This window comes from Falco biarmicus, chromosome 13, assembly GCF_023638135.1.
Source record: "Falco biarmicus isolate bFalBia1 chromosome 13, bFalBia1.pri, whole genome shotgun sequence".
Classification (NCBI taxonomy): domain Eukaryota; kingdom Metazoa; phylum Chordata; class Aves; order Falconiformes; family Falconidae; genus Falco; species Falco biarmicus.
This window is the reverse complement of record NC_079300.1, coordinates 17,088,699-17,337,913: the sequence shown is the minus strand read 5'-3', so window position 1 is coordinate 17,337,913 and position 249,215 is coordinate 17,088,699. Positions and strand designations below refer to the sequence as shown.

The following is a 249,215-nucleotide window of genomic DNA, read 5'->3' as shown; positions in this document are numbered from 1 at the left end:
TGGCCTGAAGGGGGTCACTTCTGTTTAACTCTCTGAATTATTCCTTATGCAGTAACAGTCACACTGCAATGGAATAGTTTTGTTCTTGGAGCAGGGAGCTTATTGTGCTGGTCAGAGTAAGGTGCATTTCATGCTGCACTTCTGTCTTGCAAGCCCCACTGGGAACAGTGGGTGTTTTGACACTTCCTATGGGCTAATTTCAGCGCGACTTTAAGGCTGCAATAGGTTTCAGTGTGAGTTGCTGGGTATTCATCACTTCTAAAAACTGGATTATTTAATAATGAGCCTGTGAATTTTAGGAGCTGAAATTTAGGCTCTCTCTCAAAAATCATATTAGGGTTTAACATGAAGCAAACCTTTGGACAACCTTGGACTTCTAAAAAAAACCAAACAAACGAATGACATTAGCGAAGATAAACTGGGAGCTGTTATAAGCTGCTCCAACCTATCCTTGATCAGTTTCCTGTAGGAAATGAAGGGGAAAGTGGTGAAGGGGAGGCTGTGTGCTGCTGACAGCATCTGGATCATTCCTGCCCCAATCATCAAGGCTGCAGCAGCATGATTGCAGACTGTTTGCTGGCTCAGGTCACCCACTTAGTATGGTGGTTAGTGCAGCAGATTGAGGGATACCAAAATAACCTTCTAAGGAACGAGACTTCATTGATAAATCTAGAAATCATCTGGAAAGCCTTAAGGACAGAACTGATTATTGTAGTGGTCTTCCTTACTCTCATTGCACACTGTTGAAAATTCTTTTAAGAAAAGCACCTAATAAAAGTCTTTGAGGTCATTCAGATAATACTCATGATATGTTAATTTCTACATCTTTCAAAGAGACACATTAAATTGGTGAGTAGTGGCTATTTCTAAGAGCACCAGTGGATCTGTGTCTGTTTTTCTTTAATAAACCTTGTTAACCAGGGTTTAAGTGGTTTCAGAAAATGGTGCCAAGTGTCTGTGGAATAAACCAAGTTCTTCTCAGACTTTTGATTAAGGTGGGACACAAAACCAACTTAAAGTATATTATTATTGCTTTGTTCATGCAGATACATTTGGATTGTATATTAATGGAATGGACTATGTCACCGTTTGTTCACTGTGGATCTTGCATGAGCATAAAGAAATATTCCAAATGACTTTATAGTTGTATGTACAGAAGGCAAAAACTTCTGTAAAATGGCTATAAGTTTTATTCCTTGGGAAGTTTAGCTGCAAACAATGCTCCTTAAGTGGTGTGCGGGGTTTTTTTTATTTTATTTAAGTGAAAGTTAATTGTTGGCAAAGGTGGCTTACAGTTATCCTCCAAGGGCATCTGAAAGTACAGTAACTAAGCATCAGGGAATCTGCATCTGTGTTCCTGCTTGTATACTGAAGTCTTCTTCCAGTGCTTTAAAACTTCAGTTTAGGAATAGACCATTGCATTCTCCAATGAACCAGGTCAGTGCGAAGCCCTGCCTCATGCTGGCATATGGGGGAAGGAGGGGGTTGGAGATGCTCGCGCAGAGCGGGGAGGATGTTTGTTCTGAGCCAGATTTAGGAAGTCTGAGCATCCATGGCATATTCTCCATTACTGGTGTCTAGGCCTGTAAATATCAGGCTCTCAGTGTTTGCAGACAGATCTTTGTATTAAACAAAAAGGTTAAACAGGAGTGTGTGTGTAGCTTTTTTTATTTTTTTTTTTTGCATAGGCCTTGATGGTTCATTCAGCAGAAACTAGAGTACTTGTCTCAAGTGCCCACTTCACATTAGCTTCTATCAGAAAATGTGCTTCAGTCATTTCTCAAATCAACACCAGCAGCAGGGCTCTCTGAGTACCAGGAGGCAAACGTGCCCAGACCATGAAACAGTAAGAGCACAACACCACTCTCCCTACTCTGCCAGCCAGCCGGAAACCTCTGCTTGGTTTGTTGCAGATAGATGTGAGCTCCCCTATGGTGAGAGAGCCTTCCCTCCAGGAGCTGCCCCAGGCTGTGGGAGTATGCACAACGGGGAGAAGGCAGCGGTTTGGATTTAGGGTGTGTATATCGGTGCTACTCAGTTATTTTCTGTGTGCTGGCACCCCCCAGCAGTGCATGTAAGTTAGTGTGCCCTAGCTTTTGGAGACTAAACTGCATCATCCTTACTACAGAGAATGTGCAGACAGATTACTCATATGACATTGCTGACTGGTTCCGAAACTGTGTTCGTGTCTCCCTCCCTGAGAATGGTTTCTGTAGCCTTGCTTAAGGGTTTTTGCTCTTGTTGGTTCCTGTAGTAAAAATATGAGTGCTTGCTCTTAACTTCACTAGCCATACTGAAGTGCCTAAAGGATATTGCCATGTGTTTGACCCACCTGTCTTCGGGTGTGAGCTCTACTTTGGGTGCAAGTTATATAGTTCATGCACTCTTGCATCATATTGGCTTCTTTTTTGAAGAACTATTAAAGTTGTTGGCTGTGGATGTTGTGTGGAGGAGGATAAGGACTTCATCAAATTTTGCTAGGCCAAGGGGTGGGGGAAGTAAAGTTCCATCTTAAAGGTCAACCAGGGAAGGTGAAAGAAAACTTGGTGAAAGAAATGAATAGCTGGTGAAGGAGGTAGAGATGAAATTAAGAAGGCTGAAGAACTTATATCTTCAGTTGTTTTTCCACACTTCTGCAAATATCAGGCTTGTGTTGCTTTTATTGCTTTGCTAACAGTGCTGTTGAAGGATTAGCCTTTCACCTGGGGTCCTTTTTCTTCATTTTCTTTAAATTTGGTCAACCTTCAGCTAGCAGTGGTGGTTCCCTTTAGGTCTGTGGAAAGTCCAAGTTTTTACATTTTACAGTGCGGTAGTAGTGTCAGGGATACAGCTCTAGCAAAGTTTTTAGAAGTGTGCTTCAAGCTAATTCTGTTTCTCACTACTGGCAAATACTTAATTTGGGTTTTAGTCTGCAGTTGCTATGAATATCTTTCTAATCTTTTTCAATTTGAATATCTTTGGCACTGATTCTCCCCCCCCCCCGTTCCCCCTTTCCTCCTTTGATCATTCATGTATTCATTTCCTTTTCTCTCTTCTATATTTTCATTTCCAGTCAGGCATGTATTCTAAAGTACTGGGTTATATTTAGAAGGTACTGTACCTCTGGAATAAGAGATCTCACTATGCTTATGGGATATTATCCTATTTTGACTTGCTTATGTATACCTTGTCCTAGGACTGCATAATGTCTAATATCATGGCATAAGGTTATTACTTTCAGTGTTTAGGACTCTCTAGTTTCAAATCCTTATTGAATAAAGTACCAGTATTTTCTTTATGTCCATCTGCCTTTGCTGTAGCACACCAGAAGCAGCCAGCTATGTGGTAAAGAATGATGTAGAACTGTAGCTGGAAAACACTCCTGGGTGTTCCCTACTGTTGCTGGCACCAGAATTTCCAGCCCTGCCTCAGAAGGATGATGTTAATTTTGACTTGCTTGGATTTGGGATACTCTGAGGCCTGAAACAATACTTGTTCTTCCATACCTCGGATTTGATTTTTGTAGGGGAATGATGTTGACCAGTGACTGAATTAATTAGGTGGGGAAAATGTTGCCTCTGCTCTGACACTAGCGATAAAAGATTTATTTGAGCCGAATCATTCCTGTAACACATCATGCAGCAGATCTTGTGCAGCACTCACTGTCTCCTCTGGTGTGCAAGAGGGAAGACTGTCCAGAGCCGGGGTGGGCTGGTGTGGGAGGAAGTCAGTGTGGTGGTTAACAGTGGGATAGCTGGCAGGGTGTAATTAGAAACATGAGTACTGTGGTTTTTTTCTGTGGGCTTCCATGGAAGTATGAGACTATCTTGGCTGGTGGCTTTTTTAGCAGTGTAGCTGCAGTGTGCCCGTGCTGATGGTGCCAAGGGGCTGTTGGGAACAGAGCCAAAGTCGGAGGTGGGAGACTTGACACACCTTAAGTTAACTGTAGGAAAGTCCTTGTGCTTTTCATATGGGAAAGACAAGTATGAGCCATTGATTTGCAGCATGGAGGTGACAGATACTTTCTTCTGCTTTTTGAAGACTTTGTTTGTGCTTCTTAACACATGCCAGAGTGTCCAGTAGATTGTTTTAGATCTGGAAATGTGATTTGCACGCTAGGCTGTTGGTGGGGGTATTCACTTGTCTGTTGTCTGTTGTTGCACTAGGCACATTCCTTCAATCATTTGAAAGAGACAAATAAAGACAAGTACTACATTGGCTGACAAAGCTTTCTTTCGTACTGCTCAGAAACTTGCACACCAGTATGTGATCATGATGTAAAAAAAAAAAAGCCCACAAAAACCAAACAAGCCAGTATTCAAGGAAAAACATATTCAAATGTTTAACTCTCCTGAACAGTAATATCTACCATGAAAACTAATAATTGAGCTAAAGGAAGCAGGGGGATTTCATGATCTGAAAACTGACTGGTATTGGGACTAAGGCTGTGGAAATCTGGATCAGCTGGAGAATTTTCAAGTTCTGAAAGACTGTTTATAAAATAAAAATGTTGTCAAGTCTTTTACAGTTCACTGAACAGAACTCATGTCTGTTGGGATTATATTGCCAGAGATGAGCTTGCTTGTGTTACTTAAAATGCTCAGAACTGGTTTGCTTTAAGATGTTGAAAAGGGCTATTTTCTATTTTGCTGGAAGGAATAGGGGAAAAAGAACTTTGTTTTTAGAAAGAGTAGTTTCCAATCTCTGAATCGAGTATTTAAGATACGTTGTTCTCTGAAGTCCATAATTAATATTTGTATCCCAAGAATTCTCAGTTCTTGTGGAAAAAAGAATTCTGAAAGCACATGTGCAATGCTCACGTGCATCTAAGATACTAAAGTATATCACTGTGTTCATGTTGTACCCAAACGTACACAGCAAACAGGATGTTACAGGCTCAGTATTACTTGATGGCTGATAGCAAAATACAGAACAGCTTTCAAAAGGAAGGAAAGACCTATTGTGCATACTATCCTCAGCTCAGCAAGGCATGTAAGTTGCTAGGTGGAAAGGGTATGAACTGCTCTCACAGCTTCAATGCAATTAGTTTAACAGCTTAAGTAATGCACAGGGTTAATCAGTTCACCGATGATAGCATTGATGTGGTTACTATGGAAAAGTTTGAGCTTTTAGTGCAGCAATATAAATGTCTGCTTCCAATGGGCCCTGCTTTCAGTGGGGTTACTAAATGCTGCACTTCTCTGTCAAAGTTAACAAAAAACATGATATTTCTAGAACCATAGAGTCATTTAGGTTGGTAAAGATCTTTAAGATCATCAGGTCCAACCGTTAACCCAGGACTGCCATGTCCATCACCAACCCATGTCCCTATGCACCACATCTACATGTCTTTTGAACATCTCCAAGGATGGTGACTCCGCCACTTCCCTGGGCAGCCTGTTCCAATGCTTGAACACCCTTTCAGTGAAGACATTTTTCTTAATATCCAATGTAAACTTCCCTTGGTGTAACTTGAGGCCACTTCCTCTTGTCCTGTTGGTTCTTATCTGGGAGAAGAGACCTACAACCTCCTTTAAGGTAGCTGTAGAGCACAGTAATGTCCCCCCAAGCCTCCTCTTCCCCAGGCTAAGTAACCCCAGTTCCCTCAGCGGCTCCTAATAAGACTTGTGCTCTGGACCCTTCATCAGCTTTGCCCTTCTTTGGACACGTATTAGAAAAAAGAACTCCAGAGATCAATCCCCACTGTTTGCAGCTGTAATAGATCTTGGGTGGCGTCTGGTGGCAGATGGGGCCAGCTGCCATCTCTGTCCCACTGCCTGGACAGACTCTAGGTGTGCTGGCAGGGTCTGGGGGTGTGTCTGCGCTCCCCATGCTCAGCAGAGTCTCCAGTGCTGGGAACCTCTAGGGCTCTGCAGCTGCTGCTGCTCCTACTGTTGCTGTGGCCCTGCATGAGCATGGAAGCGGTCATGATTATGATGGGCCACTCTGTCATGGTCATCCTCTACCTGCAGGTGACAGATGGCCATGATAGGCCCCTGGCAGAGTGGGCGGGTGACAGTGACTTTAGTGCAGCCCAGAGCTGGATGCAAGCGTGGCAGAATGCATGCCATCACAGATCCAGTGGGGCCTTTGAGGGCACCCAAGCAGATGGGGCAGGTGTCTCCCCACGAGGAGATCCTGGCAGCTCCCAGCACTGCTGGCTCATGCCTGGAGGCCTCCGTAGCTGCTGCTGGAACTTGTTGTCCTGTCAGCCCCTGGTGGCACTTGATGTCTGGTCTGCTGCTGGTAGAGGTTGATGGCTGCCACTGGTGGGACTCTGTTGGTCCTTGGCTGCTGGCAGGTCACAACATCTGGTATGTTGTGGCAGGACTGGATGGCTCAGGTGCTGCCCATGGGACTTGATATCTCATGTGCTACTGGAAGTATGTGATGCTGGCATGTGTTGTTGCCCACTGCAAGAGATGTCATGGTGATATCATGGGGCTCTTTAATGTTGCTACAGTGTCTTTTTGGACTGGCTCTGCTGTGTAGCCAGGATTCATTTTGCTGCTTCCAACCTTTAGGTAAATGTTCTCTGCAGTTCAGTATGAAATTTCAGTTATTACTGTGATATTGCAGGTTTCCATCTTTCCTAACACTTTGGCCTTCATCCTGAGTTTGCAGTAACTACGTTTTGACAATATATTTTACATTTCATTTTCCAAGCGGTGTTTTATTAGATTAACTCAGATAGGAAGGATAGCTTCACATTTATCACAAGTGACGTGTATGTTCAGTCAAACATTGTGTGATATTGAGTAGCTCAAATCTCCAGCGTATGAACTGTAAATTAACATTAAAGGCCTCTCTTAACATCCATTACCCTGTTTAAACAGTCATGCAGAATTACTAGTTGATGGTAATTTCTCCTCGAATACAAATATATCATCTATTCTAATATTGTTTTAACTCTTTTGATCTGCTTGTCATGAAAAGAACATCTTCAAATTAAGAAATGGCAAGGCAGAATAGTGTAACATAATTGAGAATTTTATTGCCAAGTAGAAATTTCAGGTTTGCTTGCAGCTGGGTTTACTGATTTTCCTAAAAGCGAGTGACACTTTGGTTGCCAAGCGTGGTCTTGGAGGATAAGTACTCATCCTGTGAGGACTGCTGCTTAGCATAAAAAATCTGACCTGTGAAGTATGCACACTTCTGCTGCAAGGGATGACTTTCTTTACTAAGTAAAGTAGTCCTTTAAGGCATCCAGGTAGAACAGTGTGAGGAGTATTCACTACAGACTTTTTTTTTTTTTTTTTGATAAACAGAGAATTTCAGAGCCCAGAGCTCTCAATTTATCACGCTGCACAACTTTGAGAAATTTGGACAGGCATAATAAATAAATTGGTAAAACCCCTGTAGAGTATGCTGCAGGATGCATTTGAGTAGAATCTAAGCAGAATCATTGGTGAAGAGCCTGTCATTTCCAGTTCATGTAGCAGTTGTGGAAAAACAGCTTTGCATCTTCATAATACTGCAGCAGTTTATTGATTTGCACTATAATCTAAGGACTGGGATATGTGCTTCCCAAGGAGCTTAAGAAGCCGGGTGACATGCACTCAATACTTCTGAAGATTGAAATCAGAAACTCTGTGTACTGAAAGCAGGACTGTGTTAGCACCCATCTATGATAATATCTTCCCACTGTGGTGCCACACATTCACCTTACTGCAGTGTGTCTCTCTGTACCTGCTTATCCTGCCTCCTGTTATCCGTGCTGTCTCCCACCGTATGCTGTGGGGTGCACAGGACTAGGCCATGAAACTTGACCTCCCTATTCATTCTCCATCCTCTCTTGCAACCTGCTGCACATCTTTTTCCCACCTCATGCAGCTAAACAAGGCAAAGCAGGGAGCTGGGAATTCATTAGTTCTCCTCGGAACTTGTTATCGTGCCTGAATATTACTTGTTTTAAACCACATGGGGATTAAGATCCTTTGAAGTTCCTTGATTAGTGTTTAGGGGAAAATAAAATGCCCGTTTAAGCTTCTGATCTTTCATAAAAGCATATAGAATGCCAGTGTTCAAATTTGTTTAAAACAGCTGTTCTAGAATCACATTTAACCAGAAATTAATTAGCCTGGAAGAGAATGACTAAAACTTGATTATATTAAGTTTCTATTTCAGTTTCCATCTGTGGTGAAATCAAGACCTATTCAGCTTTATGATCATTCATGGAGATAGCGTGATTTTTTTTATTCTTTAGAGATCAAAAAATTCTTGTTTGCTTATTGTCTTTGTGTATTAAGAATCACCTGATTTAAAAATGCCTCATGGTTTTAACTTTCTTAGTAGGAACACTGTCATGCACAGTTAGTTGAAACTTCTGCAGTAAGAAAAGGCACATGCTCTAACAACAGAAGCCTGGCTCTATCCCTGTATTCGCCCTACTTAGCTGATATGCGCAAAAGCTGATATGCTTGATAATATGAAATGCTTGATAATAGTATATGGCAGCTAGATGTATGTATGGTTGATCAGTTGTTTATCCAGTTACTGTGTTTATGCAGGCAAAATTAACATTTCATACCTAAGCTCTCCTCTTGTTTTTTATATCTAATCACCACTGTCCTCATCACTAGTATGATACTGAGTGCCCAGTATAATTAGATGGACAAATTTATCCTTGGAGCAGCCAGTCTTAAGATATAGCAACTTTGCAGAAGTATTTGATTAGAAATTACTCACTTTCCTTGAACAACAAAAAAAAATGAAACAGTAGACTTCTTAAAGCATACATCCAGAAGAATCTTGCAAAACAACAAAACTTTTCCTAGCATGTAAGCTCTGTGTGCTGCAAAGCTGTAACAAAACCTTGTGGAGTAATTGTTATTTAAATAGTGGTTGTGCCTATTCAGTGCAGCCATAAAAGCAGGTCTGTTGCTGGTTTCATAGACTTCAGTGTCTCCTATCAACATTCAGTTTGGGGCAGCCTGGGGCAACCCTGTATGGACTAAGCTATAAGGTGCATGTAGAAAGCAAGCGTTAAGCTGGTTGTCGGGAAAAGTCTATACTGTGAGCACAAAGGAGCTTGATCTATCAAGACTGAGGTGCTGCACTGCATGTTTTAAGTATTTTTAGATCATGCTCAGAAAAAATCTTTTGCTTATTCCTTAGTTGTAATAGCTACTGGAGCAGTAGTGATCCGTTCAGGACCAGCTGCGTAAGAAGTGATGTCATCATGTGAGCATGAATGTATTAGCAAACTATTTCTCTCCATTCTAGCTGACTAAAGACTATAAGCAACATTCAAAGGCCTGCAGACATGTGAGGAGTGTGGTACAGTCAAGTACCATTGAGACAACATGTGATTGTAATGGCTTTACAGTGGGCTGACAGTGCCACATCTTTTTATTAAAAACTGCTGCAGTCAGAAAACCTGCATATTGTTGGTGAGCTCTTTCCTGGGGGGAGAAGGCATTTAGTTGGTAAAATCTAAGTTTTCTTTGATTTTTGTGCTTAGTAGGTATTTTAGAGTCACGCTCACGTAAGAGTATCTTTTGTTTCTTTGTCTTAGTCTTATTTCTTGTGATTAACTTTAAGCTGTTCATGCCAATGAATTAATCTAGGGTTGACCTGCGATGTGTTTAAACTGGAGTTTGTACCCTCCTAATCCTAGGTCTCCTTCATTAATATCTTCCTTGCCTGTAGCCTGGGTGGAGCCTGTTCTGTCCTGTGCTGGCACTGGTATGTGAGCAGATGTTTCATAGTTTTCAGTCAATTCATCGTTATTTATGATATAATCTGTGTCGTCATCCTTCAGTTGATCCTGTATTCAAACAAAGAAAAAAATCAGAGGAAGGGAAGGGGGGACTGGTGAGGAGGATTTTTGTTAAAGCTTAAACTAAGAACAAGTCTGACACAATTCCACTTTCATTTTATTTCCTTATTTGCTTATTTTTTTCAGGTTTTAATTTAACATGTTGATTAAAGCAAATAGTTGCTTACCATGTTCTGCTCTCAAGCAGAGTTGAGAAACATAACCTACCCTTCAGATCTTTATGGTAACTTCACTGCTTAAATATCACTGATGGGTAGCCAGTACTTTCAGCATCTGGCTGAATTATTTAGAAAATGTCATTCATATTTGAAGCTCACAGTATTAGTAGCCATTCTTGGAAAGGTACTGCTGCACCTTCTGGGACATTTTCTCCACAACCCTGAAGAAACTGTGTAGTCCTTAGCCTTAGCTTCTGAAAAGGGACTTTACCTAAGTGTTTCATTGAGTATGGCAGGTTTTGGGTTAAAACTTAAATACAATTAACCAAGTGAGGTACTTACGCCATATGCACTGGGGCTGGTCAGAATCCTGGCAACAGGATGACACCATTCAGGTAATGTTGTTGTGAGAGGTGGACCAGTGTGGGTTAAGATAGGTTTCAGGTATCTGTGAATTTTGTTAAAGAATATTGCTCATGCAGACATTGACACTAAAATGCTTCTATTAAATGAAGAAATTCCATTTTAAAGCATAAGGGAATCATCTAGGTGGAAACATAAAAAAAATCCCATCTCTTTACCCACGTGTTACTGTATACATTCACCTGTCTTCAGCCTTGTCTAGCATTTTTCGGGAATAACAAAAACCCAAACTCCCACCCCAAACAAAACCCCAAACACTTAATGCTCAAAGTCTGTCTTGAAGAGTACCAGAATGGCTGAAGGGGATGTGTCCTGGGATGCCTCAATACAGTAGGAGCTGGAAGAGAGGAAATGTCTACTAGGTTATCCTGTTTACTATTCTTATCGACTGTTTGCTGTAAGTGTGATCTCTTATGCAATTTTAACAGGAAACAATTTAAGATGCAATTACATCAGCTACATAACTTACTGTTATGTAAGAACAGTAGTGAATGTTTTCTTAAACATGTATATTCAGCCTTTTGTAAAATCAGTGCATTTCTTCAATAGACAAAGTACATTTAATCAAATTTCATCAAGCATTAAGTTTCTTCATCACTGGGAGTGTATGTAAGTTTTTTCCCTGTAATACTTTATTTTCAGCATTCAAGGTATTTGTTTTGCACTTCATACATAATTTTGTATAAAGGAGCATTGATGTAAGTAAGTTAGGAACAGGCTTTATGCTATTGTCTTGCACCTGTCTTTCCAATCTTTTCATGCAGAAGTGCTCTATTGAGAAAAAAGAAAAACCTGCTCATCTTGAGCAATTATATCCTCCTTGTATCTGTCAATAACTGCTCTCCCATGAGTCCCTCAAGTTGGCTTATCTTCTTTGCTACTTTTACTCGCAAAGTAATTTTCAGTGCTCTCTGGGAAGCAGGTCTGTCAGCTATTTTTGCTGCCAGGGAAAATTTGCTTTATTGATTGGCGTCCCACTTTCTCTCCCCTGCTCCTGTCTTTTGCTTTGCTTGCGCTCTCTCCCTCGCTCTTTGCCTTCTTACAGAAGAAAGGAACAAGTATAAAACAGAGTAGTGATTTGAGCTCTGCAGCAATATTGTAGAAATACTGAGTGAGTAACAGTGGGTCTTAAACCTAACTATTCCAGTGTCTCCTTTCCTTTCTTTATTGGTTGTTTATGGTATCACTGCTTTAAACACAAAGTTCAAATTCAGTATTCTGAAGAAACTTACGTAAAACATCCTAACCTTGGTTACAGATTGAAAGGCTAAATAACTTTACAGTCTCATATACTACAGCCATGAAGTTGTTCTATAGTGTTTGGATGTCTGAGATCAAATTGTGTAGAGAAACTTTACCTCCTCTTGCTTTTTTAAGAGTAAAGTGAAACGAAACAATGCTTTTCTGATGTGCTCCTGACCTTATTTGGAAACTCCAAAGTGCCAAGCAGTTAAGAACTACTATTAAAAACCAATGTTTGAAAGCTGTCAATTAGAGTTGTTTTCAGCACTTCAGAAACACCTAATTAGAAGGTCAAAAATGGAAGTAGGAGCCTAATTCTAGTGTTTTAATCTTTGAAAATATTGGCTTTGACAAATGACTTGAATTTTTTTGAACTAAATTGTCAGACCTAGCATGAAAAATACAGGCTTGTAATGGAAGTTGCATTTGATTATGCTGAGTTCTGTCTGCTCTGTTGTTTTGTTTTCTTTCAGTATAAGAAACTGAAGATTAATATTATTCTAAATTTCCTCCTTAATCTGATGATCTCCGAGCTAGGCCTTACTTCTAAGCAGCCTTATAACTTTATAATGAGCTTTTATATCTCTGAGTAAAATTTGAGTTCAGTTTTCCTCCCATGTTTGCAGCAAGGCCAGCATCGCATCTGATAACAATAAGCGGTACATGCTGAAATGGGCAATCTACTCTGCTGCTACAGTAGTCTTTAGTCTTTTGAGTCACTACCACTTTTAGCATCGAGTCTTGTCTGGTGCATTTAACTGGTTGCTCTGCGTGTACACTGATGTTCTTAAGTAGAGTGGTTGCTTCATTTTGGGATGCAACAGATCCTCTAATTCCTCTCCCTTTTGCATTTGCTCTAATATGTTCATTGTGTATCACCCATGCTTCTGTTTTGAAGCCTTTTGAGATGCAGTTTAAAGTGAAGACTATTTTCTGGTGCTTGTCATGAGGCTTCTGATACTGTAATAAATTATCTCTTTGTTCTTTATTTAACTATTATTATTTGACCCACTAAAGGAACTTAAATTGCACTGGCCTATTTTTTCTTGTTTTAATAACCTATGCCATAAATGTTTCCTCTTTATTGTTGACACAGTTGCTTTATAGTATTACAGACATAATCACATTGTTCAGTGTAGCATGAAAGAGGAATTCTAATCCATGTGCAGTGCTGGCATTTCAAAAGTATATCACACAGGGGTCCATAGCACTTTAGGCCTGGCAAGAAGTCTTATGCTTTAGCTGTTCTGGTTGCATCTCCATGGAGAAATCACTAGGGCTGCTTTAAAAATCGGAAGAAACTAAGTGTAAAGCTCTTAGCACAACTCTGAAATTACTGTTGAACCAAACTCATGCCTGCCTAATTCAGGGATAGGGAAAAGCTAGCAGGAAAACTTTGTATTGATCAACCCACTTCTAGATTTGCACTTCAGCCCTCCGTGGGGAGAACAGTTCACCTGCATGCCTCAGATTCTACACGATACAACATACTCTGTTAAAGAACATTATTGATATTGTGAAGGTGGTAATTTCTAAATTGGCAAACTGAATTCAGGATGCCTGTGTATGCATATGCATAGAATTTTAATTCGTACACAGTGCTGGCACATGAACGTGCCTTAATCATAATCAAATACCAGTTTTTCCATTGATTCATACATCTCCAGGCTTCCACTGTCAGTTCACGTGCCCAGAAATGTTTACCCTGGTTCCCTTTGTTGCTATTTGAACATCCCCTTGCCCAGGCAGTTCCAGTCTTCCCTCGCCACTAGCCAGGCACTATTCCCTCCCTCCCTGTCTCGGTGACAGCAGACTTGACATATAAATCTGTTTACTCCTTCCTGGTTCAGCCTCTGTCTCTTCTGAGTTTGACTGGTATGATGTCCTCTTCGGTGCTGCGCAGCAATCGGCACAGAAGGCAGATGCCACTGCAGACAAGCCAGTGGGCAAGTGTCTGAGCAGTGTAGCCTAAAGCTGAACCACAGGCAGGTGGTTTGCTGAGGCTGATGAGGCTGAGCAATTCAAATAGGGTTTTCACAGTGTGATCTAGTTTAGGCTGGCGTTTCAAATAAATGGCAAAAAGCATTTCCAGGGTGGAATATGAGGCCTTTGCTGTAAGTACACTGCACTTAAAAACTATCACACGATGATTTAGCAGGAAAAGAACCATGAATTTGTGTGTATTTTATTTTTCCCCCAAAACATTATGCCTGAAACATCTATTATGGAAATTTTCCTCCTACAATATAGCTACTGTTTCACAAAAATACAGGTAACCTGAACCAGACTTCTTAAGTGAGAAGTCTCCAGTAATCTTGATGAGAAACAGTACTGCCAGTAGCCATATTGCAGAATAATTAAGATTTCCATTATGCAGAAAAATCTGTGATTTCAGAATAATTTTTGCATGGTATCAGGATGAAAAATCAGAATCTTAAAATTTCTGTTCTTTCAGCCAGTAAGTGTCAAATGACCATATTTTGGACAGAATGTATCAATTTAACAAATTTTGAGAATGTTGGTAGAATGTACCTATATCTTTTTGTCAATATAGTGTTATTGTGTTCAAATAGGGGAAAATAATTATGTGGTTGCTTTCACTCGGACTTAAAGGAGGTTTACTTTTTTCTTTAGTTTGAGTCCTAGTCCAACTATGGCTTTGCTGAAAGGCATAATAGTGAGAGAAGAATAACTTGCAGGTTGGGGGTGTGGGTTGCGGAACCAACCACACAACAACAAACCCCAAAACAAACAGCCAACCCTCCCCCACCCTCTCTCCAGCAGAAGTTGTGGCCCCAGTTTAGAAATATGTATTGCACCTCTGCTTCAGCTCTGTGAAGCCCTGCGTTTGGCCCAGAAGGTGGTTTGCCTTCTGCCTCATTGCAGAATGGGGGCTCTGTAATTCAAGTTAATCCCATCCTCCCGAAAGGCAAATATGCTCGCACTATAATATTTCCTATTATAAAGCTCCTTTGTACAGGAATTCTCAAGATAGTAGTCAAAATTACGTATAGTGATTTGTTCGGAGACCGTTTTTCTGTCTCAAACTGTGCTATAAATACACATTTGTTAAAAGTATGTTGTTTAATATTCTATTGCTAGGTGCTATACTTCTGCTGTAGGCATAAGTCCCTAGAGGTAAATGTCACCACTCCCAGAATCCATCCTTTGCACAATGTTAGTAAGATTTCTTGAGGTTTGCAGTCTTTTATTTTAAAGCGTCCCTTTCATGAATATTTTTATTGAAGTCTGAGTTTGTAAATTACTTATGTCAGGAGTTGCATACCACTTTTGTACTTATGAAGAAACATACGTAAGAAAGGTATCAAAAAGAAAAGTTGTCACTGTTCGATCTATTTTCTGTAGTAAGGACAAAAGATGTTTTGTTCCTTGGTAAGGTGTTTTGCGCGTGTGTGTGTTGGTGGTTTTTTTTTTTTTTTTGGAGAACACGATTTTGCTATTAGCTATGTGATAACCTAAAGAGCAAATATTTCCATCTTGGTAGTGTTTGAGTGGGAGCGGTCAAACCGTGAAACATGAATCTGGCTAAATTCTGCACGTGGCTGACTCCTGCTAACAGCTGAGCTGAGATTATTTGGCTACTTTATCGTACAGCCTGTGCGCATGACTGGGCTGGTGAGGCGCAGAGACATCTCCAGGTCTTTAGTGCATGCACAGCAGATTAAAATGACCCAAAGGAGAGGATTTTATAGAGGGCTGTCTCCTCCTGCAAAAAAGGATGATGTTTTCTCATGTACTGTGGAATTTTCTTCAGAGGATAAGGAGTTATCAGTGTAGGCTGGTTGAGAAGTGCAGGGTATGGTTATATTAGATTTAATTGTTAGAATAACAGATATGTTTTTGAAAAGCCCATGAGATCTACAGTGACTTGACATGTAAAGATAGCTTTCTTCAGAGTGCAGATTAGGTTGAGAAGGAGTTACTAAATCTGATATAAATGATATTTCAACGTATAGCTGTTACTAATAAAGTCTGCTCTAGTTCTTTGTGACTTTTTCTTCTCTTTTTATGGAGTAGTTTAAAAAAACAGATCCCACTACTGTTGTAACTTAAAATACTAAATAACTGAGTATAAACGGAATCATACTGTAGTCCTGTAAAATCAAATGATCAAGTCTCTATTTATTTTAAAGATTCATTCTGTCTTACTCATGTCTGAGAGCAGGGGGGGTGGATGAAAATCAGTGGGAACAAAAACTAGTTCAATGCATCCTTAAGGAAAGTCTGACTCTCAAATTCTAGAACCAGACGTAGTGTCAGACCCAAAGAATTAACTTTAGTTTTTATGCAGAACATGGCTAAAAATTTACTGCTTTCAATTTTGAAACTGGAAGCATTGCAGAGATGAGGGCAAAATGGAGGGAATTAATAGAATTGTTCTTAGTCAGGTGTTTTTATGTGTAAGTAGCTGCAGACTGAGAAGTGGCTGTTCTCTAGTATGCACTGAGTAAAATGTCTGGGATATTTGTAGATCATGGGCTTATAGTCATGAGCTTGCTGGAGTGCAGAGGAAAATTGAAACATCTTACTCAAGTTATTTGAAGCCTGTTATATCCTAAACATAACATCTCTGTGCAAAGAAAAAATCTGAGACATAAATGGAAACCTGCTTATATAATTGAGTGGGTAATGTAGCTCCTTTGGAAAATAGAAGGGGTAGGGCACACAAAAAGTTAGAAGAATACTCAAGTAAGGTTTGAAACAAATATATGAACAGGCGCTAATGTTAGACAAATTAACATTAGAAAGATCTTTGGAAGATGAAGACTGTGAGGCAGCTAAAGAGAAGACCAAAAAAACCTCCCTGACATCAGTTGTATAACAACATGGAAATGACCCTCCACCTAACAAACCCTGCTCTTCCCCAAACAACAATTAAAAAAACAAGAGAGATGCCTAAGTCAACTACACACACAACGAAGATATAAGACTGTGTTGTGTTAGTGACATCAGCATTGATGACATGCATTGACTTTTCTCAAAAATGTCTGATGCAAAGTTGATATCATTGATAGGATTCATTTCCCCTATGTTCACCTATCTTCAGACACCTTATAGTAGGGTATCTGAATGAAATCTAATCTACCAGTCTTCCTTTTTCATCAGTAAAGAGAAATAGCCAAATCCCAGGGCAGTTAGTCTCATCCTGCAATGCTGGAGTTAATTGGGATGAATTGAAACTAGGATGAGTTTATTTCCCTTTATTGACTATAAGAGTCTGAACAACAAGATTAAACTTAGTTAGCTAATAATCAAGTATTTAAAGTTTGGTGAAATTACTCTCACTTCAGGATGTAAGGGAATGGAAGCCCTGAGGCAAAATACAAGAAAGCAAACGTGACATCCTCCATACCAAGGAAATTATGAGTGTATGAAAGGCATCCTATTTCATAAATAGGAAATACTATATTAAATGCATCTAGAAGAAAAGAAGATAAAAACAATATAAACTTCTGTGTACTGAGTATGGCATCAAAGCCAGCAGCAGATTCAAAAACTTTAAAATCATTAAGCTTGTGAAAACCTGAATGACTATGGAATAAAAATAAATAAATAAATAAAATCACCCCTGAGAAAACTTAAGAGATTTCCTGGCACATTTGAAGGAATAGAAAATCTTTCAAGATACTGCAAAACTGGTCTACCTGTGGATTTGCAATAGGGTTTCTTTTCCTGTAGAAAAGGAACTTCTGCATACGGGCTATCTTTAGCATGATTACAAAACTGGAGACACCGTTGGCATGAGTAAGCTAAATAATTGCATTGGAAAGGATGAACAGTAGTGTGACCTGGTTGCGCATAGACCCTTAAGGCCTTAAGACTCTGATGCCAGCTGCCTCAGATGACATCACTTTCAAGCTCTTCACATGAAGTGCATTCATTGTATAAAATGCTTCAGCCTTGGTACTGGCAGAGAGAACAAATATAGAAAAGCAAGCAAGTTAGCTGGGATTTCTGCACTGCGTAGAAGATTATTTCATGAGGATGTCCTTGGCATCACCATATGCCTGAGAAGTACTCCAGAGAATAGATGTGTAAAGAATGAGGACTGGCAGCGGTTACATGCTTTGCTAATGACAGTCTAACACCAGTGGCACCGCAAATCTAATCATTTGCAAGATACAGGGAAAGTAAACCTTGAAGATTAAACACGGTGAAGTACAAGTACAAATTGGTTTTGATCAAATGAATTACTTCAATCAAATCCTAGAGGAAGAAAGAAAAAGTATGACTGAAATAAAGTGAAAGCTATAAAGCTTTTAAAAACCTCTCATCAATAGATTCTGTCAGGTACAACGGACTCACACCTACTAAGACAGGTACTGAGGACAGCAATGGTTGTAGTGTCTTTGTCCTGGGAGAGGAGAACTTGGGGACCAGGAGGGTGGTGGAAGGTGTGGGTAGCAAAAGACTAATGTGAACAAGACTTTCCAGACAAGATGGGTATCATTCTGTTCAAACTAAAATACTACAGTGAAAGCAAGGCAATAAAATGGCTCCTAGAACCTTGTAAGCAGCAGCTGGAGTAATATTCTTGCTATGGTCCTCTGGTGACATGGATTGAGGGCTAAAGCCAGTGTGCCAAAATTATACTCAAACAGGAAAAAAATGATTTGGCATTTTTTCAGGAAGCTGGATTGGATATTTTATCATTACGTAGATATAGCTGCACAATAACAGTTAAAGTAGTTCACAGATCTGTGGAGAGTTTTTTTGGCAAATCTCCAGCTCCTGAATTGCCAAGATTCAGAGGATGGTCTAGCAGTTATAAAGGTATGACTTGAAAGGGAAATATGATCCCCTATGAAAAAAATCCTGTAACGACCTTTTCTTGCACAATTCTGTTGAAGGATGAGCTATGAATGAGGAAAAATGTGTCTTATATTCTGATGCTTTCTTGAGTTCAGAAAGATGCGAACAAAACCAGAGAAACAAAAGTGATAATTCACTGTATCTTTTAGAGGAAAAAAATGGTCAGTATAATAATAATAACAGAATCTTTTCTTCTCTATTAGAACACTGGAATAAGTAAATAAGGAGGTGGGTGTCATGCCAGAAGGGAAAAGAACAGTAGCTCCAAAGAATGAATATTCTGAATGTTTTTTGAGGACTGGTTGGTACTGTAGCGAAGATATACCAGAGAGCTATTCTCTTGGCCCAGTATGAGTGTAAAAATAGAACTATGATCAGGGATGTGTGTATCCCTATAGAACACAAAAGCAAGGTACCAAGGTTACTCGTGCTGGGTCAAGCCCACAACGAAGCTGACAGCAACAGGATAACCTGAAATGTATTAATGAAAACGTTACTGGTTTCTCACGACTGTACAAATAAACATACTTGTTCCAGAAATGGAAGTAGACTCAAAACCTGTGTGACAAGATCAGGATGTGGTTTAGCACTTTCGTGGATGAGTATTTTACTGGCCAGTTAGGTAATGAGTAAGAGGTGCTGGGAGTGACTTAGAAAAAGCAGTCTTTTAATCTCCCTATGCTGAGCTGCTGAGGGCAGGATAGCCTTTGCAAAGCTTGGTTAATAGAAAGCTTGTTTAGTTTAATATATCCTCTGAGAATCTCTACTCCTGTGAGCAGATCGGTCCAAAGATTGTCTTCAGATTCTCTAGCAGCTTTTTACAATATGTAACCCATGTTATATGCACGGTTAGCTAGCTGGATGAAGTTGGAAGTCTCTAACAGGTTTGTGAAAAAAGCCCATTGAGAAGTAGTGGGCTCAGTGCTGAGGAAGGAAAGACATTCTTATTGCGCAGGAATAGGGGCCACTGTATCCAAAGTAAGTAGCCTTCTGGCAAGCCAGACTTTTGCTTTTGTGAAGATATTTTAAAACTGAGAAAGACTGACTAGAAAACCCTTATGATATAACGTTCCCTAAGAGGTATGCAAATTTCAGTGCAAAGAACAATTAAGGGTAATGAATTATGGCAGATATCCCAGCAAAAAAAACCCAAAACAACCCCCAAAAATTTACTGAATAAGAATAATAGCGGCTTTTATACTGCTAGGAGTGAAAGAAATGTGAGGCATTTATCTTAATATTACAGTTTAAAATTCTAGATAGGTAAACCAGGATATTTTTTTTAGTAACAGCGGCAGATTAAAATCACAGTACAGAAGATACATATTAAGAGATCATCAAACGCCCTTTGGTCAGCAGAGAAGCTTATCAAATATAAAACAGAAATATGAGGAAGTAGCACTAGATTTCCAGCTGGCATAGTTAATCTCGCTGCTCCTATCACCATACTGTCTGGAGCAGGGTAACCAAACTTCATATCTGTCTTTGCACGAAAGGCTTTCCTGCAAGCCTATGAATGTTAGAGAAAAATATGTTGAGTAAGGAAAGTGTGCTGTGATGGAGGAAACGTGAGACACATGGGTCAGGGGGTGTGTGGGGTAGGAACAAGATTTTTTGCAAATGTGGCAAGTGACTTGTAATTGTTTGGTCAGAGATATAGTTGGGCAAAGGTGAAAAAATAAGATTGCTTTGCCAGAGTGAAGATTTGAAGGGGATATGATTTTGCAAAGCTATGGTATTCCAGATGAGAAGCTGCAATGAGAATTTTTAAGCTTTTCTTCTGCTTTGCTACATATTTAAAGGAACATGGGAACTTAATGAAATTAAAGGGCACTCACTTTCAGGCAAACAGGAAGATGTATGATTTACAGCACATATTCAAGGTGTAGCAATCACTGCCTGAAGAAATCACAGAGCATGTGACAAAGGGAAGAGTGATCTGATAGCCTAACACAATTACAGCTGTGCAAGCCAAGGCAACATGGGTGCCAGACCTTATGCCTCTGGGATGGGTGAGGGAATTTCCCCACTTCTTTGTGTACAACCCACAAGATACAATTGGAGGGTTTTATTTCTTCTGTCTACTGCTGGAACATCAGCATGATGGTAAATAATGGATCTGCCACAGTACAGGGAAATCTGTGCCCTTGTAGTGTCATTGCTGTGTTTGGCCGAAGTATAAAATGCTTTTGTAACTCCTTAATGGATTGTTTTGAGATGTTATTAGGGATGTTGCATATCCTAGTCAGGCACCAGTTTCAGAGAGGTTAAGCCAGTCTCTTAAAGCTTGCCTACCTCATGTCTGACACTTCATTATGTTTCCAGTGAAAGATTCTGGAAATGGATTATGAAAGATATTTTTGTTTTAATTTGGCACCATTCCCTTCTATTTATTGGTGCAATACACAGCACACATGTATCAATGCTGGCACTGACCCAATACAGACAATAACAGAGGTGGGGAAAAGTACAGTGCAGCATGAATGAACATGAGGTTTTCTCATTCTCAGTGTTCCATCAGAGACAGAGAGGTCGGCTGTTGGGGTTTCGGTCACGAGTTGCTCATAATATAAAAGCTGGCTATACTGTGAGTGAGCAAGTGTAGCTGTTCTGTGGATGTGATTTGGTTAAGAAACACATTCTTTGAGATCACTGTCCCTTTCCCATCTCTGACAACTCCTGCATTTAACTCCTAATCCAGATCTGATTTCAGAGCTCTTTGCCCCTCAGATTTCACTCTAATGGCTTGTTTCCTCCAAATACCTGCGTGTTTTAATTGATTTAGCACTGGATTTGTATTCAAAAGCCTACCTCTGTGTGAACTTATGTTCAGTTTATTTCCTTTTTACCCAGCTATATTTCCCCACATAAAACTGATGTAGTCACTTGCTTATCCCCCCGCCCCCTCCTTTTTCCTTTTTTTTTTTTTTTTTTTTTTTTATGTATGGCCCATCTGATTCAATGACCTTTTAAATTACTGCTTGGCTGTTGATGACAGCTTGGTTTGACAGCATTTGTATAGCTAAGCCCATTGATCTGTTTTACCCCTGTGAGAGAGCATAAGAAGGAATTTGGTCACTTGACTCTCTCAAGTTTTTCCAAAGTACTGTTGCATGCAGAAGGGACCTGTTTCCAGCAGCGCAGTTAACTCCCTCCAGCATGTTTACATAGCTCTGCAATCTGCTGTGGAAGGGAGGCAAAGCATGGTGCTTTCCTTTCTGGGGCTTCAGCTTTCAGGATTTATGTTAGTGGCGTTGCTTGCTTTGGTTTCCAGGAATGCTTATGTCTAAGACCTGGTAGATATCAAAATGACTTCTAAACATGTGAGAGGAGCATGGATAGCCTGGCCCTATAAATAGCTGATCTCCTGCAATGGTATGGTTAAAGCTAATTTGGTAACAACCAGAGCACTCTAGTGTAGAGGACAGAAGATCAAGCAAAGAACTAGAATCTTGTCTGAACCTGTGTTTTTCAAAGTGTGAAAGGGCTTTGAGCAGCAGCAGGTATGACATGTCTCCTGCTTTCTGTGTGAGCTAAGGCAATGGATCAGACTCAGTGTGCAAACTGCAAGAGCTCTGCAATACATTTGGAAGTGAAAATTGGAATACAATTATAGGCTAGTTTGATTTGCCCTTTCAGCTGGGGTGGTGTCAGTTATGTGGTCTAAGGACTGAATTGTTCATGATAAACTATAATAAACTCTTGTCTAGAGTTTCACCATTAAGACTCCCAAGGCAAGGCGTTCCCTGGCATGTCAACCAGTGAGTGCGGTAGCACAGTCCTCCAAGCTCCCGTGAGGAGGTACGGACTGCTGCCACAGGCACCTCAATTAGCAAGACATCCCAGTACTGTAGTATGGACTACTACACCTAGATTTCTGTCTTGTTAATTAATAACCCCAATTGAAGGCTACCTGTTATTTATTAGGAGGGCAATAACCTGTAATATTTTTTTTTTAAGTCAAAATCCATGATGGTACCTTAAAAACCAAAACAAACCTAAAACAAACACTGCCACCCCCCCACCAGTCTCCCCCCAAAAACTTTAGAAAGTATGGAAACTTAAAACATAGTGCTAAGCTCACTGGGTATCTTTGCAGCGGTAGTCATATTTTTGAGTACTTAATGAATTTTATGTAATGCTGCAGTATAGAAATGGCTGTCACCAAGATACTCTCTTAAAAAATACCGAGCTTGCACTGCTGTGCCAGGAAATGAGCTGCCTGAAAGATTAAAGTCAAATTCTTCTAGGAAAAAAAAAAAGAAATAGGGAAGAGGGTAAAATAAATGTTTTGTTTCTGTCTAAATTAGAAATTGTTACTATTTTACAGTAGATGTTTAAAATAATTTCTTGAACATTTAAATAACTAGACATCTTCAGTGTTTATCGTGGAATTGGGGGACTAAGTATTAAATTGGCTTAATATTGCAAACTGTCAAAAACTATTAAGAAAAAAAAAGCTCAGCATTAGTGAATCATGTCATTTAAAACCATATAATGTAATTTATAAGAGTAAGCTCTTGTTTTCTGATGTTTGATACTAAAAACCTTCTCCAACCTCTAATATAGTCCTTGGAGATAGACTATTTTAGGCTGTATTTGGACCTTTTTTCCTTTGGCTTTCCAGGAAGAAAACTGTAACACAGTGACAATAACATCTATTTAACCTACATATAAGGATGCTGAGAATGCTCTAATAGAAAATAGATCTTGTCAGACAAATCTAATTTTATCCTTGGATGAAATTACAAGTTTGAAAAAACATGCATGCATTTAATAAGTTTTGTTAAGGCATTTGGAATGGCATTATGATAAAAAAATTATCTCTCTGCAGTATCAATAAGACATGCATTAAGTTGGCTAAGAATTGGCTGGTTGATAAACCTGAAATAGTAATTGCCCATGGAGAACTGCCATGAACTGGGTGGGTGTTTCAGTGCAGGTTTTAGAGGGGTCAATAGAAAATTTGATATTCAATAATTTCACCATTATGAAGTTGCTGATGATAAAACACGTGGATGATGCAGACTGAATCTCAGTAAGGACAGAGCAGTCATGTCGACATACATTGACTGCCTGGTAAGCTGTTCTCATTGAATTATATTGCCTCTAATTGTGTTTCTGAAAACAAATAAGCAAGGAGGTCCAAACGTCTCTGCAGTGCTTGTGGGTTGTAGTGCCCAGACTTTTCATGAGCTCTGAGGAAAACAATGGCTGCAGCCAGTGAGTGGAGAATGAAACTAGAGTGTCAATGCTTTTGAATTAGATGCTAGTGAGACCCGTACTGGAATGCCATGCCTAATGTGTTGGTTCATGTTTTAAAGTGGTTTTCACGAAGCTGGGAAGGACGTAAGAAAGAAAGAACCCCCTCATTCTCCCCCCCAAAACACTAAAAGTAAAGGAAAAGGTAAAATGGTGACTTAATGAACTCTTTAAGTACCTTTTAATGAAAAAATACAGGATACAGGATTGTATATTTTAAAAAATAAATCAATACAGGCAATAAGCTAGATCTATGCTAAAAGACACAAAACATGTAATAGCATCTAACCAGTGGAAGATATTCCTAAGGGTAGTAATGAACTGTCCATTGCTGATCTTTTCTGAACAGGAAGGGATATCTCACTGATACCCGGTATCCTTTAGCTCACACAAGTTTCTGAACTCAATATAGGATTAAATTTAAGTCTGATGTCCAGGAGCTCAGACTTGGTAATGTAAAAGGCCCTGTACAGCCTAAAATTTAAGCTTTGTGAATTTAATTAGTAAGCACCTTAGAAGCCCTCTGACACTAGGAAAGTCATAGAAGTGCTCACTCAAGTCAATTCCCTCTGGAAAGATAGTTGCCTTAGTATCTGAGAAATAGTTAATCTTTAAGCATTTTTTTTTTAAAAATTATTTTAATTTCTTATGTGCCTAGTTGTCCCAGGTTGTCTATGTGACTACACTTGCTAAACTTTATCTTTCTAGTTACTTAGCTCTGCTTCATTTAGCTGGCTAATATTCTGTGGAAGCATATAGTCTAAGCTCCTCTTAATTCTCTACCGGTGGAGTAAGTATTTAATTATCTTTGTGTGTGAACCTGTAGTTCTTCAATGAGTTTTACAATACTGTAGTGGCTTTGTACTCAATTATAATCATTAGCTTCGAGTTTGCCAACAACAGACTGCAGAGGACACGTAACTCATTGAGCAACTTGAGGAAATTGCTGTGTGCAAGGTATGTAGATTTAAAGTAATTTTTTTAAACTCCCATCTCTGACATATATGAATACAATTACTGTATTCATAATGTAAAAATACATTACAAGTAATGGACTATTCTCTCTTATTCTGGAAAAAATACCTCCAAATCACATCTAAGATCTCATGGAACTTGACACCAGCTCAAAGATTTGTCTGTCTCTACAGAACTATTATTAGCATGCTGCGGCAAGGCATTGGTGGTGTACAGGGAAAATCCAGCCAGGACATTATTAGTGATGGACAGCTTTCCCAGGGTCATGTGTTTATTTTGCTACAGGTGTCACCCACAATAGGTGTCCCAGGCAATAGGTAACTTCAGTACTGTCACAGAAGCTGACTTAAAGCTGTGTTAACTAGACTCAATCTCCATGGACATTGTGGTGGCAAATGTCTATGACTGAACAGTAGTAAAATTACTCTTAGTTTTGTGTGTGGCCCTATATCACTCTAGACAGCCGGGACCATCCTTTCCCCATGCTCTGTTTGTCTTCACTCCCATGCTATCCAGTTCCCATCCTAGAGTTTTGTACAGCTTCTGCTCCTCCTGGAGAAGGACTGCTTTTCCCTCCTTTCCACGTGGCCAGTGAGGCTACTTCCTTTGCTTCCCAAAGAGCCAGAGCAAACTTGTGCGTGTGATTGGTTGGGGGTGTTTAGACCTAGGAAAACAGCAGGAAAGAAGGAAGCTGTGTTGGGGCAGGGTGTTCCCAGTGTCTCTGCCTGTGACAATTTCTCTCCCAGGGACAGATGCTCATCTTCTGGGGAGTTGGTGAGATACAAGAGAGATATCAGGTTTCTGGAAACCATACCTAGTTAGCTCCTTATCCAGAAGGCTTATTAGTGTGGTAGTAGCTGATAGCTAGTGTGTAATGATTTGTGGGTATCGGTATCAGTATCATGAAAGACTTAAATGAGGTTGCCTCTCCTTAGTTTCACTTCAGCAACCCAAAGGAACACGCTGAGGGGACAACTTCCTTTCATCCATTTTGGTCGTTGGTATTGCCGCGATCTAGGTGAGGGATTATGACACTTTACTAAAAAATATTGATTTTTTTTTTTCCCCTCTATAGCTAATAATTTTCTTCCAGAGCACCACTGGACCAGCTCCCTTTGCTATTTCTAGCATACATGCCTCTAGACTGCAAACAAGAGCTCTGCCTGCCCCTGCCTAAATTATGTTTTTCTGTATCTGAGCGTGATGGTGGGTGTTATTCTGGATTCTGTCACAGTAGTTCTTGACTATTGCACACCCAGGAAAGCTCTTTTTGATCAGAGTAAGGGACTCAAACTAAAATTTCTGCCAGATGTTTAATTAACACTTATAATAGAAAGATTTTCATCTGAAAAATGAAAGATATTTGAGTTTAGCCACCTGACACTTCACTTAAAAGTCAGAATTTACCAAGGGCATTTTCATTCAGTTGAAAGCTGCTTTTTTTGTTGAGAAGAGTTTTTAGGGAAAATACTTGACCAGCACAGTTAAGGCCCAACTATGTATATAAATACAGCTTTGTCAGACCTAGGGTAGTAGTCAGACACAGAGGATTGGAAGTATTTTGGGTTGAGGATGGCTAGGTAAGTCTGACCTCAGTACTAAGCAAAGTCTTTGAACACCTTTTGAAGGAAAAGGGTAATCCAAGGACATGAAGTTACATGGAAAATTGGATAAAATGTAATGTGTTCCTAACAAAAGCAGATTGTGTCAGACTAGACCAGTATCTGTCTCTGATAAGATAACTGATTTGCTCAACAAGGTTGACGTAATAGAACAAATATATGTAAAACATATAAGGTATATTGTATCATGGGAAAATATTAGTCGAAAGAGACAGAAGGGAGTAGTATGCATTAAAAGATCGATAAGAAATTTATTTCCCATTTAACCAGCTTAGGTCATCTTACAAAGGGCGTTTAAGAATGGCGAGAGGCTGAATGGGTTGTACCTCAGGCCCTAGTCTTGGGAACAGTCCTGTTACACATAAGTGAGGTGGAAGCAGGAAGTAGTGTCCATAAGCAGATTTCATAAACGGGTACAAAACAAAACTAGAATAGTGTCACCAATACCGAGGGAGGGTTAGGTTATTCTAGCAAAAATATAATCTTGAGGACAGCAGTAATAGAAAGAGAAGAAATATAAAATATAGCTAAGGATCTAGTGACTAGCAAAATGAGAATGCACAGCAAAGCATTATTGTTTAATAAATCTGACTCCTTAGCTGGCGAGTCCTTATTTTTGTATAACCAATAACATCACCTAATAATGCAAGGAGAGCTGCTTAGTAGTTACAGTGCAAAAGCAGCATGGCTTTGAGTGTCAGTAACAGATGCAATTTGCTCAAGAATTGCGTAGATAAATTACTTAAGCACAAGGAGACTTGTCATACCTCAAGAACAACTTTTCAGGATGTGTCTTTTAATTTATAGATTTGGTTATGCAAAGAAGTCATTTGAATAATATGGACTTCCATTTTTTTGCAACCCTGTGGATATGTGTGCAAATATATTCACAAATTCTCTTCTTTTCAGTGGGGGCTATCAAGCATTACAGCGGGGAAATGGAATTAATTTGATCCATTAGGCTTGTGACATTTATTTTTAAAAGTAAAAGCAGGTAAAAATATGTCAGTCTGAAAGCATTTGATAACGATGTTTTCCTATGTTTCAAGTTTGATTCTTGCTTAACTGTTTGGCTTTAATCTTATTTTATTTATACAAGTTTGCCAAGTGTCTAGTTAATAGCTGCTCTTTGCATACTTTACACTAGGAGCTATACTCACAAGGTGTAATCATACTTTACACTTCTGTCAGGAACTGGTTTTCACCATTTCACAAATATTACTTGAACTTTACAAAAAGTATACTGTCTTCTGAGTTCAGGAGATGAGAACCATAGTTCAATTTGCCTTGTAAATGCATTTTTCAGTTTACCATTCTGTAAAACAGGATTACTGATGTGGTATTTGACCTACTTGACAGGTATGTTGTAATCCTATTCTGTTTCTGAGAATTTATTAACGCTGCTCTCTCTGGTTCTGATTTAAAGTACCTTCAAAATATCTTTAGAAAGGGTTACTGTTTGAAAAGCAGAGGGGTTTGTGTCTGTAGCTCAAACTCTCTAGATAAGTAGACAGATTTTTAAAAGAACATGAGAGTTCAGGTGTTGTGGCCTATAATGTTAATGATTTTTAATTCACACTGATTGTCCAACAAATTGTGTGGTGTGGTTTTTTTTTTTGTAAGGGGCTGTTTTAAAACCTTGGTTTTACTTATTTTTGAGACTAAAAGAGACTTGAAACTGGAAGAAATGCACATCAAAAGGAATTAAAATAGGGTGACATATAAAAATCATTGGAATGACTTAGTTCCAGTTTGAGTGCCAAGTTTTTAATATCATCAGTTATGCTGATTTCCAATGTAGACAGAAGTAAAAGAAGGCAGGTAGTGTAACATTTTGGCAGTCTTAATCTGAGACATCATTTGAAATGAAAATGTGTTTAGATGACATTCATATGTCGAGTATAATGATGTGTCTTTCTGTGGCAATGCCTTCAACCTAAATAAACATGAAATTTACTCTTACTCATCTCACTTACCTCTTTAAATTCACTTTACTCATCTGACTTTTGCAATCATGGGTCTCAAATAACTTAATCTTAAACCAATCTATTAGGAAGATGATTAAGAAGTGCCAGTAACATTTTCAGGGATTTTAATCGAAATTACAAGTAAGTTATCTGATTGGATCCTTTTCATGAAGTGGAACTCTGACAGCAAATGAAGCTGTGTGTCATGATATGATTTTTTTTGTCATTTAAAAAAAGTCCCCCCTTTTGAACTGTGTGGCCTCGTGTATATGTTCGTGTGATTGTATAAAAGAAATGGAACAATACCAGAGGTCTGAAATTAGCAGTAGTCATAGGTACCTGATAGGAAAGAAATTGTACTGCAGTTTGAACTTCCGTTTGTCATCATTATTTACTTCAGCTTCCTTATTGTAAGGTCTTAAACCTGCTTGTTCTTAAGTGATATAAATGGTACTTGGATACCTACACTATTTTAATGTTTCATCCTGTTTTGGCAACAGGTTATGTATACAGACTGAGGAATGGTATTTGATACACAGTCTGTCTTGGAATTAGGAACGAATTAGTCTGAGCTTTTCGTAAAAGCTAGACATCTTTATTTGAATCTTTTGGTCTGTTTGCAAATGTCTGTGTTGCATTTTGTTTCCTAGTGTTTGTGTTCATGTGCTTATGCAGTGGACAAAAAGCATCTTTCATATGCCTTGTAGTATTTAAAAGTGAGAGTGGTTAGCCAGACGTTCAACATATAATACAGCATCATGCATACTCTAAAACTTATCCTTCTGAACTGTCTTGCTGTTTATGATTTTTGCTTTTTTCTGTAAGAATAGATCCACAGTATGTGGAGTTCACAGGCTTTCACAATTTTTTTAATGGATCATGGAAGTTTCATTAATTTTATTTAATGTGGGTTTATATATATATCACCTAGGTTTTATGCAGCAATTTTCTTCTAAATGTCTGAATTTTCCTGATCAGTATTCCTTGTAGGGTGGTGTATGAGATACTTTCTTGGACCTATTAGGATTCTGAGACTTCTCAACTTTTGTTAATTCATTTGTGTCCTAAGGAACAAAGTCCTGAGTTGATATAAAATACTTTATTTGATTCTTCATCCTCGTTACTTTCCCAGTCCTGAATTCATGCAAGTTTAAGTTAGTGGTATTATTGCAGATGAATAGACACAAATCAGTACACACAGTGTATGAAACCGTCATCTAAACATATTTTCTTTTCAGATTTTTGCTAGGAAGGTAATGAATATAATACTGGAATGATACTAGAAACTATGGGAATTAACTATTGTATGGAACTATTGAAGGCAGCTATTGGGCTAGTATGACCCAGTGCTAATACTATGGGACGTGATGTTATTTTGGTGTTATGTGGTAAATAGTTTGGTGAACTCGCATGATTTCCAAGGTGACAGGTCTGCAACAGTAAAAAGAAAACTCAATCTGATTTTTATATGGTTCACAAGGCAGTGAAGTGTGTTGGAAAGTGTATGCCACAAGAAGTGGTCTGCATTTTTCCTAGTTTTCTTTCTGACTTTGTGATGCTTGACATGCCACTTAACTTTACCTCTTCCCTTTTCTTGTCTCTGATATTATCGTCTCGTCAAGCACTTTGAAATCTATTGGTAAAAATGTGTCACATAATTCATGGGTATCCTTTTTGAAAGGTATTTGTGGAGGAGCTCAAGGACTGAACTGGTCAGGGGGAACTTGCAGCCAAACACTCTTGTTCGTAGTCAGAGCTGAGCATAGGAAGGTGGTGGTGTACTGTAATAATGTAGGGCTGTCTCTTGCTGTGTTTGAATATCACTATATAAATGTTATGATCTATATAATTCCTTCCTTGATTTTTTTTTTTTTTTAATTTTTGGTTATTTCTTACATAGTATCAGGCTGATTTGTCGCTTATAGTAAAGCATTCTGACAATGTGAGAAAGGTGCCTGAGAAGTGCACGTTTCTACTCCTGTCACTCTGGGACACTGAAGTATTCTGTGAACCTTGTCAGGTGAGCAAACTGAAAGGAGCCTGTGACACAGAAGTGGAAGGAATTTAAGACACAGAAAGGTTTAGTAGTGGAGCCCTCTTTTTGACCTCACAGTTTTGACAAAGAGACTCTTACAACATTATCTTATCTTGAGAGACAAGCAGAAAGCTTTTTTCTGAAAGAAAAGATGACAACAGATTATCTTTTATGGCTGCAGCAACATTGTTTGAATGGGTGAATCAGGATCCTGTGTTTGTTTAAGGATGAGACAGAACTTTGAGCAGACCTAGCATCGTTTTGAGATGCTGTGTGTCAGGTAGTTTTATTTGCCTGCACCTCAGTTCCATCACTGAGAAAATAGAGACACCTCATTCAGTTGTTAGCCATACCCTGCTGAACTACCTCAAGTTCTGCTCCTAATATCAACGCACAGAAAATACTCTTCAGTTTACTGAGGGAGTTAAGGCTGGCAGGTCCCAACTCCCAGGTAGTATTTGTGCCCCTGCTGCATGAATTCATTCTGTTTTACTTTACACTGCGTGTTCTTTACCTGCAGAGTTTGACTTGCAGTTAAGTCTAGCAGAAGGTCCCTGTGTGTGTATGTGGGATAGCATTATGGCATGGCCTAACAAAGGTAGGAAAATCCAAATACACGCTACCAGTACTGATATTATTTTGATTTTCCTATTGGCAGTAGACAGGCTAGGCGTTGTGTTGTAATATAAATAGTATGTGGTATAAAACACTTCATGATCAAATGAAAGATTATTTCAAGGAAATGAAGTATCTACACAATGTTCAAAAATGACGTCTGTAGTACTCCTTACAAGTGCTAGTAACTCTTCCCGGTATTCCTGTGGTAATAGGAAAGGAGCTATATTACTTGAACTCACAAACATTTCCATTTTGCAAGGTTTTGGTGTGTTTTTGTGGTTTTTTTCACTCCAGTAACTAAGGGATGATTATTTTAGGAAAGATTTGTGATTTGCTTTCCTCTCTCCTCCAGTTCTGGACTTTCCCTAATGATCTTTGTCACTCAGATGCCGAGATAAACTGCTGTACGTGTCTTATACCATAAAAATTAATTGGGGCTTAGAGGGACTGGGAGGTCAGGTAGTAATAAGGGATGAGGAATAATGTTACTGAATTATTTTTGCATTTGGGTGTCTGTCAGGCAAGCTACGTGGAGGGGTTGGGGGAGGAGGCTTGCCAACTTGGTTGTCATCTTACACTCACTCCTCATGTTTCGATGGAGAATCAGGAGGTGAGCAAAGTCCTGCAATGGGAAGGTAGACAGAAGGAGGACTAGCACGTGTGCATTGATCACTGAAACATGAACAAAAGAGGTTTGAGGAGAAAAAATGGGTTTTCTGGAAACCATTAGTTTGTATCATGGTACACACTGCATACACAAAGGGCTGAATGACAATAGTAAAGATTTTTTCTAACTTTTGAAGCTGTAAAATAAATATTGAAACATATTGAAAACTAAAGCTGCAGTTTTAAAATAAGAGCAAAGCATTTTGGTGTGCTGCTGTTACCAAGAGTGAGATCCTTCTAAGGGGTTGTGAACTTATCCACTAGATTTCAGACTTGGTGATGATTAGTCATGCTAAATCCTAGGAATGTTCATGTACATAGTCTGTCCTCCCCCTTTTTTTTTCCTGTTCCTTTTGGACTTTGCTGTTTCCCCAGATTTTCTGATTGACCTAATTTTCACAATTTGCCCCACCCCATCATTCTTCTCTCACTGAAGACTGAGTTGTTCTTCTGCTCTGTTTGTCAGCATCCTAGCTCACATATTACCTACCTCTTAAATTTTCCAGGAAATGTGTTCTTTATTTTGTGTTGCCCCTCAGACTTCAATTGAGTTTTCTTAGGAAAATACCTTGGCTGTTAAGTTTCTTAAAATATTTTCTTAAAACTGCTGCTGTTATGTCACAGACATCCATCTCCACCACACTATCTTCAAAATCAAACAAATTATACTCCTAAATACTCCAGTAAAATGCAATCGTTGTTAATTACCAGTGTTTCAATACCCCAATCTATTCTGCTATTGTATACTGTCTGAAAATTTCATTCTATATCCTTCTCCAGCTCTATATCCATATGGTGTTATCATGCAGGTGGCTGTGCTGTAGGGTATGCGGGAGCTCTATTTGGATTCTGTGCAGTGTCAAGCACAGTGCAGCCTCCAGTTTGTTACTGAAGGTTCTGAGAACAAACAGTATAGAAATAACAAATATAAACACATGATTTTGCATTTATATTGTGCAGGAGTTTTCTGTAACAATGTTTATATGCACCCTCTCCTTCACACCTCACCTCCAAATTTTAGGTATAAAATGAGATTTAAAATTAAGCTGGTGCTTGTTCATATGATTTTACATTGTTCAGTTAAAGATCAAAATTGAAACTAGAAAAGAAATCAAACTCTAAGAAATAATAAAGAAACAATATGTTTTTATTGCTTTTCGTTTCATTGTCTTTCACCTTGTTCTTACTCAGTGCCCTTTTACCCAATGTAGGAGTGATTTCTTCAAAATTAGTTTCCCTTTGGCTTTTGGGCTTTAACGCACTGATTTTCTTCCTACTACTGAATATTATCTGATCCTGAAACAGGCTACAATAAATAATAGAATGTTCCTGTCAATCACAGCTGCTTATCTGAGTTTTATTGGGGCTGAAGCTGAAAGTCCCTTAATAGTGTGTTGTTGGAGCTTAGGTATTTCCTCACAAGGGCCGGACCAAATTGCATTCCCCTCCTCCTTTCCCGTCTACATGCATCATGTCCATGACCAGATGCAGTGGTTATAAACTCATGCAAAGCATTGAGGTGAATCTCTGTGCGCATTTCACCTTGTGAACTGAGAGGGGTGCAGTAGCAGGAAGGAGGTGTTAGCTGAGATGGGGAACTAGCCGAGTTCATCAGCTATTCTCAAGCACCGCACAATGCTTGGTGCAGCAGCTGCTGAAAGGTGAAGCTATTGCTGCCCTGTAATACGTGATAGAAGATTCTGACCCAATGTGCACAGCCTCTTCTAGGTTTGCAGGATATGGCTTGCTTCCCTTCTACCTGTCCAACTCCCAGGAGGTGTTAGAATAATGTAATGTTCAGATATCTGTCCCCAAATGATCAACTGTTGTTAATAATTCATTATTTTGATTATCAGCAAGGCTTGTGTTTACAAGGCCGCCATAAATCATGAACAACATCTAATGAAAATCATACTGGCAAAGAACAAAAGAAAGCATAAAGGTTTTATAAAGAGATGAGAAGAAATTAATTTGTAGAAAAGAAACTAAAACAAAAAAATGCAGTTGTGAAGTATTAAAGAAACTCAACACTAAACCCCACCATTTTTCTCATAATCTATATGACAGCTGAGTAAAGGCAGTATTCATTTTTTATTTAATGTGTGTTTGTGCATAGTGTAATATTAACTTTAATTTCTGTCCAACTGAAGTCTTAATTTCTGCTTCTTTAGAGAATTCATAAAACAAAGATAAAACATCTTTTTTGCAAGTTGTTTCATGTACCTTCTGTTGTATATTTGATAGAAGCAGATTGTATCATACTTTGTGGAAAAATTGGTTTAAAATGATGAAACCTAACACAAGGCAAAGCAGTCATATGACTTTTAGCACAGCGCAGTTGGTGTTTAGGAAGTCTCAGGGAGTTAGCAAAAAGGTGGGATTCAAAAAATTAATTGGGGGGAAATAGTCTGCCTCGGACAGATTTGTCAGAATCCCTTCCCTGTTTGCATTTCTGAGTAAGCAAAATATCTTGAGGGAAAAATAAGTAACCAAAGAACCTCTGTGTTAATGTGGTAACACATTGGCACAGCTGAGTGCAGTACTTTCTCATGAGAGACTTGTAGGCTGTGCTGGATGCACCTGAGAGGTGCCTAGCAAGTCTTAGCAACTGTCTGTCTTGGTCCAGAGACAGAAGATGGTTATTGATAAACACCTGTCTCACAGCCTCTGCAAAGGGAGAATACCTTGATGTTACAGGTAGAGTTCGCTCTATTCAATCATTTGGAGCACTGATATTTATGGCTTTTTAAATAATTTTAAAAAATGGAATAAAATCCTTCCTTATTTGCAGCCAATGTGACCAAATGTCACCTAGTTTCAGAAGACTTTCAAAACATTCTCAGTCTGGGTAATTAAACTTCATTTATACAATTAAAGGATTAATGAAGTAGCTTTGCTTACAGACATGGAAAAATTGTAAAAATATTACTGAAAACACAAGAATTTTTGATATGAAAGACTTAATATGATGTCATAGGAAACAGTTTGCGAAACAGGTGTAGTAAATTGTCCAGTTTGTTTCAAAAATAAACTTTTGGAGTCCTGTTCATGTTAGTTTTTGATGAAGGCATATCATGCTGATAGGTATTCGAATACACAGAATCCCTGTTAGCCTGTGTGTAAGTGTGCACAGATGAATCTATTCTCACTGGGAGCCAGTGTAAAACAGATGCTACCTTTGAAAAATTGATTTGTTAGTAAAGTTTATTTATTCTGATAGTCTTGTTAAATTTTGGCATCTTTCCAAAGTATTACTAGAATTCTCAGACTTTTTGCGGTGCCTTGCTACTTAATTTGTTAGCTTAGGACAGACACACTTATATTCAGAGCTGTACCACTGAAACTTAAATCGGGTAATTCAGTCATAAATTCGGTATGTTGACTGTCTATTATACTAAAGGTGTCCACTCAAGGTTTTGCACCACTTTGTCAGTTTTAAGATGCCACCATTGAGTCAGTGTGACTTTGAATAAAGATTGGGTGTATGTTCTCCAACCTGTTAAACTGGGTAATGCTGAGAACAGGGGAAGAGATATTTTTCCCATAAGTAACACCAGTAGACCAGCAGTCACATAAAACAAACTGCCAGCTGAAAATAGTTAACAAGGTTATGCAGCGCAGTCCTCAGCGATGGATGGCTTCCCTTTTCTTTTATCCTGTCTAGCCAGTGTGACTGGGCAGGACTTCCTGTCCTGAAACAGGAATATTCTGTGCCACTGCCTGGGCTGGAAACATTGCTTTGGAGAACAGAAAAGGAAGTAACTAATTTTTGTAATCAGCTGTAAACCAAGTGTGGTGGTATTTACATTACTTTTTTTTTTTTTTTTAAAAAAAAAGCTAATGAAGATTTACATGTAGTTATGATATAACTGTATTATAATAGGTCGAAGGATTAATTTCTATAGCTCTTGCTGATAATCTGTCTTCTCACCAAGCCTCCTGGCACTACTCATTTGTGTATGTGTGCCATGTAGTGTGACACCTACATCTGCTGAGGTACCGTATAGTCCTCATCAAAACTGTTTCTGAAACAGGTTCTTTGGGGTACTTTGGTCTTGTAACACTCAGCACTGTGCTGTATAATTCCAGGATCCCAAAGTGCCTACTGGAATCCTGAGGCTTGGGGTCTATAATAACAAGACATAGGCATGAAGAGACTTTAGAGTCCAGGTGAGTGAGAATCCCTGAAGCTGTGGAGCAATAAGATGCCAAGGGATGGTGGGAAGCAGAAGCACCTCTCTCTGCCTAGCGCTCTGCTCTGGCAAGCGCTCCCTTCAGTGGATCTCTATCTCTTAGGATCTTAAACTAGAATCTGATGTTAGACATAATCTATGAAAATAATGCCTCTTCCCCATAGCTCCAGATACCTAATGTCCCGGGGGCTAAAGCACATCCAAAAGAGTCTGTTCAGATTTAATCTGCCCGATCCAGAGTTGCAAGCTGAACCACAGCCAGGACTATGTGGCATTCTGTGGTGGATCTCTGTCTCATCCAGTAGTATTAGTATTGGTAGTGGTAGCACTATCAGTAGTAGCAGTATTATTTCTATTAATCCATTTGGACATGGCCTTGAGCCTCAGTTTTCCCCACATGAGGCACCAACAGGTTTTAGAGTCTGTTCTTCTCTCTGCTTCATGGAGTATTTAAATACTTAGACAAGATAAAGTAGCTGTAATGGGAGAAACAGAGAGTGCCTGAATCAGTCTCCAGAATTTTTTAAAAAGTGAGGTTTCACTCTCTAACATAAACGTGGTTCTTTATACCTTATGTAGCCAGTGAGCTCTGCTGGGACAGGGAAAAGGTGTGCTCAAATGCTCTTGCCATTCTCTGAGTATGCCTAAGGAGTAGGAGCAGACTGGCAACGTGGGCAGTTTTGCAAGTCATGCTCTAAGACGACAGGAACAGTTATATGTAAGCTGCATGCATCTGGGGCAGAAATTTAGCTACCACAAAATGTTGGTGCTTCTGGGGATAGTTCACAAATTGAGTATAATACCTGCCACTTAGGTTAATAAGCATCAGTATGTGTAAAAGCTTGGAAGCTTCTAAATTGTTTTGGACACATTTTTTTTGGAGTTATAGGACTCTCTGGTATGCTGCTGCTCATGCCCTTGTACCTTTAGCTGAGTATGCCAAACATCTGCCCTTGAATTAAATGGATTTGTTCCTTTTGGGTTTATCCTATAAATTATGCTGTAACTATATGAGACAGGATTAGAGCCCTAAATATATCAGGAGCATAATATGTATTTTATTTTAGCTCAGCACTGCAACCATTTGAGAAAATTATTTACATAGAAAACCACAATAATAGAAGTAACTTTTGTAAGATATCTATGCAAATCAAGACTGCATATATTAAAAAGCAACAAGTAATTGATATCCTTGTGTGACAGACCAAAGAGGAAGTGGAAAAGTGAGAAATATTGTACTAAATCTGAAAATTACTGTTAGAGTTAGGAAGTCTGTTTAGGACATCTGCCTGTGAAGTGCAAGAATGATTTATGGAATTTCATTTACACTAGTTAGCCAAGACTACTATTTACTGTGAAAAATGCCAGCTGTTCTTTAGCTTTAGGTTGGTCGTCTTTGCTGTCAAATGCAGCACAGTCCAGTGCTGAGATGGGCTGCTTTCTGCAGGCTTAGATGCTTATCCTGAAGATTATTGTCTAGTCACGCTAAGGATTTCCTGTACTGAAAAAAGCCAGGTGTGTGGGGCATGGTATTTTAAGAAAAGGTGTTTACAGCAAACACATACAGAAAAGAAACATAGTTAAATGAGCATTTTGGAGAAAAATTAGACTAACACTAGGCTTTGCCCATGTTACAAAGTTCTGCTTTATTTTTGTGTAGTCTTAATGTTACTTTAAAACACTAGGCAAAATAATTAAGCTTTACTTGGTATCTCATTAAAGAGGTGGAATAGTGCTCTGCCGGTTGATCAAAAAAAAAAAAGTCAGATGTACCTGTCCTCCCAAAATGTTCATGCTCTATTAAGTCTTCTTGGACCATTCCTTCACCAACTAAATGTTTGCTGCCTCTGCTCGGGACTGTGCTCCCCAGTAGCCAGGGCTATGGGAAGACTATCATCTTAAGTGGAGAAAAGCTAGAAAGGAGACAGCTGGTAGCATGCAAGACTTTAAATGGGAAAGCAGAGAGAAGGGGGGCAGGGAGGACTCTGCAACTGGGTCATTTCCTTCCTTGGTTTCTCTGTTACACTTAAATTTGTCTAATATTCCTCATTTCACTGCTGAATTGCAGTAAGGCAACTTATGTGTATTGTCAGGTCACCACTTTAGTCAGTCACAGATAAAACAAACATCCTGTCATCTCAAGTGAACGTCCTCCCCACTATCTTTTGACTTCTTATAGCTTCTGTTCCAGGTATTTTTCTCTTCCCCCATGACTCACTTTTTAATATACAGGTAATAACACATCTCCCCCCCCCCCCCCCCCCCCCCCTTCAGAATGACATTCAAAATTTCTGCATTTAGTATACTACATTGTAACTCAGCATCAGTAACAGCTGTCTTACTGTTTTTTCACTTTTCTTTATATCTAAACCTGTAAATACTTTAAAAATAACTATTTGACCTCTGTGATTACTAAGCCTGAAAATGGATTTTGATATTTTTGCTCTATGCTCTTCTTTGTCAACTGAACATTATGATTGAATTAGATTTGTGGATTACATTGCAGATGTCTCATATAGTACTGAGTACAGGTTTTTTCTTTTGTGGATTAGTTGTAACTTACTTTAGTTTTTAAAAAAGAAATAACTGATGGCAGTGCTTGAACTCTGCCCAAAGAACAGTAGGAAACATTAAAGTTTCTACTCCTGAACCTAAACATGCTCCTTAGTTGTGACCTGAAACATGTTTACTCATCTACTGCTCAGCTGAAAGCACACTCTCCATTCAGAAAAAAATTCCTTAGTTTTGTTCAACAGCTACTACAGTATGATTAAAGCACAGAGATCTATTTTATTTTTCTTTCTAGCTTGGATATATTATCAGGCATTAGATTTAATATTAGGGACTGAATAGTCTGTGTATTAGCCAGGGTAAAAAAAAAATTATCTATTATTATGGATTTATTGTGTAATTTGATGGTATTTGTGACACATTCTGGCTCTCCTGCGAGGAACACTTAAATACTTCTACTTGGTAGGGAGATAAATTAGTATAGTAGTTTACCTACATCTTCATTAAAAATTGTGTTTTTAAAATGAAAATGATTGCTTGATATTTCATGTGGAATGATACTACTTATTGATCCTCTGTTCTGAAGTTAATGAGATGTGTATCTTTCACACCTATCAAAGTAACATAAGCTCATTCCTCTGTATATGGCAGATACTACTGCAGCTACAGACATGCCCATCACAGTATGGTGTAAGGACACAGTGTCCTTAAGCTTAGAAAAACAAGCTTGTCTACAGGATAGTCATATTAATCTGGTTGGTAAATGTTACTAGATCATTGTATTATTTACATAGATAATAGACGCTATTATCTCCACACAATTATGACAAATAAAAAGGCAGATGAGGAAGACTTTACCCTGAGATTCTCATTGTGATCTTTGAAATGCAGAGCCCCACAAGAAACTTCAAGATAAGAGAACTAAATTTAGTCTATGATAGAGATACCTGAAGGTCGCACATTACAGGTATATCACCCTACTGGTAAATGTAGTTTTTTGAGACAAGATTCAAAGATAGCAAAATAGAGAAAGTATCATAAAATGCAGATTAAAAGGAGCAAAACATAGGGCTGTGCCTTGCTCTTTAAATTTTTTTCTACATCTAGGGATGCTAGTTAAGAACAGGGCTTGAATCTGTTCAGTTAAGCTTCGAAGCTTCAATATGGCAGCTTGATATGTGAGATAAAGCAGATTCTCAAAGAGCAGCATTCAGCATAAGTGTCAATCTGCTTAGAAAAACTGTCAACTAGTAAAGACAAAATACTTCATGTTTTGTATCTGAACAATGCAAGGAGATGCATTTTACTCCCGTTTTTACCACCTGTAGTACCTTAGGACTATTTTCCCCAAATTAGATTACTGCAAATGTAAATAATATCACCTGATAAGAGCTGAAGTGAAAGAAATGCATGGCACCTCTTACGTATAACCATATGTGCTCATCTGGTTTTTCCAAGAATAGTTAAGGTTGACACTCCAGCTGCAGAAACCAGTGAATCATTTCCCTCAGAAAATACATACATCAGTTTTTCTCCCTTACAGGGACTGAAGAGTGAGAAGAAAAACATCATAATAATCCATGGAAAGGAAAAAAAGTCTAATGTGAATTTTCAAACAATAAATCAGTTACATCAATTTTGGGGAATCTATAATTTTTTATTTTAAGGTGTTTCTTTGCATAATATGAAAATGTGTTTTGTATTTGTGGTGGACAAGAAAATAAGAATATATATCTTTCAAAGCTGGCAAGTATGTGCATTTTGCAAAGGACAGATGCTATTAGATTTCTTCCCAGTAGGAAGTCCTTTAAAACAATCAGGCTTCTGCATACAAGTAGGTCAAGGAAGACTTCTTCCAAAATGTGTACTTTTTAGCTGCAAGTAGGAAACTATTCCTAATTTTCATGTCCAAAAGGCCATATTAAACCTGACCTTGAGCTTCTGTACACTTTTGCTTGACCTCTATTTAGAATCTTTTCTACTAGTAAACTGCCTCTTGTTGTCACTTAAAATATATTTCACTGTCAATATTAGTCAGTATTCAAAGCGAAAAGCTTTCAATTCAGCATGCAGAGGTACCGCAGAATCCTGACTTCACCGATGCCAGTGGAAATGTTTCCACCTGTTCTTATGGTACCAAGATTTTCTTCCACCTACTTTATTATATCAATTGCTTTCATTATTTTTTCTCTCTCTTTTTTTGTTTTTTTTCTTCTGCCTGGATTACAAAAAAAGCATTTTTTTGACAGAGCAGCATATGTGTTTGTATATATAGAAGCATTCAGTTCTGCATTTATGCAATGACAATTACATTTGTGTAACTGGTGTTTTCATCACTCCTCTTTAAAGAAATGGTAGGGGCTTTTTCTTCAATTACATAACATCTGCATGAAAGCAGAATTCTCAGACATGCTTCTTGTTATTTCTTTTAAACATCAACCTACTTTTTTTGTAGCAAGAACTGCCTGCAGACAGCATGCTGATAGCACAAGAAATGCTCATGAACCAATTTTGTGGCTTGCTTCTCTGGTGACACCAAACCTAATGAGAGAGTTTTCATAAGAGCTGGAGTAATAGCGAAATGGGGATCTATCAAGTTAGATAGATCCTGCTTTCTTCCTTTCTGTTATTTTTAAAGGTTCTAGTTTTTCTTTCCAGTCTGTCTACCATAAAAAAAACCCCAAACATTTTTCCTGTCCCTTGGCAAGTACTGTTATACCAACAACTTGTGAAAAGAAAAAAATTTCTCAAAGTGTGAATCATCTTTGAAGTTACAGGCACAATTACCGCATCTGTAGAAATGGACATCTGGGTCAGCAATTGGTACCTTAACTACTGTGTATTGTGGTTTATTCAGCTGCAAAAAGGAAACAGTAATATTTATATCATAGACGATTTTGAAGGAATAAATTGTAAGCTTCTTTGAGACCTGTGCTGACAGGCTCAACAGATATATGCATTACCATGAAGTTTGGTTTGAAAATTGGGCTAAAAAAGTGCCCAAATCTATTGTATGTATTAAATGGATGTGTTAAAATGGATGGAAAAACTCCCCTTGACTTCAGTAGTGCTGATCATGGCCCATGCAACTTCTTTGAAGTTACACAGTGAAACTGTTGTGAACCTGGGAACAGAAGCCCAAGATCATTTAACTTGCAAACCTCTGTGCCATGCTCAAACAGGTGATAAAGTAGGGGCTTCCCATAAGATACTACTTAAACTTCAGTTTGTTTTTTTAATTCAGCAGTTCTTAAATATTTCGTATATTTTCTGAAAACTGCCTCCTAAAATTAGAGCTATTTTTAAGGGGAAAAAACCCAAACAAACCACCAACACTGCCACCCAACAAAATTTGTGCAACATATTTGGTTTTTATGTCCAAGCAGTATTAATAAAATTAAGACACGTAGAAGCAGCATGAAAAAAATCTTGCACATTGTTTTGACATGTGCATCTCATGGAAGGATTGCTAATTGGTAAAAATGCCAATCATTACAGAACACGATTCGTTCTCAGGAGTGGATGATATCTACGGATGCTACATGGCATAGAATCAATAGTGTAGGAACCAGTTGTAACCAATATTTAAAGTATTTGGGAGAAATCTCAGTCTTCAAACTAGGTCTTCAACAGAAAGAATTGCAATTTTACACTATTGTAAGCACGGAAAAAGGAGAAGTTGTTTTTAGGGGAACACTGGAATAAAGAAAAATAAGAAATTGCTGAAGGTGGAAAAAATAATTGTATCTATATCTTTAATTTTGGTAAAAATTAAAAATAGTGCCTCACTTAATACTCACGGAGTGGTGCTGGAGAATGAACACTGACAGTTACCATAGGAGTGATCTGGTCTGAGCACTGTGCGTGCTCAGTTGTTTCCTTATAGCTAGGGTAGATGGGTTTTACTGAAGCCTTGCACTGGGGGGAGGGGTGGTGCTGCCTCCGGGGACACATAGCCACAGGGCATAGCTGCTGGGGTTTCTCTAGCTGCATGTGCAGTGCTGAGAGGATGGGAAAGGGAGTAGGTGAGCTGTACATCTATTCTGCCCCTTTCTTCCTAGACGCTTCCCTTAATGTTCCTCTGTGCCCTCAGCAGTGAAAGATCTTACTATGCATCTTCTAAAAATCATGTAGGCTTTTGCTCATTCTTGCCTCCCAAGACTGAAGACATCCCTTACCTCAATATCTGAAAAGCTGTCAACTCTGTGAGCCAGGCTGTTGGTTTGTTTACGAAATGCCAAAGTTCATTCTTGTGACTTGTCACTTATCCTCTAGGTTCAATGTTACACTTAGCGCTGCTGTCAGAGGCACGACTGCATGCTCCTCCTGCTAGCCCTTACATTAGCTGGCTTGGGCTCTGGTGGCCACGCAACAGCAGGAGCAGCATGGCTTAGTGTGGGCCAATTGTTAGGGAATTCTTACTCAGGTGTGTTCCAGAACAGGTGTTGCGCTGCTAGAAGCAAACAGGCAAGAGTTGTCATAGTCATTAATCACATTCAATAAGATAAAGGACATGTGTTCATCTGTCAGGAATAAAGAGCAAGTTTCACTTACAGAACATTATCAAATGCTTATGAAAATCGAACAATAGGTTTCCATTCACAGAAGGTTATCAATTTGCCTTCTCTAGTGACAGCTGGTATTGTAGCTTACAACTTCTGAAGCAGTGGCTGTGCTTCAGAAGTGAGTATCTAAGTGAAGAATGAGAAACCTTGAGAGACTTGCACTTGAATTGTGAACAACATCTTTTAAAAGTCTCCAAACAACGTATAAGCTATTAAATGTGTTGCAGCAATGAAGTGCTGATTAGGACATGGAGGACAGCCTGGTGCTTTTGTCGGGGGGGGGGGTGGGGTGGGGTCGGGGAAGACAAAGATTTCAGCTACTTCAGAGTTTCATAGATTACCAAGAGGCAACTTTGTTAATGGAGCAGTGGGCAGCACTTCTCCTGCCGTATCAAAACAACCATTGCAAAGAAAGGTGTTTTATTGCTTGCTATGGAGACTTCTCCAGGTACTGGAGGAAATACCATGGCAGGCTTCTCTGAATCACAAGTTTGCTGGCTTGTGCTTTTCAGGCTTAAGGTGAAGAGTTACATCTAAATATGTGATGCTGTATTTCTCCCCTTATAAATCAGTTCAAAACATGCCAATTGGTTCTTGCAGGAAGATCAGGGATAAACCCAATGGTGGTAGACTGTGTAATTATGGAAATTGCCTTACCACAGTAAAGGGATGGGTTTTAAATGTCTTGGGTTAGAGTTTTGTTATATATAGCTTAACTAATATTTATGGAAAGAGTTGTACTTGGTTTTTGTGTGTATCTGATGTTATTTAACACACAATCATATACGGAGTTTAAAAATACAGATTGCATTATGTGTGTATGTATGGTAAAATCTGCATGTAGCTCTTAAAACCAGTCATGAGGCATCTCTAAAGCCTGTTGAAAACACCATGCTACTGGTTTGACTAAGAAAATAGATGATTCCAATGAAAGCAACAGATCTATGGAATTAATACCTGTGGATTCATGGAGAACTTTCACAGATTGGAGGTCATCAAAATACTATCTCTTCTATGCAGGTGGTATTATTAAATAATGATTGACATGCAATAATTTAGATAAATCAGAAAAACCCTGTAGGATGATCAAAAGAAAAGGATCTTACTTTTTAACCAATCTATTAAAGAAGCATGACGTGTTTATCAAAGTTTTAACTCTTCAGGTTTTATTAGACTCCCTTCAGATTTCTCAGAGAAAAATTACTGCCCATAGACAATAGTTGAAAAAGTCTTACGGAGGCTGAAAACATAAGATGTGGTATCAAGTAGTTGTGTTGCAACCTCGGTCTGTTTTAGCAGCAATTTATTAATTAACTGATGGTCAGATATTCCAGGCCCAAAGGATTCTGAAAAGATGATGGGTTTTACAAGTATGCCCTTGGAGGACTAGTATTTATTGGAAGCCTGCTACAACTACAGGATGTTAGACAAGTGCTTATAGATGATAGAATGGCAGCTCAAAACCATATACTTACAGCAAAGCAGCAAAGGTTGTTTTTTTTTTTTTTTTTTTTTTTTTTTTTTGTCTGCAGATATAGGGGATCTGAAAGGCCTAGAACTTTGTGCCTCTTTGACTTTTCTGACCTTTGGTGTGTGTCATAATTTTTTTTTCTTCTTTTCTTGTCTGTTCCCAGTAAAGCCTCATTTCAATGTCCAAATTCCTTTACAGCTACTGTGATTGACCAGAGTTTCATCATGTGGTGAGCATTTAATCTCCCTTCACAGATTTACTACAGCTTTCCCTTGTTCTGCTGTGTATGCTACAAATACATCTTACCAAATAGCGAGATATTTTCTGATTTTTCTGTTTCTATACTACTTTTTTCATGCCACCAATAAAAATGTTATCTCACAATGTCAAAGGCATTCTGTAAGATTGAGGGGTGTGCACATCCTTGCTGAAATGTCCACAAAGAAACCTAGATCTTATGAGATAGCAAAACAAATGATCAAGTTCTCATCTGATCTTTTGCTGCTTTTTTTTTTTCTGCATTCAGCTAAACAGGTCTTCTGTCCCAAATGCAACAGCATATTGAGAAGAACGTCTTAGCAGTAACCATAGTCTTTGTTTTGAAGAAAACCAAAACCTGAAACAAAGTAACCCACCCAACATCTAAACGTAGGATTTAGAGAAAAGCCCCTGTTATCAAAAAGCAATGAGGAAAATTCATATTTTTAACACGAAAACATCAGGGTCTATTGCAAATTTCAGCTTGAGCTGAGCTACAGATTTAAGGGCATTTCAGAATCAGGTGAAGATGAAAGAGAAAAAAATAAGTAGGGCAACTACATAATCACAACTGGATACTGACATAAGTGGAGCAAGAACTGGAGAACTGAAGTGATGCAGTGCTTCAGTGAGGATGCAAGAGCTTGAAAGGAAAACCTACATACTAACTCCTTAACAGTTACTAACGCAAAACCCCTGTGCAGAGCAACACTGAAGAATTTCGATGAAACTGTAGTGCTGGTAGTAACATATGGTGATTAAAGTTGAAGATGCATTAGATCATTAGGGAAGAAAGATACATTTTCAGCAAATGTCTTGGAAAGAATTTGGTCATCCAGTGAAAAGGCTAGTGCCTTGAAATACCACTAACCAGTCTCTTAAAACTGAAGAAAATTTTAAACACATTAAAGTGTGTGTATTTTGGCTACATACTCAGCCTCATTAGATGATTAATTTTAAATCAATCAGTGTGAGGAAATAACCATGCCAAAGAGAAATATTAAATATATTCCTTAACAGGAAAGCAAACCAGTCCCCTCAGCATCTGAGAGAACTGGAAGAGGTTAACTTAAATTCTGTAAATGCCAGGATGGGAAGGATAAAAGAAGTGAAATGATGGTTAATGATTTTTTCAAAGCTTGATCTATCATTCATGGCTTCTATGTAGATCTCCAAATCATGATCAGCTGTTTACCTCCAAATGACTAATGTCCTCTTCCTTTGGATATTGCAATAGGAAGACTGTAGAATTAAGTTACTGCTGTAAGGTGGCTGTGCTCATTTCGTGTGGTTAATATATCACCTTGTCTTTGTATTGTCGCATTGGCTGGCTTTGGCTTGTAATTTGCAGGGTTGAGTTTGAAGCTGTAACTGTCCTCAGCTTTCTAACTGCTGTAAATTAGCATGGTCTGGCATTTCAGAAAGAAAGTGTTGGGTCATATACTCTTTTTAAAATACCATCATATCTGTGAATACAGCAAATGTAATTGAACCAATACAGCTTTAAAAGTAGATTGCCTCCCCCCCCCCCCCCATATATGTCAGTAATTTGCCTTAGATTTTTGTTTTGGTATATTATTTAATGTAGGAATCTGTAGGGAGTACTGAAGCTGAGGGAAGTTTTTACTTGTTTTCGCATGGATTATATATGTTTTACATGCACACTGATGAAATGTCTCTCTCCTTAATATATGTGTAATCCCCTTGTATTGTCTGCTCTCTATTCTGCTTGTCCCTACAATTAATAAAGAATATATGTATATTTGGTTAAATACCTAGCACATGCTGATGAGGGCATCTAACGTTGTGTAGCTCTTGGGTTACAGGTCTTGCAGATGGTCCTTCCACTGTATAAAGACATGTGAAGGTTGTACCCCTACTTTGCATGAGAATGTAGGGAAGGATGGTAGTGTATGCTGGGTGCCCTGATGCTTTCAGATCCCTTGTGTTTAACTGTGTTTACTCTGGCTTTCACAGCAGACAGTTGAAAAGCATCTCAGCCTTCAGTAGGAATGGGCTGCACACACCATTCTTAGTCATTTCAGTGACAAAAGAGCTTGTTTCTATGATTTCTATTGTGTCTGTGGGCAAAAGGAATTAGGAGTAGTTTTTTTCAGCACCTGCATGAGAAGGACAAGCAAGATCTTGCATACCAGACAGCTTGGGTATCTACCCTGTCACTTGTCAGTACCAGCACTGGCTACCTGTTACTTTGGCTATTGTTCCCAGTTAGTGATGGTTATTGATAAACGCCGAGGGGTATGCTGGAACAAGCACCCTTCAAGACTGGCTTTTCTTGCCTGGTACCACCATTACATCAGCCTTCACAACCCACTGAAACAACAGGAAGGAGTCACCAAGGAAATTTCTGCCTTTAGTTACAGCAGTGCTAATGCAGAATAACTGACTCCATCTGTGCTGGTTTTAGCACTTGGAGCAAGAGCCTAAGGTATGTCAGGAGTCATATCAATTCCATTCATTCTAGGGGGATTATCTTGAGTTTACTTTTTCATTGGGTTGTTGTTTTATTGACACTAATGCAAAGTGGCAGCGAATGCATGTGCTATTTTGGCATGTAATTCGTCTATATACTTTTCCTGTATGCTATTTTCACAACAGTTTGTGTATCTATAGTTTAAAAATAAAACACAAAATAAGCAGCATAAACACAGAACAAAGAAGTCACATCTATGCTCAGATAATGCAACTTTTATAAATATAACTAATGCATAGTCTAAGGAGATTAGCTGAAATTCTGTACAGAATCATCATACCCCTGACCTTGAAGCTCTCTATCATTTACTGTGAAATTTGTTGCTAGAAGATTTTCTCTCTTTTGCTTCAGTTTCCCTGAAATGTTCATTCTAGCAGCGGTCATCGAAACTGCAGGTATTAAGATGTAGGGTATGGAAATATAAGAATCTAATCTGACTGTGCGTGATAGATCATTGCTCTTTATAATTAGTTTTGAGCATTGTTTGACACATAGTTTTGCACACAGCAGCGCTAAAATGTTCATTGCTGAGGAGCTTACACCCACCACTGTAAGCAACTAGAATCCAAACCAATGATAATAATTGTTCATACATCAGAAGGAGGAAAGAATGCAAGAAAAGTCATTTCTCTCCTAAAGCAGCCTGTCTCCTTGACTCTGTCAGGAGAAGGAACACATACCTTAGGAAATCAGTCTTCTCTTGTTAATTCCAGCTGAAATGTCTCAAAAATGTTTCTTGCAAGTGTTTTGACAGAAAGTACAGAGAAGTATAAGAGGCCTATTCCTCTGGTACTTCAGCTGGAACTAACACAGGAAGACTTTTAAAAAAGAATATAGTCAGGGGGCTCCACAGTCAAAATGGGAATTCATGCATTAATATCCAAGTTAAAGTAGAAGTTCTACATCTGAAAAACTACAACTGAAACAATAAAAAGCAGGAAAACCCTGCTGTAAAATAGAAGCTTCTTATAGATCAGAAATACTTAACAAGTGGAAATAAGGACTTAGTCATAAGGATTTAGTTCTGTTTTCCAGTGTCCAAAAGAAAAAGGGCGCTCTCAGGCTGGTGCTGACAGCATATAGGCTTTATGAGAGGAAGTCAGGAGGAGCCCCATGCACATCAAATGCAAAGCAAATAAGCATTTTAATTCAATCTGTCAAAATTAATTAGAAACAAGATTAAAACCCCCTCACAATCAGGTGAAGCATTAGCTTGTTAATGTTAATTCCTGTTCTGTTATTGTTTGTGATAAACTGAGTCATAGTTATTTGCTTTGCAGCTGATGAACTGCTCTACAGAATCTGAATTTTCTTTTTATTTACCTCTGAAAGCTTGAGCAGAAAATAACTGTCTGTAGTGAAAAGCTCATAGCCTATCTCCGTAGCTGTGGGGAGGGAGGTTTTAGGGGTAAGGTCTTGTTGAGACTTTTGCTGCAGGAACTCCCCTCCCCACTCTAGGGAACTGCACACCTTTCAGGGAAGGGCTGTAGGAGTGGGTCCCAGGTGTACCCTTTGAGGAACTCCTGAGAAAGCATTTGTGATGCATTTGCCCTGAGCTTCCAACCTGATCTGGTCCATGTCTATTTGCTACAGCTTCCTAGCTGTATTTCATAACATACCTACTTGGTCTTTCCTGCTGTGTGCATTCCAGAGATAGTAGCTCTGGCTTGGCACTGCTCTCATGTGCAGTGTAGCTTTCACATTGCATTTACCTTTCCCATGGAGGTAAGGCAAACATATGTCTGCTTGCTAGTGAGTGCGTAGCCATTTTTGCTTATTGGCATTGACTGGACGTGCTGCTGTGCATGAAATCGCACCCCAAACTTTCTTTATGTCTTGGGTCAGGTTTCATCTGACCAGTTCGGTAGGGGTAATACTGTAAACCCCACTATGTGATGAGGGGGTGTTGTGCACCCTAACTACTATGTATCTGGTCTGAGTGCGGTGAGGTTTGGTCCCAGAGAGGTTTATTTTGATCACACATATCTAATTTTAGGAAAAAATTGTGAATCATTATTGGAATAGGTGACAAATTATTGTTCTGTGCTGTACAAAGGGTGGATTCGTAGACAGAGGAAGACTGAGAAAGCAATCCAAGACATAATGCTCGTTCTGTAGTTGTACCCATAATGTAAGCACCCATGTACTTGTGCTTGAAAAATAGGATCTAGCTCTTTTATGTGCAAAAGTAAAAACGCTGCCATTAATACATGGCTGTCTTGTTGAATCTGTGGCAACAGAGCCTAAAGCAAAAACATAGAGATGTAGAGGTATTTATTACTATATAAGAAGTTGAAATAAAAATGTAATTTTCAGCTGTCCTTTATGTTCTTGGAAATGTTGGTGAAGATGCATAGTCCAATAAAATGAACAGGGTTGGCATTTTAGGCTGAGAATAAACCACAAGTTACCTGCATTATTAGCCATAAATTTACCTAGGTTCCTAATTGTATCCCTGTGCATGCTAAGAAACCAACCTGGGCTGGGAAGCGAGGCATCAGAGGTAGACAACTTAGTATCGCTGTATTTTGGGAGAGGGTTGTGGAGATATTTCATTTCTGCCTTATTTCCTAGAGTGACATGATAAGTTAGGTGTCCTTGCGCCATCCTTAACTCATGGAGACAGCAGTGAACTCAACCAAAAAATCTCAGCTGCCAGGTGAGCTACTGGCCATTTTTTACATAATAGGTTAGGTGTTAAAGCACTGATCTGGGAAATGAAAGATCAGGATTTTTTGTTCCTTTTAGCCCCAAGAGAGTTTGAATCAACTGCTCCTATTTCCTAAAAGAATATCCTAGCAGGTGAGATACAGACCAGCCTGTGTTGAGGCCACGCTTTCTCTATTGAATATTGCTGCTGAGGCTGCACCGTTGGGTGACTGAGAATGGAAGTGGGGGAAATGAACGTTGAAAAAATATTGTATTCAATATAGACCACATATATATGTATACATACATATTTTTCATATTTTAAATTTCTTTATATTTTAATATTTAAGTTATTAAATGTTAAAACATTAAGGTGTGAATTGAGTATCACAGATAACTAAACTTAAAAATTGTATCTTTCTATTGCCTCTTTAAATTTGTGTAGCAACCTGTGGAACAATCAGATCCAGAGTTGCTTTATCTGAATTTTCATAGATCATTAAGAAATAGCATTTTCTGCATAGCACAAAGTGTAAGTCTCTAGTTTAGCTAGAAGGACTAAGCCCTGAAGACCAACCACGTCTTATTCACTCCAGTTCCTACTGATACTGGCCATGATATGAAATATCAATAGCAGTTTAACTATGTCTTAGTGGACTGTGTATATGTATTTTCTGCATCTGAGTTTTAATTAAATGTGAATGAACCTGATATGCAGTCATTTGTGCAGCAACTGTAATCATATTTTATGCATCTGAAACTTTTGGATGCCTGCAGAAAAGCACTTTATGGGCACTTGCGTTATTGCATATTTCATTATAATGTAATTCTATATTAGATATTCTATTTATGCAGAATCCAAAAATAGTTTGTGCTGTGTAGCAATGCAAATTTGAGTGAATAATCCACAAATAATTTCAAAGCCTTAACCATTTGTGACATGCACTATTCTATATCTTTAATGAGGACTCAACCATTGAGTAAATCATACTGGGCTTTTTAAGAGTAAAAACCATTTTGTGCTTACCCATTAAAGAACGGTGTATCGCTTCTTATCTTAATCACATTGAAAATATTATGGCTTATCATTGCTGTTCAAAATTCCTTAAACTGGTTTTAGATATTCTGTTGACAGTTAAAGTGTAAATCAGATCGCTGTGCTCCCCTTTCCCACCTGACAGCTGATCACTGGAGAGTAAGAAAGCATAAGCAGTTTCATGACCGAGGCTACGTAGGATAGTGCAATAACTGAGGAAAAATCCACTTCTCCATGCTTTCTTATTCCCTCCATTCTACACTGATTTTAGCTGGAGTCCTTTATTTTGTACCAATTTGGGGAAACAGTGGACGTGAATGTAGGGATGCTTTGTTTTACCTGGTGTAACTGAGACTGTTAAGACATTGAAGCCAAAGACATGTCTAATAAAGGCCTGAAGGTTTTACGCATTAGTAGTTTCTCTTGTACTGGTATAAACTACAACGAAACAGACTACACTTCAGTTAATGTTGTTACACTGGTATAACAATTGCAGTTCAAGTAATCTCTGAGTTTCGATCACAGGTCCTTAGTGGTGTACCAAACACAAAGTGAAACAAGGAAGGAACAACTTGAACTACTTATAGACATTGCAAAGTTAGGGCTTTCTATTCTTTAAAATAGGTAGTACCAAGCAGAAGTTTGGCTCATAAGAATATAATGAAAATCTACTGTTTAAAATGTCAAGATTACGGTCAGTGTCAGTGGGATATTTTATGAAATTCTCTATTTCAAACAGTGTAGAGAAATCCTTCATTTTTCAGCTGGTTTTCCCTACTGCATCCAAAATTAAAATACTTTACGTGCCTTAATGTGGCAGAGAATCAGTTCAGAAAGTCACCAGGTTGCTTTTTAGCAGATAGAATAAAACACGCCCTATAAATTTCTAATGAACAGATAGCAAAACACCTAAAGTCCATCAGCACTGGCTAGAAACTTTATAGAATCTGAGTCAGATTTTACTTTTCATAGCACAACTGTGTTCTCAGTACATAATTGCACAGAGACAAAAAAAACCCCACCAAAACCAAAATCCTGTAAGAACTGTACGCATAAATAATATATCCTTTGCAATAATTTTTAAAAAAATATTTAACCCATTAAAACTTTTTTCATGGGGTATAATAGCACAGGTTAAAAATGATGAAAATAATCAGATCAAAAATACTCATTGCATTCCTTCATGTAATTAAGTATGCATTTCCCAGTCTTCTATGACAATACTTGCTTTTTGAAATAGCAGCTCCAGGACATTGAACCCACAAAATTTTGGTATTATTTTCATGATCTTTTAGGTAAACTATACATTTTGTCAAAGTTATTATTTTACAATATATCATTACTCCTGTTCTCTGCACAAATATATGATCAGCTGTGGCTAAGTCACAAAGAAAGCATCCCAAAATGTTCTGTGCTGCCACCCGTTCCTCTACTCTTCACTTTTAGGAATGTCTCCTTTTCCTAAAAGTAAAGGAACAAAGTTCATAAAAATAATTGTGCTGTCCCATTCTGTCACAGACCAAACCCTCTGAGTCACAACATCTTTTTGTGTCCATCTGTTGCTAAAAATAGAGAATAACAGGTTTTATGGTTGTGGTGCTGGTATCAGTGGTGGAACTGGTGCCGTGATTGGAAACTGTGGCTCATTATCTGTATGTCAAACTGGATTCTGTTCATGGCAACCAGATGCATACTGATAGTTCTAAAAATACCAAAATTTCTTCAGTTTCTAGGCCTGTAAGAGATTATATAAATCTGAATGCTGTGTTTACTATGAGTAACTAAGTATATCACACTGTGCAAAGAAGGTCAGGATGGTAAGTTCTGTCAAAGAGCCTTCACTGAGAAGCCCACAAACATGTTCAGCTAGAAGGAATGATGCTACCTTTACAGGAAAAAAACCCCAAGAAACAAATTTACCTCTGCTAGGATGACTTGAATACACAGAAATCAAGAGGTTCCTGAGTTCTAGGTCTATATTTATAAAAAATCAAAGGCCAAACCCTTGATTTTTGCAAGTGTTGTACTGCTTTTTTTTTTTTTTTTTTTTTCTTTAGGCATCTAAACTAAGAGACTGTGTTCCGATGGCCACTGTAATCTGACTTCCCATTGTCCTTGAAGCTTTTAGTATAGTGCAAGATGAACGGCTGCCTTTGTCTCCCCTGTTAGAGGATGCAAAAGTGTCTCCCAAACAATAGTTAAAGTGAGCTCATAAGATGTGATGATCTGCTGCAATACCTCATGCAAACTTGTAGTCAGTCCTAAATCAGCATTTTCATTCTTCTGATTTATCCTCTCCACCTTCCCTTAGCATCCCCTGAGAAGTGCTGAATTAAGAACTGGTACTGATGTTGGTTGATTCATAATATATTTGAATGCATGATGATGCACGTGTTCTAGTGTATTAGGCACCTATTTCAAGATCAGAAAATAGAAAATGGCTCTTGAGTTTCTCTGCTGCCAAAAATTGAATTATTTTGAATCACTGATTGCCAGAGTTCTCTTAAAACTAGAGGCAAACAATTTTTTTTCCTTGCACGTTTGCCTCAGCCTTATTGGTGGTGCTGTGTTAGGGTGTGCTGAAGTAGTTTAGCTCAGAACTGTTACAGCCAACACAAACCAAGGATACCAACAGTGCTTTTTATGGAGCAACCACCTAGATGGAAGAATGCCAATATACAGACTAAGCTTCTAAATAAGACCTGTATTGAGGGCCTCATCCATGCCCACTGAAGGCACTGGAACATGTCAGTGACTTCAAGGGTTTTGCATCCTGATGATACTAGCTTTCTGTAGAAGAGTTCAATTCAAGAATACTTTCTAATGGAAAATCAGTGTGCCCTTTGGCTTTCCTGGTAATAACCTTAATCATGCTGCATTCCTTTAGTCTCACAGCTTTTACAGGAATACCACTGTAATTTAACATTAAAAACAGACCCTTACTTAGGAAGTATTTCCAATTTCTTGCTTAGATGATGTTGTAATTAGCAATATCTTGCTGTGACAATTGCTGCTGTAAAAGTGCCATTTATAGATGGTGCTACATATGCTGCATGCAAGTCCAAGCACTCTGATACCTGCTAAGTGGCTGGAAAGGCGATGGTGAAAGAAATACATGCAGAAGAACATTTAAAAACACTTTAGGTGTAATGTAAAGTAACTTTTTGCACATACAGGGCTGTAAATGAAATAATAAGTGAATTGAAAGAAGGTTTTAAGTTATGCTTGATTAAATCTGTGTAATAAACTTCCGGTACTCTGATATCATACTTAGGTCTCCTGGGTGCTGTTAGGTATTGTCAGCCAACAAACTATAATTTCATGCTTGACTGGACTAATACAAGCCTAGGCTTCTTTGTATATTCAGACTACAATATGCTATAATAATAAAGATTGTCAAATGGAATAATAATTAATACTTATTAGTAAAATCAGACACTAAGATGACTTCATCTGTAATTTGCTGGGTTCAGTAAACTATGAATCCCCATTTACTTCACTACACTTTTTAGATCAACTCCTTCAAGCTCTGCATTTGATTTGACAAGTGCTGTAACAGACAGCTATGCAGGTAGAAGCAAGCTGCAGAACTGGAAAATGCTTTTTACACGTAGCAGTTTTTCTAGTTGTGTCTTTTGTCTGTGCTGGAGCATTTGGCTCTTGGTCAATAGCTATTAATATAGCACCTCTGTATAAAATGTACCTGTAAGAGGAATCCTCTATACTTAGCTCTGTTTCAGTAGTTTATGTGCCAAATTTCTCTTATACTGAAGTGTAAATCTTGATGCTGTTTTATTTTAACATGCTACAGCTGTATATGGCAGTGTCATACAAGTGAAAACAGTTCTGTAAGCTGGATTGCCTGCCTGAAGCCTTGGTTGGGCAGTGCTATGTGCTCTTGGTGGAACTTGTAAACTTCTACTGGTCTGCTGAATAGCTTCAGAAATGGCCCTGGGTATATTTGGGATGAATGGCTCGGATATTTCTGCTCTCGGGTGTAGTGCAATGGTTCCTCAGGTCAGAGGGACTGACCACTCATCCACAGGCAGGGATGAAGCATGTAGTGGCACTTTGCAGCTAAAGAGGCTTTAGTGGTAGCTGCTAAAATATACTGAAGAAATCAGTTATAGCTAGTCAAAGTTTTTCAGTTATCTCTGTGTCTAAAGTGTGGGTTTGCTGAAATAAAAAAAAGTCCTTTTTACTGGCATTGCAGACAGAAGCTTTACCTGTTTCCTGCTCTCTCCGTCTTTACTCCTCTGGCTTGTAAACCATGAGGAAGGCACATCGCACTAGCAGCCTCTGCTGAGAGCCCCACAAAAGCCAGATTTCTTAGGACTCCAGTTCCACTTCTCTACTTTTTTGTCGACTTTCTGACCTACTTGGTGGGCTGATAGACTCCTATGCAGATAATGAGTCTCAGAAACTTTTCAGAAATATAAAAAAATAAAAAAAATTGACTTTAAAAATAAGCTTTGGAGTTGTTTTGTACTGGAAAAATTAAAATGTTATATTTATTCTATGAATAATTTTATTCTTACATTTTAGAACTGCTTGTGGGATAAGGATTGTAGTTTATAGCGATTACAGATTTTAATGCATTTTAATATATTTTTATATGAAAGTGATATAGTTGCGTAAAGACCCGTGCGTTTACACTGGGGCCACTGGGGTCTGTGAAACAGTCTTTGTATCAGTGGTGGACCTTATTATCAGAAACTGAGAGAACAGCTTGAACAGCACAAACGAAAGGGATGCTATCTCAAATAAAGCTAGGATGTTAAATGGAAAATCTGTTGGTTCTACACAGAGTTATCTAGAATAAGCTGTAGGCTGGGTTTTGCCTTAGATGCCATGCAAAACTCCTAGAAAAATCAATGACCATTCAGTGCAAAGAACAAAAAATAGAACTTGGCCCAGCATGTCTCCGATGGATGACAACACAGGTTCGGTAACAGCTTACAACACTCTTTTTACTTTACTGTGAATCTCTTTTCACATTAAAGCACTTCCCCTTTTCTCAGATTGCAACAATAATGACATGCTCTCCTCCACTGGCCCCATGCCTGCACTGTTTAACCATTATTTTGAACACTGATATTTTATTTTTTCTTAAATCCCACAAAGTTTCCCCTGTATGTATTTCTTCCTTTAGAGGCAGAAGCACTGCAGACTACTATTAAGGATTTAAAGAAATCAAAAAAATTTGATATAATGGTTTTTCTACCAGCAAAGTAAAAACTTTGGCAAAAACGTCCTCTTCCAGAATGATTTAGTTTCTGTATTATTTTATATAACTTTTTAGAGATAAAATGAGGCTATGAAAAAGAATCTGATCTTTCTATTGTCTTCCCTTGTCAGTTCCTTTTCTCCATAACTTCTTTTTTTTTTTTTTTTTTTTCCCTTTTTGTTTTGTTTTAAACATGTACATAGACTTTTTTGCAGTGTAGTGAACCTTAGTGCCAGGATGAAAAAAACTAAGTAGTAAAAACTTCAAACTTTGTCTCTTTTTGGTTATATTTTGTGGAACCAAAATTCCTGCATCTCCCTTTTTCCTTCAAAACTGTGGTGGAGAAAGAGTGGGTTCAAAGATTTATTTTTTGCAATAAAAATATCAAGAAACTATTACTGATAATCTTTATGTATGTGTCTATGCAATGGAAGGGTGAAAGGGATCATGTCAAATCTTGTAATGGAACCAGAGATTTTTCATTTAAGACTGTATTTAACTTTGCTTTCATACTTGTTATTTAACTCATGTTTAGTAATTTTTTCTTGTAAAAATACATGGACATGATTGAGATTTTCAATGACTTTACGTGAGAGAAACTTTACAAATGAGAATGATTTTACTTGCATATTCAGTGTGGAATTGTTTAAGAGTTATTTATCCAGGTTTCTGTGAATGGAGGACAAACCGAGGTCACTTATTATTCTGGTTAATCATTAGCCATGTTTATTTATTAGGTTAATTTGCAGAGTTTCAACAATCTTGTGTCCTTGGAAAGGGTCAGGAAATAGCACCAAATCAGATATACTGATTATCTGTGCTGTAAAAAGAACAATGAGTTTTTTCTAGATCATGTACTTGGAAATGTATTGTTGGAGTGAGTTTTGAACCAAGTTCAGGCAATTGTTGCTATAGATAAAATACCTTCTAGGGACTCTGTGCTACTCAAGTTTGCAGTGTTTGAGAAAGCCTTACGATAGTCTGCTGCTCTTGTGTCATGTTCATGTTATGATATCCACTTGAAAGCACAACTCTTAGTAAGTGAATTAATCTCAGCTTTTCTTATGGTCTGCTTGTGACACTGCAAAACTGATTATTGTGCTCTATTGGCATATCTATGCTATAACGTCTACCTTTCGTGCTAGCCAGTTCTACATTACTGTTTGTGTGGTACCTGAATTTGCTTACATTGCATTATCTGATGCATCTTTGATTCGTAATTAGACTGTAGTCTCTCAGAGATAAGACTGTCTTTTCTCTGTCTGAAAACTGTCTAGCAAAATGAGGTTCTGGTCCAAAACTAGGACACTGTGAGCTACTTTGCTGTTGTCACTGGGGTGATAAAGAATACCAAATCAGAATATTAGCAACTAAGAAACTCAGTTATCCAGCAGGTAAAAGAAAATGGTGTGCACGTGCATGCTTACAGCCTCTTGTCTTTTCCTTCTAAAGATGTCTGTTTCTGATATGAGAGTGGCAAGTCATCCTTTAAGGAAAATTCAGCTGAAGACCATAAAACGCTGCATTTTTTCTTTGATTGTCAGTTCACCCTGAAATGCACTTTTGGGTTTAGTAGCTTTTCCATTTTTTCACAGGTATAGAATAGTACTTATCTTACTTCATAAGCAGCCATTATGTCTGTTTTATCCACATACAAAGCACCAGAGAAATAAAATGATAGGTGCCCTGATAAGTTAAGGAGGATAAACTTTTGAAGTCTACAAATAATACAGTTCCTTTTAGCTGATTGATTTCAGGTAAGTGCAAAGGACACATACAACCCCTTTTTAAACTGAAAGGAATGCATCTGAATGATGGGTAACTGCAGTTCAAGTAGAAACACTTTAGAAGTTGCTTTATGGAGAATTGGTGCTCTCTGTCCCAGACTCCTGCTTCTATTCTGTGTAACTGAATGTTAGTTTTTCAGATTGAAAAGAAATCTGTAAAGAAGGAGAGAGCTTTCCTCCTACTCTATTCATAGCAGCATGTATGTGAGCTGCTTGAAAAGCAAACCTCTGTGCAAGTGAGAGCTACGTTGCTAGTTGGTAGCTTGGAGCAGTGTCAAGGATGCAGTAGGTCTGTCATTGTGATATTTGTATTACCCATACTAGCCAGCTAACAACAATCATTGTATCTCTTTCTCCTTCTCACCCTTGTATATGCCATCATATATACAGCATTAGTGCTCTGGTCATGTTGTTTAATCTTGGAGGACCACATCACATGCAATCTCATCCTCACCCCATTGCCAGAAAAAAACCCCATGTTAGTTTTGGCTGCAGATGGGCCCAAGGTCTGTCTTGCAATTTAATACATACCTAAATAGTCAAAGAAACTTACTGTGCATTTGAAGTCTTTGTCCCTCTTCCTTCCCTTCTTTCTTCTATGGTAATCTTGCACACATTTTCCTGTTGCGCAGTAACTACTCTTTTTTTCTCAGTGCAAGTTTCAGTGTGTACTATTGAAGTACATATCCTGCAGTATCATGTAGGCTTCTCTTTATGAAGGTGGTGAGCATTTATGGATGGAAACATCTTAGCACTTACATTATGCTCTCTTTTTTTCATCTTCAGTTATTTTTGCACTTTTGTGTGAGTGCAGCAATCCCAAATCCCTCATTCTCCTTTCGTTATAGAGCATGAGAAGCCAGGAGAACAGTGTAGTCATCTTTCTGACTAATGCTACAGAGCAGCCAGTAAGAGCAAAAATGCCCCACATGAGGAAGCAAAACTATATGAATACAGAGAAAGAAGCGTTAGTGGACAAAAAGCTTTGTGTAAGATCATATTAAACCAGAAAAAAACTGCAGGAGTTTAGTCTAAAGTAGCTGGAAAAACTGGTGAAGATTGTTTGCAAGACACTTATTGATTTTACCTTCATTTTTAGTGGTAGATTGTAACTGGGATTACTGGCCTGTGTAGAGGAGGAATTCTAACTCTGGTCAGGTGCACAGTGTCTTGGGACTAAGCAGGCAAAAACCAGTGATATTTGCTGGAGTAAGAAAGTAAAGATATTTGGGACTGAGAAGTGTTAGAAGCAAATTGCTACTACCTGGGAGCAAAGTTACAATTTTATTGTGGGATGCTCTGGAATGGGACAACTTTGCTCACCGTTTGTTTGAGCTCTGCCTTTATATACACAGGATGAAATGTCCACGTACTTATTTGTTAGCTAAACTGGGCTATATCTGTCTTGAAAAAAGTCACGCAATATAAAGCCATGTACATAGTACTGGATTATAGATCTTGGGGTTTTTTTCCTTGATAAGTTCTTGAAATACCTTTGTTTATTCTCTTACTTTTCCACTAGCCTTAAGTAGAATATTACAGCTTCAAACGGTAATGCATTGTAAGCTGTAAAAACAAAGTAGCTGGAAAAAATTCACTGGAATTTACCCGCTGTCAGATACCAAGTATCTTATATTGCATTTTCCTTATTTAATTTATTGAGATGAAAATCCAAGAGGATACCTTTAAGTACTGAAACGATCTGTTCTTTGGTTTTTTTATTCTAAAATTAATATTTCTTAGTCTAGATTTTAGAGAATGATATGTTTTTCTTAGGTGTCAATACCTGATTCAAAGACTTTTGCTTAAAAAACCCAGCCCTTTTTGAACCTAGCTGGCTCCAGATTAGGCTGCTACTGTTTCTGTCAGAATAAAAATACAATTTGATTCCCAAACGGGATTTCAGGTTTTTTTGTATAGTTCTACCCTAGTGTGGCACATTGCCATTGCCTAAGACTACTGAACTAAGTGGATATCATTCACAGGGACAGCAAGGATCAGCACAACTTTTTGATTTCCTCATTGGTATTTCCTCCCTCTTGCTTTTCCCTTGTGACATAAATAGGCGTAAGAGATGTTGTTGCCAGAAGAGTGGGTAGGTTTGTGTTAATGCCTAAGAACAAATGTCAATCTAGAAATGTCAGTCTTGTATGCTTTCGAAGTATATAACCAGATTATTATTTTGCTCTATCTTTTCTTTGAAAACTTTATCATAATCTTCTATGCAATCTTGTATTGGGCATAAATACTGTGCTACATGACAATTTCTTGCTCCAAATTTAGCAGCACAGCTTTGTAACGTTATGCAGGAATAAAGCAAAAGAGAGTTTGGGTGGATAATTTCTCTCTCCCTGAAAAGAATGTCTTTCAGAAATAGACATACCAAAGAAATGCTCAGAGCTGTGAGTCACAGCATTACTGGGTTGAACCATTATTCTATGCAGGTGTCTGGGCATACATTTTTAGGATTAGTAAAATGTGGAAGTATTATTTTTAATAAAAATATATTTTTAGGATAATGGCAGGGCTGTAATCTCTGAAAATCTGAATTCTAAAGAAAGATTGACTTGACTGGAAGATATGAATATGTTTGTTATTTTTAAGAATATTTTTTAGAAAACACTGAAAATATTTTCTTGAAATGCAAAAGACAGAAACCAGGCTTTCTAGGATTAAAGCATCAGACACCCATATTCAAGATCACTACTAAACAGATAACCTCCAAGAAATAGTGCTTCTGGTGCCTTCTACAGTTCTTTCTTTTGCACGTACTGTTGTCTTTTTCATATTGATTTCTCTTTCTCTTCTGTCTCTGTCCCTTGTTTTCTAGCTCTATCCTAGTTGCTGTTTTCATGTCGTCTTTTTTTTTTTAACTCATGCCTTTGTCCTGTTCTTGCCTACCAAGATTTTGTGCTTTCTTTTTTTTTTTTTTTTCCCCCCTCTTTGGAGCAATTCCCACCCCCCTACCCCTCCATTCATATTTTCTTTCCTATAAGAAGAAATTTTTAGTTTCTAAGATATAGCACAACCACCATAGGCTATTCCTTCTGAAAAGGAAGTGGGGCTGGGTGGAAGTTTAAGCCAGTTATGCTGGTACTCGGCATTAATATTTAAACATATTTTCCCCCTTTTATATAGCATTCACCTACTATTTCCAATTATTCTGGGAAAATTATCTTAGGGAAACATTTTAATGCTAAGTGCTTTTTGGCATTTAAAACTGCTCTGGTAGATTAATTTAGGGCAATACATTCATTTTTAACAAAAAAATGGTTTTTTCATCAAAAGTCTCTTTGAAGGATAACTTCACTTGAACTCCCTAAGGAAGCTGTATTCCCAAAGAGTTATATTTTATCAGGTGAAATATTTCATCCTAGCTTGCTACAGCTGGCATCAAAAAAACATACATGTAGCCTAAACATTAATCTCTGCTCAGTAGTGCAGGGTAGTGGACCAGTAGATGTGCTGTTGAATAATGGAGATGGCCAGTAGAGCTGTCCCTGTTCAGCTCCTGTGCCAGCACGCATGGAAGTCAGACAGGCTTCTCTTGTATGCATCGTGCATCTCTGGTAAAGGCTTAAGGCATGATTGTTATTGTGGGATCTCGCTGATAGCTATGCAAAGGCTTTTCAAAGTCAGTCTAAAATGATAATAAATTAGGATGGTAGCTTTTACTGTCTTTGCACAGGCACTACTGACAACACATCTGTCTGTTTGTTCTGCCTTGGCTTTGGGAGGATGTTCTTTTTAAGAATATTTTAAAAAAATAACTTGAAATATTTTCGTGAAATGCAAGAGACATGGAAACCAGACTTTCTAGAATAAAGCATCAGACACCCATATTCAAGATCTCTTCCATATGTGCCTCAGTAGGAATGTGAATAGAAGCACAAAGGCTGGGGAATCTGGGGAATAGGAAGTTCGAGCTCCAGGGAAGTCCTGGGAACTATATCTCCACAGTGGGTGCATCTTTCTCTGTTTCTAAGAGGTGTGGGTAAACCAGGGTTGTCTTATCTTTACTTTTGCTTGGGTAGTTACTGCTTTCTGAATATGTGGGCAGGCAGCAGCCACTGGGCTGCCTCAGTCTCAAACCTCCTGGTTTCCCAAATGCAGAATTTACATGTTACCTGATTAATAAGTGGATAAGTTCTATTCTGGAATTTAAAAAGGTTAAAATTGAAATCTATTGTCTATATACTCTTGTAGAGCACAGCTTAGCTTGTTCTTACTCAATCAGAATGTACTACCACTGCACTGCCCAGCTTCTCTAGACATTCTGTTTCTTTGAACTTTAAATTCTAATCCTTACTCAAACATGTTTAAAATAAATTACACTTTTGTTTTGTAAAGTAAAATAATTTTTGAATTCTTAAGTATTTTCAAGGTGCCAGTTGTAATGCAACCATCGTCTATGGCTTATAACAGAAAAGGATACTTGTGGTCAAAGCCATACCATATTCTGACCAGCCATGCACTCTCAGCTTTGGTAGTATTTTTGTCCAAGTTAGATGCACTCTGCAAAATAAATGAATGAAATGAAAAGCATTTTTATAACATAAATAAAACATGGAGTTCTGATATTAAAAATACATGTCAGACTGAATTACAATTAACTGCACTTTTTAATTTAAAAAGCTTCTTTGGTGCACAAATGTCATCTCTGTGAATCAGTTCAGGAGTAAATTGGCTCTTATAGCACATTTCTCATTGCTCTGTACTCATTGGAAGAGTGCAGCATTGACTTTTATTAATGATTCCAATTTTATTAAGCAGCTGAGAAGCATTTTATTCTGAGATCAATAAAGCGGTATTTCGATTTAATTGCCATTGCGGGATTTCTTCAGTTTACTCCTACAAGATCAAATGCTATTTGTGTATGTCTAACAGAATGTCGCTCCCAAAGGGATTGTGATATTCTAAAATTATGACACTGCTTTTCTTTCTGTGGTTCTTTCCGAGGGGAGAGGAACACAACTTGTGTGAACAAGACTCAAAATATGCTGCTTTTCATTCTGCCAGACAGTTCTGAGGTGTGCTGCACAGGTAGATAGGTGGACTGTCCTTTTACTCAGGGTCATAATTTGGAATTGTACAGGTGACTGTTTCTAATGTATTAAGGCAGCTAGTTTGGTCATACTTTAGGCATCACATCAGTACTAGCAGAAGAATTAGTGGCAGGATGGAATTAGGGATGGGATTGCTAGTTCTCCAAGGTTACTTCATTATTGTTTGTGTTTTGTTGCAAGTTAGATTATTTTTTAATGGGAATATTTTTCTTCATGCAATTTTAAACAAATTTAATTATTACAAATGTAATCTCTTATTATATATTAACATACAAGTAAATAGGCTGATGATAATAATGTCAATGGTCTGATCCTCAAAACTGTAAGGTCTAGTTCCAAGCCAACCTGTACGTGGGAACTTTTACATTGATTTCACTGAGTTTTGAATAAGGTTATATGGAGACAGAAACGATATTGTAGCTGTTACAATTTTGCTAATGTCAAAGGTGGTCACAGTGAACTTACAAATGCACCAAAGAGACCAAATATTGTTCTTGGGATCTGTTTCCCTGTAACGGAATTGAGTACTTTAGTAACTCCCTCTAGTAACTGGGGAGGCTGGAGTTGAGGAAGATGGCACTAATCTCTGAGCAGCAGAACACTCTTGTAAGCCCTGAATATCTAATAGTGCCTTTTGGCAAAATAGATACAGACTGGGAAAAGGGTTGAAACATTTAAGCAGTAAGCATGATGGCAGGTAAGGTCTGTGTTAGGTCAGCACAAAAAGAACACTGAAAAAAAGAGTGTGAAGGACTAGGGTGGACAGGGATAGAGATGAGAAAGAGAAGGACAGGCATGGAAATTGTGGAGTGAAATGCAGCAAGCAGCCAATGAGTGCAATGCAGAGGAAGGCTAGTCAAAAGCACAGAGAGCTCTGTAAATGGCCTGTGTCTTTCATTTGACTACTGATGTTTCAACAAGTCATAGTGTTGTTAGTTAACTCCTCTTTCCAAAAGATTCCTCATATTGGAACATGAATTTTTCCTGTACAAAGTAGTGGACAAAGTCTGCATGAGAGTATAATCCTGCTGGTCCTGATCTGGACCTGCTTTTATTTCTTGCATTAATGTTTGTTGCTGCCTTGCTCAGCACCTGCTCTGGTGGCATGTAACTTCTGGCTTGTTTGAGTTCTGCGAGTTTGACATGTTTTGCCTTCTTCCTTTTGTATATGAAATCTGTGTCTCGTTAGGTGCTTTTGCATTAATGGGAATCTGGGTAGTTATCTGTAGGGCAGCTCCTGCGTAAACAGTACAGTCAAGGGACAGCAGGAGATGCAGGTGTGAATGGTTTTGGGCTATAGCAGATCCTTGGATCCTATGATCTTAAACCCTATCTTTTTACTTTCCCTACAGTTCAGAGAGGTAGAAGTAGGGGGAGGCATTCCACTGCGTCTTCGGGACAACAATTTTCTCTCTGGGAAGTGAGAATGTCAGTGTTTCTCACGTTTGTCTTGGGAATTACCCATATGGAGATTATTCTCATTAGTACTTCCAATAAATTCACCAACCAACTGGCAGATGTAACTGATGGGGAAAGTATAAATAATTTCCTCATTATACTAATAAAGACATAGGGATGGTTAAATAAACTATGAACGTTAGTTTGACAGAGATGATATTGATAGGTGTTTTGCATGCTATTTAGTTTTCTCCTGAGATCAATACTAAATCTACAATATTTTCCCCAAATGCTTGTAGAGAATATATTCTTACAGTCTTGGTAGAGATTAACCTAGCAGAATTTCTGAGATACATAAATCATCTGAAGAAAATATGTTATTGACTTCTTTTTTTTTTTTTAATGAGAAATTAGTTAAAAAGCCCACTGCCGTAAAAGGTTTTGCCTTTAACAGATCAACTTTGTAGCTCTGTTCCGTGGTTATTTATCCTGCATTCTGTTTATCAGAGTTAGTTTTTGATATTTATACATGAATGTATGTGATATGCACCAAACTGTTTTTGCTTGTTTTTATATATTTTCTATGAAATAATATATTAACTGTAGTATGCATTTATGCAATTAAATTTTGAAAATGGAGTTATGACAGTCCAGTAAATAAATGGATATGAATATTGGGCCATTATTTCTTCTGTTTATGTTTATATTGTGATATTGATATGATGATAAACATATTTAAGGAAAGACAAAGCAGAACTGACACAAAAACTGGGATGCTTTTGATGGGTGAGGTCACAGTATAGTGAAGTCCAGATGTTAGTTATACATTAAAAGGCTCTACGTTTTTGCTAGGGAAGGAGCCCTGGATTCCAGGTCTTACAACTTCAGCTGGAATTTTCTTCTAGCTGGTTGCCAAAATTACTGGTTGAGCCAGTCCAGAATAGAGCATAATCAGAAGTCCAGAAACAACTGTGTACATGGAAGTCTTGACTAAATATAATTCCTTGAAAGAAGAGAAAATTTAATTTGTGGAAGGGAAAGGAAGGAAAGAAGGGAGATCAAGATGAAGTATGAAAGGAAAAGGGTTATGCAGACATGTAACTGCTATCCCTCTGACACAGTACTCATGAGGTAGAAGGTGTTTTAAGGCTTTTTCTGCCCCCCAAAAATCCAGGACAGGTTACAGATATGGATTGAGAGGCTCCCACAGCAAGGTACCCTACGTCCTGGTAGTTCGAGTGGTTGCAGAGGAGATAAATTCCAGCCTCTGCAGCAGACCTTGTGGCTTCCATTCTCTGGCTGAGAAGGGAGGAGTCTAGCAGTTTATTTTCTGCTAATTTTACTGTCCTTTAAACATCCTATTCCTGACAAAATATTCAGGTTTTATTTCTGGTACAGTGTCCCTGAAGGTCCAATTAACAGCACTGAGATTTGACATGTGGTTTAAAGTTCAGCTGGGAGAGAGCTTGAACTGGGAGAGGGAGATGCTGGCACTTGATATGCTATTTGTTCAGGGATATATGCAAGAAAAACAACTGTTTTGGCTGTGAAGACACACTAACATAGGAATAAAATGTAAACTAAACAAACCCATCACATTTAGAAATAAAAGAAATAAAGGGAAAGAAAAGAGACAACAAAGGGAAAGAGGAGGCATTAGGCAGATGAAAGAGGAAATGAAAAGAAATAACCTGGCATAAATTGAATAACTGCCGTAGGTACTAAGTTAAAACCAAGAGAGCTACAGAGAATGCGGAAAAGGTTTGAATTAGTAAAAGACTGAGTTGTCAAATACAGAAAAATTAGACAGATGAAAATACAATACCACAGCAGGGGTGGTGGTGGTGGGGTGGGGAGAAGGAGAAGAATAATCTGAGCAGCAAACCTATCTTCTAATGTAAAATTCTACTACTATAAGTAGTGCCAATTTGGGACACAATAGAGCATGGAAAGTGTTATATTTGTTTACGCCTTCTGTGTTGTATTGCTGAGTTTTGCCAAACGAGATAGGTGTTAATTCACAGGGCACAGCTGGGACACTGGATATATTATTGCTATTCATAAACATGATTATTTTTGTTTTTAATCAAAGGAGAAAATTAGATGCCTATTAACTTCTGAAGAAATTGGGTTTTCACAAAACATACATATAGTCAATTTTATACTGTATTCAGCCTTCTCTGATCTTTGATGTTTCATGAATACTGCAAAGTAAAAAATTTCTGAAATGATATATCTTTAAAATCCAATCAAGAATAGATTAAGATTAAGGTTCTGTGTCCAGGCCTTGGTCAGAGGCACTGCAGGAATTCCTACCAAGATGCTTAGGAGAGTGGTATTAGTGATTAGTCCCCTCAGACTCACAATAAATCAGTATCTTGGCCTGATGCAATAGGGTGTTATGCTAGGCCTGTTAATAGTGACTGTTAATAGTGACTGAAGATATGATCAGTTATGAATAATATTTTTTCCTTTTTTCCAAATAAACATTAGGACAGTTAGACACCTGAATTCCATTCAGTTTCAGTGAAAATGGAGACCCTAAATGCCTTGATATGTCCAAATGTGTAAAAGCTAAGAATACTCAGTATGTAAGATATATTAAATTTCTGCCTAATGATATCTTTAATGTATTTTCAAGTGAATAGAGTATCTTATTCATGTCTTCCCTTAACTTATTTTTTATATTTATATTGCTGCTGGGTGATTTCAATTTCAGTTCCAGTTGTGCAGTCTGAGAGGATGCATGGGATGGTATTATTATTAAATAGGAACACACTTAGTATTAGGCACTTTTTGCTTTGGCAACTTGTCAGCTGTAGTGTTGCTTCTCCCTAGTTGTACTGCTCTTACCACACTGAAGCAGATGTTATATCTCTGTATTGACTTTCTGTAGATTTCTACTGTTGCAGGCAGTGCTGTATTTGAAACTGCCATACATGTATGACAAAAGAGGGAAGGTGGCAGATGAACAGCTGCAGCTTGTTAAATAGCCGCCTTTAAAGTTTTCAAGTTCACAATGTACTTAGGTTTTCATGTGAAAAATAACTAAAAAATATTTGCAGAAACCTGACTTACTAGAATTGAACACAACACATTCTCCTTTTGTATTCCAGGGCATTAAACATTGTTCTGAGTTGTCTCATTTCCATAAATGCAGCATTTGGAAGGTGATAAATTTTTGGATTTATGAAGGCAATACTCCTATTCATTTGTTTATTAGACTTTTCAGGATATTTTTGCACTTACAATTTTCTTCAAAACTCAATAATATTTTTAGTTACAAAATTTTCATGAGTGCATACATATTGGAAACAAAAAATCTTATCTTTGTACCTTATACAATAAAGATCCTTTGCAGCACCTTCTTATTTTCAACCTGCCAGCCTGCCTGTTATAAGCATTTTCAGCTATAACACTATTTTTGATAAACATGATCTGCCAATAATTGAACGTTTTTTAATTCAGCATGTATGTCTAAAATCCTGACATACCTGGCTTGCAGCTTCTACTTTCAGATCTTCATCTGGATCTACACCAACTCTGAAAAAAAAAAAGGAAACAAAAAAGGCAAAAAGCAAAGACATATGGTAACGAACTGGTACATATTAGAGAGCTCTGAGGGTAGAAGTGTTTCCCTTGTGCCACTCTTTCCTGCTAGGTGAGAGGAAAGCAAATTTGCTGGGAAGCAAATCAGAGGGGAGAGGAGATTGCAGTGGGTGATATGCAAGATGATGCAAACCTGGGGGGTCATTTTACTAATATGGACAGGAAGAAATTAAAATTGGTTGTTAAAAGTGGTGGAAGAATTGATGTATTTTGAATATGGCTGATAGAAATGAGGAGATATGCAACTGATAAATGTTATGAGTTGAATGACTGAGGCTTGTGCTGATGTTCACACCAAGAAAGGAAGGAGAACAGTAAAGGATGATGAATAATGAGCCTTCTTATCACTGGAATCTGAAGCCCACAGCTAGGGGACCAATAGCACCTGAATGCTTCACAAGCCTCTGCTATAGCATCATGCCTACCAAGCTAATACAGAATTTAACGATGCAAAGAAAATGTACTTTTTCACTAGATATTCATTTAAGGCCACTTTACTGTTCTTCTGGCAGTCTTCCATGAGTATATTTTTGCTTTTGGTAAGAAAGCATCAAAACAGATTTCAGATTCATATTTAATATTAATAGTTACATACCTCAGCATTCTTTCCTGTAAAATATTATCCATACACTGTTATTCAGTCAGATACAGTGACAGGAACTGTATGCAGAGTGGATGTTTTTTATATGTAAATACTGAATGGAAGAGAAAATGTTTGTTTCTATCATAGCTCTTAAGCTTCAACAAATCTGAGTCCTTCAGGCATAAATATTTCTGCCTTTTTATTAAAAATAATGATCCTAGTGCTGACTCAACAAGGAGACAGAATGAATAGCTGTTTCTTTTCCTCTTTGTCCTGTTCTTAAAATTGCTAGAAAAATCTTCTGATGGTGCTAACATATTCATTAGTTTGGAGTAAAGCAAGTTAGGTATTTTCAATTTCATTAAAATGGAAACATTTACTGGGAAAAGAAAAAGAAACATTACACAGAGGTTTAACCGCGTATCTGACATTGGATTTGCTATTGACATGTATGTAATGGTGGTGTCTGGGGCCTTATCTATGCTCAGCATTGTAAAACTAAGCGGTGTGAGACAGCCCTGTAGTGCAGTGTGCAGTGTAAGTACAGTAGGATATGAAGGCTGAAACAATGGCACAAATGTAGGTGTGATGGTCCCAAACTCATAAAATGGGACAGAATCAGAAAAAGAATCCCAGTCTCCTCAATGTAATTACATGCCCTGTTTATTAGACTATGCTTGTTAGCTAACTCTGTACACTAACACCACTACTTGGCCAATACAGAAAAATACCAGCAGTACAATAGTTAAGGGTCTGCACAGTTTTGGAAATAAAAAAAATAAATACAAATAATTTATGCATGATAGGTGCAGCTGAAAGGCAAAGATACATCACAGACTTCCCCCCACACTCTTCTCCTTAATGAGCTTGACTTGACCTCAAAGAATTAGTCTCCTGGGACAGAAGTAATTTAGCCTTCATGTAGTTCTGAACTGGGGTTGAGAAACTGCCAGTTCTGACTGATTGTGTGTGTTGGAGTTGTGATGTGCTTATTACAGAATAAGCTAAGACAACAGAAAATGTTTCACCCGGAACTAAAAGGACTGCAATGGTACATGTGAACAAGGGTAGGCAATGGGGCCAAGAGGAACCTGAGTTTCTGCTTGTGATATTTCAGTAACAGTGATATAACTATGAACTAATCACACTGACAACAGCAATCCACCAGCATAGAAAAAAAATCTGGATTTACAGAGTTTTGCAGAATTCATGGTATGCTTAAGCTTCTCTGCATGTATAATTTCAAATCCGTATATTTAAAGATAGCTACCTGTTTTGCCTTGTTTATTCTGTACACAATAGTATATAGCATATATGAAGATACAGAAAATCTTAACAGGAGTACTATTACATTTACAGCCAGAAAAAACCAGCAGTAAATCTCTAATGAAATCACGCTTCTGTCTTAGATTTTTCATACAAGAAAAAGAAAATAAGGCTTCTATGCCACATGGATGCCACATAACTGCATCTGATGCTTTCCTTTGGTCTGGTCTCTGCTCTTGTTTAAAACACTGGGTCAGATGCCATTGCTGTTTTTCTCATGCAGTATTATTTCGCTACTACAAATTAGTGTGGATAGCACAATCTTGCCTATCGATTTAAAGTCCATTGGGAAAAATACCAGATCAATCTTTGCATTCTATGGGAAAATTTTTTTAATGCATTAAAATAGCAATACATTTTTGTAATAATTTGAACATTAGCAATTTTATTAAGTATGCATTAAGCAGACTCAGTTCAGTCAGTCCTGAAATTGAGGCTAATAATTTCATATCCAAACATAGGCTTGGGAGCCTAACATCAGGCACCTAGCATTGAAAATCAGAGTCTTCTATAATTAACTCTAATATACTTGACATGAACTAGAATGCTATTTTTAAATTGCAAATGTTGAAAAAACAAAGTATTACAAATTATATGAGGCAGTCAAGACAACTGAAATAAAGCACAGTTATGCACTTCGTTTCCCTCCTTGACTTCCTCAAATGACCTGCTAGATCTAATGCTATTGCCACTAGAATTTGCAAACTTGAAATTTGTATAAATTACTTGAAGGCTTCTAAGAAATACTCTTGTTAATATTTGTATAAACTTTTTCCCCTTCTTAACCTTCTCAGCTTTCAATTTCTGTGAGTAAATGTAATGGATGGTCAGAAAAGTATTTTCTTAGTAAGTTTTTTCTCCTTTCTTGCTGTCAACTTTTGTCTCTTTTCTTCCACTACCTTGTTTTACTTCTTGCAGTCTCCTGTCCTTCCATCCTGCTTTCCTGGTTGCTTTCCATTCCTTGTTTGTTTCTTCTTGGCTCCTCTAAATATTGTATGCTTTTATTTCTGCCTTTCTATTTGTGCATCTCTTTATTCTATACATTAAACACGTAGGATGACTTCTCTTCCATAAAAGCAAAGGCAGTGATTTTTAATCAGATCTATATTGCAGTGGAGTTTATCTACTCTATGTATTTAGATAGGTTTTAGTAACGTCTTAGATTAAAATTCCCTAGATACGAAGGAATTAAAAATCCTGAAAGCTGCTCTATGATGTTCTTTCTTTTTTTTGGATTTTTTTTTGGGGTGGTGATAGGTGATGTTTGGTTTTTTTGGGTTTTTTTAATAATGGCTGGATCAAAACCTGGCTTCAGAGATTGTTCAAAGTTGCTGTATTCAAAATCTGGAGGTGAAGCTTGTGACTTCAGCCAGTCTCTAGCAATTAGGCCTAAGTATTGCTAGAAACTGTGCATTAGTCTGCAGAAGTACCCTTTACAGCTGACTGTATTTAAATCCCTGTGTGCTATCAAGTGCATCATTTTTTTTTTTTTTTAGCAACAGTCGGAATGCATTTGGTAATAAGAGGAGGAATTTGTCACTGAATACAAAGCAGTTGATAACATCTTTTCTTATGTGGTTTGAAATGAAAATGGATGGAAAGCTAAATCGCAAATTGTCAGGGGAACCGGTAGTAAGAAATACAAAACCTCTCCATAGGAATACAGAGTAGTAAATCACTATTCAGGCATTGCAAACTTTTAATTCCTTCAATTCAAATCACCACAATGAAAACACGGTTGGATAAAATCTCTGCTTTCTACAGTGAAGCTACAGAAAAATCATATAGACTCATGCCTTCATGAGGATCTAGGCATGGAGAGCAGAACTTTTGGTGTCTGTACTTACAAGTGTGATTCTCAGCCCTCCGTTGATTTAAGTGCCAAGAAATCTGTAAATAGAGACATTTCTCTGAAAACTGAATTCTAATTACTGAAATTCTGCTTCTGGGCCTGTATAGGCTTTCTGTATTTGCAGAACCGAGCCTGGCTCGTTGCTTGCAGTCCCATCTAGTCTAGTTTGCACCAATCGTGTACTCATGCTGGTTAGCTGTGCTCCAGATGAGGCAGCCAGGACTGCTTTTATATGAAAACATGTCCTAAGAGAATGTAGTTGATACCTTCCCCTTTTTATTTAATGACTGATGAATTAGAGTGTCCTGCAAAGAACTGCGAAGCCTGGTTTCATCAGTCACCTCAGACTGAGGTGACTGCACACTACCACTCGTGAGTGCCATAAATACTGGCCTGAGAATGATATGGGTAGTGGCACTAACCACTGTTCTGCTGCTATTGTCCTGTTGTACCAAACATCTTTCAACTTCAAGCACTAATGAGGCCACAAGAAACGGTTGTTCATATGTGTATTATTTAGTGCAACTAATGATGTAATGAAGAATACATCAGGTTTAGAAAAGTTTACAAGAGAAATGTCTTCTAATGCGAATAAGTCTTCCCTGCTCTAAGTGTATGATGGAATGTGATATTACAGAGCTGTCAGATAAGGGTCTGAATTAGCCATGCCTTTTCTGCTTCCTTCTCTGGATCAGTGGGGAAACAAAGGCAATTCAAGAGCTGAAAAGTTTGGCTGCTTTTTCTTTTTCTGGCCTCATGCTATAAAATGAGAATAATAATGCTTCCTCCATGCCATTGCTCATCTGTTTGGTGCATTTAGCTTGTAACTGCACATTCTTCATTACATTTGTATAAAATCTAGCTTAGCAGAACTATGATTTTTAGAGCCCTAGGACTGCTCCTGTAAAATAATTAGTGACAATATTAGTTTTTTTGATTGTGAAAGATTTTACTGGAAGAACTCATCTTCTCAGTGCCATTGCCTCAGCCTGCCACTGGCTGTCTCATTGTAACTAAAACAGCCTTTAAGCCTCAGCTTGTATCTCAAAAACTGCACATACCAGGAAAGGTTTTTTTGAGTAAGTGATTTATAGCCCATTTTCAAAGATGGCCATTAAACAGCATTTGCAACAGGAGTCTTGAATATTTTTGCATGAATAAATCTGAAGCTTGTAGCTATCCATCACCAGCGTATTGCATTCAGTACAGAATTATTAACGGTAAAGACTAGAAACATGAGTAAAATCCAGAAAAGTCTGTTTCTTCATCTATAATATATCTTTACAATCGAAATTAAAAAAACTTCAGGATAAATAATGATTGCTCAGGCCATTATTCTTGTCTGTGAAGCAGTAAGTGTGATGTGTATTCCTAACAAACTGACACCTAAAATCAGCCTTTGCTTCTAGATTGCTATATTGCTGCTACATATTATATTGCTGTGGACTGATGCTGTCAAAAACATCTGCTTTTGTTATAGTATGATATTTTGATTGACACAAATCTCATGGAGAATTATGGCATGAGTATAGATATTCAAAGTTCAGTTCAAGCTGATTTTGTTAATAAATGAAAACAGTTTTGTTTAAGGCAGGAATAATCACTTCTGTCTCACAGCAGAAAGAACAAATCAGTTTAATTTCATGCTGAAAAGGGCTAAAATAAATTATCAGGTAAATGATGCTTCCGAAATGGCTATGACAGCAGTTTGTCATGTGGCTAATGGTTTCTATCTTATACACATAACATACTGAAATAGGATGAAAAGTATAATTTTAAACCTGTAGAATCACGAGAATAAGAGATGTGTGCCATAGTTTGACTTTTGAACTTACAATGAACTTGATCTTTAGATACCTGGTATTGATTCTCTATTCTGTTAATCCTGTTTTATCTTGATATTGGGGTGGGGCAGGGCTAAAACAGTTTGGTCACTTTGAAGTAACAAGGTACATCTGTATGGGTGAACAGAATATCGGGCATCTTACAATCATGACAGCATGGCACTCCAGCTCAGGAGTTCTGAGCAGCAGTGATTTACATCCCTATAAAGCTTCTGGCACATGCAGTAGATTATGAATGTCATTATGCTATGTGAATATACTTGTAGTCAGGAATCAGGCCCCTTGCTTAAAAATAAGAACCAAAGTCAACTAAAAGGAGGTCATTTAACTTATGTGGAATTTTTAGAAATGATCATTTGTAGTGGTATCAGAGCATGTGAATAGAATTGGAATAAAATCAGTGTGAAGGTTGGCTGCAAGTTTTGTGTGGTAACAATGTAAGAATTGAGACTTGCTTTCAGATTTAAGGAAAGATCATTACAGCAGATTCTTAGTCTATAATAAGAGGTGTTGTACTGTTCATTGTGACGCTCAGGCTTGTTACACCGAAGATTACCAAATCTACCTGGATGCGAAATGCAAGTTGTGTTGTTTATGCCCACAGACTCAGTAGTTACATGAATTACATTCAGTTCCATGCCAAACTGAAAAAATAGCAGCTACTGCCTCTGCCAAACCTGCCCTGCACACTTACTTTGCCCTAATGGCATACTACTTATAGCTAAGCAGATCTAACTCGCAGCACATTGCTACAAGTCAGTTCAGGACTTTTTCGTATTCAGGCAGTGGGCTACGTGTGATTCCCATTTTAATGCTTGATTCTGAAAAATGTAGGGCAAGGCCATTTTACATTCATGTGTACATGTGTGCAATCTTTAGGGATCCAAACTCACAGTTGCTTCTTGCATCTGATACTAAATGAGTGCATGAGAAATTTGATTTCTCTCCTTTCTCTAGACCTGTTTTCTTGGACTTCACAGGAATTGCCAAATTAAATATCTTCAATGTGTGGCTAATAGACAAACTAGTGAAATCCACAGACCCTTGGCAGCAATGTTAAACATCCACTCAGGACTCAGCTGATCAGCACTAGCTTGCTTCTTTTCGGTACTGATGTTTCTTCTGTGAAACACTCCCTCTTCCCCCTTCATTTTTTGTTTTCCCTTTATTTTAGGTTTTCTTACATATGTTTATAGTCATACGTTGTTCCTGTATCTTTCATTGCACCATGGTATGTAATTCAGCTATCACCTTCTACCTTGCAGTTTATTGCTCTGCTTTGCCAAGTAACGATTCACTTGCATGTTTTATTTTTCTACTCCTGCCTTAGGGAGAAGAAAAGTCTTTCATAAAATGGTATTTTTAGTGGTCCAAACTTAAATTAATAAACCTTTTGTTCTAATGTATATGGAAAACTCCACTACTCTTTCCCCTTTTTTATATTCTTATCTGAAAAACAAGTATCTTGTACGCAACTCTTTTTTTCTAGGAATCTGGCAATGTTCAGATCCTTCCAGCAGTTTGGCAAAGCTTTGCTCTATTCTCTGTTCCTTAGTAAGGACTGGATTGTGTGTTGTGCTTGTGCGTCAGCTGTTCCCCTCCCCTGCCCTAAAAGAGCAGGTTTTTTTCATCCTTCCTTTTTCTAAAATGCTCCCTATGGTTTTTGTGCAGACTCCGAATTGCGGTGCGAGGGGCGGTTTCCGCAAGGTGCTCTGCACGAGCCCAACCACTCCCATTCCAGCCAAAGGCACTGGTGTCACTGACTTTAAAAGGAGCACAGTTAAACCAGCTGTGCGTGTTTCCAAAGAGCCTTTCCTTAATACTTTTGCCATCTCTCAGCATTCCTGAGCTATACGGGGATGTGATGGTCATCTTAATTTTCCACTTATCATTGTACTGCATGACTCATCCAATGTATATTTCACTAACAGATCAACTGGTGAATGGCACTTCCTGGTACTGCTGTCATTTGCTGTTTTCTTAGTGAAAGAAATAGCTAGCTTCATGGAGCTCTTTTACATAAAACCTGAGATCTATAGAGTAAGGTAAGCGCTTTACTGCCTGCTTTTCAAGCATTTAAATTCTGTCTCTAAATTCCCTCTTACTTTGCAAAGCAAGAAGAGCAGAAAGTCCAGAACAGTGTGATAAGATTACATGGCGGTAGTTAGTTAATATTCACGGCCCTTCTCAGTTACTCTCTTTACTTATTGAACAAGTATGTGATTACTTGTAGGCAATCAGACATAGATTTACGGGCAAAGCGTGGGAAAGCTTGAAAGGACTGTAATCCTCCTAAATTTTCATTTTCCATCTCAGCTACAGAAAAAAACACGAACCCTCAGCAAATCTGAAATGTGGGATAACTCTATTGCTACCAGAAGCCTCCTAAAATGAAACTCTTACACTATAGTAGAATCTTTAATACTAAAATATTACAAAATTATAAAAAATTTGGTTTGTTCTACATTGAAAAAAATCTGTTCGGATTCAGTTCAATCCAGGCATCTTTGGAGAAATGTGGCTCCAAGGTCACATCACTCAAAAATACGACATTGTGATTAGAGAAACTGAAAAATAATAAAACATGAAAAATAACGTAATTTGAATAACTAAAACTGCAAGAGAAGCTTAGACATAAGGAATGTGCATGATAGTAGCTGGGATATACAGTGCAGTTACCACTTTCTCAGTATGGCTGCATTTTTCTATTTAGTTCTCACCTGAGTTTTATGTCTCTGATGAGAGGTGGGACTTGTAGAATAACAGGATTCCTTGATATCACATTATAGCTTTGGTGCAGCATTGACTTAGAAGAAAGGATGGGATTTAGTACCTCTTTTGGTAATAATAAGGTTATTTCTTTTGAGTGCCAACCCAGTAAATCCCAACTAAGTTGAGCTTTTGAAATATTACTGGATCACAGCATGGACTGGAAAGGTTGTCATGAGATGACTGTGATACCTTCCATCCAAACTCTTTACACTGTAACTGTTTTGGAAAGGAAAAAAAAAAAAAAAGCATATAGAGGGAAGGAGCTAATGGTGATGGCAGGTGCTTTTTGTTTGCTTTAACTGAAGACACTGCAAAATGGAGAGGTACAGATACATAAATGCATCTCTGTATCATCCTTTCAGTAAGAGGCAGTACACCAAACACAATATTGATCAGTCTCCACATGCTTTAAAAAATTCAGTATTATTACCATACCCCTCTCTATACTATGACAAAGTCTGTAGATCAAATGCTCAGTACGTAATTCTGAAACTGTATTAATAAACACCACCCTCTGCCCCCCCCCCCCCTCCCCCGGAAAATTATTAAAAATACATTTTCAGTTAATGCAGAAAGACAGAAATGGCACTGCATTACAAGAAGTATAATTTTTTGCACATAGCCAATGTCCTAATTGCTACTTTCATGAACTCTATGGAGATTAATACAGCTTTCAGGAAAAAAAAATATAATCAGGAATTAGGCTATTTTGCTGGCATCTTTCTTAGACTACTAATGAGCTTTGCCAGCCAGGAAAAATGAGAACTGATTTTACAAAAGATCTGCATGAGGAAAAGAAACTGCGCTCAGATGTATTTTGACAATTTCCTACAGATGAGGCTAGTTAATTCCTGGCTCAGAAATAATAGTTCCCTCCAGTGAATTGTGTCAATGATTTTTAGAGCAGTAAAGTGTTTGTCCTCTGAATCACTTTAGGTGCCTGTTCCTTTATTTTCCTTGAACATACACAGCACAGCTTTGGAAAGAAGCCCAGGCCATTGTAGATGGCTTGCATTATTGCTAATGTGATTAATCCAAAGTAAAACATTAAATGCTCCTGAGGCATCAGTCTAAATAATGAGATGACCAACTCTGAGTTCCCTGGGCTCGCAACATGGAGAAAAACATATCTTTATCTTTCTCATCAACATTTGAAATGTATCATATAAAGCTGGTACTGGGAGCAATTCTGTGCACAGCCGTTGGAAGAGAAGAGTAATGCTGGTCAAGCTAAATGTACGCTGTGACCAAAACACACTGAGTAAATGCTACCAGCTTTGCTGCTGGGAACTGGTGACAAGGTAGCTTGCATGCAAGCTGTCACTGATCTTTCCATTTAGGCTGCGCTTTTCACAAGCAGTTTGTAAATCAGCTGCATTGCTTAAAGTCATATTTAATTCCCCGTTTGAAATATGTTCACATAAGTTCTGTCTGAAATACTCAGAACACCAGGAAATGATAGTAAGGACTTCTATGGATTGATTGACCCAAGGCTGTATAAAACATGTATATGGTATATTGGAAAATATACCTTCAAAGATCTGCTGTACAATTGTTTTATCAAAGGGTAAATCAAAAAGATGTTTCTGAATTCTTGAAATGGTTTTAACCATTGAACACAATGGCCTTTAGAGTTGAGTCACTACATTCGTAAGCAGATACATTGCAATTAGTAATCTGAATAAGCATTGGAAAGATTTTTTCATGTTTCCTCATCTAGAAATAAATATTGTAGGACAGCGAGTGCCCGGTCCACTGTAACTTAGTCATATAAATATAGAAAAAAAATCTGCTATGAAACTTAATATTGCTTTTATTTTAGTTATCTATTTTCAGATCAGATGCATATTCACTATATTTTGCCAGCTCTGGGCATTCACCTTCTTTTTACATCTGAAATTACAAATCAAGCTTTGTAAAGGGAGAATCCAGGGAGAAGTCCCAGTCTGGAGTGAAATGTTTGGTACTAAAATGGAAGAGTTTTGCCTAAGTTTTCATTATCTGATGTGTGCAGAACACTTTTTTGTTTTAATATTTCAGCTTTCAGTTTTAATGGCAGCGAAACACCTCTGCACATTCATGTCAAAACACTCTAAAACCACTTTAAATACAGCAGGATAAACAGTAGTGCCATTTCTGAAGACTGTTCTAAAACACTGCTTAATGGAAAATTTAACTTTTCATTTCTTTTACAACAGTTTGCTTCTCAACATCAAAGAATTAAAAAATGACTCAAAAAGACACCAACTTTATTAGTTTTGTTACTCTACCAAAAAACCCCACCCTACATGGATTATATGCTCCTGATACAGTAAATATCAAAGCGTAATGGTCTTTTTGACAGAGAATGGTTATATGGAAATGCTGGAAAAGTATGCTCCCCTTCATCATCTAATGTTCATCTCATTCCATGTTGTTTTTAATTCATGAATATTTTTATTTCACTATAATCTTGGTCTGATAATTGTACTGTTTAGTTTAGACAGTATAGATCTCAGTTCATTTAAAATTTGCTTTTGCAATATAACCCTTCCTTCAGACACATAGCTATCGTTACCAGTTTTAGGCAATATATTTAGATCTCATGTGGCTGTTTCAAATAATATTTAGGCTGTTCATGTAAAAACGTCACATCTCAAAAACAGATACTGATCTGTAGTTGCACTGTTTACAATGCTAGACGATGCAAAAACTATTAATTATATAAATGTGCGTGTGTGCATGCTCACAGACACCCTCTAACTCGTCGTACTACAGAAGTTCCAGAGGGAAAATTTATTTTCTAGTGTAGTTGGCAAACTTGGACCAGATGCCATCACAATAGTGTAAGTTCTGCTATTCACGCAGTGATCATGGAGCAGTATATAGCTTTGACAGAATGTTACAGTTGTTTTTTTTTTCTTTTCAGTTTGCAGGAGAGTTTTACCTGCACAACAACAGCAACAAAGATAGATACTTCTACCTTAGTTGCTGCATTTGTCCAGAACTATAGGAACTGTTCTTATTTCACAGTATGTAAAGTCCCTTTCCAGAGTTCAGAAAATACACTAAATACAAATGTTATGCTTGGTTTTTTTACTCTCGAATTTAGTAGTCGCGCATTTTTAAATATGCATGATGTGGTAATAGATTTACTCATTTGAAGAGAATAAGAGCTCAAGTGGAATGTAAATGATCCAGAAACCCAGGTCTAGCACTTTAACATTGGTGAAATTCAACTTATATACATACATTTGCATTATGTTACATATTCAGAAGAATTTAGGAAATATTAGGCACTTATTTTGCATTTGTGATTATTCTGGGAAGGCAAAGGTTTCAAATATCAGTGCTAGCTTGCCCCTTTTGTGTCAGGAACTCAACCGTGGCTATAAACCTCTTGGTTCTGCTAATTCAATCCACCTCAAGTAAAAAATTTTCTAATCTTTTTTTTTTTGGCAATGAACCAAATTGGGAATCTTTTCTGGTTTGCTGAGGGCTCTCTCCTAGACATGTCCCGTTTTGAGATTTTTATGCTGCCTGCACCAGTCTTCGCAAGCCTTTTATGAGCACCTAGGAAGAGCGTTAATTACCCCCTTGTTGAATAGTGTGTATTAACTGTGACACTGTAGTTAAGGCTGATAAAACAGTTTCTTTTTAATTAATGTAATTAATTAAAGCTTTTATCTTTTGTAAGAGTATTTGGAGATCATCAAAGCTTCTTTGGGGGGGGGTAATAGTAATTTTTTTCTTCTTCTCCTTATAATCATATACAGCTTGAACATAAAGAGGATGAGATAGGGACTGTACTATAAAGATCCATAGTTTTATTTATGCTTCTTGTGTTGTTTTACAGTGTGTTGGAAGGTTTTTACTGCATCATGGTAAGAAACAGACTCCATTCCCAGTGTGTTTTTTGCTTTCATGTAAAAATAAACTACTGTACGTAGCAGCTATGAGCCAATACCTGAATTCAAGCAGTGATGACAACGAAAGCAATAGCTTGCACAAGATAATGCAGAGGCAAAGTGAGAAAGCAGAGTGAGAAATTGCCTCAATCAGGGATCCCCAAAGCATATTATACTTCTGCCTACAGGCCAAGAAAATAAATGAATGTTATTATGACAGCTTGCACCAGCTGAGGATCTGTCCCCATTTATTCATTGCCACTCAGCTTCCCTGGGGCTCTAAGTAATTCTCTGTGGCTAGTGGCTTCAGGCATATGTGAAAGTTCTGTCAGTGTATTTGTAAATATGCAATGCTTTGACACTGGCTTCAGGTTCCTACCTTACTGAATGGAGCAAGAAAACCTTATAGCTGGAAGGCGAGCCTAATGCTTAAAATTCTACATAGAATCATGGACTTGTTTAGGTTAGAAAGACATTTGAGGACACTGAGTCCAACTGTTAACCAACCACTGCCAAGATCACCGCTAAACCATGTCCCTAACTGCCACGTCTACATGCCTTTTTAAATACCCGCTGTAATGATGACTCCATGACCTCCCTGGACAGCCTGTTCCAGCACTTGATAACCCTTCCAGTGAAGAAATTTTTCCTAATATCCAGTTTAAACCTCCCCTGTCACAACCCGAGGCCATTTTCTCTTGTTCTATTGCTTGTTTATTTGGGATGAGAGACCGACCCCCACCTGCCTACAGCACCTGTCAGGTAGGTGTAGAGAGCAACAAGGTCCCCCCTGAGCCCCCTCCTCTCCAGACAACCCCCCCCCCCCCCCAGTTCCCTCAGCCGCTCCCCATCAGACTTGTGCTCCAGCCCCTTCCCCATCCCCGCTGCCCGTCTCTGGACACGCTCCAGCCCCTCTACGTCCCTCCTGCAGCGAGGGGCCCAGAACTGAACCCAGGATTCGAGGTGCGGCCTCACCAGTGCCCAGTGCAGGGGGACAGTCACTGCCCTGGTCCCGCTGGCCACACTGTTTCGGATACAAGCCAGGATGCTGTTGGCCTTCTTGGCCACCTGGGCACTCTGCTGGCTCATGCCCAGCCAGCTGTCACCCAGCACCCCGGGCCCTTTCCCACCAGGCACTTCCCAGCCGCTCTGCCCCAGCCTGTAGCGCTGTGTGGGGCTGGTGTGCCCCCAGCGCAGGACCCGGCACTGAGCCTTGTTGGACCTCATACAGTTGGCCTCAGCCCATGGATCCAGCCTGCCCAGATCCCTCTGCAGAGCCTGCCTGCCCTCCAGCAGATCAATATGCTTGACCGACTTGGTGTTGCCTGCAAACCTACTGGGGGTGCACTTGATCCTCTTTTCCAAATCATTGACAAAGATACTAAACAGAACTGGCCCCAGTACTGAGCCCTGGGGACACCACTTGTGACCAGCCACCAGCTGGATGTGACTCCATTCACCACCACTCTTTGGCCTCAGCCACCCAGCCAGATTTTTACCCAGCAAAGGGTACACCCATCCAAGCCATGAGCAGCCAGTTTCTCCAGTAGAATGCTGTGGGAGATGGCATCAGAAGCTTTACTAAGGTCCAGGTAGACAACATCCACAGCCTTTCCCTCACCCACTAGGTGATGGGTTTGTCAAGCAGGACTTGCCTTTCATAAATCACTGCTGGCTAGGCCTGATCCCCTGGTTGTCCTGCAGGTCCCATCTGATGGTACTCAGGGTGATCTGCCCCATAACCTTCACCAGCACTGAGGTCAGGCTGGCAGGGCTGTAGTTCCCCAGATCCTCCTTCCTGCCCTTCTTTAGATGCCCTGCACCCTAATGAATTGGTAAATACTGTGAGACAGTACATCTTGAAGCTAAAGGAGTTGTCTTGTTTGAGGTATAACATTGGGATCCAGAGAGTATGTATGCAAGAGCTGAGCTGTAAACCATTAAAGCTGTTCGTTTTTTTAAAAAAAACCTATGTAATGTAACTTTTCCTGTTGTTGAGAGAGAACACTTATTGACAAAATCATCAATGAATTAAGCTTTTTAAAAAGGATTTTGTGCAGTTTTTTGTTAGGATGATTGCTGACATTCTGTTTAGCTTAGTAGAGCTCAGTGTGTGGTAGAGAATACCCCAGGGAGCTTGCTATCTGAAAGACAAAACTGGGAAGGCAAGAGACACTGTGAAACTCAGAAAAGATTGATTTTACATTTTAAATGTATCACCGCTCCTTTCCAGAACATGCATGTTCTTTCTCTTATGTAACAGACATTGGAGTATATGCAATAACCTGGACTGAAAGCTGTGACATTTGCTTAATCTAAATTGGAGAATTTATCACTTGTTTATAATTCAGATTTCCATGTGGTAGTAAAATGGCAGACAGGCGTTATGACTTAGATTTCAAAGGGATAGGGTAATACAAAGAAATGCTCTGATAGAGAGTTCAATAATTCAATACAATGTTTCTTTTTCTAGTATTGTGCTGAGCATAAATAAGAAAGGATGGAGGCTGCAGACTGCCTTTTGGGATTAAGTTGGGTGAATGGATGATTTTATTACTTATCAATGTAAAAGCATTAAAACGGTATTTCTGAAGATGTGAAAGAAGGAAATAAAGCCACTCTTGGTCAGTAAACAAAGAGATGGCAATTGAATTGGAATTGGCAACTCATTTTACAGGCTGAGTTTTCTTAATACTTACAGAATTGGTGAAACATAAAGCCATGCCCAAGCATTAGTTTCAAAAGGAACATAAGCACTAAGGAGCTCAGATGATGCCCATTTAAAATGGGAGCTAGTCACACAAAGCCTGAGATCTTCAGATCAATAAAGGACAGTCAGGTTGATGGATAATCATGTAGTCCTACTGATTTCAGGAGGGACAAATAATGATTTTTGGTCTTTTTTTAAAAGCTTGATCTGGAGTAAATTCAAATATATGTATATGTAAGGGCCACTAGGTCAGAAAGCATGTGAACAATCATTCTTCTGTAGACTACCGAGTAGGGTACTGGAAGACCTGGATTCTGATCTTATGCTTTTATTCTTATGCATTCTTATGCAAATCTTATGCAGATTACTGTATTGTAGTTGATGACTCATTTTACATGAAACAGAAACACTTTATTTGGACAGGACCTAAAACCTGTTTAGCGAACACATTAACTACTAGTCTACTGAATAATTTTGTCTTGTTTTCTGGTTCAGTTAAGTAAAATTATTTTCTGACTTCTCTGCTTTCCTCATCTCATGGATACATATGCATACGTGTGCAGAACTGGTGAAGTTTGGCCTGGAGTTTCTCTGGAAAGGTGGAAGAAATATTTATGAATTGAATGAAGCAGAGGAAGCAAACCATCTAGTCCATGCCACTAGTTGGTGCAGCAAGCAGGACGGACAACAGGGTCTCTTTTGCTGTGTCTAAAATGAAAATAGAGGCTGTGACAGCATTCGTAGGATTTCCTTTGGCTGGAGATTAGAAAAGCTCAGGGGCTGGTCAAGACTCAAGAGTTTCAGGCAGACTACCCGAACCTATATTGTGATTTCTGACCAGGCTTAATGCCTGCAGATAAGGGAATAGCAAAGGCAACTGGGACGTTTCAAGGTCAGAGCATACAAGACCTTGTCTGCTTGTAAGATCAGATCAGGGGTTTTAGGATTAGCATGGATTTTTAGGATTCCTGTTTGGGGTATTTTAAATAAATAGCACTTTTATGTATAAACTTTTATACAAACAGTTGTCCTGTATATCTGTTTACATAGAACATATCTTGCATTTATAAACCTAGAATTTTATGTACAGTTTCAAGATTCCTTTATATGGTTTTTTATCATTATGTAACAAAATGCTGTCTCTTTGAAGTAAAAAATGCAGAAACTGATGTATTTTTAAGTGCTTTGAAATCCAAGTACTTCTTGCTGAGATAAGAGGTAATTTTCTCATTTAAATCTCATAGATGTACTGACGAGCAAATCACTGTTGGGCTGTTTCTGCACTGATAATTCTCTACAAAAAGCCTGTATTATAGTGTAATTAGCTGTTTACTAAATGCTAAATGCCCATACTGCTCTACAGAGCCTAGGTTATTTAATATCTGCCTTAATTAACCTTTCACATTCAACTAATTCTGGAACAATTTGATAGGTTTGTTATCAAGGGTGCCAGAGTTTTCCTTCCACTCTACATTTTAAAAAAGAACAGAAAGTTCAGAATTTCAGGGGCAGTTTCAGGAAAGTTGAAAGTTTCATGAAAATTGAAGTCACACAGTTCTCTTCTGTCATTAAGTTCCTCTGCAAGCCCAGATATACCCAGTTATACCAACACATGCTTTTATTAATTTCAATTTACAAGAATATTTACATCACAGTCCATATACTGTACAAGACCATTAAGGCCTAATTCACTTCCCAGTTAGCACCTTTTTTCTTTCTGGAAGACAAAAGATACGTTTTACTCCCCCCGCACTTCATGTATAGTTAAAAAATGGAATTAAATGTTCTTGCACTATGTGAAATATTTGATAGCAGAAAGGAAAACCACAGGAAAGTTTTAAAAAAAACAGAAAGGCTGAGAAATTTTGTTTTTTGCAGACTGAAATGATATTTTCAGTCATGATGAAAACTTTCATCCCTTCAAAATGAAACATTAATTTCATATTTTCTTGCTGAAGAGATTCCAATATTCTTTGTCAAGCAACTGTGAGAAGAATGAACATACAGGCTTTGGAAATAAATAAACTAACAAATGTGAAGAACATATTAATTTCATACTCTTCTATTTTTTGGGCCAACTGACAGTATTACACAGTTCTCAAAGCAGGAAAGTTAAGTGAGTTTCCAGAGCAATTATTTTGCAAAAAGCAACAGTATCTGATCAATAACACAGAGAGTTAAGAGTTATCTTGATCAATACCTACAAAGTAGGGGTAGAAGGTTCATCTCAGCAAATGTGATCATTATTTTTTCTAGAGCCAGGATTTCATATGACATTTATCTCAAACTTTTAAAGGCTCAGATTGTTTTTCTCTACTTTCTACTTACCCTCAAAGACCACAGTTTTGGCATATGCTTGAAGTCAACTGGCACAAATTTAATTTTGGAGGCCTAGTTAGAGATAGATGTCCAAATTAATTTGGCATGTTTTGGTAGAAAGAAATAAAGCACTAGTTTTGTTCTAAAATCCCAGGTAATCAAGATGTTCCCTAGCAGTATTTCCAGATGGGTTGGTTTGATTCCTTATTTGTAGTCTGAACAACTACATCATGTTGGCTGCTGCATAGCAGCTACCCTTTGCATGATACAGAGGCACATTTTAATGGAAGAAAAAAATGATTGCGTGAAATGGAAGGAAATGAACAGTATTTTAAAAGATAAGAAAACAAATATTTTAATTGACAGAAATCTGGCTGCATGGATTCTATTTCTTGCTATAGGTTTATTTATAATTTTCTGGAAATATGTATTAGTTATTCTGGGGGTTTGGCATGTTTAAAAATTATCCTGTCGTTTATTCCTAGTAAACTGAAAGGCATGAATCTTTCTTATTGCTGTGTAATTTTCCCTCTCTCCTGTACCAAGTATTCTAGCAATAAAAGTGTATCTTTCATGTCTTCCTTCCTTTTCTCTTTTCAATAGCCATGCGGAGCTAGAAATACAAGGTATGTGAGGTGGGATTTAGCTGTCTGCTGTTAGGAGACTGTGCCCAAAATTAGACCCCTTTGGCCGATAAAGACCAATAGAGGTCACAGCAAGAGTCAGGTACATGTCATGCACAAGTCACAGTTGCAATCCAAAATCTTCCATTCAACAGCTCTCCAGCACTGCCTTTCACACTCAGAAAGCCCAAGTCCTCTGTATTTTGGTCTTTTATTTTGTTATCAAGCATGAATATTTATAAACCTTGTTTAGTATCATTCAGGCAAAATGCTACGTTGAATAACTCTGAAAGATCAAATGCACACCTTATCTTAGCAGAAAAGTACCTTGCAAATAAATGACAGGCATTTCAGGAGATCACTGAGATTCATTACCTGGATGATTTCTCATTTTGAGATAGAAATGAAAGGAAATTATCCAATTTCTCTTTTTATAATAACAGCCAATACATTTAATGTCCAGTTTCATACTGCTGCTTGATTTATAGCATTTACCAGGCTAATCATGCTCTAGCTACTATAATAAAAGCAGCTATTATATTAACCCTTTCAGTGTGGGTGTGCCCCAAGAAGTGTTTTCTTTGCTCACAGGTAGTTTCATGTGTGATGCTGAACATCTCAGGGTTTGAAACAGAATGCATTTCCCTAGTATGTCTTTTGTGAGGAGCACCAGACCATTTCTTACTTCTTGTAGATACTACATATGCAGTATAGGTATACACACCCACAAATCCAGAACTGGTGGCCAATACCACCGGGCAAAGGGCAAGTACCACATCTAGCAATATTTCTGTATAAAAAAGATCTTTAACAAGGATCTAAACCAATATTTTAGTCTGTGCTACTATGGGAGATCAAAGGGAATGAAGTGATAAACCAGAATCTGATCTTATTGCTTTCTGTGACCTATGTCACAAGTAATCAATAGATTACTGTGCAAATTACTCAAATACTTAATCACAATGATCTCTAATGTGCTTGACCAAATTTGAAAATGCTGATAGTTATTTATAGTGGTTAAATGTCTTATAGCTGAAGCTAAAACTCTGCCTCGTCCTCTGCCTTTCTGGATCACTTGTTACCTGTCTACTAGTGGACCGAGTGACTGACAGCCATGCAGTTCCCTAAGTCAACCCTAACGTACTATTTTTCTGTTGTACCTGGAGTACTGTGGGAGCAAGGATGGAGTTTATCAGCAGAACTGTGTGTCTTGAAGATAACGCTCCTCTGATAATCATGGGACAGTGTTTTCTTTGAGCTGTTGTTTTAGACTGTCCATGAGCTCACACAAAAGCTTCCCTGTTAGTTTAGTTTCTTTTGAATAATTTTCAAGGTGTTCTTTGCAACTGCGAGACTTACCTTTTAAACAGCAATGTAGATTTTGTGACTTAAGAGTCTGCGCATAAATCAGTAATATCCTAATGCTGGGGGGAGCCTGGGGAGTCAGCAATGTCTCATGTATATGCAATTAGTGTTTGTTAGTGCAGGAACATTCAAACTATTGTTGGTATAAAAGATGCTAGGCAAAATGCTGTCCTTTAGATGTTCACAGGTGCTGATAGCTGGCCAACTAAGGACAGTAGTAATTTAAAGATAACTGCGGTGTTAGTTGTTAGACTTGTTACATGAAATTACAGGTGTTTCTGCATTTCAGAGGGTTTTGTTAAAATTTAAAAGATTTTACAGGCAAAGACAGCATGATCTCTGTTGAATATGTGTCTGGGTTAAAAGGAACTTAGTGACCTGAAGAGGTCTAGCTGAAATTGGCTCCCAACAGGAGTGTTTATTGCAGGATGATTTAAAATACTTACTGTACTATGGCTAAAGAGGAATATGACCCTGGAAACAGAGCAGCTTTGTTTATTGGAGCTATTTCTGTTACTGAGAGGGAATACCAGTTAGACTGATTATGAGTATTCTAAAAACAAAATAATAAACAGGACAGAGTGCACAGTAATATAACAGTGCTTAAAAATATACTGCCTTTAATTGAACTGTTTGTCTTTATGTTGTGGTCACTTGCAAATTACACTTGATGATACTTAGGCTGATGTTTCATTTTCAATAGTAAATCAACAGATCCTTCACTTTCACTAAACTGTTTTCCAGGACTCTAGAGGAAATATGACCCAAAGGAACACAGTTGTAGAAGAGAGATTGCGCCAAGGCCAAAACAAAACGTTTAATTAAATCTCCTTTTCTAAACTGACTCTCTTTCCTCTTGACAAATGGTGAAAGGAAAAGGTGTTCAAAGGAACACAACTGAAACAAGAAGGTTCATAATAATTTATAAGTACTGAATTATGGATCATCTGAAGATATGAACACATGCTTTTAGCTGTTACATTCTGAGCTGCTCAAGGACTAGCTATGTTTCAGGAGGGATAATCCTTGTGCGCCGATGTGAGGGTGAAAAAAGAGAACTAAGATGCCTTTACTCCTTACTCTGTAAGGAGATGTAATATCTCATGCTCTTCTCTATGTGCAGAACAGAATGCAGCAATGGAGTACAGTATTCTGATGAGGCTTTTCTATACCAGTGAAGAGGATCGCTCTTCCTCACCTCAGCTGACTGCAGCCTCTTTGCCTAGATCAGCTGTCAGGACACCATTCTTTCCAGTGCCAGTCACATCTCACCCCAGTAAGATTAGGGAAGGCATTGCTCCACTTAGCATTACGTGAAACTGTCTAAATTAAACTTTTCTAAGTGACTTAGGAGCTTCACCTCTGTTAAATTTCAGTGTGCTTGAAGTTTCTAAGCTGTTCCTGACTATAGGACTTTGCAATACAGTGTAGAACATATGTTTAAGACTTACTATTATTTGTTTTACAGTTTGGGAATTTATAGGAAATAGTTATTTTATCACTCTGAAGGTTTTAATACAGTTAGAAGAGTCTTAAGATTCTCACTACTTGTATTTACAGTAACAGTGTCTCAGGAGCTGAGGGGGCTCAGTCGCCTGCTGGGAAGGAATAAAAGTACAGTTTGCTCATAAAGCTCTGGGGCAGGAGGTTGTCAAGCATCTGCAAATGCTTTCAAGTCAGTTGAAGGCCAAGACCTATGTGACCTCTGCCTCAGTTTGCTGTGTTTGACCATCTTAAAGCTCCAAAGACAGGTGCTGCCTGTCCTTTGCCCATGCAGCACACTATTGCAGGTTGTGCCCCTCCTCAGTATGTGAAAGGCTTCTTCCTCTTTATTGGGTAAAGGTGCAGAACCCCAATCTGGATAGTGATGGAAGAAGCCTTATATGAAAGGAATCTCCTGTCAAGTTAAAGGGGAGCAGTTTCTGGTAATGGCTTGATCACTGAGTACAGGGTTGAGTAATACAGAATTCCAGCCTTGTGTATACTGCACAGCAGATGCTGCAAATCGAGGCTGATATGAAAATAATGAGTTTTAACATTGCTGATGTCTTTTCTAGGTCGCTTTTAAGCCAGTTTGCTATTGGCCAAAGACTTCTGTTTAGCAAACACTGGCATCAAGCATGGTAACAACATGAGTCCAGTTATATCACCACCTCTCCCATCAATCCCACTCATACTGATTTCTACAAATCTAGTCTTGAAGAAGATAATTTTCTTTTATAACTGATTTGATAAAGGAGAGTTAATAAAGATATCCAGATGCTACAACCATATAACAGCAAATCAGAATGTAACTGTGGCAGAACTCAGAAACAGGTACATTTTTAGTAAGAAAGACTTGTGTGTCATTATAAAAAAAGGAAGAAAATATCAATCTTTATAACTGGAAAAAATACAGTAATGTAGGCAACACTATCCACCTCGTCTAAACCAATCTGTTACTCCTTTGATTTAAAATGCATTCTTCTTTGCTCTTATGCTGTAGATAAGGAAGGTTCCTACTCAGCACCTCCTGTTCTGGAGCCCTGAGGCTCAGTCGTATTTTTACCACCATTTCAGCCTTTGAGATTTCTTACCACAACAGCTTTCTAAATGAGGCAGAACTCTTTCCAAAGCCCACAATATTATTGTGGCTTTTTTTTTTATTTTTAATTTGAAAGACCTCTTCTGGGAAGCAGAAAGAACAACTTTGGAAGCTTAAAGTACAGACCAGATCTGATCAAAGCTTCTTACTTGGCAGTTGGTGGGAGCTGCCACTGTGGCATTGCAAACTGTCCTTGTGCAGCATCTCCTTGAACACAGCTGAGCACAGGGAATACTACTATAGCATTTGGGAATAAAGAAAAGAATGTTTTTGTTACTGGAACTGCAGCAATATGATACTGGCTAAGGTCATGTTGTTAAGTTGCTCTAATCATAAAGTTTTGTCTTTCAGCAGTCTATAACCAGTTGATAAAGGGCTGGTATAAACACAGATTAACTCTACCAACCAATTCGCTTTTTTATAGACAGTCATGGTCACAGCATTTAGCCCCACTGCCCACCCACATCCCTGATGTGATATTCTGGTAAACATACGCACCACCTTTGTCTTTAATATTGCAGTAATGGATTAAAGTGTTGGGTACTGAATGAACCAAAATCTTGATTTCTTGAAAGAACAGCTTGTCCATGAAACATCTTTATTGTAAAGGGATATACTAGCATACTCAATGATGTCGAACTCTGCTGGCTTATGACTTTTGGGTGCTGATGTCTGCTGAATGGTCATTTCCTATTGTGTTCAGTGAATTTGCAATAGGTGAGAATTTAGGAGTCAGGAGTGTTTTGACCTTCCAAATTTACACTGTAATGCTGAATAATGTTATAATTTCATGTTTCAGATGTGATATATTCAAATGTTTTGGATACAGTCCTATGATGTTTCTTCCTTTTTCATTTAGAAAACAATGCTGTAGCCATACCACAAGGAAACCCCCACAAAAGAATCCAGTCTGTTTATGTTTTATGGTGGAACTTACAAAAGTGGAGCAACAAAAATCAGAATAAAACTGTGTAAAAAGTTTTTTAAAAAATTTACTTTGCCAAAATAGCAATGTAACATATTGCATAACAGTTGGTAATAAGTCCTCCAGTAGGTGTTTCTGTAACTTTCAGCCTGAGTTTTTACATTCTGTCAGTGTTATTCAATGCAGATTTATTGTCAAAATAGATACAGGTAGACCCCTATAGGGAGTATGTATTTGAGTTGGTTGAATGATTCGGTCTATGAAGAATAAATAGAAGGACCCTTGAGACAACTCTTTTTACTTTAGCGGCTTCATATCAATGATACAGTTATGTCTATATGTAATCTGGAAATGATTTTTCCTTTCAGTCATTACTGTAGATCTGGACTGGGCTGGGGGGTTACTGCATGCTTGACTCTTGCAAATGGCAGATTTTGGTTTTGTTTGTGCTGATAACAATATTGCTCCCAGTTTACCTGCACTCTACTCCTAGCCAGCCAGCACCATTTCCCATACACAACAGAAAAGAGTCTCCAGAGCAATGATATCCTATTTGCTTATGTACTTGTTTCAAAGAGATCTAAGGACTCTTAATTTGTAGGACATAAATCCTGTTCTCTTCCTGTTTCACACATTAGATTGGTTTTCCAGTTACGTTTTTTTACACTTGACTCATTTCTATGTGTTGTGTTCTCAGAGATTACTGACTTTGTTAAGTTCGGCTGTTTTTACGCTAGTGTAGTGTGAGTGAATGACCAGCTGCTGTTCACCATCAGAGACCTGGCTCCAGCAATGCAAAGAAAGTTTTGGAACTGTATAACCTTGACATTTTTAGGTTTAGTTTTGCCTGGATGGGCAAAGAGAAATATCTGTCTGTAGTTATAAAGATGGAATCTGAACAGTGAAAAAAATAAGCAAAGCTCTGGGAAATCTCCGGAGGTGAATCTGAAGGTTTGGGTCAATTAGAAATTAGGGAAAGCAATAGCTGAATTTTAGAAGAATAATTTGTTTTGATTATTTTAATTTCCTAGGTTGGTGTTTTCTCATAGAAAAGTGCAATGAAGAAATGCTCTTGCTGAGAATCTAAGTTTGGACAGCCTTGGTCATCCCCAGAAAAAGTGGTACACCAGGCATCTGGCATTAGTATTTAGAGAAAGTTAGAGGTCTGGAAGTGAAGTTTTATGTGAACTAGAGCTGGCATCTTTTTAAGGGCAGCCAGGCACATAGATATAGCCAGTTTCTAAAGTACATATCAAAGGCAATGGTCAGATAGGCACAGTATTCAAAGTTACTATTCGATGCTGCTTAGTGTTTATTTAGGATATGGAATAAAAGTCTCATTATTCACTGAAGAACTGTTGCAAAGAGATGTACAAAGAGTCTGGAAATCCCCTGACAAACATTTATAAAGGAGGTGATGATAAACACGCAGGACCTAATACCTAGCATAGGACATGTTTTATTAATAGCTTTGTATTTTTGCTCTGCCTGTCAGGAGAATCCTTTATCCCCAAACTTCTCATTGCAGTTTTACTGTAATATGTAGCTCTCTATTTTTAATCAGAGTTTGGGGAATGAAGGGAGATATATATCCGAAAGTATTAGCAGGTAATACTCAACATCTCTGAAGGCACATTTGTTGCATACTTCAGTTTGACTGTGAACTGATGCTTAAATGGCTATCTTTGTTTAACTGTTGATGTATCGTGATATTATTCTCATACGTGGATGCAGACTTACTAATTGTCTGCCAAGAGCAGTATATTGTAGTCCTTTCTCATGGGGAGTAAAGGCAATTTTTTCTAGTTATAGGTCTCAGATAAGCCAAAAGACAACGTATTATTTAGGAACATGGTACAACAAATTCTGCTCTCAGAATGCCAGCTGATAACACTGTTATGGACTGCGCATATGACACTTTGCTCAGAAATATGTTACTGTGCCAAAGAACTGGGAACATCTAAATAGGACCTGATTTTCCAAAAGGGAACACTCAATACTTCCCGAAATGCAGAGCTTCAGGTATCTAAAACAGGAGACGGTTAAAATAAGACATTTCTGAAAATGTATGTCTCATTCTTTTAAAACAAAGTTAAAAATATTCAGACTTTTTCAAGAATTTTAAGACTCATTTTGAAGGTTACTCTGTATAGGTAAATATACTAGTAAAATAATGAGAATAATTGGCATGGATTTCTTTTAAAATTGTATTTTGACGTATAGACACATGCAGACAACAATTCTTCCATTAGAAGGTCACATTTACGAGGCTTTAAGAGCCTTTCTTGGATTCAAGCTATAGTTTAAGTAGGAGCATATGTTTTGATGTAATTTGTTTGTTAAATGAAGGGACCTAGAACTGTGAACATTAATAAACATTAATAAACTTGGGTGAACTCCTGGGATCTATTTAAGCTTCCTTTTATAAGCTGGCCTCTGCAACCTTGTGAGAGAGTTGAGTGATATTGCTGCATTGAATGGGAGATGGAAATGGGGCCTTTTCAATAGCACATGGTTAGTTTTGATAATACATCTTATTGTTTGTTTTGGCAACAGTTTGCAAGGGTTGTATAAGCCATACATATTACTGAAATAAATCAGTTGGTAGTTATCTATGAGGACACATCTTCATCTTTTCTCTAAAAATAGTGACATATTATATTTACATTAAATTGAATTTTAAATGACAAAAAAGAAGATCTGATGCTGTTGCTGTGAGGAAAGATGGAAGATCATGAAAATTCCAGTTATGGGAAAAAAGATTGACTTTTCAGAAAACTATTACTGTTATTATTTTTAAATTGTCATTGTTCTACCCTCATACTCTGTTGATATATGAGGCAGTGTAAATTATGGAGAGTGCAATAAATCATTGAAACATAGTATAATATGTAGACGGCAATATACAACAAGGTGGCTGTACAGATCTTGAATGCTGTCTTTTACCTTAACTAACACTGTAATGCATTATGGTAAATGGTAAATATATTAGTGTTAGTTATTGGTGATTTATGTTATTTTTACATATCTTCAACTTAATGGATGGTAGATGTATTTACGTTTTAAAACCAAAATGTGAATAAGTTGGTTTGTAACATACACACTCAAGTACTTATCTCTAGGATAAGGCTGACTTGATCAACCCTGAGAAGCTGATTGTTGCATATCCTGAACTACCGATAGGAACTGTGGCGTATTCCATGTTAGCTAGAATGGGCACAAATTAAAAAACATGTGAATAAGATTCAATTAATCCAAGTAGTATCAGAAATAACATGTTCCTCTCTGTCATCCTTTTTAATGCCTCCTCTTCAATTAAATAATTACCTGCTAGATACTCATATTATGATGAAATAGTAAATTGGCAAAAAAGCACGCTCAGCTTTAGACTGTTATTTGCTTGAACCACTGTATTTTTGACCATTCCTGTCTCCTGAGAAGGTTTACCTATACAGCAACTTGTAGCATATGTAGGGAAACGCAGTGTGGTCACTGTGACCTTAACACAGCCGTTCATATATTTTCCATTTCCTGTAAGTACTTAATTTTTATAAGGTGAATAACTTTATTTCTACTTGTTTAGATTAACTGATCTAGCACTGTGCTTTGGAGTGAACAGCAGTGGTAAATCTGGCTCCTTAAATCACTGGGAATCACACAGAAGTGATTTCAAACTGCCCTGGGATGGTGCCTGATGTAAGTTCACACCAACTGAACACTTCGGGGGTAGTCTGAGACTAGTCTCCTCTGCTGTACTTACAGACATAGTTGCAGCATTTCACTGGCTTCATCCCTTTGTTCTGTAATGGGTGACATCCTAACCCATTCCAATGAATCTCTTTGCAGACAACCATACAAACTCATAGAACACTTTCTCTTGGCTTTGTGAGGAGAACCCTCCAAACTAGCATGAAAAATGCAATCTCTTCCTTCTAGTTTCATATATAAAAATAGTGGGGATAGATGCATCTCAAAATTGCCATTGGCACAGGTGCAGGCATACTGGGGCTAGTACACCAAGCAAGGTGGTGTTGGAGCAGCCCCATAACTCCCGCAGCAAACCCAGGTTTGCTAGAATCCATACAAGTATCAACTGGCATGAACTACCACCACCTTTAAATACAAATACGTAGCAAGTGTACTTAAGACTAAGATGACAAATGCTGGTAGCTAAGGACAAAATTCCATGTTGAGGTGTAATAAATTATAAAGACAATTAAATATTTTCAGTAGAAACAGAAATCAGAGTCTCAAGATAGACCTGTTTAATTACAAATGTATTTAAAGTATTATCTTAGTTTGACCACACTCATAATTTATGAAGCTGTATGTTCTGATGTCAAGAAATTAAGTGGGAATTGCGAACCCAATAGCTTTATAGTAAGAAAATCTATATCCCAGTTACAAAATGAAATTATTTGATTGGTAAATCTGCCTGGCAGACCTGCTGGGATTCAGAGGAGATACTCAAAGTGATGAGCATTTCAGACCAATAATGACTGTCTACTTTCAGCATCTTTGGCAAAATCTATTGTACAGGTGGGTAAAGAAAGAAGCACCTGCTTGCATTAAAAGGTATAAATATGAGTCAGCCCCTCACCTGTGCTCTTGTGGGTCTTCCTACCTCTGGGTAGTACTAAGTAGCAGAAGAAATACCATTGCATCCAATTAAATTGCTTGTGTTGCTGAAAGCACTTGACAATGTTCCTTTAAAAATTACCTAGACCAGGCCAGGTATCTAGTGACCTAAGTCCTTAGGCTAGACACGTGACTGCTGCCCAACCCCTTTTTCCCTTACTATATACTTAAAATTATTCCTTAATCTCCTATTATAGTAATACAAATGGATTTGGTACACAAGATGTAATAATAACCCTTCTCACCCGCATTTCTGTTGCTGTATAGAGCATCTCTATTGCTGACTGACAGTGAAAAAGTGGCAAATCTCAGAAAGATGGCTGATAGCGGCAGAGTATATCCAAACTGTAATGAACTTGACTGACATTATGGAATGTAAGAGAGATGTCATGAAAAAGAATCAAACTGTCATAAAAATAGAATCCCTCCACATTGCATATGGATTTCCTGCATTTTATGTTTATACAGTACACTTGTATGCTAGTCCTTATTTTGCCTGCAAGCTTTTATCTGTGCTCTTTGTTGAAGATTCAATTTAGTTATCTTCAGCAGTTATTTTATAGCAACTGTCTGTCATGAAGGCTTGTTAATCAGATATAATTTTGTAAACAAGGAAAGTATATGCTGTATATAGAATAAATGATTAGGAATTGTGAATTGCAAGCCTATCTTGATACTCAGGTTTTCTTTGGAGACCTTATGAACCGTGGCAGTGAGATCTAAATGGATTATGAGGTAGCCAGAACTCAGTAATGGCATTACACTCTTATTGCTAAAAGCAAGGTTTCAAAAAAGCACTCTTGGCAGGACACTACATTTAAATTAGATGCTCTTTATTTCAGCTTTCTATTTCCCTCTCTTTTCTCATTTAACCTCCCTTGTCATTCATTGCTTTTTGTGAATACAAGTGACTACAAAGTAATTTAAAAAATAATATAGTGAAGAGGCTTATATAAAATGATGCATAATAAATTAATGGCTGAATGATACACCAGTGCAGGTAGGTTTTTCTAGTATATTCACATTATAATCAGAAATACATTATTTATGACATGTTTGTGTAATAAATACACATTTTTAGATGAGGGCAAAATCTGCTTTTACAGCTCTTTCTTCAACAGCGAGAAGGACACTAACATTTATTCATAGTGTTTAAAAGGAACAGTAGTGAAACAAACTCTTAGGAAATAAGGATGGGTCTGACCTAGGTCCAGACTTGGGAAGAACCTGTTCCTTGTGGTCTGGAGCCTCTACCAGGTAGCCAAATACTTCCTTTGTGCTTGTGAAATTCCATTAAAAAGCATATAAATAAGCCTTAGAAAGCTGCAGGAATTTAGTGATTGATCTGTAGTGATTGCATTCTATTTTGTTAGTTATTATTTTAAAGAGAATACTAACCTGATTTGAAGCCATGTAAGCATTGGTGTTGTGCCCCCACCAAATACCCAGACTGTGAAAAATACGATCAGCAGTGCTGTTGTAAACATCATTTGTTTGGGCTGGGACTTTGTGTCTCGAATAGCCAATGCGAATGCTATTGCACCACGTAAACCTGGAAAAAAAAGGACAATGATGAACTTAATGTGATGGAGAAACAGAATTTTAGTCTTTTCCACCCGGACCCAATTCCAAGGGCAGAGGAAGTTTTCAGTCCATGGCCATACTTATAAAATGCTGAATTGTGCTAATTGAAAGGATGGTGTTTAATGCATTGTGAGCAACTTTGCAGCAGTGGACAACGAAACTACTCTCATATTCACATAATATTTACACGTTTGTTTTACATCCACTGTATTCTCTGTCTTGAATAATTGCAAATTAAATAGTAATCTGGACTTTATGATTCTCAAAACAAAAATTTATTCCTTGTGTTGTTTTACTGACTTCAGTAGGACTACTCATGAAATTAGGTGCAAGTGAGAACAAGGGTTGGTATTAAAACCTGTACCCATATAGGCTACCTATTTCTTGCTTGAAAAAATAGAAAAATTCTTTCAAATGCCTTTAAAATCTTTCAATGTGATAAGACCAGTCAAAAATAACCATGACTTAAAACCAATGGATAGTTTTTAAAAGATGAGTTTAAGTATCTGAAAAGGGGGATGTAAAATAATGTAAATTTAGACACTGGCACAGGTTGCTCAGAGCAGCTGTGGGTGGATTCCCCAGCCCTGGCAGTGCTCCAGGCCAGGCTGGACAGGGCTTTGAGCAACCTGGTCTAGTGGAAGATGTCCCTGCCCATGGCAGGGCGTTGGAACTAAATGATCTTTAAGGTTCCTTGCAACCCAAACCATTCTATAATTCTATGATTTTCAGCTCTTGGTGTGCTTGAAAAATTATAATAGTTGTAAAATTATACACCTACAGAGACTGAATAAACAAAAACTTACAAATATGGAGAAAACAGCTAACTGTGAGTTTAAAAAAGCCCCACAGGTAGTAATAAGCTAACTAAATAGGTCTTCATAGAGTGACACTTTTAAAAAAAGAGGGGAGAAATAGCCTGCTAGTGTCTCCAGCCCTCTGAATGCATAGTACAAATAATATTCTGTATTTTCCAATGCTTTTTATTTATAAATTTAAATTTAATTCATTGTTTTCTTAAAAAAAAATTCCACAAAATAAGTGTAGAGAGCAAAGCCATTACATGTATGCAATACACGCTGAATCCAAAAAGTACTTTGCAAGTACAGAGATGCTAAATATAATAATTAAACCTCTTGTAAGGCACTGATGGTCTATACAGAATCATTTAATCAACTGCTAAATGCAGCTATTTTTGGAGTAGAACTTCAAACTTCTTTAAGATTATATAGCTAGAATATGAATTTTTTGGTATAGAAAATGGACAGTTTATCTAGAGAACAACACAAAGCCATTTCTGCAAGGAAGTACCGGACTGTAGTTACACTAGCTGAAAATGGTCAGTGGCAGCAGGTTTAAAATCTCTGTTTTTATGAAAATAATACTGCAGTCGACAAGTGGGCTTGTCCTTGACTTTGCTTTTATGTAAGAGACATCTCTAAGGATGTACATGCTTTACTGCTTTCTTATGGAAAAAAACTATCAGCTCATTTTAAACAGGTATCTGAGGAGTGAATGAATCACTATTGAAATGGTCTTTTTCCAGTGGTTATAGTGGTAATGCTAGATGACTAGCCCAGATTAAATGCTTAAATTACTGGTGGCTGCATTCTTGTGGAAAACAATGCTGCTTTCCACAACCAAATCATAATGGTACATGCAATATTAAATCTAGAACATCTCTTTTGGTAAGACAGAATATAAAAAAAAAAGTTAATTAATATGTCATTAAGACTCTACTTCTTGAGTGGTGGACTGGGTATTTCTTCAGCTTAGAGAAACAGTGAGTGTCTTCATTGCATTTTTCATTTATAAAAGGCTCAACGTGGTCTGTAAGAGCTAATTCAGTTTCAACTAAACCCATGTCTAAAGTAAAATAAATATTCAAGCAAAACATTTGCTTCCGACTAAAGCAGTGGGAAGCAGATGAATATAACCTGAAATGTACACTCAATAAGAAGCAAGGAACACTATTGCATATATCAAAATACATTCCAGGCAACAACAAAACAAAGGAAATTTTAAGAGCTTCAGAAAATGGTAAGATGCTGAAACAAACTGAAGATAAGGCAGGTTAGGTTTTCTGTGATACCTCAGGGAAAAATACTAACAAAACACAATGGAATTATTGGCTCCAATGGACATTGATACTTCAGCGACACCTGGGTGAGAGTGGCGTGGTGGAAGGAAAATGGTCTGATGCACTGCTAACAGAGATCCTCTCCCCTCATCTTTCAGAGATGCCACACTGACAGCAGCTCCAGATCTGTGCTGTGATCTATTGATCCTTTGGGCTCTATCACAGATTTTCTGCCAGATTTTTCTGCTAGCTGTGCCAGCCATTAGGGACTCATCTTTAAGAGATATTCTTTAATGTGTCAAGGCCTCCAAAGAAAAGCGCTTCCAGGGTTAAACTTCCGAGACCCACAGAACAGAACAGGTGTGTCCTATTGGGCTGTTCTCCATCCTTTGCTCATACTCCACAAACACAGATCTCTGAACCCATCCCTCTGAAGAGCCTTTGAGGGCAGTAGTGTTTGTGGATAGCATGGAGAGAATCAGCCAGGAAAGGAGACATTCTGTATGTAGATCTGGTGTTTTGGTTTCAACTGTAGTTCTCTGCTCTTTTCTTCCTTGCTTTCTTCTCTCTTTAGCAGATTTGGTTTTGTATCTGTTTCCTTGGAAAAGTTCACTTTGACACTTCCCACCACCATGTATGTACGAGTGTGCAGATGTAAATGCCTGCACAACAGCTGCCTGTACACAGGCATTCTTTATCATTTTTCTTCTGCATTTATGTTCCACCCTTTCAGACTCTACTGCTACTGTAATGCCTAATATTAAGAGCAACCACCCCTGTAGCCCTCTGTCCCACAAGCCTCTCGCTGATTTACATGGTGTAGAGAAGAAGCACAGTAAAACGTAAATAAAGATATTGTAAGAAGAGTGGAAGATGCAGTACTGTATCTGTTAAATAGTCCCCTCCTGGTCATGTGGCAGTGATGCCCAAATATCAGATTTGTTATTGCCGTTAATAAGTCTATCTGGATCCATTTAGTTTCCTTCCCTTTTAAGTTTACTGCCATTTAAAGGCATTATAACAGGGTCTGAACTGAAAGGAGGCATTTTGCATTTAGCGTAGACCACTAGTGTACAGTGATAGCTCCCTTACAATTTAAGTCCTTGAAATACTTGTTTTTCACATGAGCAGAGGCTGCTGGCCTGCTCCGTTTTAGCTGATGTTGAACTTGATTTGAGAAGCTCAGGCTTATTTATACGAAGAGTAATTTAGTTTTGATTTACAATAGAATATTATCAGCAATCATGATTAAACGTAGTTGTAAAAGTGAATTTATCCTCTGTAATGTGTTGTTAGCGTGGCAGAAGCAGATGAAGAATGTAATAAATCAATATGCTACATAATCCACTTCCAAGTCTAACTCTTTTACCTTTACTAAAGTATATTAATACTCCTCAGAAAGTATAATTTAATGACTTCAGTAGATTTCTTTGCAGAGAAAGGTATACTCAAATTCTAATTTACAATGTACTTGCCTGACCTTAATTGCTTTTTTCAGACTTTGAAATTCATGGTGATTATGGCAGTAAAACTCAGTAAAGCAAGCAGTAAATGTTTGGTACATCTGGTAATGATATGACGGAAAACAAAACTAACTCAAAATTAATTGTTCATTGTGTTCACACATCATGAGTGTGTGATGCTGCGGTGAATGAAGCCCAGTTTAACCTCTGTGATTGACTAGAACCTGATGCTATATCAGAATATTGCTGCTGATCTCGTGTAGGCAAAAATCACCTTCCTCCAAATGCAAATTCAATGCCTTGTTTCCTCATATCAGAAATATGTTTCTCTTGTGGCAGTTATTGCCTTTGTTTATCACTATATACAGTATGATCAGTTTATAGTAAGTAAGAATGCTACTAGTAAATAAGCACAAATCTTAGTGCATATTAATAAGTACAATTACACAGAAAATCCATGTATCTGAAGTGTTCTGTGAAGTGTGAAGATGCTGGCATTGTAAGAGGCAGTCAGTCTTTATTGCTCTACTTGCAGATGATGCCATTTACTTTTTTTAAGGTTGTAAAGACATTTTTCTCCACAAAATACAGTGTTTCTTCGAATACAGTTAAATTACTTTTCTGAGCATTTTAACATTTACATTTTACAAGTTTTCAATACTACTATTTTCAGTTCTCAGCTGCCAGATTGTACTGGAAAGCTAACGTGTGAGTGTGAGTTCTCACATTCAGTTGTTGGCTGCAGGCTACTTTCTGCTCCTAGTTCTGTGCAGAAGAAACTTGCCTGGAGAGAAAATGAGGACAGAAGTGTTGAAGGATAAGATATATTTTAGAAGATTTTTTAATTCTATACTTTATCTGATGAAATATGAAAGCAAAAATGGAACCCAAACCCCAGATAATTAGTGATATGAAGCTATTTTTCATGCCGTTGTTTAGTTGACCACCTGCTAGCTAGAGTGATCTACATATGCATCTTAACGGCTAACGATTGTAGGTGAGTAGGCGGTCTGAAAGCCGGTTCCTAATGGATATATGTCATCATCTCTCACTACAGTCTAGCTGGTATTAACTGACATTTTCAGTGGCAGCTTTTAGCAGAAGGATTGAATGGATATAGAAATGAACTGCTGTGTTGCTCTCTAGGGAGATGGAATTACACAGGCATAAATGAGGCACCCTGATGTGGAGTACTGATGAGGGAGCTTGAAGTGTGGTGCATTGTATTTTACATGTTATCTGGCTAAATAGATCAGTGTACATCAAGGCTGTCAATCAAAAACTTTTCTCCATAAAAATTTGCAATAGGTTTCTGTAGAAAAAGTAGGAAAATTAAGAAAAAAAAAAAAAGTGTTGACTTTCTAATTATAGAAAATTATTTCATAAAAGGCATTGGGGGATCTGTGTTTCTGTCTCTTACTGAAAAAGTGTTCTTAGTTTATAAGTGAGTTTTTCCTAACTAGCACCAGAAAGACAAGTAGAAGTATTTCTAGCTTGTGCAAGTCCAAAAATACAGAACCCAGCTGAGATCTTAACAGTTCAGGGGATGATGTACAAATCGGAGTAGAACAGGGCTCCCTCTTCTGGATTTTTTTTTTCTTTTAACATTTTAAAATTAACCAGAGTTAAAACTAATAAAATCTGAATTTGGAAAATGAAGTAGTCAAAAATCAGGCTGGAATATATATAAAAATGTCTGTGGTATGGAGGTCTCCTATTTTCACGTTTCAAACTAAAACTGATCCTGAAGTAAAGCAACGGCCAAAGATAGTGTCTGATTTGAGTATCGGTACTAACACCTTCAAAGTTGGGTATCTATTTGCTGGTATGTAAAACATGCTGTCAGGTATACTACAGGCACCTCTAAACCAACACAACATACGAACATGATATTCCCAAACTATGGAAGTGTAGACAGATGTGGGACAATGGGTTGAAAGACTGGCTTCCTGGGTGGTAGGTTTCCAGAACGTTAATTAAAATAGGCCCAGAGCACAGTGAAGTTGATGATAATACATTAATTTGCTTCAGTAGCTTTGAAGAGACTACCTTGAGTTTGAAGGTAATGACTTCTTTGTGATAGATGTGGCTTTTTCTCGTGATAGATGAATATCTTTGTCAATTGTTAAATATGGACAGAAAAAATATCAAAATAGCACTTACCTGAAAACATCATCATGTGCTGAAAGTTCCTGGGAATCTTTTGTTTTCGACCCAAATTCAAAAGGAATGAAAGTGGGTATATGTTGCAAGCTCTTGCTACAAAAACTGCCACCTAGAAGGTTAGATGCTAAGGAAAATGGTGGAGGAACTACTGACATAACCGGTTATCTTAAAGCCAATATTTCTCCAAAGTTATTTTAAAAGAGTAATTAAAATGAATATGAGATTACTTCATATTTTACATGTCAGATCCTTCTGGTTCCAATTTCATTATAAAACTGTGCAGTGACAGAGATTGTCTTCCCCAGACCTCCTGGTTTTATGTTCATCGTTACACATCCCACTTTAATCACTCTGCTTTTACTCATCATATTTGTATCACACGTGGCTTCATCTTCAGCCCTTCAGTAAAATGCCCACCATCAATTGCAGAGATGGCATTATCTCCTTGAGCAGCAATTTGCAAAGAATAAATGCACTTTTGGACATGATTATTACTTTCCTATTTCCTGACAATTCATATTGTCTATATCCAGCACACTTTGCTTTTTTTTTTTTTTTTTTTTTTTTCTTCTTTCCCTTTTTCTATGGAGATTTTTTGAAAGGAGTTCTTTATTACTTCTCTGTGGAACGATCACAAAAGTTGCCTTAATTAGAAACATGAGGCTATTTCAGATTAAAAAAAAAAAAAAAAAAAGAGCTCCTTATACATGCTTTTAGCAGGTTCCACCCTCCCCTTGTCTTGTGACTCTTAGGACTCAATTACAGCACTCTTAGTCTGACACATGCTGTGGACTGTAGAACAGATGAAGTACTCGAGTGGCAACATCTGTATGCATCATATCTGCTGGGCCAAGAGCTGCTTAAAGCTCCTATGGACATAGGACAAGATGCATTAGCAGTGGTTACTTCTCATGCTCTGTGCTCAGCTGTCCAGCGCAACCCTGTTCAAGTCTGTTGGCTCTTAGTGAGAAGAAACAATAAAGCCAGGTCCCTGCAGTGCTCTACAGCACCGTCCCCATCTGGGGTGCTGAGCGCTGCTCCCATGTTCAACTGCCTTCCCACGTGAGGAGTGCAGGACACAGGATTGTACTTGCCTCGTGGTGGTGGGGTGCAACCCAACCTGCAGCCAAGGGAGGAGCGGTGAAGTTGTTATTATTCCTTTGGAAATTACATGAAAAAATTACTGCCAGTAAACAGTAGGATTCCAACTTTCAAAGCTGTTAGATTTCATCAGGAGGCGATAAGCAAAGGGCTGCTGCTCTGAGCCAAAAAACCCATTGTGGAAATTATCAGCGTGAAAAGAATCTATGCCACTGTACAAGAAAGTAACAGATTTTTTGAGAAACCATGGCAGAATTAAAGACACAGACTCTTTTTCTTACCAGTCTCTTAGGCCCATGATGTTGTAAATAAATTCACATACACTAGAGATATCAAATACAAAGAATGAAAAAATTCAGCAAGGCAGAACTGTTTGTGTTTTAAGGACTTAATCATTTAAGTAGCTTTGGGGAAATTCTGCTTATGGCACACATCTGCCTGGAAGTGGCTTTGTGGATCTGCGCTGGCTCTGGACAGGCAAAAAGATTTTGTGTGCCTGTACCTGTCCCCACAGATGTGTCCCACTACACATCCCGATTTCCCACCCTACTTGTAAACCAGTGGTAAAAGTTACCCAGCTGGTTTAAAGCTGTTTGCCTTGTAGCAGATCTTTTAAACAGCAGCTATCAAAAGCCCATGTACTTACATGCATTGAGCTAGTTATTGAGATATATGTAATAAAGACGATTGCCTCTGGACTTGACAAAGAATTGATTTAGGATTTAAGGAACCGAGTGATTTTCTTGTTATTTTTTCCCACATTGAGCACGCATGTACATAGACATAGTTCTTTAAAGCAAAGGATACAAATGCACCAAATATGAAGAGAGGACTGAAGATATGATTTTGAAATGTGAATAGTGCGAGTCCCATGTAACAGAAGATGACATTCTCAGCCAAAAAATTCATGAACTCGAACAACTTAAACAAGAGAGAAAGAACATAATTATGACTCATGTCTGTAACTAACTATTGTTTATCACCAGGTTCTCTTGGAATACAGAACTGTTCACATGAAAGGAACACAAATCACACCTTTCGTAAGGGTGGATTTTAAAACCATCTAATTTTCTATACATTATATGCGGTGTCTTTCAGCTTTAAAATTCATAGTTGCTTGCATATTTTTCTCTGATTTGTGTATGAAAACTTGATATGGACAACTGAATAAAATACATAAACAGCAAGTAAGTTATACAAGCTCCAGTGCAAACTGAAGGGAAGCTGAGGGAATTTAACTTCATTGTTTACACAGGTGAGCCTGGGAAACTCACCTCCTGGGAAAATCTGTGCTCCAGATTACACAGGTGATTATGCGTAATACTGGATGGGGTACGGGTGCACCAATGCCAAGAGAGAAAAAAAATAATTTCCTAAATGGACTTTTAAGAACCTGTGCCTTTAAAATATAACATGATCTTTTTTATTACCACAAATATTATCCTGCAGATGAAGACTTTTATTACACTGTATGGACATCAATATCAATTACTCATTTCAAACCAAACTATTTAAAATATCATTTAAACGTATTATAAAATGAGCTTAAAATACGTGATTACGGTAGGATTTCTTCTGTGAAAAAACAAGCAAAGCCAAAATATCCGTCTGCCTTGAGGGGATGTTCTTGATTGCATTTTCAGCTGATTATATAAAAACTAATAAAAGAAATTTTCATATCCACATCTGGAAAAAATAAATCATTGCTGCCAAATAACTAGAGAGGAGAGAAAAAGAGGTCTTTTCACTTCTGAAAGTAACTTTTGGGCTCCAGAGGCTACACTAACAAATCCTGATGCAGAACTGGGGCCGAAGTTTGTCAATCTGTCTACAGCCAGTCATACATCATTATCCTGAATGTTACTGTGGAGATACTTTATTCATCCTCAATGGGCTTATGTATTTTTTGTAACATGTTTGTGTTTCTAAAAATAAATATCCAATAACAGTCACTAAGATCTAACAAAGGAAAAATGAGACTTGTCAGAATCATTATTTAAAAGAAATTTCAGAGGCAAAATGGTATAAAACCCAGTAGTATACGGGAAGATATTTCGGACCCATGGCAGCACCATCAGTTATCCCGAGCGCACGTCCCATAGCCCCCGTTTTGTGCTGCAATGCTGAACAACATGAAAACAAACACAAGAAATATTTGCAAGTTAGTAGACTTAAACTATTTAACTTAAATTTAAATGAGAGAAACCAATTGTCAGAAAACCTCTAAGTATGGAATCTTGCAACCCACAGAAATTATTATGGTAAATCTTTCAATTTTGGGAGCAAACATTATCCCACTTCTTCATGGGAATATCTGATGCATTTTTCTAATTCTTTAAACAATGTATCAGGAGCGTTGTGACAGGACCTACATATATATGTATATAGAGATATATATATGTGTATACGTAAAAAATCTTTTGATGGAAGGGTACTGCTATGAGGAGCCACAACTCCAGACTTTAGTTGTTGGGGTAAGATAAAGGTGCTCCAGAGGTTTTAAGGCTGGATGATACTTCACTCTTCATTTAAGGAATCTCATTCAAGACTTAGAGAAATGTAAAGTAGATCTACTATTACTGCATTTTAGAAACACAGTTTCTGAAACTGATTTTCCAAACTTATTGTTGACATACTTTTTTTTTGAAGGAAAACAGATTTTGCTATTTCATTGCTTTTGCTGTGTATTCCTTCTCAATAATCTTCAGCAGTAAATTAAGGATTTTACTCTTGCCTGAAGTGCTTTCATGACATTACTGCTTTTAAACTTCTCACCCCTTGTCTCCAGCAACCTGGTTGAGATGCAAATGTACTACTTATTTCTTGTAAATTCAGTTTAGTGCATATTTTACATTTCCCTGTAACTTTACCTCTTTTTCTGGCTATGTGCATCCTGTTTTCTTCCTACTTCAATGCAGCTTCAAACCTCCAGAATAATTTCACTAAGTGATTCTTAAAGAGAAAATCCCTAATTCTTGACTGTGGTTCCAATCGACGTGAACAATATATACTTACTTCACTCACTGTGCCAATGTTTTCTGTGCAACCAGCATAAGCCTATTAGTTTTTTTAGCCTATAGTTACAGTGTATGTAGCAGTTAGCCATGTCATCTAAGTCAGGTACGTGCAACACTGATGACATGGCTATCTGTTGCAGTACTTGAATCATATTGCTGGATGTTAACTTTTTGTTTGCAAGAGCAAATACAATTCAAATAGTATTTTTTTCCCTCTGTGAATTTTGGCGCTGAACTATGCTGCTTCCCCCCTCTGCCCCTTATCTCTACTTTTTTTGTATTTTGACCTTCCACTACCAGAGCACTGCCTACCTGCTAGAAGATTAAATCCAGATTAGTTTCCTTCCTTTGCATACCAAAAATCCAGGTGCTATTTCAATAGCTAATTTAGAGTAAGCTTCTTCCTATTCCAGACACAGCCACAATATGGTCTCTTATGAAAGATTCAGCTTCTTAGAATGGTAGAACTAGCTCATTAGCCTCATTCGATCTTCTGTATTCACCATATAGTTTGCTCTCTCTTTTAAAAAGTATATAACTCACACAACACATTTATTCATGGAGTGCGACCTATTCTAAATTCTCACCCTGAGCTGACAACAAAATATTAAAAAATGTCAACTGCTTCAGAACTAGCTATTGTCATAAAAGAAGTGATATCTGAATGCTTTTGCCGGGAACATGATGCTTGTAGATATAACACAAAATTTATCCACTGTCCTCTAGACTTCACTTTTATTCCTGTATTCAGCATAGTATTATTTTCAGTTTGGTTTTTTTTTAACTTCTGTGTTTTGTTCAACAGTAATACAGAGCCCTTGGAGATACATTAAGCACTCAACTGTCAGCGTTGTGCAATAGAAATCCGATCAGAACAAAACAAGTTATTCTATAAAGAGATTTTCTGAAAACCATGTTAAGAAACAGCTTCCATAGAAGCATTTCCCCAAATTGTCATGCCTTTCACACAAACATTTCTGTCATTATTTTAAAGATAGGATGTCGAGACCTTTTGATGAGAAGCAGAGGAATAGGAGGAATAAGTTTTTATCCGGAATGTATAATTTCCTGGGACACCGAAGAAGTTCCAAGAAGAGCTGCATCACCACACAGGTTAGCCTCTGAAAAACATCCTTTTTTTGTCTCAGTGGCCATAAGCCAGGTCTATGCTATGCTATGGTCCATGGTCTGCTTAAATGCTACTCAAAAATTTTCCTTGTTTTGAAGGTACTTGCAGGTGGGATTACTTGCATTAAAAAAAAAAAGGAAAACAGGATTAGAATACTAGATATTGAGTCATTGGAAGTATTTTGTCTATAACTATAAATTCCCTTCCCTTGCCTCCTGCACAGATGACTAACTGCTTTCCATTCTAAATGAAATTGGCATTAAAATGCTCACATGCTGCATTTAGTTTCCCTAAGGGTACCAGCGAGTTATGCTAGCAACCATGTAAATACACATATAGTAATAATACGTGTTTTCTGTGTAAAATGAAAAAACCTCATTTGTAATATACCATTTTCACTTCTCCACGAAGTCTATAAGCCTGCTTATAGCTTTAAAGTAAGAGTTACAACAAATCACCAGTGTCAACACATTACAGAGCAGAGTATTAATTCCAAAAACACTGGTTCAGAACCAATTCAGGCACTTGGTTTAGGTGTTTAGCTCAGTGAGTCACTGAAACTGGGTGTATTTGCCTTGCTTTGGTTACTTTCTCTGTAAAAAGTGGATATTGCAAAAGATTTATATTAAAAATGTCTATTAAAATGGACATAACATTTATATTTTTAAAAATACATCATTCACCAAATACGCTTAGTTTTTGTATTATCGTCAGCCACTGTACGTATTAAGAGGGACTGCAAAAAATCAGTTTTCTGTTGGAACACCCTTCCAGGAAGAACTGCTTGCAGTTCAGTTCTCACTGGCAGAGGAAGGATTCAGTCCAGGTTAGCTACACCTTAAGACTTGCTGTAATCACTAAGTTTGTCTTACACTGATGTTTTATTTTAACTTAAGTGAAAATTTTTATGTGATATGAAAACTGTATTAGTTTTATCTTTTGAGTGAGATAAGAAAGCACCTTCTTTCTTCTCTTCCTTCCTTCCCTCTACCCCCACAGTTAAATTCAAGCCAATTAGACAAGCTATGCTACAATGGGTTTTGCAACTTGATCCATTTTATAGAACTATTTAAATTTTCACTGAGTGTTAGAGAGATTATCTAGGTAATTAATTAGTGCACCTGGAAGATGGGACGTGCTGAATTCCAATCTCAGGTGCAATAAAAATAGAATTCTTTAAAGGAGAGCATTAAAAGCACAAAATGAACATATTCTGTGCCACACTCCCCTTGTGATTGGGGAGATGGAAAGTGCAAGATTTCTCAAATCCTAATACTTTAAACAGTATATTTCATCTCAAGGGAATAAAGTTAGTATGAGAGTACTGAGTAAGAGCAGAATTACAAACATAATTCTTTCATCTCAAGGGAATAATGTTAGTATGAGGGTATTAGGTAAAAGCCAAATTACATCCACAACTTATTTCCAGCAAAATTCAGTGGATTTTATTCACTGATAGCAACATTATATTTTTTCACTCGATTTAATACCTGCGGAAGGAATGTCATCCACCTCTTGCAGGAACCTGCAAGCCTTCTCTAGTTGCATTGATTTTGCTAGCAACATGGAGGAATGTCACCTGTCTAGGGGTTACACCTCACAGGGATATATTCTTGCATGACATCGAAACAGAGAGAGTTTCTCGACAGTCCAACAGCAGCTAGCAAGCTAGCATGTAAAACTGATTATACTTTTTAAGAGAGATTTGAAGGTGACGGAGAGCTATTAAAATCCCAAGCAGTCAATGCTAACTGATGGTTATAAAATGTATTATATTTGAATAATGCTATTTAATTAGAACACAGCTATCAAAAATGTTCCATGAAGTCAAGGATATTGATAAATCTATAGCTGATGAAAATTGCTTTTTCCTAACTATTTTGAATTAAAATGCAGTGAGAATTCAGACTACCATAATCTTTCTGAGATTGTAGAAGCCTTTATTGTAGCCTAATTGCTTTATGTAATCTTTCTCTTTTGATTAGAGGTTTCAAAATCAGAAAAAGAAGGCTTGAATTTGAACCTCTTGCCTAAAATCCTTCATACAGCTATAATGAATCTTCACAGCATAGTGATATAATGCTCATTTCTAGAATAACATGCTTAGATGAAAGAAACATCAAAAGCAACTCAAATTCATGATAGAATATAAACTTGTTTATGGTACTAATTTCGATATCCAAGCATATTTGACTGTAAACTTACAAACACACCAGCAGAGAGAGATTCTTACAAGATCTTTTATGTCCTGGGGCAAAATTCTGGCCTTTTTTATCAGTAGGCTTTGCTGCTGAATTAAATCAATTTTACCCCAACAGATTTATGGAAGGCACACAATAGCTTTCTATTTCCCTATAGAGCTAGGAGGTTTAAAAGATTCATAAGGCCTGAGGAAGAACAGAAATAAAGAAAATAGCAGCACCAAGGGAGAGGAAAGGCCAGCACTGTTTTGCATTTACACAGTATAGATTATTCTTCCCGGCATAATCTACACACCACCACTAAAGTTCAGTTTGGGACAAGCTGGATAAACTACTGGCACAGGACAGACTTCTGACTAGCAACAGTAAAGAAAAAAATGTTGATCCCAGACATCAAGGCAAATCCTTTCTGTTATTAAAAATGCCATAGGTCTTGAATGGCTTTGCTGGACAAAAGAAGCTTAAACTAATTTTTTAAAAAATTAGGCAGCTAAATTAGAATCTTTTCCTTGTTCTAAACTACTTGCAACAATGAAAATCAGAAAATGAATTAAAAGGTAAACTGCTCAGAACTTCTAAAAAGGTTTGACCTCGGGTTGAATGGAAGCTTAGTTTGGTGTCTATTTACAGTGAATCTGTCAACATCATTAATTACAGGATTCACATTAACCCTCAGAAAGAACTTTGTTATTTAATTTTATCAATTAATTGACAATTAAGTGACTGTCAAAATCTGTCTCAATATACTCATATGTGTAAGGTATGGAGAGCAGCAGAAACTTTGATGTGCACTTGTGGTAGTATAGCCAGATTCAGAGCCTCAGGAGAATTTATATGCTGCCTTCAATAGACTTTGCATCTAACTGTAGACAAATTAATTATTCTATCATTAGTCTTGCTAAGTTGCCTCAGAAAGGGGATTTCTGGAAATTTTGGTGGCTTTTTTTTCTTTTTTCAAACATGGTTTGTAAGAGGGGGAACCTAGTTAGATTACTATCTTCCCTTCCTGCAGCAGCCAGCTTTTACTATTATACATCAAGCATTAATTTGCACCAAAAAATAACTCAAGAATGACACCTTAACAGAAGGTATTGCCAAAACAGGCAGGATGATGCTGTTGCTCCTACAGCTTGTCATCTAAGTTATTTTTTGGTTCACAAACTAGAAACAACCATTTTTAAAGTGCTTAATTTATCTTCATTCCTGCACTGAAATGTTACAGGCATAAAGGATGGAGGAATCAGCAGTGCTCCGTTGTATCAAGATAACGTGCTCAGGGATTACTGCAGATAAAGCTCTCTACGTTTACTTTAGCTGTACTGTATCATTCCATAAGTATTATTTAATAACTATTTTGTAAGTATTATGACCCATTCTGAACAACTTGAAAGATACCTTCTCGGAAGGCATCTCTGGGGCAGTAAAACACCAGTCAGGTGGAAGCAAGGACATTATGCGCTGACGGTTAAGAGTATATGGAACAATGGTTAAAAAAATAAGTAAAAGAGAGAAACAATTTGTGGCTTTGCCAAAGCCCATTTCAGCTGACAAAGGAGACTAAATGCTTTAAAACATGACTGTTCTCCTTCTGGTCAAAGAAAAATAGTAATATCATCAATGTAATCTAGTTGTCTTTAAAACTGCAATGGACTAATAATCTTTTGTGTTTCTTCGTTTATGTTAAAATTAGAGGAACTGCTGATGATTTTTCAAAAGTAACCCACAAAATCAATATCATCTTCCTCTTTTCACTCCCCTTCAAGTGGTTTTTTTTTTTTTTTTCTTTTCTGTGACTTGCTATCACAGTCCTAACCTCAAGGGATCAATTTAATTTCTAAGGAGGACAAATGCAATTTATTTGGTTTCAATTTGCTGAGAGGAAATATTCTGTAATGTTAATTCTTCAAGTGAATTCATAGAAACAGTTTCCTTCCTTGCCAAGTTTTGCATATTGGAAAGAAATTCAGTTACTCTTTGACATATTAGGAACTAGTAACCACTATGAAGGCCTTTAACCTAGCAGGAAGGACAAAGAAAGGAGTCTCATGAAGTCTGTGGTGTCTTTTCTTCATGCTTTCCATCAAGAATCAAGACTGCAAAAAATTATCTCATGCTATAAAATTTCCATTTCACTGCAAATCCAACATACTACAGGACAAATACTTGCTCTCTGTGCACCTGTTCTATAGCACCTTCTCTCTACCCATATTGATGCTTCCATATGGTCCAAAAATGGTAGCCTTGGCAGTCCTGTGTTAACAGTTGGACTTGTTGATCTTTAAAGTCTTTTCCAACCTAAATGATTCTATAATTCCATGAAACCCTTTACAGTCTGGGAATCTACTTCTGTGGAAAAATGCTGTAGAACCGTAAATCAGGAAAGACCCCATTTTACCTTAATTCAGAAAACAGTAGCAGTACTTGCATGCGTCTTTCTGATGACTTGCCATTTTGTTTTATTCAGTGTCTAATGTAAGATAAAAGACTGTTTGCTAAATAACTTTACTTTCTGTGCCACAGTTATTTGTTCAGGGGGTTCCACATATATACTGTTTTAAGTGTTTATAGAGGCTGGAGGGGAAGGGACACAAGACCTTACCTCTTTCTAACCTAAGTAGAGCATTCTTCCCTTCTGAGAACTGTTCTTGCTCTAACTGGTGTTGAATAGCATGAGATCCTCATGATACTAAGCTCCATTTATTATTCTTCAAGACCTATTACGGATGACCCAGCTTTCAACTACATTACCTTGGCAGAACGCTACCCTACAGTTATATTTGGTAGTGGTATTTGCAGTTACTCTGCAGATTCTAGTACCAGTTTCTGAAGCAGGATATTGGATTAGTAGGTCCACTGATCTGCTTTTATATGTTTAGGGTGTGAATTTGAGGAATTCTTTTGTTTCATTTCTAAGATAATCTTTAAACAGCTTCCCTGCCCCTTGATGCAGGCTACTATTCAAGAACTGATGATGCATTTGAACAAAAAGACCGAGAAATGTGAATATATGTTTTTGTCTGTCACGTTTTTTTATTCAGTATTAGAGTACATGACTCTTCTCATCTAACTGTCTTCTACACTTAAAGATGTAATCTAAAGTGCAGACTGTATGGAGATGAGATGAGACAGAATGTGAGGGGGATTTGCTTGAACATTAAGTGTGAAGGGTCCCGTTTCTTAAATACAGAAAATGTCAGAGACTTGCTGGTGGGGTAGTTTTTGAAAATAATACAAAGAACCATATTGTGGATAAAGCACAAAAAAGCTGTCATCAAATACAAGTTACCTTCCAAGTGGCTGCAACCTTGGTACTTCCACTGTGAGTAAATAATTGCCTGTGGTAAAGGGCTGTATAACACCCTGCACTTGTAGCTGTGAAATACATCCCAAAATTGCAGATGAAGGATAATTGGAGAGAATGAACTCAGAGGAAATGATCAGTGCTGTTTATATGTGCTTTTAACATAGCACAGAACATATGTATTTGACTGCGTACACTAATAGTATGTGTAAAGGCAAATGAAGAGGAATACGTAGTATTAAGCACAAACAGGACAAAGAATAATATCAAAACTGCAAAATCTACAGCAGTTGGATGTTGTTAGGGTGCAAAGACTGAAAAGTGGAATCTTTCCCTCAAAGTAAGTATATATATATCCGGTCAGCCTATGGCTGTTTGAATTTAAATGATAGTTTCGTAATAATTTTAATGGGGTAGATTTACATCTGGCTATAATGTGACTTTGGCTGAAACCAACAGAATAGAAGCTGTTGGAGAAAGTATTGTAAAGATTTCCAGTGTTTTCAGGTCCACTAAATTACTAGTGGTCTCCTTGGTGATATTTTACTAACCCCACAAAAATCCTAAACTAAGATACACCTTCAATTGTGCTTAAATCTGAGAGCTCAGGCCACATTCTTATGTAAAATTAAGTATCTGTGGTGAAAAGATAAACTAGTCCTTCTTTCTTGACCTTAAAACTAATTCCTGATAAGAACCTGTAGGAAAGCAGAAGGTGAGTGGACTAGGGAAGTATTTGGCACCTCATATACAGCTTAATGTTTTTTCAAGAAAAGTATTAGTCACTACATCAATGTGTGCTTCTGAGGGTGCTGAATGTCTAGAATTCTCAAATACTCAGAACTCCTCAAATTCACTGGAGACAAATGGTGGTCAAAACCCCCCTAAACTGGTGTGACTGAAGCAGAATTAGAAGTCAAAAGCTTAAAATAGATGCCTAAACTTGCATGTTTTTGTCATTATTTTAGGTGAATTAAAGTAGATGGGTACCAAAACATGTGGAAAGACAGGGCACTGTTTCAAATCCTAGTCATGATTTAGACATTTAATCTGAAAGATTTTGACAAAGGGCTTTTTAGCCCTTAATTATTTCCACAGACGGCACCATGAGAAAGAGATGAGCTATATTCAGCTGTTTAGTATTTCTTGCACTGTGCTACCACTTTGTACAAATGTTTCTTTTGAAGGTAGCAAATCCATTAATCGTGTAATGGAAACACAGCTGTGCAGTCACTAAAAAGATGGGGTGCTGACAAGTGCTTTAGACTATTTAGTGCCTTATTTACATGTATTTTTTTTTCTTGCAGCTTATTGTGTGAGAATTTTAGTGTTAGCTACATAGTCCTAACAAGTTTTGACCAAGGCTTTTGTGCAGTTTTTTAGCTGATATGACATTTTGCAAATGACATAGAGAATTGTGAGGGATCAGCAGTCATGCAAGAATCATATAAGTTAAAAAGGAGAGATATATAAGACATATTTCAGATTGCAAGAATGATTCTTTGTCAATAGCAATTTGGTAATGCCAGAAATCATGCAATGGCTCAGATTCCTTAAGGTGTCCCATTGCCCCAAGATTCTTTGGGCAGGACAAAAACGTTACTGTTTGGAGGGGAAGCAGAGGCCTCCAAACATCAGTACAGCTGCTAGCTCCCAAACCACACAGACCTTTTTCAGTGAGGTCAATGCACATCTGTGACAAAACACGAGATGCTCTATAAAGATTTTAATGTAATCTATCTAGCCATACAAGAAAAACTACCTTGATTTTTTTTACCAAACACATTGTCCCCACAGTAAGAGCAATTATGAACATACTGACATATACAAGTGTAAGGCAACACAAGGTTATAGCAAAGGAATGTATTAATAATACTCTCAGCATTAAAAGCTGGGTAAACCTATGTGCTTAATAATTTTACTGCATTCCAATTTAGCCGTATAATTTACTATGTTTAGAAATACAAAGCAGATGATGATTTCTAGAGGTTCATTCCATAATTGGAGGATTTATTGATAAATCCTGTACTAAAATAACCTAACACAATGTGAAGTGTTAGTGTTTCAAACAAAGTTAGAGAAAACTGTTACCATTAGGATATAACTATATTTTAAGAAAGAATCTGAATGTTGTTACTTATATTATTATTACATATGATATGAGCCATTTATATATGAAACGAGCCTCTTCATTTATAGCATAGGCCAGATCTCATTAAAGTCAAAAGGCTTTCACTTATCGCATAAAACTCTATTAAATTAGTTTACCTGTATGAAAAATGAAGGAAGGCTTAAATGAAGAATCCTACCTTTTTTTTTTTCTTTTTTTTTTATGTGTCACAAATTCTCAGATGAGAGTTGTGTCTGAGTATGTTTAAGGGAATATTGTAACTGTCAGCTTTCACAAAATGCAAAACTGAGTAAGATATAATTTAAACTAAAGGTAACCATATATACTTTGTGATGTTAAACTGCACTCTGCTCTGTTCAGCACTACAAATTGATGATGCAAGAATATGTTCCAGCCCAGGATTAGATTGATTTTGGTTTGCTTTTTCTCCCTTTGCATTCCACAGTTGCAGTGATGAGGAGGGTGACAATATTTAGGAAGGGACTTGATTTGACAGCCTACATACTTAGAGGAGATTCTCTTTGCAAAACTAGATGTGTTTTACAGAGGTGGAGTGCAAGGTTGGATATTTGCATGGATGCAGATTTAAAAACTAGGTATAAGTGCTAAATCCCCACAGTAAGGAGAAACGTTTCAGAGGTTGCTCCTCAAACCTCTTGTGAGGAGATCAAGAGAGACACCATAACATGACCTGCATAGCTATATAAACCAGCTTTTTGATTCTGCAGTAGCTCATATAGTCCCATGCAGTCTGGTTCCACTGCACAGATGAAGACATATGAGAGTCTTATTTGTGATTCAGGGCACCTTTCGAAGAAGTTACAGCATGTGTCTCAGTTTGGAATTTCATTACATATTTCTCCATATGCCAATGAGATTTTGGCCTATAGGTTTTAATTCCAATTGGTATATGTTAGCTAACTGCAGGCATCTGCTACTGTGCTGTAAAGAGTAAACTATAACCTTAACAATCACAGAACTTTATTAATATTTAAAGAAAATGTTTAATGTTTAAACAGATTGTAAAAACTTTAATGAAGCCATTTGCAAACTAGTTTGCATATGGCATTATGCTCCTTAGCCTACCAGCATAAAAAATTACATCATTTTTCAACAAGACGAGCTTCTCTGTAGAAATACTGCTTTCACTACAGTTCTGGGTTTCTTCAGGGTATGAATTACATTTAAGCATGTATATGTTCCAGTTCTTATGCTTAAGCAAAATGAAAGAAGGTTGTTTTCCTTTGGTTTTCAACATAAGTTTTCTTTCTCATAGGTCAAAAATTGTATTTTTATTCACGGTGTGTGTGTGTGTGCATGTGTAAGGTACTCGAATGTGGTACTCCTTACAAAATGCTGATGACAAAGGGAAATATGTGATGGGAACTAATGAGGCCAGAGTAAATCTGCACATTCTCAGTTAAGGAATCACTAAAGCAAGTATGCAAAAACAGAAGAAAAAAGGAAACTAAAGAACGAACCATAGAACTGGCTATTCTAATGTGATTTCTGTATATGGACACCCAATATTTTCAATATTATGGACAAGATAGCAGCTAGTTTATGATATATATCATAAATTATGCAGCTAATTACTGATATACCATAGTTATAAAGTCTACTGTTATCAGTTTACTTGTAGCAATGTTTCCTAGCTGTTTATCATCCATCACGTAGCTCACAGCTAAAAGAGAGGAAACAATTACAGCATTTCCACATAAATTTAAGGGGAGCTGCACGTAAAGAGACTGCAGATTGACATTCTTTTAGCATGGTTCAGTAATCAGGAACATCAGTCAGATAATGAGGGATTTTGTTAAGAAATTTAGATTGGAAGACATGGTAGTATAATTCCTTTTGCAGAAATCAAGATTTTCTTGTGTTGTTATGATTCTTCTTGTTAAACCCATACAGTAAGCAGCTTTAGCTTTCTTTATAGCATTATACTGTTCTACAGGGTTCCATAAGATCTTACGGTACATCTGGTCAAACAATACATCTGGCATGTTTCCAATCTTTGGCTTTTTCTGCTAAACACAGAAAATAGCTGTGTAGAGAACTGGAATTCATTGTATGCTTCCTGTCAATTACAATCCATTTTAAAGGTAATAATTATTACAAGCACTACGCATGTGGTGCATATTCAATTAGAGATAAGAAGGCAATTTATAAATGAGGGCAGCCTGTTTGTAACAGACCCAGTGGCTCTGTAGAGATGTATTGAGTTAGCAAGCTCCGATGGTCCAGCTCAGGAATACATGGCTTAGCCGCAATGCCTGTGACACAGCTGGAGCTCATTAGTGCCTCAGGAGGGAAAACTGGAAGTTATGAGGGAAAGCACAGGACAAGAATGAGCGGTTGCTTCTCTTCAGGGTACTTGAGCTAGAGCTATAATGATAGCTCACATATAGAGATGTGAGCTTTTGGACTTTTAGAAGGGCCTAAGACTATGACTTCTGTTGTTTTCCACATAAGTTAGGTGTCTTAAAGTTAACAGGAATTTCAACCTACAATTTTGGGTATCTACTCCTAACAGCTATATAGTAATGCAACATAAACCATTCTTTTTTTTTAAACTCTGTGCACACAACCTTTTTAGGTCTGTATCATTTTCGTGTCAGAAAGAAAAGGAACAGGGACATCTCTGAGGCCTCCCCAATCATTTTGAATAGCTGCAAAATGAAGGTTTTGCTATAGGCCTTGTCTAAAAAAAGAAATAATTAAAAATATCTGGGTAAAATAGAGGAAAATAAAGGCAAAATTTTTCCCTAATGTAACTCATTTCCTAAGTATTCAGTTTAAGCAAAACTGACTAAAACAAGGGCAAAACTATACTAACAGTAGTTTGATACAAATACATCTTCCCAAGTGCTATTTTATTTTCTTATTCTTGTTAGTAGAAGTAGCTGCTGCTTCAGACCTCTCTATTGACTGTGGCAAGTTGGTCACCTGGACTCTTCTCAGCAGCACTGCCTGGACTCCAGTCTTTATCGCTTTTGAGTCTAAACTTGCAGGGGTTCAAGGAGGCTGGAAATTAGGCTTTTATTGCTCAGTTGCAGAAAAGGAGCCATGAGACAGAAAGAGACAGTGCCTGTCACAGCTAACTTTTATGCTTCCACTTAAATGGAAGAAAGTACTTCATGCATGCAACCTGTTTATTGCCAGTTAGGAATTTGGACTTTATTGGATCCTTTAGATAAGAACCTCCTGTATACTGAAGAGTGCCAGACCTGAGTGCCATGCATTAGTTAAAAAGAATTTCCAGTTCACCCTCAGACAGAGTATTAGCCAACAAATATGTTATATCAGACAGCCGATGGTGCTGTATAGCTCAGAAGATAATGAAAAAACATTATAGTATGAAATTTTCCTGCAGGCACTGAGATTGTGGTGTGCTGGGAAAACAGATTCCTTCTGCACAGCACATATGTAAAGACTGATTAGGATCCGGTACTGATGGTAATCTTGTTTGAAAGATAACTTTCTTTTCTCTCAGTCTTTCTCTCTGCCAATCATTTATGTGGAAACACCTGACCTCTTGCAGTGCCTCATTTTTCCTAAGTAGAGTTCCTGAACAAATCACAACCGCATCTGCCAATTAGGCTGCTCATTTCAAAAGGATGAGAATTATGTTTTGTGGTGGTTGCTGCCTTGCTAATTACCAAGGACATTTTCCCATAAGTAGGGTTTTCCTCAGGCTAGAAATACTCTCATAATTTTTAAAAGTCAAGAGACTGAATTGTAAGAGACATTATATCCTGACATTTGGGTGGCCTTTTCTTCCTAGAAGTGTAAACTAATTATCTATAAATGATCTAATGTCTGATAACAGCAAATAGTAGGCGTTAGCCAGAGATAAATTAGTATAGGCTGTGTGCTTTAGAAGTAAGCACAGCTCTAATTATTTGGTCTCTCAAACACTCATACAGATAGCAGGACCAAAGCCACGGGGCACACACAAGTCCTGTGTGACTGTGGGGGATTTAAGGTTACTACACCCATTTCATTCTGTGCTGTTGCTTCCTATGATTTTAGAGGGCCGCTTCTCCCAAATATAATATGGGTGCTAGGTATCTGGGGTGGGACCCCTTGTAAACAGATTGACATGGTTTTGGCAGTAGTAGTACATAGCCATCTCTACTCAGCCACTCCCCTTCTCGTACAGAAAGATACAAACAGTAGCTGCAGTTCCTGGTGTGTGCTTTATCAACAAATTTAGGAGAAATCATTCTACTACTGGAGCAGAATTTGCCCTGCATTATGTCTTTTCTTATGAGAAGATAGCTGATGGAAGAATCCTGTAAGATAGTCATATCATCTAGAGAAAGGGGATTTGTTGTTTCATTTCTGAGTGTAGGTCTGCTTGTAACTTGTTTGCAAGATATTTAGGCCAGCAGAAAAGCACCAGAATGACTAGATCACAGTGATGGTGCTTCATTTGGATTGAGTGAGCCACAAACTGACTTCAGCTGCCTCTTTTAGTCCTACAATGGTCTTTTTACTAAACATTCTCCGATGCTGTTCAGGAACCACTCCTTTGATTCATTGATTCTTTCCCCCCCCATCCACCCCCCCCCTTCAGTAGATTTCGACATCTCCATTGCCATACTTTGTAAGTTACAGTCTCCTGTTCTGATTTGCTTCAGAAGCGAGTCTAAAATTTATGATGGAACAGCATCAAGTCTAAAGTACATAGCGAGGCTATTCATTATTGAATACCTTCATCATTGAATATTCATCATTGACATACCAATGTCAAGAAACTATAATGATTTGATTTACGGTTTTTAAGGATTTAAAAAATATATTGAATAACTATTTTGTCAGCCTGTTTCAAATAATATGATTAATTAGCATTAAATTAATATGCTTATAAACACAACTGTTTTATACCAAACAGTCTTTGTAATACAGCTCAATTTATGTTCCAGCAATCAGATGATTGATCCCTAGCGTGTTTCCTTGTTGGAAAATATATAGCCATATTACAAATGAGTTACGCAAGTTTTGAAATCTTGATGTATTTTCAAAGGATTTCCAGGAGATATTAGCTGCTCTTCTGCAAAGTTACAACCTTTAATAAGCAAAGATAATCATGTCTGCTTTATAGCATGGAGATTAAAATTTGAAACAATCATTACTATGTCCACCAGTAAGCAAAGACCAGACTGAACTTTCAGGCCTTCAGTGTAAGTTCATTTGCTCAAGCATTCCCAGGAAGACTTCATGCTTTGGTAAAGTTACCCAGAAATTGTACAGCACTGAGTTGTCTTGTTTTACTTTTACCCCATTCTCAAGCTTGTGTAAAACCTTGGAGGTGAAGGGCCACTGAAATCTTAATGTGGCATCTTGTGTGTACTGCATGCCCAATGCACCTGAACAATCAGGCCAGAGACTTTTGTCTATAAGGCAGGTGTTCCCTAATGGGTTTGCTATCGGATCAGCAAAAAATTGTGAGTAACTGTTTAACTTGTAATGTGGTTAGAAAGGCTATTACACCTAATTTGAGAAAGCAACCTTCACAAGCTTGTTAGACACAATGATTTCAGAGGTGACTGTGTAGACAAGGTTAGACTGGTGGAATGAATGGAGACAGGTGGGACAATATGAGACATACCCCCTTGCTGGCTGGACATGCTTTCTTGTGCCTTCTAGTAATTCCCTGGCTCTACTTCCGTAGGAGATGTGTTTTAGAATTCTGTTTGTGGAATTTGTAACCTGTGGGCACTGTATTTTGTTTGAAAGCAGAACTCTCCATACCCTTGCACACTTAACCAAAGAGTGGTATTGCAGTGTTCCCTGGTCTCTTCATTGTGGCTGTTCCCTGGAGTTAAAGGAACATAACCAGAAAATTATATAACTCATAAGTATGCTGGATAACATTTATAGCTGTTAGAGAAAGTGAGAAGCCTCTCTTAATACTCCACTGCTATTAAACTGTGCTGGTCTTAGCTTGGCATTTGAGTGAAACTGATAGAGAGAAGAGAGAAAAAAATAGTGAGGAATGCCTTCTTTTCCTGCAGAACACCCAGTACTGTCTGTACATCCCTCTCTGGAGCTGACCTGTAGAGATTTACAGCCTGCCTGCTTTCAACAAACCAGTAATCTGTTTATCTAGCAGCACCCTGCGCAGCCACTGACTGGTAGCTGAGCAAATCACCCCAACCCAACTGTACATCTGAAGAAGCTAATGTAAAATCTGAACTACAGCGTCCCAAGGTTTAGAAGTAACTTGTTTGCCTGCAGCATAACGTGAGGTTATGCTAGCAGCTGTAAATAATTCTAGAGAAAGCTGCGCAGAATCAAATAGCCTTCGATCAGGTCCTAGCAGTTTCATCTTCTCCTTCACTGAAGATATATTGAGTAAATTAAACTTGAAATATATGAAAGTCAGGGGCACTCTGTTTGACCTAACCTTATTGCTACGAATGGCAGTGTCAATTTTAATGTTAAAATCACTATGACCATAGTTAGGTCAATGATGATGGCTTAAAAATATTGCCATAAAACATCATTCATGTTAAAAACAAACAATAAAAAACTCAGAGAATGTTTAAAAATACCTAGTGAGAACTGGGATAAATGGATTGAATGAAATCTCTCGAAAGCCTGCCTTTTCACTAAATCTTTGTTTTCTTACTTTTCTTATGACAGTGTTAAAATAATCCATTGTTTTTGACAAGATTTGTGTTACATTATAGTTTCAGATTCTGTAAGTTTCGGATGCTTAAAGTCTAATATTAATCTTTCATGGAATGTTAAACAGTGATTGACTGGGTAATAAAGGATACAGGCAGACTGATATCATGGCATCTTTTACCAGGCATTCTTAACAGAGGTTCTTAAATTCTCATTTAAGAGCTGTAGATAAGTTTTCATGTTATATCACTATCTGAAGAAAATAATACTGGGGTTTTTTTCCTTATCTATTTTTTTTTTTAGAGCAAATGATGAGTTATTATGAGAAATGCAGAACTTGGCATCATGGCTAGAAATACCGCCTCTATCACTGTATACTGAATTTTACCATCAAGCTATGAAATTTTAACAGCCAGTAAAAAATATAAAGAAAATTATGCAAAGCAGTAGAGAAAAAGCATTTGTTTAAAACCAGCTAACACAATTTCACAATCTGACTTACAGTTTTGAATCTAATTTCCATGGGTTTTTTTAGCTTTAGCTTCAGCCTTAACTCACTGTTTTGTCAGTGTGCATTACAGTTCACCAGTCCTTATTGAAAGATCTGTCATATTGTAACAAAAGAGAGAGACTGCTTTGGAATAATTCTATAAATGAACTGAAAAGCCCTTGACTTGGCCAGTAATGAGTAATAAAAATGACTTAGATTGGGAGGGAAGCCATCTGTCTGAGTAGCAACATTCATTTAAAATGCACTGAAGTCATAGATATTAGGAGAATGCCGAGTGTGTGGCTTAGTAAATTTGCTTGAAGAGAGTTCTTGGAGGGAGAGAAAGAAAGAGGCAGCGCAGATTTCACTAAAAAACCTGCATATGAAAGGGTAATATTTGGATTAGAAAATAAATTAGAAGAATTCAAAGGAATTTAACAGCAATTTTTGAACCTTCTTGTAAGGGAGGCTGAGGATTAAGAGCCTATGGGGGAAGAGAAAAACAGAATAGAAGGGGTGCGTAAATGCTCACAGCTCCATATAGAAACACATAATCCCTTTTCTGTGTGTTCAAGGGTAGATTCAGTTTATTTTCATTATTTTGTTTTGCACTGTTGAATGAGAGGGAATAAAAGAGTAAACATGAACAAAACTAGTATGCATTTAAACTATATGTTAATTAATTCTCTAGCCTAAAAGGTTAATAATTAAAAATACCGTGACCTGCCTTTTTCTCTTTGTCTCTCTGAGGCTATGCATCACTTGCATATCATGCAGACCCTTGAAAAAGCCTTGTCTTCAAACTTTAACAGTTATATGCAATGGTAGTAATGGCATATGCGATTCAGTATTTCTGCAAAGTAGAAGCAATTCTATAGTAGATATAAATGTTATTCCCTTATGATACAGTTATCAGAAAGGTTTTCTTCTCGGCTGGAATACTTTTTGAAAGCATCAGCCTCTGCTGGTAGGAAGAAATGTAGTTGAGAAGACTTAACCTGTTCAGTAGCTAACACTTTATTCTGGAAGGACTGACCAGAAACTTTTTTGTAATTTAAAATCTGCGAGAGTCTGACAGTTGAACTGAAACTGGCCAGCATCTTTTCTATCAAACTGTTTTTGATAGAAAATTGGATTTTTTTGATTAAATTGAGATGTGCAATAGCTATGAAATTTTCTACATAAAATTTCCAGTCCTTAAAATAGAGGAATTGCTGAAAAAGGTACCAGATTGCATCATGAAAATTATAGCCTCTGACCATATGTTTCCATTTTATTCTAGGAGACAGATTTTCTATGACTTGGGGTTCTTGGGACATAAGAGTCAACATGAAAAGGGAAGAAAACTATTTAAATGACTTCTCACAGGATCTAGGTAGTGGCTAGGTCGTTTAAAATTACTTCTTGTGCTGAAAAGTATTTTGAACATTGCAATGCCATGTATCTAGTACTGAGAACATCCCCAAGTTTTAAAAAATGGTTACAATTGCACAATTCACCTGTTCAAACAAAAAACAGATGACCAATTTTCTTTTGTCTCTAAATAACACAATGGAAAAAAAAAATCACTACCTTTCTAATTATGTCAGATTTTAAACAAGCCAGAAATTAAACAATGTTATTGCTCAAGTCTGTGGGCCAGACTGCAGTTTATACAGCCCCTTTGCAAAAGTCCACATGGATCCAATCTCTCAGACCACTTCTCTGTTTGCCAGAGCTCTTTGATTTCCTTAACTTTGTAGCATTTTTGTATGGATGCTAACATAGACTATTATTTCCTTGCCTTTCATCTCCTTGACTGACATGTCAGGGACCTTGGGAAGAACAGATTCCTGTATTTTTTGCTTATCCAGAGAACTTACTGTTTTCCTGACAAAATCTCTAGTCTTTCCCCTAATAAAGACATAAGCCTCTTTTGCATTAATGAAATCACATCGAGCTATATTCCACTACCTCTATTCCTTACACCAGCTGAAGACACAAAGTCAGTTATTTTCATGTCCTACCTGTTTAGTTCTCATTTTGGACTCTGGTGACAGATTGTTGTAGGTATAATGGGCTTGCGTGACTCCACAGAAAAGGACTGCAACAATACCTGAAATTCAAAGAAAAACCAGAGTTAGCTGTTTCTATTTTCTTACTTAGGTTTTTCAAGGGGCTGCATAAAAAAGCTAGTTAGAGGGAGAACATCATTTTATAAGAAAAGAACTTTAAGATACGTTTCATATACTTTTATTTCAAACAAACTAGAATTTTTTTCTTTGCTAAAAATCATGTAGGTCTTGAATCTTCTACCTGGTTCATCATGCATTCATAGCTTTTCCACTGTTGTTTATTTGGCCCAAAACCCGTAGAAAATTTGTTTGAGTTAATACATGGTAGCATCTGACCATAAATCTGACTGTCAATCAGGCAAGGCTAACGTAATTGCAATATGAAGGACTTCAGACTTTGAAAATTTTGGCAGAGACTGAATAGGAAAGATAAAAATAATTTTATTACATTTAAATAGTTTGAGAGCACTTAGTACTGAATGACAGCAACAGGGGAAAGTCATATCAGCCTGTGCCTGATTATTAGCCTTATCGTAAGCTGTGTGTAACAATGTGCAAGCTGGACAACAACACGTTGCTTAAAGGTGATGCTCTGGCAGGTGCAAGCTGTGTTGCCCAGAATGACTGGGTCAGTGACTGTAGCCATGTGGCAGTAATTATACTTCCCAGCTTGTGGAAGGTCTTGAGAAGCAGAGCAGCAGGCTTGTCAGGAATAATAAATTTTGTGTTATAGTGATATTTCTTATTTTTGAATACTTCCTCCCTGGCTCTGGTCCTAACTCACCAGAATCATTGAATAACGACACTGTAATGTAGTATTAAACTTAAAGTAGCTGATAAGATTATAACTGCAATCTCCTGTCAGCTCTCACACAGATAAAGCAGAAGGAACACACACAGGGAGAAAATGGGCAACCAAAAATAAGTGTCTACCAGCAACCAAATGTAAATGCCCATGGAGGAAGAAAGCTCTGTGCTTTTCTTAAACTTGGGGCATGTCTACATAGATAATTATTTACACAACAGCTCAGGGCTTGTTCGTGTCCATTCCGATCACAGTTTTCCTGGAAACCTCCACACGCATTTTCTGAAGCATGTGGAGCATGCAAGTTCTTCTTGGTTTCTAGATCCAGAGCACATGAACAACTGGTTTTGCCCACAGCCAGCCTGCAGCGTGATCCCTGCATGCCTGTGATCTCTGGGGTCACATACAGGCAGTTTTCCACCATTCTCCCCACAGTGCTTTAGCTCTTGTGCCTTTCAGCCCTTCTACTCACTGTCTTCCTGTCTAAGAGCTACAACATGCCATAATTAGCATTTTAGTTTCTCATGGGCTACTCTGCAAATTGTTAGGTAATTTTTAGCTTGTAGGCTGCTCACGTGTGCTGAAATAACACCATGATGTATCCAAGGAAATACACTGAGGCCACAAAGCAAGCAAAAAGATACCTGTCTAGGTTTAGGCAATATCTATCCTTGCAATGTGGCTGTGCAGCAGCTTTCTAGGCATTTATTGGGTTAAACTAGCATGAACTGAAACATATAAACCAATTCTACTGGAAGCAAAGAGCACAAAGTAGAATTGTGAAAATAATCTCAGCCTGTGCCTTCAGTCCTGGACTAGAAACTGGACAAGGCTTCCTCCGTCTTCTCCAGGATGGTGGTGACCCTCTGGAATTTTACAAAGGCCAGCAAGAAGAGGCAAGAAGGGGGCAGAATCTACAGTGCTGCAGGCTTTAGCACAGCAAACCCAATATAAAACAGTCTGCTAGTTCAAAAGGATTAATAGAAGGCGGCCAGACTTCAGTCACAGGAAAAATTGGTTGATAATGCACTGAACAACTGTCAGGTGCAAGCTCTGGTGCCTTGATGGGTTCTTTAACAGGCCTATCCAGACCTCTAAATGCTTGAATTTTAGCTGCAAGAGGGCCCTGGAGGCAGGTGAATTATCCTCCTCCCCTAAAGCATGGGATAGAAAAGGAAACAAGGTGAAGTAAAAATTTAGACAATGCTGAAACTTTCATTTGAGGGAGCGTGTGTGTGGGAGCAGCACATTGCTACATACCAGTTAGTGCAATTATTACCTTACCATGTCTGTCTCAAGTTTCTGACTCTCCTTGGACTGCTAACTGAAAATACTGCCCAACAAAATCCAACTTTCTTTACTTGCGAGACCCTCTTGTTTCTGGGAAGAACTGAGGCCTGGCATTAATATGCCTTTGATGGAAGAAAAAAGTATGGAGTAAAACATTCTGAGAAGAATTCAGCACAAGGGATAACTGCCATCAGAAAGAAAATGTGAAAGCAAATCTTTTTTCCTTTCAAACCACTGTGGACATTTTCTTTGCTTCTGGGTTCTCTTTATGTTGTAAATTTACCTATACTACTTCTACAGAGCATGGTCTCTGTAGCCAAGAGAAATTCCACTGAGCTTTTACTGCCATGTCTGTTTTTTTAATATTTATTTTCTTATGTCTGTTTTGATATTTATTTCTTTCTAACTACAGTAAGACTTTATTCACAGTAAATAATGTGGGGAGTAGTGAGACTGTCACTGCCTAAATACATTGCAGGAAGTAACTGATCTCTTAAATGCATCTAAGTCTTTTTTTCTCAGTAACTATTTGTGCAGAACTGATCTGGGGCCTTTAAAAATTCTCAGAGCATTTGCAATGGGATGTTCAAACAACGAAATTTCAGTTAAAAAAATGTAGTAAATCAGTAACGTTGCTAAATATCACTAGCTCCAGGGTCAGGAACAGATATGGAGATAAGAGTTTCTGATTCACTTTCTTCTACATGAATCATCATCATGCCAAGTCTTACATTTGTAAAATTGACTATTAAATTCAACTATAATTATAAAATGGTTTTTGACTGCTAAGAAACTGTTAATTATGGGTAGTGAGAGAACTGAGAGTGACATGAGGAATAAAATGGCCTAAATCTGATTTTACAATAGGAATAAATGATCTGAACCATGCAATTACGCGAGCGGAGAAGCCAGATACCCTGTTTCCAGGGAAGACTGGGGGAATGCAGTAGAATATTTCAATTGCTACTACTGGAGTTTTAATATGTACCAGCCATTCCTCTCACAATGAATGGTTCATTAAAAGGCTTGGAGAAAATTGTTTGTAATACATTTCCATAAAAATGGTTCCTTAAGAGTAATGACCAATTACATGTTAATCCAACTACAAAGGAAAGAAAGGTACCTAAAGAGGCAAACAGAATTTTTTAGTTAGAAGGAAAAAGAAATCTGGATTTCTTTGTAAGACTATTAAAGCTGGATTTTGAAGTTAGCAGAGTAGCAAATACTGTATGAACTGTGTACGGTACATGAATTAGGTTGTTAAAGTTTTGCAGGCTCTCTTTCACAGAGAAGCAGGTAAGACCAAATGTGATAATACTGGAATTGTAAACAGAAAGTATTTATTAGGTACAGGGCAGGCAGATAAAGTCAGATGGACATTTTACCCATCCTTAGCGCTCAGAGCTTGAATTTCCAGATGTTGGAGACATCAGCTCACTTGTTTTGTGCCATTACATTGTTTCATTTGTAAGTGGAAAATTTAACAATTGCAAGATACTTAGTACTGCAGTTGCTGAAAAAAATGCTAACCTGAAGTAAACAGTTAAAGTTTTGAGTTGAAATGTGTGATTGGTTTTTAAGTGCAATACAGCTGCTTGTGTTTCTTAACAAAGTTACTGAGGTTTTTCACATAATATAAAAAATGAGAAACCTAAGTAAAATATTTATAGTTACTAGTAAACTTTGAGCTGCAGCTCAACCTCTTTGAAGAGGTTTTATTAGATTTTTTTCTTCTTATATAACAGAGAAACAGTAATAACTTATTAGCTGTTAATAAAATTAGATAACTTATTCTTACATTAGTTTTGCTGAACGCTTGTAGTTGAAATTTTTGTTAGGACAAAAGCTAGTAATATCAAAAAATAATATAGGATAAAGGAGTAACATGACTTTAAAGTATTTGGCTGATGGTGTGAACATTAACGTGATAGTGTGAGCATTAATTTATAAGTGTTAATCTAAGAATGATTCCTATATTGTCACTGAAAGACAAAAATCCTTTGTTACATAATTTCACAAATAGGCAAAATTGTACCCTTGCTTTTAAATATCTGGTGCTAAAAGAAAAACTTGAAAAAATTCTGTGTTTTGTCAGAGAAGGGCAGCATGCACAGTGTGCTCTTAATGCAAACCTGGAAGTGACTGGCCCCAATTTAAACTTCAGAATTTGCAAATCTGAGAGAATGAAACTGACATTATATCTCTAGCTGTCAGGTCTTTTACTGATAAAAAACCCCAAACCTCTACTTCCTGGGGAAACAAAGAAGTAGATAAAACGTATAGCTTCATTTGAAAAGATCTGTAAGTAAACTGACTAGGTTTCATCCCAACTTTGAGCATTCCAGAGCTTCAGGGATGCCTCTCTAAACGTGCACTACATACTGCAAATCCCACAGGAAAACAAGCAATGGGGACTGGTCTTTCATCAAAGGCAGGGAAATGTATAGAAAAGAGAACAATGAGGACTGGGTAATAGAGAAATTATTTAACTAAGATAATGCTTACTTTGGAGCCCTGTTTATGTCAGAATATCTCCACAGCACCTACTAGGCACATCCCAGTGTGGACTGAATATGTGAGTGGGGGGAAATGAGGCACTGTCTTCTGCATTGGATTGTTGCAGTAATAAGGCTATAAAACCAGAAACAACAAATTCCCTACTTAGTCTGCTTTCACTGAGGGGATGAAGTGTGACTAACCATTTTCTTGATACTAAAGCAAAGATTTAAGGCTTTTTTCACTAGACCTATACCAATGCAGAACCAAAGCTGGTGCTTTGTTCATGGAGCTTTCGTCTCTGGGGTTGTCTGAGGTTGATTTTATGTTGAAGTGACAGAAAACAACAAAAGGCAGAGCTGAGGGAATATTTTAGGTCCTTGTTTGAGGACTGATCATTGATATTGCACCTGGCTACTTCAAGTGAGACCTGAGCTTCAGTGTTGTACTTTTGTAACCCAAATGAATTGCTGAATCTAATTTAGATTTGAACTCTATGGTGACACATAACAGGTTTTATTCTAGGCATGCTAAAGAGTGCTTAAGCTGTTTACCTTGAATCTGTTCACTAGCAATAAGACTCTACTATCCTAATTTTATGCAACCGATTGTTGGTCTCAGCCTGATGCCATGCTAGAATATCTACTTTTCTCTAAAAAACAGTCACCTTTGTCTTTTTCCCTTACTGTCTTAAACAGTCTTACTGTACTGTACCTACAACAGGACCTAAACTAGCCAGCCCAAGCACTGACTCAAGTGTGTGCTTGGTCTGGTCATGCGATGTTGATGAAAGGGTGAATGGGATAACTGAAACTGCATGGAGTATTGGATCTAGCTTATATGTCACCAAAGTATGTCTAGAGCTTCGTCTTAAAGTACAGAACCCACCTGACATTCCTCATCTTAGAATACCACTTAGATCATCCAGAGCCATCTCTAAATCCTACAGACAAGTAATGGATTAGTAATTTGTAGCAAACTAGCCCAATTGTCATCTGTCTCTGCACAGCAGTGCAAATGCCGCTTTATCCATGAAGAGCCTGCTTCCCTAAGTAGACCCAAATTGCATCCTTTCCTCCCAGGAGTGGCAGAACTAGAGCTTAAGGGAGTTGAGGTCTCTCTCCTTTTGACCTAGAAGCCAAGGTATCCCTTCTCCCTCATTACTGGGAGGAGTCTGCCTACTTCTCTGTATGGCACAGCGTGGTACATTACTTATGAAAAAGGAAAGAAACCCACAAAGTTTAGTATTTAAAGCCCAGAATAACTTCATTTTATAGAATAGCGTCAGCTCAGTGAACTAAAGCCAATCAGGTACCGACCTACATTGTGTTCACAGTGCTCAGAACTACAGGCAGAAATGTTTTGGTAGATTCCTTCTGAGAGTGATACCAGAAGAACTGGTCACAACATTTTTAAAAAGCAATGAGGTAGATGATGGATCCAAGACTGATTACAGCAAACAGATAGGAACAGTGAACAGCCATGAGATTAAATGCACGTTGTCAGCAGCACTAAAGGAAAAGGAAGTCGGTGTCATTTGTTCTTGCTATGTCCTAAATAATATGCTACCTAAATAAAGGTAGCACAAAACTACTCCAGTGAGAGACTGGGTCTTTGGACTTGTCCTGGGTACATCAGTCATAATAAGTTATTTATTTTTGGAGGAAAAGCTTTCTCACTAGGTAGACTGTGCTGTCCTGTCGGTCATCCTGTGAGCCCATGAATAAACAGGCAGGTGTCAGACATATCACAAAATGTTCAGACAAGAATTGCTGAAGGTAAGGAAGCAGCAGTAATTTGTTATTACAAGCTTTTTCCTTTATAATGATCAGAAAACAGTAATTTTGGGCTGGGGTCTGAAAAAACAGTAAAGGGACAAAGATGGTCTCCAACATTTTTTCCTTCAAGATCTATTGTCTTTCTTAGCTTCACAGCACAGGTCTTTGGCATGTAAAAAACAGAGGTGGTTTGCCATAATTTTGATGCTTTTACACTGGTAAATTCCATATGAAGTCTGCATTAGTTGAATAGATACATGCAAATAAATTCACATACATATATTTAAGTGCATTTTTGCAGGTGTATTTATCTCTTTTTATTTGAGTATCTGCTTCGTTTGAACAGCTGTAGATAGAGAAGGTCTAACAGAGGTGAACATTAAATGCCCATGTACATAATGGAATCTCACAGGCTAATGACTAAGTGATCATTTAAAAATTAGTAGATTTCATTAACTATAAAGCAAGAGAACAAGCAATTAATAAATGCAAGATGTATTTTCCTCATTTATTTTGATGACTGTTTAAATTATTTACATTTTTTTTTCATAGCCTACCAGTAAATACTCTGTAATGAAGTTTGCAAATGAAAGCAACTATATCAACACTGACCTTTTAGTACTCTGTTATTACAGCTTTGCTCAGCGGTCAGGAATGATATACTTTAAGGCAAATCAAAAAGTGCACAAATTAGATTCTATGTATAAGAATCAATTTATCATGCATATGTCACAGCTTGATGATATAGCTATAAGATTAATAACTATAACATTAATTTATGATTTACAGTTATCAGTATAACAATAATTCTGTAGTCATCCCAGATTTTTATTTTGATTACATCCATATTTCAACCAGGGTCAGGCCCATATATTATGTTATGTATCATGGGATATCTTGAGGTAGAGGAATAAAATGTTGTCCTGTACTGGTCTTCTTTTACATTTTATTTTAAAAATCTGCAGGCTAAACAAGTGAGCTCTACCACCTACTATACCTACACAAAAACAGTATAGCCCATTATTTGTAAATTATGATATACTTCAATATTAGACTTCAAAAGGCTCATAGTGATTGAAGAACTAATGTGGAAAGCATTATAAAAATAAAATTATTTTGCAATTACGTTACTTAATAGCTACAGGGACATACTGATGTCTAGTGTTAATCCTTTCAGGTTCATTTAGAAGGAATGAACATAGGAAACACAATATCCAAGGAAAATAAAAGTGAACATAGGCATAAATGTACAATGAATCAAATTAATTTTTGAAGCAAGTGTACTGAAGTCAAAGACTTTAAACTAGGAATTTAGTTCACTGAATGGAGTGGTCCAGCAGTGCCACTGCATGGTTATGATGCTCTCTTAATTTTAATGATTACTTTGGAGGGTAGAAATACTTGAGTGTAAAACGAGATGATGTATTCATTAAGACAGAAAAATGGTGAATCAAGTAAACTGGAAAAGACTGGAAATGATAGAGTATGGATTAAGATCTGAGTGTGTTCTGAAGGATGACTGGATTTTCCCTGGGCTCCTCGTGCCTTCTGCAACAGGTGCTTTATACATAACATACCTCTGTGGGAGACTGCACAGAATAACTGCATTTTACATAGATTTCCTTAGCACAGGTATGAGAAATTGGAGCCACCTCTGAAATCTACACCTCAAAAGAATCTAAGTCAGTTGAAAATCTCTTAACCAATACAGTAATTCTGCTGAACTGAAAGTGCAAATTAATATTTTGAAAGGAGGGGACTTAGAGCTATTTCAGAGCCTGAGGGAAGATGAAAGCAACATCAAAACTGGTTAAACCAGACAACAAAAATATCCACTCTGAAGTGTAATGTTAGCACAGTACTCTAATAAAGTCAATGCGTTTACAAAATCCAGCTTCGAATTTCTGAAGGTACAAGGAAGGCTCCATGAATTTTTTCCACTCTAACAGCTTCTGAAAAAAGCCTTTTACAGAAACTAAATGACAAAGAATCAACTGATAAAACTTCCAAGATTAAACTTTTCCTCCTCACAACAGTGTGATTAAACAATTTCCACCTAAAACTCAGAACGCACTCAAGAAAAAAATGCTAGTGATGGACTAAAAGGGCTTGATATGTTTTCCTTGGAATTTGTGTGTTGGCAGAGCAATTGTCTTTTATTTGACTATATCCGTTCATTTATTATAGGAAATAGCTAAATTTCCCAACAATTTTCTATTTTTCTCCTTTAAATTGGAAGTTTATTTTGGTTCCATTATCTTTGTCTGGCTCTCCCTCTGTCTATTTAAAATTCTTTATCAAGACTACTGTAAAAGCCATCTGTGGTGTTCAATATTTGAGTCTTTTATTCTGATATTTTATATATTGCAAAAAAAAAGAGAAATGAAACACTCTTCAGAGTGACTACCAGGAGTGACTATGCTGTCTCTCATCACATTTTGAGTATGCAAAAAAAGACATATGCCAATTATATTTTGTCTGGACATATACGGTCTGTTTCTATGCCAAAGAAATGGAAATTACCTTTGGTGCAGCACCTGAGGCTCTGAAAGGTATTAATGTTTCCCTTGCGAATCATCTCTTTGAGTATAATGTGTAAGTTATCAATTGTGCATCTGTTGAAACAGCATCCTTGTTCTCAGCAAGGAAACAGTCTTGCCTTGGAAGTCACTGGATTAGGAAACCAGCATCTCCAGTAGGAGGCAAGTGATTAACAGTCATCCTTCTTTTCTTCCATTTTTATGTAGTAATCATGACACATTTTCAAGAACTTGTTGTGGCTTAACCCCAGCTGGCAATTAAGCCCCACACAGCTGTTTGCTCGCTCCCGTCGCAGTGTGATGGGGAAGAGAATTGGGAGAGTAAAAGTGAGAAAACTTGTGGGCTGAGATAAAAGTTCAATAGCTAAAGGAAAAGCCTCACACCCAAGCAAAGCAAACCAAGAAATTCACTCACCACTTCCCATGGGCAGGCAGGTGTTCAGCCATCGCCAGGGAAGCAGGGCTCCATCACACATAACGGTTACTTGGGAAGACAAATGCTTCACTCTGAAATTCCCTCCCGTTTCCATCATCTTTCCTCAGTTCATATGCTACGCATGACGCTGTGTGGTCTGGAATATCCCTGTGGTCAGCTGTCCCAGCTGTGTCCCCTCCCAACTCCTTGGGCACCCCCATCCTGCTTGCTCATGGGGTGGGTGGGGTGCGGAGCAGAAAAGCCCTTGGCTCTGTGTGACCACTGCTCGGCAGTAGCTAAAACATCTTCATCAACCCTGTTTTCAGCATGGATCCAAAACATAGCCCCATACTAGCTACTGTGAAGAAAATTAACTCTATCCCAGCCAGAACCAGCACAAGGCTGTTAAGACACAAACCAAACTTCTATTCCAGCTGGTATCTGGTTGCCAAAGGTGTTTATATAGGTGCACTGAACAATTTTGTTTAAAAATCCAGAGGTGGCTGCAACCCACTAGCAACATTGAGGATGACCCTGTCCTCTGTTTAGTCATTGATAGCTGGGAAAAAGGAGGAGGGCCCAGGACATGCAGGGCACGCAGTCTCTTGACAGTCACATGGCAACGTATGCTTGCTTCCTTATACTTACCGTCATCTTTGGTCCTATAGCTGGGCAGAAAATAGTGGGACTTATCGGGATGGGTCAATGTAGGGAAGGTAAGGAAAAAAGACTGAGGACTTTAGCCTGATCTAGTAAGTCTTTCAAAGAACTATTCAATGTCTTTACAGATTTGCTCCTAAAGAGGAAACCATCTTCAATATAGGCACCTGCTTTTAGAACCTTTATATATGATGTCATGCCCAAAACAAACATGCCATTTTCCTATACTAGAGACACATGATAAAACTGCTTTTATTCAATAAAATGGAACACTTACCTGTAAGACCAGCAGCTTCTGCTGATAAGAAGGCACTCCAGGACAGTAGGAAAAACAGACCTGTCTCCAACATAGGAAACTCGCAGATCTTTGTAAATTTTGTCAAGTGCTACAAGATTACTAAGGAAAAATAAAGCCCCAACTGTTTTTTAAGCTAAAACTGCTTCCAACCTGATAAAGGATGAAAGAAAACTCTCTCATCATCCGCATCTATACAACCTGAATTCAGGAAAAAATGCACAGCCTTTAACAATCTCAAACAAAGAGAAAAAACCAGCATAGGGTTTAAATGAGTAAATTCTACAAGTCTGCTATTTCAAGAACTCTTCTGGTTTTGAACTAATGCCTAATTGGTTGTGTTTGGTATTCTTCTCCCAGAAAAAAGGGAAAAGTTATTTTGTCCAGTTTTGTAAAAAAAATGGCATTTGTTTACATATGCATCAGTGCCAGAAAGATGAAAACTGCTGCTCTTTCTAGTATTTTTCATGGAGAACTGTAAAACACAAGAAAAATGCAGAGCAACAGATACACCTTTTATTTCTAGTTTAGGCAAACTGACTTGATTTATAGTCTAGTGTTTGCCTTGTACTTTTGTATAATTGCTGCTAGTCTGTAGTTCATAAATAAGTTGTAGTTCATAATTTCATGTTTTAACTCAATACTTCATAATGCTTTTCTAAAAATATAATTATTTAAAAATAGTAAAATAAAACCCACAGTCTTGCCTAGTGTTAAAAAGAAATTTGTGTATTAAGTTCTTTGTGGATTCTGATAAGTGAAATTTCCTGTCAGTTTAGGATTTGATTCTGCAAAATTTTGAATTAACAGTGAAAAGGTTCAGGCACAAACTAAAAATGGTCAGTCTCAGATATCACTAATATATATAGATTTTCTCTCTGAAAACAAACCATAAAGGATATTAAAGCTGTCACAACAGCATAAGAGGATCCCATGGCAAATGATCCAGCAAAGATCCCCAGGAAATTTCCCACTGACTGGAAGAAAGCAGCAGTGTCAAATGCATTAGGATTCTCCTTAGGACTGTAAATGGATATAGAGCTGAAAAGAAAACAAAGGGATGGGGGAGAGGAAAAGAGAAAGGAATAATGAATTCAATTACATTGTTACAATTTTGAAATCAATAATTGAAAACGGACATTTATAGGGACTCAAAATGCAAAACAAGCCTTATCAGGGCTGACAGTAGATGGGAGAGCAAAGCAGATGGAAACTGGAGTGGAATGATTTATTTTCAAGGTATCACACTGGAAATCAATAGTCTGCTGCCAGTCAGTAAACATTTTTATACTAGAAGTGCCATAAAGAATATTGTTTCCAGGCCAACTAAACATTAAAAGGTGGTAGGTGTATAAGAAAACTGCAGGGAAGATAGATAACTTTGAATTATTTATTGGCCGTATGTCTTCAGAGCAGTTATAAATTCACAAATATTCTTGATAAAAAGTGCAGTTTTATGGCTGAGGCTCAAATGGGTGACACAAATCACAGCAGCTACCAAATCTGCAGCAGCAATCTTGTCATAAACCACCTAGTAGTTCCCTTCTTGGTGTAACTCTTCATAATAGAGCTGAAACCGTATCAAGAGCTCAACAAATAGGAAATCTTGTGGACAGAACAAATGTTGTTCCACAGAAAGAAACTGCTGCAGTTGTCAAAGGTCATCTGTATCTAAACCCTGAGTACAGCCATCAAGAGTACGTTTGGGTGGGAAATGATGCTGCCAAAGGGAAGGCTGTGCACTAGAGCACTATTGAGAGTTTCAGGGTTGTTATTTGCCACTAATCAGTTATTGCTCAGAATGCTACTGACACCAAGCATACATGCCTTTTTTCTTGTTGAAACATAAAATTTAATAGGTACAAAATAGCTCAAAGCATCCCAAAGGAATTCAGTAACATCTTAGATCTTTGTGGTTCTGTTGCTTTCAGTACTGTAGGTCAGTTATGTTCATTGTTAAGAAAATGTACTGAGCTTGGCATTGGGTCCCAGAAAACAGCTTTGATTGCTGGAAAATGATTGGTATTTTAAGTATTAAAAATTTAGAATGTGTGAAGTGTTTTGAATATTTTAAGTTCTTGTAGATTAAGAATGTGATCCCTGCAGTCTGATGTCTTCCATCTGGAGATGAGGCTTAGAGATGAAGCTCTGTATGGAGGGTTTTCTAAACAGTTGCATTCATTTAGGAGTCTCCAAATAAAATGAAGTCACGTAAAAGAGATCTCATGCTGTAAAAAAGGTACAAGGACTCTAAAGGCATATGGTGGAGCACCAGTAAATGTGAGTGGTGACTACTTATCCACTGCAACAGAAATCACTAAACAGCAAAGTCTGATATCCCCAGTTATGCTGATTAGCGCCACTACAAAACCAGTGAGATGATTTGTAGTGGAAAATGCTATTAATATAAGCAAGTACACTTTTTTTTTTTCTTGAGGAAATGCTAATCAAGAACATGTTGCTATCTAACTTTTCAGTCCTCTTTCAACTGTGACTCTCTTAGATCCGGGGTTCAGTTATAATTCTTTGCTTCTCTTGCCTTCAGATGATTCTTGAAATGTGTTTCATTTCTGGTCTACTCAAAATGTATTGTTTTAGACCACATATGAAATAAAGAACTATATTAAGCCATAGATACATTATCTAAACTGATGGAGTAGTTCTACCAAAGGAAATCCTATCAGCTGTGATACTGTATGTTTATAGTCTAATTTACTAAGTGTATTTTGCATACTTAGGGAGGGCTTCAGTTCAGTTAGGTATTTAAAGCTGAAACTATTTAGTAGTATAACTGGAACTGTTAGATCTAAAACTTTTAAGTGTGTCTTGACAGCAAAGCAGCCACTTGGTTCTCTGATAATTTGTCCCAAATAAGTATAGAGAGGCTGCAGCTGTTGTTCTGTATTGCTCAGTGAGCTATAAATCACGAAATGATCTTTTGTGCCACTGGTGCTGCTGTTGCAGGCATTGAGTGGTGAATTCAGAGAGGTCAGCCTGACTACATTCTAAAACCAAGGAAAATTTTTCTACTGTATTGATGGGCTCTGCCCACAGAAGGGATGCTTAGTAATAAAAAGTAAACAAAAAAAATCTTGACATGGAGTAAAAGTTTAGTAGTCAAATGTAAGATATAGCCTTTAACTGACTTTTTATTAAATATGTTAACCTTAAGGTAAGAAAAGTTGACTTTGTTAAGACCAGTTAGGGTTCCAATTTATCCTTCAATTTATCAACAGCTTTCAGGTGTGAGGGAAACTAGAAGAAAGCATCCTGTTCTTAATGTGGTTATTTGAGGAACAAATATGGAGTGACTCATTCTCACTGGGAAATCTTTCTACTCAGTATGCCCCCCAAACCCCATGATTTTTTAAAAGCACCAACATATGCTCATTATACTAACTGTGGTTTCTGGTCTAAATCTTTCCAGAACTCAGGTTTCCCTGCAGCTCAAAGTGTATTAAGTTCTATTTTTAATTTTGCATTATTCTGTACTAGAGCTATTATTTCTTTTCTTTGAATATGTTTCTTCTTTAACACTTTCACCTCTTTCAAGCATTTAAAATACATACTAATTTACCCGATGATTTTTCTATATAAGCTGTATTTCAGCAGAACAGAATTTCTTCTTGTTTATTCCAGTACTTCCTGCCAAGCTAATTATTTGACCTAAAAACAAATTGCAAACTTTAACACTGGAGACAACCATAGTTAAATGTACAGTGTCTCTACTCTTCCTTTTCCTCAGAGAGTAATTCAGGAAACATGCTGGTATAACTTGCCGTTTCTGCTATTTGCTTCCTGTGCCTGATACAAAAGGGGTCGATAGCAGTTCATTATCAAGCAGTGTGTGAGAGTTTGGTAGTAAATCTGAATCTGTATTTAGTTTTCAAATATTAGAGGCTTTGTAATTATTGAAGCAGTATAAGAAAAAGATGGGTTTGTTTCCATAAATTTGTATCAGAGGTGGATTACGCAAATCCTGATAATAAATGCAGTAGAAAACTGTTTTCAGAGATTGATAAATGAACAGAACTAAGGCAAAGATATGCTTTATCTGCCACCCATAATAAGATAGAGTGGAAGGACAGGCATAAAAGATTTTTGTTGGGTCCTCGCTGGATGCTTGATAGACATACCTTGCAAACACCTGCCCCAGTCCCTACTATCCATCTGTATCCAAGTTTGGTAACCTCTGCCTCTCCTGCAGGTTCGAGTTAAGAATAATACTCAGCTTTCTTGGTGGTTCTTATAAGGATTAGCCAGTGGTTTCTATATTAGAAAATTATTTAACAGATCCCTTTTTCTTTCCAGTCCTTCTGTGCCTCCTTGACCAACTAAAAAACAACAGGGTCAAGTGCTTTTACAGCTTTCAGAATGGAAATATAGGCAATATTTATTTATACAATAAATTGCAAGTTAGGATTGTAACTTTTGCTTGAAACAGAAAGGAGGATTTACAGTTTGTTGCGGTTTTACCACACTCATCATTCCGCTTCTTCCCTCCCCTCATCTGTTAAGATTATTTTGGGATGAAAGCTCAGCATGATGAAGAATGTTTCTTTCTATGGGCTTATATAGGGATATAATACTAAAGGTTTCCATGACAAGCAGAACTCCTATTGCAATGGAAAGCATAAAGTCACATTTCCAGTTCCGTCTTGAGTGATTACTTTTTACATCTTCAGTTATTCTCAAGGAAAATCTCATTGATTCCTAAGATCTTTTTCTTCCTGTAAATTTTCCCAGCCTGTGAATATAGCACAATGTATTTTCCATTTAATAAAAAAAATTGAAAGCATTTAGGATTAGAGCAAAGATTTTTCAGTAAGTAATGGAAGTGTTTTCAGGAAAACCTGTAGGTGAGGTTAAATCTTGTATCCCTCCTTTCATTCCTGTCAAGGCCTAAAGTGCCTAGGGCTAGTGTGGCAGCATCAAATAAAGAGATGTTAATCAGCTGTAACTAGCAGAACAGCACAAAGATTCTTGGTTTTGGTACAAGCCAAAGTGATGCAACACATGTAATGGAAGAATTTTAGAAAAAGGCAATATGCAGAAGGAAAATGTGTGCAAACAGCAGAAAATTTCTAATAGAACAATGTGGAATCAATTATTAGAAAGAATCAGGAAACAAACTGTTTAATTCCTTTCTTCCTCCTTCTATTTGACCGCATGGAAACAAACACTTTATTATGTTTGGAGAGGAAGATTTATTTCCACTTGCTAAGTCAAAGGGCTTCCTTTTGCCCAGTGGCAGCCTCCCTATTTGCTGTACTACCACGCGCCACAATAGTACTACACAGAAGAGCATCAGGAACAATCTAAAGAAAAAAAAACAACCAACCCTGAAAATACTGGAAGGTCAGATATTCCTTAAAATACCTTCATTGAATGAAGTGGGATCTCCCTCAGGTGATAAATAATTATAGAACTACATGGTGATGTCATCAGCTGCTAATTAAGAAAAGTAAAACAGGCCACAGAAAAAAATATATATTCTAGAGTTCAATGTTTAAAAGGAAAAGAAGGTTATTTTTTCCTGACGTTATATAGGAAAAGGTAGGTCAGTCTACTGTGTTAGAAAACTTGGAGCTTTCAGAGAATTGAACTGAACAATTTCACAACTTTTTAACTATATAGTTTTCCTAAAAGTGTTGGAAGAATGCTGAAAAGCCAGGACACTAATTTTCCCCCACTGTAAGCGTTTGAACTAGAAGCTAGACATGAAAGCGCGTGCATAGCACCACCTACACCTTCTCTTGGCAAGTTTTAGGTTGGTAAAGCCTTCCAAGCTTCCTCATAAAATAGCTCCTCACACAGTAGGAGTAAGTAGATGAACTATAAAAATGAAAACAAATGAGATAAGATTGGGATGTGAGCATGCTAAGCCAAGAAAAGCACATAGGAGGTAGAGAAGTTTTGCAGTCAGTTAAGGGAGAGCAAAGGAAGGACGCACTGCTGCAGGAAAGCTTTAGGGCTAGTAAAAGCAGCCAACTGTAACAACAGTTTGAGGCAAATATATAGAGGTCCTCTAGATGAACATTTCCCACAACAAAGAAACTTACTGTATTTTTTCAGGTGTGTTTGCAACAGGGATCAGTAAGTAACACAACTGCACAGAAGGTGCATTAAAAGAACATAGACAAGTCTTCTGTACATCCTTCTGTATAAAGAAATCTGTCTCCTTGGAATTTGTTCCTGACAACATTTACAAATGTTTAGAGAATTAAGGCTCCAGAAACATGGATTTCACAGAAATATGCATACTAAGCTTTCCATTTATATGTGTATAAGAACTGCAGAAATAAAAAAAGTTATTGGTGGCTGACTGACTCTTCAAGTGGCTAGCATCTGAACCCTTGTTTTTCTGGGTGTCCAAAACCTTATTCTCTTTGGCAATACATTACATCATGGTTTTTATTCCACTCACAAACCAGTTTCAGCACACTGCTAGTAGTGCTATTGGTTTTAATTCTAGATAAAAGGTCTAGCAGTTATTTTAGAAACTATCTTCTAGCGGGGATTACACTCTGTTCCTTTTTCTGTGTGTCAGAGAATGTTTACTTCTCTCCTTTCTGTCTTTATTTTGTTTCTTTCTAGGCATTCCCAGACTTTATAAACTATTGTAGGACATTTTATTTTGATTACTTTAAACCAAACTAACACTTACTGTTGTCGTAAATAAGGTTTTTACTGTTTATGGAAACCTTTCTCAAACCGGATTTGTTACCAGTTCCAAAGTAGCTAGCTGATGGCAGATGTCAAAGCACCAGCCATGCTGAAAAGGTGAAAGTGTTGCAGACTTTATGGAAAATGTAAGTTTTCCCATTTATGAGGAAAAGCAGTATTTGCATGAAAATAAAAATGAGGCTCTCTGCTAGATTTTCCAATTAACATAAAGTATCATAGGCTATTTCTACTGATAGACTCAGGCTCCTTTTCAGGTGACACAAAGCATTCGCAGACGTGACATAACTCAATCGCTTGCTACGTTTGTCAGCGGTGTTACAAAGCAGCTGCAGAGTTTGAGTGGCTGTGCCCCTTAACTTGGGCACTCAGAAATCAGTTTAGCTTCTCAGGAGTAATTTTTGGCAGCTAATGATAAATATTTTCTACAATGGTGACATTTTCAGTTTTCTTCTGTGTTCAGGCCTGAGCTGACAGACAGCAGCCGCCTGCAGTACAGTCAGAGAAAATCATGAGTACTTTGTGTTGTTCCAGGTAGACTTTCCCTAATGCAGATTTTAGTTCTCATCTACCCTCAAACATCAGGGACTGCAAAAAATCTGTCATTTTCCCTCCTTCTCTGCCTCCCTAGCCATTACCCTTAGGATGCCTGCTCTACCTCCTTAGGGAGCCTTGGAAATCATCTCTTTGTCATGGTGATCCCATTCTTGCCCTGAAAATTGCACCACTTTCACCTTTAAAGGGCCTGGTAGCTCACCCATCTCAACGGGGTTGAACCCAATATGCTCATGCCCAGAAAGAAGCCTCTGCAAGCCCCTCCTGACAGGAGGTGCTGGGAACACCCTCTCCCTCTGATCCCCGTCAGAACTCCATCACTATGGGCCTGTAGTCACTACAGACACATAGAAAGGAGATGTGAGATGATAGTTTTGACAGTGAGTAATGACCTAACAGGCCTGCAGGCTGAACAATTCAGACTCTGAAGTCATATCTGATCTGGTGTGGAGCTTCTCTGCCCCTGTGCATCTGAGAAATGGTATGTGCTGTCCTTATGTATCTGTGCAAGTATCTTAACTTTTCATTACCTCATTCTAGGCAAATACTACCCTATTTTTATCTTTGACAGAAAGAAATTCTGATGAACAGCAACCCAGACTTTAAAATTCTTTGTAAAAGAAAACTAAGGCTTTAATAGTAAAATATGCTCACATTTATCTGAGGCTTGGTACAGGAATGTTTCGTTCTTAAATGACTGCTATTGCTTTTAGATGTCTAATTTCCATAAATCTATTTGAAAATATCACAGTCATTTTCCAGTGACAGCTCTTTTTCCAAAAAACCTGTCCTATATCTTTGAGAGGAATGAAGCACATCAGCAGAAAACAGATGGCTGATAGTGGGTCTGTGACAGCACGTGCTGCATTCTGCATTATGCTATTACCAGTGTCTGACTGTCCTTATGAGCTGATCATATCAAAAGGCGCATAATTTACAGATTTCTGTGCTTGCAACTATGATACTTTCTCATTCGGATATCAGAACTGTAATCCAACTCAGCTTTTAATTTCCATTCACTTCAAATGTTGCATAAAGAGAAATGGCATGTGTATATAGAACAGCTTGAAGTCTGTCTTCCCAGTTAGGGACCATTAAGTGGCTTCATCAGCTGTGAGGAGGTACATAGTGCAAAGAATGTAGAAATAAAGAATCAACCAGCAAGGAACATATTTGTCTGTCTGTCTGTTTATCTATCTAAATATATATAAGTAAACTATTATTGTATTAATGCAAAGAGCTTGATTTCTCCTCTGCCTTGCAGTCTCTAGAATCACTTATGCCTATGCAAAATAGAACAGTACTGTAAAAAATACGCAGTTTCTCTGCCTAGAAAACTTGACTGTAAAAGTTACAAACCAGTGATATATCAATCCTCTTGAGTTAGCAAGAAACAATGAACTAGGAAAAAATTCTCCAATCTGTATGTTGAGGAAAAAATAAATAAATTTATATATGTTATTTGAACCAATCTGCTGCATCATGCTAATTATATAACTCAGGCAGAGCATATCTTGTGAATAATAGTACCCCATTACTTTGTGAAGGCATCTTTCAGGTACCCAAGAAATGCAATAATCCCCAAGATAAGTCTCAGCTAGAACTGTTTCCTGAACAAAAAGCAAATGGTAAAAACCAAAAAGAGAACCTAAAATTTAAATGTACATATATTATGCCATTAAGGGAATTAGATGTGCTGTATGTGTGAGCCTGGACTATCTTTTTGTGTCCCTACTTGTGATACATGAGTTGAGAGCTATCTTTCATTCCCAGCTCTCACACTTCTAGACCTAATAATTTGAACTTATACAATGATCTAATGATTTCTATTTCTGTAATAATACAACAGTTTGCAGCCCTTATTTGTTTTGTGTATGGATAGATCTTTATCTCCTGTCATCTTTACATTCTTCTTCTTCATTATAGCATTCTTCATCTTTGTATTATCCTTCAATATTTTTTTTCTGTGAGCCATTAGCCTCCAAAGTAACTCAGAGTAGAGTAATATTTATCAGAAACATTTACACAACGTTCCATTTATGTGACAGTTCTTACCATTAGTCCAGGGTGATGAGACCTTGGAATAAGGATTTTCAATGAAAATGAAATATTTCTTTTGAAAGACAAAAATGGAATTAATGTGTAATTGCAAGTGTTCTATGAGCATAGGGAAAATAGTTTATTGTGCTCTTGGAGGTCTAATTCCATCCACAGCTCAGGTTTATTTGTACAAGACTGGCAAAATGTGATACTATGGGACTTAATTTACTCTACACACACAGAGTGCAAAGAGTAAAACATCAAAGCACGCTAACAAGATGCTGACTGATGTGTTCATAAGAAGTAGGGAAGGTGATTACTGGAAGGATGGGTAATCTTAATTAAGCCCCACTTTCATACTAAAATTATTGGTATAACTCCAGGATGAGATAATGAAGCCTTTCAACTACCCATGCCTTTTACAGTGACTGCACTCTTGCAAATAAATGTGACGTTTATCTATGTCAGTTGAATTCTACCTCCCTGTTGATAAAACGGTGTAGCCTGATGGTTGCCTGCATTGAGTGATACACGTTAGAACGCTGCAGCAGATCACTGCTAAATGACTATGATTTACTGTCATTCAGCTTGAGCATTCTAGATGAGAAACTGCCTCAAACTATCATTAGGATGATGAGTATCTGAAGTAACTCTACTGATTCAATGTGGTTGTTCCAGATTTACACTGGTGTTACATAAAAAGTAGGATACGACCTGAACACTTTAAGGAAAATTTCAAGGAGCTTGGTTAGTCATGAAAAAGCCTTTACCCTTATGGCCAACTAGTAAAGATTAAGCAGAAACGGTTTGCATGTAACATTTATTGAATCATAATTTTCTCAGAATCACACAGCCCGTGATTTTGCTCAGGAGAAGCTTAAGGCTGAAAGAACAGAAAATAATGTATCTGTTATGCCAGGCAGTACTGCCCTCACACAGGGTTTGATTTATCCTCATAATGCTGTAGCAGAACTCTCTACACCTGTCTGCAGTGTGAAACACTGAGGAAAGAACAGCAGCCTTTCCTTTGTAGTAATAGCTAGTCCTCATCCTTCATAAATGCGTAGTCCTACTTACGTCACCCTCCTCTGGGGTTTACATCACCTTCTCCTGGAGAGTTAGATGGTTAAACAGTATGACAGTATGCTATAATCTTCTCTGAAATCCCCTTGAATGAATCTGAATGAAGTGGTGAAGGGGCGATATCAGGTTGTTTAGCTGATTGATGAAAGAGCATATACAGCAGGTTCTTATTTAATATGCAAAGAGCTTTTTTCTTCTGTGGCCTCTGCTTATGAAGATCCTGAGACGGATGTGTTCAAAGGTGGTGCGTCCGGTTTCTGTTTACAGACAGCATCCCAAATTCACAGGAGGCCTTTCTGTAGACAGCTCGATAATCCCAGTGACAGCGTGAGGAAGCTCTAAGTGCCTGGTCCTCCTCACCCTGAAGAAAATGAATAGCCTGCTCTTCCACAGCTTCTCTCCTTTTTGTCAGGAAAACGGGAAAGAACCACATTCGTACTCCCGGTCTGCCAAGCCTCAAGTGTTCCATGTAACTGCCTTGCCTTAAGCGTAGCAGAGGCTGCACAGCTTACCTGTGAGTGTCGGAGAGGCAGGGCAGAACGGGGAGCAGGCTGCGGGTCATAGGCTACAAAGAATTCAAAGCCACTAAGTGAAGGAGCAGGAGCAACTGAAAAGAAACTATATCTTTGTGATTTCTACCAGATCTCAATCTCTTAAAAATATAATGCATGAACCACATGCTTTCTTAAATTTTTCTCAGGCACAACAGAAGTAGTTTAGGTTTTTTCTTCTGTTTTTCCCTTATGTTAGCTCCCTGAAATAATCTGTCCGTGACACAAAAGTTAATGAAGCTTGACTGAATGATAATCTTTGTTCAGAACAAACCTAGAGTTTAGTAAGTAGTCAATGAAGTATGGGTACTCTTTGTCTGTTAGATCGGTGAGCTACTGTTTGTGTTTAAAATACTATATCGTAGGCAGAGCTAGGTCACTGCTAGACAATGCAGGTAGTCGCTGGAGTAGATGGATAGTCTGTTGCCAATACTAAAGTGCTGTGCCAAATTTCTGGCCTGTCAACAGCCTAGGGCTTTTTCACTTCCAGAATGTTTCCTGTAAGAGATTACAAAAGGAGCCTCCAGTCTCTCTTTACACAACATCAACACCTTTAGAAACTTGTGAACAGAGCAGTGCACTGAGGGGCTTGATGCTGAATGCAGCTGATGAAGAAAAACTACGTTAAATCCCATAAAAATTAGAGCGAAAGAAGTCTGCAAGTCTATATAAAGTTTTTTTTTTTTCTGTTTAAGTGCTCTCCCTCACTCCTGCCTAAGAGTCTTTAATGTGCGATAAATAGGAAGAAATGTGATCCTTGGTATGTGTCCACAACATGGTATGTGGTCCCTGTACAGTCTGTACTTGCAAAACATATTTTATCATAGTCAGAAAGGCTTTAAATGAGAAAATGCTTTTAAATTTTATGTACATTTTCAACATCTGGAGTACAGTTTGTTCGTTTTCTACCCAGATTCTTGTGGAGATTTAAAAAACAAATGCTCTGAGATATATTGGACACATGCAAGCAAAATGGGCCATATGATTTCTAACATACCTGGCCCATACACTGGATGACACTACCTGAATCCTGACTTGGATCAACATGACCCTGAGGTCAATGAAAAACTTCCCTCTTTATCCACATTTTATTAAGGAAAATAATATGCTATTATCTCAGGTAACAGTACATTGCAAGTGATATGAAGCAAAATCTTGAAGGATGGTTCATTTTAGACTATTTTGTGTTAGCATTGCAAACTGCCTATGATTTTTTCCTTTGTATTAGATGTTAGCACTTTTCAAGGATGGGTCACATACTTCCTCCCCCCCCCCCCAGTGAAGGTGCACCCAGTGTACTCAGTTTGCTGTCTGTGCTTCACTTGAGAACATAGGTAGTATGGGAATGAGATTTTCAGATCTTGGTACCCCTATAATTTTTTTCATGTGCCCACCAAACATGATAATTTTTGCCTCTTGTTAATCTGGATTTGAGATGAACCAGTAATCTAAAGAAGAAAATCTTTTTAATCTCTTGAGCTATTCAATCCCACCTAAATTTCATTATTGAAAATATTTTCTATGTTTTCCTTTTAAAAACCAGAAAGGCTAGGGAAAAATGAGTCTGGCATTGTCTGAATGAAATACTATCCTGAAAACAGAGCTTATCTCACAAATATTAGTTCCACTTCTATTGCTTTATAATAAATGGTTGCAGCTGTTGCCATGGCAATTTTCATTTTTAAAAATGTATCCAAGTGAAGACAAGAAATGCAGCTGTTATCATGAGAAAGTCTAAAATAAATCCAGATGTAAATTTTATGCTCTAGTGTTGGCAGTAATAACGTCAGAAACAAAACATATTACATGTTTTATCTTCTTGATATACTGGAGCTGAGGATGGGGATTTAGGGATATTCTGAATTTTAGGTCTCTGTTCCTGATCCAAATATAGCAAATGAACAGAACAAAATTTCACCTTAGGGAAAGGCACTTCACTTGCTGGAAAAGCTGGTCAGCCTTGCATAGAGAATGGCAGTAATATTCCTGTAGGAACAAGGTAGGTCTGAAGCTCTCCTCCTTTACCTTTCTGGTAATACACTAATTTATTATTATTATTTTTTTTTTACAGTTTAGAAAAATCTAAGCCATGATACAAATTTTAAAATTGCAATCTTTTTTTGTTGCTTATTGCCTTATCACTCTGTAGCCTGAAGTTCTTTAAAATCACTGCTGTACTTTTAATGTTAGAACATTAAAACAAAATTACTGGGCAGTGCTCTACAAAGGTGTAATTCAACAAGTAATGACACATGTACTAATAGTCATCTGCTGGAAAAATGCATGGTGTTGGAAGGTATAGTCCATTTAAACCACTTTATATAAAAAAAAATATTTAAAGAGACAATTTCTGATAAGGTGATAGAGGAATAACTCTGAACTTTTAAAAGTAAAAAAAAAAAAAAAGCTTGGAGTTGTATCTCTAGTAAATGCTGGGTGAAAAGCAATTGCCCAAAGCATGAACAAGAGAGGTCTTTAGGACAGACTGTGTAGCCTGACAGAGTGTGGGGGCTTGGTCAGGGTGGCAGATGGGTTGAAAGGTGGCTTTGCATCCATCTTGTACCTTTTCTCCTTGCCTAGGAACTGCAAAAGACTACTTTGGCTGAAGTCATTCCAAACTGTAGCTGGCTATCCACAGCCTCAATGGTTCATTTCAGCAGCTTGCGGCTGCTGAGAACAGAGATGTAGCTGCTGAACCTTATGGAAATTGTTTTGCTCAAGCATTAAGTAAGGGGTGATTGTGACACCTGCAAATACCCTTTACTCTGGAGGATTACTCAAGTTCACCCGTGATAAAACCAAACAAAGAGGAGGAATCATCAGTTAGGCAGTGAAGTTTATGTAGACAGAATTTCAGTCCCAAACTCTAAGGCAATCACAATGGTAAAAGTTCTTCTTATCCTTCAAGATTATAGCAAGAAAAGAAATACTAGAACACACATATTCCTTATTTTTCTGACTTCTATCTTCAGGGAAATTTTTCTCAAAACTCTTGGTACAGTCTTTGTTTCCCTATCCCTGGTATAGGAGTTTCAAATGATAAGCCAGCTGTAAGCAGTGATACATAAACACATACCAGTCTTGAAGAATGATCTAAAAGCTAACTAGACTATCAAAGATAATCAGGTTAATAAAATCCTACCATCACCCACTACCCCAGTTTCCTAAATACACTGCAAATCACTTAATCAAAGAGTCCTTATACCAAATATGTTGGATGGGAGTATTTGCTTTGATAAGAATGAATTATTCATAAGTACATATGCTAAGGGGTTTGGACCTATAACTGGCAGCTGCTTGTGAAGTATTCCTCAATGGTAAGATTAAAAGAACGAAGTAAGATCTCTTTTTGTTTAAAATTAAGGCATCTGCTATTACCTGTGGCCTAGATCCAATGCACTGGGGAAAATCTCACAGAAATGACAGGCAGCCAAACAAACAATTTTTCCTTCTGGATTTGTGAAGACTCCACTGATTTATGGATAATCATTTAGTATAACACACTAATTTCCACCGCTTAGCTTGAAAATAGATACTTTCCCTAGACAGGCAGTTCCATGAGGCTTAAACACAGCTACTAATAAAATGAAAATAATTCTGACCAGCTTCATTACCCTCATAATTACTGAACTGAAGGAGCCTTGCCTCACAAACTTGCATTCTTCTCCCTCTAACAATGTGCGATGAAGACACTCTCCTAGCTATGAGCCAAGTCCTGCTAAGTGTAGAAATAGAAGGAAAGCCGTGAGCATCCTAAAATGATAGTTTAGAAATACCTTTAACATTACTCTGTAGGAATAAAAATACTGTAATAAAGATGTATGCGGTTAAATGGTCCAGGAGGCTGAAATATTTTCTTCAGGAATATTTTCATCTGGCTATAACCCTTCCCCAGTATGTCTGAGGCAGAGAACAGCAGCCTGTTAGGCGCTCTATTATTCTCATCTCTCTTACTATAGTTTCTGGCTGTGCTTGCTATAGATCAGTAGAACAATGTAGAAAGGAAGAACCCTTTCATTTCTTTTAAGTGAGTATAAATATGCAATGAATGGTGATAGGAAATGAAAATGCTGGATGTTTACAAATTATTTTACTATGTGAGATTTTGTAGTGGAGAAACTACTAAGGGAAAATTGCACATATCAGTTTATTCAATGTATTGTTTGGATGCTATTTGGTTGAAAGTTTTAATTGTATTTAAATCTTCTTTTCCAAAATCCAAATTGTAATGTCATTAGGTCTCCCCAGAAATGTACTGAAATTTCATTATGAATCCACATAACTTACACATACGCATATTACATTCAGAATATGTAGATTATTATAATTAGCAATTATTTAGGGAACATCAAAGTACCAAACATATTAAGAGAAAACTGATAACAAGACTGGCTTTTTTAATTTGGTACAATGGTCTTTACAGGAAATATTCATAAATCCCATTTCCCTAAACACAGCAGAAATGAACAGGCTTTGCCGCGCTGCCCTCTCTCAGGGCCATTTGCACAACTGCTGCCTGAGTCTCTCCCGTCTTTCAGTCTAGCTCACACCTGCAGCATGCCAGGCAAAGCTCTCGTTTTATTTGGCTGTTGTTTTTCCATGGTTCATGAACCTGCCACAATGACACCATTTAGATTACATTCCCATGTTGCATTTGCACTTTTCATGAAGACTTTTTCTTTGTTTTAAAATCTAGCCATTTTGCAGAACAATATAGAGAGAATACATTTGTGCTTATCTTGGACAGAAACCTTACAACCACATAATTACAAAGCTTTCTCACTGTACCGCTTTGAAATTCAGACAAGTCACTTCTAAGGGGAGGAAAGAGGAAATTACCCATCTGTTACTCATGCTTCTTTCACCCTTGTGAAAATGTGCCAAAATGGAGCAATGTTTTAAGGTTTCTGAAATGTTTAGTTGGCAAATCTCAGCTGAGATCTGATAAAATTCATTACCTAAAAATTTTCTAAGATTTCATTTGTATTAAGCGTGTGCCATCTAAACTTCAATATACTATTTTTCTGTAATTGCTGCTCCTCAAACTCTACCATCTACTGTTTCACCAGCCTTAAGAACTGACCAGCAGCATCTCTCTCTCGTCCTCATCATCTCCTTTGCTTGTCACAATGTAAGAAGTAGGATAACAAAGAGGTGTGTGTATCAGAAATAAATACAGGGTATCTCTTGGCTTTAGGGAATGGAGGAGATTGGGTTAAGAGTTTAGTCCTAGCTTATCTTTAGAAAGAATTTCTTTCCATCTCAGATAGGAGAGCAAAGGACTGATGACTGCAGCAGAAGTGGCGGAGTAGGTCATGCAGTTCAGGGGAATGGGCAGAGCGAGATAGAGATGGTGAGCCTTGTCTATTGAAAAGGTAAAGGAGAGAGAAGGAATAGGATTGACACCAAAACAAAAGCAGGTGGAAACAATGAGAGAGCAGACCTCTATAATCATTGGAATTTATTCTAAGAATAGAAAATTGCTGAGTCTCACCATTTAAGTAGCTCTCAAATGCAGTCTCTCCTCCTGCTGTGCCCAGCACTCAAGGAAAGCAGCTGCATGCTACTGTTATCAATTATTCTCTTTGCTCAAGTGACCAAAGTACATTCTGAAAATTAAAGTTCCTAATCCAAAAGGTGAAACATGCATACTGAACTAAGGTCTTGGCTATGGAGAGAGGGAGATTTCTGGGTATGAAAAAATAAAACTAAAAATTATGTTTGATTAAAATGTTTACAGAAGGTGCCTCTCAGCTCCTCTTCCATAAGGCATGAAAATCTTGGGGCATTATGTAACTTTTGAGTATTTATAACCTTTGCATTATTTTGATGTGCTCTATAGATGATTCCCCATCCACACAGAAGTATGTATGTACACATGTGTACATGCAAAAGAATTTCATGTAGAGTTATGTCAGTTCACTCTAACAGACTCAGTAGATTAAGGATTTGAGTCTTAAAAGATCAAGGCTTGCAGTGGGAACCAGTTTACCTGACATTGCTGTCAAAGAAAAAAAACCACAACCAAACACAAAAAAATCCAGGACTTAGAGCAGGTCAGAACAATGAAATTAGAATTAAACTATATAAATAGCCCATAGCTTCTGGAGGATTCACAGAGGGATCACTAGAGATTTTTTTCTTTTCTAGTGCTCCTGGGTAGCCATGGGAAATACACAGTCCATGCTCCCACAGTGTGAACAGGTTCTTCTTTCTTGTAATCACAACCTGATCTCCAAAGAATAAGATAATTTTGATGGGAGTTTATCCTATTGTAACAAAACCTCTGTCTCTTTGAGATAGCTGCACTCTTCAATACTGCATTTCTGGGAAGGATTTGAATGGTGGATAGGTAGGTATTGGTGAAATGAAATAGCAAGCTCTCCCTCACCTTTCTGATGCGTACTCCTGTCTTCCCTGCCAAGAAGACTTGAAAAATATGTTGATCTACTGCAAGTATCAGACCGGCTCTTACGTACGGTATCTCATCCAGAGAGGATGAAATGAGTTTTCTTTTGGAACACTCCAAGGGAACTAGCATCAATACATTCATTTTAAACTAAAAGGGAGTTGTCTCTGTAAGTAGAATTAGATTCTGTATGTAATTATCTTGCTTTCAGAAAATCTGTCTTATTCACTAGAGGAAGGTTATTTGGATAAGAAAAAACATCTGGAAGAGCTCAAAACCCAAGCTGACGCGTACCAGGGTGTACTTCAGTTCTGAAGAGTTTCCAATAAAGATCTTTGAAATGAGGAAGCTTTGATGCCAATTTGGTCATTTGTATGGAAAATGTAGCTAAATAATTGCCTCTTAGATGTGATTTGCAAGCACTGCAAGCAGCATTCTTAATTCTGAGCTTGCATTTCAAATTTTTAAATGTTATGAGTTTGTTTGTGTATAAGTGGACAGAAATACCTGCAGCTAGTCTGATTTGATTGGGTATGACAAGTACAGACATTCCCAGATGACTTGAGCTAAGCTACATTTTCATACATCCCTGAGGGCAATCTCCATAACAGTACTCACTGAAATTTATTCTAGCTTAGCAGACTGTAACTGAGGGCTGCCCATGCAAATAAATTGCATAAACAAAACAGAGCCAATTAGATAACTGTGGTGGGCTGACCATGGCTGGACACCAGGTGCCCACCAAACTGCTCTATCGCTCCCCTCCTTGGCAGGACCAGTGCAGGGTAGAGAAAATAAGATAGGAAAAAAACTTGTGGGTTAAGATAAAGGCAGTTTAATAAAGCAAAAGCTGGGCGTGAAAGCTAAGAAAAACAAAAGATGTTATTCTCTACTTCCCATCAGTAGGTGATGTCCAGCTACTTCCTGGGAAGTGGGGCTTCAGCACGTGTAGCGGTTGCTCTGGAAGACAAATGTCATAATAACAAATGCCCTCACTCCTGCTTTCTCTTGGCTTTTGTTACTGAGCAGATGTCATCTGGTATGGAATATCCCCTTGGTCAAGACCCAGTACAGTAACATATCTAGAAAGACCTTTAGCATGTATTAACTAGAAGCCAAATAGAATTTTAATGTGGAGCTGATATTGGAAAAAGGGATATGAAATATTAAAAAGTGAAAAAAAACCTTATTGATGAGAATTACCTTCTGAAAACATTCTGTTCCAAGTCTCCATTTCCATACTGAAATTCCAGCTATAACAAGCGTTACAGAAATTCCATAGCATTTTCCCCCTTGATTTAAATGCAACACTGGTCTGTTACAGTAAGGTTCATGGAGGAAAAAGAAAGAAAGCTTTATTAAGCAAGAATACCATCATTTTATGTGGGATTTTCTCTGTTTTGGGAAAGAAGCTCTTTTAAAGTTCCTGCTAATAGCAAGTTTGGTTAGTTTCCCAGTGCTCACATCTCCTGTTCCAGATGGTCAGTGATGTGAAACTTTAATTATCATCAAGAAAATAAGCTGGGACTAAACCCTTCCTCAAAGGTAAAAAGAGCAGATGGACAACCATAATTTCATTATTATAGAAATAATACATGAAAAGGATTCCTCATCCACCTTTAAAATCAGTCACTCACTTGTTGCACAATTAACTCCTTGCTCTATAAATTTGCAGGTTACTCTGACTGGTTAAATGGCTGCTTGGTACATAATCCTTGCTAGCAATATTTGGAATAGTAGCCAAATTCATCTTGGCTAAGGGGAACCAGTAAGTTAACTGTTTGGGCTGAGCTTCCATCCAGCATTTTGCTTTCCTTCAGGTTTTCAAGTAATTCTATTTTATTTCCCTCCATGGTGTTACAGTCATCCCTCCTCATGATTCTTTGTGAGAATAAAATCACAGATAGTATTTATCTGGAATAAGGCAATGGCTGACTCCGGAGATTCAGTTAGTCGTTTGTCCAGATCTGTAGTTCACAGACACTGAATTCCCTAATTTTTTGTCAAGGATTCAAAGTCTTGCAAGTCAGTACCATGGAGAAACTCTTCCTATGCCTGTTTTAGGTCTTTGATTTGCATGTTCTAGGTTAGGCTTTGCAAAGGCAATCACCCATCTAAGCCTGCCACTGCTCAAACTGAGCTCACAGAAGCCTCAGTTCCTCCAGTTCTGCCAAATTAATTTACGTAACGGCAGCTACGAAGAAAGGGTCTGGGGGCAACCCCGTGTTTCTGGCAGAATCTCATTCCTTTTCTGAGCTCAGATTCATTACCTGATTGCAGTGCGTCACTCTTTAGAACTGGCTGTCCTAATTCCTATACTTTTCACAGTTTCATTACAGTTCAGGAGCACATTTTGATGTGCTACTCTAAGGATTTCAAACATAGATATTCCTAACAAAGCAACATAAAACTGCAAAATTGCACCAGAGAAAAATAATCAGGTTTTCCTCTGTATCCCTATGATTAAAAAAGCTTTTTTCCCCTCTAAAGAGTCCTAGGTAGCTACAGGTTTATGCATCACTGTCATGATCTGTATTTAGACAGTATGCCTTTTATTTGTTTCTCAATGTCTTGTCTTTTCTCACCCTTTCTTCTTTTTTCTAGCCATACCTTCACAATCTCTATTTGTTGCTTTCACCAGTTCAATTTCCTACTTTCTGTTTCATCTCCTTTCACCATTTCTTCCCACTCTTAGAAATCTATATGCCACCTATTTTCTTTAAGCAGGAAAATGTTGTATGTGTTAATCCTTTTTACCTTTTTGTCATGTCTGATGTCACAGGTGCTTCTGTTTCCCTCTTTTCTTTCTTCCTTGGTTAGAAACGTGTCCCTGTGCACACTTTGTACAGTAATTGGCAAGGAATGAGGCTTATACACTTCTGAAAATAAAGTACCTAGGCTGAAGAGTTTTATGTGTAGGTATACTAAAGCTATTAACTGCGTGTGCATAAGGGCCCACTTATGAATACAAGTGGTTTTTTACACTATTACTTATGCACTAATATGCCTAGAACGTGTGAATAACATCTTGTCTGCACTCAGATACATGATAGAAATGGAACTTAAATGAGTTTCTCTTTCACTCCAGTGGCAGAAATAGTATGGTAAAAGACACAAGGAATTGCATCAATACATGGTTTAAAAAATGGTTAAAAATACAAGGTAAATAGAGAAATAAACATTCTTTTTTAATATGTGGTGACACAATACTGAAGCAATCATATTTTTTGCTATTTGCTAACAGTGCCTAACAGATCTCAGCAGGAGGTGTGGGATACAGGCTGGCAGACTTCGTGATGTTCTTAGACTGAATGAACTCCCAGTTACCTACAGATGAGGAGAAAACTGAAACAAAGCACTGGCTGATAGAGAAATCTTTGTTTCCTAATTGATTACACGATACAAAAGGTTTTGAGATAGTACATATGGAAGTTCATGATGTCACTTTTAAGGCCACTTTCTGACTGTAGCTGCGGTTTAAGGGAAAAACATGATGTGAGAACGTTCGGCTGTCTTTCCTCTGCAACATTTGTTATTCAATGGGCTTAGGGATCAAAGTGTGATAAAACCTGTACAGAATAATGCTCCAAAAACGGAAGGGCAAAGGATCCAAATTAGAGACAGTCCATGACAAAAGAAGAAAGCTTAAAATAATCATAAAGTGAGCCTCACATCCACTGAGATATGCATTAAGGAGACACCCATCATAGCTTTCAAAGCCAGTATTATTTCCTGCACATCCTAGCTCCCAGCTTCATTATTCAGCAACATAGTTATAGTATCTTTTCATGTCCTTTATAGAACTGCTGTTTTTAATATAAAATACACTAGGAATCTGAATTAGAAATTGGGAAAAGTAGGAAAGCAACATTTGCAGGATAAGGGATAGTTACTTCACCAGGCCAAAGACCGAGTGAAACAGACTGAACATTTGTATCTATATTTGGTGTTTGTCAAACATCTGTTTCTTCAGTCTCTGATTACATTTTCCTCCTGAGTAAACTACCTTCAAGTTCAATGACATAATAACAGAATTAAAACGACAGAAGTAATAAAAATACAGGTGAACAAATAATCTAAACCAGAAAGATTTAAAGGTTCTTATTAATTTTCTCTTTGAGGTCCATTTGACCAAAAGAGCTTCTTATATTTTGAAGAGGTCTAAACAGAACTAAAATTAGTAATATCATGACTGGACCTATCAGTAAGAATCACCAGCGTGACAGAAGGAATTCTCTTGACTTCCTAGGACAGTTATAGAGATCACTGCCTGAGAAATGTCAACCTTAGAGCCTGTTCAGCACAAACTGAGCTGAAATCTGGCTTCTGAGTTATTTCCCCTGGAAATGGATATTGTTTTTCAATAAATTTGTCTCAGTTCCCTTTGCTGTGTTATTTTAGAAAGCCCCATATAAGCCTCCAGGAGAATTGCTACCAAGTAAGAATGGTTGGAGCATGATATTAACTTGTGTAAAGTACTACTAGACTAGAATGAAAGTCTTTTTTGAGCAGTGAAGAGTTATGGTATGACATGTGTTGGTACATGTCCATCCTGGAAATATTTAAAAGGAGCCGTGAAGCTACTTTTACAAGAGATTTCTTCACTGGGTATAGCAAAGCTGACCATCACCTTTATCAACTTGCCCTGCCCATTTTCCCCTCAAAACTATGCCCTGGTATCACAAACACATTGAATAATTAGAGTTCCTCCTTTATACTTTATCCTACTGTAGCAGATAAGCTGTTTATGCTGAACAGGGAAAGACAAAAACAAGATGAAATGGGCAATATCCAAACTATTTATCATACATTTCAAGCCTTTTAAACTATTAAAAAGGTGTCTGGATTTTATGGACAGTTAATTTATCAAACACAGATATGGTGTCTTGAAATATATGTATTATTAGAGAAAATATTCTCCAGGAACTTTGGAAAATTGAATTTCTTTATCAGGGTAAACTGCTTGGTAAATCTTTGAACCAATCATAGAAGCTTATTATGTAGAAGGGGGTTGCAGTACCCTTCTACCAGCACAGATTTTTTTTTTGGAAAAAAAAGGAATGTTACCTATTTATTCCAGAACATCTTATCTGGCCAACATAGGATCACTGAATTCCTGACACATTATTGCATCTGTGAGCATCAGCAGAAACACGCACCTCACCAACAAATACTGTTCTTATCAGCAAGGGGTCATACAACAACAGGATCTGTTACCTCCAGTTCTTATCTAGCTCTATGAATTTAGGCTTTCAGGGCTGGTCCTAGACTTTTGCAAAGGGAGCTTTACAGCCTGACTAATTTTTACTAATAGGCATGAATGAACTTTGTGGAATGTATACAACCAATAGATACTTTACAAAAGAGGCAGGGTATCCATTTCAAAACAGTCCAGGTTGTTGGTTTTTTTTTTTACTTTCCTTTTCTCCTTTTTCTGAATCTCAAAGGTTATCATCTCTTCCTTTACATACCATTTAAGGTACTTTATAATGGCAAGCCAAACTTCACAAGAGAACTATGCTTGCAGTATTACTTTCCTCTCTGTCCAGAAATATCTACACTTCTAAGCCTTCCAGGGCAGTCAGCATTTTGACATGGGAGGTCTTAATTTCATACGTCAGCTAGTTTCTGTGTTCTCTGCCTTCACTGCTGTGTGATCCTCAACCACAATTTTTATCTCCAGTATTTTCACTTCATTCATGTATCAAACAGTTCTTGATTGCATATAACAGAGCTAGTAAATCCATTCCTTGCCACATGTCACAGCGTCACACATCCTGTGTCCCCTGGCTGCCACTCACTTTTTTTGACTGCTGGTGAAAGACAGTGCCATATGGTGATGTTCCTGATGCCCATGTGTCTTCCACGCTCTCGCTTCTTCGAGGAAGGGGATGAAACTCATCAGGCCCACTGAGCAATGGTACAGAGCCAGCAGAGAAATAGTCATGTTTTTCACATAATGATGATACAAACATTTCTGATATTTGCTACAATGGAAACCTTTCTTGTGTAATGTTCTCTTAGGTAATTTGTTAGCAGGGAACACGTATTCATTACTGCTTTCTACATCCTGCACTCAGCATGAGAAAGATTAAATAGCTCTGCTAAATATACTCTCTCAATGCTAATGACCTGTTCAGCTACTTTTCAGTCACATCTCAAGCTATTCAATTTTTTTTCTACAACTTCTTCCACGCTTTCTTCATTAAATTTCTCTGCAAATGTGCAAAACCTCTTGGCAGACCAAGTCCAAACCTATAGTGTGTGCATTCAAAATATATGTGGATGTTTTCTTCAACAAGTAATATATTGTATGAAGACAGAACAATGAAAAAGGAATGAAAGTGAAATAAGAGGTTAAACATCTTTGCTCAGGACTATCCATAAGTTATTAATTTTCAGCCAGATTCTACAGTCTTCTTAACGCATAACTCCAACTGAAGTTACTGAGATGTTTCTCAGTTTTGATCTTTAGAATGTGGTCCGCATCTGGTAAGTGCTTAAGTACACAGACAGGTCATTGTATTGTCTTGTCTGTAAAGTACTACTTATAAACCTAAGCAACGATAAACATTCCTGGGTCCAAAATCTGTGAATGAAAATATATCACCTTCAATGCTGCATCCTATAGCATGAATGCCTGTGCATATCTGAAGCTGAACAAACTGCTGCTTTATGATGTTCAGAGAACTGGCTGGCAGAAGGTTAAATTTATAGCTACAAGAACAGCTTTATGTGTGCTGGAACATTTGTAAGCTAGATTTTCTTGTTAATACCTTTGCAAAAACGCTGAAGTTGAAAACCCAGAAGTTAGAGGATACAAACAGGGAGTAAAAAAAGCTACCGTCTGGAATCTTTTATGGAAACATTCACTACATCATAGACCAACCCCCAAGAAAGCAAAAGAAATAATTTTATGCAGTATATATTATGATACAGCTATTCAAGAAACATCATCTTAAATTATATTCTTTCATTCCAAAAGCCACAGAATACACTCAGGTAAACTCCTTGGTGATGAAGTACAATGTATCTGAAGAACTGAGAATAATTTTTTTTCTTAAAAATTGTAATAAAAATTTGATTGAGAAGATCTTTTCGTAAGAGTTTGCCATAACTTGGTGTCTAAATTTAAATTCTAAATAATGAAACAATCTCTAATCGTGAAGAATATAAGGATATTTAAACACACTCAGAAGATCAAATATCTTACTTTTCCTACCTATGTTTTGTTTTAATTTAGCATATATAAAATAGTCCTACAGATAACAGTTAAGCTGTAAAAAGACACTGAAAGCGTGCCGAGTAAGTGCCAAAAGTGTGCCAAAAAAGACACAGGTGCCAAGTCAATTTCCTGGAAAACAAAGCATATAGGAAATATTTGTGGCACAATTAGTCATATAGGTTTTTCTGGATAAAAGCAGATGTGATGTGTGTAGTCATGTAATATGTATTGTCTTGTAGGGCTCTGTTGTTTTTTTTTTTAAATATTTTGATACCTTGATATAAAACAGGATCAAAAATTACTCATTTTGAATATTTAAATCCTCATTTTCTTCCAAAATGTTTCTTTTCTATGAGAATTCTCATAGACTTTTTATTAAAAGGAGGCTTTTGAGCTAGAAATGAGAAGCCGTAAACAACTCTGCAAGTTACTTATATAGGAGAAACCCCTTGTTACACCCCCAATACCCTTGCTTATAGTGGCCCCTGTATAGATGAGCTCTCCCAGGTGCACAGCAGCTTGTCAGCCTTTCTGCAGCCACTGCTGTCAATGTGATTCACAGTGATCCCTTCTGCCAGGATTATCTTAAAATAGCACAGTATAAATGAAATCTTGCAATTACCACAAACACCCAGGTGTTTGGTATGGCAAGATGGCCTATAGGAGAGTTGCTAATTTGGCCTGGAGAACTTGTGTGCTTGACCAGTATTTTCTGAGGGCAGCTGGCCACAGCATCTGTAACACACACAGCTCGTGTGACTTACTAAATCCATATGAAAAATGTAGGGGTAGCCGGTCCTGCTGCTGTCCTTAAACTAAACACCAGCACAGGAAAAACGGAGGTTGGAGGGAGAAGCTGAAGGAAAAGAGAGCTATCAATATAAAGCCTTGCTGGCAGCCAGCCATGCTACCTTCACCTTGCCAAATGGCCACAGCCAGCCGTAAGAGCCTTCCCTCTTTCATCTTCCTCTCTTTCCCCCAGCGAGTCACTCCTGCAGATGTTAACTTGGTTATGCTGTTACACTGTGTATTCCCTTACTCTGTTTTCTGTTTACTATTACGTAGCGTACAAAATGACTTATTAATGCTTTTCCAGATTGGTAAACATTATTCTCACACCTTTTAAAATAGTCCTCTATTACTGTAATTACGAACATGCTGTGTTTGCACCATCCTGAAAAGTGGTATGTGTTACAGAGCAAAAAACTAGCCGTTCTTTTGCAGTGACAGAAAAATAATATTCTTCATTTAAACTCAGGCTGTTTTAGTGGGGTGTTAATGCACTGAAGCTGACATTATTAACAGGTATATCTTTACTTAAAAGGCTACAGGAAGGAAGGTCATGTTAGGTTGCAGAAATGTATTTGTGAAGAAGCTGATTATTTAAGCCAGAAATGAATGAAATGTAGAACTGATTATGCCACCTATTCCCTTCAGTCTCTACATATGACTAAATATATTAGAAAAAACAAAGTGTCAGTCACACTGCAAATACAGAAAAATACTACCAGTTTTCCAGTGACAAGAGATTCTATAACAAAGAAGAGCTGCAATGTCCCATGTCTAGTGAAGAGAACACGTGAAGGAGATAGCCAACATTTGCATCAGGCACCTTTTCTATAGATTTCTGTATCTGTATGCAGGCTGAGGGTCATAACCTTGAATACTAGGAAGAGTAGAAGTTAGGCACTTGTGAGTCACGTACTATCCGATAGCATTTTTCTTTCTAGATTTGCTTTGCAGTTGAGTTGTACCTTTGGAGAGATCCACATGCTTTGACATTACAGTGATTGAAAACTAGAGACACTTGAAATATTCTGAGTTTCCTTGAGCTGCTTGTAGCCTAACTGTTCCACAGTCTACAGGAACCTTGCACTAACAGCTGAAGAGAGTCTTAATGAGCTATAAATGTCTAGGCCTTTATTAAACAAAGACAAGTGAGAGAGAAAAAAATCTCAGACTTTTTGTCACCTACATGCTTCTTTCCAATTCTAACAGCTGCTTTAATGCTTTCCTATCTGTTCTCTCTACTGAGGCTTCTATTCTTTCCTTAGTTTTCCTTTTGCACATTTTATTATCTGATGTACTAAATGCTCTCCTAAGTGACACATTCCAACCACAGTCACTGAATGTGACAGCTGTGCTGTATCTATTCATTAAATGCTGTGCTCAGACACTTGACAGCGTTTGAAAATACTACTCTTGCTCTAAGAACAATGTAAGGAGTTTAGTGTAGGTGAATGTAACTACACTTGATAATTGGAAAATGTCAAATTAAATAGGAATACTATTTTTTTTGTATCGTGAAACAATTTTTTTTGTTGTTGTTGTTTCCCTCCCCTCCCCCCAGTTTAGTTATTATAAGTTTCTCCATGGACTTTCAGACAAAATATAAAGCTTATTTTTCAATGATGTAAACTCTGTAACAGTCTGTTTTTCTGAAGGGTAGGATAAAACCTAGTTTGAGTAACTGTATTTTAAGGAGAAAAAGTGGCACTGAATTGAGGCTTCCTGTGAAGCATCTTCAAGCATCCAGGAAAAATGAATTTCATTTTGCAGAGTACTTTTAAGATTATCTGAAAGGATTATTTGTATTTCTAGAAAAGCTCCTGGAAGCCTGTAATACATGCAGAGTGGAGTTAACTTGATATCCTGTTAATCATGTACTTAGCATCTGTGTTTTTAGGACAGAACATACTTGTGTGATTTTGGCCCATCATTTGTGATCTGTTTGAGGATTCCTGAGAATAAAAAAGCTATATATAAATTTAAGATAATATTATCAGCTGAAGTTCTGTCAGATTCAATAGGCAGAAGTAGATAAACTGAACTACTGTGTACCACTTTGTGGTTTTAATCTTGGAAAATAATAGAACACAAAACATTAAAAGGAACCTATCTGCAATTTTATAGTTGCCCTGTGTTCTAGGTGCTCATTCAGCATTATTTCTTCAAGATATCTTTAGATAGGAGAATAAATCCTATTAAATTAAATTTACATATTTTACTGTACTGCTTTCTAGGTTGAAGAAAATGAACTAAAATTGCATTCTGGATACATGGTTACCATTAACAATATTGGAATTCTGGTGTTTAACAAACCAAAACCAACTCCTGAATTGCATCTCTGCAATGAAATCTTCAAAACTGTATCAGTGAGAATTATACCAGGAATTAAATCTTGTAATTATCTCACCAAGTAACAAACGGAGGTGGGCGTACTTACCATGTCAGCACGATAGCCACAGCATCGTTTAGGACACTCTCTCCAAACAGGAGTGTGTACAAATCTGTATCCACATGCAGTTCATGGAAAATAGCAAGGACTGTCACTGTATGGAGGCAAAGCAAAGTAAGGCTGTTATTTTCATATTCCTCTGGTGGTTCAAGATATAAAGCAGTATTAGAATATGGGTTTGAGAAGTACAGTCCTGTTTATTGCCTGAGTGGATAACAGTAAGTTAAAAGGGATCAGCTGAAGTATAGAAGATCCTTAAATCCAGCAAGTCTTTGAGTTTTGGTGCTTCAGCTGAATTAGGAAGAAACTTTCCCTCTCACACAGAGAATCATGCATAAATGAAAATCTCACAGCATACTTTACTGTGCATAAAGGACTGTGGTCTTGTGACCAAGAAGAAATAAGGGTGCTGAAAAGACTTGGGTTTTGCCATATGCTTTGTGTGCGATGAGAGTACCGGTTTACCTGTTTTCAGAAGGATATAATGATGTAATGCTTACCCATTACATATGCTCACTGAGGAACATGCATAGTAACCCTATACCCTGTCCCACCAGCAGCACAGCCTCTCTCACCTCAAGTGTAGCATATCTGTAGTCATGAAATGCTCTCATCCAGATCCGGATATCTGATACTTTTGATCCATTTTAAGGTTCCTTCAGCATATCATTAAGTCCCTTCCTTCTCCCTGAGTTATATGCTATGCTTGATTTTTAGCTTACCAGTGCAATAGGAAAAAAATAGTGTGTGTTGAATTTAAATTGAACTTAGGCAAATCATTTAGACACACACGCTCGAGGGCATTTAGACACTTGGCTCGTATTCAGGTAATTAAGTCCTGTAGATATTAAAGGATGCTGTAGTTGTTTCATGCCTCAGTTTCCTTACCTGTAAGCAGGGGATTACAGTCCTTCCCAAGATATACCTAGCACTTCATAATCTCCAAGCACAGAAGGCTTCCTCTGTTCTATGTTGATATTATTATTCTCTCTCTGCATGGACAAAACAGAGCTTTCTCTTTTCAAACAAAACTTAATGTAAAGGACCCAATTATTTGTATGGTTAAAAATCACATGGCAACTTACTGCTTCACTGGTGCTCATTCTAGTACATAATTGTGCAATTGACTCAATCCTCATAAGCCCAGGAATCCCAAAGATTAGGAGTGCCTCTGGGATGCCATGTTAACACCTGACATTTCAGAAATTAAAATTATATCGTTTTACATTGAGATGGCTGTTGATAATTCATATAAAAACATGCACGGACAGATGATTATGCTTTGTCTTAATAACATTTCTTGGAACTTTGAAATCATTACTGGTAAGATTTTCTAAATGGCACTTAAATATCTGTGTAATCTAAAAATCAGTTTAAAACCCAGAATAGATTATCAGTTCTCCTGTGAGATTTTATGTCAGAATGATCTCTGTGGATGTTCTATCTTTGAAGAATTTTGGAAGTGTTATTTCATATAAGACATTTTAGGAGATGTGTGTAGCTGAACATTTGCTGATATCGCTATATTTAAATTAGCTAGTTATATTTAACTATGCTGGTAACCTCGCCCACCTACTCCCAGTGCAGTTATATTTTAATCTAGGAAAAGAGTTCTTTCCCCAGAACAGCTCAAAGATGTAGGAAGAAATTTTATTGGCAAAAGATATTTTCTTGGTTCACCAATACCTATATTCAGGTTTTTGCTTGATTAGCAGTGCTGCCTTAATGTGCTAAATGAAGACCCAATTTAGTCTCGCATTCTTTGATGTCACTGGTGTAACAACAGCCTTGTTTTCTAAAACTATTTGCCATTTCCAGCTTTTGCTTATTAGTTAATTAGTCTGGGCTCACATTAACAGTCCCTGTGATAATGAAAGAAGGAAAAGAAAATAGTAATCAGTCCAACATACTGTGGGTATGTATGTGTAGCAGGCCAAGCCAATTAGACAGATGCCTACACATTCTTCTCCTTCCTCTTGCCTCCTAAGAAAACAGCTTTCTTTTCTTGCTTCCTCTCCCAGCTCTACCCCAAAAATCTGACTTAAAAGACTTCAAATGAAAGCAAAATAACAAAGCAAGCAACACAGGAATGCATCAATTGCCTCTTTGGGAGAAACTCCCCAGTTCACCCAGTTCTCAGAAAGTACGTTCCATTTCAAATGTTTCTCCCATTCCCACTGGGGGTTATTGGATCTTCCTTACAGCATTGCCTGTCCCTGAACAAAGAATTCTGGTCTCTGCTCTGTCCTTATGTTTGTCTGGCCCCAACAGCCTCCAGCCGTACCACTGCTGACAGATACTTATCTGATGTGTTTTTAAAGAACTGAAGTGATGTTGGTTCCACAAATCCCAAGGGAGACTAATTTGCTCTTCAGTATTCAAATAATTTATAAATGCAGTTATTCCTGAATGTCTAAACTTGATCTCCCCTCCTGTTCTTCAAGTCTGTAGTTTCCATTCCTAGCCTAACGAGGCACACATAATTTGTCATGTTTATTCCTTTTCTTTCCAGCAACATTTTGCCTATTCAAAGACTCATTTCAGACACCTCCTCCCTAAAGTGACTCACTTCTTTCAGTCTCCTCCTTTCAGTAATGTTTTCTAGCCCTCTAATCACTTCTAATCAGCCCATATCTTTCCTGAAATACAGTGCCCAAAATGAGATCCAAGTACTGTAGTTGACAGGTGCTGTCAAGAAATAGCGCAAAAAGTTGCTGTAGAACATGTTAATAAATCCTGTTTTCCTTTTTTCTTTTTTTTGCTATGTATTGGTACTGATGACATTTTCAGGTTGTAAATGTGAAAAACTTCTCAGCAGTAAATGATCATTTCTTACTCTCTATCTATGAAGTTGATTATTTCTAAGTGTAGCATTTATCCTTTGTTGATTTTAGGTCACTGCAAGAATCATATTGAGTTCTAATTGTGTCCTTCAGAGTGTTTGCTATCTCCTCTGAGGATAGTATTATACATTAAAGATGCATTCTCTATTGCATTAGCCAATTCATTAATGAAAATGTTAAATAGTATCTGCCTAAGAACAGACAAGTAATCTTTAGCACAAGCACTCCATCTGAGTTCAGTAAAATATTTTCACCTTGTTTTGCCTACCACCGTCTAGTCATTTCCTCAAGATCACATTTGCCTTTGTTAATTATGAGAATCTATGGATATAGTTCATTCAGAATAGGCATAATAAAAGGGATGTGATACTCTACTATGGAAGAAAGTTCATTTTAACTGCTCTCTGGATAGAATAATACTCTATAAATAGTTATCATTGTCCAAAGTAGTCACATCATGTTTTGTCTGATGGGTGACTTTAAAACTCAAGGGAATTATTTTAAAAATTCGATATTTGCTATCATATACCACAGTAACACATCTAATCTGTGAAAACTTTCATATCTAAGTAAAGATCATAGATACTGCATTGCAATAAGTACGGCCTTTCTGGCTTTCGGAAGGCAATTTTGAGGAACATTGTGATAACTACTCAGAGACTTGTATAATTCATTATATACAATATGTATTATAAAAATACAAAACTACTTTTCAATTGAGAGCATCTCTTCACCTCTTACTTCAACCTAAGCATATGTGGACAGAGGTAGAGATAGGTAAAGAACTAGGTGACTGTAAGGACAGGTAGTTGGGGGACAGCAAACAAACGTCTTTTGTGGCAGTAGAAAACTGACAGAAATAGAAATAACATGTATCAGAGTTCCTGATTTAGAAAAAGTTGTCAACTTCATTAAAAATGTCAGTGATGGAAAGCATGAAATAGTGAAATATCTAAGAATTTCACAGTACTTGTGCCAACAGAAGTCTGATTCACTTCTTCCTTGACTTCATGGCCTGAGGTAACATCTGTTAGATGCTGAATCTAGCATTATTTCAGTTGTACCCAAGTCAGAACAAGTGTCTGTGGAGCTGGTTTTTCAAAAATATCTGCTGACATATGTAGAAACAAATTGACTTGTTATTAATTCCTGTAAAAAGTATGTATAACTAAAATATCAGCAAACTACAACAGTCTCTAAGTTAACTGTATTCAATACTTCTTTGCTGTTATGTTTGAAAACAGTAACAAAGATCAGAAAATAAATGAGGCCATTATATAAGGTACTGGTACTATTGTCCCTCAGTCTTCTGACTAGAACTATTAATGTCTTTCATAGCTTACAGGCCTAAATTCTTTTAGGAGGGCAGTATCAAATGGGAAGAAAGTAAGATGAGAGAAATCTTGCTTATATTTTCTATTCGTCTTTCTCTAAAAGTAACAATTCAAATTTTAATTATAGTCTCCTTTCCCTACTAATCAGTCACACCACTCACAGATTAGTTCAGTGGTAAGAAGAAAGCATAAGAACATTTCAACTAAACCCACATTTATAAACAGTCTTCTATAGTCTGTGTATAAAAAGTATTACCTTGCTGCATTTATAAATTATGCTTCTTAATGCAAAGTCCTTTGATTTTATTAGAAACAGAAACTGCTCTTTCTGATAAACATCCAATTTCATCAATAACAGCAGCAGTGCAACTCACAGGCCCGGCTCAGGTTTAACCATAGTAACTTCAAATAGAGAAAAGGCTTGTGAGTATCAGGCTGACCAAAGGCAAGGGAGTTCACATAGCTCAGGAACAGCTGTGCTTCAGCAAACCTTGTGAAGGTGAATCTGTTTTCTATGCTTGAAATGTCAAAAGGTAAAAAAAAAAAAAGTGCTAAAGATACATGAGATGGCTTTGGATTAGAAGGTCATCCCACAGAACGTGTTAATAACAGCTAAGCCAAACTGCCAAAGCTGTATTTTTCAGTTATTTTTTGGTGGCTAAGGCAGAGGTCGAATCTTTTATTTCATGTGCTGGTTTTGTTCTGTCATTCACCTGATTCCTTTACAACCACTGGTACCCTGAAGCTGCCTATTGCTGGGGCTTATTGCTGTGTCTACCTTTAGACCACAGAGGACAGTTGGTGTCAGAAGATCCTTATCCGTGCTCACATGTGGGGCAGTTCCATTTTGCAGCTCTCTTGTGCTCAGGGACTGAGAGCCTGGGGCTCCACTCACCTCACCAGCACCTTTTCCACAGCCTCTTTGCTGCCCTTGATGAATGACACATACCAGAACACAGGGAGGAACTGCCTGATCCCCTTTGATGAGGTCACACCAAAAAACCTCCCATCAGGTTATATCAGAAATCACAATACTGGCACAAGGGAACTTTTTCAGCAGCGAAAAGTGAAATCTGTGTTGGTTTACACAGATGAAATAACAAGAAGAGATGATTTCTCCAACTACATGATAAATGATACCTATTGATCAGAGTAAAGAAGAATATAAATACTGGTCTGATGCTAGAATAATAGACAAATACTGGTCTGACTCTTTAAGTCAAAGACTAATGAAGGGAGAATTTGGGAATTTTAGCATTCTGTTTCTTAGAAATTAGATGTCTCACCTGGAGTCTTGAAATAAGAAACTTTTTCTGCTGAAAATGAGAAATTATTGGAAGGAGATATTTTCTGTAAAATGAATTATTCACTTGAAAGTAACCTTGTTATGTCCCTGAAGTTTCTACATTTTCTTTCTAGAGATATAAGAGATTTTTGAGGCATCTCTAAGTATCACAGATGTTTAGGGAACACAGTCTATAATGCAAAACACACTCCCAAGTATATCCAGTCATAAATTAATTTCTGAATCTTAGTTCAAGTGCTAGTTTTCTGTATAAGGGAACCCACAGCATATAAGAGCAATTCTTCTAAACTAATGTTATGGGAAAATTTCTATATTAAAGATCTTCAAATACCCTTCAAAACAAAAACCTACAGAGTGCTATGACATTATTTCCTCCTTCCTAACAATATTAGTAACTTTTAGCTGGCGTACATTTGTTTACTGCCCTGGTAGTAAAATTCTTCATTTAACATGTAAACATCTACCAGTCATCTTTACTATTACAAATAAGGAAATCAATCAAAACTGCTTCCGTCAAGTCAACAGATCAGTTTTCAACATCTTTTGAGACTTAATTGCTTTCCACAGCCAAGGGAAATTAAATATTTTTTTAAATGAGTTTATAATCGTACACAGTGAAGAATTAAATGAAAAATCAGGTAGTGAATCTGACAGGAGTTTATTATATCATCGTAGGACAGTAATGTATTATTTTATTCTACTGCTATAACACTAACAACATTTTATCAGAGATTTCTTTTTATAAAAAAAGCTAGATATCACTTATAAATCATTAGACTGATTATTTTATGTCCTAGTTTGTATCAGCCCTCTGGGGCACAATATTTTAACTGATTTTGGAATTCCAATGAACTCTTTACATGGCTTGAGGTTATAATTCACTACCAATCCTACAACACAATGAAATATTTTCAGCAATGTCTACCATTTAATTAAGCAAAGATTTAATTCAAAATTCTCTAAGTTATTGAGGGACTGATATTTACAGATATCATTAGTAAAAACATGAAATAGCTTGGAATATTGTGAATAGATAACAGAGGGAGCAAGACTAAACATTAAAATACTCTTGGATATGCACAGACACTCTGAGCAGAAGAATAATTTAAACCAGTACTAACCAATGATAGTTTGTCACACTAAATGTAGTTTTCTCAACTGTAGTGTTAGCTTTTTAAGCCTATTTAAAAATCTGGGAAAAATAATCCTTGTCACTTATTCCTTCCATTGTAAGAGGAGCTTCATGGTTTTTTTCCCCCTCATGATCGTTCCAGATTAATCAGTGGTGATTTAATAATACTATAATCAAAATCAGTGCCTTCGTCTTACAAATGTCTTCTCGTAAGTCAACATGTTCATTTGTAAAACTAAATAGTATTGTACTGGAAAGTGGGAAAATAAACTTAGCCAACTGCAAAACTCTATTCATAGCAGAATCAAGAAATATACTTGGAAGCTGTAAGCAACCTTTTATTCCATAAGCAATTTATTTTCCTGGGTTTTCTTTGTGCTTCTAATTTCTATGTTTTTCACTTGCTCTGAAGACAGGCTCCAATTGTGCTGAATCTTATTAAAGTAGTTGGATGATTTTATAAGTGGCAGCATATTGGATGCTTGGATTAATTTGAGAATAACAATTTGATGCAGCTTTTACAGCAATCTTGCAACAGCTGGCTTTGTGTAAATAAATATTTTAAAGCCATCAGAATGATAAATCACAAGCTCAGTCTTTTGTTAAACATTGAAGGTTTATTTAAAGAATAGAAGAAATTTGTAGAACAGTGTTGCTTTTTGTCATTTCTTTTAATAGCCATGAATTTGAAAGATTTATTCATAAGTTTCTCAGAGAAGCTTCTCAAGGGTAGTTAACACTAATGCAGCATGTCATGTGCATCACAAAATGCTTTCTGTTCCACCTCCTGGAACAGCTCAACTGAAAATTTTGCAAAAACCTGATGTACCCTTGCAGACTTTGTACTTTGTCTCTCTGTAGGTAAAATATAAAACAACCCCCTTTTTTCACCTCCTCCTTCACTATTGTCCCACAGATGCAAAAAGCAATACTTCCCTTTTAATACCAGAGTACTCTTAATTATCCTTTTCAATGTAACAAAGCCTGGACATATCTATGAAACCTAGGCTGACTTTGAGGTTAGACCTGTTTGATTTAAGAGGCTGGACTCGAGGACCTCCCGAAGTCCCTTTAAATCTAAATGATTCTGTAATTCTGTGATTCCAAAATTCACTGAGTCTGTTTCCCAGACTTGGCTAATTACTGTAACTTTAGGCTTTAAATCTTACATCTGCAAACTCAAGTTAACCTGTTGGTATGTATGTATGTATCTTTTTAGAATTATATCATCATGAAATGCTGCATTCCAATTGTAAACTGATGCTTTATAAACAGTATTTATAGGGCCAAATATGAAAGCTACATTCTCCGTATCTTTCACTGGGTTAGATCACACGTGAATGCGATATCTAAATGATTAACCATAAGGCTGCAGTGTTACCGCAGTTCTCGTATCTGCCATGAACATGTGGGGGCCCTGAAGACTGGAAAACGTTTTTCCAGTCTCCCCAGCAACTTTATTTATAAAGTTTGTGAGCAAAGCATAGATAAACCAGTTACTCAAACACAAGGGATGTCTGCTGGAGCCAATCTGATGGGTGACTATCAGAATATCAGACATGTAACAGCTATGAGAATAAAAAAGTCAAGAACAGAGACTTTGAACATTTCTGTGGCACAAGTAGTTGTTATATTCTTGTTTACTCTTCTGACTTTTGGAAAAAGCAATTTATTTTAAAGGGTTACCTGGATCTGTGGCAGACATCAGCGATCCAAAAAATAAACAGTCAGTGAAGTGGAATTCCCATCCTTTTAACTGGCCAATGCGTACCATGGCCTTCACAAACCCATACATTATCAACCTGTCAGAGGAAAGATAAGACAGGCATTCAGGCAGAGTATATAACACTTATGCTTAATTTACAGTATTAAGAAGGTTCTTATTCTCTTCAGCTTCTTTTAAATAAATGTATCATGTGAATACTGAACATAACCTGCTATGACATAAAAATTCTATTTCCTATTCAAACTGTTCAAGTATTGTGTTAAAGCATCCTACACAATTCCAAAGCAAAGACTTTTCTGAATAATTGTCATCTGCTGGTAGCAGAGGACAATGCTTTTAGCTGTTTATTTTTCAAAAAGAAAGATCATGTAAGCTTATGAAGACATTATTAAGACCAATTTGTCTAACGTAGAACACTTACACAAAGGCATTTCTACTATCAGCTCTGTGGCTTTCTCTAATAATTCTAAATGAATGTTTTATTCTATCATCTTTTAAATGTTAGCTGTATTCAAAGTTCCAGATAAAGTCTCCAAACAAGACAGATATTTTAACAACTCGCAATGGCAGTGAGGCAACAGTGTCACACTTCAAAATTCACTAGCTCTCTGGTTTCACAGGGAAGGTTAACATTGGTTTATATAACTAGGTAATGCTATCTGAGATTTAACTAGGTAATGCTATATGAGATGTGTAATCTAAAAAGAACCTTGAAATATCTTGAAAAAAGGAATTCACTTGTTGTCAGAATCTGTAGTTTATTTTTTTAATTTTTTGAACATTTTCAATCTGGTTGATAAAAAACCCAATTGCATTCAATACATTTTTCATAAACACAAATTAAGAACTGTGCTCTTCTAACTACAGAATTAAGAAAAATCATTTAAACAGAGCTACATCCATTCACATACTTCACTACATTTTGCCCTCAGCTATACTCTGAAGACGTTTCTGAAGTCACATAAGTACAGAAGATCTGAGTGACAGATAAAATGCTACTAAACAAACAGCCTGAGAGTTAATTACAAATTGTTTTCACATATTTTACCAAGCTGTAGATTTTCTGAAGTATAGTAACCTTATTACATTAAGAGGGAAGCAGATAGGTCACCACAGAATTTCCCAATGATCCTAAATATTTGTGTATGTATTTACATAAGCTGCCTAGCAAACAGTCACCAATTGTTCTAAAATAATTCATCCAGCTGTGGGTCTCCTTGATTGCTGAGCTCACTTTCTCTCCATTCCCAAAGAATAATGATTCAAGACCCTGCAGTTAAGTTAGTCTTTTTATCCCCAGCACACACACACCTGCTTTAAGGAGTGAGTCCTTCAAAAACTGCTGCTGTGCTGCTGCTATCCTGATTCGCAATCGTCTCCAAAGTTGAGTGTAATGGAAGTGAATATATGCATGCCTTTTAGAAATCAGTGCCCAAACCTGCTTACGGTTTTGACCAGAGATACTCTTCTGACTCAGTTAAAAATATTTAAAAATATTATGTAAAATCAAGTTTTGACTACCTGGCAAATTTAGTCATGTTAATTCTTTAAATACCCGGCATAGACATCATCCTGGTCTTTAGCACTGTTTCTTATACATTACTAAATATATTCAGTATATTTCAGTATGTATGTACAAAGTTGCAGATGAACTAGACAGAATTGGATTCAGGTCTTTCACTGACATAGGTGGTCTAAGTTTGCCATAAAGTTTAGTAGTACAGTAGAAGACTTACAGAACCTGGTCTTAGTTCACATACCATCCAATTCTTGGCTGCACTGAAAAGGGAAATAAAACTGAAGATTGGACTAAACAATAGTGCTGATTTAATCACTGAGATTAAGATCCAGCAGAGAAAAGAGAACAGCAAACTCAGAATATTATGTTGTGGGTTTTTTTAAATTCATGCACTACTTAATACTTTTTGGTAATGCTAAAAGGGCAAAGGTCCAATTTTTCAAACATAAACCCAACTAAGTGCAAACGTAGATTTGGATTATGTGAGAAACTGCAAGCTTAAATAAACTATGAGGATCTGTACTTGTACCTCCTCCATCTAATACATACAAAAACATGTACAGAAATAATTTCCTATTGTAAATTAATATTTTAAACACACTGATTTATCTTTTCTTTAAAAGCTGTGTATTTTAAATGAAGTTAATAGATTAAAGTGATCATTAATCACCATTTATCAATGATTTCTTACTAGACACAGCCATACAAAATGCAAACCCTCCTTCACTTTAAATAACTTTATAATAACTTGAAAACAGAAGTAATCTCAAAATTTGGTTTCTTATCATCTTCCCCAAACTACACAAAAAGTTAATCTAGAGGCTGTTTTGAAAACTGGAAACCAAAGGGCAGTTCTGAACTGGAGTAAGTTCTCTGATGTTTGTAAAATTAACAGAACCATGGCAGTTTATACCAGCTGAGAGTTTTCTCTCAGGAAAAAAAAAAAATTAAATTCATTGTAATACAGGATATACTCACAATCCACTAAAAAAATGGGAACTTAACTTATTGAATTTCTCTAGATATACACAAGCTCTGTCATGTGTTTAGTATTTTTTAAATTTACCTTTTAAATGAAGTTGCTTTTGTTATCCCATACATATCAGATAATGTTCTCAGTTTCACACAATAGTGTGAATAGATTCTCTAAGAGAGATCCCAATTCCAAATCACAGGAGCTACTCTGCATTTTAAAATGCAGACTGGTGAACTTGAGATAGACTCTAGTATTCCAGCCTGTAATTTTTTATCCTTCAAAAATGTCACTCTGGCTTTATCATTTTCTTCAGTGACAGAGATTATTTAGGTGACACAGTCTAATATCTAGTCAAATTTAGACAATAAAGCAATTTATCTATAAGAAATTTTAATAAAAACTTTTTTTAGAGTACTAATTGATGATGTAGTGCAACTTTTCTACTACATATTGAAAAGTTGGATTGCAGCAGGATACCCGAGCTCCTGACAATAGTGTTATTAAACATCATCCAGTACTGCTCAACACAAGTGCTCTTAATGGGAATCTAGTGGGGAAAGCATACCTCAGTGACAGCAGAACATTAATCTCAAGGAAACACCCTGCACTGATACCCCTATTACTATTATAAACTAGATTTGGAAAAAAATAGTCTTACTGATTTTTAGAGCTGCTGTCATTTCATTTGATATATCTAGGTTATTTTTAGCAAGTTTATACCCAGCAAGTTTCAGCAAATCTGATTGCTGTATTCATCTTTGACAATCCATTTAATATATATGTTAAAAAAATATTAAAATATCTGTTAAAAAGCTGTAAATAAGTCAGTGTCAGTGACTCTGATTTTCCTCCAGAATGTTCCTGTCCCACTGGAATGCACTCCCAAGCCAGCGCTCCCTGTTGACACAGAGTAGGCTATTGACACAAATCAAATTAACATTAGGAGCTCTGAATCTGTTTATAGGATGGTACTTCTATCTTTCTGATCGTGAAACGATTTTTTTTTACTTTTTAATTTTTTACTAATCTAGAATGCTAAAGTTTATTTTTTATTCTTCTAGAATATCAGAACTGAGATCTTCAAGGCTGCATAAAGGAAATAGAAGCTGAGTTACAAATCAGTGTAACCCTAATTTCCAATGTGGCTTTGAAAATCTTAACTTTAAAACACCATAAATTAATTTTATTTCATATACTTTTTTAAATCTTCCTTTTAATCTACATTGTAAGTTCTTTGGGAAAGTGGTTGCCCCTTAAACTTTATCTCTGTGTGCTATGTGATACTTCTCTGATAATAAACTTCATAAAATAATTGCTACTTTCTATATATATATGGATTTTGTGTTTATACTGCAAAGTGCATCATTGAGAATACTGTATTAGCCACTTGAGATAGAGTTCTTCTGTTTACCCAAAATGAAGTAGCAAGTAGTATTTTGTGGAACAAAAAGAATGAGGCACAGATCTATGAAAGGACTTAGATAGGAGACTTCTACTTATGTTGAAAATCTGAATCCTTAGAGCTGGTTCTTTAGAAGCCTTACCACACTTAATTTTCATCCATAAAGCCTCTTACATCCTAACAGGTCTTTCTGGGGGGGCTTGTCCAGCACTATGTAATGCATGTACTGATTGTTTAAAGATCCTTCGGGATTCACAAACTAGGGAATGACCTCTCTGGCCAGTGAGGTCGATTAGAGAGATGCTGAGACCTGGCCCTCACAAAACCCCAAGCTGAATGAAAAAGAGGTGGTTCCAGTTTGCAGTCCGCTTTCACTCAACTCTATTAGAGCAAGACAGGTGAGCCTCAGATTCAAAACCTGCTTCACCTCGTTCCCCTTCATCCTTCCTAGATAAGAGACATCTAGGTTCCCAATGCCTAGGAGCTGCTCCACCTTGCTCATCATTAGCCATTATTCATTAAACTAAACTGTTGGGACGTTCATGAATCTGAAAGTGTGATGAGGTATCCACCTCATCCTGGGTGATGGGAATCTGAGCTAGAGCCTACACTTTGAAGTCTAATTCTTTTCCCCTGTGTTCCTCTAGCTTTGCATAGGTAACTTGAAGCTGTGTGTTGTGCTAGGTGGCAGTGTCCCAAACTATGTCTTTTTTTTGCATCTAGGAACATACGACTGTTCAAGGAGCTACATACAATCAGTCCAGAGCAAAGAGCTGACTTGGGTTTGTCCCGTCTCCTTATCAGCTTCTTACTGTTATGAATAAATATGCAAATCCAGCAATTTATTTCTGTGATCAGAAACATTATTTAGAAAGAGGTGGCAAGTAAATTGATCAGTAAAAAACAGTCACGGAAGACTTCTCAGTTGGACTTGGTGGTGGTTCAGTGCTGCAAATAATATTTGTAAATAACTGATATGGTCATGGATTTGGAACATAAATGAAGTAATACAACAGAAGAATAAAATTCAGATTAGCTTTGCTGCAGAAGAGCTGACATTTTCTACACCCAAATTTATTATTTTTGAAAATGTGGGGAGGAGCTCATGAAGCTAGAGCGAGTGTTTTGCCACTTCAACAGGAAAAGAAAAAAACAGTAATGTAATGAAACACAGGGGAATTAAGAATTCTCCAGATTATGCAAGTCTGGCACTTCAAAAGTGCCTCATCTCTAAAAAATGTTACATACAATGTCATTACACAGCAGAAGAGACACTATATAAATATTTGATTTGCCGAAGTAAGATTAATCTTCTGGGAAACAGCCTTAACTACCATAATTTCCAATTAGACACATAAAATCTCAGTACAACGATGCAAAATAAACTTCAGACTGACAAAAAATCAAAATAAATAATACACTGAGCAACCAGAACAAAAACTCTGCAAGGCTTTAATGATTCTCAGCAGTGGGTTGTCCTCACAATTTTGAAGCTGGACTGAATTAAAGCTTGCCTGTGTGAAAAAAAGGAAGATTCTCCATATGTAAATTGTCCAGGTTTTTTACTACCATAGTTCTGCTGCTACTAACCTTTTATTGCCATGCATTGAGAAAAGGAGTTTGGAAAGCACGTTGTCTGGCTGGGTAATGCTGCAAGTTTCTAGTGAATTTATTTATAAAGCTCCTCTCTAGGAAAGCTACTCTGGGATTGGGACATTCTTGAGCTACCTGCTGTTCAAATGTAGAGGGAAAAAATGAGCCCTCTCCTAAGGACTTTAATAAGTAATTACTACACAAGAAACTATATAAAAGCTTGGGGAAAAGCTTTAGATGCAGCTCAACCAAAGCTTATTTTTTTGCAAGAGTTTCCTTTATCAACAGCTGGTTTTAAGAAGGAATCAAAAAAGAGATAGTGAAATTGCTTTGGGGTTTTTGGGGAATCTCTTGTCAGAAAGTTCTAAATAATAAAGCTTCCAACCAGTATACTGCTAGCAGGAGAGAGATAATTTGTAGTTTTGAAACAAGCAGGCTATGTCTGATGCAGAATAGAATGGGGAGGCTGGAGGAAAGATGCAAAGAAAGAAGATGTTGAGGGAGAGGGACTGGGAGAATGATGTTAACAGAAGCATTATGAATAGCTGTAAATGGAATCAGACCACATCTGTGTAGGAGAAAGATACTGGAGTCACCAGGACAGGAAAGGTGAAAGCCTGGCAAGGGTTTTAGCCATATAGGTGGATGAGAAAGGCCATATAAGAAACGTGTCAGTAAGCAGCATACCTGACATCTAAACACATAACAAAGGGCCTGTACTGTACCTAAATACAGCTGGTAAAAAACTAATCCAAGGTACCAGCATTTCTGAGAATGTAAGACAACATGGTGTCCAAGGGAACTGTTGAGAGGGGCTGTATACACGTGAACAGTGAACAAAGGAGGGGCATGATGACAATGACAAGCAGGCTACCTTTGCATAAAGTAGCTTAGGTACATGTGAGATGAGACAAATACAACTCGAAATAAATCCTACAAATCTCTCATGGTAAAAAATATGCCCGAATGGGGGGTTTGGTGGGAAAAATACTGCTGAGCTTTGCTTCCTCAAAAATCCTAGCCAAATCTTTGGCTTGCAGAAACTGTCATCACAGCACCTATCCCTCTGCATCAGAGCAAACAGAAAAAATTATGGCAATAAATACATATTGGCAGGTTGGTTTATAAGATGCTGCTTCTTTGATAAGTAACTGCATCCTCACATGCAAGCTATTGGGAAAACCTATCAGTTCTAAAAGAATTGACTCAATTTAAAGCTGTAGGGGACATAATTAGAATGCAACAGAAACTGCTAAATGCTGTGCACAATACACATACTATATCTTCAATACAGACAGCCCCATCTGCCTGATGATTTTATCAGCAGTCGTATTTTCTTCAGCTTTGCTATTCATTGCATAACCACTGCTGAATCACACTGCTAAGGGTCTTTATTGTGTTAAAGGTTTAAAAAGCATGATTCCAGATTTAAAGTGTTTGTGCAGTTACGCTATGTAGCATGAACAAGACTTGTAATTTAAATCTTTCTTGCCAAATATGTTTTCTAATCTGCAGAGAATTTTCCATCTCATATTCTAACTCCCTGAAGAATCTTACTCTATCTAGACATGATTATCTTGTAGCCTGGAGCCAGTTGAACATAGCTACAGATCGTAATCGCGCAAGCAAAAGATGAAAAAAACCTGAGTAGCTTTTCTTTCTTTTCACAAGGAATAGCAATATTAATAGTCCAACAATAGGAAAAGTAGATAATTTTATTCTTGCATGTGTATGAAGTAACACAGTGATTGAGCGATCAGTATCACAACAGTAAAAGTCACTAGAATTTAAAATGTGTGCTGTAAAACATAAATAGTACAGCTGAAAATGAAATACTCATTCCTTTATTCTGATCTTTGTATTTCTACCATGCCAATATATTCCTGTAACTTTTTGTATACAGTGGAATGCTGTACATCAAATGTTTTGGCTACAGTAATTCATTATTTCAAAGTGCTCTATGTAATGTTATAGTCTTCTTTTTGTCATCTTTTAAATCACTAGAAAGGGGATTATTATGGGTTTTTCTTTAATAAATCATTTGCTAACTAATCAAAGCAAAAGGAAACCCTCAGTGAAGTGTCTCAGGTAACAATAAACCAATAATAAATTTACCTTAAGTTATTCTGTATAAATCGCAAAAGAAGAAAACTCCTTTGGCTATAGAAATAACTGGAAGAACAGAAAAGAAACTGACTTTACAAATCTGCTGCATACCCTAGTTACCTGAGGCACAGCGACTATTCAACAGCTGAGTATAAGAACTATACACTTAGCTTTACCACCTATAGATCTGACAACAGTTCCAAGTAAGCACAGCTGTGCTCCTGGCAGGACATTAAGTGATGAAAGAAGTGCTTTTTCTTAGCATTTCCCAATGACCAATGGAAGAGATCTACCACCAAGATTTTTTAGTAGCCACAGATTATTTTCTGTTTGCTTCTTAAATCAGAAGTTTTGATGGGAGGCCTAACAGGGAGGAACACACCTTGAACCTCAGAGATAAGATACATGTGGGTATGAGTAAAAGAGGCTGCATTTCAGTAACCACGGTACTGCAGGTAGCTTAGGTCTTTAGGTATTCCTGTGGTATTGAACTTTTGGGAAAGTAATGGTGGTTCAAAGTTATTTAAACAATCAAGCAAACATACTGAATGTGGATGAAAAAAAAAATAAATTATCCAGCCCAGGTTTCTATATCAGTCAATTTGTGGGCCACTGGTAACAGAAAAAGAGAGCTGACACAGGCTTCAAAATATTTATCTTTGGTTCTACAACCCATCTTTCTCGGTACAGGACCTAAGCAAGAGACTGTCCTTACGCTGAAACTGGGGAAGATCAATGGAAACACATACAAACATACCCAGTCATGGGTGTCAGCAACGTGCCTGTATGCAAGGCAGTAGCAGGGGCCTGTGCTCACCTGCCAACTCTGCATCACTGAAAGCAAGCTCAGAGGTTGCTGTGTTTGCTATCTCTGCGCCCTTTGCTGTATCTCTACCCACCTGCAAGGCTGACATGCCCCAGGAAGCCAAGTCCTTCGGCTTTAGGAAAGACCAGCCACATTTGTGTTTGATTTCTTTAGGACTGGTTTGAAGGAGACTATGCAGAATGCCTGAGTGGTTGGAAAGCCTGAACGTCTCAGCCTTTGCTTACTTAAAAACAACCTCCTATGGAGTTGTGCTCAAGAAAGTAAAGAATTGCTACCTGTCAGCATGAATTATAGTTTGGTTAGTCTTCTGTAGTACATTTGACCATAGAAAATATCTATTGAGATATAAAGATGCTTTTCTTTAAAATTGAAAAAAAACATTTTGCCCAGGTTCAAAATGTCAAGGTGCAATTGTAGATTTTGCTAAGTAATGCTAACAATGTAGCAAAAGAAAGTGAGTGGAAAAAAAGGGAGTAAGATGTAGACCTATGTGAGCTGAATATTTAGTTAAGGTCACCAAATGTAGCTGGAAACTGTCAATAAATGGCATTTCATGTTTGTTTTTTTTTAAAGCAAACATCTTTTTTCAGACTGACTTTTAAATAGCCCTTACTGTACCACAGTTTTACATTTTGCACCAAAGGCATACAAACCAATTCACAACCACACAATATCATTTAATGCATGTTTAATATTCCTCTAATGAGTATAACACAGCTTCAGGATCCCTGCATTCCCAAGCTCTGCTTAAATCAGAGCCATTATGCAGTATATATATAAAACCTTGAACCTTTTTGCAAAGAAAAAGCTACACTCGATCTTTGAGTGATGACTAAAATCTCATAATTACTTGGGCAAATGAGCCATGAAACACAGTCAGCTCTACTGTGCCCAAATCTTAGTTCCCCTGAATATTTTATTGTACCACAAAGATTTAAACATTGCATCAAGACTTACTTTACTCAGTATTCTTAATTGGGAGAACCTCCAATAGATAATGAATAATTGACAATCTTACACACATATTTTGAGACAGATATCCTTATGGCAGTAAAAATAAAATCTAAAAAAATCAGACAGAGATATAAGATTTTCCAGATAAAATAATGGTAAATTATTTTAGAAATGCCTAAATCACCATTGTACAGAAGGTGGTGGAATTCTAAGTAAAATATTAGCACCACTAAGAGACTTCCATATGAAAAGAGAAGGACTGAAAATACCTAGTTTACAGAGGGAAAATAAGACTGACAGTATTACCTATAGGAATTAAAAACATTGGAACTAAATGCCAACAATCCTGAGTTCCTGGATTACACAACTGTTGTCACATACTGAACTAAAACATGAAGTCAGTCAGGGTGTCAGTTAAATCAGATTCAATAATTGATTGACTAATTGATTCAGTCAGCAATGAATTCAGTTCACCAATGAGTTATTTCAATCATTATAATTATTGTAGCAATCATAACTTGCAAGGTTCCTTCTTTACCTATAAGATGTCAATATGCTGAAAAATTTAGTCTGGTGAAAACATTCAAGAGTTTTGTAAGTTCAAACCAACCTGTTACAGCCAATTATTAAATTGTCTTCTACAAAAGAAGCTCCTTTCTAGCTCTCAGCTAAGTGGGTGCTTTGTATTCTGAAATACGAAAACCCCTAATCCCATCTCATTATCAATATAAATGTCTGACTTTGTTAGAGACTCTGCTAAATCCATGGCTTTAACAACATCTGATAGCATTAAGTATCGCAGATTAGCTACAGACCAAGAACAAAAGTTTGTATCTTTTTTTTTCACCTTTGAATCTTCAAAAGTGCTGACCTTTAATATCATTGAGCATCACCTCATTATTATATTGACAGAGGGATAACCGAGGATCATTTTGTCTTTTCAACCTCAAGAACATTCCCTGTGTCAAAAAAACTTTTATATGAGTTTTCTTCAGAACTCCATGTAACAGCAAAATTCTACTTTCAGAAATAGGTTTCAGGACGGTTGAGAATGTTAGTATCAAAGACCTGTCTAGGTAAAGTCGTCCAGCCTCATGGACCTGTATCCTGGTTTGGCTGGGACAGAGTTAATTTTCTTCTTACTAGCTGGGATGATGCTGTGTGTTTTGGATGTATTATGAGAATAATGTTGATAACACACTTATGTTTTTAATTGTTGCTAAATAGTGTTTACATTAAGTCAAGGACTTCTTAGCTTCTCAGGTCCTGCCAGCAAGAAGGCTGGAGGGGCATAGGAAATTGGGAGGGGACACAGCTGGGACAGCTGACCCCAGCTGACCACAGGGATATTCCAGACCATAGGATGTCATGCTTAGCGTATGAAATGGGGGAAGAAGAAGGAAAGGGAAGAATGTTTGGAGTTATGGCATTTGTCATCCCAAGTCAGTTATACATGATGGAGCCCTGCTTCCCTGGCAATGGCTGAGCACCTGCCTGCCAATGGGAAGTGGTGAGTGAATTCTTGGGTTTGCTTTGCTTGGGTGTGAGGCTTTTGCTTTAGCTATTGGACTGTCTTTGTCTCAGCCCACAAGTTTTCTCACTTTTACTCTTCTGATTCTCTTCCCCATCACACCGCGAGAGGAGTGAGCGAGCAGCTGTGTGGGGCTTAGCTGCCGGCTGGCGTTAAACCATGGCAACCTGAATGGTTAAAATGAAAAAAAAAAAAAAAAGTTTGATTCAGCAGAAATTCAGAAGAAAAGTATTTTGTGTGAAGAAAGTGAGAACCAATAACGTTTTGAACTTCTTCTCCAAGTACAAAAACATAGCTAGGTACTAGCCTGCTGTCAGTCTATGTGGAAAACAGACTCATGCTTCTGGTTAGTATTCATGCTGAACTAATTCATGAATAATTCAGATATTCTCTGAATTTCAGAATGAACCCCCTTCCCCAAGATTCTGAAACAGTAATATTTTTAAATATTAATTTAAATTACATTTAAATACAGTGTAAATACTATATTGTAGAGATAAAAAATGAAAATATTTTCATGTAATATTTCCCATCAAAATACATAAACCCCATGATCTTATTTGCAAGGACCCGTTATAGTAAGTTTTTACTGGAGCACCTTATGTTCCCTTTAAATGAGCTTGTATTACCATTAAAAGATAATTACGTTCAGTTTGTGATTTCAGAATAATGTAAATTAGATTAGAGAATAACCTGCTGTAAAATGGGGCATGAAATGAACTACAGAGAAACATGTTTGAAACCATTTTAGCATTTTTATTGTATTAGCTCAATCTAATAGTGATACAAGTGCTCAAGAACAATGAAAACAGAAATTTATACCCATACCATAAGTGGAGATTATCAAGCTGGACATTTAATTTATAGTGCAGTTTAGAAATGCAAGATATATTGTTTGATGAAGCAGTTGAAAGGGTTTAGGACAGATAAGGACTTTGCTAAGGCTTTAAGTGTTTTCCGGTATCTACTCAGGCTTGGTTCAACCTCCCATAGAAATAAGGGACCTTGAAGAATATCAGCCCCGAGTTTCATGTTTCTTAGTTATGATTACCTCTTGGGATGTGATTCATTCTTGTACCAGATTTTCTTCCTTAGTAATTTAAATCCAAAAATTACACCTCTGAAAGTCTGAGAATCTCTTTAAGTGTGTAGACAGGAAAAGAAAGCCACCCAACTTTTAACATTGTTTGGCATTTTTTGTTTTAAGCAGTATCCTTGCTATAGGAAACAAGAATAGAGGAAATTACAAGATTTTTTTTGTCCAGGCTAGCTCCTGTTTCCAGGGGTGTAAGAGTATTAATGCATAATGATGTTCATTGGTCAAGTGAAAACTGTGAGTTTTTTTTTCTTGGAAAAAAAATTAAAAAATTAACTGAATGACAGGCATACAGATAGATCTAATGTGACACGAAACTAGTGTGATAAACTTTCAGAAAGAGGAACCTTCTAGGTCAGTAAATAATTTCTCAGGGTGAAAGTATCCATCCTGATATGATTCAGAGTGAGTCAGCAGGACATGAGCTAAAAATTCTGATTTAACTTGTGGCAAACATGTTATCTTCTGCTTATACTGCTATACTTAATTGGTGTGCTGGATAGAAATGTTCTTTTAATACAGTAAATATAGCAGCAGAGTCCCAAAGAAGCCCACTATTTTGCTACTGTACTTCTACTTTAAAACACTCTTATTTAACAGGTTTGTGGCTTCTGAAGTTGTAATAATAAAAAAAATTATAAGCTTCGGTGTCTTATAAAGAAGCTGACTCTGCAGTTATGAGTCTTAGTGTTATGAGAGTTCTATCATCCCCAACCTCATTATGTTACTGTATCATACAGTTTACATTGTTCAGTAGGTACACAAATATTTTAATCAGATCCTTCAAACAGTAATGTTGGTTCTGCTTCATAGAACACAGCTGTTTCTTCATTGTAGTTTTGTTATTTTTTATATCAAAATGTATCGAATATGCATCTGTTAAGACAGTTCTTTAATTATGGCTAAATATGATAATGACAATATTGTGCTGAAGATTTGGCCTTTTTCTCTCTGATGCCATAAAATGCCTAAAGAGAGCTTAGTTAGCTACCATACTGGAGGAGCACTGGGAATGGGAGAAGAGTGAATACTGGGCAACTAGATGGAAATAAGATGACTTGTGTTTCTGCATTCACTGTCCATTCCAGTCCCTGCTCCTCAGGGAGTGGTTTATGCCAGTGACTGGCCTGAAGGAAGGTCCCAAAAACTTCTGCCAGATTGGTTGCCAAAAATGTCTACCTTCAGCCTCAAGAGGACTTCAAATTAATTTGCTCCAGCCTTTTCCCAGACAATCCCTTGGGGCAAAGACTAACAATAACCAAAAGCATTAGGCACCTTAGGCAACTGCTCTTTGTGGAGAGTGTGAAGGATGGGATTAGAGAAGTCACTCCCTAATCCTCTACTGCAATTGACAAGTTCAGGGTAATGAATGACAATGCAAATGCAAACCTCCCGTCCATGCTACCAAGGATATACTAGCTATTCAGAGGGCATGCTGCTTTTTGTCAGATATGGACCGTGCCAGAGTGATCTGTAGACTTCTGCCTTATCCCTTTCCAGGAATATGAGAATATTAATTCACAACGATGTTCATTGGTCAAGTGAAATGTGGAGTAACTGCATGAGTAACTGGATTTACATTGTTACTGAGCATGACTGTCGGTCCCTGACACCACCCTGAACATGTTTTGTATATTTTATTGATCTTTGAGTATTTAAAGAGCTTGGAGAAGAGTCCCCTTTTCTTTGCTAGGCATGAACAATTCTGCCAGATGAATCGTATAAACATTTGACTATCAGTAAACCAAATCCATGTGATACAATGCTTTAGAAGCTACAGAGTTTGCTAACATAAATTAACTGATAGTAAAAAGGAGGAAAGTAAACTCAACTTCCCCTGTAAGAACAAACTGATTATTTTATTGCAAGTTACACTTTTTGGTTTTGTTGTTTTTCACCAAGTCTATGACAACTGGTTGAACGACTTCTTCCCTTTACATGGTATATTAGAGCTCCTTCAGTTGAACCAAGGGCTGTCAAGGAGCAAGCAGAGCTGAGACTTAGAAATAATGAATGATCTGTCCTCACTTCTAGTATGTCCATGGCTCACACAAGCAGTCTGCCAGTCTGCCAGTTCTGTGCTGTTCCAGCCACCTCCTTTTCCTATAGGGATCTTTAACCTGGCCAGGTTACAACACTTTTGTGCTGGGTGATGGAAACAAAGAGGCTGTGTCAAACCCAAAACTGCATTCTAAGCTTAAACTGACCTTAAATGTCCAGGTTTGTGAAGGCAGAATGACATAGCGTTTGGTAGAAAAGCAGGTGCAACTTACTCAGATTCAGGATGAATTTTTAAATATGTGTCAGTTATGTTTGCATCATAATGTAGCAGTCTTATAACAGCGTTTATTACTCCAATAGAGCATGTAGAACAGAGAATGAGAAATAAAGCCTACAATCAAAACTGTAGGGAAAGTCTGGGTGGAAAGTATGCAATGTAATTATTATGGCTAAAGCTAGTAAGGACATTGGGGCAAATTCCTGCAAAAATGTGCAATGGGGTCTTTATACATGCATTGTTCCAAGTTCTACAGTTCTTATAGAAGCACAGTTACCCTTGCACGTTATGCTGGGCAGTATTCTATTAGAGGTGAAAGAATACTTGCTGAACCACTGACACTGCTATATTACATTTCATACACACCAGCATTGTCTTCAAAAATTCTCACCACAGCCCACTACTGATGTGGGCCAGGATATAGATGGAGTTAAGTGGCTATGTAGTAATGCACTGCAATCAGACACAGATTTGACAAGAGGCTGGAAAATATTTTTCCAGCAATAGAACTGATTAGACATTCACAGCTAGAGCTGAAGCACTGTAGAAATGCAAATAGATTTGTTCTCTATAATGGCAGCAATTACTGCTTTGCTTCATCCTATAGATGGATCAAAGCAGACAGAAAAGGACTGACATTTCTGCACACTAGAATTGCTCCTTCATTATTTCCATGCTCCCAGGTTTTTATTGGACAAAGTACCCAAGAATGCACTACAGAGTAGCCTTTTAGGGATGGAATAATGAGCTGTATGGTCTAATAGCTCTTTTCTTGCTCTAATTTCTGTGCCTCTATGATCTACTCCTTCATTTCATCACTTCAAAGATCAGAGAAAGATTATATTCCTAAATGAGCAGGACGGGAGAACATTCTCTTCTTAGCAGGACACTGATATAAATTAATTGATATTATATCACTGAGAATTGCCTACTATGAACTATGGTAAATTTTGGGTTTGATATTATATAGCAGCTCTAGCCAAATTTTTATAACTTCCCCTGTGTTTGATGGTGCCAATGCCAGCTGGCTCCAAGACCGACCCGCTGCTGGCCAAGCCCAAGCCCAAGCCCATCAGTGATGGTGGGTGGTGTCCCTGGGACAATGTATTTAAGAAAGGTGAAAAAAGCCTGCACAACTGCAGCCAGAGAGAGGAGTGAGAATACGAGGGAGAAACAGCTCTGCAGACCCCGAGGTCAGGGCAGAAGGAGGCAGGAGGGGCTCCAGGCACCAGAGCAGAGATTCCCCTGCAGCCCATGGTGAAGACCATGGTGAGGCAGGCTGTGCCCTCAGCCCATGGGGGTTAACCGTGGAGCAACATCCACCTGCAGGCCACAGAGGACCCCATGCTGGAGCAGGGGGATGCCCAAAGGAAGCTGTGACTCCATGGGCAGCCCATACTGGAGCAGGGTCCTGGCAGGACCTGCGGCCCCATGGAGAGAGAAGCCCAGGCAGGAGCAGGTTTTCTGGCGTGACTTGTGGCCCCACAGGGGACCCAGGCTGGAGCAGTCTGTTCCTGAAGGACGGCATCCCATGGCAGGGACCCATGCTGGGGCACTTTGTGAGGAACTGCAGCCCATGGGAAGGACTCATGTTGGAGAAGTTAATGGAGGACTGTCTCCTGTGGGAGGGACCCACGCTGGAGCAGGGGAAGAGTGTGAGGAGCCTCCCCCTGAGGGGGAAGGGGCAGCAGAAACAACGTGTGATGGACTGACAGCAACCCCCATTCCTCATCTCCCTGCACCACTGCAGGGGAGGGGGGAGAGAAATTGGGAGTAAAGTTAAGCCTGATAAGAAGGGAGGGGTGGGGGGAAGCTGTTTTTAAGATTTGAGTTTGTGTTTCTCATTATCCTACTCTGATTTGGTTGGTAATAAATTAAACTAACTTCCCCAAGCGGAGCCTGTTTTGCCCATGAGGGTGATGGGTGGGTGATCGCTCCCTGTCCTGATCTCGACCCACCAGCCCATCATAGAATTTTCTCTCCCCTGTCCAGCTGTGGAGGGCAGTGACAGAGTGGCTTTGGTGGCACCTGGCATCCTGCCCACCACAGACACAGTTTTACAGAGTATCTATTTAGAATTCACTGTAAGCGGTAAATCACAGAAATCTATTTTATTTTATTTTTCATCTCTTATGGACAGTTGATTACTCAAAATGCTTGCCAGTAGCAGTTTGTACCATAGGTTGACCACAGTTTGTGAGATACTGTTCATATCTCATCAGAGAAGTCTTTCTTGAATCAGGTCAGGCCTCTACACATGGGGAAATTTTTTGATACTACTCACAAAAGCAAAATGTGCGTCAGAAATAAGTGAACATTAATTGCTTTAGGCTGCCTGTTGGTATCGCTCCAAGCAATGAAGTTAGTAAGTATTTCTGGAATTCTTGACAAAACTTTAAAAATTGGCCTTAGGACCTCTTCTTCCTTCAGTTTGGAGTTCATGTTATGTTAACTACATATTATACTTTTTGTCTTACATTTCAGTTTTTCATACACATGCACGCAGCCTTCTTTTTTTCATAGCGATTTCTCCTGTAAAATAATTCCTGGCCTATGTTTTGGAGCATTGAAAGGGTTAGAGACATTACAGAAGTACTCACACTCACCAAACACCTACTGAAGCCACCAGATGTTTGGGCTGTATAAGGAAATAATGATGACAATGTTTTTTCTAGTAACTGAACATACAGTAAAAACCAAACAGAACATTAGAGACAGACAGAAGAGTGCAGCAGAGCTGTCTGCAGTTAAGCAATAGCACTAGCAACAAGAGATCAGGGAATAAATCTTGATCCCACATGATAGAGGAGGAAGCCTCAAGATAGGAAAGGGATGCCAGATGCCAGCTGAGGCACAGGGTGCCGGGGAGCTGCGGAGCCACCTGTGAGCTGGGCTGTGCCACCCTCTGCTGCCCACTGCCCGCCCCGGCAGCACTCAGTCATTTACCGAGTTCAAGTCTTATTTGAAGCAAATTGTGTTTTCTGGGGCACCTAACTACAAAAGTGGGTATCACTCTCTTCCAGCGGCCTTTTACTTTGCAAAGCGTTGCCTGAGCGTCATTCTGGGTACAAACCCAGAAAGGCAGCTGCACTAAGTATAAATTTGGTACATTTTGTTTGCCACGTCTTTTTCAAATACTTCAGCTGACTGCAGTCGGGATGAGACACAGCATCAAAAGGACAGGCAGGATTCTGCACCAAAGCTTCTGGCCCAGAAGCCAATCTATCGCTACCATGCAGCACATGACTTTGACCTGGCCTAAGGAGTCCCCTAGGTTGGATTGTTCCCAGTTTTCCTGCTCTTCCCCAGCCTGTTGCAGCTTGAGCCTGAAGAATACCTGAGCCTAGTTTGTCCTAGAAAGACTGTTTGTACCTGCTTTTGATGATTGAAAATATTTTCAATCTCAAATTAATTTTAGTGAGCGTTAGAACTTCTAAAGGATAAAACACAGATCTAGGAGCTCCATTTACATTCACTGACGCTTGAATATGTTCAGTGGCATAGAAAGCAGAACTGCCTGCAACACCTTGCCAGGAGAAAAAGCACAGATGAAAGGAGGAATCAGGGCACTAAGGATTTTACATTTCCATTGCACTTTGATGTTCAGTTCTCACTCCCCTCCCTACCCGAAGCAAGCTAACACCACCCTGTGTGACTACATGCTTCTAAATGGTGGATTCTGCCTCCAGGCACTCTCCTCCTAGTCTTCCTTGCTACATTTGAAAGATCATCTGCCTCCCCAGCATCTGTTCATGAGTGATGACGATCAATGCTAAAGGAAGAGAAAGGGCATCCCAATGGCAATTTTATCAACTGGAATTCATGCACGAGGCTTTCAAAACGGCCTAGCAAACGGAAATTAAGAATCGGTTAGACTATAATGGTCAACTAGATCAAAGAAGTGAGAGAAAGAGAGGAAAGTAACTCAGACAACTTTTTAGAGGCAGAAAGCCCTGCAGAAAAGGAAGTATGAAGGCACAAGTATCTCAGCACAGCATCTTGGCACTGCACTGTTCCACATTCCCTTGAGACCAGGGCTTATATGGTATCACTATGGAAAGAAGAGAGCATTCAAGCAGGGATATTGGCTGAATAACACAGCAGTGCTTCCATCCCCAACATGTTACAAAAACACCAAAAGATAAATAATAAGTCCTCAGACAAGATTTTTGTGGAATGATGTAGTTTGTATTCTTTGGATTGTTGAGCTTTGAGTTTGCAGTTGGATCATGTTTTCCAGTTTTTCTTCATAATGAGGCATTAAAAATAATTCAGGGTGAGGTTTTTGAACAACAAGAACATCCCCAAGTGTGGCATTTTAATTAAAGTATCAAAGATAATAAGGTTTGCCAATAAAACCAGATTTGATAACACAGAGGTGTGGCACACCTCTGAAATGTGTTGCCTGGCTTCAGCCATCTGTCCTGGCTGTTACCAAAGGTTTTTGTCCTTGTGACACAATGGGCTTAGTTGTTGTTGAAAAGAGATACATAGGCAGAGTTTGAATAATTAATTCTTTCAAAGCAGAAGCCACCCAGAGGCCAGTACCTAATGAACAGATGAAGAACATAGAGGAGAAATAGTTCCGAACAGTGCAGCTATAGATGCCTCGTTTATAGCCCGTGACAAGCTAACCTCATGGTTGTTAAAGGGATTATAGAGGACTGTATGAAAACTTTATTTGTAAAATGTTTGTGGTGATTGGTAAAAACATGAGGTATGAAATGTTACAAAGAAAAAAAAAAGGGGGGAATTGTAGAGGAATGAAGCTGTGTTGATTATCATTGATAATATACAGCTGTGGGCTGTCTTCAGGGGCGGTGGGTTGGCTGATGTAGACAGGGTGCAGCTGTGGCTGGTTCTGTGAAGGGGTTGGGCAGCCGAGGAAGAAGGAGAGAGATGAAGAAGCAAGAGAAGAGAGAGCAGGTCCTGGATGAGGTGGGATGAGGAGAAGGCAGCAGAGGGACAGGTATGAAGAGTGTGTTGGTATGAGATGGTAAAAGACCTTGTTGCAGCTTGATAGTTTGGAGGCTGCTGTGACACATGGTGTGGCATTTTTTTTCTCCTCAGGGAGAAGCCCTTTCTGAGGCTCTTTAATCAGGGGTAATATTATCCAAGAAGCTTTGTGGAATTGTTTGTCCTTCATAAAGCTTTATTGGGCAGTTACTGGGAAATGTGTTAAAACTGCTTCCAATGTGCTCTACTGATGTGGAAGCAGCCTGGCTGGATTCTCCACAGCTTTCCCAGGTCAACCTAAGGAAAGAACAGCCTGGTTTAAATAATCTGTGAGAAAAAATGGAATTTGTCCTTATTGAACGTTTTTACCTTTACAACCTAATGGTTGTTTGTCTCTCCCGTGCACTGAAAGCCTATGAACTGACAATTCACCCAGAGAATGAGGGTGAATACTCTGAAGGAATGAAGTCTGAATAGCTTATGAACCTTAGGTGACTATTGCCTGGTGTTCTGTTAGGCTGTGTTTTCTCCTGGCCAGACCCTAACAGGCATAGACATGTATTTAAGCACTAAAGATTTTACTAAAAGGCACCTGTTCTCAGAGTAAACACTGAAACCAAAGGTACCCTTCCTTCACCACAAGCTTTGATCACCAGTTGATGACACCCTCCTTACCGCTCTAATAGCACAAATAACAGGTTTGTTATCCTGGCTATGTTATTCATTTTTTTTTTTTTTTTTTTAATCCTTGCTCAATCACTCCACCAGCAGGGGAAAAGTCTTGCTGCCAGCTTATCTCCTAGACACAGTTAAGAGGTAATAATACTTCTTCAGCACATGCACCACATATACTTCCATCCAGGCTGGGGTGTGAAGGACACATGAAAGAGCACTTGTGGACACTTATGGCAGACAATTCCTAATTATATAAAATTCTTTTATTAGTGGAGTACATGAACAGGACCACCTACTACCTGTCTGATAATAACTGGTATTGCCCTGTAATGTTAATGCATTGCAGCTCAGTATGTCATTGATAGGTTAATCTATTCTTTCATTTAAAAAAATATAAAAGTAATTCTTGTTGTATATAAGATGCATATAGAACATCCACACCACCAAAGAGACAGTTTTGCAGGAAGAGGAAGTTACTTTATGTGTCTCGGCCCACTGGGAAAATATGACAAGATTTATGTGCTTACAATTATCATTACCTCTTAATTTTTGGCAGATTTAAGTACTACCTTCTCTTCCACTTTATTTTTAAGTGAGTTGTGTGTTCGTGAATGTGCCGGTTTGATAGCCCCAAAGACACAGAGCATCTGTTTGCCTATAAAGGAAATATATTTACAACATTCACTTCCACAAACTGCTCCCGAAAGAGCGCTTCAGTCACACACTTGAGGGGCTAACAAGAGGATCAGTAATGTAAAACCCCCGTCATCTTGCCAAGATTACTAATGAGGCTGCAATTTGCCAGCAAGAGGTTGCAACTGTAATGGGTTTTGCAGCCTATTCCCTTTACTAGAAGGGCACTGTAGCAACTAGTTCAGGCTTCTGACTTGCTTCCAGTGCTGCAAGTGTTCCCGTAACTAATGGAATTTTGTTAGCATGTCCTTAAAATCATTGTGTCCTGATTCCCGTAACTAAGTCCATGCTTAAAAAGAAGTGAAAAAAACTAAGTGAAAACATTTTAAAATCGGGGTGATTATTAACGACCTGACATTTAGGCATCATGGACAGCAGTTTTAGCTAGATGAGCCCCTCCTACCCATGACATCTCTAGTTTTCTAATAGCAGTTCCTCGCTATTGTTTCATGGCTGTGTTATTCAGAACCCTCGGGTAGGTCAGCGTTGGAAGAGTGACGTGTCAAGGGCGATGCTTGTTTGGTAGCTTGTAGTACAGCCTTACAACCCATGCTCAAACTTGGAGAAAAGAGAAGCGAGTGTCCTGGCTCCCGCAGGCTTTGGGAGCTGTTCCCGTCAGGCAGTGAGCGGGAAAGCTGGCACGGGCGCTTCTCCTCTGGAACGGGCACGCTGCCCCAGACAGGCCCACCATGTGCATAGGTGCCACCAGCCTGGAGAAGAGCTCTCAACAGAAACCAGGCACTTGAAAAAAAGTTTTGTTTGAGATAAAATGAGATTTTCTTTCCCTCCTTAACATTTTCCTTCGATCACCTAAAAACTAACACAGAATCTGCCTTTAGACCAGCTTGGCATTTCTCCGACCCGCTTTCCCCGCTCAGCCGTGTACAGGAGCTCACGGGGAGCGCCGGGGAAAGCCGGGCTGGGAGGCCTGCCCGGGCCTCTCCCGCATCCTGCTGCCTGCGCCCCGGGACGCGGGGGCGTCCAGGCGGCGCTGCGAGGCTCCTCCCGGCCCTGGGAACCGGCCCCCCGCCACAGGGGCGCGGCGACCCGCGACGGGCCCGGCGGGAGCAGGGGGCGGCTGGCCCCGCGTTCCCTGCGGGCCGCCCCCAGCAGAACGGCGCGTCCGGCAGCCGCTCTCCGCCCTCGCACCCTCCCGGCGGGGCGCGGAGCGGGGCCTGGCCGGCACTGGCGGAGCGCGGCCGCCACCTGCTGGCCGCTGCCGAGCCCTGCCGCCCCGCCGCCCCGCCCCGCGGGCCCGGTGTGCCGCTGTGAGACTTGTGAGCAAACACTCCCCGGGCGGCTCGGCCCTGCCCTGCACGAAGTGTGCGTTATTTTCTTGTTTTCTCACTGCAGCACTGGATGCTATCGTTAAATACTTCTGTTTGCTGTTTCTGTCATTGTCTATTTGTATTTTAAGTAGTTAAGGCGTGTTTTTCCTCCTCCTCTCTGATGCATATGGAAAGAAACGCCCATGACCTGTATCGTTAACAGAGAAAAGAGCTCACACACAGCCCCGCAAACACCCCGCAAAGCTGAGCAGCGACATGGCACCGTTCAGCCCTGGCGCTGAAGGCCTGACTCTGGCTCAGACACACACGTTCCCTCTGGCTGCAGCAGAGGGAAGATGCCAAAATGGGATCGTGCTTTGGCCAGGGAACCAGATCCTGAATCACCCAGCCACCTCTGTACGGCACCCGGCCCTGGCAGGGCGCTCCGATGCTGGCCTCACCGAGGCTGTTCTCTCTTCCATGGTACATGAATTTTTCAGCCACCTGAATGGTGATGGCAAAACACTGCTGTTGAGATGCTCCCAGTCACACAGCAAGTGGCGTGCCACAGCCTGGCGACGGGCAGGGCATGGGGCTGCAGAGTTGTCTCCCAACAGTCACATCCCTTAACTTATCAGCAAGTGCATTTTTCCAAACCTAAAGTGAGAGCCATATTCTGCTTCCTAGAAATCAAGCCAAAATTACAAGGTATTTGAATACTAGATGAGGACGTCTATGTGGTAGACAGGTTAGACAGGTAATGATGTCATGCTGTAGCATAAATTGTGGATTTCTGGGTGGGCCAGATAAGATAGCACTGATAGGATGATTATTGAAAGCTTAAATCTTAAAACTTAAAAGATAAATTAAGTTGCTCACCAAGGAAGAACTTGTGTGTAGAAAACCCACCCACCCTCCTGCTGGGTTCAAAAAGTAATGAACACTGGTTTGAAATCTCACTGGCACTTGGTTACTAATGCTATTCCTCAGACACGGATACCAAGGTGCATTCAAAACTTGACCAGACAAAGCTCAGAGTAACCTGCTCAAACTTTTGAAGTTAGCCTTGTTTTTCATCAGGGGATTGCACCCGAGGTCAGCTCCACCCTCAATTATTCGTTGACTGTGACAGAAGAGGGCTGAAGAGCAATCTCACTCAGAACATTGTTTGAAGGGAGAGAAACTGGAATCAGTTGTATTCAAATCCCGATGAACAATGGAGGGCAACTGCATAAACTAGATGATGTGATTTGCAAGAGGACTGAACAACATCAGATAGCTTCTGCCGCTTTCCTAATTTCGTTTTATGATACTTACGTTCCATGGAGATTGCATAAACACACACTCCTCCCCTCCCCAAATCAAAGAAATGAAGATCATTCTCAGGGAACACACCTAATGTTTTCATGTGTGGTCTCACTTGGATTGAATCAGATAGGCAAACAGAACTCTGAAAATAATCCCTGTTCCTCAGCAAAATTAGTCTTTCCTTATTTTCACGGCTGAGTGGGTTGTAAGTATGGGTGAAAGGAAGGTGGACAATTCAAAAAAGTATTTTGTTTTTCATTTTCAGTCAGAGTAATAGCAATCCTCTCATGCAACGTAAGCGGGCTACAAAAAGGCATTGGTGGTGCAGTATCTAGGCCAATCGGTGTGCCTATATATGACCTTACATTCTTGTTGCAGTTTCACTATTAGTCATTGTGTTTTTACAGATCAAGTTGGTTTTGTTTTTTTTACCAGTGACATCATCGTGCTCAAAATTTTCTACGTGCACATCAATATCACATAACAGATAAAAGCACCCATGCTCCCAATAAAGGAGAGGTCAAAAAGGAGTGGAGGTTGTGGTCTTTTAACATTTTAATTTTAGTTGCTGCTGAGCTTCAGAGAGGGTGATTAGCTGGGGAGAGGTGATGGTGCAAAGAGCAAGCAAATGCCCACTGAGTGTATTACAGAAATGAAAGTGTTTTTTCCTTTTTAAGGTATGGAGCTGGCTGGGAACAGAGGGTACTTAGCATTTTAAGAGCCATCTTCATGCATAAAGTCCTTGCTGCAGCAGGAAGTGAAACGATCCTAGTAATTTTTCTTCAGTAAGACTTCTTAATTGCAGACTCCATATTTAAAAAAAAGGAGGAAGAAAAAAATCCTTGGAAGCTAAATGTTGGGTATGGAATGATGGGGACCAAGATATCAAAAGAATCAAAAGAAAAAGTGGTAGAAAAGCTGAAAGTACAAAATGGTTGAATGGAATGGACTAGGTGCAGAATATGTTCTGCTGTAATGTATGTTATTTATAGCATCACAGAACTGTAGACTAACTTAGGTTGGAAGGGAACACAGGACATGTCTAGTTCAAATTCCTACTCAAAGCAGGGTCAGCTATGAGATCAGACCAAAGTGCTCAGGGCTTTAGCCACTTATGTCTTGAAAACCTCCAAGGATGGAGGTTGCCTAGCATCTTCTGGACAACCTGTTCCAATGCTTGAGTGTCCTCATGGTGAGAAAGTTTTTGCTTTTATCAAGTCAGACCTTTCTTAAGTTATGATTTACATCTGTCAATTTTTCCTCCCACCGTGCTCTTCTGTGAAGAGCCTGGCTTTGTCTTCCTAATAACCTCCGCTCAAAGCCTCTCTTCTCTGGGCTAAACAAGCTCAGTTTCTCCAGTTTCTTACATAGTAAATGTCCCAGCTCCTGTCCATCTTGGCCACCCGCTGAACTTGCTGCCGTTTATCAAAGTAGTTAAATGTATGGAGTACAGAGTCAAACGTAATGGAGTTCTTCTCAGACAGAAAGTATTCAGAGGAGAACCAAGACAAGAGAAACACCTTAGATGGTTCATGGTCATCTTAATACTCGGAAACAACCAGGAGCTGAAGAAAATATTTAAATATCTATCTATCACTGTGCAGAACCTGACTATCTGATCAGACCAGCTTTTGTAGATTCTGTCTCCACTGAGCGTAGCATATATCCTAGAGCCACCATGAAAGCTGGTGTGTTTACGAAACATTTCAGCCTAATAGCAGTTGTGCTCCATAAAAGTTTTATCAGGTGCAAGCGTCCTATTTGATCAACTAGCTCAGAAGAGGGTTATGTACGATGGTGGTGAGTGAGTGAACAAAGCATCCTCTCAGTTGGTGTATTATGAAATTTTCAAGGTAACAGGTAGGAGGTCTGCGTCACACTCTCCCTTTCTGCCCTACGTCAAGCACACCAATGAACTACTGCCTGTACACTTCCAAAGGCTGATCAGCATTTTATCTGTCTAACAGTAAATTGGTCAGTTTGGGGAGACTGAAGATTGCAGGCAGCTCAATGCTACTGAAGTAGAATAGGATTTTCCTTCTCTCTTTCAAATTTCTGTTACACCTTTCACCCTGAAGCAGCTCAACGCACACTGCAACCAATTCACAAATTCCTGTGTACATGACAGAGCTCATGTCATTGCCCAGCTTGATTCAGAAGGAAGTGTGGCATGGCTCATTACCTAGCAAAGCCATACAGTTATGTATGGCCTGAAGCAACGCATAGCATCGGCTGAAGTAGAGGTATCTTCCTCAGTCATATGCTTTGTATGAAGCTTTCTCATGCAGTGTGCAAGAGTATCCATTGTATGGAAAAAGAACAACTACAGCAGAGTCAGTATACCTCCTTCTTCTGCTTTCAACTCCTCTGTAGTCTTTAATTGTTCTGGGAACTACGTACTCCTAAGAATGGCAGTGGTCTGTCAGGATACAGGGCCAGAAGGGATGCATGTTTTCCATTTCACCAGCTCTGTAAAGACATTTTCCCTGGAAGTTAACATAGACTGTGCGAGTAGTCTTGCAAACTTGAGACTTCCAAATGATGCTGCAGCCAAGGAAGCTGGGTTGCACAGGTGCGTGGGTGGTTTGTAGCCAGAGAAATAGGGGATGGCAGTCTTTGGAGACCACATTGGGTGTCAATTCTTAAAGGATCCGTGAAGATTGGGAAGGAAGACATTAACAGATCTATCCAAAAGTGTTCCTTCCTGAAGTAAAAACTTCAACTTCTAAGGCAACTGGAAAGAAACTTTGTAAAAAAAACCCCAAAACAAACAAAAAAACCCAAACAAACTCTTCCTTCCAGTGTAGGGTTTCTTCTTGGAAAATATCTGAACTTGAGTGGTTTGCCTATTTTGCAACAAATGTCATTTGTGTGTTTTTAAGAAGAGCGTGTGGATTAACATTTTTTGCTGGATTCCTGGAGAACCTACTGGATATCAAATACCAAATTAAACATCCTTTTGATTTTACATGAGTTTCCTGGTATTCCAGGTTCTTTGCTTCTGCATTCCCACACCTTTGGTGTTTCCTATAATACAATTCTTTCAATATCCTTAGTATGCTGAGGGGTTCTTCTGGAAGAGACAAATAATTACACCCTGCTGTTCACCACATCTGTTTATGAGAAGAAAAACTGTGTTTTCTGCATGATCAACTCTGCTGCAGTAAACAATGTCAGATGTTTATTGTGAAATAGCTACAAACTCTGACTTAACTTGCAGCAAGACGTACTTGAATGCATCAAAGTACTCTTGGAAGAGCTTTCAGCTCTGTGTGGGTGTTAGTGGTCTGGGAAACACTATTTTATATCAGTGTCTTGATTTAACTCAGCTTGTTATCCGTAGGTTGACAAGTCATGCAAATTACAGGCTTTTTTTACTACTTTATAACTTTTAGGACTCGCTGGGAGTTATAGCTGTGAGAAATCTTCTTCCCTTTTTTACTCTCTTTGCAAAATTCCTATACCCAGATACCATAGCGGATGTGTATTTTCAAGCTTCTCTAAACTCATACTATACTAACCCATTTTGGATTCACCAAATATCTTTAAACAAAAGTGATGAGCAGGAACTTCCTCTTGCAACTGTAGCTGTGAGTTGCAGTTTGCAAATTCACAGACTGCAACAGAATTATTTTAGATTTGGACTGACCAAAGAATTAAAGCTACTGCACTGGGCCACTGAGCAGCGCATTAACAACTAAACACACCAATTCTTTTCCTTCTGGGGCTCAGTGTTAGGTTGCCGCCTTTGGAGATCTCTGGAAAGACTTAACTTGATTTTTCAGCTAAATCCTGCCTGTTTCTTGACTTTCCTCAAGTCAATGCAAAAATGGTGCAATACTGCCTCATGACTGAAAGAAAATGCCTGCATTCACTCCAAGATGGGACATGAAAGCAGCCAAAAAACCAAAACAGGATACCAATACAGGAACTATACTCTTACAAAACCTAAACTACATTCAAATGAATGTCTGCTTACTAGTTTTGTCTTTATTTCCAGTCATAGGCTGAATATCTGGCTTCAAAACATTAATAGAAATTATTAAAGCAAGACAGGTGATGTTTGGGGTTTTTATCACTGAGGAGGGTAAATGGTCTATGTATAATTCTTCCCTTTTTCTTCCTCAGTTAATCTTTAAAGCACCAGCCCCCTCTCACCAGTTTCTGTTTGTCCCAAAACCAAAGCTTTTATTCTTGCCTTCGCGGAGGTTAGATATTTGCCATTTACAGGCAGTGTGTGGAGGAAAGGTGGACCTGGAGGGGTTTTTTGCATCTTTTGGTGGGAACATGCAGTTTAGAAAACAATATTTTAGTTAGAAAAAAAAAAAATTGCTACTTTCCTTGTACATGAATTAATTTTGAATTGATACAAAAATGTTTATCTGGGAAAGCAAGAGCTTAGTTGGTGTAGCAGCAGATAATCCTTGTAAAGGTATTTGCTTAGTTTATGGAGAGCTCTGTAACAGAGAGAAGACTTTTTTTCTGTTACCCTTAACCTGGCCCCATTTTTCCTTGCAGAAACTGTTTCCCAAACCCAGCAGAATCCCACAGCACTGTACAGCAGATTCAAGCCAATTAACATTTGGTTTTGCTCTGCTGAAGCACACAGCTACAAGTTTCCAAGTTGTTAAATCTGTCCATAGGCCTCAGATGAGAAAGAATAGTCAGATTATAAACTCGATACTGTTTCGTATCAGCAGACCCCATTTGTGTATTGTATTCAGCTTCAATCAGAAGGTAATATAGAACACACCTATACCCTAACTAAACATCCACCCAGCATTTGCCAAACTTCTGAAATATTTGGTGTGTGTGTGTGATGTGTGTGATGATAAAAACCCCGCACCCCAGAGCCATGCAGTGCTCAGTAAACGGAACTATTGCCTGCTGAACCTCTCAGGCATGCACTGCTGCGTGCTTAATGAGAGACGGAACCTGTAACCTGTGTTTACTGAGAATATGTCAGTGTATCAGTATATCAATAGTCCTGTCTCATGTTCCCATAAGAGCACAGCAAGCCACTTCTTGTTGAGGAGGCAGCTGTAAAATAAGCTAACTTCTCAGGAGGAAATGAATATACCACACACGCAAAAAAAGGTCACACTTTTGTTTTGAAAGACTGTTTTCTACTAAAGATGATTAATCATAAATAGTCTGTTTAAATGGTATGCTAGTGGGAGGGATTTGTCTCCTAACCTTCAGAAGTACATTTGGATGGATATACTGATGAGACAACTAAATCTTTGACTGTATAGTTATGTCAGGGTGCAACATACCCAGTTAAACTGTGTAAAGGCAAGTGGAACATTTCTTTCTACTGCTGCTTTTTAGCAACACTTATTTCAGCCCATCCCTTCCTCCTTTAGGAGGCACAAAGAGGGGCTGTTACAAGTGTGCAGTTAAGGGTGAAGAAAAAAACATTTTCACATGATGATAGAATCTCGATACCACAGACATTTGAATGGATAAGGTCTACTTTCATAGCAAGGTTGTGATGGAAAGCCCAACCTCACACCTTTTGTTTTCTCAAAAATATCTGAAGTGGTATTTGCTGTTTCTTGATATTTCTTTCCTTCTCTCTTACAAATTTATATTTATTTATGTGTATGGCTGTGTATAGAAACAAAAAAATAATTCTGGTTTTCAAACAAAACCATTTAAGATCTAGTTTTTGAAAGAAAGAATTTAGAAAATATTATATCATAATCTCAGGTTTTAGTGAGCATATGCAATAAGCATTTGAATATTCATTTGTAGAATGGTGAGGAATGGCAAGGGAAAGCATTCTTGACTGCCTGTGAGAATCAAGTATGACAAATTATTCCTCACACTTTAATTTAAATGTCAGAAGAGACTTCTTTGTCCAAACTTAGTCACTGCAGTTATACAAAGATGCACAAAAGAAATATTTTGACTCTGTGTGGTTTCTTTTAACTAGAAGTTCACTTTTAAGCATGATTACCATGAAACAGTCTCATATGCTTATTCTAAAGCAAGCATCCATGCTCTCACAGGCTTGTATGGGAATTAATCAGGCCAAACTAACCAACTTTGGCTCTAGTTGGAATATGGAGACATCCTATTTCTCCAGCCAGAGAAGGCTATGCAAACTGAGTAGCTAGTATAAACACCTACATCTTTCCCCTTAAAACAGTGATGATCTTGGAATGACTCTTTCTAACACCAGCATTATCAGCTGTTTGTATTTCGTAACTTCACTGTCTTGAAACTACAATTTGTCTATTTTTTCTGACCCAGATGCTTTTTTTTGTTTTAGCTTTATTCAAGCAAAATTCTCACTGCAGCCACAAAGACAGATCAAACTTGGCCTGAGTTGTGTGCAAATACGTTTGCTATTTGAGCTGCACACTCAGAGTGCTTTGAATTCCAGAAAAATCAGGTCTTGCCAAATGTACCAGGCAGGCTGGAAAAATATGAGTAAGTGAGTACAAACATGCTGCGTTCTGAATATCTAAAATGTGGTTTTGGCATTGCAATTTGCAAGAACCCAAGTGAAACCAAATAAAAAATCACGGATAAGGCCAACTTTATGATGTCAGTGCTCCTATGCATAGGCATCTTGGTGCTGGCTGGCACTGAGAATGCTGATCTATGAAGTCAAGATGTTTCAAGGGGGAGTGTGTGTTTGTGTGTGTGTCAATGCAAATCTTTCTACCCCCTCTGCCATTCAGTACTTCACATGTTGCTCTGATAGGCTGTTACCATAGTGTCGAGTTTTTTCCAAATACTTGAGCACTCTTCCATTATCAAAATTGACAATATCTATCATAGGCATCAATTCTGGAAGATGCATCCCATCAGATAGCATATAATCTTCCAGATAGCAAAATAAAATCTGAGGGAAGAGAACACTATTCCTTGCAGAAGCTGAAGTTTGGCCCTTCTCCCTGCTTCTTCTAAAAGATAAAAAAAGAAAAAACAAAACAGTGTGGATGTTCATTTAATTTTTCAGCAGCCTAGTTTTCATGGGCTCACCAAGTAGCATCAGCTCAGTACTGCTTCAGCTTACAGTCAGTCATCAGCACATAGCTAATATCCAGATACATATTGCAAAGATGGAATTACCCTGTGCAAAGGTCATGCAGGAGCATGGCTGGCTACATAGCTGTGTGCAGAAACCCCCTGGAGTCCTGGAGGATAGCAAGTTGAGCATGAGTCAGAAGTGGACTTCATAACTGCACCTATGAAGGCTAACTGCAAACCACATCACATTCGTAGAAGTGCAGTGAGCAAGCAGTTAGTCTCTTCTTGGCACTTGTGAGGTGGCACCTAGAATAATGTGTTCAGTTTTGGACCCCCAGTATGAGAAAGACTGATAGGAGACAGTCCAGGAGAGAGCCACCAAGATAATTAGGGAGCTGACAGGCATGATGTATGAGAAGAGACAAAGAGCTGAGCTTGGAGAAAAGCAGCTTCGCTTTCTCCTGTAACTAGGAGGGGAGGTAACTGCCATCTTCAGCTAATTGGTGGCTATTAGAGATGAGGCCACCTTCAGAGGGGTGCACAGTGAAAGGATGGGAGGCAAAGGTTACAAGGTAAAAGCAAGGAAAATTTCAGTTGGATATACAGAAAAAGAATCTTTGTAGTGAGGGTGGTTAAGACTAGAACAGGCTTCCCAGTGAGAATTTTCATTCTTGGAGATATTCAAAACTCATCTGGATGGGGCCCCAAGCAACCGGATTTAAATTTGAAGCCATTCACATATTTATTAGGAAGTTGGACTGCAGATGTCCAGTCAACGTTTCCAACCTAGATTATTCTCTAAGTCTGTGAAACTCAAGTAGTCTGCTACAGCAAGAGGCTGCCCACCTGTATCAGGGAAGGCTGCTGAAAGATCTCTATGATTTTCCCTAGGAGTAAAGAGCTGTCCCACTGATCATCCACACTGTTCTTCAGGGGACAGGAAGCTGGAACCACGGGCAGAGAAAAGACCGGTTGAGAGTCCGGATCTTACGTGATCTTACATCATGCAGACCCAGTCAGCAGGCTGTTGTTCACCATGAAGGGACAACTTCAGGAATTTTTCAAAGTGAATATGGCTTGGAGTGGGGGATGTTCTCCTTTCCCTCATGGGACCTCTCTGCATGGATCATGGATCCTTGCTGGTCAGACTTGGTGCGAAGGGCATCATTTGGCCTAGCTGGGAGAGCTTGGGAACTGCTATAACTTGCTGGAGTGGCTGAGGACAGGATTACAGCTAGCATGGGCAGGCGTTTCTTACAGCGACATTCAGCTGAAAGCGATTACATTTCAGCACTGCCTTAACTAAGAAAAAACAATCCCTCTTACCCCTCCTTCCCCTGCCCTCAGTGGGAATATCTGATTATCGCCTTTTCACTCAAATTCCACACAGTTCCTCTTTCCTGATGCCAGAAGACAGCCTTTCACACAAAAGCAAAGATTTACAAAGAGGAGACAGGCACCATTATATCAGTTTGTTCCATGGCAACTTCGCGCTCTTAAGAGCTTGCAACAATACAAATGATGTTCCTGTTCTTTATTGACAATGTTTCCCAGCTGTTTCTGGTTTACAAAGAGAAGCCTCGTCCTTCTTCGTTATAGGCTGTACCCTGTCCCTACAGCAAACCCCACAGGAGGAGTTCACGATGGGGCGCTTCGTAATTCACTCAGGCAGAAAGAGCACAGCCCCAGATGAGAGGCTGCAGATACAGCCTATGCCTGTCTATGTTGATGTACATGTATATGTGTTGTGCATATATAATAAAAAGTAAGCACAATGCTTAATCCTACCTATGCACAAAATAGCTGTCTACAGCAACGCAGTCCAGAAGTAACTCAGGGTTCTGTCCTTTCTTTTGTAACAACAACTATAGCTCTTCATCCCTTCTCTCTTAGGACAAGTTTTCCTTTTAGGACTTAATTTCAATTTTCTTAGTAAAGTTTTTGTATCATCTTTCTTCTTCATGCATTCATTATCTCAGTCTTATCCTGACATATACATTATGCAAACACGCTCCACGTTCGTGGAAGCCCTATTCTGAATATATTACTGCCTTCTCTGCAGTGATTTCAGTGGGGGTTGTGGGTTTGTATGGAAAACAGCACAAGTCCCCGTGCTGCTCAGTGTTTACTCCTCTTCCTTAGGGTTTCCTTTGGATCCTTATCCCTGACTACGGGCTTGAACTCTGAACTGCTAGTAGGCTTTGTTCCTAGTAGGAACTTTCTGTAGTAGATTCTATCTGCATTTATTCTGTTTTAGATAAAATAACATGAATATAAGAATGAAAGTATTTGGAATTTAGGCTAAACTCAGTGTGTTTCTTCTAACAAGCTTATCAAAGCTGCTCTGATGTTTTCCATTTACAAAGGCAATGACACATGTTAGAGCTCATAAACCAAATGCATGTGTAAGAGCATCACTGGGCTGGAAAGCCCTACTGCTTTTCTGCAGTCTCACAGAGCTATGAGCAATTGGTTTACAGGAGAGAAATGTCTAAATGTGTTGTGGTTTAACCTCAGCCTGTAATTAAGTACCACGCAGCTGCTTCCTCACTTCCCCCTCACCCACAGGGGTGGGGAGAAGCATTGGAAAGGAATGTAAAACTTGACGGTTGAGATAAGAACAATTTAATAATTGAAATAATAATAAAAAAGAACAATAATAATAATAATAACAGTTATAATGAAAAGGAGGGAGAAGGGGACAGGAATGAAATCTGAAGGCAAGGGAGAAAAGAAAACTAGTGATGCATGATGCAGCTGCTCACTGCCCACTGACCGATGCCCAGCCGGTCCCCCAGAAATGACTGGCAGCCCCAGCTAACACCGCCCCAGTTCATAGACCGAGCATGATGTCCCATGGTATGAACACCTCTTTGGCCAGTCCATGTCAGCTTTCCTGGTTGTGTCCCCTCCCAATTTCCCGTGCCCCTCCAGCCCTCCCGCTGGCAAGGCCTGAGAAACCAGAAAGTCCCCAACCATGCTGTTCCCACACCAAATCCAAAACACAGCACTGCACTAGCCACCAAGGAGAAAATTTATCCCAGCTGAAGCCAGGACTCTACGACAAGTGAAAGGACGCACAAGAAGAGTTCTGCTTTTTTCCCTTCCTGTTTTTCTGCAGAAGCCATTGAGTCATTCCCAGGCTAAATTCACACATCGTTCCAGATTGAGGCTTTTTATGTAACCTTCAAATAAAAGTTTCACTTAGCCTTTGAAATTACTCCAGTTATTTTACATATATGCTACTAGGTATCTGTTCTTCCCCCTTTTGAGATTTGAAGGCCTTCCTTTTCCATTATACATCTGCTCTCCTGTTGAAGGAATTCTAGTTAGAAGCATGGAATTTCATTCAAGAGAATGGTTCTGTGTCTCAGGACAGGTGGTTAAAGCTACAGGGTTGTAGAAAACAGTTCATGCTTACATCAGTCACAGACCAGAAATCAAGGACACAATTTCCTGTATGCCCTGGACAGTTCTCACTACCCAATAATTTTGCCTTTTCCACCTCAGCATTCCCCGATAAGGAATTACTTTATCTGTTACACAAGTTGTGAAGTGTATTGACCATGCAGGATCTACAATTCTTTTTAAAGTTTAGTTTTTAGCTGAAAAAAATACCAAGCACTAATAATGACTTGAGCAATAATAGCAGAAGGCATTAACTTACCCTATGACAATGCAGGAGATGGCAGTTCCCAAAAAGGCGTAGGTTAAAATTGATCCTAAGTTACGAAAAAAATGTCTCTGGGGAGGCAAGTTTGAAAAGAAGTGCTTTGTGATATAGTCAATGAAAGAACATTCAGACCAAGTTGAAACACTGTACCTAGAAGTGCCATTTTTGTTACAACCTGTACCTCAAATATAAGATGAAACAACATAGTCTACTTCAGTTATTTTGGAAAATACAATTTCAGATGATTAATTTTTGGCCTGCTGGAATGCCATCAAAATTCTCCCTTTTATGTATGTGGCCAAATGGTTCAGGATCATAACAGAAGTTCACATTGAAAGTATCTGATGCAAAGACTGTTGTAATCCCATCCCTTGAATAACGTCCTGATTGTGCACTATACAAACCACAGGTAGGCTGCTGCCTACGTGCAGTGTCACCAGATTTGAAGTGGTCTCTTCTAAAAACAGGAATGCCCAAGTGTTATTAACTGCGCGATCAAATCTTTGCACAGATGCAGAAAGGGAGCAGAATGAGGTCCATGCATCTTTCATTTTCTTCCATTCCTGTCAAGTTCTTCCCATGCAATATAATTGTTAACCAACTCTGCTCTGTCACTGGCCTGTTGGATCTACAAAGTAGCAATCACATTCAGCCACTTTTGTAATACAAGAAAGAGACTCATACCTTTTTTAAACTATATCCAGCATGAAATATAATGGGTGGCAACAAAATATTGAAGAAGATGGAAGGATCAAATGTCATCTGCCGGAAAGGAAAAAAGAGAGAGTAAGGACAAATAATCATTTAATTGGATAGAATAGACTTTGATTGTAACTTCTTATCAGGATTAATCTCTGGATCAGCTTCAATGTCTGCAGGCCAGAATGTTACTCAGCTGTTTTCTTACAAGTATCAGTGTGTAGCTCCTTACTGCTTATATATATCTAGAATAGTACTTGAAAAACATTCCTTACAGAAGGAAATCAGCTATGCACTGCTTTACGGGGAGCACATACAAGCAGTATTCCCTGTGATAGCATCTGCACTACCAGACATCCAACTTGACAGTCCCATGGATTAATTCCTGGATCAGTCATGGACTTCTTGTTCAGTTTCAGGGAAGACACATCATCAGTGCTGAGCTTCAGTTCCCCACATACAGAATGGTGATAAAAGAAAAGGCCTGCACTACCAAAACCAGCATAATGTTTCCTTTGAAGTATATCTATTTAGGCACAGTCAGAGCTTGCTAATCTTGCTTACTTCACCTGAGTTAACCCCAAAGTGATCAAAAATATATTTTATATCACATTTTCAGCAGGCAAGGAACATTGCATATGGCTAGGTAATGTAGCTCAGATGCGACATAACTCATTAAACTACAATTGTACTATCAGCTCTGCTAACCTGCCAGCATAGCTTTTTACTGTCTTAAAGTTTCTCAGTAAATCTGCTGACTGCTTCACTAGCTTCATTTCTGTTGTAACACATCTTGTAAAGTATAATTGGTCCAGTCCAGGCAATCCATTTTGGCCTGACTGCAACAAAACAAGCTCTAGATTCTCCACAATAACTAGCTATTTCTGCATCCTATGAAAATGTAAGTTTTGCAAAGCACAAGTTGTCCTTTTTGGCAGAAGGACTGCCTACACAGACATAACATTCACAAATGGCATAAGCCTTTTCTTCCAGATTTCAATCTGAGGGTTTTGTGATGGCCTTAATTATTAGCAGCTTGACTAATTTACCAGTAACATCCTCAGTTCCTTGCTTTTTTTTCTATTTCTATATGTGCTGACACCATAAGCCATATTGGCATGGCAATGAAGCTGTAATTTTCTTCTGGTGATGTCTGTCTCTGTGTTACTGAAGATGCAACGTACCCCTTGTGTCACAAAATCTGAGAGGCACCGACGCTGTCCTGTTGCCTACTTGTCTTGTATCTGTTTTATTGGCAAAGGGGTTTCCTTGTATCCTCAGTAAACTAAGAAGTAGATTCAGCAATTCTCTGAAGATTAACTGGATTTTCTGCAAAGACATCGCTGAAGTGCTCTTTGCTTTCAGAACTGATGGTATGCTACTGGGTTAGTCCCCCTGTGGTTCCTGTTCCAAGCCACCGGCTGGCACAGCAGCAGACACCACTTCATCCTCTGTCAGGCAGTTTGTTACACTCAAATGCCTGTGCAATGTCAGCCCTGTTTATGCAAAACACACATTTTTATTTCTACAACAGCCAGAAACAGTTTATAAAGTACCCATTATTTTTTTTAAAGTAATGCTAGAATGAGGATGATGTTAGACAAGGGATAAAGTTCTTATTCCAGCTGTTGTCGGTACACTGTTCATATTTGCTTTCAAATTCAGGCACGGAGAGAGACCAAGGACAATGTTCAGTCACTGCAATTCATTACAAACCTCCAGTAAAATAGAATCCTGTTTAAAACCACAGCATTGCTGGAGAAAAATAAAATTAATAAGCCTGTGTACTGTTTACTGCTCTGTCAGCAGCCTATATTATACCAATCCTTTTAAAAGAGACAGGGTGTAATTAATGCAAAAGCTTGCAGCTCTTTTGTTGAGATAAAGTGATATTTTAAGGCTACAGTGTTCTAGATTAATTATTTAGCTTCAGAAGAGTAAGACCGACCTACAAAATTACTTCTGTCTTCTTACTAACACATAGCTTGATTTGATAAACAGGAAGCGAGAGCTCAGCCTTTTTTTCCATTCTGCTTACTTTGAATTATAAAGTTGAAAAAAACTAGTTGGCAAATAATATGCCAGCAAATTCAGTTGTGTTGGTAACTTCATTGAAAACATGGTAGAATAAGGATTTTCTTCACTTATGAACTAACAGCCTCAAATGTTAATTTTGGAATTAATTCAACAAATACATTAAAACATTTTTTCCATAGACATTAAAAATCCTGACTGCATGTTTTATTTTTTAAAACCGTGTTCTAAAGTATACACATTTGTAAGTCATGGCACAGCCTATTCTTTCTGATAAATGCACTTAGTAAACTCTTATACTGAGGTCAAGTGAATTATAGTTGCACAAAAACCAGAGCATGGTCTGATGCTGTTTTCTGGTTTTTATGTTAGTCCTTTTGCCAGTCAGGAAGACTGCCAGGCATTGTTATTGTCTCCTAAATACTGTTGAATTCCTCCCTCTTTCCTCTTTTAAAAAAAAAATAAATTCTTTTTAAGAGGATATTTGCCAAATAATTTTAAAGGAAAAAGGAGTGAAAATCCCAGACAGACTGAGGCCTCTCCAGCAATATTGAGAAATGCACAATTCACAGTCGAGACTCTTATGAATCTTCCAGCAAAGTGAGACTATAGAAGAAAGATTGGGCAATCCCTGTAAGGGCAACAGAATCTTCTGTGGGAGTTAGTGCTCCTTTCTCATACACAAGTCAGCTTTAGAGTACCAAGTTTGATGAAGATGTTCAAATGTAATGGATTAGTACATATGTCTTGGAAACTCAACACACACTTTGCCTAAGACGAACCTCTTGCAGCCAACTAGCAGGAAAAAGGATGAAGATTCAGCAAAATCGGACTGGTCTGACTGCCACAGTATTTTCCTGTCTCCACCCACCACAGCTCTAACAGTCCTTGACAGCCCAGTTCTTTCTGAGAACAGCAAGGATCTGGCAGTAATAATAGGCACACAGTGGTGTGTCAGCAAGGAATTTGAGCAGATGGTTAAATCCTAGTTCTGCTGAGTTCCCCAGTGTACATTCTAACATAACTTAAAAGGTTTTATAATGATAACCACTATAATACACAGGAACATGTATTACTGTGCTAGATACGCAAAAATACTTGAGAAAAAGCAAAATACTATATTGCGATACTGTCAAAAAGGACTGGCAAAGGCTTAGAAGCTTCATGTGTATATGTGATGTCTGAGCATAAAATCCAGGTTTCAGAAAGTCCCTCTGCATTCATGAGTTCTTTAAATTGCTGCTCTTTTTTAAGTAAGTGAATGTTACAGAAGTAAATATTGCAAGAGTGGGGAAAGACTATACTAATGTAAAATATTTTAATTGTTATACACTGGAAAACAGAAAAGGCCATGACATTGTATAAGACTGAACTTCCCCCTACACTTCCCTTTTTGCATCCAGCCTGAATTGCCGCAATGCTGTCTGCCAAGCTTGGGATCAGCCAGTGAAAGCCCTGCGGTAGTGAGTGAATGTATGAGAACATTGTAACACAAAATTTTAAGTGTTATAACCCCCCCCCCCCCCCCCCCCCCCCCCCGCACACACACGCACATCTGTGGAAGATTACATATATACAAGTTTATATTTTGTAACATGTCGTTACCTCTGCTGCACACAAGAGGTAAACCTCCCTTGCATTATGCTGCCAGAGCAAGTCACTTTTAAAAGAGAGAACAAGTAAAGTTATCAGTGCGGCTTCTAAGGTTTTGGTGGTGATGAGTCCGAGGTAACAGCTGAATCAGCAAGTGAACTCGGTGTCTGCAGGATGTGGGATTGTCATCTAAAAGAGTTCAGGCAGCTATAGCCAGACGTATGCTATGTGATGGTCAGGCTTCTACCACACCTCGCTTCCTTTCCTGTTCTCTTCTCACCCTAAATTCAGAATAGCCTCTCTCTCTCTCTGTCACATTTTAGCTTGAAATGTTTTCCACTCTCAAGGGTGTAAATAAAAGAAATATCTTACACAGTTCAGAGCAAAAACAACATAGGTTTTACCTTTTGAAGCATTGCATTGCCCTGGTGGCCATTGACATTGTGGTGGCTGATCTCTCCTTTGTATTGATATTCATAGACCTGATTAGTTATATTAATAAGTAAAGTGGATGGCCCAGATTTCAGCTTTTCACATTCATAAACAGTTCCGCTTTCAACATCTGATGCTTTTGTCGTGTATCGTATAATTAATCCCATTACAAGGCCTGGAGAACAAAAGAACAAAAACAAACAACAAAACTAAGGAGATTCAGGTACTTTTTAGTATCTGATGCTACACAATTACAGTTTTGAACAAAAATGAACTCTATTAAAGCTAGGACGCCATGTTCTCAGTATTTCCACCTTCACAGAGGTACACCTACCTCACTCAACACTTCACGGATGACCATAAAGTATGGTCATCATAATTTCATTGGAATACAGATGTTGGTTTGACATATGCTCAGTTGTACTCCTATTTTTGTGATCTGGTTGCTGGAATCATTCTAGTTTAGTTATTAACTGAGTTGCTCACTCACTGCATTTTCAACAGAGGTTTGGAGAAGGGGGCTGCCTGCATAATTAATGTGTTGTACTGAGCATATGAAAATCAGCTGTGCTTTTGGAGATTTTACACCATTCATAGGGGAAAAACTCCGACACTATCCTCAGGCACATTTTGCTTTCTGTAGAACACTATTTTTGAGACTGTATAAACATGGGAAAATAAAAGCAGGAAGAAGGAAAGGAAGATTAAGAATGGGACTAATTGATTTGATTATCTATAATTTAGGACTTTTATCTAAGACAGACATTTTGTCTTCCTTTACAGTCAACACAGAGGAAAAGGTACTTCTGCAATTGTCCTCTGGAGGATCTGTGTCTTTCTGTTGGCTCTAGTGGGAGCTTGCAAGAATACTTCAGGGGGGGTGACCAGTATTTAGCCAGATAACATTACTGAGATTATTTTCACCCTCAGAAACTTGGATTTGGTTTCAAATTTAATTTCCATGCTTCTTTTATGTCCTATGTGCTTTAAGTCCCATCTATATGATGCACAGCTTTACAGTTACTAATTATGAACACATTCATAAAATGCTAAGACTACTCAGATTAAATATTGATGGAAGACATCTACATATCTAGACAGATATACTTACGGATGAAAGATAAGAAAGAAATTAAATTGCAGGAAATAGCTGATAAGGATCTGAAAAATATGAAGTTTAAGTTTTATCCAATAATCAGATGCCATGGTGATAAAAGTGATCATAAATACCTAGGGAGATAAATAGGATGTCTTTATTATTGCTGCATTTTTCTGTAACTGAGACTCTCTGAACAGCAGATTTCTAGTTCATGTAAGGCAAGTTTGTTGCTTCCTGGACTGATGCTACAACAGAGTAACAGCTCTATTGCTTGTTTAGTATGCATATGCATTTATGCTTGTTTTTTATATATTGTTTAATATGGTTGTTTTCTTTAAATGGTAGAGGATTTTGATAAGCACTAGAGAATCCCAAGGCCACTTTCTTAAGTTATACAGCATTTGTGCGACAAATCAGATAATAAACCTAGCTGTAGTAAAAGACAGAATTCCTCAAAATTTTAGGAGAAAGCATGTATGGGAAAGGGGAAGCAAGCAATGAATGTGCTACTGTGAAATATGACTTCTACAGTGGTCAGCCCCAGATGTCTGAAATGATGTCTCAGAACCCAGGAAAACATTCACTAGTTAAAACTATCAGGGTTTTCATCTTATTTTTATTCAATTTCCTCTAGAAGAACGACATATTTCATTTTCAAATTAAATTTAAAATACATTAAAAATTCAACTTCATTTGATGCCTGGGCAAGACCTGATGTTTTCTTCTCATTCTCTGGAATAAAAAACTTTCAGTTTTTCTGTTACCATATTTATTCCTGTCACTCAGTGTTTTAAAATATAGCCTCTCTTGCACTTCTGTTACCAGACTTTATCAGCTCAGGTAACAGAAATATTTTGCAGATGTCCAGCAATGCCTGTGCAAGGACACTGGTAGAAAAAGACTCTTCAAAAACAGGAATATTTGGCAACACAGTTCACTAGAGTCAGTATCAGATCACAAGATGGGAATAGGTTTTGTGTAGTCAAGAGAAAGAAGTGTTTGGTTAGACGAATGTGCTGTTACAACCTGTTCACCTATCCCATCATCTCCTCTTTCACTTCCTATTTCTTTCCTTCTGAATTCTCTCTGCCTGCTGACCGAATTTCCCTGTATGTCCCTCATTATCTTTCCCAGACATGATTCTTCTGTGCTTGCCCAACTTCTTGTCTTGCTCTGTTTCCTGGTCTCTAATATTTACCTGCTTGTTTATAGCATCTGTCATATTAACCTGCCTTTTTCTGAATAGTTGTACTTAGGTCTTCACATTATGTCTTCCAGAATTATGTAGGACAGTAATCTTGTTTTCTAATAGCCTCGTTTCTGTTATACTGGCAACACTGAGCATCATGCTCATTTGTACAAGTAACAGTCTTGCTGCATACAGAAGACAAGACTTTAAGGAAACAGCACTATTTTTAACTGAGAGCTCAAAAATCATGAATAAAGAGCGAAAACCATATAGTTTAAATCTGACTATTCAGAGTTCTTCTTCCGATTTATTTTTTAGCTTTTGAAGTTTGACTGTTTACATGGCTTGTGCACTTAATAACTTTCAGAATGGCAACATGGAACTGCTCAAGGGAGACCAGTGGAAAGCAGTTGACATTGCCTTTACCGTCTCTGTTGTACAGCCAGGTGGATACTGTGTCCTACAATACCGAGATTCCTAGTATGTGTGTTATATTGGCTAATTTAGCATATACTTTGAACTAAACTCTGTTTGATTGTTTTACAAATCAAAATGAATGTTCTCAATTACAGTAATGCAATTGCACTGAACGATTCAAAAGAAAATTATTTCAACCTGTAGTGTCAAATTTAGACTAGAAGTAGAGGACTGTTCTTATTCTGTATTCTGAGAAGATACGTTATCCTCAGCTGTAGTCTCAAACTGCCTCTGTAGGAATTTTCTGGAGTAGAAACAAATGCAAATATTGTAGATCCTGGTCCTGCAAGACAGCCTTTGAGTATAAATTAATCCATTTGCAGAAAAGGAATATTTAAAAAATGTGATCACAGTAGCTGTAGAGAAATAAAGATCAATGGTGACTGAGATTTATGACTGGAATTCAAGTTTGCCTTTTGAGTTTTCTTCTACTAGCTTTAGATCTTATCCTCTGATGGAGTTCCAATCTGAGTAATGTACAGAGCCACACAAATAATGAAATTATATTAAAAGAACAAGGAAATTGTGAGGGTATCCAACAGCATACACATATTGGAGAAATTCCATTATATTCCAATATAAAAATATAATATAACGTTAATTACATATATTGTATAATATTATATATATATATATATATATATATAATATATATTCCAATACAATTCTAATTGGGTATCAATGGGGCTTGGAGGTCCTTGTAGCTCTTAAGGAAATTCTGTATTGTGTTAAATTTTAACAAAATGTGGACTGGATACATAATGATGGGTTGATTCATAATATTCTCAAATCTCTATGGAAGGTTCAAAGACAATTGCTACTGCTGCATTGTATTGCAAGAGTCAATATAGGTGATGGGATCTTACCCTTCCTTCAGTAATAATAAATGTGCCAAAGACCCTATATAAACCCCCCAGTGAATTAAAAATCTGGGAAGAGTGTATTTAATATTTTAGTAGGTGTATCATTTATGGAATGTGCTTTCTGCTTTAAATCATTATATAACATTTCTTTCATGACAGAATTTGGGAATGTAGATCATATTCTAATGGAAATAATTAATTTTTAAATAGGTGCATAATGTACTCTCCTTTCTACTATTTTCCCTTCCAAACTGAAATCGTGCTTTTGTAATGTATCTTCTGAAACATTCTTCATAGTTCATTTAAATATTCTTTATCAGCCTACTATAAAATGTCAGCTTCTGCCCTGATCATGGTTTTCCTACTTTTTCCCCTGAATCCTGACAATCTTTCATCACTGCGGATGTTGTAGTCAGGAGGCCTATGAAGTGCTCTGTTTCACTGAGGGCTAGAGACGCCGGTTTCTGGGACTTGCTACATCCATTGCTGCCTTTGAGAATTAGGGATAGCCAGAACACACAATCAGAAGGGAACTACAGTTGTTTCACGCAAGAGACATAATGGATTTAGGAGGTGTAAAAATCATATTGCCTAATCATTAGACACCTCCACCAAAGCTGAACCGAGAACTCTGACGGTGCCTCACTTCCAAACAGCGCTGCATGGGATGCTCAGAGGAGGCTGTGGGAGGGCTCCTGTGAGCCGGCTTTCCCACTGCTGAGGGGAGCTGAACCACTGGAAGGAAGGAGAGCAAAAAGGACTGGTGGACCTTCCAGTTCCCTCAAGTTTTCAGTAAGCTTCTCCAACCACTACAACACAGAGCCATTTCTTGTGGGTGCTACAGTGATCGTGTTCTGTCTTTCATTCCTTTTGCGTTTTCCCTCCAGTGTGACCATCCAACCCCACAGAGCACCACTCTGAAGGCAGGCACATCTTCAAGCAGCCTTACCTCCGCCCCAATGGGTACCACACGTTCCCTAGGGGTAAGAACTATTCAAGCTGAGATCAATTTCAACTGAAGTTACTAATTAACCCAGCAGATAAAAGGCACAGATTACCCTGGTGAGTTGTTGCTGGGAGGTTTTTTTGTTTAGGTTTTTTTTTTCCTAAAGTTTAATTCTGGCTGCCTACCTGCAGGAGTGCTTTAGCCTGTTAATCAGAGGTAACTGGTAGCATCTCTGTGTAGCCCTGATACCTAAATTCTGAGGAGGGTGAGAAATTTGGGTACTTACACTCAGTTTTTCATTGTGCTAGCTCTTGGCTATTCCCCCCCAGCTTATGTATTATGTGGGGAATTTGCCATCTAAGGTTTTATGACCGAGGTATTTAAAGATACTAGGCCCTGTAGGAGCTGGCAAATAGGCACTTAAGTCTTTTATTGTCTAGTTGTCCATTGCTGAGTACTAAGAGGCCAGCTTCTGGGGTCTGGTGCTAAAAGAGAGGCCACCTACTCCTATCTGAGAAAAGTGCTGTTCAGTTTTCATCACTGCTTGTGTAAATAATCTACCACACTGATTTTGACTATGCTGTTGTATAGAAAACTGTGCTGATAATGCATATAAAAATGCTCTTCCATTTCTGGGTGGCACGAAGTTACTTTTTCATATCCACCTGCCTCCCTGATATACAGAGATCAGGAATTAAGTTGAGTTTACTATTTGGGGTCTGTTTGTCAAACCAAGCTACAGTGTGTAGAGAAACTTTTCCTCTGAGATACTGGAAAGCAAAGGAAGGAATGAATAAACAGGTAAGTCTGTATTCTTCATTGTTTGTGAGTGATTTTTTCAGTTTGGTGTCAAAACAAAACATTTGGAGTGCTTAAATAATTTCAAGCTAAGTACCTTGAAATGAGTGTATATACGTACACATAATTATTTTTTTTTGTGTGTGTGAAATAATGTTGAATTCCTGTTATGCTAAATGCCTTGGGTTTTATCTTTGCAACTGCAGAAAATTTTTTAATTTAACTATAGGTATATTTGGTGTTGAACCATTGCTTTAATTTAAAAAAAAATACATCTCAGTTTTTGAAGTTTCTAAATGGATGGTTTTCCAGCATGGGCTTTATTTGGCTGGAACTGTTCAGCCTAAAAGTGCATTTTCTTGCAAAGCTTAGGCAAAAAAACCCAAACCAAACCCACAACCCCAAAAAACAAAAAACAAAACCAACCCAAAACAAATGACCTAAAAACCCCACCAAAATATCCCTTTCATTTGTTCTATACTTTAAATAGAACTTTGTATCAGGTTGTTCCTAGTGCTTAGTTTGTGGCTGATCAGCACTTTGCAGTAACTGCAAAACTTCTTCCTGTTTTTGTATTTCTGTGTTGTGGTTTTTTTCCCTGGTCTTCCTCTTATTTCACTTTATCCTTTCCAGCACTATACCCCTAATGGCATGCTGTCTTTGATAAGGAATACAGACCCATCTATCATACCATGGCTGCAGTCTGCAAATAAGTGGCCTTGTTCTTCTATCACTCTAACAAATAGCTTGATGAGCTGGAGTAAAGCAAACTGTAGGGCAGAGACATCTGGTTTGTACAAAATGGGTACAAACCAGAATTGTTCTGATAATGAAGGCAAAAAATAAGAGGGCAGGATTTAGCTCACAGTCAGTGCCTGGTGCCATGAAGATTTTCTCCTGAAGTTGCTGCGTGTTGATCTGACACTTCTATCGTGACCTCTGAAATTCCACTTTCTTTTCATTATTGCTATTCCACAATGCTAAAGATACCTAAACCCATATCCAAAATTTCTAAGGATTGAAAGGGCATAATCAGCTTCTTAGGTCCTATGAATAAACTTTTTTTCTGTGTTTGAAGGTTGCCATAAATAATGCAAGACTAAATAGACAGTTTGTTTCCAATCATGAGGAATGTTTCCTTTGTTCATGAACATTTTTAATAATTCAAAATCTCTGTCTTGCTGGAGCACTCGTCTCTTAACTGATCAAAATAATATCATGACCTGCTTACCCCTATGATGTGCAGATAATGTTGTAGGCCAGCAGCAAAACAGAACCAAAAAACAGATAAAACTAATTAAATACTGGTTTGTTTGTGCAATGTTGTATTTCCCCAGATTTAATTTCTATTTTGATAGGCTTTTGTCTAAATCTTCAGCAAATGTTGTCAGTTGCACATGGGAAATGGCACAATTGCATAAAGAAAGCTACTATAGAAGAGTCACCCATGTAATCCATGTAATTAGAAAAACATTGCCATAATTTAAAAGTTGATCATAATTAATATATTGCCGTTTCATTGCTAATAGAAATGCAATAAGCAAACGTATTCTCCATGATGCTGTGTAGCTTGTACCCTGTAAAACAAACAAAAATCAGTGAAAGCCATTGCATTTAACTAAGTATCGTGTGATGTGTATTTCAGTCTCAACTGACTCAGTTGAAGTGTGTTTTCTATGTGCAACAGATTTCAGGATTGGAAAAAGGGCATGTTACCAAATAAATACTATTTCACAACTTTAAAATACATGCGAGGCTGGTGAGAATTAAGAGATCCCACAGACCCAGGTGTTAAGGGTTCAGTGACTGGCTTAATACAAGTGTTTCTTGTTTACCTGCTTTCCTTCTAAGTATCAAGTCACTTGTGAAGATAGTAAGCGAGCCAAGATGATGAAATAGCCTGTGTTCTTGAAATTTCATACAGTTACTTTAATAAAATAGTCTGAAAGGGACACAAGGAACACTGTGATCTTCAGCTGCAGTCCTGTGAAACTGAGATAATTTTAAAATAGTTGATATGGAAAGAGCAAATGAAGACTTTTATCTCAAAATGTAGGAGTCGGTTGCCTTTTCTGTTGCAGACTTGCAGCTGAACCTCCATAGAGATTTTTGCATGCAGGGTGCCATGATAAACAAATATTCTTCAGAATATGCAATCTTAACATAACCGGTTTGGGGTATTACACTGCTAGGACATGCGATGTGCACAGAATGAATATGAATCAAAACAGGCTGGCCTTTAGCTGGCTGCTGACAGCTGTTTATTTGTATCTTCCATTTTGATAGCGTTACCCTCCTATGCGTGTTTTATGGTAACAAAGTGGCAGTTGCATACTTCTCTCAAAGTGAAACAACAGTAAGAGAGAATGACAGAGAAATCATTGTACGTGTAAGTGTATACCACTACACCACATACACATACAGTGTATGTACCACTACACTAGTGAGCACTTCTTATAGCGGACAATGCAGAAAGTTGTACATGAAAGTGATACACGATATTGCAAAACTTCATAAAAGAAGATTAGAGCTACACAGGCAAACTGAAATTACAGTATGATGACAGCATTCAGGGAAGACTTGAGAAGCATTCTTCAAAGTGTGTTCCTCAAGGGCACAAAAGAAAAATCTCAAGATCTTTTAAACTAGACAACATGGCTGTATCCACAAGGTTCCTTAGTCTAACACCTTCGAATTTTAAACAAAACAAGCATGGGGAAAAAAGCAAATGAAATAGTCTCTTTCACTGAGGACACATCATTCTTTTGAAAACGGTAAATTTCTTAACTCCTAACATCTCATACAGTGGCTGTCTGCCCACAGAGGAGCATAACATGCACATCGTGAGGATAACCAGCCCAAGACAGTTGCTCCTTTAACCAGTCAGCCTCTAGCTACTTCACGAGAGATACTGTTAATGTTATTTTACCTGCACAGTTATGGAGCTGATGACGTTTTGTTCAGCACATTTTCTGAGCTTTGTCAGCACTTGATCGCAAGTGCCTGATCATAAATATGTGACTAGTCCCATGTTAAGATGGCACTGGAATTTATACTCACCATAAAGCATAGCTCCTCCAGTTTCATGCAGAAAGCGGAATCGATGGTTTTTGAACAACCAAATAGTTAATATTGTAAGGATGAGAAGAAAGTTAAAGACTAGCAGCTCCACAGCTCCCTGATGATAAAACTGATCTTCATCTTTCACTGATATATATTTCATCAACTTCTCCATTTCATTCCCTTTATGGAAAATGTGTGCAAAATAAAAGAAGGAAAAAAAAATAATCACAGGAAGGAAAGTATTATCTATCACCTTTGGTACAAAGAGCCCAGATACTACAGAAATTCACAGCAAGCACATCTGTTTCGTTTGCAGGCTCCTAGCGAAGTGCCCCAGCTCCAGCTCAGCTGGGTTCCCGTTACAGCTTCCTGCTTCCCTCTTAAAGCTGCCCCGTCGCATTTCTAACGTGGCGGTTGCCTTGCTGGACCAGGCTCGCTCCAGCTGCAGATGCACAGATCACGTCCAAGGCTCAGGCTCTGCTGACCTCCAAAATTCTGTTGTAAATGGGTCTGTGTTCGTAACATTTGTTCCTGTAGTTTACAGCATAAGCTAAATCCTAAAAAAATTATTTTTCGTCTTGATAGTTTAGATGGAAAAAAAATACATGAAAAGAATGGCATGTCAATCTTTGTGACATTTGGGGAGTTTAGAAACCTTTTCCTCTTTCTCATTTTTAAATGTAAGCAACACAGAATAAAGGTGGCACTTTGGTGCAAAGATGGAAGAATAAAACAAAACAATTAATAAGGACTTCAAGATTCAGGCCTTGAACTTGTATTGATTCTGCAGGAAGACTGAGAGATGTCTGTAAAAGCAAAGGTCCAGTTACCTAGAATTAAAAGCACTTAAAAATTCCTATCAGAGTAAAATGCAGTGGAATTTAATTTCCATAATTTCTGCTGTTTTTCTGTTTTCATTTCCATTACTCATTTAAGCCAGGAAAAAGGTAGAAATTGTCTTACTATTTAAAGCTAATACTCATGGAGACTTTTCTGTCTGAGCTCAAGACTACAATACGTGTTTTGTACTAGAGAATTACAAATAAACTCTCATCTTCATCAGGAAAAAAAAGCTTCTCACTAAAACCCAACAATCTTTTCATTATTTTTGGTCAAAATATCATACATTTTATTTTATTTTGGGCCAGACTAATTTGTACAGAATCCATTCCAAATCGAGTATTTGTCAAAGGTGAATAACCTAGAAACACCTAGATAACCACTCAGTAATTTCAGGGCTGTAGCTCAGGAGTGTTCCTGAGGAGGCACTGCTGCTTCCATCTAGTGTTTAAAAATAATTTTTGCTTGGTAAACAATCAATTCTTTCCTTTTTGTAAACTAATTTAATTACATTTTACAGGGGTTTATTTTTTTTATTTCACTTTGTATAAAAACCAATTTCCTTCTAGTTCTTTTTAGTCAATACTTTTTCTTTGCTTACCCGATTTTTTTTTTTTTTTCATTCTCTATCACTGGCTATACTGTCTCACTACCTTCTCTCCTTTGTGTTTCCATGATTTTCTCTTTCTTTTTGTAATTTTACCTGATAGTTTGCGAACGTAGTCAGGATTATTTAAGTCAAAACTGTATTTCTGAACTGATTATCAGTGGAGTCTCTATGAGATGAAAAGTTGGCAAAAACCAGCTGACACTTCCAAAATTAACAAACCATGCAACTCAATTTCAAGTAAGGATAAAACTTTGAAGATAACCTGTATTTTATTTGAGAATTATTCACTATGTTTTGAATGACAAAATAATGTATAAGGGAATTAGGTGTAGTAATTTCGTTATACAGCTGACGCAACTCTTTAAAATGTTAGTCATATAGCCAAGGCTTATAACCTTTATAAAGGATATAAAATAAAAATGAAGACTTGATTTGGATATCATAGTCACAGTTTAGAAATGACAGTGACCTTAACATTGTGAGACTGATCATCCATCTCCAGTGTGGAAGTATCAAAAGCAAACCAAAAATAATTTGAAAATAACCACATTTAGTAACTATCACAATGAAAACCAAATACTTATTTATTATGAAAGCCAGAGCTTTTTGCTACTCTTATAAATTAGGTAATTTGCAGGCACTTATAATAAAATCAATGGAAAAAAAGCACAAAACAGTGAAAGGAGGTCATATGATACTGAGAATCTTGGTGATTAGACTATTCACCTCAGATTTGGGAGACCAGGTTCAATTCCCTTTTCTGTCTGAATTTATGTGAACCCATATTTCTCACCAGACAATGAGGAGTTCCTCAGTCTTACTGCTAAAGCAGCTGCTACATGAAATATTTGAGTGTTAATTCCCCAAAGCTGTATTTCCCTTTTTTGCAAAATAGGGTTATAATTCTGCCCTATCTCACAAGATAATCTGATGCACATTTATGAAACAATCACATGCTATTGCAATTTGCACCATGCCAGAGTTTAAATGGAAACAAATTCTTTTAGATTTAGCATCAGATTTGGATAATAAATAATATTTTGATGTATTAACCCATAACAGGAGGTGGAAATGATGGAAAATTCTGAGTTTTGTTCTCTGTATCCAATCATTTTCATATTGGTTCTATCAGTTATGTTAAGAAAACACCAGTATGTGATAATAGGATCATAGGAATAAAAGGTATTTTGCTTAGGAGCAAAGGGGAAAGAATTTAGATTGCATAAACAATTTGAGTTCTTTATTTCCCAGTCTTTTGCACTCTTTCTTTTAATATGAACTATTATAGTGTATTGAGTATCCTGAGAAAAATATTAAGAAGAATATACTAACTATCACATACAGTACAAATTTCCGGAAAGGTAATATATTAGTGGGCAAAGAGTAGTACAGTTTCCCTGGCCTTGATTCCCCAGTAAAGAATTTGACATAGATCTTTTAAGTGTGGAGTTCTTTTCATGGTTTTTTTTGTTTGTTTGTTATTTTTTAAAAAAAGTATTATTATTATTATTGTTGTTTGCTTGTTTACATGGAAAAGTATAATTCATGGGGAAAATACCAAACCCCTAACTTATGTGGTCATTTGATAACCAAAGACTGGTCTATTTTCTGGCGGAGTTTTCTAAGAAATGGTCACACTGTGAAAATACATAAATTGTGTAGTGGTTGCGTCATGCTTTTGTGTGTGAAACTGTTCTAGAAAGAACTAGGTCGTCGTCAGAGAGAATGGTATGTTTTGCATTTGGTTGTGGTTTTTTAGTTAGTTGAGTTTTGGGGTTTTGTGTTTTTTGGTTTGGTTTTTGTTTTTTTTTTTAAGAAGTGCTGAAGGCATTTTCAGACTTCTTTTACGTAAGAACTGTGTCAGTCAAAAAACATCATTGTCCTCAGGAATGAGAATTTGGACATTAGTAATCCTTCAGGCATCACAAAACCTTGCCCTTGTTGGGAAAATGCTGCGGGGTTAATGTTTCTTTGACTGGTTGTATTTGTTCTTTTTGAACTAAAAATCATGTTTGTCCCAAGATTTACTTTTTTGGTAGGCTATAAGTTTCACAACTTAAGGGCTTCAAAAAAGACTACCTGAAAAGTAAGACCAAGTGTCCCAGCACTACAAACTTTCCAGTACGCGCTTAACTTAAGTCAGTTAAGTCACTGATTTGGTCATCACTTGCTGAATAGGCTTTGGACTTAATACATTAATCTAGACTCGTACCAAACTTGTGCTACTGATAGTTAAAAGGGTGTGTTTCATTAATGTTCGCATAATAAAAAGATGCTTATACTGCAAGAGATTCTTGCTGTAACGGATGATGGATAAATTATGCATTTCCTCACTTTAACTACTTCCATGTTCTGGGTTTCATAAAACTTAATTATTTTAGTAGAAAAAACCCACACCTGTACAGAAAATCAGTAAATATTTCAATGCAGCCTTTGAGGATATATAACTATAGTTTTGGACCCTGGGACCAAACCTCTATTTTCTTTAAACTATTAGAATACCTGTGACAGCCACAAAAAGGTTGGGAGCAATGATGTGAATCAGATTTTTACTTCTTGCAGGTAATGTCTTTAAACATTACGCTAAACGGTTCTGTTCCTACATACACTCTGGAGTTTGCCAATTGATTATTTTATTTTTTTAAATGCTTTCTTTCATGCACAGAAGCACAGTACTAGACACTGGGAAAATGGTTTAAACAGTTTTCTGTGAGCTCAATTAAAGTTTTAGGCTTGCAGGTGTTGGGTTTGGGACTTAATTTCTGCCAAAGACTCAGCACAGCTCCTTTTATCATTTTGGGAGATATGGTTCTAAATAGCATTCATCATGTTACAGGATTGGGCTTTTAGGTATTTCTTTCCTCTCAGAGATGCAAGAGAATTTAAAATCAGCTTTCCAGACACAGCAACCCATCATAGTTACTGCTTATGAGAAATCCAGAAATTACATCCAAAACTGTTGGTTTTCTTTGTATTCTCAAACACTGTATGAATTCTTTACAGAGCCGCGTATACTTGTCTAATCTTATAATTGTATCCTTGTCTGCCACTGGCACAAATAGAATTTTTAATTTGCACGTCCATTATGCCAAAGAATTGCTTTCTTTTTGTTTAAAGATAAATCATGATTATTTGAAAGTAATCTTCCAAAAAAAAAAAAGATACAATCGACTTTAACTCCATGGGGTTTTTTTTTGTTGTTGTTTTTTTTCCCCTTTTAACAGTCTATTTTTCCAAATAGCTTTTTTTTTGTCAATGTTTTTCATCTTCCATTCCATCTGGTGCATAGAGCATTCTCTGTGAATTTCAACCAACATGTAAGTTTCCTGATTCCTGGGCAAAGGTATTTCTCCAAATTAGGAGGGTGGTGAGGCACTGGCACAGGTAGCCCAGAGCAGCTGTGGGTGCCCCAGCCCTGGCAGTGCCCAAGGCCAGGCTGGATGGGGCTTGGAGCAGCCTGGTCCAGTGGAAGGTGTCCCTGCCCATGGCAGGGGGTGGGAGCTAGGTGATACTTCAGGTTCCTTCCAATCCAAACCATTCTATGATTAAGGTGTTTTTTTCTTTCTAAATTAAATTCAGAAATGTGGATTCATTTGATCTTGATGAAAGATTTATCATAGATATTTATTTTCCAGGCACTGTGTCTTAATGATTTTAACCAAATTCTGTTCCCCTCCAACCAAAACAGTTCAGAATTCTTGGTGTATATTTGCACTGTGCTGTTCTAAAGAAATTAGTGCAAATTTGCATCAGTGGACCTCTTTTCCACATGCTGTTAGTCTTATATTTTTGGGAAAGAAGATAAAATATGCTCATGAGTGAACTATTGCCACTACTAATGTTTGTGAAGCTTCTAAAGAATTGGTTATTTAAAATGGCCATGCCGAAGTAGTGTAAACTTACTCGTAGGCAGATCGTGGAAGAAATTGTTGTGCAGTGTTAGCAAGTAGAAAGCTGATGTTGTAGGCTTTTTCTAGGGACTAATATAGACTGAAACATGCAAATACTTTTCATCAGGTGATTTGTGCTAATCATCTGGGCTTGAAGAGAATAATATTTTTTTTAAAATACAGATAAAACTCTGTGTATATAACTGAAAAACGTCATGTCTCACCACATAGTTCTTTCCTATTTGAAAATATGTTTGACAAGTGACCATTTCTCTTTCTAATCTTTCTAATTTAATGTCGTCATTCATTCACTGTGAAGAAGTGCTACAAAACAAGAGGTAGCGTGTTTTTTGCATGCTTTTTTTCTTTCTACAAAACACAGGATACTTGTTTTTAGCTATCTGCCACAATTTATCTGCATCTTTAAAATACCATTGACTTATCTTGGTTCCTTACAGATAGTACAATGCTTTCTCATTTTAGGATTACAAATAGCAATGTTTACATAATTTACAAGGCTTGTAAGGAATTCATTAATATTTGTAAGTGGTCTGAGGTCATTGAGTGAAAATTGCTATCTGAGAAAAAGGTAATCTTAGTATCAGCTTTTGGAATACACTTAGTTATTCAAGTGTCCTTTACAAAGAGCAACTGGTGCTTATTTCTTATTCCTCTGTATCAGATAAGGCATTTGAAAAATATCGTAATCACTGAGAACATAGAGAAGTAAAATTTTCATATCTGAGTTTTAAGTTACTAATATTTTCTAAGTGGGCCAGATGTTCAGCTGCAGCAATCCATGTGAGAGTTCACACCGATTATTGTGATTTATATGTGATAATAATATTCACATATTATTGGTATACACTATCTGAAATATGTAAAAAAAATATGAAGATATGATGATTAAGGCAAGCTAACTATCTGATGCAATGCGCTTGCAAGTTGGTATTTTATGCATATGTTACTGGGGGAAACATATTGGAACTAACTGGTACAGGATCTTAAGAACACTTTTTGCTTTTAATAATCTGCTGACGTTTTGGCATCTATAGGCTACTCAGAAGGATGCCCCAAATGCTCAAGGTCATATATGAAGAATAACTAATGTGAAACCTGTATATAATAAAAAGCCTCTATTAAAGGTTTCAATCCAGTTAGTATTGTTCTCTTTATGCCATAATTTTTTTTAGAAATATAGGTACCCAGAACAAGATACCTCTTGTGCTAAGGTAAACAAAAATGCCTCTCCGGTGTTTCTTGAGGAATGTTTTGCTAAGTACAGTTCTGGAAAAAAAGATGAGTCTGTATAGATGAAAAGCAACTCCACCAAAAAAGTAGAGCTATCTATGAAAAATACAGAGAAACACAGTACGGCCTCAGAAAACTTTATCAGTGTTTGAAGTAAGACTCACTTGAAAAATTGTTGGTAATGTAACCAGATAATCTGTGTGATTCTTTCTGTGCTCAGGTCTTTCCACATTCTTATACGTAACCTCATTTTCAGTGGTATTCAGGCTCTTCATCGGTTTCCCACCCTAACTGAAATAACTTCTCTCCAAGTTTCAGTTTGCAGGTCAGATAGAACAGCAATGTTTTGCGGCAGCTGCGTTGTATTTGCGATATTGATAACAGATGATAAATTAAGAGGGAAGGGATCTGGATAAAATAAAAAGTTACATTTTGGCTTTCAGAACAGGCTGCCAGGTGAATGAATAAAGTTTTCACAGAGAAGATATTTTGACCATTATTTAACAGGCCAAAGACAGAGCCAAAAAAAAGTTAAGTTTCTGTTGGAAGGTAGTATGTCAAGTAATTCTCATAATACTGTGCTCTTACTACAAATATTTGCTTCATCTCCCTTGGCATGCCATTTTTATGAAAAAGAGGTAGTAGTCTTGCTTATTTTCTATGTTCACTTTATTAACCGTACTTCATGAATCGCACAGAACAATAATCCCTTCCTCCCTTAGCTTGGCAGATGTAGAAGTCTGCTCTTACAGAAACTATCAAGATTGAACAGAAAGGAGTCTTGTAAATCAGTAGAGAGATTCTCATCTTGGAAAATACAAAGTCAGAAAAGGAGCACCATGTAAAAATTGTAATTAATTCTAGTAATTATAGTTAGTCGGAATTCCAAGCAAAGAGACAATGCTTCAGCAATACTGGCAATTATGCAAGCATAGGAAAAATACAGCCAAAACTAAAAACAAACATGGAAAACAAGTGCATCTGTATATGTAAATAAAAAACCAACTCTGAAACCGGGAAATCAAATGTGTTGCCAATGCACAGACAACAAATATTCTGTCACAGCTTGCTTGCCTAAAATCCCCAGACAGACTGGAACAGGATTAGTGGGATCACAACTGGTTATCCTTCTCTAATCCATTCCAGCCAAGAAGATCTGCCTTGCTAGCTCCTGTTCTGATACACAGCTGCCTATGAAACACTGTGCTCTAAGGCCACTTAAGGCCACTAAGCCCACGCTGGTGGGCCAAGTGTCAGTTTATAACTGCCAGGCCTCAACGTATTTGAAATCTGTTCTTCTGCTTAGAAGAGCCTTCCTATTAAATAAGTTTATTTTCTGGTTGCTGTTGATTTGTCTTCTCTTTTTTTTTCCTTTTTTTTTTTTTTTTCCTGAGGTCAGACTATGCTTTTACTATTGCTTATTTGGTATTGCTGGTGTTCTGACAGAGCCTCTAGTGACAGAAATAAGTCTACATAATCTATACATTGAATATGTTACAGCTATTGCTCTTGCTGAGAAATAGTTTTAAAAAGCAAAGACTTCCCCCCACCCACCCCCCCTTAGTTCAGACCCTGTTTTACTGTCTAATCAAAATACAATACTAATTATAAGTATACATTGAGTTGAGTGGAATTAGACTTTTAATCTCTCAAGAGAGTTGTGATATTTCTGCTCACGCGCCGCTGTCTCCAGGTGTTGGATCAACACAGCAAAGCCTTTTCTCCCTTTTGGGCACCAGTGAACTCAATGCACCTTGCAATGTAATGACCAGCTCAACACTGCAATCATCGTGCTGGAACCAGCCTTTACAGAACAACTTCAGTTAAGAGCACTGAAATGCCCATGTGCATTTTTCTCTCTGAGAAGAGAGAAATGCCAACACTTCTGGAGAAATTAAAGCTCTGAAAGAGTGAGCAGTTTGCTCCTATGAGTTATCAAAGTACGGTTGACCTGCTCTGTTTTAGACAGTTTTAGCTGATGGGTTCAGAACAAAGATGAATTCTTATGAAATTATGAGAAACTGATACTACCTATTTATCTAGTTTAAATTAATCCACGTTGTTAAATGTCAGGGTCACGAAGGCGAGATTTCTAGGTTTACTTCTGTGGGTTTAATGTTCAGTTTCAGCTTGAATTGCTGCCCTCCAGTATTTTTTTTTAACTTCAAAGATGCCAATTGTAAAGGTAAGTTTTAAATTATAGTTTCCTGGTGGGAGACTACTATGGGGAGCTAAAAAACGGAAAGGGGTTCACTATGAGCTGTAGTGTTCATCCACTGAAATCTCAGCACACATAAAGGTTGATTTGCTGCTTATCTCCGGCAGCCCAGTTTTGGAAGGACTGTAGCACACTGGCTCATGTTCACCTTGTGGAACCATGGACTTGCGCATATCCACTGGTTTAAGGTCAGTTGCCTATGAAGCAGGTAATGCAGCAGTCCCACAGGCTCTGCTGCAGGCTGGGAGGTGTGAAGGCAAATCTTACCAGTAAAAAATGAGGCAAAAACGTCTTTGAATACCTTTATCTTTGCTTTGTCCTTTGTCACTAGTTTCTCTGCCCCACTGAGCCATGGGTCTACATTTTCAGTAGCTACTTTTGCTGTCAGTATACTCACAGAAGCGCTTTTTTTCTTATGTCCCTAGCAAGTTTCAACTCCGACTGTTTTAAAAATTTCTCTGTGTGCTCAGGCAATGTCTCTGTATTCCTCCTGGGCTGCCTGTTCCTGCTTCCACCTTCTTTGTGCACCTTTTTCCCATTTCAGCTCAGCCGGATATTATTTCATTATCCACACTGGCCTTCTGCCATGCTTGCTTGACTTTCTGCATGTTGGGAGGCTCTTATGCTTTGAGGATGCTATCTTTGAAGATCAGTCAGCTTTCCTGGGCTGTTGACAGTAATAATGCCTCACCCTTCCATATGAACAGTGATCTCACACCACTGATTCAAGTGTCTTGGGTATACAGGAATACAGAAATACAGCTGAATTCATGATTGCCATACCATAGCAGCAAACACAAAACCCCTAAAAGCTGCCTGACAAAGTCTATTGCTACAGTGCTTCTTGGTATTCTCAGGTACGTTGTTCAACAGTATGTCATTTGGTGACTTCTGTTTCAGATAAAAATTATATTACATTGTACTGTGTTGTAACAAAATGCTGCTAAGGGAAAAATTTCAACTGACTTGATGTGGACTATTCTTTTTGATGCATCAAATCTGAAAGTACATTCCACTAGAGGGAGGTCTTTACACATGAAATGAAAATCTGACTTTTGCCAGCACTGGATCTTGTATCAATTCTTCAAGTTAGACAAGAGTTTACGTAAGAAACCTATTGTAATGCATCGGTATTCTGCACAGAACCCCGTTTGGAATATATAATTAGTTTTGTGACTTCGTTTTCAGAGGAAGCATGCTGGGTCAACCGAATTATTTTTAGCCTGTGAACATGAATATTTTGGCTAACTCCTCATTAAATTAAACATCTCACCCAAATTTGTATCTCCCTGAGGTCAGTAGGAATCTGAATAGGCCAAAATTATTATTCATGGGTTCTGCCAATATCACTAAACTACTTTTTGATGAGGGCTTATGTTTATATATGCTGGCCTTACTTATGTGACAATAAACCTGCTATCTTCATACCTGTGAGCCTAAAGCCATATTTTACTGAAATGGCCTATAATGAGCGATACTGTTTTCATCTCCATCAGTACCCAAAGAGCAGCTATTCCATATTTCATTTGAACACTGTTTAAAAACTTGTCAATAAGAAACATCAGGAACAGTTAACCATCATTTCTACATAATTGCACTGTGGTATCAGCAGCAGCATCAAGAACACAAGTTGTGTCCTTCCTCTGTACTGAAGAGAAATAGGGTGGTGTTTGTAAAGAAATGTGTAGGCACAAGAAGTGCAGGTAGGTGCTTTTGAAAATGCTGGTGGACTTAAACTCCTATTGCAGACAAGGTTTAGCCCTGCTTCTCTCATGTAGTAACTAATCTTTAGAAGAATTAAGTCCAAAACATAACTAATTTAGACCTGGGAATGTCTGCCTGGAGTGCCGTATTGCTTCCCCTGCCGAAGGGAAAGCCTGAACAGCTCCCTCTCTCCAGCCTGGCCCTTGGCCTCTGCTCTTTCTTCCTTTGCCATTGTCAGCGTAGGTTCGGGACAATTCTCCCTCTTCACTATAAGCCATGTTTACCCTTATGTTGCTTTTTGTTCCAACCTTCTTGTTCACAGACCTCTCTTCTTCCAGCTGACAGTTTTCAAACATTTTTCTCTTGTTCTCTGGAAACTCTAGTTGCTATAGAGACACCTGATGATTACAGAGATAGTGACTACCTTTGTTAGAACCTCGGTTGCTATAGCAATGACTGTTGGCTATGGGTTCAATGAAATCTGCTATGTGGTTCGTGCCCTTTTACACAGCAATATAGCTTGTAAAAGCTTCTTTTAATTGTTATACTCAGTAATGAGACTGTGAGCCAAAATCTGTTCTAATTGAAGTCAGTGGGAGTTTTGGCATTAACTTCAGTGAGACCACAGCTTGGTCCTAAACTCCCATGTGCATAAATAACGAAAGGAATCTACTTCCAGTGCAGCAGCAAACAGATTATGGTTTCATTCAGTTAGTAACATCTGAACCCGGTAACAAAACTTGGGTGTCTGTGATGGTATTTTAATAAAGACTGACTTAAATCATAATATTTTTTTGATATTATAGAAACAGTTAATTATCAGATGAGAAATATAATGTTCCTTGTGGGATATGTGTGTGTGTGTATTCTTTTAAAGAGAGGAATTGCAAAACAAAAATGTAATCTTTAAAATTCTTAGATCATTTGTTTTTCTTCAAGGAGGAATGTTTCCCTATTGTTGCTTTGTGGAAATAGTGACAAGAGAGCAAACATTTTCAAGGAAATATCTTCGCATTACAGAAGGGGTATCCCTACTGAAAAGACAGATATAATGCTGTTCTTCCAAAGGCCATTATTTCTTGGCAGTCTCCCTGAATTATTTTTTGACACCATGGGAATGACCTCTGAAGAATGTCTTAAAGGCGACTTTGCCTTTGAGCTATTTCTGTTCTATTTAAGGTAACCTGGAGATAGCTTTAAAGCTGTGGGAATCCAACTGAAGTATGAGTTGAGATTGGAAAGCGCTGTATTTGATGTGTGCTTCTACTTACGTTTGTTTTGTTAGGTTATACCCAAATTATCATATATTGTAACTGTTGTAGTCACTAGTTCCTTCATCTGGTGGCCTTCCCAGGAACTCATCACTGTTCTGTTTATCCACTGTTTTTTTGTGAAGCTATATGGAAATCTGCTATGAGTTTTTGTCATAGAAATTCTTCCCCTTGCTCCCCTCAATAAGGTCTAAGTTACAGGTAAGATTATCAAATGCCTAATTTTTAGCATGCTTAGAATAAAAACTGACATGCCCACTTCAACAGCTGCTGCAAAATTAAAAAGCTCAGAAATCCTCTTACAGACTTCTACCATGCATATTTTGTATGAAAATCTGCTCATTTTAAGCAGTCAAGAACAGATGAAAGAAAATAACAAAAGTATCTGAAGTAACTGCCATAGGTCTCTTACTAAATTCTAGGCCAAACTGATCACAGTGTTTTCATTTGCTAAGGGAAAAATATGGAATGGAGAAACATTGCCACTATGACAGAGACTGAAGTCTTTAGTAAATCACACCTTGTATCAGCACACACTTTGTATAGATTTCTACTATAGCCACTCCCCACGTACTGTCGGATACAAGCAGAACACTGGGACTGCCTGTGTACTCCCATGCTTTCCATCTGCTTACTGCACTGTAGCGTTTGTTTGGACCCAGGCCAAGACTGAGGGAATTCAGGGTCACTTATCTTTCCTTTCCCTTCACATAATTTCCTCAAAATCTGGCATTTCTTGCTGCAGCAGTCATTCCTGTTTTTCTTTCTTCTGCTCTCCAAAGATGAGCTATGGAAGACTCCTAAAATAAATAATGAAAAAAATCCTCAGTTACAAACTATGCTCTCATCTGGTGATCAAAGTCCATATTAAGCATTTCTCTCTCTTTTCTTTTTTTTTTTTTAATACCAGTGTGTTGGGCAAACTGGCTTTTCTTGCTATTTATGTGTGCTAGGCTTTCTGTGAATAGAGGCTCATGAATTGTTAACAACAGCCTATTATGAATTCTGTGCAATTATCTTTTGGAATTTCTGATTGATTTAGAGTCATAAAATCAAGAATGAAAGAAAAATTGAGGTTTGAAGGGGCTTCCAGTGGTCATCTTGTCCAAAGTGTAAACCAGCCTAGATTAGGCTCCATATTGCTCAATGCCTTGCTGTCCTTTGGGTTGTTTTTTTTTCTGGGTCTTTAACTTGCAGGTAGAGAGGAGAGGAAGCAAACAAGTACTGCATTCAAATTAAGTTAACAGTTTGAAGAAGTTATATACACAAAACCCATTTACAATGCAGAGCTGAAATTCAAAAGTTATACACAAATTCCATTGTACTCAAAGCACCATATGAGGATTCCTACATTTTCATTCCTCTGTCAGTCTGGTCATGAAATAACATTAGAACTCTTGGTTTTGTTGCTGAAATTACGCTTTTGTAGTAATTACATGAAAATTTCCCACCAATCTGTTATGGGAGACACAGGAGACTGAAATACTGAAAATTTCAAGGACCACTAATTTTGGTGAGGTTTTCTGCTTTGCAGGAAAAAGCTTTATGAATTGTGTATTGACTATCTGCTCTACTTCTGAGGCATGTGAGGAATTTTGTCCTGTCTTCTAACATGCATACACAATGTATTTTGGATTATTCACATATTCTTCTTGGATGCCTAGTGCATTCCTGTATGATTTATGGAAAAGCTATATTATGATATTTGAAAGAGATATATTATTTTCCATATTCTTCTAGTAAGGATACACTACCTGAAATGAGCAAACAAATTAAAATAATTAAAGCTATGTCTGTTGATATCTGAGGGAGAACAGATACTAACTCTCTGCTTGAAGATGTCCTTTCCATCCATTTCCCATGTTAAAAGTTACAATAGTTCTCTGGCACTGGTAGGGTGAGAAGCTATAGGAGATCACCATCCAGTTTACTACAGGCTTGGAACAAAGCTAGATTTGTGTGTCTTCAAATCACACATGTTGTTCTGCTAAGTGCTCCTTAAATGCTTAACTGATTAACAAGTTCACTTCCAGGACACTGAAACTTCTGTGGACGTTTATGTCTCTCACAGCTTAGGTGCTTCTTTGGAAAAACAATGTTAACTTCTCCACATCCTTAAAAGTAAACCAAAATGATTTTAGGATAAATTTGCTAAGTATTCCAGATAGAAAGTGGTATGAAGTTACTCAAGCCAAGCCAGCACTTGTGGTATTGCTGCTTTGTTCTCAGACTTGCTGTTAAGTGTTCTTTATCTTCCTTGTCTTGCCCCCTCTTGCCCGTCTTCTTCCGTCTCCATTGGGTGTAGATCTGGAGAAACAGTTGTTCTTTATAGCAAAAAGAAGGAAAGAGGGTGTTGAACTTAGATTTATGTATTGCTGCTTGGCTTGTCTCCTCTCTCTGGAGCACAGCTGGAATTCTTCCATCAAACTTGTTCTCTCCACCATGTCTGACAGTCCAAACCTCGCAACACTCTACCTGGTGAGTACAGCCCTCCAGGTGTACAGAAGATAAGCAGGGTAGGTCCTCACCTACAGAATCAAGATACTCTAAAATGAGAAGAGCAATAAATAAGGTATTATTACATTAATGTCTCACAGCCGTCCTTTGCTTGTTTTTAGTAGCAGCAAACCCCAGAATTTTTGTGCTTCCTCATATTCTGTAACTCCAAAGTGGAGTGAATTGAACTGGTCTTGGATAAAAGAAAAAGTTGCAGCTTCCTGACTAGCTGGATTTTACTGGATTTAGGGACACGACAGTCAAAGATTCAGCACTTCTCTTGTTGTTGCTTCCATCTTTTTCCTAGCTTCTAAATGTATACAGAAATAGCCTTTGAATGCAGCTCGCCATACATTCCACACAAAAAAAAAAACCAAACAGGGTCTTTTGGGGCTGTTATAATGGGAACATCAAATGTTAACTCTACCTGGCAAACATTTTTCATGATGTAACGTGCAGGCTCGAAGGTTCTCTTTGTGACTCTGGACAACTCTGCCAGCCAAGCACAGGCTATTTATTTAGAGTATTTGTTACCTCTGGTTTTCAATATTGTTGGTGAGCAAAAGGTCAGTTATTAGCTCTGAAAATAATTTCTTGGGTTACATTTAATTGCAAATTAAAATTATTATTTTAATTAATAAAATAATTAAATACTAATTATTTTTTAGGGGTTTTAAAAGAAGTAAACCTGAAAATACTATTATCTGGCTTTGTAAGTTGTTCTGTTATCTAGGAATTCTGCATGTCAGACATAACATTGAATACTTGGAATGTGGATATTGTAATGTTTTATAATGACAGGTATTTGTCTTGTCTTAAGATGGCAGAGGAGAAGTGAGAGTGTATGTTACTATTCTGATAATACAATGGGTTGCATTTTCCTAAGGAAAATTCAGATTTCAGTCTCCTCTCAACCCCCCCCATAGAAATCAGTTCCATGGAATTTAATAATTTACATCTCACATGAGAGCTAGATGTTTTAGAAAAAAAGGCAGAAAAAAAAATGTAATACATTTTTTAAAGTTACTAATATATGTCATTCCGCATATCCCCAAAATTGAGTGTTTTACACTGAGAAATACCTTTTACTGCAGTACTTTTTTTTTTTTTTTTAAAAGTGGGTCATATAACTTTTTATGTGATATTTCCAGAGATATATGCATTTTAAAAGATATAAAAGCACATCTTAAAATGAATTGCAGTTGTACTAGGCAAATAGAAGAATATTTACATATCAAATGGGAATTGGCAAATTTGTATGTCCTTTCTTAGTATTTTTAGAATGTCTATTAAAATGATAATTTTGTAAAGGAAAATAGTACACTTTTTGATATTGAAAGAACCCTATTGAGATAATCCTCAAATGCTCATTTGAAATGGATGGGAGGCACCACAAGAATAACTAGCCAGATATACAATGTGTTTTAAATAGAACTTTTGCTCTGGATTCAAATCTAGAGTTAGCCTGATTAGTCATCTGCTCAGCCATAAATTATTGTAATTCTGCTTCGGCTTGGCTTTTTCCTTCTGTGCAGTCTAAACATAATACAGACACATTTGTTTTGCAGTTCATAAAGGTAATAGTGCCATAAACCCAAGCAATTTGCTACTTATTATTTATGTTCTGCCACTCTGCCTGGATTCATTATGAAAATAAATTCAATTTCACATTTTTACATATGAATTTAGACACTGCAAGCCTCCACTTCTGAAAATACTAGCTAAAATTCTTAAAAAGAGTATATGCTTTGTCCTAAGGAAGCATAGAAATTACTTTAAATTGTCCAAACATCTTCATGTAAGCAGAGATAACATTTTCAAAAGTACTGTAAATAATGGATTTTGTTTCCAGAATTTGTGACAGTAAGAAGTTCCTAGCAATGCCATTCTTTGAGCTTCTGTTGCAAAGGAAATGGAAGTACATACAGTGTTACTTAATGGGGGAAAAAAAGATTTCTTAAATAATACTAAAAATTATTGGGTTTTGTAAATAGGAATTTTTTCCCCCTTCCACTCCTTTTCACATGATCTGCTCAGCACAAGCAAATAAAGGCTCCTTTTCTTAAACTGAAACCAACCAACCAAAACCCAACAAAAACCAGTCAGTGATTAAGAAATCTTGAATGCAAGTGTTAAAGGGTTTCTGAAATTAAACTATTTTTGAACAAGTCACCATGTATTTTTCCATCTTGCTGCTCTTGGGACACTGAACAACTGTTACAGCCCATGGTAGTACATCTACAAAGAAATGAGGAACTGACCCCATCCCTCTTTCATGAAGAGGTAGAAACCATTTCATACAGGGCATCATTTGTCTTATAAGAAAACTCACGTAGGAACAACAGGCAAACTCATCTAACATGTAGAATCAAAGAAAAACTCTGAGCCCTCAATACAGAGGCTAGTGTTGAGAGGGAAATGCAGAAGTCAGCGTCATTAAATGAAGGAATCCTGTAAACTGAGGAAAAGCACTGTCCCAAAGCACGAAGGTGTTGGGATGCCCCTTCTCAAAACCTCTTGGTTTTGTTTTTTTTGTTTTGTTTCCTCTTTAAACCTAGCATGACTGTCTTAGAGGCTATGAAGCTTTCCTTTTCAGAAATAAGTCTGTTTGGCATGACAGAGTGAAAATTGATAAGAAAAAATGTAGAATTGATGAAGTTACTTTTTCTAAAGCCCAGATCTGAGATGGAATATCTGAATTCCTTGCCTTACTTTGCCATGCACGTCTTGTAGGGAATTTATCTCATTATGGGATTTAATTTACTCATGTTTCTGAATAATTCTGGGATCCCTAAGTAGTTACTCTACAAGTGTTCAGTAGCGTTACTATGAATTGTCAAGTAATTCAGGAATTTTCCTAAAGGAACACATCCAGCTATATAGGGGCTTAATACTTTGATGCCACCACACACAATCCTTTATTTGGATATGTTATTGAAAAAAAGCTGCCAACAGCTATACAGAAGATACATCTTTTCTTTCAACTCTGCCCTCCATTTCAGTCCCTTTTATAGAAAACTGATGTCTCTTTGTTCCCTGTGCACTAAACTATGGAGTGGCACTCATGGGCCTCCATTATGAAGTTACTTCCACAGTGCGCAGGTTTCCATGGGAGAATGGCATTTCTAAAACTGCAGAATCACAGAAAGCTGGAATCTTGCCAGTCATGCAGCCTAAACAGTAAAAGATTACAGTGGCATACCGAAAAATATCTGTTCAGATATGGTACTTGTCACTGAGCAAAACGATGACATACGTTTGGAATCTTCTGGGAAATTAGAAAATCCTGTGCTATAATCAAGGCTTTGGGTGATGTTTTTATTTGTACTGTAAATCTGCAGTAACAATTGCCTTTGCTTCAGTTTAAGACAGAGTAGGTAATAGCTTTCTTTAATTTTTCAGAAGTGTTTTGTACTCCTACAGTTGAACCGTAGGAGTACAAAATTATGGTTGTTAAATGCAACTGTACAGAATTGTTTTATGTACCTCTACAGCGTGAAATGTATATTGACTCCACTGAACAACACCATATCATAAATAGGTTGAAGGAGAGCCTTCTGTTAACTTGAACACTGAATAGTATACTGAGGCGGATGAAATCAATATTGTGAAGTGCCATATGTAAATGAGTGTGGGAAAAAATGTGATGGAATCTTTGTGTTAAAAATGTGATTTTCAAAACTGCAGACCTGGCTATTCAACTTATCTGAACACATGGTGCTCCTACTATAAACTCTGCAGTCTTTTTTCCCTTATAGCACTAATGTCTAGGAAACAAGATTTCCATCAGTAACGGCAGCATTTAGCCAGACCTTTAAAAATTTCATTGAAAGAGAAAAACTGTCACAGTGAGCTGGTTTACTGTCCTGTCCCTGCTGGAGTCCGAAGGTTGATTTCTGAGTTGGGTCACAAATGAAAGAGTAATTTTATACCAGTCACCATCTGTGCAGCATCACAACATTACCACACATTCTAGCATCATTCAGAATGCTATGAAATCAAAGTTACAAAGGCACGCATCCTTGCCTCAGTAGTGAGATGTACTGATAGTGCTGCTTGGGAACACTTAAGTAGCACTACTGCATGATGTTTCATTCTGTTACTGCTTCACTTATTAAAAGCAGGTTCTCTTCTCTCTTGCATCCAAGGAAATAAGATCACAATTTGGCCCTGTAACAGTGAAATAACTCATTTGCTACCTAATGTGTTATTCCTTTAAGAACCAATATACCAACCAGTCACAGATACAATTCCCTGCTTCTTGTTTTAATCCTGCTACACTTTCAAATGTACTTCTAATCTTGGAGAATTTTTCTGCATGGAAATATAATTACATCTTGAAGTTGGGACCATGAAACGTTTGCATCTGGCAACAGTGATTTTGATACCTACAGATAGATTGCATTAAGCTAACTTTGCTACTGAAAACTGACAGGGCTTACAATTATGCCATCACTAGATCTGCAAAAGCCGAGCAGGGAAGCAGCATTTGTAAGACTGCTTTGTGCCAGATGGCACACCATGTCAGAAAAATCTATTTGAGCCCTTGTGTTCTTGCATTATAACCAGCAGATTGTCAGCTGGAGTAAAGTACCAAAAGCATGTAATTTAACTGACCTTGTCTCTATAGGAATTGATTCAGAATTGGAGGATGAAACTATTGATGTTTTGACTTGGTGAGGCCATTTCCTTTTTTCTTCTCTCTCTCACACAAGATGTATCAGTGATTGATGATGACTGCTGCAAAACTTGCTCTGAAATGTGAATGATTCGTAAACTTGAAAGACATGCCATTTTAATGAAATAACACTATAATACTGCTTCTCAGTCCTATGGCCTCAGATACCTGGACGTATGTTCTCTGGATTGCAAATTACAAAATACAGCTTTCTTCATTTTCATGGTTACATGATAGAAATAACATATTTTCAGATTGTGATCTTGAAGTCAGACTTGAGACATAATATCAAGCTGCTCTGTAATTGATCTGCAAACTTCCCTGGATAAACCAGTCTGAAGACCCGAAGCACGTTGTCTTCTAACAAAGCGTGGCCACTAAGCACCAGCCTTTCAGTTGCCTTCAGGTTCTGTCATTAACTGTCAGTCAATTACAAAACATCTGGTAGTGCACTCATGGAGGAACTGTTTGAAAACCCTCATGACTGGGTAGGTAGGAAGGAAAAAAAGCAGCTTGCTCGCTCTCCACCAGCACATCTTCCTTGGGTCCATGCTCTTTGTCACTTTATCTCGTAACAGGGAAAGATGCTCAGACCGTCCATTACTGTCATGGCTGCACCCTGGTTCTGAGTTCTGACAGCCCTACCTTGGGTTCAGCAAAAGTTTACTGAACCCAAGATATTTAAAATTAAATAATTCAGAATTGATGAACTAATGTTTTCTATGTAACCAGTGACATATTACAGTCTTTTATGGAACCCAGTTAAAAAACCATAGGGTCATCAGTCAAACCAGTCACTAATCTTTGTTCCTGTGAACTACTACTTTTCAACCAAAACCAGTGAAAATAAATAAAAAGTGCTACTTTAGTTGTATCCCTTTGTTTCTTCCAGTACTTTAATTTAAAAAAAAAAAAAACAACAAACAGCCAGACTGTTGCTTTCCAGGAAATATGGGGCACCTTTTTATTTTTTTTTAACTCGCTATTCATGACTAGAATAACACTGCAAACATTTTTAAACTGCCTTTGAGCCTGGCAAATGTTCAAGGCTAATGCAACTCATAAAATCAAACTGGAGGTATAGCCATGTCCTCAACAGGAGGCAGGTAAACAGAAAAAATCCAACCTTAAACTGGTATTTTTCTGAGTGCTTTATGGTACAAACAAGTAGTATTTATTAGGATAGAAACTTCAAAATGTATATTACTGGCAGTGCTGTCTTCATCATTGTCCAAATGTTTCACCTCATCAAGACATTTTACTTTCATTTTTATTTTAGTAAGCAGTTAGACAATAAGTGAATAGTGGCTTGTTAAAATACATTTGTTTGTTTCAGGTCTCTAGACATTTTCCAGTTAATAAAAGTCTAGATCATGCAGTGAATTAATGAGTGGGAAAAAAGAAACCCACCTCCACCTCTGCACATTGTTATCCTGCAGGCAAAGCCAGGCTGAAGGATATTAATGTCAACTAGCTTTGGGTTAAGATTATACTTTCTAGTTGTAATATTAAAACTGTAGTAAGTAAAATGATTTTAACTGGAGTTTTGATCATGGTGCGCTTGCATGCCAGACCTGTATTTGAACACAGGTGATTACATTTTGCTCACTGTCATAGTACTAAGGCGATTAATAGATATAATGCCAAGATTCCGTGTACATTTTACTTTGCCTTTTTTTACTACTGTCTAATTTATGTTCCCAAACTCATATTTTAAGTCATTAATTTTTCTGTCTGTTGTATTCCTAATCCTTTAGTTCCCATTTACTATAAGTGAATTAAAATGAAATCAGTTTTTTCTTTTTCATTCTGTCTGTGGCTATTTTTTTATTTAGATCTGTGTTGTGATTAGTGAATCTAAGCTTACTCATTTCTCTTGTTCTTCCCACTATGACAAGTCTACAATTTGATCCATATGCCAGATTTTCCAGTTTTAGACTACTGTTTGTTTCTATAAAAGTACATCTTAACACTTGCTTATTTTGAATATGCTACTGTATCTATTCTATCCAAGAATAAACTATGCCCATGTAGCACTTTTGGCATCCATTTAAAAAATATTTCTAGCTACACAAACCAAAACTGAGTGTTGCTTCTGTAGACAAATGCATGTTGAAAGGCATAAATGTACTGTGGGCCACCATAACAACACTTACCAAAGGAAAAGGTCATTTCTAGTATCACTGAATTTCAAACCTGGCTGAAATCTTGTGTTGGGATTCTACACACACTTTAAAGATGTTAATCTCTCCAGCTTTTCTTGATCGTTGCAGCTGTTAACACTGGTTGTATATTTTTGCTCCCTACTTTTTAAAGACACAGATTCAACACTTTCCTTCTTTTCGACAGTTTTGCCTGTTAACTTTCTGAGACAAGAGAATTTTAATTAGTTGTTAACAGATGAATCAGTGGACTTTAATTACCAAGTGGTTAAACCCATTTCTCTCTTAATGATTTTTCTGATTATTTTTTATGATATTTTACTCATTTTTTTTTTTTTACTAGTGGGTGTTTTGGTTGTCTTTTTAATTCTCTGCTCCCTATTAATTTTTATCTTACTTGGGTCTGTAGCCCCCTTACTAAGCACGGAGGCAATACTTTTTTCACTTAGTTGTGCTTCTTATAATAAAACCCCCATGCTTCTAGGGCAAACCCAATTTGCTGTGGCTGTGATCTACATAAACAACAGTGGACATAACTAACTTTGCTGAAAGTCTAGGGCATGGATTAACTACGATACCTCTTATTCTAGTAATCGTTGCTATGAGCTCTGCAAGCTTGTAGGCCTTGTTATAGTGCTCATCTGCAAAGCAGGGTAAGCACTGCATGCTTTTCCATATGCAAAACTGTTGGCTGAAGCAAAAACTAGCTAGAACTGGCTTTTGCGTTATGCCAACTAGACAGTAATTTGTTCTTTATTTCTCAACAAAGCTTCAGTAGTGCTAAGCAGGTGACTATATATCAAATCAGTTTTTCTACTGGTAGTATATCTAATAATGTAACATTAGAAAATGGATTGCATTTCCATGAGCTTCATAGTTTCCTAGACCAGAAAGGATTACTAAATCAACCAGTCTGGTGTCTTACATATTGAATTTCAGCCAGTTACCCCTTTATTAAGCTAAATCCATTGCTCAGTCAACCAACAGTTTATTCTGTAACTCTGAACAGGAAAAATCACAGCATCACTGAATAATTTAGGTTGCAAGGGATGTCCAAAGATCATCTGGTTCATTTCCCTGAGGAAATTATGCCAGCTTGGGCTGCCTTCAGCTGATTTCACAAGGCCCCAGCCCTGCCCTTCTAGGCTTGTTGTCAACTTTTTAGAAGACCTTGGGACAGCAGTGGTGTGGCTCTGTGGCACTTCACAGGTGCATGGGAACCAACTATGCGTCCATGCCCAGAGCTGATGCCCCCTCTGAACCAACAGTCATGGGTTACAGTTGGTAGGTGCTGATTGTGACACTGCATTCCGCCTCTCAGCAAGGCTTTTTCCAGGCTTCTAGAACAGCCTGCAACAGCGAAAGACAATTCTGCTTTGAAGACATTTTCATTGGTTTATTGAATTTTTAAGAATCCTCAGTGATTACTTGACTAAGGAGAAAGAAAATAAAAAAACCTGCCTGCATAAGCAAAAGTCAAATTGTTCTAGAAAATTATTTCCTTGCTGGAGATAAGTTTCTCCTTTGTTAGACAAATTAGGGAGATTTGTTCCTAAACTAAACCAACCCCTTTCACTGGACAACCTGGAACTTTGAAATGACAATTTTTCAAAATTCCATATCTTCTGGTGTTGTTCATCACTCTCCAGGTTGTCTCTCTATGTGTTCTCTTTCATATAGGAATAATGAAACTAGTTTGGTTTTATCCGCTATTGTAAGATGCATAAGCCTCATTTCACCCTCTTGGGCTTTTCTCCATTCTGTAAAAATCAAAGCTTTATATAACACTTAGCATTACAGCAGAAGAAAATCTCTCAACAGTCCTTAGTAGTCCTGTTCTCACTGAGTCAGCGAGCCTTCCACACCTCTCAAAAACCTCTCTACTGTTTTTTGCTTTAACATATACTTTCTTGATGCTCTCATTTGTCAGACACAATTGTGTCGAAAATGAGTGGTTCTTTTATCATTCACACTTGGACCCGTAAGGAATTCATACTGGTGCACCTGGAATACTGCAGTAGTTCTGACAGCAAGTGAGATGTGTGACTTCTGACCTAAGCAGGAGAAAAGAAGGTGGGAAGAGTCCCTTCAGGACAAAAAGCATCCTTAGTTACACAGGGGCAAGTAGTCACTAGTGGATCGTGGTAACCACTTTCAATGTTTAATCCTTTTTTAGAAAACCTAATTTTGACTGCAACATTTTTCTAATTTAAAAGCCAATTTCAGATCTTCACTTCCTTAGCAAAAATTCGTAAAATAGTGCAGTCCCTTGATTATAGTTATTTACAATAGAGTTTGTGGTGTATCACAGAAGCCCTAGTTAAAGACACAGTTATATTGGTAGCCCTGTTAAAACCATTTGAAGACAAAAAGATAAGTGGTAACTTTTTTCACCTTGAAGACTTGGGGGTTTTATTATTTTCATAAACATCTTGAGATTTAAGAGATTCCTTTAGTTAAATCTTCATTTAGAAAATTAATTAAAAAAAACCCAAACAAACAAACCCTTGCTGGGCCAAGCTCTCAGACTTTTTAATTCAGCAGACTTCGAAGGAAGAAGGTCTTTGTGTTGTTGTGGCTGTATTTACTAAGGGCACCAGTACAGGGAATGCTTCATACTGCTTTTTAGCTCTTGACTCTCAAAGTGGAATCTAAAATCCTTTGTTAGGGCCTATACAATGCACACAGGGTGACAGACAAGTAGCTTTGACTGATAGATGCAATACATCTGGTAGATGTGTCCCTCATCCCATTGAACTAATCTATTTACGTGACATTGGCAAAGGATTGTTTACTGTTGTTTTTAATTCTGAAGGGACTAAAGTTTGTAAGAGGTGCTCACTCCTGAACACAGCAGAACTTTAAGCACATAGGTATTTTTCCTAGCAAAATGTATTTCCACGGTTAGATGGCACTGGAATATTTTAATATTTTGAGACAATACGGCTTGAATTTACCTACCAATTCCTACCTGTGATCTAACCTTAATTTTTAAATGTATTAATTGCAACACAGTATGTTCTGTCTTTATTCTTTGTATTTTACTCTCCTTACTAGAACTTAATTCCCATTATCATAGTTTAATTTAGTTTTATATCTCTCATTACTAGCATTCTTATTAGCCGTCATAATCAGTTCTAGCACATACTTTGTATGGCAATAAAATTTATTTAATTTCTCTTTTCCTTTTGGATAGTTATTAATCTGTCAGGTGGAGCTTTAAGATTGTTTGGCAAATATAGCATATTCAAAATATTTAGTTTCCTCAAAAATTTCTGTATTGGGTTTATGTGGCACGGTTTTGGTAGTGGGGGTGGAGGGGGGTGGCATGGGTGCAGGAGTGATATGAACACAACTTAAGCTATATTCATAACGGAATAGAAAAAACTCAACTGTCGATTTAAAAAGTAGCGTCCTTTGTGGCAGCAATTTCTAAAACAAGTTCTATGTTTCATTACTGTGATACTTTCAGAGTCAACAGCTTTTCTTTGTTTCTTCCAGTATGACTTACTTTTAATGAGCTCAGTGATTTCATATTATGTTCCCTACTCTTGAAAGTTAGCAAAATGCAGTTAAGAGAACTTCCACAACCTTTAGAAAATTCATCCCAGTGGCAGGAAACTTTCAATTAGGTTTAAAAAACATGTCTATAAATGGACATGAAAGCAAGTGTTTAAGTCCTTCAGCTTATGCTGAAGATCAAGCATTTAAAACCACAGTGGTTTATAAACAGAATAATAATGGGCCTACTGTCAAACAGTTGGTCTGCCAACAACTTTCAAATATTTGCATTTGTTTCATGTCTGAAAATCAAAGATAGTAAGACTAAATACCTTATTATTGTTTTATATGTTGAAAAATAACGCTGTTTAAAGGGTATGGACATTTAAGGACAAGCCTGCTGGGCCAAAACAAATATCTGTGCAGGCCAATATCCTGTCATTAACTGCATCCATGAAGTGGATGCCTAGGAAGCACTAGGAGTAGACTGGACATACACTTTTGTGTAATACTTTTGCAGACTTTTTTGCACCCGAGCAATCCTTTTTGGCTCAGGGGCTTCCAAAGTCAAATATAGTTTCTGTGTACTCACTTAGCCTCAATACACTTCTCTTCTGTGAACCTGCCCGCTCTTCCTTAGGACCAATATAAACTCCAAGTGCCTGCAGTGCCCTTTGGCAAGGAGCTCCACACCACTATTACCCATTGCAGTACTTGTTTTATTGCTGTGAAACAGGATCCCACTAGCTTAATTTGTGCGGGTTTTAATTGGTTCTTTTAGTTATTGCAGTAAAAAGGATGACAAATATCTGAGATGTATCCAGCCTTTCCATTACACTCACCATCTTGTACTTTTATCACATCCCTCCATGATATCTTTTTCTCAGACTGAACAGTCCTAGTGTACTTAATTGTTCCTAGTAATGAAGTTATAATTTTTATCATCCCTCAGCCATTCCCTGAATCTTTTCCAGTCCTAGTTTACATTTTTTGATATGGCAGATAACAGGACCAACATGGTGAACCCTAACACAAGATTTTAACTCTTTTGAACCTTTTCTCTGCCGAGTAATACTCCTGTAAGTAACACTAGATATTTCAATCTGATTACAAATTCTTTTAATCTTTCTGTGTTATATTTCCCTCATATTTAAAGCAGGGATAACATAAAATACTCCTCCCGCAAGACTGTTAAGAAGATTAATAGGATTATTTTACTCTTACTGACATAAGGAACCCATACTTCCTCTGCCTGCTGGACCAAGAGACACACTGTTCAGCGAGTCTAAATGGCATAGCAGAATGGCATAGCTTAGATCTAAAGACATCTCTGAAAATGTAGAATAGAGTACAGTGTAGAACTGGAGGACAACTGACTGGATTTTAGTTCTTAGAGCATGGGACATGAACCAAAAATAAAAGGGGGGGATTTGGGGAATGGGCGGGGAAGGCCTACTGGAACAGAAGCCCCAATTATATTTTCCTCCTGGAAAGACTGGCAAGGGAGGAAAACTTCTTTGTAACTATTGATTATAACTACTGTAAAAATTGATAAGTATTGATAATAAAGACATTTTCTGAAACTGAATTACTGGAAAATCTTCTCATCTTTTGACTTTGACAAAACAGTATGGAAGGGACTTCATTGTGTTACCCTTTGGGCAGTAATTTCTCATGGCACAAAAATCACATTAAAGGTAAGGTTTCAGCCAATCTTCAAGAACTCTAACACTGAAACTGAAAGACTAAATGAATCTTAACTCAGAGATTGGCTTCATTTGACATTAGATGTGTAGGTTTTGAAATGCTGATGCCTCTTTCCGGGTTGAACACATTAAAATTGAATGAAGAGACATTGTCCTCTAACATATTTGTGCAATTGTAATGAAAAGCAAGCAGCTGCTGTTGTGGATCACAGTTACCATAGCAATGCATTCCCATAGTCACTTATTCATTTATCATAATAGTGGCTTTCGTAAAGAAGAATGCAAAAGTTGCCAATCGAGTTCATGTGTTTTCCTGTATTACAGATTTTCAATGCTTACAATAATATAACTTTATTCACAGATGGACAGTCACCACTGAAGGAACATGATGAAGTAAATTTAGAGAATTGGCTTTTAGCCCCTTTCTTCCAGTATGAATTATTACTTGTAAAGAATCCTTTGAAATCAGTAACATCAGACTCAGGACAACTCAGGTCCAAGCCAATGCCCAATGAATGATCTCCTGTTAAATTTGGTGCAGTCTTATCAGGTTCATGCTTATATAAAATAATACAAGAAAAAGAATGACTTTCAAGGGCTCGCAATCTCCATGCCATGAAAATTCTAATTACTACAAAATAAAACTTGCAGAGTGATCATTTAGCAGCATATAGGAAAAAAACCTCTCCCCGCAGACAAACCTGAAAATCCACATTAAGCAGTGATACATGTAAATGAACAGTTGTATCAAATACTATATGTAAGTGCTACTTACATATAGAACTGGTTAAACAAAATCAAGCTACGCATAAAGGTAGCAAAAGTCTGCACTGAAAGCAAAGATCTTATGTAATTATGACAAAAAATTATTGTGTAATGTTTGAAGATGAAATCACTGTTTTGAGAGATTTCAAAATTTCCATGAGAATGAAATGAAATAGCCTTCACACAATAACATAAGCACTGTCTGTCACCTTATTTTTACATCAATATAAACAACATACTGCATGAGATCAGAATAAAAATAGATGTTGACCTTAAAGGACAAAAATATTGACCATTCTTAATCTATACTTGAAGATGCAAGGAAAAAGAAAGAATTTAAAAATACTTTTGCAGCTTTTGAAGTTCAAGTTCAGTGCTATTACCAGCAAATGTGCATATCATGATGATAAAGCACATTTGCTAGGATGTTGATTCAGCAAAATAACTTGCAACATTGTTCAGCTGTTCAAAGCATGTAATACTTGGATAGCAATTAAAAGCAAGGAGACATTGTGGAAAAACGCCAAATTACTCAAGGCAAAAATTCTACAGAGCTAGTACTTCTGTGTTGTGCTGCAGCATGTACATGTCATGTGCATGAAATTAAATTTAATTAAAAATCTGATCATTATTTAACCTTCTTGCTTTTTTTTTTTTTTTCCATTTTTACTTGCGCTCTAAGCAGGAATTAGTATGGTGTATAGACATTCAAACCACCAATTTACTGCAAAAGTTTATTGGTTAAAGAAGGACACCGCCTCCCACTTTTCATATGACAGATTAACCAAAACCACCTTTTAGGTGTTATTTGTCCAGAACCACAATACTGATTTCATTTTGCCATACAGTAAGTGGTACAACATAGTAAAATAGATTTTGAATCTGCAGAAAGTAGAACACAGAACAGAGGTTATGCGACCTGTCCTCAGACAACTGCAGACAGTGTCCCTCCCTCTTGGTCTTTCAGACCGCTGGAATAGATAGTTGGCTGGATACATAATTTACAAAGCCCAGTCATATATTCACATTCAGATATGTTCTTTTCTGCCAAAAGACCCAATCTGAAAGATGTCTAAGGATACTGAATGTTTGTCCCATTCTGCGGATATACCCCAACATAAAAAGGCAAAATACTGAGAGATCTCCAGCATGCCCACTGCAGCCATTGCTGCGGCACAGGCTTCTCAGCTATGTGTATGCAGTCAGTGTGATGCATGTGAACAGAAGTATGTAAACTCTTGATTATAAAGGTGCAGAACTTGCAACAACTCTTCCTTGCACATCGTTCAGACTTGCCTGGTTAAAGTGACACTGTTCCCTATTTTGAAAGTGGCAAGGTGATTCTTGACTGAATGTGGGAATGAGTCTCTAGACTACTGAAAACAAAAACCCAAACCAAACTAAAAAGGATACTCCAGACTATTTTGCAGTGTCTGCAAGGCTTTTGAGATAGTTGTCATTTTGGACAGCTGCTCATTCTGTAGTTTGAAATAAAAGAGCTCAGAGTGAAGTGCCTTAGTAAGCCAGGGTCTGCTATCAGACTTCTACACAGAGATGCTGGATTCTCTTTTCATTCTAAACTGTTTAAATTCTAGGTGGCTGTTTGCTTTCTCATTACGGAGAGAAAAGGCCTGGATCTATTCAAGTTTTCTTTCAAATCAATATACTACATAATTTAATGTTGTGTAAGATGTCTCTGTAGCCACAGTCTGTGATTTTCATGAAGCCTCTTGATGCCTCTGAAAACAGTGGGAATATACTACGTTCATTTCTATTAAAGGTCTATGCATAACTCCAGCACAACATTGTTATGTGAGATGTAAAAAATCCATATATGGAGGCAGCAATAATAGGTAGCTGCTAGAATGACACTTCATAACATACAGCAAACTGAGACGCTGTTGTTGAGCTACTGCACAGAAGCCTTTTGTAGCTAAACTAACCTGCTATACATCAGAGAACTTCATGCACTCCACTGATGGTCTGTATTCTCACTCCAGTCACTGGAATCTTTGATGAATTACATTGTCATATATAATAGAGTCTTCACAGGAAAACTACTGTAGTTTATTTTGAAGCTTACTCAGAAGGTAGCTACTCTAGAAAACCAGGAATTGCATGTGCTATATATAGTGCATTATCTCGTTTATTTTGCATTCCCCTGTACCTTGAAATACATTTCCCTTTTCCCTTGAAATGGATCATTCTCAAATCATGCTTTTTAAGAGTTAGAACATATATCTGCTATTCTCACAGAATTAACCATTTTTTTACTCAATTCCACTCCCTCCTTTGCTTTTACCTACCAATCGGCCTCAACTTTTTTTTTTCACTTTACAGTCTTCCAGATGGAATCAGCTGCATCTTCCTTTCAGTCTCTTTTGTTCCTTTAAGCAAAATTTGCAAATCTGTGAAACCAAATTACAGCCACGTTGTATACAAAGGCAGCCTCAACCTTCCTTTATCGCTCAGAAACCCCCAGTGTCTCCAATGAATACCAATGAAACCAGAAATAGCAACTTTTGTGTAACTCAGAACAAGTTTTCTGCTCTGTTTAGAAACAGCAGATTTATTTGTTTATGGATTTGGAACATTGAATGCTTTAAGAATGCTACATTCTTGTTGGACAAGCCTATTAGTTAAACTATTTAAAATAGTCCTTGTACTTTAAAATGATGTTTTCATCTAGTAAAGATTAAAATATTTTGTTCATGTTCAGAAGGATCGGGCTGTTTCCCTATAAATGAACAAGCCAGAAAGCTTGAGAAAAAAACAATGCAGAAAATAAATGTTAATTCAATATATTTGTTTATATTTGGATTTGTTAGTGACTTAAGTTACAGACTAAGTAGATGAAAAAACACTACCAGCACGTAAAGAAGACCAAACATGTTTGGCTAGTGAGTTTGGAGTTTACATCCAGCAAAAAAAATCACCTGATCTTTCAGGATCTGTTGTTATTATTTGACATGTGTCATTAAGTAGTGAAGACCTAAGGAAGACGATTTCTTTTTTATGTGTATATATATTTATTTTCTAACAGATCCAGTGGTTTGTTGACTAGAACTTGCTGATTGGATGATTGACCCTACAAACAGCATTTAACAAGGCATGTGAAAGGGAGTATGGTTCATACTCAATATACACCAAGTGGTGCAAGTTCACTGTACACATTCAACAGTGACAAAATCTCAGTATGATGGATTCGTTAAAACGTTTTTTATACATATGTCAAAACATAGTACATTGGGAGATAAGTACATGCTAATGTAAAAAGACAAATATATTTCCAATGTTCTAGATACTAAGCACTTAAATTTATGTATCATGTGAATGAAATAACTGGAAATTATCTGGTCTGCTGTGCTTCTTCCCCCAACGACCATATATCCGTCCTGCACTTTTGAGACGAAAGAGGCAAGGTGAACGTTGTCTTTTAACTTCAGAAAGCACAGGCTCACTTGAAGAAAAGCAATATTGGAAGAGATTAATATTTTTATTTCTTCTTCTTAATCTCTTTTACCCTGTTCTGTGTTGAAATAATAGTTCTTAACCTGTGGCCAGTAACACTGACACCTGAGGGAAGATGCGAAGGCTGCCTGCACAGCACCCTACACGCCTCGTTCCGCTGACAGATGGCAACACCGTGTAGGTTCTTCCCTGCACCTTGGGCACGGGCTGGACGCATTTCAAGGGCTCAGGTGTGCTGGCCCCTTGGTGGCAACACCAAGACACTATAAACACAGGAACAGCCTCTCGCCAGCGCTGGGATTTGACAGAAGCCCCGTCCCGCGGCGCCGCTGGTGCAGCTGGGTTTACTGTCCCAGCTCTGCGAACTACATAGTTGTGTGAGGTGCTTTGCACGAACGTCACTTCGGCGCGCCCTTCCCGATGGAAGGCACCGGGCAGCGGGCACGAAAGACGGAGCCCCAGCACCCGCCCCCGCCCGCCAGCCAGGCGGGCCGGCCCCGCACGGGCCGTGCCTGCCCCGAGGGGGAGAGGCCGGGTCCCGCCGCGACCGGGCGCCCGCCGGCTGCGCCGGAGCCGCGGTGCCGCCGCGATGCGTGTCGGCGAGCG

General features: G+C 37.9%; 1 protein-coding gene across 1 annotated transcript; it reads right to left on the bottom strand.

The window, feature by feature from the left end:
• Nucleotides 1–9,526: 9,526 nt before the first annotated feature.
• On the bottom strand, nt 9,527–218,414 carry SLC9A9 (solute carrier family 9 member A9). Its single transcript, XM_056358878.1, is given in 16 exon segments — nt 9,527–9,748; nt 10,261–10,366; nt 62,189–62,268; nt 67,712–67,760; nt 96,653–96,806; nt 102,545–102,656; nt 104,456–104,569; nt 124,563–124,651; nt 134,872–134,977; nt 135,792–135,930; nt 162,663–162,768; nt 170,976–171,091; nt 204,848–204,924; nt 205,538–205,615; nt 209,584–209,786; nt 218,044–218,414. Coding segments are annotated over 16 exon segments (1,926 nt in total). The 5' UTR covers nt 218,219–218,414.
• Nucleotides 218,415–249,215: the final 30,801 nt, after the last annotated feature.